Below are 262,743 nucleotides of genomic sequence, written 5' to 3'. Positions count from 1 at the left end.
GAGTGAACTCCGGGAGTTGGTGATGGACAGGGAGGCCTGGCATGTTGCAATTCATGGTGTCACAAAGAGTTGTACACGACTGAGTGACTGAACTGAACTGAATGAACTTCACAAAAATTAAAAATGTGTGTTCTTCTAAATACACAATTAAGAAAATAAAAACTCAATCATAGAAAGAATTTATTTTATATCATGCATCTAGAGATGGATTTTAAAAATTATTTTATTTATTAAACTATAATTGACTTACAATATATTGTGTTAGTTCCGGGTGTACAGCTTCAGATTCTTTTCTATTATATTGAATAAATTTTTGTAAGATATTGAATATAGTTCCATGTGCTATGCAGTAAATCCTTGTTGTGATCATCTTTTAATTATTAAACAGTAACTCCTTTTTATTTTATTGAAGGCAACACCAAAGAAGAATTTCAGAGACTTGAAATGTATTATTGCTTTAGTAGAGTTCCCTCCTTAATGGAATCCGTTGGAACCAATATATCTGGGTAAAGATTCAATTTTGATCCTACTCACTTTAAATATGACATTTTATTATTGGTAGTGGTCAAATTTCCAAATGCAATTAATTGAATGAATTAATTCATGCAACAGATATTTCTTGAGAATCAGGCACTCTTTCAGTTATTAGGGATATGATAGTGGAAAAATACTCCAAGATTCTTGCTTTCATGGAGCTTACATTCTGGTGAAGGGAGACAGAACAATAAACATAATAAATAAGTAAATGATGTAGTATGTTAGAAAGTTAAATCCTATAGAAAAAGAAGTAAGTCAGGGTTAAAGGCATTGGAACTGCAGAGTGGTAGGTATAGTACTTTTAAATAGAATGGTCATGGCAGATCCCAGAGATGGATTTGAACCCAGAATATATTTTACAAATTCTTACAACTCAGTAATTAGAAGACAAAACCTCAGTTGAAAAAAAAAAAAACTATCAAGAAATTGGATATAAATTGTCCCAAAATGAGATACCCATATGAAAAGGTGCTTAATATCACCAGTCCTCAGGGAAGTGCAAATTAAAATACAATAAATTGGGACTTCCCTGGTGGTCCAGTGGCTAAGACTCCACCCTCCCAATGCAGGGGGCCCAGGTTCGATCCCTGGGCAGGGAATTAAATCCTACATGCCCTGACAAAGAGTTCGCATGCCCCAACTAAAAAAGATCTCACATGCTGCAAAGAAGATCAAAGATCCCAAGTGCTGCAACTAAGACCTGGAGCAGCCAAATAAATTATTTTTTGCAAACTACAATAAATTACCACAAGAAGGACTAAAACTAACCTTACAAACCATAGCAAGTATCATGGGGATGTGGAGGAAACAGAACTCTCATTTGCTGGTGATGAGATGATTGAAATATGGGATGGACACTTGGGGAAAGTTTCTTACAGAGTTAAACATACACCTACCATATGACCTGCAATCCACTCCTAGGAATTTTCCTAGAGAAATGATAACACAGGCCCTGATAAAGACTTATACACGGTATTCATACCATCGTTGTTCATAATAGCCCCATAACTTCACTGGAGGTCCAGTGGTTAAGATTTTACGCTCCTGGGGCTTCCCTGGTGGTCTAGTGGTTAGGCATCCACCTGCCATTGCAGGGGACACTGGTTCGATCCCTGGTCCAAGAAGATCCCACATGCCCATGTGCCATAACTACTGACCCCATGTGCCACAACCACTGAGCCCGCATTCCACAACAGAGAAGCTGCCTCAATGAGAAGCCCACGCACCACAGTGAAGAGTAGCCCCTGCTCACCATAACTAGAGAAAGCCTGTGTACGGCCATGAAGACCCAGTGCAGCCAAAATTAAAAATAAATTAAAAGAAAAAAAAGATTTCATGCTCCCAATGCAGGGGATATGGGTTCAACTTCTGGTCTGGGAACTAAGAGCCCATGAGTCATGCAGCCATAAATAAATAAGCAAATAAAACAGGTTTTTTTTTTTTTTTAACAATCTAATGGCCCCAAACTGAAAACAACACAAATACCCATCAGCTGATGAATGCACAAAAAAAAGGGAAGCACATCAACATTTCGGAGCACTATTCAGCAATAAAAAGGCACAAATATTGAAACACGTAACATGGTGGACACATCAAAAACATGAAGCTAAGAGAACTGTGTCAAGCATGAACGATTACATACTGCATGATTCTCCTTATGCAAAATTCTTAGAAAGGTAACACTACGGGAGCAGAAGGTAGATTGGTGGCTGCCTAGGGATGGAGTCTAGAGGATAACCGCAACAGGGTCAAGAGATAACTTTGGGGGCTACATAAATGTTCCAGAGTTTGATTGTGGTGCTGTTGTATGATCCTACACATTTTTAAAATATGTATTTATTTATTTGGCTGCACCAGGTCTTAGTTCTGGCACACAGGATCTTCGATCTTCACTACAGCACTTGGGTTCTTTAGTTGAGGTATATGGGCTCTATTTGGCTGACCAGGGATTGAGCCCGGGGTCTCTTGCATTGGGAGCATGGCATCTTAGCCACTGGACCACCAGGAAAGTCCCTGACCTTCCACATTTGATAAAACTCATCACACTCTACACTTAAAATGGATGGATTTTTATTGTATATAAATTATCTCTCTATTAAAAATAAACCTTCACATTGATGGTAGCAAAAAGTGAAAATAAAGAATACTGATGAGTTCACTGAGCGGTTAAACATTGTCAGCAGGGTCTTATTCTGTAATGAAATTACTACTCAGTTGACCTTTGAACAACCTGGAGGTTAGGAGCACTGACCCTCCACTCAGTCAAAACTCTGAATATAATTTATAGTCAGCCTTTGGTACAGATGGTTCCTGCATAACTGTGGTTCTCTGTACACTTGGTTCCACATCCACAGATTGAATCAACCTTTCTCTGATCCCATTGTATTTATATCAGAGAGGCAGCAGTGAGCAGTGGCTTGAATCAAAAACTTTGTTCCCTTCCCAAGAATTGAACCTGGGTAGCCTGGATGAAAACCAGAAATCCTGACCACTAGACCAGCAAGGGTAGAGACTAGAAGCAAAAATTTCCCTGGCTCTTTCCTCTATTTCAAAGTAAGAATTTTTCAAGGAGGCAAAAACTGTAAAAACAGGTGCAAAGGTTTTTTTATTAGAGACAGTACCGCAAATGGGAAAGCTTGCAGACAAACAGGTTATTTCAGACAGAAACAAGGTAGAGATGCACAACTGGAGAGAAAGGATGTGGGCGCCCCTCTAATGAGGAGGGGTGCAGTAAAGAGATGGCTAAGTTATTTACATAACACAGTTCTGGGTCTTTGTTTTGTTGTTGTTCAGTCGCCAAGTCGTGTCTGACTCCACGACCCCATGGACTGCAGCATGCCAGGCCTCCCTATCCCCCACCATCTCCCAGAGTTTGCCCAAGTTCTTATCCATTGCTTCGGTGATGCCAGCCAACCATCTCATCCTCTGTGGCCCCCTTCTCCTCCTGCCCTCAATCTTTCCCAGCATCAGGGTCTTTTCCAATGAGTCGACTGTTTGCATCAGATGGCCAAAGTACTGAAGCTTCAGCTTCAGCATCAGTCCTTCCAATAAGTATTTAAGGTTGATTTCCTTTAAGTTTGACTGATTTGATCTCCTTGCAGTCCAAGGGACTCCCAAGAGTCTTCTTCAGCACCACAGTTTGAGAGCATCAATTTCTCAGCACTCTGCCTTATTTATGGTCCAACTCTCACATCCATACATGACTACTGGAAAAACTATGGCCTTGAGTATACAGACCTTTGTCAAGAAAGTCTTTGATTTTTAACACACTGTCTAGGTTTGTCATAGCTTTCCTGCCAAGAGTCAATTGTCTTCTGATTTCATGGGTCTTTGTTTACCTTTGGCCATTATCTGGTTTTGTTTCCTATAACTGACCTGTCCCAGGACCCTCCCCAACATGCATGTGAAACTTTTTTCCAAGATCAATTCCAGCCCAGCCTATGGGGGTTCTTGGCATCATCTATTATGGGTGCCCTTTTTGACCCCTTTGGAGCCTTTCTGCGCATGTGCAGTGTTTCCCTTGCCCCCAGGATCGGAAAATGTGACCTCTTGATATTTTATTCCAACAGGGTTTAGCCCCTGTCTGTGGCTGCCATGACTTTTAAAATGTCCACAGGCTGGCAAGTCCAGCTATTGTACCCTGCTCCAGTTGCTATTTCCATCTTGAAGTAAAAACAAGAGGCTAGTTTAAAAATATCTAGCCTAGAGCCTGCCTACGCACTTCCTCAGGAGATGCAAACAGGAGGCTAGTTGGAAATGCCAAGTATGGAACCCATCTGTCTCCACTCTCATTCTGCACATAGCATTTGCAATTGAAAAAGTCTGCACTCATGCATGAGTGGATGCATGAAGTTCAAACCCAAGCAGTTCAAAGGTCAACTGCACTTTTCTCCAAAAAAGTAACCACCGTTAGTCAACTTTCCCTCTCCTTGCCTTTGAAGATCACGCCCAAGAGGGTGACCCTTCAAATTCACATCTCTCTCACTTACCCTCGTTTCAGTCACACAAATGGCATACTAGTGGGTTCAGGTTCTTCAGGAAACCGACTAGCTTTGCACACACTCAGAACACTAAATGTGAGGTCATATATATATTTTTTAAATGAGTACAATCTTTGTCAGTCATACCTCAACAAATCTGGGAGTTTAGTCTTTAGGAATTGAAAAATCACTTTAGTTTCTATTACTCAAGTCTCAGCTTCAGCTTTCTGGCACTCTGCCTACAGAAATGACCTCAGCAATTTCTTCCCATTTTGCATACAGATGCCACTTCTCCCATGAAGAAGTGGGGTCTATACCCCATCTCCCTGGATCTGGGTTGACCTTTTTGATTGACTCTGACCAAAAAAATACAATGGCAGTGACATAGTGCCTATCCCAGTTCTCGGTCCTAGAAAACTGGCAGCTTCCACTTTTTGCCTTCTTGGGTTCCAGCCACCATGTTAAAGAAATTTGGGAGAATTGGGAAGGACAGTTTGTCAGTTTCTTACAAAGCTAGACATACTCATATCATATAATCTGGTAATCACATTCCTTGGAATTTGTCCAGAGGAATTGAAAACTCGCGTTCACATGGAAACCTGCACACAGGGACATACAGGGACTTTCCTGGCAGTCCAGTGGTTAGGACTCCTCACTTACACTGTCAGAGTATGGGTTTGATCCTTGGTAGGGGGGCTAAACTTCCGCAAGTTGCTCGGCACAGCCAGTAAGAAGTAGTGATGATGTAATTATAGCTGCCACTACTCTCTTACTACAGCTAGCCTTGTGCTAAATACTTTACAAATATTAACTCTTTTAGTCTATATAACAAGTCTATGAGATGGATGGCATTATTACCTTCAAGGAACTGAAGCACAGAGAGATTAAGTAATTTGCCCAAGGCCACAGAACTGGTAAGTGATCAAGTCAGAACTCAAATTTAGGCTCTGGGTTCAGAACTAAGGAAAGAAAAGTAAGATGAGTCATTAGTACAGGGTCAGACCCAATCTTTATTTGGAGTGAAAGCAGTCAAAAAGTACAAACTTCTTGTTATAAAAATAATCATGGGGATATAATAGAAAACACGGTGACAGTAGTTAAGAAAGAAGGTGAAAGTGTTAGTCCCTCAGTTGAGTTCTATTCTTTGCAACCCCATGGATTGTAGCCTGCCTGGCCCCTCTGTCCATCGGATTTCCCAGGCAAGAATACTGGAGTGGGTTGCCATTTCCTCCTCCAGGGGATCTTCCCGACCCAGGGATCAAATCCAGGTCTCCTACATTGCAGGCAGATTCTTTACCATCTGAGCCATCAAGGAAGAAAACTGTATCATATATTTGAAAGTTTCTAAGAGAGTAAGATCTTAAAAGTTCTGGTCACAAGTAAAAAAAAATGTAAAAATTTAAACATATTGTTCATGTATATTTTTTGCCCTAATTTTTTATTTTAAAAAATAATATACTAGAATATTATTTATATTGATCATTGGATTTGGGAGTGGTTTAATCACTATGTCATGTCCGACTCTTGCAACCCCATGGACTGTGACCTGCCAGGCTCCTCTGTCCATGGGATTCTCCAGACAAGAATACTGGAGTGGATTGCCATTTCCTTCTCCAGGGGATCTTCCCGACCAAAGAATCGAACCCGGGTCTCCTGCATTGCAGGCAGATTCTTTACTGTATCCCCTTAAATTTTATCCCTGAGTGCCTGCCTCATTGATTTCATTCTGTGAGGCTGGCTGGCTTTAGAATCTAAAGTTTTTAAATTTATTTCTTTAACTGGTTGACCAGACAGCGTGTGGGATCTTAGTTCCCTGACCGGGGATTGAACCCCTACTCCTACCCCTACATTGGAAGTTAATCCTGGATCACCAGGGAAGTCCCAGAATCTGAGCTTTTGGACTCTGGGTTGTACAATCTCAACTCTCCCTAGTGGTTCTGAAGCAGGAGGCAGATGGGCCCTGGACTGAGCAGCTGGAGTTCATCCCCTGTAGACAGAAACTCCGTAACAGCGGGAGCAAGAGAGGAGCTGAGCCCTGCTCAGATAAGAGATAAAAGACCACACATTCCTCAGTCTCAAAGTCGAGGAGATCTTCCCAACTATACATGTGCAGAAAGGCTCCTTGGAGGTCAAAAGAGAGTGGGCGCCACCTTACTGTAAGTGATGTCAACCTTCCCATAGGCCTCTTTGCTAGAATCCATCTTAGCTAAGAGACACGTATGCACACGGGAGGAACCTGAGATACACCCAACACAGGCTCAGAACCAGGCAAAGCAAGATGATCGGCCAAGAGTTTCCCTGGCTGTCCAGTGGCTAAGACACGAGTTTTCACTGCTATGGGCCCAGGTTCGATCCCTGGTCAGACAACTAAGATACCACAAGCCAAGCAGTGGGGACAAAAAAAGAAAAAAGGCAACAAAAAAGAGTGCCCTTGGAAACCCAGAAGAAATATCCCATAAAAGTGACTTGAGCTGCCACGAGGGCGTGACTCTCTCTCTGAGCCCACCCTTGTGTCTATGCACAGGTACCCTTTTTCCTCCTAATAAACACTTCACTCGTTTCACTACTTTCTGTCTCTATGTGGAAATTCATTTCTGCACAGCTGACGGGCCAGGACCTTGTCACCGGCCTCTGGTCCCCGGTGGGCTGGTGGCTAGGATTCAGTGCTCCCGCTGCCCCAGCCTGACTTCAGTCTCTGGCCCGGAACTGAAATCCATCTTCAAGCCACTGCAGGCCAAATGCCCTGGAGATGATGATGTGAAGTGTTTAGTTCCTCAGTAGTGTCTGACTCTTTTACAGCCCCATGGGCTGTAGCCCACCAGGCTCCTCTGTCCATGGGATTTTCTAGGCAAGAATACTGGAATAGGATTGCCTTTTCCTTCTCCAGGGGATCTTCCCGACCCAGGGATCAAATCCAGGTCTCCTGCATTGCAGACAGATTCTTTATCATCTGAGTCGCGAGGGAAGCCCCCATGAGATCTTATTTGGTGCCAAAACCCAGGGATTCTAAGTGAACCATAAACTTCACCCAGCTTTGGCTTGAGGCCTCTGGCCTTCACTCCTGCCCTCTTTCTCTTGCTCTCTGCTTCACTTTCTTTTCAAGCCCCACTCCTCAAGCCTTCAGGTCCTGACCCCCATATGGCATTTTCCATTGTGGCCAACTCCAGTTCCTCCAGGAGTTCCCCTTTACTCAAGACCTTGGCAGTCCATACACTGCAATGGACAGCCTACTGAGCTGGCCAGTTTTAAGCAGACCATGATGCTCCCCTTCAAGAACAGTTCTGGTGAACTTCCCTGGTGGTGCAGTGCATAAGAATCCGCCTGCCAGTGTGGGGGACATGGGTTCAATCCCTGACCCAGGAAAATCCCACATGCCAGGAAGCAACTAAGCCCATGCGCCATGGCTTTTGAGCCCCTGCTCTGGAATCTGGGAACCACAATGACTGAAGTCCATGTGTATAGAGTCTGTGCTCTAAAATAAGAGAAGCCACTGCAATAAGAAAACCCCAAACCACAATAAAGAGTAGCCCTCGCTCGCCGCAACTAGAGAAAACCCATGCACAGCAAGGAAGACCCTGTGCAGTTACAAATACAGAAAGGAATAAGTAAAAGACCACATTAAAAAAAAATACCCCTGGCAACACAAACATCCTCTATCGAGGACTAACCCCCCCTCACCTCCACGTGCAAAGTATCAGGGAAGTCTATCAGGGATCAATGGGAGAGTATAGGATGCTCAAAATACCATCAGACACAGAATTCAAAGGAAATTCAGAGGATACTCTGAGTCTCCTTCAGGTGCCTCCTAGGAATGTTTCTGGGATGCTGGACTTCATTTCTAGGAGCACCGTTAAGCCAGATGGACGGAGAAAGGGAAAACTTAGGTCCTGCTGTAACACTGTTCTTCAGTTGCCAAGTCATGTCCAACTCCCTGCAACTCCATGGACTGGACCACTCCAAGCTACTCTGACTCCCGGAGTCTGCTCAGATTCATGTCCATTAAGTCAGTGATGCTATCCAACCATCTCATCCTCTGTTGTCCCCTTCTCCTTTTGCCTTCAATCTTTCCTAGCATCAGGGTCTTTTCAGATGAGTTGACTCTTCACATCAGGTGGCCATAGGATTGGAGCTTCAGCTTCAATTCCTTTAGGAATGCCTGGTTTGATCTCCTTGCTGTCCAAGGGACTCTCAGGAGTCTTCTCCAGCACAATTCAAAAGCATCAATTCTTTGGCACTCAGCCTTCTTTATGGACCAACTGTCACATCCATACATGACCACTGGAAAGACCATAGCTCTGACTATACGGATCTTTGTCAGCAAAGTGATGTCTCTGCTTTTTAATACTCTGTCTAGGTTTCTCATAGCTTTCCTTCCAAGGAGCAAACATCTTTTAATTTTATGGCTTCAGTCACTATCTGCAGTGATTTTGGAACTCAAGAAAAGAAAATCTATCACTGCTTCCACTTTTTCCCCTTCTATTTCTCACAAAGAGATAGGACTAGATGCCATGACCTTAGTTTTTTTCAGTGTTGAATTTCAAGCCAGCTCTTTCACTCCCCTCTTTCACCTTCATCAAAAGGCTCATCCTCTTTGGTGTCTGCCATTGGAGTGGTATGATCTGCATAACTGAGGTTGTTGATATTTCTCCCGGCAATCTTGATCCTAGCTTGTGATTCATCCAGCCTGGCATTTCTCATGATGTACTCTGCATATAATAAGCAAGGTGACAATATACAGTCTTGTCTTACTCTTTTCCCAATTTTGAACCAGTCCATTGTTCCATGTCCGGTTCTAACTACTGCTTCTTGATCTGCATACAGGTTTCTCAGAAGACGGGTAAGGTGGTCTGTTATTCCTATCTCTTTAAGAATTTTCCATAGTTTATTGTGATCCACACAGTCAAAGGCTTTAGTGTAGTCAATAAAGCAGAAGTAGATGCTTTTCTGGAACTCTCATGTTTCCTCCATGATCCAGCGAATGTTGGCAATTTGATCTCTGGTTCCTCTGCCTCTTTGAAACCCAGCTTGTACATCTGGAAGTTCTTTGTAACACTGACTGGCCTTTATTTCAATCTGAAAATGTATCTCTTACAAGTGGATCTTTACTGCCACAGGATGGGGAAATGGATTGGGCTCCCCTTATGCCTAAGACTTTCTTCTATATTCAAAAGCCTGAGGAATTAGAAAAACTCTCCTGACCTTCTAAACAATCCCCTTCTAATTCCTCCCAACTCTTAGCAGATAGGCAAGCTGCTCCCTCTCTTGAAGGTTCCCTTATTCCTTCGGATTCTTCTGATCAAACTAAGACCCCCACCTCCCCAGAGGGACAATCCCTGCTGGGATAACATTTTATCAGCCAGTCTGCCCCTCTTATCAGGGACAATTTGGGCACTCTCCGGTCTAAATTTTAGCTACGAAACTATGACCTCAGGAAAACAAAGATGATTTTTGACAGCATGGCCACTGTATTCTTTAGACTCTGGAGAAAATTGGTTAACAAAAAAACTTTTTTTAAATTGAAAAATTGGTTTAAATCTGTGTTTTCCAACTACAAGAAAACTTTCCCCCCAAAGTCATAGGCCTTACAGTAATTTGGTAAATTATAACCGTGTAAGCAGAACTGAAACATTTATTTTTTCTATCTGCTCCCTCCAGAGACTGAAAACTCTTACCTTTCCAAGTAGCTTTGCCAGATAAATTAGGAAGGCTACTGCAAAAACAGGTACAGAAATCCCAGGGTATTTCCTGGACCTTGAAAAGGGAGGAATTGTCTACATCCATTACACAAAATCTCTAATAAGCCCTTGGCATGATTTTTCTAGCCCTGAGAGATCTTTTTCTTTCTTTCTTTATTTTTTATTGAGACTCCTTATAAAAGTTTCAGTGAAGCAAGAAAGCCTATATGATCAGTTATAGTTATATAAATCATCAGGCCAAGTTTATTGAGACCAGACTTATTTTGCAAATCAATTAGTCTTCATTTGGCTATATTTGGTAGAAATTAGGGTAATTAAAAAAAAAAAGAAATTAGGGTAATTTTAGAGAGAAAAAGATAATGTTTCAATGACTATTAAATGCCAGTTTTGCTAATATAGGTCTGCATTTACTAAGACTCACTTCCTGGATAGTTCGTTGCTGTTAATGTTATATTAACGTAAAGTTTAATTGAATTATTAAAAGACACTCTAAGTTTGTTTCTGAAGCTTATCTCAGTAATCAATTTTAGATGAAGATCAGATGCCCCACAAACTGCAGCCAGGGATTATTGATATATCGGAAAAGACATAATTTAAAGAACTACCTCCAACCTGGGTAGAAGGATCCTTATTAGGTACTCTTAACAAGCTCATGCACAGTAAAACTGAAAGGAACTGACTCCTGGATTAATTTCTACTCACAAAGCGGCCCCGCACCGGACTGGCCTATAGAGAGGTCTGCTAACCTCAAAATCACCTTAAAACAACATTCAAACAGAGGACAAACTACACTCACACCAGGATGATAAAAAGACATCAGAAGTAGGTAGTTTACTAAGATACTGGACCTGACTTATGTGATCATTTATGGTGTTTTTCTGGCTTCTTGGACCTTTGCCTATGAATCAAATGTTTTTCTATCCACAGGTACCATCCTACATTCATTTTAAAAATCAATCCAATTATTGTGTTTGTGGTCAATCACCTTTATCTAGTCCTTCTAGGTTACTTTGGTGGATTTTTCTACTCCAAGGCTCTAATAGGTTGGCCCTTAGAAAATTTATTTAAAAGAAAATTATAGTAATGTTCAGGTCATTATTGATATTACTAGGTGGGATTCCCCTCACCTGGCCAGTTAATAAGCCCTGCTCCAATCCATATTTACTGGTGTAAATATGGATTTTCCTCTATTAACTCAAGCTCAATCAGAGCAACAAGCAAAATTTCACTCAGGGGATAAAATCTCCCACAATTATGGAATATATTTATGTAGTCAACACCAGGCTCCTCTAAGCTGGGAGTAATTAAATCATCAGTTCAGTTTAGTTCAGTCGCTCAGTCGTGTCCGACTCTTTGCGACCCCATGGACTGCAGCACCAACTCCTAGAGCTTGCTCAAACTCATCTCCATTGAGTCAGTGATGCCATCAACCATCTCATCCTCTGTTGTCCCCTTCTGCTCCTGCCTTCAATCTTTCCCAGCATCAGAGTCTTTTCAAATGAGTTAGTTCTTCGAATCAGGTGGCTAAAGTATTGGAGTTTTAGCATCAGTCCTTCCAGTGAATATTCAGGACTGATTTCCTTTAAGAATGACTGGTTGGGTCTCCTTGCAGTCCAAGGGACTCTCAAGAGTCTTCTACAACACCACAGTTCAAAAGCATCAATTCTTCGGTGCTCAGCTTTCTTTATAGTCCAACTCTCACATCTATACATGAAAAACTGGAAAAACCATAGCTTTGACTAGATGGACCTTTGTCAGCAAAATAATGTCTCTGCTTTTTAATATGCTGTCTAGGGTTGGTCTTAGCTTTTCTTCCAAGGATCAAGCATCTTTTAATTTCATGGCAGCAGTCACCATCTACAGTGATTTTGGAGCCCCAGAAAATAAAGTCTGTCACTGTTTCCATTGTTTCCCCATATATTTGTCATGGAGTGATGGGACCAGATGCCATGATCTTCATTTTTTGAATGTTGAGTTTTAAGCCGGCTTTTTCACTCTCCTCTTTCACTTTCATCAAGAGGCTCTTTAGTTCCTCTTCACTTTCTGCCATAAGGGTGTTGTCATCTGCATATCTGAGATTATTGATATTTCTCCCAGCAATTTTGATTCTAGCTTGCACTTCATCCAGCCCAGCATTTTGCATGATGTACTCTGTATATAAGTTAAATAAGCAGGTGACAATACACAGCCTTGATGTACTCTTTCCCCAGTTTGGAACCAGTCTGTCGTTCCATGTTTGGTTCCAACTGTTGCTTCTTGATCTGCATATAGGTTTTGTCAGGAGAAGGGTAGAGTGGTCTGGTATTCCCATCTCTTGAAGAATTTTCCACAGTTTGTTGTGATCTACACAAAGACGCTTACTCCTTGGAAGGAACATTATGACCAACCTAGATAGCATATTACAAAGCAGAGACATTACTTTGTCAACAAAGGTCTGTCTCATCAAGGATATGGTTTTTCCAGTAGTCATGTATGGATGTGAGAGTTGGACTATAAAGAAAGCTGAACACCAAAGAATTGATGCCTTTGAACTGTGATGTTGGAGAAGACTCTTGAGAGTCCCTTGGACTGCAAGGAGATCCAACCAGTCCATCCTAAAGGAGATCAGTCCTGAGTGTTCATTGGAAGGACTGATGTTGAAGCTGAAACTCCAGTACTTTGGCCACCTGATGCGAAGAGCTGACTCATTTGAAAAGACTCTGATGCTGGGAAAGATTGAAGGCAGGAGGAGAAGGGGACGACAGAGGATGAGATGGCTGGATGGCATCACCAACTCCATGGACAGGAGTTAGTGATGGACAGGAGAGCCTGGGGTGCTGTGATCCATGGGGTCGAGAAGAGTTGGACACAACTGAGCGACTGAACTGAACTGAACGCAATCAAAGGCTTTGGCATAATCAATAAAGCAGAAGTAAATGTTTTTCTGGAATTCTCTTGCTTTTTCTATGATCCAACTGTGGCCAGAGGACTGGAAAATGTCAGTTTTCATTCCAACCTCAAATTAAATCATACTAAGGATAATCAGTATAGTAACACTAGGAAACTGGGCTGAGTGCCTTCTGGAGCGTACCAGTACATAATTCCCCCAAAAGATGAGAATTAATATAGCATAGACCAAGTCAGATGGTCTCACTAGGCAGCACCTAATGAAAGTCCTTGACTAAATTCTTACTTAGGACTTTACTAATACTGCTGCGGCTGCTGCTGCTAAGTCGCTTCAGTCGTGTCCGACTCTGTGCGACCCCATAGATGGCAGCCCACCAGGCTCCCCGGTCCCTGGGATTCTCCAGGCAAGAACACTGGAGTGGGTTGCCATTTCCTTCTCCAATGCATGAAAGTGAAAAGTGAAAGTGAAGTCGATCAGTCGTGTCTGACTCTTCGAGACCCCATGGACTGCAGCCTACCAGGCTCCTCCATCCATGGGATTTTCCAGGCAAGAGTACTGGAGTGGGGTGCCATTGCCTTCTCCAAATACTAGCTGTGGTATTTATAATTTGCTTATTTTTACAAAATTGTTTCTTGCATTACCAAGTGTGAAACTGAGTCTCTGAAAAAATGATCACATACAGTTCCTTGTAAGATCAATGATAGTAATAGTGTAACTCTCTATAGGGGAAGAAGCAATAAGAGGAAATGTTTTCCTGGACCATAAGAGGCTAATAAGGCAGATGGTCAAGAGAATTTTTTGCTACTTATAAGGCCAAGTCCAGTAATAGCACATTAAGTGGACTATCAGCAAAATTTTTGCCCGACCTGGGAATAAGAATTCCTAGCACCGTGAATAAAAATAACCAGGAAATGCTCCCCAAACTGTGGTCAAATTTATGACCATGAAAGGACCCTGCAGTCTGGAAACTGGCCCTTACTGTCTTCATCTACCTCTACAAAAATTAAATCGTGGCCACTGCAGCTGATGAACTTCAACACCCTCTGAAAGGAGTTCAGGGTGGAGATCAAGAATGAGGCACTCTGCAGTCTGGGAAAAACTGGCAGAGCAGGCCTTCAGATGTTAGATATCTTCAGGAGAAGATTTTATGAGCCCAAAGTCTTATATCTTCTCAATACCTAGAGAAACACTGGCATCATTTTTTAAATTAATTTTTATTGGAGTATAGTTGCTTTACAATGTTGTGTTAGTTTCTGCTGCTGCTAAGTCGCTTCAGTCGTGTCCAACTCTGTGCGACCCCGTAGACAGCAGCCCACCAGGCTCCCCCGTCCCTGGGATTCTCCAGGCAAGAACACTGGAGTGGGTTGCCATTTCCTTCTCCAATGCATGAAAGTGAAAAGTGAAAGTGAAGTCGCTCAGTCGTGTCCGACTCTTCGAGACACCATGGACTGCAGCCTATCAGGCTCCTCTGCCCATGGGATTTTCCAGGCAAGAGTACTGGAGTGGGGTGCCAGTACCTTGTCCAGTGTTAGTTTCTACTGTACAGCAAATGAATCAGCCATACATATGCATGTATACCCTCCCTTTGGGAGATCTTACCATCATGGCTCAGCTGGTAAAGAAACTGCCTGCAATGTGGGAGACCTAGGTTCAATCCCTGGGTTGGGAAGATCCCCTGGAGAAGGAAAATGCTACCCACTCCAGTATTGTGGCCTGGAAAATTCCATAGAATTTTCCATGTAGTCCCTGGGGAATGGAATTCCGTGTAGTCCCTGGGGTGGCCAAGAGTCGGACATGACGGAGCGACTTTCACTTTCCACTCATGTCACCACACCTCATTAAGTAGAGTTCTCTGTGTTATACAGTATGTTCTCACTAATTATCTATTTTATACATAGTATCTATAGCGTATATGTGTTAATTGCAATCTCCCAATTCTTCCCACCCCATCCTTGCCCACTTTGTATTAGAAACACTGACATCATTAACGATGACATCTACTTTGGCTATTAAGGAGAAATTTATAATAAAAAGTCAAAATGGAGTAGCTATGGTTCAGACATCTAAGGAAATAACTAGGTGACAACGTGGATGAGATTTCGGACAAGTCCTTGTATTGCTAAGAACTTAAGCTTTCTGAGGTGTGTCAGATGCCAGCAACCACTCTCAAAACGATGCCTTCTGGCAGTGGGTGACTGCAACCTTACTTTTTAAAGGTCTTCTCTTACAAGAGAACTAATACATTGTTAGACAATGAAATTGCTTTAGATCTTATGTTAATAAGAAGAGAAAACACACTGTATAGTGACCAATAACTCCTGTTAGGTATGTATTCCTACCACATCAAAAGCTAAAACCTACTTAGATCAAACTAGACAACTAGCCACCTGGCTACAAGTCTCCCCAAAGTGCCAGGTCTGGTTTGGATCTTAAAGAGACCTTCGCCCTTCATCCTCCCGAAAATGATTTCTTGTGGGTTCATGTCTTTCAGGGAGGAACTTGAGGCAGGAGATGGATGAGCCCCAGCTTGAGCAACTGGAGTTTGTTCCCTGTGGACAGGAATTCCTTAACAGCAGAAGCAAGAGACAGCCTTGGGCTCTGCCTAGATAAGAGATAAAAGACCACATATTCCTCATTCTGAAAGTCCAGAAGATCTTCCCAACTACACAAGAGACAGAAAGTCTCTTTGAAGGTCAAAGGGAGAGGGCACCACTTCATAGTAAGTGATACCAGCCTACCTATAGGCCTCTTTGCTGGAATTCATCTTGGCTAAGAGAAATATCAGTAACCTCAGATATGCAGATGACACCACCCTTATGGCAGAAAGTGAAGAGGAACTAAAAGCCTCTTGATGAAACTGAAAGAGGAGAGTGAAAAGGTTGGATTAAAGCTCAACATTCAGAAAACAAAGATCATGGCATCCGGTCCCATCACTTCATGGGAAATAGATGGGGAAACAGTGGAAACAGTGTCAGACTTTATTTTTTGGGGCTCCAAAATCACTGCAGATGGTGACTGCAGCCATGAAATTAAAAGACGCTTACTCCTTGGAAGGAAAGTTATGACCAACCTAGATAGCATATTCAAAAGCAGAGACATTACTTTGCCAACAAAGGTTCATCTAGTCAAGGCTATGGTTTTTCCTGTGGTCATGTATGGATGTGAGAGTTGGACTGTGAAGAAGGCTGAGTGCTGAAGAATTGATGCTTTTGAACTGTGGTATTGGAGAAGACTCTTGAGAGTCCCTTGGACTGCAAGGAGATCCAACCAGTCCATTCTGAAGGAGATCAGCCCTGGGATTTCTTTGGAAGGAATGATGCAAAAGCTGAAACTCCAGTACTTTGGCCACCTCATGCAAAGAGTTGACTCATTGGAAAAGCCTCTGATGCTGGGAGGGATTGGGGGGCAGGAGGAGAAGGGGACGACAGAGGATGAGATGGCTGGATGGCATCACTGACTCGATGGACGTGAGTCTGAGTGAACTCCGGGAGTTGGTGATGGACAGGGAGGCCTGGCGTGCTGCGATTCATGGGGTCGCAAAGAGTCGGACACGACTGAGCGACTGAAATGAACTGAATTGAACTGAACCGAAGAGATGCACGCACACAGGAGATGACCCTGAGATAAAACACACATGGACTCAGAAGAGGCAAAGCAAGATGACTGGCCGGGGACTTCCTTGGTGGTCCAGTGGTTAAGACACAGGTTTTCACTACCATGGACATGGGTTCAATCCCTGGTTGGGGAACTAAGAACCCACCTCCCCACCAAAAAAAAGCTGGCCAAAGGAAACTTGGAAGACATGCCCTATAAAAAGGAAACCCAGAAGAACTGCTTCATAAGAGTGACTCACACTACCAGGAGGTAATATACAGCTGACTGGCTGGGGCCTTGTCACTGGCCACTAGTCCCTGGCAATCTGGTGGTTAGGAGTCAACGCTCTCATTGCTCCAGCCTGACGTCTATCTCTGGCCAGGAACTGAAATCCTGCTTCAAGTCACTACAGGCTGAGGCCACTGGAGATCAGTTCGTAGGATGGAGACGTGGACAGGGAGAACCAGGTGCTAAGATTGAGGGGTCCTGAGGTCCCATTTCCCAGGTGAAATCTCAGAAGTGAGAAGATATGTAGTTAAAGGGGAGCTGTAAGCTGAGAGGCCTCGGTCTCCCTCCTTACTGTTTAGGACCCTGGCAAAGACAGCACCAAGCTGCATAGCCCTAGGGCAACCTGGAGACATTCACAGCAGAGGGGCAACAAAGTTGGACAAACAGGACCGCTGAGATGGCTCCTTCAAGCTGCGCTTGGTTCCCAGGGGCGAGCTGACTTCCTGCATCCAGATTCCCAGCCCCACCCCTGGGGCCTCTCCCCTCAATTCCCTCCCCTGCACTGTGCTGCTCAAAAGTCGTGAGGAAGGGGAAATTTAGCTGGCAAGGGGAAGGGAGCCCATCACATCCCCTCCCTGCAGCCTCTTCTAGCTTGCAGGTGGAGGAAGCTCTGGTTTCAATACTTCCTCAAACACCCCCAAACCACCCCAAGCAGAATTTCATAGTCCAGAGAGCAATCGATCGATGGAGCCCCTTAGGGCCCCCAGCCAGTAATCCAGAGTGGTGGGAAAACCCAGACAAGTGATGTAAATGTGCGAAGAAAACCCAGGCACAACACACCCTCAGCTCTTTGTTATGTGGATTAAGCTGATACATCTCTGAACCTGCATCCCTGAAAAATGGGAACCACTGCTGCTGCTGCTGCTGCTAAGTCGCTTCAGTCGTGTCCGACTCTGTGCGACCCCATAGACGGCAGCCCACCAGGCTCCCCGGTCCCTGGGATTCTCCAGGCAAGAACACTGGGGTGGGTTGCCATTTCCTTCTCCAATGCATGAAAGTGAAAAGTGAAAGTGAAGTCACTCAGTCGTGTCCGACTCTTCGAGACCCCATGGACTGCAGCCTACCAGGCTCCTCCGCCCATGGGATTTTCCAGGCAAGAGTATTGGAGTGGGGTGCCATTGCCTTCTCCACAGCATCATCCAATTCCCAGGGCTCGGGTAAAAATTCCAAAAGGTCACACCTGAATGTATGGAGCTCAAATCTGATGCTTTGTTGACAACCTAGAGGGGTGGAATGCGGTGGGAGGTGGAAGGGAGGTTCAAGAAGGAGGGGACATATGTATACCTATGGCTGATTCATGTTGATGTATGGCAGAGAACAACACAATATTGTAAAGTAATTATCCTCCAATTGAAATTAAATAAATTTTTAATTAATGCTTTAAATCGTAATTGGAGGATGATAGCTTTACAATATTGTGGTAGTTTTTGCCATACATCTGCATGAATCAGCCACGTGTACACGTGCACTTCCCCCCATCCTGAGCCCCCCTCCCTCCTCCCTTCCCACCCTATCCCTCGGGGTTGTCCCAGAGCACCGCTTTGGGTGCCCTGCTTCATGCATCAAACTTGCACTGGTCACCTATTTTACATATGGCAATATACATGTTTCAGTGCTTTTCTCTCATATCATCCCACCCTTGCCTCTCCCACATAGTCCAAAAGTCTGTTCTTCACATCTGTGTCTCTTTTGCTGTCTTGCATATAGGGTCATCGTTACTGTCTTTCTAAATTCCATATATATGTGTTAATACACTGTATTAGCATTTCTCTTTCTGACTTACTCCACTCTGTATAATAGGCTCCAGTCTCATCCACCTCATTAGAACTGACTCAAATGTGGTCTTTTTATAGCTGAGTAATATTCCATTGTATATATATACAACAGCTACCTTATCCATTGGTCTGCCAAAGGACATCTAAACTGCTTCCATGTCCTAGCTATTATAAGCAGTGCTGCAATGAACATTGGGGTCCATGTGTCTCTTTCAATTCTGGTTTCCTCAGTGTGTGTGCCCAAAGTGCAATTCTATTTCCAGTTTTTTAAGGAATCTCCACACTGTTCTCCATGGTGGCTGTACTAGTTTGTATTCCCACCAACAGTGTAGGAGGGTTCCCTTTTCTCCATACCCTCTCCAGCATTTATCGTTTGAAGACTTTTTCATAGTAGCTGTTCTTACCAGCGTGAGACTTTTTCATGACAGCCATTCTCACCAGCGTGAGATGTTATCTCATTGTGGTTTTGATTTGTATTTCTCTAATAATTAGTGATGCTGAGCATCTTTTCATGTGTCTATTAGCCATCTGTATGTCTTCTTTGGAGAAATGTCTGTTTAGTTTTTTGGTCCACTTTTTGATTGGGTTGTTAGTTTTTCTGGTATTGAGCTGCTTGTATATTTTGGAGATTCTTTGTCAGTTTTTTTGTTTGCTATTATTTTCTCCCATTCTGAAGACTGCCTTTTCACCTTGCTTATAGTTTCCTTCATTGTGCAAAAGCTTTTAAGTTTAATTAGGTCCCATTTGTTTATTTTTGTTTTTATTTCCATTACTCTGGGATGTGGGCCTTAGAGGATCTTGCTGTGATTTATGTCAGAGAGTGTTCTGCCTATGTTTTCTTCTAAGAATTTTAGAGTTTCTGGTCTTGCATTTAGATCTTTAATCCATTTTGAGTTTATAAAAATAAATAAATTTTTAAAAATTTAAAATAAAAAGGTCATACCTGCCCAGTTCTTAGTATGGGAATAAGCCCTGGACGGGCTTCCCTGGTGGCTCAGATGGTAAAGAATCTGCCTGCAATGCGGGAAACCTGGATTCAATCCCTGGATCGGGAAAATCCCCTGGAAGAGAGCATGGCAACCCACTCCAGTATTCTTGCCTGGAGAATCCCCATGGACAAAGGAGCCTGACAGGCTACAGACCATGGGGTCACAAAGAGTCAGACACAACTGAGCAACTAAGCACAGCACAAGAGCCGGATAATGAATGAATCTTTGGGTTGCTTTTTTTTTTAATTGGAAGATAATTATTTTACAATATTGTGTTAGTCTCTGCCACACATCAACATGAAGCAGCCATAGGTATACAGATGTCCCCTTCCTCTTGAACCAAGAAAGATGGTACTGATGAATCTATTTGCAAGGCAGCAGTGGAGACACAGACATAGAGAACAGACTTTTGGACGCAGTAGGGGAGGGAGAGGGTGGGATAAATTGAGAGAGTAGCAGGGAAACATATACATGACCATATGTGATGTATGTCATTAGTGAGAATTCGCTGTGTGACACAGGGAGCTGACCTAGTGCTCTGTGATAACCTGGGGGGGCGGATGGGGTGGCAGCACGGAGGGACTTTGTTACCATGACATCTGCCACACTGAATTCATGTGTGTACATCTGTGTTTGCGACCTGTGCAAGTGCGCTCACAGAATGAAATCCTTGAAGTGAAACTGATGGATATCAGGGGAGGTACATTCTGGGATCTTGACTGATTTGCCAAAAACCTGTCCTTTCGAAAGGCTGGATCCATTTCAAATCCCAGCATGCATTATAGATGCTCCTCACCTACAGGCTTGCAGCACCATGAGTCTTCAAATTCATCCAAACGTTCTGATCATTTACCAAATTATGATCAGTGCAAAAGAAAAGATGCATTCCACGTGCTTATAGTTTTTAGTTATTTGGAACAGAGAGAGTATCATGCTTCATGTTCTATTGTATTTCTTTTTATAACCTGATTATTCATAGGCGTTTCATTTTCTAGAAAGTATTAATCACTTCTTACTGACTTAACTTCTGATTTATATCTTTTTTGTGTGTTTTGGCTGTTCTGGATTTTTGCTGATGCATGCTGGCTTTTCTGTACTCTTCTGTAACGAAGAGTAGCATGAGGGCTACTCTTCCTTACACTGCATGGGCTTCTCATTGCGGTGGCTTCTCTTGGCTCTAGGCATGCCAGCTTCAGGAGTTGCGGCTCACGGGCTCTAGAGCACTGGCTCAGTAGTTGTGGCACATGGGCTTAGTTGTTTCCAGGCATGTGGGATCTTCCCGGCCTGGGGATGGAAGCCGTGTCTTCTGCATTGGCAGGTGGATTCTTTACCACTGAGCCACCACGGAAGTCCTAAGTGATTTATATCTTAAGGAGAACAGTTTTGTCTACCTTTGGCCTTACAAACCATTTTTAATTTCTCTATCTTGCTGTTTGCGTATGTGTATGTGTTTAACTTCAAAGGTATTTTTAATGGAGGCATTATTAATTTACATGTGAAACTTAAGAACATTTCTCTCTTATATCTTCTTAGTTTTATTTTTTTCTAATAGACTTCACTGCACCCAGGTGAATTTTTGTGAATGTATCACAGTTTCAGTACTTTCATAAAAGTGGGGTCCAGCCACTTGCAGCTCAAAAACCAATAAAGATTCAAGTTTGTTGGAAAGAAAAGTTTACTTTATTTTGGATGCTGGCAATGGTTCGGGGAGAGGCAGGGGAGAGGGTGGACTCCTGTCCAAAAGCCAACTCCCCGCTACCCTGCTGCTGCTGCTGCTGCTGCTGCTAAGTCACTTCAGTTGTATCCGACTCTGTGCGACCCCATAGATGGCAGCCCACCAGGCTCCCCCGTCCCTGGGATTCTGCAGGCAAGAACTGTGGAGTGGGTTACCATTTCCTTCTCCAATGCATGAAAGTGAAAAGTGAAAGTGAAGTCTCTCAGTCGTGTCCAACTCCTATCGACCCCATGGACTGCAACCCACCAGGCTCCTCCATCCATGGCAAGAGTACTGGAGTGGGGTGCCATCACCTTCTCCGCCCTACCCTACTAACCTGGCCAAAATCAGTGGGCAAGAGCTTTTATACATGGATGGAGGGGGCTACCTGCAGAAACAGCTTCAATAGTCATCTTGAAATTGGTCATTGGTGGTTTGACCAATATCTTCTTGATTGCTTTAAGTACAGTTAATCTTCAGTTCCAGAGTTAGTTTGTTCCCATTTCCTTGAGACCAGTTCCTGGAATTGTAGCAGCTTATGTCAGGACTCCAGTCTGCTCATCATGTACTTAAATTCTTCCACCTGGTGGGAGTTTCAATATCTACAAGACAGCTCACAGTTTATGGTTCAGATTATTATCTACAGCCCTCAAGGAGGACCTAAAGGCCCTTCACCATGCTTAATGACTAAACTATTATTATTTAGTCTTGTTGAACTGTTTTCCTTTGTTTCTACATTTTCTCACTTGTCTGGTTAAACTTACTCTTTGGCTAAAGTTTTTCTACAAATGCGGTCAGAGATTGTGGGGTGGAAGGACCATAGCGCCCTGCTCCATTCCACTCCCACGGCTTTTTCTTTTTTTTTTTTAACACTTAAATCTGTGATCTTCACCTTGGCCGTGAAAGAGAGAGGATGTGCATTTTATTGCCAGGAGAAGCTGACCTCGTCTCTCTGTGTTGATCAGCCACCTGAACTTTGTGAATTGTTGTCTAGGGGCCTTTTGCTACCTTTCTAATCAGCATTTCCTGGAGGGGAAATAGCAAAGTTAAAAGTTAGCCTTTACTGAGCATTTGCTGTAAGCCCATGGTGCTTACAGCATGCTAAGGGCCTTGCATATATCTCTCTTTAAAACGTTATCACAGCCCATTTTATTTTATTTTTTTAATTTTTATTTTCATACATTTTTAAAGATTACTTTCCATTGGCAACTGCAATATTTGCAATTGCAAAATATTTTTAAGTGTTTTTTTTTTTAAGATTTATTTATTTATCTGGCTATGGTCAGTCTTTGTTTCTATGCGATGGCTTTCTGTAGTTGAGCTGAGTGGGGTTACTCTATAGTTGAGATACGGGGGCTCAGGGTGGTGACTTCTTTTATTCTGTAGCACAGGCTCTGGGCACATGGGCTTCAGTATTTGCAGCAGTGGGCTCCGAAGTTGGGGCGCACAGGCTTAGTTGCTCCTCAGCATGAGCGATCCTCCCAGACCAGGGCCTGAACATGTCTCTGGCATTGTAAGGACAAGTGTTACCACTGGACCAGCAGTAAGCCCCTTAACGTGTGTCTTTTGTTTTTTAAGATTTATTTGTTTTTGGCTGTGCTGGGTCTTCGTTGCTGTGCGAGGCCTTTCTCTAGTTGCCGCAAGCAGGGACCACGCTCTAGTTGCAGCATATAAGCTTCTCATTGCAGTGGCTTCTCTTGTTGTGGAGCACGGGCTCTGCAGCTCAAGGGCTTCAGCATTTGCGGCTCCGGAGCTCAAAAGTGCAGGCTCAGTAGTTGAGGCGCGCGGGCTTAGTTGCTTTGCAGCCTGTGGCATCTTCCTGGATAAGGGATTGAACCTGTGTACCCTGCATTGACGGGCAGACTCTTTACCACTGAGCCACCAGGGAAGCCCCTGTTTATTTTTTAATAGTAGCATTTTTTTTTTTAATTTTGGCTGTGCTGGGTCTTTGGTGTGGCACTTGGCCTTTCTCCAGCTGTGTCATGCTGGGGGCTTCTCTTGTTGCTGAGCTTGGGCTCCAAAGTGTGTTCAGGCTCAGCAGCTGCAATGCACCAGTTTAGTTATCCCCCGGCATGTGGCATCTTAGTTCCCTGACCAGGGATCGAACCCACGTCCCCTGCATTGGAAGGCGGATTCTTAACCATTGGACCACCAGGGAAGTCCCTAGTTATTAAAAAAATATTGTCTCTATTCCCCGTGGTGTACATCTCTGAGCCCATTTTACACCTGACAGTTTGAACCTTCCCCTCCCCCATCCCTATATTGCCCACCTGCCCACACACACTGGTAACTACTAGTTTGTTCTATAGGTGAGTCTGTTTCTTGTACCTTATTGTCACTAGTTTGTCATATTTCACAGCCCATTTTGTAGATGGAAACATTGAACTTAAACTGATGAGGGTGTGAATTTCCCAAAGACTAATATGGGACAGTCCGGAGACTGGAATCCAGGTGTGCTGAGGAACTCCAGATTCTACATGCTTAACTGCACTCAGCAGAAATTATTTTTGACTATGAATGGCTTTCAGCTTGATGGAGGTGGGGCAAGGACTCCAGATGGGCTGCAAAATACCATCAAAGGTCTGCAGTGGGGACCATGACAGGATGTGGATGAGAAGGTCCTAGAGATGGAGTTAGCCAGTGACGCTAGACTTGAACTCAGCGAGGAGGTACAGAGGAGGGACTTCCCTGGGGGTTCAGTGGTTAAGACTTCATCTTCCAATGCAAAGGGTGCTTGTTGGATCCCTGGCTGGGGAGCTAAGATTCCATATGCCTCATGGCTGAAAAACCAAACAATATTGTATCAAATTCAGTAAAGACTTTAAAAATGGTCCACATCAGGACTTCCCTGGTGGTCCAGCGGTTAAGAATCTATCTGCCAAAGCAAGGGACACAGGTTTGATCCCTGGTCCAGGAAGATTCCACATCCCCCAGAGTAACAAAGCCAGTGCACCACAATTACTGAACCCACATACCACAACTACTGAAGCGCACGCACCCTACAGGCTATGCTCCGCAACAAGAGAAGCCACTGCAATGAGAAGCCCCGCACGTCACAGTGAGAAAGTAGCCCCGCAACAAGAGAAAGCCTGTGTGCAGCAATGAAGACCCAGCACAGCCAAAAAATTAAGAATAAAATTATTTTTTAACAGTTTTTTTATGGGAGCTTCCCTAGCTGCCCAGTGGTTAAGACTTCACGCTCCCAATGCAGGGGGGCCAGGTTCAATCCCTGGTCAGGGAACTAGATCCCACATGCCACACCTGCATGTCGCAGCAGTCTAATAGATAAATAAAAAACTCAGCAAGACTGGCTTTTAAAAAATAGGATTTTTTTTAAAAATCTAAAAATTTTTTTCTAAAAATAAATGGTCCACAGCAAAAAACGTCTTAAAAAAAAAAAAAAGAACAAAGCAAGGGTTTCATCTAGTATGAAAGAAGGCTGGGGACAGTTCCAAAGATCAAGCCCCCAGGCCAAGGAGAGCTTGAGGTCCCTTTGAAGGTGCTGCTAGCTAAACCCCTAAGTCTTGGAAAACCAGGGCTTTCAAAAAGGAAATTCCTTTTGCAGTTGGGGGGTCTCAGTGGGTATACAATCCCTGGACCCCAGGAATTCTGGACACTTTTGACTCCCATCTTTATTCCACCTGCCCCCCCCATACCACCAAACGCTGCTGGCTTCAGCTGAAATCTATTCTGTATCCACCTTCTACCCCCACTCCCCCTGTCCCTACAACCCCCATCCCCCCATCCCAGGCCAGGCTACTATAACTTCTCACTCTGGGATGAAATTTTCAAGTCTCAGTGTCTACAAGTAAAGCCTCTAAGACTGCAGTCATGTACACTTGGTGACAGATTGTGACAGATTTTGTGCTACTAGTGGGGGTGAGTGCCTTGATTCACTGATACTAACTAGTATTGTCACAATCCTATAAGCCTAGGTGTTCTTCCTTCATCTTGTAGCTACAGGATTGTTACTGGTTTCCTGAGGCTGCCATATCCAAGGACCAGCAACCAGTGGCTTGAAACAACAGAACTGTACTCTTTCACAGTTCTGGAGGTTGGAGATCTGAAAATCAAGGCATCTGATGCTTTCAAAGGCTTTAGGGGAGAATCTTTCCTGGCCTATTCATGCCTTCTGGGGTTTGCGGGCAATCCTTGGGTTTTTTGGTGTGTATTGCATCAGTCTAATGTCGGCCTCCAACTTCCGTCTGTGTCTCCGTGTGTCCTCCCCTTTTCTTTACAACGTATGGACTACAAGAGCCCCCTCATCCTTACCTCTGCAAAGACCCTCTTCCCAAACGAGGTCACGTGCTGAAGTTCTGGGAGGACATATTCAAGCCACTACAGTCATCAAGAACAGATGCCCTCTGGGGCTCCCCTGGTTGTCCAGTGGTTAAGAATCTGCCTTGCAATGCAGAGAACAGAGGTTCGATCCCCAGTTCAGGAACTAAGATCCCACATGCCACAGAGCAGGTAAACGGTGAGCCACAAGTACTGAAGCCTGTGTGCCCTAGACCCTGTGCCATGCAACAGGAGAAGCCCACACACCACAGCTAGAGAAACCCGTGCGTAGCAACAAAGACCCAGCACAGCCAAAACAAAATTAAAAAAAAAAAAAGAAAGAAAGACAGCAGGTGTCCTTCAAGGCCACAGAGCAACAGAACCGAAAGGCTCTGTGGCATGTTGACAAAACCTGGCCCCGCCTCTGCTTCTCCTCTCTTCCTATTGGGCAGGTTGGTCACGTGACCTCCATTAGGGTCCAGGGTGCACAGGCTTCAGTACTTGTGGCTCACCGTTTACCTGCTCTGTGGCATGTGGGATCTTAGTTCCTGAACTGGGGATTGAACCTCTGTTCTCTGCATTGCAAGGCAGATTCTTAACCACTGCACCACCAGGGGAGCCCCAGAGGGCATCTGTTCCTGATGACTGTAGTGGGACCCGTGGTCCCACCACGGGTGCCAGGGAGGCTGGGAAGATGGAGAGGAGCACAGAGATATTTGGGGACCCCTCTTTGATGGCACTAGTGATACAGAACCTGCCTGCCATGCAGGAGACGTAAGTGACTAAGGTTTGATCCCTGGTTTGGGAAGATCCTCTGGGGGAGGAAATGGCAACCCACTCCAGTGTTCTTGCCTGGAGAATCCCATGTACAGAGAAGCCTGGTGGGCTACAGTCCATGGGATAGCAAAGAGTCAGACACAACTGAAGCAACTTAGCACCTCCATCCCTGGGGCTTCCCAGGTGGCTCAGCAGTAAAGAATCTGCCTGCCAATGTAGGAGACAAGGATTCAATCCCCGGGTCAGAAAGATCCCCTGGAGTAGGAAATGGCAACCTACTCCAGTGTTCTTGCCTGGGAAATCCCATGGACAGAGGAACCTGGTGGGCTGTAGTCCATGGGGCCCCAAAGGGTCAGACTCGACTTAGCCCCTGAGCACCTTCCTCCCTGAGTGTTGTGGCTGTATCCCAGAACTCAGCAGAGTATCTGGTCCGTAGTGGTGTTCAGTGAAGGTTTGTTGAATAAACAAATGAGTGCCAGAAAGGTGGGGAGGGTGGTGTTAGTTGCTAAGTCGTGTCCGACTCTTTTACAACCCTGCGGACTATAGCTCCCCCAGCCTCCTCTGTCCATGGGATTCTCCAGGCAAGAATACTGGAGTGGGTAGCCATTCCCTTACTCAGGGGATCTTCCAGACCCAGGGGTCGAACTCAGATCTCCTGCATTACAAGCAGATTCTTTACCATCTGAGCCACCACAGAAGCCTGGGGAGGGTGGGGAGCCATATAAATAAAATCAAGGAGCACCCTGGTCCACTTACTCTGCAGACTGGGGACCAACAGCAGCTGGAGGGGACTTCCCTCCATGGTAGAACGAGCCTGGTCCCTCCCTTTGACGGACATCCCCAGGGAGGGGCATGGTTGGTCCCTGGCAGGTTCAGACAGGCTGAGAGGGCCCCGTGGCTGTGAGAAAGCTGAAGCTTCCTTCCCCCTTCCTGCCTGCCCTCTGCGCACCCTCCCTGCTGCCACACAGCTGATGAAGTGCTCGTGGAGGACCATGATGGCACCAGAGGAGGCTGCAAGCTGCCAGGTGCCCCGCTGGCCCTGGGCATCCATCCTGAGGGTGACTATCTCAGTGCTTCTTAGCACAGGCACATGCTACCTCGTCTGCAACCTGTGCTTCAGCCAGCAGCAGCAGCTGGATTCAACCAGGGTGAGTCTAAAAGGGTATAGGATAAGAGAGAGGGGGAGAGACAGGAGTATGCTACCTGGGAACCTCTGGGTGGGGACTGGACCCTGGGGTGGGGGGCGAGGGGCAACAAGTGGGGAAAAAAAGCAAAGGGGTGTTGAGCAAGAGAACAGACTAACAGACTTATGACCAAAAAAAGAAAAGAAAACAAAAATCAGAATGAGACGGATATAAATCTGCCAGGGGGACTTCCCTGGTGGTCCAGGGGTTAAGATTACGTGCTTCCAATCCCGGTTGTGTAGGTTCGACCCCTGGTTAGGGAGTTAAGGTCCCACAGGCCCCCCCAGAGTGGTAGCAACAGCAAGAAAATCCGCCAGGAAGAAACATGCGGTAGAAAGGAACAGAGAGAGAGAGACGAGAGCACGGGGTAACAAGCAGGGGCAAGTCTGCCTGCCAGGGGTCTCCAGCTCAGGATAGTCAGCTCTGCCCGGGAGGTAAACCCCGGGTGGAGATCCCAGGCTGGAGGGTGCATCTGAGAAAGATACATTTCACATGGGCCTGGAAAATGACTCGTCTTTGGGGTTCCCCCAGCAGGCTGACTCAGAGGCTGCTGGGGGCTTCACGGAGTTGGGGAAGGGCAGTTCTGGGACCTCCAAGGATGGGGGGAGCCCTGGACACCCACCACAGGTGCCGACTTTGGAGGTTACATTAGGTTTTGCAGGCAAGAAAGGCAGATGTGCGAGGCGACCTGGGTTACATCCTGTAAACTAAGTTCTTCTGAAGGTCTTCTCTTTGTGCTCAGGGCTGGTTCGAATCTACTTCCTCTTTATGAGCTCTTCACAAAGGCTCCAAGTCAGCCCCATGGAATGAGGGGTGGATAAGAAGGATGCACTGAGAAAAAAGTGCTCTTGACTCGAGGGATCACTCCAGACCCCTGACGCTTAGGTGCTTAGCTCTGTTTTCTTTTCTTCCAGTGGGACTTAGCAGAGCTCCAGCTGAATCATACAGGTAACCCGGGATATGCGTGTGTGTCGGAGAAAGAGAAAAGAAGGTGGGTGGGGGCGAGAGAGAGAAAGAGAAAATGAGAAGGGATGAGAAAAAGAAAGAAAGACCAGGCGATACAGCAGTCTGTTTCTGGGTGCCTGCTTCCTTTCTGAGCATTTTATTTTCTCCCATGGGAGAGCTCAAACCGACTCAACTAAGCCAATAGCCACGACTAACATGCCTTCGTTCATGTCACAAATGTTAATTCGGCAGCTACCATGAGGCAGGCTCCATTCTGGGTGCCCGTATTGCCAACATAACAGAAATCCCTGCCCTGTCGGGGCTTCCCTGCTACCAAAGGGATCAGAAAATAAATAAATGAACAAGTTAAATACGTAGCATGCCAAGTAGAGTGAAACACGCACCTGGTACTTTTTGGGGAATATTAAGTACGGGAGGAGGATCGGGCATGTCAGGGTTGGGCGTGCCCTTGAAAATGTGGTCACCAGGGAGGGTGTCCCAGCGAAGAGGGCTTTAGAGCAAGGACGTAAAGGAATGTGAGGGAGGGTGCCTTTTGGCAGTCCCCTCCCAGCCCCTCTCTAACCCTCTTCCTCTTTGGGTCTCTCCCACACTCATCCCCAGGGGTTTGGGTGTGTTCATTCCATTTTGTAACAAATGGAAACCCTACTCATCTTTCTCTGGGGGCTTTCTGATCGGGCTGCTATGACAGAAGAACAGAAAGGCTGACATAAACAAGATATCTCTCTCTCATGGTGCCAGGGGCTGTGAAATCCAAGGTCAAGGCACCAGCAGGTCTGGCTGTCTGGTGAATGCCCTCTTCCTGGTTCATAAACAACCGGTCATCTTTTTGCTGTATTTTTATATGGCGGAAAGGGGAGGAGAGGAAAGAGAACTCTCTGGGCTCTTGCTCTCTCTACCTCTTGCTCTCTCTCCCTATCTTTCTAAATTGAGACAGAGTTGACATATAACATTGCATCCATTTCAGGCATACAACATAGGTCTATATTTGTATATATTACAAACTGATCACCACAATGTCTTGCTAACACCCATCACCACACACAGTTACAATTCTTTTTTTCTTGTCATGAAACTTGTAAGACCTACGCTCTTCAGTTCTGTTCAGTTGCTCAGTCGTGTCCGACTCTTTGCAACCCCATGAACAGCAGCAAGCCAGGCCTCCCTGTCCATCACCAACTCCCGGAGTCCACCCAAACCCACGTCCATTGTGTTGGTGATGCCATCCAACCATCTCATCCTCTGTCGTCCCCTTCTCCTCCTGCCCCCAATCTTTCTCAGCATGAGCCGCTTCCAAATATACAACACAGTATACTTAACTCTAGTTAGTACGCTCTACATTACATCGCCAGTACTTAGTTTATAACTTTTTCATAAGTTTTTGCGTCCGACCACCTTCACCTATTTTACCCACCCACTCCCCGCCTCTGGCAGCCACTGATCTGTTCTTTGTATCTGTAGCCATGTGTTTGGGATTCGTTTTAGGTTGCACATAAAGGAAGTCAGACAGTATTTGTCTTTCTCTGTCTGACTTATTTCACTTTAGCATAATGACCTCTAGGTCTACGCATGTTGTCACAACTGGCAGAATTTCTTTCTTTTTGTGGCTGAATTAGATAGATAGATGGGCTTCCCTTGTGACTCAGCTGGTAAAGAATCCACCTGCAATTCTGGAGACCTGGGTTCAATCCCTGGGTTGGGAAGATCCCCTGGAGAAGGGAAAGGCTACCCATTTCAGTATTCTGGCCTGGAGAATTCCATGGGCTGTATAGTCCGTGGGATCGCAAAGAGTCGGACTAGGCAACTTTCACTTTCACTTTAGATAGATATAGATGTGTGTTTATAATATCACATGTATAATACATAGTAATATATATATCACATCTATATCCATTTTAGGTATATGTGTAATATACATTTATATATACACACACACAGACATAAAATACATACATGCTGTGCTGTGCTTAGTTGCTCAGTTGTGTCTGACTCTTTGTGACCCCATGGACTGTAGCCCCCAAGTCTCCTCTGCCCATGGAATTCTCCTGGCAAGAATACTGGAGTGGGTAGCCAGTTCCTTTCTCCAGCGGGTCTTCCCAACCCAGGGATTGAACCCAAGTCTCCCAAATTGATGGATTCTTTACCTTCTGAGCTACCAGGGAAGCCCAAGAATATTGGAGTGGGTAGCCTATCCCTTTTCCAGGGGATCTTCCCAACCCAGGAATTGAACCGGGATCTCCTGCATTGCAGGTGGATTCTTTACCAGCTGAGCTACCAGGGAAGCCCCATAATACATACATATGTATATGTATACACATAGGTATGGGGCTCCCCAGGTGGCTCAGTGGGTAAAGAACCTGCCTGCACTGCAGGAGAAGCAGAAGACTCAGGTTGAAGTCTCAATCCCTGGACTGAGAAGATCCCCTGGAAAGGGCATGGCTACCATCCCAGTGTTCTTGCCTGGAGAATCTCATGGACAGAGGAGCCTGGTGGGCTACAGTCCACGGTGTCGCAAAGAGTCAGACATGACTGAAGTGGCTGAGCACACACAGGCATACTGTGTATATGTACACACGTATGGATGGATATGGGCTTCCCTGGTGGCTCAGTCAGTAAAGAATCTACCTGAAATGAAGGAAACCACCACCTGTCAATGCAGGAGACACGGGTTCAATCCCTGGATCAGGATGATACCCTGGAGAAGGAAATGGTAACCCACTCCAGTATTCTTGCCTGGGAAATCCCATGGACAGAGGAGCCTGCCTGGCTACAGCCTGTGGGGTTGCAAAGAGTAGGACACGACTTAGCGACTAGGCCACCACCACCTTGTATAGATGTATGTGTGTGTGTATATGTGTGTATGTATATATTACATCTTCTTCATCCATTCATCCATCAGTGGATATGGGGTCTCTTTTACAAGGTCTCCACCTTCTTGCTCTAAACACTTCTGAACACCCCACCTTCTAATACCATCCCCTTGGAGGTTAGGCTTCAACATTCGAGTTTGGGGCATTCCCTCTATAGCACTCAGTTTCCCTATATCTCCATCCTTCCACCCCTCCCTCACAACCCTCCCAGGGTCGCGGCAGGACCCCAGGCTGCCCTGGCAGGGGAGCCCCGCCCTGGGACGCTCCTTCTTGCATGGGCCAAAGCTGGACGACAACGGGCAGCTGCAGATCCAACGTGATGGCATTTATAGGCTGCACATCCAGGTGACATTAGCCAACTGCTCCTCCTCCACGTGGACCGCCGAGCCCCAGAGAGCTACGCTGACGGTAGCCATCTGCTCCCCTGCCGCGCACAGCATCAGCCTGCTACGCCTCAGCTTCCACCGCGGAGGCTGCTGGGTCGCCTCCCAGCGCCTCACCTTCCTGGCTCGCGGGGACATTCTCTGCACCAACCTTACTCTGCCTCTGTTGCCTTCCAGAAACGCTGATGAGACTTTTTTTGGGATTCAGTGGGTGCACCCTTGACCCTGGCACTTCCTAGCCCAGGTTTTTAAATACACTTTTTTTTCTCTTTCTTTCTTTTCTTGCTCTCTTTCTCTTTCTCTTTCCTTTTCTTTCTTTTTCTTTATCTTTGTTTCTTTCTTTCCTTGCTTACTTTTCTTTCTCTTTTCTTTTGCTTTGTTTCTTTTTCTCTTTCTACCTTTCCTTTTCCTTCTCTTTCTTTTTTTTTTTAGCCCCCACTTTATAGCATGTGAGATCTTAGTTCCCCAGCCAAATATGGAATTCACACCCCTTGCATTTGAAGGGCAGAGTTTTAACCCCTAGACTGTCTTGAGAGTGCATTGTTAAAGCATAGGAATATAATTGATATTTCTATATTGATTTGGGGGCTTGGGAGCTTTTTTTTTTTTAATTAATATTAAAATATTTTTCTAAAAGCTCTTCCTTTCCAAGTATGATACTTTTTTTTTCCCCTCATACAACATGTGGGTCACTTCACACTTGTATCTTTAGGATAAATTTCTAGAAGTGGAATGGCTGGGTCCAAGACGGTGTGTTTATAATTTTGATATTTATTAACAAATTGGCCTCCATAGGTGTTGAGTCAATTTAGATTTTTAGTCTACTGTGTGTGAGCGTGGCTGCTCCATGGGATATGAAAGAAAGCTTTTTCTTTGTCTTATTTCTAGTAAAAGGGAAGCCTGACTGCCCTCCATACTTAAGTGTCACTTAAGTCATTTATATTTTCTTTTCTGTAAAAGCATGCATAGACACTCTTTTTTTAAAATTGAGGTGAAATTCACATAACATAAAATTAGCCCTCTTAAAGTGTACATTCACGTAACTATATTCAACATCTTGTAGTAAAACAAAATGGAGAAGAATATGACTCTCCAAACACCACAGGTTGTCATTTCTCTAGCCTGTGGTGAGTACATGAGAAGAACTTAACGAGGAAAAGAGTTAGCGGTGACTCATAAGTTAAGAAGAGAATGGAAGAGGGACTGAAAATAGAATCTCCTGATAGTGCAGAAATGAGCATAAACAGGAGGTAAATACTTTCAAAAGGTATTTTTATGTATTCTTAGGTACTTTTGTGATAAAAGAAGATAATAATAAGGCTAACATTATCCTGATACCAAAGCCAAAGACACTACAGGCAAAGAAAGTTATAGACCAATATACCTGACAAGTATAGATACCAAAATCCTCAGCAAAATATTAACAAACCAAATTCAACAGTACATTTGAAGGGTCATACACATGATCCAGTGGGATTTATTCTAGGGAAGCAAGGATGGTTCAACGTGTGCAAATAATCAATGTAATACACCGCATTAACAGAATGAAAGATTAAAAACCATCTCAGCACATGCAGGAAAATCATTTCCCAAAACTCAACATTCATTCATGATAAAACACTCAACAGATCAGTAGAGGGAACTTACCTCAAGATAATAAAGGCCATATATGATAAGTCCTCGGAGAAGGCAATGGAACCCCACTCCAGTACTCTTGCCTGGAAAATCCCATGGGCAGAGGATCCTGGTAGGCTGTAGTGCATGGTGTCTCGAAGAGTCGGACACGACTGAGCGACTTCACTTTCACTTTTCACTTTCATGCATTGGAGAAGGAAATGGCAACCCACTCCAGTGTTCTTGCCTGGAGAATCCCAGGGATGGAGGAGCCTGGTGGGCTGCCGTCTATGGGATCGCACAGAGTTGGACACGACTGAAGTGACTTAGCAGTATGATAAGTCCACAGCTTACATCTTATTCAATGATGAAAACCTGAAAGCTCTTCCTGTAAGATCAGGAACAAGACAAGGACACCCACACTCTCACCACTTTTATTCAACAAAGTACTGAAGGTCCTAGCCAGAGTAATTAGGCAGAAAAAGAAGTAAAAGACATCCAAATGAGGAAGGAAGAAGAAAAATTGCCTCTATTTGTAGATTATATAATTTTATATATAGAAAACCCTAAATACTCCACACAAAAAAATGTTAAAATTAGCAAACAAATTTAGTAAAGTTGCAGAGTACAAAATCAATATACAAAAGTCAGTTTTGTCTCTATGCATTAACAGTGAACTATCAGAGAAATTAAGGAAACAATCCCATTTATAATTGCACAGAAAATTTAATCAAGGAGATGAAAGGTAAATTTACTGAAAACTATAAGACAGTGATGAAATTGAAGAGGACACAAATAAATGGAAAGATATTCCATGATCATGGATTGGAAGAATTATTATGTTCAAAATGTCTATATTACTCAGAGCAAACTATAGGTTCAATGCAACCCCTATCAAAATTTCAAAGGCACTTTTCACAGGAAAAGCAGTCCTCAAATTGCATGGAGCCACAAAAGACCCCAAAGAGCCAAAGCAAACTTAAGAAAGAAGAACAAAGCTGCAAGCACCATAGCTCCTGATTTCAAACTATATCACAAAGTTATAGTAATCAAAACAGCATAATAGTACTGGCATAAAAATAGACACACAGATCAGTGGAACAGAAGAGAGAAACCAGAAATAAGTATATGCATAGTTGATAAATTAATTTATGAAAAATGAGCCAAGAATATACCATGGGTAAAGCCAGCCACTTCAATAAACAGTACTGGGAAAACCAGACAACCACATGGAGAAGAATGAAACTGAATCCTTACCTTACACCATACATAAAAATAAACTCAAAAAGGATTAAAGATATCAACATAGTGGTAAATTCCTTAATACTTGTCTTGGAAATGATTTTTTTTGGATTTGACACCAAAAGAAACAGCAACAAAAGCAAAAAAAAAACAAGTTGGACTATATCAAATTAAAGTACTTCTGCACAGCAAAGGAAACCATCAACCAAAGGAAAAGACAACCTAGGGAATGGGAGGAAATATTTGAAAGCCATATATCTGACAATGGATTGGTACACAAATGTATAATGAACTCATACAACTCAATAGCCAAAAAAAAAAAAAAATCCAACTTTTAAAAATGAGCAGATGGACCAAATAGACTTTTTTACAAAAAGAGACTCACAAATGGCCAACAAGTATATGAAAAGGTACTCAACATCACTAATCGTTAGGAAAACGCAAATCGAAACCATGATGATCACACCTATCAGATGGCTGTTATTAAAAAGACAACAAATGACAAGTGTTGGCAGTGAAGTAGATAAGTAGAACCCTAGTACACCGTTGGTGGGGAGGTAAATTGGTGCAATTGCTATGGAAAGCAGTATGGAGACTCCTCAAAAAGTTAAAAATAGAACTACCATATGACCCAGCAGTTCCTCTCCTGGGTATTTATCCAAAAATTTAAAAACACTAATGAGAAAAGATACATGCACCCCTGTGTTCATTGCAGCACTATTCATAATAGCCAAGATATAGAAACAACCTAAGTGCCCAACAATAGACAAATGGATAAAGAAGTTGAGATAGACAGACAGATGATGGAATATCGTTGTTTAGTTTAGCTAAGTCATGTCTTACTTTTTTGTGTGACCCATGGACTGTAGCCCTCCAGGCTCCTCTATCCATGCGATCTTCCAAGCAAGAATACTGAAGTAGGTTGCCGTTTCCTTCTCCAGGGGATCTTCCTGACCCTGGGATCAAACCCACGTCTCCTGCACTGGCAGTTGGGTTCCTTACCACTGTGCCACCAGGGAAGCCTACAATGGAATATTACTCGGCCATTAAAAAAGAATGAAATCTTGCCATTTGAGATAGCTTGGATAGACCTAGAGGGTATTATGGTAAGTGAAATAAGTCAGATAGAGAAAGGCAAAAACTGTGTGATTTCACTGTGATTTCACAGTGATTCCACTGTGTGGAATCTTAAAAAAATAAATAAATAAATGCATAAATAGAACAGAAACAGAGTTATAGGTACAGAGAACAAACAAATGGTTGCCAGAGGAGAGTGGAGTGGGAGAAGGAAAGAAATTTGATCAGAGAGATCAAGAGGTACAAACTTTCGGTTGCAAAATAAATGAGTCACGGGTATGAAATTCAGTGTGGAGAATATAGTCAGTAACTATGTAGTACCTTTGTATAGTGACCTATCATAACTAGTTTATAGTGGTGATCACTTTGAAATGTATAGAAATACCAACTCACTATGTCGTGTACCAGGAACTGACACAGTGTCACAGGTCAATTACACTTCAAAAACAAACAAACTCACAGAAAAAGAGATCAGATTTGTGACTGCTAGAGATTGGGGGTAGAGGAGAGCAAGAATTGGATGAAAGCAGTCAAAAGGTACAAACTTCCAGTTATGAGATAAGTAAACACTAAGGATATAATAGTATAACATAATAAATATAATTAACACTGCTGTACATTATATATGATAGTTGTTAGAAGAATGAATACTCAGTTCTCATACCAAAGAAAATTTTTTCTATTTTTGAAAATTTGTATCTCTACAAGATGATAGATGTTCTCTAAACTCAATAATCATTTCATGGTGTATGTAAGTCAAATTATTATGCTATGCTAAGTCACTTCAGTCGTCTCTGACTCTGCGACCCTCTGGACTGTATGCAATCTGCCAGGCTCCTCTGTCCATGGGATTCTCTAGGTAAGAATACTGGAGTGGGTAGCCTTTCCCTTCTCCAGGGGATCCTCCCAACCCAGGGACTGAACCCAGGTCTCCTGCATTGCAGGCAGATTCTTTACCAGCTGAGCCACAAGGGAAGCCCCAAAAGGCAAGAAATAACAATTATTAGTGATTTGATGTGGTGCAAAGGAAATCATTGTGCATAATCGGTGGAAATATGAATTGGTACAACCACTGTGGAAAACAGTATAGTTCAAAAAATTAAAAGTAGAACTACTACAAGATACAGCTATCCCACTTCTGGGTACAGACCCAAACAAATTGAAAGCAGGAACACAAAGAGATATTTTTAGAGCCATGTTCATAGCAGCACTATTTATTCACAATAGCCAAGAGGTGGAAGCAACCAGAATGTCCATCGATTGGTGAACAAATGAACAAAATGTGATATATACATACAATGGAATATTATTCAAGCTGAAAAAGGAAAGAAATTTGGCACATGCTACCTGGATGGACATTGAGGACACTATGCTTAGTGAAATAAGCTAATCACAAAGTACTGTGTCAAGCAGCTGTAAACCAAGTTCTAAAGCATGATGGGGAACTACCTAGGAAACTCTGAGTTTTTGAAGTAAATTCTTAATGTTTCATATTGTTAATATCTTGAAAATTTGTTAAATGTTGGAAACCTTATCACTATTTTCAGATCCTTTCAATAAACAGACTTGTTGTAAAAGTTGGAAAAACAAAATACTGTGTCATTCCACTCATAAGAGGTCTCTGGAGGAGTCAAATCCATAGGGACAGAAAGTAGATGGCGGGGGGGCCAGGGACTGGGACAGGGAATGGGGAGTCAGTGTTTCATGGAGACACAGTTTCTATTTGGGAAGATGAGATAGTTCTGGAGATGGATGGTGGAAATGGTTGTACAACAAAGTGAATGTACTTAACACCAGCGAACCCTGCACTTAAAATGGTGACATTTGTATCATGTGGGTTATATTGCAGTTACAAAAAAAATCTCAGTGGAGCCATCTCCTAACAACTAAAAATATGGCTACTTTGTATAGACAGCTTTACATGCACTGGTATATAAGTTGGCTAGGGCTATATAACAAAGAACAACAAACTAGACGACTTAAAAAACAGAAATGGATTGTCACACCATCCTGGAAGCCAGAAGTATAAGATCAAGGTTATCAGTAAGGCTGGTTCCTTTTGAGAGCAGTGAGAAAGACTGTTCTCAAGTCCTCTGCCAGTTTCTGGTAGTTTGCAGACAATCTTAGATGTCCTTGGGCTGGTAGATGCACCACTCTGATATCTGCTTTCATCTTTACATAGCAGTCTCCTGTGTATGTCGAAATTTCCCCTTTTTTGTAGAATAGTCATATTGAATTAGGGATCCTTTAGTCCAAAGTATGATCTCATCTTAACTACATCTGCAACAAACTATGTGCAAATAGCCTCACATTCTGAGGTCCTCGGGGTTAGAACATCAACATGTGAATTTGAGGGGGATATGATTAAACCCACAGCAGTCGACCACTCTAAAAACCTTGTCTTATCCAAATGTGACAGAAAACCTATGTAGGTTGAGGTATGTGAAATGGCAAGTAGAAAATTGTCAAATGCTGAGATGGGCTCCACGAGAAGGCAAACTGAACATTGCAGCCCAGCCAAGGACACAATTTTAGGTCCACCTCTATGGAATGACAAATTGGTCACATGCTGACAATACGGTTTAGCACACTTCACCGAGATTCAAAGAGTTTATACAATTTCTCTGAGACCATATAACTCAGGTGAAGCTGGAGTTGAAACCCAGATCTACCAAATATCAAAGTCATCCCTCACAAGACCAGTCTAGACATCCTGCAACTTCATGAGGTTCCCTGATGGCTCAGGCTGACTCTCTCTGCTTCCAGAATAAACCACTGGCCCTGTGGTATTTCAATAGATTTTTTTAGGCAGCTGCTTTCTCCCCCACCATCCCATTGTACTCTGAATTCTTTGAAAGACACAAAACAAAAAGAGAAAAAAAGAAGGCGCTATTTGAGCTGGGGGTAACCCAGAAGTTATCCCTGGAAACTGTGAATATGTTACCTTTTAAGGTAAAAGGGAATTTGCAGATACAGTTAAGCCCTGAAATGGGGAAGTGTGTGCCTGAAACCATGTACAAGCCCTTGTGTCCTTGCCTTTAGAAGTAAAATGCTGACTCAGGACCTTGTGATTGGCCCTCCATGGTTTTTCAGTGTTTTAACCTTCTTGAGGCTTTCAAAGGCTAAGTAAAGGATCTCTCTTAGTAAATGTCATGTTGTGCTTGAAAATATGCTGGTTATTTTCAAATATCTTTTGATATTGATTTCTAACATAATTCTACAGTGATAAGAGTACAGACTATGATTTCAATACCTTCAGACTATAAAAATTTTGCACCTTGTTTTATGTCCCTGGATATGTTCCAGTGTCTCCTGGTTTATAGTCTATGGGAACTTGAATAGAATTTGTATCCTGCTATTGTGTGAAAATTGTGTAAATCTTAACTGTGTTGTATTGGATCATAGTGCTTTTGGGGTCTACTATATCCTTCTACTTTTCTGTCTATTCATTCTATTAATTTTTGAGAGTTTGAAACTTGATATTTTCTGTCTATTCATTCTATTAATTTTTGAGATATTGAAACTTGATATTAAAAACTTTAATGTATTTACTTAAAAATAATTGCAATATATAGTGGAACTATATGTAACTTTGTTCAGTATTTTTCAAGTGTTATCATACTGTCATATGTATTATCACTATTTATGTGTTTATGTATCTATTATGTGTTTATGTGTCTATCATTTCTTGAAGTCGGAAAAATCAAACATAATAGATATATAAACACGTGTTTAGGATACTATTTATGTATCACATTTATGCATTAACACTGTAAATGTGTTATCATACTGTCATAATTTTAAAAAATTAAAACGAGTTAATGATTGGGAAATGTGAAGATAAAGAAACAAAGACTAGCTGTTGGAGTAGGGAACTGGTAACAACTTTGACTAAAATTCTGCCATGTGGCAGAATCACAGAACTCTCAGTTCCCTGAAAGATATATGTAAAGGCCTGACTCACTTTCCTAAATTCGTTTTACAGGAAGCAGACCCCCTGCAGAGGAAAGCTGCTGACCACAAGAACACAGACCCTAGATTGGTTAAAACCAGAAAATTGATGTTCAAATTTCACCTTGACACCAACCAGTCTGAGGATTGTCCACGAGCTGATCACACCATGCTTCCTGAACACCATAAAACTCCTCACTACCCCTCCAGGGTGGGTCACACGGTCTTGAGGGCATTAGCCCCCTGTGACCCCCTTTGCCTGGCAAAGCAATAATAAAGCAAAGTGGAAGTGAAAGCCTCTCAGTCCTGTCTGACTCTGCAACCCCATGGACTTTACAGTCCATGGAGTTCTCCAGGCCAGAATATTGGAGTGGGTAGCCTTTTCCTTCTCCAGGGGATCTTCCCATCCCAGGGATCGAACCCAGGTCTCCCACATTGCAGGCAGATTCTTTACCAGTGAGCCACCAGGGAAGCCAGGCAAAGCAATAAAAACTACTCTTTTCTGCTGCTGCTAAGTCACTTCAGTCGTGTCCGACTCTGTGCGACCCCATAGACAGCAGCCCACCAGGCTCCCCCGTCCCTGGGATTCTCCAGGCAAGAACACTGGAGTGGGTTGCCATTTCCTTCTCTAATGCATGAAAGTGAAAACTGAAAGTGAAGTTGCTCAGTCCTGTCTGACCCTCAGCGACCCCATGGACTGCAGCCTTCCAGGCTCCTCCGTCCATGGGATTTTCCAGGCAAGAGTACTGGAGTGGGGTGCCACTACCTTCTTTGCTACTCTTTTCTACTTCACCCAAAACTCTGTCTCCACATTTCTATTCAGCACAGGTGAACAGAGGCCAAGTTTCAGCAACATGCCCAGTGTCACCATAAGTTCTTATAAGAGAAAGGCAAGAGGGTCAGAGAAAGAGATGTGATGATAGAAGCAGAGGTCGTAGTCACAGAGAGATAGGAGATGCTGTGCTGCTGGCTTTGAAGATGGAGGAAGGGGGCCATGAGCCAACGAATGTGGTGGTTTCTTGAAGCTGGAAAAATCAGTGAAACATATTCTCACCCTGGAATCTCTGGAAGGCACACACGTTGATTTTAGCTCAACGAGACCCATTTCAGACTCTGACCTTCAGGACTATAAGAATACAGTAAGCCCCCTACATACAAACCAGTTCCATTCTGAGAGCATGTTTGTTGTTCATAAGCCAAAGTTAGCCTTGATACCCGACTAAACCAATCAGCTCTATAGTTCTGTACAGCAATAGGTTTATTATAATAATTTTCACACAAATAACACATAAAACACAAACCCCAAAAATAAAGAAAACATTTTTTAATCTTACTGTACAGTAAAATTAAGTGTTTTCATCTTAAAAAGGACAGTAGTACAGTACAACAATCGGTGCTTCTTAGAGGTACCAGCCGCTAAGAAGCTATAGTAACAGCTTCATCACCGCTGCTCTTACACTTCCTTCCGGACATCCTGGGCTTGAAATAAACATACTGAACCACTGTACTCTGTTCAGTGCTATACAGTCAGGTACACAAAGCACCACCACTTGGAGACGGTGCACACACGTGACGAGACGAACACGTGACACGCAAACGAATTTACATGATGTGACCTGCACATGCGCATTCCCATCTTTGACCTTTAACAACCTGAAGGTTCGATGTAGGGGACTTACTCTATAAACTGTGTTTTGTGTTTTGTTTTAAAGACTTTTTTTCTTTTTATGTAGACCATTTTCAAAGTCTTTATTGAATTTGTTACAGTATTACTTCTGTTTTCTGTTTTGTGTTTTCTCTTTGGCTCCAAGGCAGGTGGGACCTTAGTTCCCCAACAAGGGATTGAACCCTCTCCCCCTGCATTGGAAGGCAAAGTCTGAACCACCAGACCGCCAGGGAAGTTCCTTGTGTTGTGTTAAGGCACAGCACTGATGGTCATTTTTCACAGCAGGCACAAGGAACTCACCTGTTCCCTTCTCTTTGCCATGGTCAATGCCTCTCTCCCTCTCTCCCTCTTCATAGATCTCACTCCTTTCTCTCACACCTGAGTTCTGTCTTTATCAATACACAGGGAGCTTCACATTTCTCAACAAGCATGCCAAAATTACATACTAGAACCCATTGAGAGATATTAACAAAAGGACCATCATCTACTTCCAGAAATGAATTGTGCCACCCCACTTGAACGCAAAGGACTACTATCAGGATTATGAGCCCCACCATGGCAGAAATGAGAAATGCTCGTGGGTGTGTTATAAAGTAGAAAATGAGGACTTTCTGTCTGTCCACTGGTTAAAGCTTGGCACTTCCACTGTAAGAAGCATAGGTTCCATCTGTGGTAGGAAAACTAAGATCTCACATGCCCTGTGGCAAAAAAAAAAAAAAAAAAGCTGTAGTAATAATGAAGTAGAAAATGAGGCTAGAACTAGGTTATGCCAAGCTCCAATAAGAGGCTAAGAACTGAGAATTTATTGCCCAGGCAAGAAGGAGCCATTGAAGATGTTAGAGTGGGGGAGGGGGACCACCATTGGATTTACAGTTTTACAAGGAACATTCTACATAGTCCCCAGTCTCAGGACTAGATAAAAAATTCTCTCCTCTTGCATCTATTTAACTACTGGTACTTTTCTTCATGGGCTTCCTAGGTGGCTCAGTGGTAAAGAACCCACATGCCAATGCAGGAGATTTGGATTTGATCCCTGGGTTGGGAAGATCTCCTGGAGGAGGGCACAGCAACCCACTCCAGCATTCTTCCCTGGAGAATCCCAAGGACAGAGGAGACTGGTGGTCTACAGTCCATAGTGTCGTACAGAGTTGGACACGACGGAAGCAACTTAGCACGCACGCATACTTTCCTTCATAGGGCTGTTTACAGTTAAACAGCCATACACGGAAAAAGTTGCTAACTCTCCATCCAGACCAAGCTGGCCTTGTTTACTTCAGGCATTAGTGTCTATGGTATAGCATGGGAATGAGTGTAATAATGATAGAGAAGAAAGGAGAAATACTTGCAAAAGGAAAGACCAAAGGAAGGAAGGCTCAACATCATTAGTCATCAAGGAAATGCAAATAAAGACCATCATAAAATAGCATCACCTTCCCTCTAGGATGGCTATATTCAGAAAAAACAGACAATTAAAAATAGTGTCAATGGGACTTCCCTGGTGGTCCAGTGGTTAAGATTCTGCACTTTCATTGCCAGGGGCATGGGTTTGATACCTGACGGAGGAACTAAGATCCCGCGTGCCGCAGGGTGTAGCCAAAAAAAATCACTGTCAAGGATGGAGACAGATCAGAACAGTGGTGGTTAATTTTATATGTCAACTTGACTGGATCACAGATGTCCTGATGTCTGGTTAGGCAATACTGCTGGGTGTTTCTGGAGGAGATTAGCCTTTGAATCAGCAGACTGAGTAAGCAGCTCTGCCCTCCCCAGTGTGGGGAGGTGGGGCATTATCCAATGTGTTGGCCTGAATAGAACACAGGCAGAGAAAGGGAAAAGGAGAAGATGCCTCCTCTTCCTGCCTGCCTGCCTGAGTCCTGCCCTTCAGCTGGAACTGACACCAATATCTCCCCTAGTTCTCAGGCCTTTGGATTTGGACTGAAATTATACCCACATCTCTCCTAGAACTCCAGCTTGAAGATGTCAGGTCATGGGGCAAATTCCCACGAGCCAATTCTTTGCAATAAATCTCTACAAATATGCATCTCTTGCGTGCATGCTCTGTCACTACAGTCATGTCTGACTCTTTGCAACAGCATGGACTGTAGCCCACCAGGCTCCTCTGTCCATGGGATTCTCTAGGCAAGAATATTGGAGTGGGTTGCCACGCCCTCCTCCAGGGGATCTTCCCAATCCGGGGGTCGAACCCAAGTCTCCTGTGTCTCCTGCTTTGGCAGGCAGGTTCTTTATCCACTGAGCCACCCGGGAAACCCATGCATCTCTTACTGGTTCTGTTTCTCTGGAACATCCCCGACTAATACAAGAACTCTCATATATTGCTGGTGTGATTTTAAAACGGTTGTAGCAGGACTTCCCTGGTCCAGTGGCTAAGACTCCCAGTGCTGGGGGCCTGAGTTCAAACCCTGGTCAGGGAACTAGACCCCATATGCTGCAACTAAAGATACCATGTGTTGCAACTAAAGATACCATGTGTTGCAACTAAGACCCAGCACAGCCAGATACATAAATTTTTTTAATAAATATTAAAATAGATAAAATGGTGTACTGTCTGTGGGAAGCACAGTGCCTCAAAAGTTACACATAGAGTTACCACGTGACCCAGCAATTTCACTCCCAGGTATATACCCAAGAGATTTGTTGTCCACACAAACACTTGGACACAAATGTCCATCTCAATGTTATTAACAATAGCCCCAAACTGAGACGACCCAAATGTCTGTCAACAGATACTAAAATTTGATACACCAATAGGATGGAAGATCATTTGGCAGTGAAAGAGGTGAAGTACTGACCCACGTTACATCATTCATGCATCTTGAAAATATGATGCTAAGAGAAAGAAATCAGATACAAAATCAGATACATGATTTCAGTTTTGTTTTTTTATTTGGAGACATTGGGTTTTAGTTGGTCCAGCCAAGTTAACACATAAAAGTAACCAGTACACAGAATCTTTCATTGTAGTGCACATGCTTCTCCCTAGCTGTGGCATGTGGGCTCAGTAGTTACAATGGGCAGTTTTAGTTGCCCCACATCATGTGGGATCTTAGTTCCCCAACCAGGGATTAAACACAAGTTCCCTGCATTGGAAGGCAGATTCTTAACCACTGAACTACTAGGGAAGTTCTATGATTCCGTTTATGTGAAATGTTCCCAGTAGACAAATCCATAGAGACAGAAAGTGGATTCAGTTCAGCTCAGTTCAGTTCAGTCGCTCAGTCGTGTCCAGCTCTTTGCGACCCCATAGACCACGAGACGCCAGGCCTCCCTGTCCATCACCAACTCCCAGAGTCTACTCAAACTCATCTCCATTGAGTCGGTGATGCCATTCAACCATCTCATCCTCTGTCGTCCTCTTCTCCTCCTGCCCTCAATCTTTCCCAGCATCAGGGTCTTTTCAAATGAATCAGCTCTTCGCATCTGGTGGCCAAAGTATTGGAGTTTCAGTTTCAACACCAGTCCTTCCAATGAACACTCAGGACTGATCTCCTTTAGGATGGTCTCTTTGGATCTCCTTGCAGTCCAAGGGACTCTGAAGAGTCTTCTACAACACCACAGTTCAAAAGCATCAATTCTTCAGTGCTCAGCTTTCTTTATAGTCCAACTCTCACATCCACACATGACTACTGGAAAAACCATAGCCTTGACAAGATGAACCTTTGTTAGCAAAGTAATGTCTCTGTTTTTTAATAAGCTGGCTAGGTTGGTCATAACTTTTCTTCCAAGGAGTAAGCAAAAGTGGATTAGTAGTTATATTACCCAGAGTTCTCCAAACAGAATCAATGCTGCTGCTAAGTCGCTTCAGTCGTGTCCGACTCTGTGCGACCCCATAGACGGCAGCCCACCAGGCTCTGCCGTCCCTGGGATTCTCCAGGCAAGAACACTGGAGTGGGTTGCCATTTCCTTCTCTAATGCATGAAAGTGAAAAGTGAAAGTGAAGTTGCTCAGTCGTGTCTGACTCTTAGCGACCCCATGGACTGCAGCCTACCAGGTTCCTCCATCCATGGGATTTTCCAGGCAAGAGTATTGGAGTGGGGTGCCATTGCCTTCCCCGAAACAGAATCAGTAGGATGCATAAACATATATAGAAAGAGATTTAGTATCAGAACTTGGTTTACACCACCATGAAGCTGAACAAGTCCCAACATCTCCAGTTGGCAAGCTGGAAACCCAAGAAAGTTGATGATATCATTCAGTTCAAAGGTCCACAGATTCTAGCTAATCGGAGGATTTGAAGTTTCACTTTGAATATGAAGATAGAAGAATATGAATATATTCAGACTGAAACCAATATTTGTTTCAGTCTGAATATAGAGGCAAGAAATAAAAATAAAGGCAGTGGAAAAGGCCAATATCCCAACTCAAAGACTGTCAGACAGGAGGATTTTCCTCTTACTCAGTGGGGTTTTTTTTTTTTCCTATTTGGGGCTTCAACTGATTAGATCAGGCCCACATACATTAGGGAGGGCAATCTGCTTTACTCAGTTTACTGATTCAAATGTCAACAAGGTCCAAAGTCATGGACTACTAAAGCTGGAGGTCATCTGGTCTAGTTCTTTTATTTAGAAGAAGCTGAGACCAGGATTTTCCCTGGTGGGAAGACCTTTGCAGACACACCCACAATAGTGTTTGGCCAAATATCCAGGCACATTGTGATCCAGTCAAGTTAACACATGAAAGTAACCACCACAGTGGTTTCCTAGGGAGGGAGGACTGGAGACTAACTGATGATGGATACAACGTTCTTTGGGAGGAGAATGAATGTGTTCTAAAATTGATTAGGGTGTTAGATGCATAATTCTGTGAATGTACTAAAAAGACATTGCAATTATATAATTTAAATGGATAAATGTTCTGGTATGATATGTGAGTTATATCTCAAAAAAGCTGTCACAAAAATAAAAGAGGGGACAGGGACTTGCCTGGTGGTCCCTTGGTTAAGATTCAGTGCTTCATAATGCAGGGGGCACAGGTTTGATCCCTGGTTGGTGGAACTAAGATCCCACATGCTACATGGTGTAGCAAAAATAATAATAATAATACATTAAAAAAAATAGGAAACAGAACATTGTAAATCAACTATACTCCAATGACATTTTGTAAAAATAAAAAAGTAAAATTCACAGAGCATGTAAAAATAAAATTAAAAAGAAATAAAAAGAAACATAAAGGTGCTGGAAGATGGCAGTATGTTATAAACCTGATGTTTCCCAAGTGTGGTTTCTGAAAATTATCTGCCATATACAATTTTCAGTTTTTTCAGAAATCAAAACCCCAGTTTTTGTTTCTCCCTTTCTTTCCTCTTTTTCCTCATCTTCTGAGCTTTTCAACACAGCAAAGGAGATGAAAGGAGGCAGAGAAATTAGGGAGGGAGATAAACTGAAAAGTGGACCCTTAGACTATTTGTTAGCCTGTTCTGTCATTGTTTCATTTTATCATGTTCACTGCTGGAAAACATAAAAATAATTGTACTCTGATGAAAATCTCTATCTCTGGTCTCTATTGTTTTTTTTTAATTTTATATCAGAGTACAGTTGATTTACAGTGCTGTGTTGATTTCTAATGTACAGCAAAGTGATATAGTCATCCATATACATAATCTATTCTTCTTCAAATTCTTTTTTTTAATATTTATTTTTATTTATTTGGCTGTGCCTGTCTTAGTTGCTGCATGTAGGGTTTAGTTCCCTGACCAAGGATCAAACCTGTGCCTCCTGCATTGGGAGAGCAGAGTATAAGCCACTGCACCACCAGGGAAGATCTTGGTCTCAGCTTCTTCTAAATAAAAGGACTAGACCAGATCACCTCCAGCTTTAGTAGTCCATGACTTTGGACCCGAAGGGAGGAAGGGGAATCACTATGAAGTCCAGTGATTTACACTCAGATAAAACACAGCTAGCTGTAATACAGGACACTATCTAAAAAATTGTTTTTTGTCCATCAACTGCATCCCATGATGAGGTATTCCAAATGTATGTTTTAGTGAAAATAAAATCATCTAGGAATTAAAAAGAGAGCTTCTGGATTATGAGAAATGTCCATGGAGTTACTCTTAATTCAAGTATAATGGGAAAAAAAATAATAAAAGAAGGGAGGAAGGAAGGATAGAAAGAAGGAAAGGAAGAAGAAAGGAAGGAGGGAGGGAAGGAAGGAAGGAAGGAGGAAAAGGTGTTCCAGCAGAGAAGTATATAAGTAAAGAAAAATGAAGAGCTTGCTCACCACCTATTTCTACAAGGAGGAAGTCACAACCCACCACAGCTGCTGACCAACCATGTACTCTGATGGGAATTCAGAACAGAAAACAGGAGGAGGCACCCTGTGCTTTGGACAAGCAGATCCCTCCAATTCTTTTAGTTGCTAAGTTGAGTCCAGTTCTTTGAGACTCCATGGACTGTAGCCCACCAGGCTGCTCTGTCCACGGGACTTCCCAGGCAAGAATACTGGAGTGGGTTGCCATTTCCTTCTCTAATGGATCTTCTCAACCTAGGGATCAAACCCTCATCTCCTGTATTGGCAGGAAGCTTCTTTACCACTGAGCCACCAGGGAAGCCCACAAATTTATCCTAGGCATATAATAATGCAGCTCAAAACAACCTTAACAAAAAAATCAGCCAAAACTTCTACTATCCCCTCCCCCTTTACTCCTACGTCTTAACAACTAAATTTGGACAAAAAGAGGAAAGGAAAAAGATCATGATCTCATAGTCCCAGAATTTTCCGTTTCTCCCAAAGTTGAAAGCCAACAGTAACCATTAAAAAAGTAATAAAGTAAGAGGCTCTATATGAATTTAGACTGAATGTTTAATGTATGTAAAGATGTGAAGATGTAAAAAAAAAAATGTAAAAAATGAACTGAAAAGTTTAACAATGCTTAAAATGAAAACTGTTTATTACATAAAGGACAGTTTAAAAATGTTTAATATCACTTTATCTTCATTATTATGAAACCACCAAGTTAGTATCTTAGGACAAATTTTAATGATTCCGGATTCCTGTATCTTCCCATACACAGAAAAGCTTTAAATTCATTAACTTGAGACACTTGTTCTTTGCAACTAGCAGAAATCTTTTATCAAGATGTATGCTTGACTGTATGTACTCCCCAGCCACAAATCATGTATAAACAGGCACCTCTCCCACCTCTACAAAGCATTTATCCTCAAACTGAGTAGCTGTTTCCTGAGCTATAGTCCTCAGTAAGACTCAAGCAAAAGCTCCCAGGTGGTGTATCTTCCTTTAAGTCGACAAGCCCATGCAAGAGAAACAGAGCATTAAGAAGCAATGAGAGGATGTGGCTGGGGTTTCATTGCTCTAACTAACTCAGCCATTTTCAATTTTCAAATTCTGTTGACTGTAAAGTTGCTGCTCATATGTTCCAGTGCTTATAACTGATCCTTGGGACTCAGCCTCCTAGAAAGAAATAAAACTGGGTTGGTGGGCATATTTTGCCGTGTACCAGGATTGGTGAAAGGGAGAGTCCTTTGCAGTATGTCATATTGTGATGACTTATGCATCTTCCTCAAATAGTAGCTTGGAAATATACCAGAATTTAGTTGCCATCACATTTAAATATGAAAAAAAAAAGAAAGTCTTCCCTGCAGAGAATCATGAAAAGAATGGTTAACTCTTTTATCTTTGAACACCGAATGAGATAAAGTTCCAACTACTGTGCTCTCTGTTTGTAACTGAACCAATGTTCTATATAAATAAATAGAAGGTAACTATTTAATAATCAGAGTTTAAAATATGTCACAATCAACCACAGAGCAGAAACTAATACAACATTGTTAAGAAAATACACACGTGAATTTATTTACAAAACAGAAAGAGACTCAGATTGAGAGAACAAACACGGTTGCCAGGGGAGAAAGATGGGGGAAGGGATAGTTAGGGAGTTTGAGATGGACATGTAGACACTGCTATATTTAAAATGGATAACCAAGAACCTACTGTATAGAACAGGGAACTCTGCTCAATATTATGTGGCTGACTGGATGCGAGGGGAGTTTGGGGGAGAATGGATACATGGATATGTATGGCTGAGTCCCTTCACTGTTGACCTGAAACTATCACGATACTGTTAATTGGATATACCTCAATAGAAAATAAAAAGTTTAAACTTAAAAAAAAAAAAAAAAGAAGTACAGAGAAATACAGACCATCTGTAACAAACCTAAATTTCAATTTGAAAAAAAAATTTTTTTAATTTAAAATTTAATACCATTTTAAAAAATCAACCTCAGTCCTCTTACTACAATATTACATTCTACATACGTCATTCTGTGGTGTCAGATATCAATTTTTACTAAGGCATATTTAAGGCACAGTAGAAAACAAAACTAGTAAATTACTCGATTGTGTTTAATATTTATTTTATTCTGCATATGTGGCTGTTCTGGATCTTAGTCGCAGCATGTGGGATCTAGTTCCCTGACCAGGGACTGTACCCCCTGCATTGGGAGCACAGAGTCTTAGCCACTGAACCACCAGGGATGTCTCACTCAAGATTTTTTTACTGTGATTTGGAAACGATAAATCTTTATAGAATGAGACCTTTTTTTGGATTAGCTTTTTTTATTGTTTTGGCTGCATGGGGTCTCTGTTGCAGCATGTGAGATCTAGTTCCCTGACCAGGGATCAAACCAGTGTCCCCTGAATTGGAAGGTGGATTCTTAGCCCCTGGAACTCCAGGGAAGTCCCCTAGGTCTCTCTCTCTTTAAATTACCCTAAAATACAATCTGTGTTTTTGGTTTTTAATCGAACACTTTAAATCAAGTTTATGTTTTATCTGTCACCTTGAATTGAAATCTTGTGTAAACTAAAAGTTTTCAAATCTGCTTACCATATGCCATGGCATAAATGTCTTTGAGCTTTAATAATAAGGGGAGACATTCAGTAATTTTCACTGAGGCAAGAGGTACGTTCAAAATGTGACAATTTGGAGGGGAAAGTGAAAGTGTTAGTTGCTAAGTCATGTCTGACCCTTTGTAATCCCATGTACTGTAGGCCGCCAGGCTCCTCTGCCCAGGCAAGAATACTGGAGTGGGTAGCCATTCCCTTCTCCAGGGGAATCTTCCCAACCGAGGGATTGAACCCAAGTCTCCTGAATTGCAGGCAGATTCTTTATCCTCTGAGCCACCAGGGAAGTCCAAGTAGAGGAGCAGTTATTATACATTTATAGTTAACATTTCTTGAGGTTCAACCAAAATTCAGTTAAAATTTCAAAGCTAAGGAGAACTTCTTAACTAAAACTTGCTCATTATACATAGTATTAATTAGATATTGTTGTCAGCTATTAATTCCCCATGAAGATAAACAGGGGGCTTCCCTGGTGACGCAGTTGTAAAGAATCCACCTGCCAATGCAGGAGACACGTGAGATGTGGGTTTGATCCCTGGGTTGGGAAGATCCCCTGGAGAAGGGAATGGCTACCCATTCCAGTATTTTTGCCTAGAGAACCCCATGGACAGAGGAGTCTGGCGGGCTATAGCCCACGGGGTCGCAAAGAGATGAACACGACTCAGCTCTCACAAACCACAAGATATAACCACAGAATAAACTATTTTCTCTTTGGCCATACCCTGCGGCCTATGGGTTCTTAGTTCTCTAACCAGAAATCGAACCTGAGCCCCTTGCACTGGAAGTGCAGAATCTAAACTGGGCAACCAGGGAAATCCCTAAAACCTTTTTTGAGGGGAAAAACTAACAAAAAATGCAATGGGCAGAATATCTCTCTATAGACAGATTTAGAACTTAGGACCCTGAGGGAAATGGTGCCCAGCCTGAAATTCTCATGAAACTCCAAAACTTCTGAAAGTTGTCCTGTGATTGACGCCTCTGCCCACCTTTCTCCTAAAATAATATCATAACCCACCTGTCCCATTTCCCTTTTCTCTCTCAGATCTTGCCCTTTCAGCCTGTCCCTTAGCCTGGCTCAAACATTTGCATAAGTACTACTGTGTAAAAATTGTTACTTGCCTTATGATAATAACAGCAAAACTTAGATGGCATTATACTAGAGTTTGACATTTTATGTACATTACCCTCATTAACTCCTACAACAATCCAGTGGTTTATGTACTTGTATTGTCCCTGCCATTTTGCAGATAACAAACTGTGGGACAGAGAGGTTAAGTCACTTACCAAAAATCACACAGCTAACAAAAGGCAGAACTGGGATTCAAATTCAAGCTGTCTGGTTCCACTGCCCATATCCCACTCCTTATAGCAACTGCATTATTCCGGTACCATTATTTTCCCATTTTACAGACAAGGAAGCAGGTTTGGTGAGGTTTTAAGACTTGTCCACAGTAACCAGCTAATAATCGACAGTGTCGGGATTTGAATGCAAATTATCTGACTCCTGGGTTCACGATTTTAACATTCTCTGTATGTTCTTTTTGATGACGATAAAAGCCTGAAAGTATGTTAAGCTGAAGAAGAAAGCATATTATCTCTTTAAAATTCACTGTGCATGTGTTTGTGTGTTAGTCGCTCAGTCTTTGGCGACCCCGTGGACTGTAGCCCGCCAGGCTCCTTTGTCCATGGGGATTCTCCCGGCAAGAATACTGGAGTGGGTTGCCATTTATACTGACTCAAAAGACCATGTTGGCGTAGGTATATAAACTGCATTTCTGATCAACCTCTCCAGCCCTAGGAACAAAGTGAAATCGTTTGAAGAAAAATAGCTCAAATTTCCCCAATGAGATAACCACAGCCCCCAGTATGATGCAAGACCCCAGACAGTCACCACACACTTCATTTCTCTGAACATGTAGGGGATGTACCTATAAGCAAGGTCACTTCTTTGGTGAACCCATAATAAGTTTTTTAAATGTCTTTATTATGTGTAACTGAATGTTATCAATTACGTTTATGAGGAGTCACAAAGGAACAGTAAAGCTAAATTTGAATAAAACATCTCAATTCTAACTTTGAAATCTAATCAGAAAAATAAATATTTTAGTGCAATAAAAATCCATGAAATACACATCATCAGTGTTACACTGTCTTTGCTAGGAAAACATTCATCAAGTTTAAAAAAAAAAAAAAGATATTCAGCTGATACTGGAAAGCAAAGTTCTCTTAAAAACAACTGCACTTTATCATTGCAGCATGGTAGATTTCTTAAAAAGCTATAGATATATACTTTGGAGAGAAAATTATCTAAATTACTTCCTCAAGTTATTTTAACAGGTGGTAAATGCTAAATAAAAGTCTCAGGAGACTTTTAAAATGACTCAGGAGATAAGATTGTAAAGATCTCTTCCCAAAGCTTTTTTGACAACCCCGCCCTGGGATTTCTTTGGAAGGAAAGATGCTAAAGCTGAAACTCCAGTACTTTGGCCACCTCATGCGAAGAGTTGACTCATTGGAAAAGACTCTGATGCTGGGAGGGATTGGGGGCAGGAGGAGAAGGGGACGACAGAGGATGAGATGGCTGGATGGCATCACTGACTTGATGGACGTGAGTCTGAGTGAACTCCGGGAATTGGTGATGGACAGGGAGGCCTGGCGTGCTGCGATTCATGGGGTCACAAAGAGTCGGACACGACTGAGCGACTGAACTGAACTGAAGGGCCAAATAAAAATTTGTGAAATTCCCTAACATGATGTTAAGCTAAAAAAAATCCACAACATGAGAGTTATAAGTTAAGTTTTATTGGGGGGTAGAATGAGGACTGCAGCCCGGGAGACAGCACCTCGGATAGCTCTGAGAGACTGCTCCAAAGAGGCAGGCAGGAAGGTCAGTAAAGATGTGATTTTGGTGAAGGGGGAGCATGTGCAATCAAGCACATATTTTTCCAGAAACTCTCTGCTGATCTCCGTGAAGCTTTCTTTAAGTCACAAGAAATAGTCATCACTATGATGGATTTTAGTGCTTTTCTAGAGATGAAGAGATACAAGAATTGGGCTCATAAAACCAGCCCCTGAGACTATCTATCTTAAGACCTGTCCTATCAATTTTTCCCCCAAACAGTGACTCATTTCTGCTCTCCACCCTGAAATCCTTTCAGGAGGTTTTGAAGGTCAGCTTCTGCTGCAGTACACGGTTTAATCCTTGTAGAGGTAGATGGCAAGCACCCATGGTAAGTGTCAATTTGCAGTTGACATGATCCAATGGGAAAAGGCTTGGATTTGGCTCATTAACTTTCATGCTTATAGTTCCTTTGAAATAGTCACAGTCTAGACTTAATTCTATGTATTGTAGTGGGTTTTAAAATGCATGAAAATAAATGCCCACAGGCACAGTACTGGAGAAGCTTTAAATTAAAGCTCCCGGACATTGAGATTTTCCCCAACAAGGCATTGTAAGAGAGGTTGACAAGGTTGTTCCTTCTCAGAAAAACTGATCTGAGAATTCTTCCTCATAGTCTATCTGGGAGTCACATAAGACCCAGAGAAAGCAAAAGTCCATCCTGATGTATCTGAGGCAGACTCTCTTTCTTGTCTCTCATCTTATCACAAGATGATACTATTGCAGGAAGGGGAAACCTGTTCCAGGTCCTGAAAAGGGGCTCTTGTCTAATACTCAGAAATGAATTGTCTGAGGAGACACATGTGCTGACACAGCAAGAGACTTTGTTGGGAAGGGGTGCCTGGGCGGAGAACATCAGGATGAGGGAACCCAGGAGAAATGCTCTGCCCTGTGGTCTTGGGTTTATGCTAATTGGGTTAATTTCCAGGTTGTCTTTGGCCAATCATTCTGACTCAGGGAACTTCCTGGAGGCGCAGGCATTGCTCAGTGAAAATGGATGCAAAACTCATCCAGTGAGGATGATTCTGGGAGGTGGTAGGACATGCAGCGTCTCCTTTTGACCTTTCCTGAAAGGTGGTGACATGTTAGTTCTGTGTTCCTTACCATGACCTCCTGTTCTAAAATAACTCATAAATAAATGGTTACTATGGTGACTGGCCAGGGTGAGCGGTTTCAGTCAGTGTGTTTCCCATAAGAATATTACAGTTACAAGGCTCTTTTCTTCCTTGCAATTAAGTCTGTACTGTAAGAACTGTTATCGTTATGCAAATAGACCCAGAAAGGTTGGGCCCCCAAGACAAGTCCAGACTTGCCCGAGCTTTCTTTAGATCTAAAAGCCCTCAGAACTCTCAGGCTCACATACAGGCTGAAAACAGTAAGAAAACTTGCACATTCCCTCTTCACATGCAAACAGACCTTCAGAAGGTCCTGGGAGTTTCCCCAGCACTATAGGATTGGATGTTTGCCTGGTATACACATATATTAGAAAATTTGTCAGCAAGAAAAATTTGATGACTTTAATATTTCATGAAATTTTTAAAGTAATCTCAGCATAATGGTTAACAACAAGCAAGTTAAATAAATGGGAGATGAAACTTACAAAAGTTTTCAACAAGGATGATGTTTTATAAAATATGTCTACTTTAAAATAGTTTCCAAAATCTTTTCTGGTAAATTTGAAGTTCTACTCAGTTAAGTCAAATGATGGCTTAACTGAATATAAGATAATGTGGGGATTCCCTGGAGATCCAGTAGTTAGGACTTGGGCATTTTCATTGCTGGAGGCACAGGTTCCATCCCTGGTTGGGGAACTAAGATCCTGTAAGACTTGTGGAGCAGCCAAAAAATTAAATTACATTAAATTAAAATTAAAAAAAAAAACAGTAAGATAGAGTACTGAAACATTAATTGCTAAATCTTAGTTTACCTGCTTTGGGCTTCCTATTTGAACTAGATGTCACGCGAGTGTATGTTCCTCGGTTCTTTGTGTCGTCACAACAAAGATTTGGAGCAACGGACATTAAAGCCCTCGGCGCGTCACAGCTCTCGGGTCTTGGACAAACCATGCTACAGCTCTCTCTAGGCAAATCAGTATTACAGCTCTATTTTATTTAGAAGATAGCAGGAGAGTGAGAGAGAGAGAAAGAAAACAGCGCACACACGCGGGAGACAGAGTCCGTGAGAAAGCACTTTGGCTCCTCCTTTTATATGTTTTTTCCTCCACCTGGGCCTGCCCTATGCAAATTGGGCTTAGCCAGGTGTGCTGTTTGTTCTGCCTGAAGTCTTCACTCTGGTCCTTGGACCTTCCTTTGACCTTCCTTGTCTTTTAGCCACCGCCATTTTGGACTCCTTTTCCCTATTCTACCTACCTAACACAAAGATTTTAAAGGTCTTTCAGTAAACATGTCTTGTGCCACAATGAAAAATTGTACTCTAAAGAAGTGTATGCTTCTGGAAATATGAAATAGTATATTCACAAATTTGTTGATCTACAGAATGATTGGTATGTAACGGTTAACAATTGCTTTCTTCTTAGTTCACTTCTTTTAGTGAAGAAGTTTCTTGCTTCACTAAAAATTAAGGTTTCTAAGAATTAAAATTTTAAATTAATATACATAATTAAAACTACTAAAAATAATACCCCAAAGAGGGTACAGAATTTTTTTCTCCCCTACACCATATATGTCAGGCTAGGCACATGGATCATTACTCTGTCAAATAGAAAACAAACCCAGACTTAAGAGACTTTATTCAGAAGGATTCTTCAAGGGAGAAGGGGAAGATATTGAAATAGGGCAGGAGAACACTCTGATAAGCATTTCAAGATTTTTGTTCCAAAAATTTTCTTTTATAGTGTTAGGTGGTTAAAGTAGGAAACAGGAGTCCAAAATGGCGGTGGCTAAAAGACAAGGAAGGGAAAAGCCTGCAAAAATAGAACAAAGGAAGGTCAAAGGAAGGTCCGAGGACCGGAGTTTGGACTTCAGGTAGAACAAACAGCACGCCTGGCTAGTCCAATTTACATAGGGCAGCCCCAGGGGGAGGGAAAAAAACTTACTAAAAAAAAGGAGCCAAAGCGTTCTCTCTCTCCCGCGCCCTGGGGTGATCACTTTGCGTATTTGGGTTGACATGCCCTTACGCCTCGAGGATGGATTTTCCTGCTATCATCTAAATAAAATAGAGCTGTAGCACTGATTTGTCTTAGAGCTATAACACGGTCCGTTTGAGACCTGAGAGCTATAACACCATCTGTCCAAGACCCGAGAGCTGTGACACACCAAGGGCTCTAATGTCCATCACTCCAAATCTTTGTTGTGGTGAGACAGAACCGAGGAGCATACGCTCTCCTGACAAATGGAATACTAGAAAGAATTGAGCTTTCTAGAATTGGGGGAAAGGGATGAAAGGATGTTGTAATGAGACAGCAGCTCAGAAGTTTTCCTGTTCTCAAGAGATGCTGTCTGCTGGCTCAGGTGAGGCTGGGGCCAAAGTTCAGAGTGTAGGGTAAGAGAGTTAGAGAAGGCGAGGTTTGGAAAAAGAATGAGGCTGGCACTTTACAGGAACAGATCACCTTTAATGAGGCGAGAAGGGGCAGCAGTCAGATTAATGCTAACCCAAGAAAAGAATAAGTATATATTAGGCATATAAGTGGAAAGCTACTGTCTTAAGGGGACCTGTTTTTCTCCAAGGTTGTTTGGAGTAGTTACCTCTTAAACGGCTGGGGCAAGGAATTCTGGAGATCAGCCAGAGGCTGGACCAGCTGGGAGCTGGGCTTAATCAACCTTAATGTCCATTTTCTTCTTCTGGTGAGAGAGTTATGCGTTTTGCATAGAATGGTGGGGAGGACCTGGAGGGGAGTTTTAATTCCAGGCTATTTTGAGCCATGTACCTTTCCTTTACAGGGCCTAGGAGGAAGGAAAGAAATTTAATCAAAATTTGATTTAAGAGCAACTTTTTTCAACTGATCAATGGGTATGACAGAGAAGAACAAAATTTTACTCCATGTTGGATCTGTTTCTTTTACTTTAACCTTTGCTTCCCATTGCTTTTGTTCACTAATCACTAAAAGGAACATTTTGTTCACTATGTTCCTTTTAGTGAACATTTTGTTCACTGCCTCAGGAAACCCCACCACTCTGCCTGAATGTTAAACCAAAATGCCTTTGTTCAGGACCCTGTTAAACTATGGGTAACTACAGGAAGGAAGAAATTAACACATTCCCTCCCCAAGACTGGCCAGTCCTGGAGATAATTGCAAGTTTAATGATCTTTTGCTTTCTTTTCTGCAATCCTCCTCTGTGGTATTTTTTTTTTTTTTCAATCTTTTTAACTTTATTGAGGCTTTCAGTGGCTAAGTCAAAGATCTGTATTGGCAAATATCATATTTCCCTTGAAAATATGTGGGTTATTTTCAAATATTTTTATATTGATTTCTAACATAATTCCACAGTGATAAGAGATAACAGACTGTATGATTTCAATACTTTTAGACCATGAAAGTTTTGCACCTTGTTTTATGTCCCTGGGTATGTTCCAGTGTCTCCTGGTTTATAGTCTATGGGAACGTGAATAGAATTTGTATCTACTGTTCTGGGAAAATTGTGCGAATCTTAATTATGTTGAATTGGGTTTTTCAGGTCTACCATATCCTTCTACTTTTCTGTCGATTCATTTCTTTAATTTTTAGTGTTTGACATTGAAACTCCAAGTAAAAATCTTAATTTTTCTACTTAAAAAAATAATTCTAATACATAACTTTGTTCTGTATTTCCCAAGTCTCCTATAAATGTATTATCATAATTTAATAATTTAAAAAAAGAAAAAAGAAAAGTTAACAATCTTTTTACTTTACTTCCTCACCTCCCCCCAGCCTTCCATTCCACAGAAGATCCTGGCATCCAGACCCTGAGAAGATGGTTATTTTTAGATATTAGTCTGCAATCTTGTCCGTCTGCTGAATTTCTGAATAAAGTTGTATTCCTTGCTTCAATACCTCACCTCTTCATCTTCATTGGTCTGACGTGCGATGAGCAGAGTGAGTTTGGACTCGTTAACATGGGGCCATGCAATTCAGCTAATCACTTATGAGGCAAAGAATGGGAATTGAAGAGTCCTTGTCTGGCTTTGTTACAGATAATTTGGGGGAGGGGGATCTTTGGGTCATATCTTACTCATATGAAGAAGGATGGTGGTCCTTGCAGTAGGGACTTTTTCATAACACAAAGGGTAAGGGGATTTTCTAACTTTCAGATAAAATTCAATCCTGCCAGCTCATAGCAGTGAATAATTAAGGAACCTTTAAGAACCTTCAAATTGGACTTCCCTGCTGTTCCAGTGGTTAAGAATCCACCTGCCAATGCAGGGGACAAGAGTTCCATCCCTGGTCTGGGAAGATCCCACATGCCTCAAGGCAGCTAAGCCGGTGCACCGCAACTATTGAGCCAGCCCTCTAGAGTCCTTGAGCCACAGCTACTGAAGCCCACGAGCCTAGAGCCTGTGCTCTGCAACAAGAGGAGCCATCGCCATGAGAAGCCCAAGTGCCACAACTAGAGAGTAGCCGCCGCTTGCTGCAACTGGAGAAAGTCCACAGGCAGCAACAAAGATCCAGCGAAGCCAAAAATAAATAAATAGATGGAGAAACCTTTTTTAAAAAAAGAACATTCAAACTGTATGCCTCATTATGCCCTTTGATTTATTCATTCTACAAAATGTTTAATGAGAACCTGCTGTGTATTACTATGTATCTTCTAAGGCTACCATGTGAACCATATCCCATAATGTTCCCTGCAATATCACTATCAGTCAGATCCAGTCAGGAAGCAAATAGCACACTCACCGTGTTCAGAAAAGGGATCCTGTTAAACACTGTGGACAGTGTTAAGGGAATCCTCCAGAAATGGAATGAATCCCTAGAGCCAGAGGAAGAAGCAATTACTAGAACTCAATATTGCTCTAGCAAAGGGCTACAGGAGAGGACCTGTGGCCTTAAGTGAGGATATTTTCAAAGTGTGATTTTCAACAAGTGAAGACCATATACAATGAAAGATTTTGTTCCATTCATTCGTTCATAAAGGAACTGGTAAAATGATAAGGCAGGTTCAAGTTCAAGGAACATACTTTTTATAGTGAGTCAAAGAAATCCTAAAATGAATTTGCCAATAGGAACAAAAGTGATTAATGGTTGTACATGAGAATCTGTAGCAGTATTATTCATAATAGCCAAAAGTGGAAACAACCCAAATGTCCATTAATGGATGAAACAGGGAACAAATATGCTACAGCCATACCCAAGGAGATATTATTCAGGCATAAAAAGGAATGAAACACGACACCTTACAACGTGGATGAACCTTGAAAACGTGATGCTCAGTGAGAGAAGCCAGACACAAAAGACCGTACATTGTAGGTGATCATTTATATGAAATGTCCAGAATAGGCAAGTCTATATAAACAAAAAGTAGATTTATGGTTACCAGGGGCTGAGGGGGAAGAGAGAATGGGGAGAAGTCACAGGGTTTTCTATGGCGAGGTGATGGATAATTTGAAAAATTGATTGTGATGATGGTTGCACAACTCTGTGAACATACTGAAAGAAGCTGAGTTCCATACCTTAATGGGATGTGTATGTGAAATTTTATCTCCATCGAATTGTGTTTCTCCTCCCCACCAAAAAAGAAGCCAGTTAATAATGTCCTAGAGGGTCAAAAAAGGTCACCCTATAACTTTTGTCTTTTCTCCTGAAGAATCTGCAAGTTCACGCGGAATTTTCCCATGCCTGGCTTATAATGAAGTAGAAAGCAGTTCATTCAAACACAGGTGCATTTACTATTTATATGACATTATGAAAAACACCAAGCTAAAGGGATGAAAATCAGACAGTGGCTGACAGTAGCTGTCAGGGGCAGGGGAGGACTTCAGACAAAGACCTGGAGGAATTTTGTGGCGTGGTGGAAATATCCCGAGTCTTGACGGTACTTGGCTGCTTACAGCTCGAAAGTCAATACTTGAGAGACAGTGCTGATTGGAGAGGAAAGTTTGCTTCATTCAGACTAGCAACCTAGGAAGAAGGCAGACTCATGTCCAAGAACCAGCTTCAAAGTTTCTGCTGAAACATGAAAATTTTTTTTCTTTTTTTTACGGGAGAAAGGGGAAGTTAATCGAAATTAATCACGGGGGGAGGGAGTGAGTGTCTTCTATATCTTCCACTGGGTGCAAGCTTTCTTCTGATTGGTTAGTGGTGACGTAACAGAGCGGTGTTCCAGGAATTTTGTGTTGAACCTGACGTTTACCATCTTCCCCGGGGTTTCTGCAGAAGAGCTCAACGATATTGTTATGCATATCCTTTCAGGAGGAACCAGGACGCTGCACTATTGTTTCTCTCTTTCTTTTAATCTTTAAAAAATATTTATTTATTTGGCTGTGCTGACCCTTAGTGTGACACTAAGGATCTTCAATCTTCATTGCAGCATGCAGGACATTTTTTTCTTCTAATTTTTTAAAAATTTATTTTTAACTGAAAAATAAATGTTTCACAGTATTGTGTTGGTTTCTGCCATACAACAGTGTGAAGCAGCTGTAAGTATACATATGTCCCCTCCCTCCTGAACCTCCCTGCCACCCTCCACCCCATCTCACCCCTCAAGGTGAAAAAGACAACCCTCAGCATGGGAGACAATAATAGCAAATGAAATAACTGACAAAGGATTAATCTCCAAGATATACAAGTGGCTCAATATCAGAAAACAAACAACACAATGAAAAAGTGAGCAAAAGACCTAAACAGACATTTCTCCAAAGAAGACATACAGACGGCCAACAAACACATGAAAAGATGCTCAACATTGCTCATTATTAGAGAAATGGAAATCAAAACTAAATGAGATATTACCTCACACTGGTCAGAATGGCCAGCATCAAAAAATCTACAAACAATAAACGCTCGAGAGGGTGTGGAGAAAAGGGAACCCTTTTGCACTGTTGGTGGGAATGTAACTGAATACAGCTACTATGGAGAACAGTGTGGAGCATGCCAGATCTTCAGGAGCAGCATGCAGACTCTTAGTTGCCGCATGTGGGATCTAGTTCCCCTAGTAGGGATTGAACCCTGGGCCCCTGCATTGGGAGCTCCAAGTCTTAGCCCCTGGATCACCGGGAAAGTCCCTGCACGATTGTTGCTTGATTGCTCTTCCTTCATTTCTGTATTCCCTCCCCCACTTCCTTTAATCTAGGAAAAAGAACCAATATGTTAAGCAAAGCAGAACAAAGAGCTTGGAAAATACCTGAGAGCCTAAGGGTCCAGGAATTTAGCTACTGAAGACTAGACTTTAAAGTATAACTGGGGTCTAGGACCAAGGGTCTGCCTACGCTGACGGTGGTAGTAGTTATACAACTATGTATTGGGTGTATTACAATTACCGAGGGGGAGGAAAGAATGCATAGGTGAAGCTCAGGATTTTTAGGGAACTGAAACTATTCTACATGATACTGTAATGGTGGGTATGTGTCATTATACATCATTCGTGCAACACTGGAGTTCAACTTGGGGGATGTCATCAGTGGAGGAGGCTGTGCCTGTGTGGGAACCAGGAATTTATGGAAACCCCCTATTTTCTGCTCAGTTTTGCTGTGAACCTAGAACTGCTCTAAAAAAATAAAGTCTTTTTTTTTTTTTTTTAAGGTAGGAATATAAATTGGTATGGCTACTATGAAGAACAGTATGGAGGTTTCTTTAAAAAAAAAAAAAACACTAAAAATAGTTAATCATATGACCCAGCAATCCCACTCCTGGGCATATATCTGGAGAAGAACCCAATTCAAAAAGATATGTGCACCCCAATGTTCATTGCAGCACTATTTGTAATAGCCAGGACATGGAAACAGCCTAAATGTCTGTCAATGGATGAATGGATAAAGATGTGGTACATAAATAAAATGGAATATTGAAAAGTGAAAGTGATGGTCGCTCAGCTACTAGGGAAGCCCTACTCTATATAAATCAAAGCTCAATCCATGCCTTTTTAAAATATTTACTTGACTGTGCTGGGTCTTAGTTGCAGCATGTGAAGTCTAGTTCCCTGACCGGGTATCCAATCGGGGACCCTTGCACTAGACCACCATGAGTAGCCACTAGACCACCATGACATTTTTTTTCTAATAGTCAAATAAATAAATATTAAGTATTTTTAAAAGGCATGGATTGAACTTTAATTTATATAGAGTAGGGCTTCCCTAGTAGCTCAGACAGTAAAGCATCTGCCTGCAATGCAGGAGACCCAGGTTTGATCCCTGGGTCAGGAAGATCTCCTGGAGAAGGAAATGGCAACCCACTCCAGTATTCTTGGCTGGAGAATTCTATGGACAGAGGAGCCTGGCAGACTATATACAGTCCATGGGGTCGCAAAGAGTCAGACACGACTGAGAGACTAACACGTGTACATCTGTCTCTTTCAGGTCTGGTATGTATGTGGGATCTGGTTCCCTGACCAGGGATTGAACCCTGGCCCCTTGTATTGGGAGCTCAGAGTCTTAACCACTGGGCCACTAGGGAAGTCTCCCCATGACTCTTTTTAAAGATGCGTTTTTCTTGATGAGAAAATAAATTTTGAATAAGCCCGTGGAGACTTATCCCTGAGACCTCCCTAGAGAATCTGTCATTCAGCTGCAAGAAATGCAGTTTCCCCAAGAGCCTCCAGCTGTCCACACCTTCAGGATCTGTCCCAGATCTCATTCTTCCTCTGCTGCCCAGACTTGATGACACAGCTAAGGGCACTAGGTCTTCTGACTAATGCGGGATTCCTTAGTGACTCATCTTCACTTCCAAGTTCCACACCGCCCTGGCTGGAGCCTGGTCAGATCTGGGTTGAGTCTGAGGTTCTTTCTGCCCCATCCAGCTTCCTTCTCACTTAGGCGTATGAGTCGTTCTCTCTCGGTAATGATCCTGACTCCTAGCATCTGCTTCCTAGAGAACTACACTGACACATGTGTGAAGCAGTGACACTGAGAGGACAGACAGCCGTCCATCTCCTTTTCCTCAGATTTTAGATCAATTTTTCTTACCCCATGGTGGCCTGGCAGAGAGAGAACTAGATGCTCAGCCCACAGTAATCTCATTGTTGGCCAGGTGTCACTCTCAGCTTGAAGATATTCTCAGGTTTTGTCCACATGATCCCCTTCATCTTCAAAGCCAACCAGGACAGATTGGATCCTTCTCAAGTGCTGAGTCTCTCTGGCTTTTGACTTTCTCCATTTCTAACTTCTAGATCTAGGCTTACAGTGCTTGCACGGGGACTTCCCTAGTAATTCAGTGGCTAAGACTCCACACTCCCAATGCAGGGGAACTGGGTTCAATCCCTGATCAGGGAACTGGATCCCACATGCCACAACTAAGAGTTCATATGCTGCAGGTAAAAATCCCAAGTGCCTTGTTGAAGACCCGGCACAGCCAAATAAACAGTAAATAAATATAAATAAATATTCTTATTTTTATGGTTGCTGAGGGGAGCGGGGGAAGATGGGGGAAAAGGATAGTTAGGTAGTTGGGGATAGGCATGTACACATTGCTATACTTAAAATGGTTATCCAACAAGGACCTATTGTATAGTACATGGAACTCTGCTCAATGTTATGTGGAAGCCTGGATGGGAGCAGGGTTTGGGGGAGAATGGATATGGGTATATGTATGGCTGAGTCTCTTCACTGTTCATCTGAAACTATCATAAGATTGTTTGTTAATCAGCTATCGTTGTTCAGTTGCCCAGTCGTGCCCGACTCTCTGCGACTCCAGGGACTGCAGCACGCCAGGCCTCCCTATCCTTCACCATCTCTAGGAGTTTGCCCAAGTTTGTATTCATCAGCTATACCACAATACGAAATAAAAGTTTTTAAAAAGAGAGACAGCTTGGGTGATTAGTTCAGGCCCTCTTGGATGACCTCTCTTTTGATTAACTCAAGTCAATGAAACAAAATCTGCAAAGTCCCTTTTACCCCATAATATACTGAACTGATAATCATGGGAGTACTATCTCAACATATCACCTGGAATTATACAAAAGCCGGGGTCATTTGGGGTGGTCTTTAATTTCAGCCTATCACATTCAGTAAAGTATTGAAATACATGTTCCCGGGTTCTCTCACCCAGAAATGCCAAATCAGTAGGTCAGGTCTCGGGTGGCCCCCAAGTCTCTGTATTATTTAAAGCTCTTCCCGGTTGGTACAGCGGCTAAGATTCGTGCGCCCGATGCAGGGGGCCCGGTTTCTATTCCTGGTCAGGAAACAAAATCCCATATGCTGCAACCAAGTGTTTGCATACCTCAACTAAAGATTCTACGTGCTACAAGAAAGATCAAAGATCCCACGTGCTGCAACTAAGACCCAGCACAGCCAAATAAATAAATAAATATTTTTAAAGTAAAATAAAACAAAGCTCTCCAGATTATTTTTGTAGGTAGCCAGGCATAGAAACTCCCTCGTGTTTATAACTCCTAAACCTGGAATAATTGTCACATGTGTTCAATTTTTAGCTGAAGATCTGAATCAGGGGATGGAGCAAAAGGTAATATGAGAAAATAAGGTAATAAGAAAAAAAAAACAGAATATATTATGAGAGGGAGTTACTAAAAAAAAAAAAAACAAAAAAACACTCAAAAGGAAAAAGAGAGAGTTGCAAGAATATACTCAAAAAAGAAAAACAGTAGTTTCAAGGAATTTTTAGACTTTTAAAGTTTCTAAGTCACCCCCCAGAAAGTTCAGGCTACCTGGGAAAAGAGGAAATGTGAATGCAAAACAGGAAGGATAGGAAATGAAAACAGTCCTTGAGATGGGTGATGGAAGGGGCTTCCCAGGTGACTCTGTGATAAAGAATCCACCTGCCAACGAAGGAGATGTGGGTTCAATCCCTCAGTTGGGAAGATCCCTCCCACTCCAGTATCCTTGCCTGGGAAATCCCATGGACAGAAAAGCCTGGTGGCTATACAGTCCATGGGATTTCAAAGAGTGGGACACAACTCCCGACTAAACAGCAATAACGATGGTCATACAGCAAGATGAATTAACTTAACTTGAAAATGGTTAAGACAGTAAATTTTATGTGTATTTTACTGGAATAGAACTTTTTTTCTTAAATGAGAAGAGACGTCACAAATTATCACGTGGTTGCCTAAAACTGGTACCATATGGGGGCCACATTTTTTTTTTTTTAACTTATGGGTAAATGTATGTCTGTGCTTTCAAGTTTCTGTTTCTATTTTGGTCTTGCCTTAACCCTATAACAGCTCATTCCACTTCTAGGTATTTCCCTGAAAGAAATGCACACATGTTCACACACATTTGCTCAACAATTTTTGTAGCGGCTTTATTCACAAAACGCAAACATGGGAAACAACCCAAATGTCCATCAGCTGGCGGATGGATAAACAAGCAGTGCTCCATTCATATAATGAAATGCTATTTGACAATAACAAGAAAGAATGAACTATAACTACACAGAACCTGGATAAACCTCAGAAACATAATTTTCAGTGGCATACTCCAGACAAAAAAAGAATGCATATTATATAGCTCCACATATCAGAAATTCAATGATATGAATCAGATATTCTGATATGAATCATAAATTCATATCAGACAAAAAAAGAATGCATATTATATACCCCCACTTATCAGACAATTTTGGGACTTCCCTGGTGATCCAGTGGTTAGGACTCTATGCTTCCACTGCAGGTAGCCCATGTCTGATCACTGGTTGAGGAACTAAGATTTCCATCCCCCAAAAAAGAATAGACAAATGTTATGCATTGTAATAGCTTCCCAGGTGACTCAGTGGTAAAGGATCCTCCTGCAATGCAGGAACGCCAGAGACCCAGGGGTTCGATCCCTGGGTTAGGAAGATCCCCTAGAGGAGGATATGGCAACCATTCCAGTACTCTTGCCTGGGAAATCCCATGGAGAGAGGAGCCTGGCAGGCTATATAGACCATGGAATGGCAAAAGAGCTGGACATGACTTACTGACTAAACAACAACAACAATGAATTGTAATAGATGTTAGAATGTTGATTACAACTGGCGATATTGACTTGGGAGAGGCACATAATGGAATTTCTGGGCTGATGAAAATAATCAAAATGGTGAAAGTGACTCAGAATAGTGACCCAGAACTATACACCTGCCCCTTCTCCAACAGAAACCAATTGCTCTTATATAGGTTTCAGGAGGCAGCCACAAAGAGAAAACCAACAACTAGTTAGAACCAGCTAGGCCCCAGATGTCAGGATGCTACAGGACAGAAAGCCCAGAGGTAAAACCATGTACCTAGGTTCACCTAATCTATGACAAAGGAGGCAAGATTATACAATGAGGAAAAGACAGTCTCTTCAATAAATGGTGCTAGAAAAACTGGACAACTACATGTAAAAGAATGAAACTAGGACACTATTGGAGGAGGAAATGGAAACCCACTCCAATGCTCTTGCCTGGAGAATCCCAGGGACGGGGGAGCCTGGTGGGCTGCCGTCTGTGGGGTCGCACAGAGTCGGACACGACTGAAGCGACTTAGCAGCAGCAGGACACTATTTAGCATCATGTTGCTGTTGTTCAGTCACTCAGTCGTGTCTGACTCTTTTTGACCCCAGGGACTGCAGCATGCCAGGTTGCCCTGTCCTTCACTATCTCCTGGAGTTTGCTCAAACTCATGTCCATTGAGTCAGTGATGCCATGCAACCATCTCATCCTCTGTCACTCCCTTCTCCTCCTGTACTCAATCTTTCCCAGTATCAGAGTCTTTTCCAGTGAGTCGGCTCTTCGTACCAGGTGGCCACTTCAGCATCAATCCTTCCCATGAATATTCAGGGTTGATTTCCTTTAAGATTGACTGGTTTGAACTCCTTGCTGTCTGTGAGACTCTCAAGAGTCTTCTCCAGCACCACAGTTCAAAAGCATCAATTCCTTGGAGCTCAACCTTCTTTATGGTCCAACTCTCACATCCATACGAGACTACTGGAAAAAACCATAGCCTTGACTATATGGACTGTTGTCAACAAAATGATGTCTCTGCTTTTTAATATGCTGTCTAGCTTTGTTATCGGAGAAGGTAATGGCACCCCACTCCAGTACTCTTGCCTGGAAAATCCCATGGACGGAGGAGCCTGGTAGGCTGCAGTCCACAGGGTCGCTAAGAGTCGGACGTGACTGAGCGACTTCACTTTCACTTTTCACTTTCATGCATTGGAGAAGGAAATGGCAACCCACTCCACTGTTCTTGCCTGGAAAATCTCAGGGACGGCTGAGCCTGGTGGGATCGCACAGAGTCGGACACAACTGAAGTGGCTTAGCAGCAGCAGCAGCAGCTTTGTTATAGCTTTTCTTCCAAGGAGCAAGAGTCTTAATTTCATGGCTGCAGTCACTGTCCACAGTAGTTTTGGAGTCTAAGAAAATAAAGCTTATCACTGTTTCCATTTTTTCCCCATCTCTTTGCCATGAAGTGATGGGAATGGATGCCATGATCTTAGGTTTTTGAATGTTGAGTTTTAAGCCAGCTTTTTCACTCTCCTCTTACTTACACTTTCATCAAGAGGCTCTTTAGTTCCTTTTCATACCATACACAAAAATAAACAAAAATGGATTAGAGACCTAAATGTAAGACTAGACAGTATAAAGCTCTTAAGGAAAACATAGGCAGAACACTCTCTGACAAAAATCACAACAAGATCTTTTATGACCCACCTCCTGCAGTAATGAAAATAAAAACAAACAAAAAAATGAGACCTAATTAAACTTAAAAGCTTTTGCACAGCAGAGGAAACCATAACAAAAATGAAAAGACAACACTCAGAATGGGAGAAAATATTTGCAAATGATGCAACAGACGAAGGATTAATCTCCAAAATATACAAGCAGCTCATGTAGCTTAATATCAAAAAATAAACAACCCAATCTGAAAATGGGCAGAAGAAATAAATAGATATTTCTCCAAAGAAGACACACAGATAGAAATACATGAAACACTAATTGTTGGAGAAATGCAAAACTACAATGAGGTATCACCTCACATGGTTCAGAATGGCCATCACCAAAAAATCTACAAACAATAAATGATGGAGAGGAAAGGAACCCTCTTGTTCTGTTGGTGGGAGTGTAAATTGATACAGCCAGCATGGAGAACAGTATGGAGGTTCCTTAAAAAACCAGAAATAGAGCTAACATCTCACCTAGCAATTCAACTACTGAGCTTATACCCTGCGAAAACCATAATTCAAAAAGACACATGTACCCCTTATGTTCATTGCAGCACTATCTACCATAACCAGGATATGGAAACAACTTAAGTGTCCATCAACAGATGAATGGATAAAGAAGATGTGGTACACGTATACAATGGAATGCTGCTGCTGCTGCTAAATCACTTCAGTCGTGTCCGACTCTGTGTGACCCCATAGACGGCGGCCCACCAGGCTCCCCCGTTCCTGGGATTCTCCAGGCAAGAACACTGGAGTAGGTTGCCATTTCCTTCTCCAATGCATGAAAGTGAAAATGAAAGTGAAGTCGCTCAGTCGTGTCCAACTCTTAGTGACCCCACGGACTGCGGCCCACCAGGCTCCTCCGTCTGAGATTTTCCAGGCAAGAGTACTGGAGTGCGGTGCCATTGCCTTCGCAATGAAATACTACTCAGGTATAACAAGAAATGAAAAATGGGTCATTTGTAGCAATGTGGATGGACTACAGCCTGTCATACAGAGTGAAATAAGTTAGAAAGAGAAAAATCAATGTCATATATTAACGCATGTAGGCAATGGCAATGGTAGTCAGTCGGACATGACTGACCCGACTTAGCAGCAGCAGCATGGAATCTAGAAAAATGGTATTGATGAATCTAAGTTTCAGGTCAGAAATAGAGACACAGACAAAGAGAACAGACCTATGGACACCAGAGGGGAAAGAGGGGTGGGATGAATTGGGAAATTAGGTTTGCTATAAATTATAATATTGTAATTTATATGAATTATAATAGATAGCTAGTGGTAACTTGCCGTATAGCACAGGGAGCACAGCTTGGGTCTCTGTGATGACCTAGATGAGTGGGATGGAGAGTGGGGTGGAGGGATGTCCAAGAGGGAGGGGATATAAGTATATGTATAGCTGATTCACTTCGTTGTGCAGCAGAAACCAACACAACATTGTAAAGCAATTATACTCCAATAAAAATATTTTTTTTAAATATTTGACTTCCAGTAGAACTTGAGCCTCACTATACACTCATTGTAATACATCAGCATGCAAATGACACACTCACTAGAATTATGACAGTTGACAATTGCATGACAATCTGAAAAGCCCATATGAGGACCAGGAAGGAATTCAGGCTAAGACCTGGCACTGGTCCTGGCAACCAGTTCAATTACAAAAGGAATGTGGGGGCTTCCCTGGTGGCTCAGTGGTAAAGAATCCACCTGCCAACACAGGAGACGCAGGTTCAATCCCTGATCCATGAAGATCCCGCATACTGTGGAGCAATTAAGCCCGTTCACCACAACTATTTTGCCTGTGCTATAGAACCCGGGAGCTACAACTCAGCCCGCATGCCCTAGAGCCACACTCCACAACAAAAGAAGCTACTTTAATGAGAAACCTGTGCACCATAAAAGAGAGTATCTCCCTCTCACCACCACTAGAGAACAACTGTGAGCAGCAACAAAGACCCAGAACAGCCAAAAATAAATACATAAATAAATGTTGTTAAAAATTATTTGCTAGGCAATTTGTAGATCTCCTTCGGATCAATTGCTGAAAAATTATTGTATCCCTTTAGTGGTGTCTGTGTGTTAGTCTCAGTTGTGTCCGTCTCTATGCGACCCCATGGACTGTAGCCCGCCAGGCTCCTCTGTCCATGGGATTTCCCAGGCATGAATACTGGAGTGGGCTGCCATGCCCTTCTCCAGGTTAGTGGTGCTTAGTTGTCTTCAATGTTCATGTTCCTTGAAATCTTGCATTGCTGTCTTCACATTTGAAGAAGTCACTTCCTCCAGTCTTTACTTCCTGGCTTTGGGAGGGAAAGGGCTTCCTAGGTGGTGCTAGTGGTAAAGAACCCGCCTGCCAATGCAGGAGATGTAAAGATGCAGCTTCGATCCGTGGGTCGGGAAGATCCCCTGGAGAAGGAAATGGCAACCCACTCCAGTATTCTTGCCTGAGAATCCCATGGACGGAGGAGCATGGCAGGATACAATCCACTGGGTCCAAAAGAGTCGGACATGACTGAAGCACCTTAACACACACTATTGAGAGAGAAAAACCTTCACCAGCCAGCCCAGTCAGGGTTCTGGAGCTGTCTCAGACCTTTTCCATGAATGCACTCACTTCACACTCATTGTTCCCTCTTGTGGGGGATTCTTAAGATTGGATTGTTTGTTGTTCAATCGCTAAGTCTGATTCTTTGCCACCCCATGAACTGCAGCACTGCAGGCTCCTCTGTCCACCACTATTTTCCAGAGTTTGCTCATGTCCATTGAGTTGGTGATGCTATTTAATCATCTAGTCTTCTGTTGTCCCCTGCTCCTCCTGCCCTCAATCTTTCTCAGTATCAAGGTCTTTTCCAACAAGTCAGCTCTTGACATTAGGTGGCCAAAGTATTGGAGTTTTTCACCTTCAGGGTCAGTCCTTCCAATGAATATTCAGGGTTGGTTTCCTTTAGGATTGACAGGTTTGATTTCCTTGCAGTCCAAGGGACTCTCAAGTGTCCTCTCCAGCACAGTTCAAAAGCATCAGTTCTTCGCTGTTAAGCCTTCTTTATGGTCCAACTCTCACATCCGTACATGCCTACTGGAAAAACCATACTTTTGAATAGATGGACCTTTATTGGCAAAGTGATGTCTCTATTTTTAATATGCTTTGTAATATGACCCATAGGTTGGTCGTAGCTTTCCTTCCAAGGACTGGATAACTTCTCTTAATCCTGCAAAGCTAGGCTAAGAACTGAAATCCTCTCATCTGCTTTCCCTCGGGTGTATGTGTACTAAGAGGCTAAGAGGTGTCCAACTGTTTGCGACCCCATGGACTGTGGTCCACCAGGTTTCTCTGTCCATAGGATCCCCAGGTAAGAATACTGGAGTGAGTTGCCATGCCCTCCTCCAGGGGATCTTTCTAACCCAGAGATTGAACCCGCATCTCTTACATCTCCTACATTGGCAGGCAAGTTCTTTACCACTAGCTCCCCCTGGGAAGCCCTAGAGTGGTTCCCTGAAATGCCCGAGTTTGTGTGCTTTCTCCTTATTCCCCATATTTATTGAAAACCTACTCAATATTGAGCCCTGTCGTTGAGGCCCGGGATTCATCAGTGAACTTCAATGAACAGAAATTCTTGCCTTCGTGGAGCTTAGCATCTAGCAGGTCAAGAGTCAGTCTTGGCATTTTGATTCCACTTGTTTGGCTTAGAATAAACAGAATGCTATATTTCTAATTTAAAAGAAACTGATATTCAACAAAGGTTATTGTATAGCCCAGGGAGCTATAGTCAATATCTTGTAATTTTCTATAATGGAAAATAATTTCAAAAGTAATGTATGTGTGTATGTATAAATGAATTACAAAAAAGAATTCCACTTTTTGAAATTTAGTAATGTTTATTTTTTTGCCAGTTTTTCTAAATGCCCTATGGACATCTAATAAAAATGTATGAGATACAAAATTTTAAATGTATTTGTGTAGGGTATAAAGATTAATAAAAATCTATTATATTTAAATTATTAATGACATCATTCAAGATGCTCCTATTCTTACTTTTTATGCCCTTGATAAAATATTCTCAGAAAAATGTTAATATGTCTTACTATGATTATATATTTCTTCTTTTCCCTTATATTTCTTTTGATTTTTGCTTTATGTATCTTTGTTCCTTTGTTGTTAGGCACCTCATGGCTTATGATGTCTGTCTTCTGTGTGAATAGTACCTTTTATCTGAAAAACATTCATCTTTGTTTCATTTAAAATTAAATACATAAGTAAATTTAATAAGAGTTGGTCTTGGGACTTCCCTGGTGATCCATCAGTTAAAACTCCACACTCCCAATACAGGGGACCTGGTTCAACCCCTGGTTAGGGAACTAGATCCTGCCTGCCACAGCTAAGACCCCAAGTACCACAAATAAGACCTAGGGCAGCCAAATAAATTTTAAAACATAATAATAAAATGTACTTTTTTAAAAAGTGGGTCCTTCTGGTCTGTACTTCATCCTACATACTTCAATCTCCCCCTTCCCTGGAACTACAAGTCTTCCTAGGTACTTAAAATGCTTCATATTATTAAAGCCTCCCCCACAAACCCTCAAGGTAATGGCAGATGGTATGTTTCAAAGATGACTGCCATAGCAACTCCCATCCCAGTGGGCCTTTCTGCAAGTGGGACTTGCCCCTCCAAAGTCAATTTTTCTACCTCTTTGGACCTGGGTGTACCCTCAGGAAGATTAGCCCAATTGTAGGTGACAAAGTGACTCTCAGGTATAGTGTTGAACCATCCTGGAAGCCTCTGCTTCCTGCCTTTTGGCATCCATCTGTGAGCTTGCCATGCCATGAGAAGCCCAGCAACACAGAGAAGACAAGGGCAGGTACGTCATTTGATAGTGCTGACTGAGCTGAACTTTCCCACCATCCATCTCAGGTGAAGCACCTATGAGTGAACAAGCTTCCAGATGGTTCCAACTTCTAGTCATTCACGTTACCTCCACCTCGAACCCTTTGAGTTTTCCCAGCTGGACACTAGGCACTGTAGAGAAGAAAATAAGTTGTTCCCAGTGTACCCTGCCCTGATTCCTGACCCACTGAATTCATGAGCATAAGAAAATGGTTGCTGTTTTGTGCCAAATCCTTAAAGCTACACATGAGGCCCTCATAATATCACCAGCATCCTCTTTCCCCACTACTGTTCACCACATTGGTCTTTCTGGACCTCAAATATACCTGACTTGTTTCTAGGATGCATGCACTTGCTGTCCCCTCTACCTGGAATGTTTTTCCTCAGATATTCCCATGTCTTGAATTCCCACCACTTGAACCCCAGCTCATCTGTTACCTTCTAGAGGCCCTGGTGATCCAGTGGCTGACTCTGTGCTCTGGATGGAGGGGGCCTGGGATTGATCCCTAGTCAGGGAACTAGATCCCACATGCTGAAACTAAAAATTCATATGTTGCCCCTAAAAGATCTGATAGGCTGCAACTAATCCTGCATGCTGCAACTGAAGATCACACATCCCACAGTTAAAGAAACTGTATGCCACAATGAGGGCTGCCCAGGTGGCGCTAGTGGTAAAGAATTGCCTGCCAATGCAGAGATGCAAGAGATGTGGATTCAATCCTTGGGTAGGAAAGATCCCCTAGAGTAGGACGTGGCACCCCACTGCAGTATTCTTTCTGGAAAATTCCATGGGCAGAAGGGCCTGGGGGGCTACAGTCCATGGAGCTACAAAGAGTTGGACATGACTGAGCGACTGAGCGCTAAACTAACTAATGCCTGCAATGAAGATCGAAGATCCCACTTGCTGCAACTGAGACCCCGTGCAGCCAATTAAATAAATAATATTTTTTAAAAATACCCCTGGCCATCATTTGAAAGTAAACCTCCTTCATTCTCTGAAACATCCCCTATATATTTTTTTCATAACATTTGTGATAGCTAATTTTATGTCAACTTGGCTAGGCCACAGTATGAAGATACTTGGTCAAATATCAATCTAAATGTTTCTGGGAAGGTGTTTTTTATATGCAATAATATTTAAATAATTAGACTTTGAATAAAGCAGATTACTCTCCATAATGTAGGTGGGCCTTGTTCAATCAGTTGAAAGCCTTAAGAGAACCAGACTGAGGTCCCCCAAAGGAAGAAGTAATTCTGCCTCCAGACTTCCCTTGGATTTGAGACTACCTCAGTTCTTCCCTGGCTCTCCACCCTGCTGGCTTGCCCAGTAAATTTCAGACTTGCAAAATTCCATAGTAGTATAAGTCATTTCCTTAAAATAAATCTCTATACTCATACATATCTTGCTGGCTCTCTGGAGAACTCATTAATATGCATTCATACAATATAAAATTATTGTATTGGGGGTTATCTAGAACACAGATCAGCAACCTTTTCTGTAAAGGTCCAGCTCCCTGGTAGTTCAGATGGTAAAGAATCTGCCTGCGATGCAAGAGACCTGGATTCAATCCCTGGGTCAGGAAGATCCCCAGGAGAAGGGAATGGCAATTCACTCCAGTACTCTTGCCTAAAGAATTTTCGTGAACAGAGAGCCTGGAGGTTTACAGTCCATGGGGTCACAAGGAATCAGACACGATTGACTAACACTTCCTTACTAAGTATTTTAGGCTTCACAGGCCATACAATTTCTGTCACAGCTACTCAACTCTACTTTGAAGCATGAAATCAACTAAAAACAATACATAAAAAATGATCGTGGCCATGTTCCAATAAAAATTTCACTTTCCTGGTGGTCCAATGGCTAAGACTCCAGGCTCCGAATGCAGGGGTCCCAGGTTCGATTTCTGGTCAGGTAACTAGATCCCACATGTCCCAACTAAGACCTGGTGCAGCCAAATAAATTAATTAATTAAAAAAACTTCACTGGGGTTCTGATTTTTTTACTTTGCTTTTCTATTTGGAGTGTCACTGTAACTACTGTATTGTAAGTGATGGAAAATAGTAGCATATGTTATTTTGGGGTGTGTTTTTGCATCAGTGTTTTATCTCTATTAATCTTAGTTTTCATTCCAATCCCAAAGAAAGGCAATGCCAAAGAATGCTCAAACTACCTCACAATTGCACTCATCTCACATGCTAGTAAAGTAATGGTCAAAATTCTCCAAGCCAGGCTTCAGCAATACGTGAACCATGAAGTGCCTGATGTTCAAGCTGGTTTTAGAAAAGGCAGAGGAACCAGAGATCAAATTGCCAACGTCCGCTGCTGCTGCTGCTGCTGCTGCTGCTAAGTCGCTTCAGTCGTGTCGACTCTGTGAGACCCCAGAGACGGCAGCCCACCAGGCTCCCCTGTCCCTGGGATTCTCCAGGCAAGAAACTGGCGTGGGTTGCCATTTCCTTCTCCAATGAATGAAAGTGAAAAGTGAAAGTGAAGTTGCTCAGTTGTGTGCGACTCCTAGCGACCCCATGGACTGCAGCCCACCAGGCCCCTCTGTCCATGGGATTTTCCAGGCAAGAGTACTGGAGTGGGGTGCCATTGCCTTCTCCGCAACAATATAGTCTTGACGTACTCCTTTTCCTATTTGGAACCAGTCTGTTGTTCCATGTCCAGTTCTAACTGTTGCTTCCTGACCTGCATACAGGTTTCTCAAGAGGCAGGTCAGGTGGCCTGGTATTCCCCTCTCTTTCAGAATTTTCCACAGTTTATTGTGATCCACACAGTCAAAGGCTTTGGCATAGTCAATAAAGCAGAAATAGATGTTTTTCTGGAACTCTCTTGCTTTTTCCATGATCCAGCGGATGTTGGCAATTTGATCTAGTATAGCTCTAACGGTAAGTTAATCGTGGATAAACTTTTCTTTATTCCATTAATACAAGAGTGGTTTATTTAATAATCATCAATGAAATAAATGTACCTGATATTCATTTTAATAATTACAGTGATAAATTATAACATAAAAACCAGCAGCACAATTTTTAGTTATGCTGAACATGAAGGACTTAATTTTCCACACGTTTCAGTGTTTTTAGTAGTCAATTCTATGCATTTTATATAAATAGAAATATATATATATATTACACACAAAAACAGCTTCTCAGGTGGTTCAGTGGGTAAAGAATCTGCCTGCAATGCAGGAGACGCAGGAGATATGAGTTTGTCTCTGGGTCGGGTAGATCCCCTGGAGGAGGTCATGGCAACCCATTCCAGTATTCTCACCTGGAGAATCCTCATGGACAGAGGAGGTTGCAAAGAGTCGGCTATGACTGAGTGACTAACACTTTCACTTTCACACATAAAAAGAGTTGCCTGAGATTAACTTAAAAGATTATTTACAGATGGAAAAGTGATTGAGTCACTATTTAAATAAACTTACTGCCCTACACTTACTGCCCTTCCTTTATTCGAAGGAAAGTTATGACCAACCTAGATAGCATATTCAAAAGCAGAGACATTACTTTGCCAACAAAGGTCCGTCTAGTCAGGGCTATGGTTTTTCCAATGGTCATGTGTGGATGTGAGAGTTGGACTGTGAAGAAGGCTCAGCGCCGAAGAATTGATGCTTTTGAACTGTGGTGTTGGAGAAGACTCTTGAGAGTCCCTTGGACTGCAAGGAGATCCAACCAGTCCATTCTGAAGGAGATCAGCTCTAGGATTTCTTTGGAAGGAATGACGCTAAAGCTGAAACTCCAGTACTTTGGCCACCTCATGCAAAGAGTTGACTCATTGGAAAAGACTCTGATGCTGGGAGGGATTGGGGCAGGAGGAGAAGGGGACAACAGAGGATAAGATGGCTGGATAGCATCACTGACTCGATGGACGTGAGTCTGGGTGAACTCCGGGAGTTGGTGATGGACAGGGAGGCCTGGCGTGCTGCGATTCATGGGGTCGCAAAGAGTCGGACACGACTGAGCGACTGAACTGAACTGAACTGAACTGCCGTACACAGCTTTCTAATTTTATTTATCTGGTCCAGCAGTTTACTGGAATCTGCTCACTTGTTGCAGAAGAATCAGGGCTGGCAGTGGATGTTTCAGAAATCCCAAGTGCAAAAGATTGACTGATGTTTGTACCAGGTACAAAACTGGCACAGTTTTCTTTTTGTTCAGGGCTGTGTCTACTACCCTGGAACATCATATTTTCTGTATTTCAGTTCCAAGACTGAGATGTCTTGTTAAATTGACAGTGAATGATAGAATTCACTGTTTTCATAATATAGCAGTCCTTTTTTATAAAGGCGTACCTGAGTTAAGTACACTGCTCTTAACTGATTCTAATCGTGGGTTTTTAAAGAGGAAAAACAAAATCCAAGAATCTGCAGAAGTCTAAATTTAGCCTATTGTCAAAAGAATCTGGATTTATACCCTCTTTATAACCATTTTCACCAGTTTCCCTTCATTTTAATTTTTTTGAAAATAAACCACTGCATGAATTCCTAGCTGAAAATTTGCATGTATGAGATACAAAATTTTAAATATATTTGTGTAGGATATAAGATTAATGTAAATTAATATAAATAGAAATCTATTATATTTAAATTATTAATGACACCATTCAAGATGCTCCTATTCTTTTTTTTTCTGTACTTGATAAAATATTCTGAGAAATGTTAACATGTCTCACTATGACTATACACTTTTTTCTTTTCCTTTATATTTATTCTGATTTTTGCTTTATGTATCTTCGTTTCTTTGTTGTTAGGCATCTAATCGTTTATGGTGTCTATCTTCTTTGTGAATTATATCTTTTATCACTAAAAATATTCATGTTTCTTTTTTTTTTCATTAAAAAATTTTTTTTAATGAAAGAAAAATTGCATACTACTTTAATTTACAAATTGTTTCTCAATCAAATATCCTGACATTTTGTTTCTTTTCCTTCAGGATGTCTAACTATATTACTGCAGTAGCAAAACTTCTTCATTTAAAAAATCTCTACTACTAATTTTAAAGTTGATTTGTGTTAAGTAAAAATTAAATCATACACTGCAAGGTGTAGGAAGACTTGTTTTAAAGCATCCAATGATATAGATTTGATTACTAAGCTTGATCTGTTCACTGTTCAGCAATTTTAGACTTGTGGCTTTCTTTCTTTGGTTTGTTGGGTTTTGCTTTTGCTTCTGTGCTGTACTAGTTTGCCATGTCACAACTGCACTGTGCAGTGTTACAGTAAGGACCGAGAAAATCTTTATGGATGCAATATGGTTTGTGATATACTTCTCTCAAGTTCTCAGTGATTTAAATGTAATCAGACCTTCTGCATTTTGCAACAAAAAGCAGGTTTTCCAGGTGACTATTTTGGTGAGTGTCAAAATAATAATTTATGGTGGATTCCTGTCGATTCACTTTGAATTTATATACATATATATTGCAAAAAAGGAAACTTCACTTACAAAAATAGTTAATGATTGACCTAGAACATAAGCTACCTGAGAGAGAACCCATGTCTGTTTTCTTTCCCCAGGAATCCTTAGCACCTAGAAAAATTGCTAGTACATTAAAAACTTTCAGTAAATATTTGTTGAACAAACAAATGAGAGAATGAAAAAGTATTCTTTAATTTCACTTTGGTAGGTCAATCCCTTTGCACTTTAGTATCTTTGAACTTCAAAGACAACGGCATTTAATCTTTAAACTTTCATCTCTCTGGAAGCTTGACTCAAATTTGAGGGCATATCCTTATAGATTTTAATATTGGAGTATTTAAATGTCATTTAATCTGAAAAAATATTTCTAGGGAAATGACTTTAGCTTGTCTGGAGTCTTACTTGTTCTATTAGTTCTATTTCTTCAGGTGTCGATTCTTTTCTGATTTGCAGAGTTTAAAATGTTTCTTTCACAGTGTTGATCTTGGTCATATGCCTGGTGATTCTTAGTTGTCTGCTCATCTTTTGTTTGACAATTTCAGGGACTTCCCTGGCGGTCCAGTAGTAAAGAATCCAACTGCCAATACAGGGAACATGGGTTTGATCCCTGGTCTGGGAAGATTCCACGTGCTGCAACCACTGAATCTCAATGCATCTAGAGCCCATGCTCTACAACAGGAAAAGACACCACAATGAGAAGCCAGTACTCCACAACAGAATAGCCCCTACGCACGACCACTAGACAAAGCCCGAGTGCAGCAACAAAGACCAAGCACAGCCAAAAGTAAAATAAAGAAATGAATAAAATGCTGGGAAAGACTGAAGGCAAAAGGAGAAGGGAATGGCAGAGGATGAGATAGCACCACCAACTCAATGGCCATAAATTTGAGCAAACTCTGGGAGACAGTGGAAGAAAGAGGAGCCTGGCATGCTGCAGTCCATGGGGTCGCAAAAAGCCAGACATGACTTATGGACTCAACAACAACAAAATGTTTTTTTTAATTAAGTAATTTTTTTCCACTGCCTGTTCTATTTGTTATAACTTGACTTAGAAAAGGAGTCAAGTTGTAACATATTGGATATATTTTATTCACTGATTTAGCCAAGGGATAAATTATATCAGTTGGATCTGTTTAGAACATGTTGTTACTGTTGTTTAGTTCGACTCTTTGCAACCCTGTGGACTGTAGCCCTCCTGGGTCCTCTGTCTATGGGGTTCTACAGGTAAGAATATTGGAGTGGGTTGTCATTTCCTTCTCTAGGGTATCTTCCCAATCCAGGGATTAAACACACATCTCCTGCATTGGCTGGCGGATTCTCTACCACTGAACCACCTGGGAAGCACACTTAGAACATGGGCCAAAGAATGAGTACAGCTAATGTAGCTTTACCCATGTTTCTTTCTGTGTGATCACCTTGATAAATGCCCCCAAACTTCCTCCCATTTCTTAAGTCCACACACTACCTTTGGGAAATTCCTAGAACTGCCCCAACCTCTGAGGATGTGGTTTCCACCAGTTCTGTTTCTTAATAATCCTGATCTCGTCTGACTCATCTTAAATGAATACATCCAACTTACATTCACAACATGGCAGGGGGAAGCGAGGAGAGAAAGCAAACGACAAAGCAAAAGGGGCCAAATGTGAACAGTGAGTGAATCAGGGTAAAGGTAATCTTGGTCCTTTCGTTATTTTCTTTAAATCTGAAATTATTTCCAAATACTAAATTTTTTCAAGACAGTATCTCTCGAGACAATCTCAAATTCTTCACTTGTTAACTAATTTCAAGCCACTCTGATGAAACTTGATTCGATCACACCCCTAAATATAGCCACCCATGAATCTGATGATTCAAAAGCTGGTAAACATTTTCAGTTCTCAGTCAGCAGTATCAAACAGCACTGACCACTACTTCCTTCTAGAAAGAGATTCCTTGGAATCCTCACTTTCCTCTCTCCTCTTTGGCTGCTCCTTTTCAGGTTTCTGTGCAACCTGGCTTCCAACTGAACCAGATTATCTATTGGATAATAGGGTTCCTCAGCCCTTGACTGTAAATATTTGTTTGTTTACTTATTTATTTGGCTGCACTGTGCCTTAGTTATGTCATAAGGGATCTTTTCTTGCGACGAGCGGGCTCAGTAGTTGTGGTACGTGGACTCGGTTGTCTTGCGGCCATGTGGGATCTTAGTTCCCCAGTTGAGTTGAGTTCAGTTTAGTCACTCAGTCTTGCCGACTCTTTGCGACCCCATGGACTGCAGCAAACCAGGCTTCCCTGTCTGTCACCAACTCCCGAAGCTTATTCAAACTCATGTCCATCAAGTAGGTGATGCCATCCAACCATCTCATCCTCTGTTGTCCCCTTCTCTTCCTGTCTTCAATCTTTCCCAGCATCAGGTCTTTTCCAATGAGTCAGTTCCTCGCATCAGGTGGCCAAAGTATTGGAGTTTCAGCTTCAGCATCAGTCCTTCCAATGAATATTCAGGACTGATTTCCTTTAGGATTGACTGGTTGGATCTCCTTGCAGTCCACCCGGGGATCAAACCCACATCTCCAGCATTGCAAGGTAGATTCTTAACTACTGGACCACCAGGGAAGTCTCAGCCTTCAATCTTAGATCTTCTTCCCTGCCACATCTTTACTTTTCTTTCTGAAAGAGCCCGTGCTCTTCCACAAGAGAAGCCACTGCAATGAGAAGCCCGTGCACCACAACAAAGCATAGCCCTCACTCCTCACAACTAGAGAAAGCCCGTGCGTAGCAACAAAGGTCCCGTGCAGTCAAAAATCAATAAAAATTTTTAATTAAAAAAGAAAGAAATGGGGGACACAGAAGGGCTTCTGTGCCCAGGAGCCCCACAGAGTCCTGCTTGGTTGCAGAATCTAACCAGCTAATCCGAGCTGTTGCTGCTGTTGTTCAGTTGCTAAGTCATGTCCAACTCTTTGCCATCCCGTGGACTGCAGCACGACAGGCTACCCTTTCCTTCACTGTCTCCTGGAGTTTGCTCAAATTCATGGCCACTGAGTGGGTGAGGCCATCCAACCATTTCGTGCTCTCTTTCCTCCTCCTCCTCCTGCCCTCAATCTTATCCAATATCAGGGTCTTTTCCAGGATCTGACCTCTGTCTTCATAATCCTTTGCCCACAGGATAAAGCTTTGGGCTGTTGTCATCCACAAGCTTGGATGATCTGACCCCCTCAACCCCATCTCACACCATTCTAGCCGATCTCCTACTTTTGACCTTTTATACGTGCTGTTCTTCCTACCAGGAATTCACTTCACCTGAGACACTTTATCTCTCCATGACCCAACTGATGTGATAATCACAACAGCTTCTACATATTGAGTCAAATACCAGGCACCATGCCATTAAACCCATTAACTGACTTAATACTCCTAGGAGCCCATGAGATACAAAACTTTTTCCATGAAGACACTGAGCCCAGAGAGGTGAAGGAACTTGCCCAAGGATGCACAGCTTAGCTAGCACTGCTTGAACTCAGCTCTGTGTGACACTAAAATGCATGTTCTGTGTGAACCCAGCAATCCCACTTCTGGCTACAGATCCAAAAAGATTAAAATCAGAATCCCAAAGAAATAATTTGTACTTTCAGTCTCACTGTAGCATTATTCACAATAGCCAAAAAAAGGAAGCAACCTAAGTGTTCATGGTCAGACGGATAAAGAAAATGAGGCCCATTCATACAATGGCAGATAATTCAGCCTTAAAAAGAAAGGAAATTCCGCTGTATGTCACAACATGTTTGAACCCAAAGGACCTTATGCTCAGTGAAATAAGCCAGACCAAGAGGGGACACGTGCTGCATGATTCCACTTCTATGAGAAACCTAACAGTCAATTTATAGAAACAGAAAGTAGAATGATGTTTGCCAGAGACTAGCAAGAGGGGGAAATGGGGTGTTGTTGTTCAATGGGTATTAAGTTTCAGTTACTCAAATTGAATTTGTTTTGGAGATCTGCTGTACAATATTACACCTATAGTTAATAATACTCTGTTGTGCACTTAAACTTTTGTTGAGGGTAGATCTTATGCTGTAATCTTAACACAATTTCTTTCTTTTTTTTTTTAAGAAAGAATGCTCGGAGCTTCCCTGGTGGTTCCAGTGGTTAAGAATCCTCCTTCTACTGCAGGAGCCATGAGTTCAACCCCTGGTTGGGGAAATAAGATCCCACAGGCTGAGTGGCACAGCCAAAAAAATTTTTAAATAATAAAAATAAAACATGCTTTGCAGACCCATCCCTGCTCCTGCCTCACTGTACTTCTCCCAAAACATATACACTCAACACGCAAAGCTGATGCAAGGCATTGGGCTTCTCCACTCTGCCTTCTCCATCACTGGAGACATGCCCTGGTGGGACATGTCTCCTCCCTCCTGCTTTGGTGGGAGGGGCTATGGGTTTCTACTTAGGGATCTCAGACTCATCCTCAACATAACAATATAACACTGGAATCCCAAAGCCACTAGGAAGGATAGAGCCTTGGTGGACTGCATCCTTGGAGACGCTGTCTTCAAGGTCATTTGGCAGAACAGAACACACCCCAGAAGGAAATTCCTGGGAGCACACTCAAGTTTCTCATGCCCCACCCACAAGAGAACACACTAGACATTGAATAGTGTCCCCCCAGAATTCACGTGCTTCCTGTGAGCAGCCTAAGCTGAAAGGCAAGGAAAAGACCCTGATGCTGGGAGAAGGCAAAAGGAGAAGAGGGCAACAGAGGATGAGATGGCTGTGATAGCTTATGGTGAACGATGTTAGATTCGTGATCTCCAAAGAAAAAGATTTAGCTTTGGGATCAGGGACCAGGCTTGATCACTCAAGAGCTTTTGTGTAGAAGAGTTTTATTAAAGTATAAAAAGGACAGAGAAAGCTTCTGACATTGACATCAGAAGGGGGATGGAGAGTGCCCCCTTGCTAGTCTTATCAATATATACTTTTACCAGACAAACTCCCACAACATACATCTTAAATTAAAAAGATTAGAATTAACAATAGAAAGGTCTTACCAGAACCACTCCCATGTAAAATAACAAGATTAGCCAAAAGGTTCTTGTTAAAAAGGAGAAATATGTCCTTGAGCAAGATACATTGTCGTTATATAATCCTTAGTATGGAGCTTAAGATGAGTTGTTTCTTGTGTAATCATCAGCTTTGGGCTTAAAGAAAATAACATCTTATGTGACAGACTAAGGAATGTAGGAAAAAAAAATTTGTCCTTTTCTCTTCCTCAAGAGCCCCAGACCCCTTTCTCCTCCTCGGGGATCCCGGACTTCTTATCAACCTACCTGAGAATTAACTCTCTCTGTTGGATGCCATCACCGACGCAATGCCTTCCCTGATATCAAGCTCAGTTGGTAAAAAATCCACCTTCAATGCAGGAGACATGGGTTCAGTCCCTGGATGGGGAAGATCCCCTGGAGAAGGGAATAGCTACCCACTCCAGTATTCTTGTCTAGAAGATTCCAAGGACTGAGGAACCTGGTGGGCTATAGTCCATGAGGTCATAAAAGAGTAGGACAAGACTGACGGACTGAGCATGCACAAACTGGAAACCTCGGTGGCTCCTCTGTGACACCAGGGTTTTATGCTCTCATCCACACATCCCCACCCATCTTGCTCTGCCCGTGGGCCCTTCCATGCCTCTCTCTCCCATACAGCTTCCAATTCATGACTAATAAGATCAGCAAGGGGCCAGGCACACTGCATTCCTTCCAAGATCTGATTGGCCCACCTTGAGTCATGTATCCACACTGACCAATCAACTGTGCCAGAGAAGTGGCACCACATGGCACCAGGGGTGATCACTAAAATTGGAAACAGCGGGTGTAGCCAGGAGAAGGAAATGGCAACCCACTCCAGTACTCTTGCCTGGAAAATTCCATGGACAGAGGAGCCTGATAGGCTACAGTCCAAGGGGCCCCAAAGAGTCAGACGCGACTAGAGACTTCACTCACTCACTTCAGTGTAGCCAGAGATTGACCAATCAGATTTGAAGTTGGCCCCTGGACTATACACCCTTCCCCCACCAATCCCAGGGGCGAACTCAGTGTTAACACTTTGGATCCTGGGTTATCAGGGCCATCCTAGGGTCCAGAGGAAGCTTCCAACAAAAGGGGGTGGGGAGTAATAGATATTTGCCAATTAGCATAGAGCTAGTTTCCAGAAAGCTAGGCTTCCCTGGTGGCTCAGAAAGTAAAGCGTCTGCCTGCAGTCCGGGAGACCTGGGTTCGATCCCTGGGTTGGGAAGATCCCCTGGAGAAGGAAATGACAACCCACTCCAGTACTCTTGCCTGGAAAATTCCATGGACTGAGGAGCCTGGTAGGCTACAGTCCATGGGGTTGAGAAGAGTCGGACACGACTGAGCGGCTTCACTTTCACTATAGAGCTAGTTTAATAATTTAAGGATGTGTGTGTGTGTGTTTGTCACTCAGTCCTGTCCAACTCTTTGTGACTCCATGGACTGCAGCCCACCAGGCTCCTCTGTGCATGAAATTTTCCAGGCAAGGATACTGGAGTGGGTTGCCATTTCCTTCTCCAGGGGATATTCCCAACCCAGGGATCGAACCCAGGTCTCCTGCACTGCAGGCAGATTCTTTACTGACTGAGCTACAAATATTTGAGACTTCCCTGATAGCTCAGATGGCAAAGCGTCTGCCTACAATGCGGGAGACCCAGGTTCAATCCCTGGGTTGGGAATATCCTCTGGAGAAGGAAATGGCCTCCCACTCCAGTACTCTTGCCTGGAAAATCCCATGGATGGAGGAGCGTGGTAGGCTACAGTCCATGGGGTCGCAAAGAGTCAGACACGATTGAGCGACTTCACTTCACTTTGATGGCTCAGAAGGTAAAGAATCTGCCTACAATGTGAGAGACCTGGGTTCAGTTCCTGGGTTGGGAAGATCTGGAGAAGGGAATGGAAAACCAGTCTAGAATTCTTGCCTGGAGAATTCTATGGACAGAGGCTACAGTCCATGAGGTCACAGAGAGTCAAGCATGACTGAGCAACTAATATTTTCACTTTCATGCCTGTATTCATGGTTGTCAGTTCAATGTCAGTTCTGCTCACTCAGAAGGGATGTGGGGAATGGAAGGAACTCTTTGAGAAGGTGTAGAGCTGGGTCAGGCAATGAAATTCATCTTCACTGCCCATCACACACCCTCCTGGCTGTCTAGCACAGGCAAAGCTCTTCCCCTTCCTCCTTACCTCCACCCCTCCTTTTAAGTCCCCATCAAGGTCATCTGCTCTATGGAAACCTCCCTGTCCACCCCAGCCCCAGGAGCCAAGGTCCATCTGGTTTAAATGGGCCAAGGGGCAGATTTTCATGATGGGAAAACTAGGGGGGGGGTGGGAGAACTGGTCAGGACAGTGGTGTGCTGGCAAATGTTTAACAACCAGCTCTCATGAAGTAGAAAGTTGAGGAACTTCCCTAGTGGTCCAGTGGCTAAAACTCCATGCTCCCAATGCAGCGGGCCCAGGTTCAATCCCTCATCAAGGAACTAGATTCCACATGCCACAAAGATCTCGCATGCTCAAAGAAAGATCAAAAGATCTTCAAGTGCTGCAACTAAGTCCCAATGCAGCAAAATGAATAAACAAAATTAAAATTTTTAAAAAGGAGAGAATTGAATCTGTATTTATTATAAATTTTATTGGCATAAATGTTTAGCAGGCAACCTCCAGCAATAAAATAAGATACTCCCCACTGCAAATTCCATACAGCCAAAACTGAGTGTCACAGACTGCCTTTCTCGTTTTTTGGTTTTTTTTTTTCCACTTTTGTAACCCAAAGCCAATCTATGCTTGCAGGTGAGAAACAAGCAAATGGAGGTTGATATTTTCCTCTAGACACGGAGATGGAACGAAACAATCAAGATGTGTGTTCACACTTCACTTGCTTTTTGATGATGCTTGGAACTTCTTTGCTAAATCAGATAATGGTTTAACAGCCCTCGATTTTTTTGTGTGCTAGTGACAATATTAACAGTTACAGGCAAAACCCACATAAATGTCATCTACATGGCGAACATGTTTTCCCAGCACTTTTGAGTGTAGGCAATCAACAAACAATACATCAAATCAGACTTGTAAGCTTTGCTGCTTCCCCTAGTGTAAATACCATCACCATGGTCCATTTTAAGTTACTAGTGTGGTGACACTGAACACAGAGCTGGCAAGCAATGTCCTGAGAAACGGAATTACACAATATTTCCAATGCCAGATACAGTAGAGGTGAACTATCTCAAGGGCATAGAAATAATATCACGAAAATAACAAAAATCCCATGCCTAAGGCACAGGGCAGTTTGAAGCCTCAAGATAACTCACAATGTCTAGTAAATGTACAGTACATAGCAGTCATAATATATAAAAATATTTTATTATCCAGCATCAGGTACCACCTCACACCCTCCCGTATGTCCCTGTTACACACGGTCACACACAGTCATATTGTAAAGCCAGCATATTAGACCATCAGCTTGGCAAAAGCTGGAGGTTTTGTCTTATCTTGTTCCTGGCTGGATCCCCAACACCTAAAACAGTGCCTGATAAATTTTGCATGAGTGAATAAAGCTCACGCAGCATACATACTTGGACCCTCTCCCACAAGTTAGCCCCGTGAATCCCATGGAGTGGGAAGGAGAGGGATTGGAAATGAGTCTCTATTTCACACATATTAACATAAATAAGGATGGGGAGAGGGTCTATTTTATTTGCTCCTATTTCTCTAGCCCTGTACAGTGCCTGGCATGGAGCAGAAGCTCAATAAATATCAGTTGAATGGATTAATATAATGTACAGTGTCTGAGCTCAGCTCAGAATAAATACCGAGGGACCCAGAGGATCCTAGAGGAAGGGGGTCAGCAGCACTGACCCCTGGCCAGCCCAGTGAGGTAGAGGAGCTGGGTCCCATCACCTGGGGCCCCAACGAAAGAAGGGAAGATGCAGTCTTGTTCCAGGAGGTGACACCTAGGCCTGGGGTCACGTGAGCTTTGACAAGGGAAGTCCACTGGGAACTTGGGTGGCCACGCGGAAGAGGCCCCAGACCGTGGCTTCGGCTGAGAGCTGCCAGGAGAGAGGCTCCCGGATCCTGGGGCGCAAGTGGACGCTCAAGCGCTGCCCCGCATCCAGGTGCAGCAAGCTGCTCCGGAAACCAGCTGCTGAGTTCCCCAAGGGTGGGGGTGGCAAGTCCAAGGTCAGGGTTAGGGCGGCCCCGGCTTGGTAAGGCTGCAGGTCCAGGGCCACGGAGATGGAGTCGGAGCCGTTGCGGTTGCCCGCCATCACGCGCTTCAGGGTCAAGTGCAAGAAAACATAGTAGACCCCGGCCTCGGGGACCACCAGCTCTTGGGTGCGCTTGTCGTAGTGCACGCCTGGCGCCAGAGTCACACCTGTCAACCCCTGCTCGCTACGCCACTGCACCGGCCCTTCGGTCAGCTGTGCTGTGGGAGGAGAAGGTGGGGTACACTGAGCAGGTGTGCATAGCTGGTGGGCGGGGAGCATAGCCCTGGGAAACGGGGGGAGCGGCTCTAAGGGAGAGGCAAAAGTGGGGAGGAGTGTGTGAGAAAGATAAGGGAGCTCAGGGAAGGAAAAGCGTCTCGGAGGGAAGTAGGGCTTGAGGAGGGGAAAGAGGGGCTAAGAAGGGAGGGAAATTCGGGGGGAGGGGGAAGAGACTCAGGTGGAGATTGAGGAAGCGGAGGGGAGAGAGGGGGTGTTGGTGGAGGGAGAGAGACTTCCAGAAACCAGGGAGGAGGAGGACATGTAATGCCAGAAAGGATGATGGAGGGGAAAGGGAGCTCCTAGGGATGGGAGGAAGGGGTTTGGAGAGAGAGGGGGCAGGCAGAGACGAGATAGAATGGAGGGACTCGGAGAAGGAGGCAGGACGAGAGGGAGAGGGCGGGGAAGGGAAGCTTGTCAGGAAGGAGCGAAGATCCTAGAGGAAAGCTAACGGGAGAGAGAAAGGGGTGGAGGGTGAAGAAGGAGGGAATTTCAAAGAGAGAGAGGATGGGGTGAAGGTCTTCTTAAAAGAGATGCGAGGAGGTTGCAGGAGAGTCCGGAAGGGGGAGGGAAAGGGCTTGGGGGAAGAGTCCCCAAAAGAGGGAGAGGAAAGGGGGACGGTCTACTGAGGGAGGGTGAGGAGGAGAGTCTGGGAGAGGGAGGGGCAGAGGGAACAGGGAAAGAGTCTCCCTAAAAGAGAGGAGGAGGAGGAGGAGGAGGGTCCCTGAAAGCGGGGAAGGGAAGTGAGTGGGAAATAGGGCTTCCAGAAGTGAGGGAGGGGAAACGGCTGCGGAGGAGGGGTCCGGATCTCCCTGAGTCCAGTAAAGGGAGCCGACCCGGCTGAGATTTGCGCGGATCCAGGCCCAGCCTTAAGGGGGCGGGGGTCTGAGGTGGACACAGATGGAGGTCAGAGAAGGAGACCCGGAGAGGGACAGCCGAGGTTCTAAGAGGGTAGGGGAAGCTTTTCAGAGAAGGGAGGGAAAGAGGATCAGGTTGGGTCAGAGGGGGGAGGGGGCTTCCCTCTCCCGGAGCTCTCCCACTTAGTGCACCCTCCCCCCCAGCTCCCCCGGGTCTTTAGGGAGTCACTCACCACCATCGGCCACCACCAGCTGCGCGAACACGCCCTGCTGAGAGAAAGGACAAACGCAAAGTGATTAAAGGTCCTCCTACTCGCAACTCGCAGCCCCCTGGAAAGTGGGGTCCCCGGGATCTGCGCAGGCCTTGAGCCTACAGTCTTTATGGTCCCTTCCCTTCGCGTTCCAAAAGAACCACTCCGCGCGCGCACACACACACACACACACACACACACGCTGCCCCAGCCCTGGCTGTCTGCAAGGAGAGGACCCCGAGGACTTAGGAGGGAAATGAGACAGTCCCTCCAGGGGTCTTGACACTGCAGAGTCTTGAGAGGGAAAGGAGGGTACCCTAAGGGTCCGGGAAAAAACCGAGGTTCTCCCCGAGTTACGAAAGAAAAGGGGAACCCCACGACGATTGCAGTGTCCCTCGGGGTGCGCGTTGGTGAAACGGTCCCCATCTGAAGCCCGGGGTGCAGATGGGGTCTCACGGGGGGTTAGGATTAGAATGGCGCCCCCTTGGAGACCTGGATAAAGAATTGGTGCCCTCAGAAATCCAAGAAGGACGGGGGGTGGGTCTCTCCACCCTCGGGCTGGGACGCAGAAAAGACCTTGCGGGAGGCGGGGACGCGGATGGAGAAGGGGTCCCGGGGCTGGGTACGGGTCTCTCTCGGAGTCCAGATCGGGCAGTATCTCACCTGCGGAGAGTTGGGGAGGCGGGCGTGGGGGTCGGAAGTCTGCTCCAGGCCCACGGGGAGAATCGAGCTGGGCGCTGGACTGGAAACCGGCGAGGCAGGGGTCCCGGGGACGCCCCAGACCCGCACCACGCAGGTGGCGCAGGCAGCGGCAAGCAGCAGCAGCGCGGCGCTCAGAGCCCAGGGCAGCGGGTTGCAGACGCGACCCGGGGGCGCGGGCGACCGCTGGGCCTCGGGGTCCGGGGTGGCGAGGTTGCTGGAGTGCATGGCCGGCTGCGGGCGGCTGCGAGCCGGGTCCAGCGCACGGCCCTTTATAGCTAAGTCCCGCTTTCCGGGGAGTGGCCCGTGGGGATCCCAGCGACCCGCTGGGTAGGTTGGTTCCCGCCCGCCCCGCCCCGTTCGGCCCCGCCCCGCCCCCTCCACCTTCGGTCCAAACTTTCCCCAACTTTCTCTTCCCTGAATCTCCGTCTCCTTTTCTCTCTAGCTCTCCACGCTCTGCTCCATCAAATCCTCTTGACCCCCAGTTCTCTCTCTTGCATCTCCCTGGTTATCTCTTAGCCTCTCTGCTTCTCTCTCTTGTCTCTTTTCCGGATTTCTTATCCCTCCCTAGCGCTCCTCCCCCAAGCATTGGGGCTCCTCCAGGGCTCCCCTAAACTCAGCACTTCTTCGGAGGAATCAAAGAACAGCCAGGCCTCAGCCCGCTTGTCCTCTGGAGCATAAGTCCTCCCAATGGAACCCCGAGTGCCCTGCTCAGTCCTCTCTCTACTTCCCTCTCTTTTCCCGGGACCCCGGACCTTCCCTGGCCTGCCCCCACCCACCCACCTAGACGCTTCCCGTCTGGGGCTCCCTGGACCCCACAAGCAAAAGGCTGGAGAGTCCAGGTGGAGAAATTCCCCTTGTAGGAAAGGGACAACCTTGAGTGAGGCGGAGGAAACTCAAATTTCCCGTTCGCGCTCTGGTGGTGTCCGCGGGGGCGGGAGGAGGAGCGGAGATGCAACCAGAACTCTGCCTCAAAAGAGGAAGCAATCGTGGATTGACAGATGGCCAGCCCTAGAAAAGCCCTGGGCTCCCAGAGAAGCCCGGCTCTCCCCAGACCAGCAGGGTGGACCTCGCCATCCTTCTTCAGGTCTCACTTCCCCTATAGCGCAAGGGAGAATGGACTCGGGAATTGATCTCACCCGTCCACCAGCGGCCCAGGAAATGGGGGGAGGGGTGTTTTGGTTCAACTGAACAAAGATCGGATACCGACCCTGTATTCAACCTTGTATTAAGCCTCTCTGAGGAATTAAAAGGAGAAAACAGTAATGATACTGGCTCTTGTTGACACCTAGGTGTAAAAAGCTTCCGTTTTAATACTAGCGGTTTATAAAAAATTTCTGTGCCCAAACCAGCATCACCTGGGGGACCTGCTAGCTCTGCAAATTCTAGCACCTCAGCCAGACCTATTGACATTCTGGGAACTGAAGCCCTGCAGTCAGTGTCTGAAGGAGCCTTCAAGAACATTCTGACACTTGCCCAAGTTGAAGAACCCACTGCGTTGTACCAAGATTGTTCCTTCGCACCTTCTGTCCCCTATGCCTGGAATGTTCTTTCCCCCAGATCTGCGGTCAGCTGTCCTTCTGAGTAAAGCAGAAGGATTAAGGTCCGGCGCCTACTTTTACTGTCTCCCAAAATCTCACTGCAGCCATAGTTAAGGGACTGTTTTAAAACCTAAACCAAAACTTGTCAGCCATGGGGTGGAATGCCAAATACACATTCCCTAGCAAAATACCACCATCAACCACCGTGTCTCACGCCTCAGTTATTGGTGACCTCCTGCCAACTCCAAAAGAGATGTGGTGGGTGGCAGCTAAAGTAGAAGCATTGGTTGAAAGTAAATTCCCAAAAGAGATACCAGCTCTGCTCCCCAGTTGGGTGGAAACACAGCCATTTTTTTGTTGCTTTTTTTTTTTTCCCCTCTAGACCACGGAAATCTCAACATTTCTGGTGGGAGGAATGCAGTTGATAATAGAAGAATCATGCTAGGATCATGTGTGAATCAAATGTGTGAACTTGAATGCAAGAGTTGAAACTGTCCCACCTTGACCCTCGCCCCCTCGACCCAGCAGCCAGGACCTGAAAGATGGGGATGGTGGGATCTTTTCTCCGAGGAATCTGACCAGCCAGGAAGATAGATACAAAGATTCTGAGGACAAAGAGGCTTCACCAGATACCATCGCTCTGCCAAGAAGCTCACAGGCCACTGGCCATTCTGTTTATTATTAAACCCCACCCCAAGGCAGCTCACAGACAAGGTTTGCCCGAGCTGACGAAAAAGAGGAATTCAGAGAACTCCCAGGCACCATCTCGGACAACCCAAACGAAAGTGTCTCTCTCTCGGGCCCCAGTTACATCACCCCTTGAAATTTCCTTACTAGCAGTTTCCACCACGTGAGATATTCTTGTTCGTTTGTTTACTTGCTCGTGGTTGTTTCCCCCCAAGAAACTGTTAAGTCCCAAAGAGGAATATCTTCACCTGCCTGGTTTCCATGCTACCTCCAGTACCTAGAAAATTATAGGCCTTGATAGTATTTATTGAATAAAGGAATGAATGAAGTATAATAGTTACCAGCATGGATTCTAGAGGTGGAAAAACCTCAGTCCACTGACATTTTGTGTGTTTTCATTTTGAGGCAGCTGGGAAAAGTCAAAAGAAGACTCCTGACAGGTGCAAATCACGTGTGAAATTCAAATTTCAGTGTCCACAAATAAAATTGTATCAGCACACAGCCACGCTCATTCGTTTCCATACAGTCTGTGGTGACTTTTGCAATGTTCCAGCCAAATGGGGTAGTTACAACAGAGATTGTTTGGCCCATGAAGCCCCGAATGTTTACTCTCTCTGGTCTCTCAGTGGAAAATTTGCTGCCCCCGCTCTAACATTCTTGCATTTCAGCCCTCCGGTTTCTTGCTGTGTGGTCTGGGGCAAGCTGTTTCAGCTCTCTGAGCCTCACTTTCCACATCCGCTAAATGGGAATAAGAGTAAATCTCAAAGGGTAGCTGAGAACTTGCTGTGAGCAGTGGCAGGCCCATGGCAAAGGCTCATTCCAGGTGAGCTGGATCACTGAGTTTTCTACAATTCCAATGGCTGGAGTAAAAAAAAAACTGAAACTCCAAAAGTCAAAGTCACAGTCAAGGACTTCCAGTGACTTCTGAATTAAGGGACTTAGCAGAATTCTATACACCCCCTCCAGGGTCGGGGAACAAGGCCTGGCAGCCTGGGGAAGGCGCAGGCCGCAGCCAGGGAACGCCATGACGCATTGTTGTGGTCGGCACATCTGATATAAACAGCCCCGCCCACCATGGAGCTCTCAGCATCAGTTGCCTAGCACCACATGGTTCAGTAGTCACACCTCTGTGCTCAACTGTCTCCCCAGGAGAGAGTGGGCCCTGGTTTCCCTCCCCTCTAGGGGAAGGACCTGAATTCTCTCACCATTGCCATTCCAGGGCTCAAGGGAGGGACTGGGCAGGAAGTAGTTGGAGGGGGGAGAACCCCTCTCCCCTCTCAGAGGCCCAGCAAACAGGCACCTCCTCCAGGAAGTATGCCTTGATTTTTCCTAGCCAAACTCACCTCCTTATGAGTTTCTGCCTGCCCGCCACCCTGAATGAAGTCCATTGGCCTGGATCCTTCGTGTCCCCACAGGCAAAGCCTGAAAGAGATCTTTAGTGATTACTGGGTAAGTGCACAGTGAGAGAGCATGGGACCCAGTAGGGGGCTGTAAACCAAGAAAAGAAGAAAAATGAGAAGAAAATAATTGAGTGAGATTGGTTTTGAGCTGAGGGAGTGTCCACACGTGTTGAAGGAGGAAATTGAAACTGAGAGAAGAATCACGTTCTCCAGATTAAGTCTCTGGAAAAGCTGGGTCCGAGTCTCCTTGGCCCTGGGGAAGCCGGGGAAACACAGATCCGGCATGTGAATGCACTTGCCATATTGTGTAAACATGACAAGGCATGATGGTGCCATTAGACTTTGTGGAGTTGGGGTGCCCTTACCCAGCTACTGTTGAACTGTGTTGTGTTTCCAACGTAATGAGTGTTCAGGATAAGGAAAGTGGGAGTGAGGGGATGTACCTAAAAGTGTGTTTCTAGTTGAGGAACAACAATGGCACATGATCCCATCTCTGAGCCTTGCTTTTCACACCAGCTCCAGGAGTTGGTGATGGACAGGGAGCCTGGTGTGCTGCAGTCCATGGTGTCGCAAAGAGTCGGACACGACTGAGCGATTGAACTGAACTGAACTGAAATGGGAATAAGAGAAGGTCTCAACGCATAGCTAGCTTTAAATCCCAGTTCTGTCTCAAAGCAAATGCCTTCACCTCTCTGCCTCAAGGTTCCCATCAGGGAAGTATAGCTAATACAGGGACCACCTCCTGGGATTACTGTCCCGAATCAGAAGCCAGAATGGCACCTGGCATTCAGCAAGTGCTCTCCGGCACGATTGAGGCTGATGGTCTGGTGCCTCTGTAACTTGTAGGTGGGGATTTGATCCTGTAGATGAAGCAGCAGAGTCCAGAAACGAGTGCAGATGTCTGGGCCAAAAGAGAGGCAGGAAGAATTCAGAATGGAAATAGTCAAAAGTGTCATCGAAATGGTCAGATTATCACTCATAGAATCAGTTCAGTAATAAGCCATGGGGGAGGTTGAGTCATCTATTTGGGGCTCGATAGAGATCTCTAAGGGCTAAGAAAACAAAGAATGCGGATTTGGTTTCAGAGCAAAGACACATTTGCATAGCACATATCTAGAAGGTTTATAAGAAGCTCAGTGGGGGGCTTCCCTGTTAAGACTCCGCACTCCTAATGCAGGGGGCCTGGATTCGATCCCTGGTCAGGAAACTAGATCCCACATGCTGCAACTAATACCCAGGGTGGCCCAATAAATAAGTAAATTAAAAAAAAAAAAAAAAAAGGAAGGAAGCTAGAGGTATTCAGGAGAATTATCTGAAAAAGAGATCATGAACCTTCCACTGTATAAGCTTCTGCCCACTTACATTTTCCACATTTGCTTTGTCTTGGTTTGTGTGTGTGTGTTACATACAGAATCGTGGTCAAGTATGAGTACATAGAGAAAGAAACCAGTGGCCACACACAGGCCACACACACACAAATTTTAAGAGAAAAAATAAAAAAGAAAGACCCGAGCTATTTGGAGGAAGGGAAAATTTTCACACCAGTGACATCAAAGGTAGGAAATGGTGTTTCCCTGCTAATGGCAGTGGACGAACACAGGGATGGGGAAGACCCAAGCATACCAGGGCAGGCCCGGGGTACCCCTCAGAGGGCCCGGTCCCTGAGAAGCCAGCTCACTCTGCTGGGAAGCAAGCCAGCCTGGTCTCAGGAAGGAGGCCCCAGCACGGCTAACACCTGGAAGGGACTCTCCAACTGGCCCAGAAAGGCAGCCACCAGACAGACACTTGTGTACAAAAGACATCCCGATTCAGGCAGTACACAATTACAAACAAAGGCAGAGACACAAACACACCACACATACACACACTGAGACACGTAATCACAGATACACAAGAGTAGCCCCCAAAGCTAGCCACAGACGCACAGAGACACACAACGGATACATATTCAGAGCATAAACACCCCAGAATATAAGAACACACAATATCACAATCACATGCATACCAAAACAGTGGTGGGGATACACCATACAGGCATACACACAGTCACACACTAAGACATGCCCAGACACACAATACTAGACACACAGCTGCCCAAGCTAGCCACAAGAGCACAAAAGGACAGATTCATGCCCAGAGTCACGCATACCCACTAACATACAGCCTGAAAGAGTCTTGAAGGCTCTGAGATATGCATTCAAAGACACACAGTATCAGATGCCCAAAGACCACCAAAGGCACTTAAGTCACACACTGACTGACACAGGCTGACCTGGAAAGACTGGAAAAGACACAAATACAAGGGAGAACAACCAAGGAAACCCAGGTCCCGCCCCCAGGGAAGATCCAGGGTCTTTGAGCCACCAAAGATCCACCCCCCAGGCTCTCCTTCTGGGGGCGTATCACTCACTCCCTCCCTTAAGGAAACTCTGGGTCCCTTTCCTTGGCAGTGTGGGCCGCGGGCGACCCCTGGTGGACCCGGCGCCTCGGTCCAGGGCTTCACGGAATGGGCGGGTGGGAGGAGGGTGTCTAGGCTGAAAGGATGAAAAGATGCTTCGGCGTCTACTGAAACACTCGGAGAAAGGAGCGTGGCAACAGGGAAAGGGAGACACCGGAGCCCGGCTGGAACGGGACCAGACAGGGTCTTGGACGCGGGAACAGGGCGTAAGAAGCAGGAGTGGGACTGAAGACCCTCACCCATCCCCACTCGGTGCAACCCCGGGTCCCCGCGAGGACGGTGCTCCAGGGACAGTAAAGACAGGGTAAGCCCGGAGGCGAATTCCCATTGGTCCGCGGCGGACCAATGAGGAGCGGCGAGGACTCCCGGCGTGGCGAAGAGGGACAGGGCAGCCGTTGATAGAGATGGAAGGGTCCTGCCTGCCCAAACAGGCTCTCAGCCGGAGAATGACCACCAGGGAATCGCCCAACGTCTGCAATCGCCAGCACGGAGACGTTTCTCCCAGGAGGACTCTCGTCAACTCCGATATGCCTTTTACCCGCGGGACCCTGAGAAAGGTGGGCTTGCCCCTCGCAGAGCTGCCCCAGTCTCCCAAGCCCTGCCCAATCCCAAACCCCACCACTACCCCGTCATACTCCGTAAGCCCTTTCCACTTCCCTTTCTCCCAGGCCCCGCCCACTCTCCCGCCCTCGGTATCCCAAGCCCTGCCCACTCATAAGCCCCTCCCACTTCCCTGTCATTCTCCCTAGGCCCCGCCCACTTCCTAGCCACTATTGTCCCAAGCCCTGCCCAGCCTCCAGTCTGCCCACTTTCCCGTAAGCTCCGCCCACATTTCAGACCAACTTCTGAGGCCTTGCCCACTCTCCTGGCCCATTCACTTTTCTACTTTTCTCGGGCTAGGACTGCCTCTCCCCAGGCTCCGCCCTTTTATTGTCTCCCTAGCCTGACTTTCCTGGAGACTCCAGTCTCTTGAGTATTTTGTCCTGGGCAATGGCACCCACTCCAGTACTCTTACCTGGAAAATCCCATGGATGGAGGAGCCTGGTAGGCTGCAGTCCATGGGGTCGCTAAGAGTCAGACATGATTGAGCGACTTCACTTTCACTTTTCACTTTCATGCATTAGAGAAGGAAATGGCAACCCACTCCAGTGTTCTTGCCTGGAGAATCCCAAGGATGGGGGAGCCTGGTGGGCTTCTGTCTATAGGGTCGCACAGAGTCGGACACGACTGAAGCGACTTAGCAGCAGCAGCAACACTTTTCCAGAACTCTCTGCCCCATTCCCAGTCCTAGTCTAACTTTCCTGGAGTCCTCTGGTCTCTGAGCATTTTGTCTGAGCACTTAAACCCCACCCACTTTGTTCCTCTCCACCTTCTTCCAGACCCCACTCAAAATTTCAAGACCTTACCCCAAAATCAGTCAAGTCCCTGAATGGGATGGGGCTCCCAACTAATGGAGTCAGGGAGGCCTCAGTTTCCTCCGACCCTTAGGCCATCCTCAGGAAGGTGCCACCTCCTTGGCCATTCTGGGGGTTGCCCCGCCTCCTTGGCCATCTAATTACTGGCCTGCAATGGGACCCCTCCCTGCCCACCTTGATCTTCACCATTCAAACCAGCCTCTCCCCCACTATGACCAGATCGCCTCTTGAGCTCTAATTCCAGTCCGGGTGGGCATGCCAACCCCTTCGTTCCCCACAGGCAATCAACTTACCACATACCATCTTGGCCTTGCCTGAGTTGGTGGTCCGATACCAGTGCCTGTGGCCTGGAGACCCGCGCAGGACACCCCTGTTCCATCCGCTGCCACACTCCTGGACTGCCAAGCTGTTGGTGGCTTTGGACTTAATCTGTCTGATGCTGGGTGAGCCCCCTCCCTACCGTCCTTGAGCCCCTGCCCTACGTGGACACCCAAGAAGCCTTGGAGGGAGTTTGTCTTCCTGTGTGTCTTTATCTGAGGTTTGCTAGGCCTGGGGCTGGCTGCCTGCCCTAATGTGTGTACTTGGGACATGCGTGTCATCAGCATATTTCTGGGATGTCTGGGTCAATGAGACTCTGCGTGAAGGGAGCAGAAGGGGACTCTCCACAAGAATGGATTTTGTGTGCTTACCTGTCATCCTGGATCTGGATGCTGGGGTCAGCGTCCAGCTGCTCATCTTTTTGTTTCAGTCTTGCATATGACTTTATGTGCTGTAAGTCTCCTTGAGTTGTGTATCTGGGTCTGTCTATGTGTCTGTGGTAGGAGGTATGTTTTACTATATATATCTCTGTGTACGTTTTGACTAGGGGTATGTTGTGTGCAAGCCCCTGGGTCTATCTGTATGTCTGGGGCTGGTCTGTGTTGCACTCATATCCATGTGAATGTATAATTCTGTGTGTGTGTGCACATGTGAGCGTGTATGCGTGTGTCCCTTTGGGTCCCCGAGTTGCATATTGTATTGTGTTGCCTGCTGTATTGGCTTGGTGGGCGGGGGGCGGTTCATTGTGGGTGACTTTTTTGCATGCACTTCATCTATGGGAGCCCGTGACTATGCATCTGGGGTGGTGGTCCATCCAATGGTATTTGTGTAGCCAGCTTTGTGTCTGGGTCTATATGGGCCTATGTGTATTGTGGGTATACTGTTATATGTCTATGTATGTACATCGGAATCTGGGTGTCTGGGTCAGACTGTGTGGTTGTCTAATTGTGTGTGTCAGATTCTGGGTGTGTGGGTACCCATGTGGCCTGAGCTTGCTTGGGGTCCAGATGTGTGGCTGGCATAGACCAATACCCTCAACTCCCCAGTGGGTAGAACTAGTGACCAAAGCTCCTTTGCTGGGATGCGGAGGCCAGGCTGGGACACTAGCTTGGCCCTTCCAGCCCAGCGAGGGAGCTGGGGATGGTGAGAGATTGGGTTCCAGCTGCCACTAGGCTTCAGCGGATGAGAGTCAAGACGGGGAGGGAGGCCTGGTATAGGCTTGTAGAATGAGCAGGCCTACACCGGCTGGAGACAGGCCCCCTGGTCTGCCTGCCTTCAGGATAGTAGTGTCAGGTGAGGGGCCCCAGAGGCTGCTCACACACAACTTTGCTACCATTTTCTCCCAGCTCGATCAGCCACAGAACCATCCACATAGGCATGAAACACACATAGATACCACACACACCAAGACAACCCACACATCCGTGGATACAATGTATAATGTCTTTTTTTTTCTCTCTCTCTCACAGACATGTACTCATGAGCACCACAAACACCTATTCACACCACATACACATGACATAGACATAGCTATCCATCAGCACACATACACATTCGTACACAAACACATGCGGAGCCACAGTCATACACGTGTACCTGCACACAAGAGGACACACACACATATGGAAAGAGTGAGCCCTTCCATCATTATCCTTACCCCTTACCCACCTCATTCCCAAGACCCCAGCTGTGAATGGGTCCCTGGGGCTCTGGCCTCCTGGCCAGACTGTCCTCCCCACCCATGTCCCCATGTCCAGGCTGTGGAGATGCTGGGAGGACAGACTGGCCAGAAGGCCTAAGGAGAGTCAACCTCAGGTGACCCGTCTATGAGTGGGGTCATCTCCACCCCCTGCAGTCAGCCTCCCCATTGTGCTGAGTGAGACCGGTTTGCTGGAACCCCACATCCAGGGCTTCTTTTGCAATGACACCACCATCCAATACCCCCGGATGGCCCATTACATCATCGAAGACTCGGCACTCATAAAGATGGGCTTCTTCATCTCCATCTTCACGGTAAGAGGCTGGCCACTTCACCTCAGGCTGTGGTGACACGCTATGAGCGAGTTCACCCCTTTTTCTGGCAAAATGGGAACCCCCCAGGATTATAGATCTAAAGCAGAAGTAAATACCACCTCTTTTTCCTACTGAAATGGGACATTTCACTGCTCAATGGCATAAAACCCCTTTCCTTGAGGACAAAGTAAGCCCCCACTTTTGACTTAGTATAGGGGAAAGAACCCCCTCTCTGCCTTAGGCATGGAACAGGAAGTTCAGCCCCACCTCCCCCCAGTAGACTGGGAAGCCCCAACCCTTTATGCAGAAGGCAGGAAGCAGCCCTGCCCCCTGGGAAGGTGGGAAACCTCCTCCTCTCAAACATGGAACATCCTGCTTCTTCCTCCTTGGTGACAGGGGATGTTCCACAATTTTCCAGCATTTGGGTGGAAGCCTATCCTCATTTCCTGGTATAACAGGAAGTCCTGCCCTTTTTAGATATGGGACAGAAAATCCTGCCTATGTCTGACATAAACTAGGGAGATGTCCCACCTCTTCTCCTGGTGTAACAGGAAGTCCCACTCCTTTTAGCTATAGGACAGGAAATCCTACCTATGTCTGACATAAGCTAGAGCCATGCCCTGCCTCTTTTCCTGATATATCGAAATCCTACCCCTTTCAGATATGGGACCCCCCCCCCTTTCCCTGGTGGTAATGGGAAGCCATATTCCTTGGCTTAGGAGTCTTCCCATTTCAGACACAGGGGTGGGAGAAATCACCCATTTGTGTGTGTGTGTGTGATGGAATGAGAAGACCCACACTTTCGGCTGGTTTAGTGGGAAACAACAGCCTCCCTTCCATATGCGATAAAGCGTGGAGGATTTCCTTCCCTCCTTGCACCCCCTGCCCTCAGCAGTGACCCCCTCACCCATCCACTTTGGCCCCACAGATCAGCCTGGGAGAGCTGATTCGGGTCAGGGGCCTGCAGCTAAGCTCGCCAGCCTTCATGAGCAGCGCTTACATGGCCATGATCTACAAGCAGCTGCGCGCCTTCATCTTTGGCGGCCTGGCCAGCTTCTCCCTGACCAGTATCGCCAAGATGACCACAGGTCAACTGCGGCCCCACTTCCTGGCCACATGCCTGCCGGATCCAACCTCCTTCAACTGTGAGAATGGCTACATCACCAACTACAGCTGCACAGGGCATCCTGAAGATGTCCTCGATGCCAGGCGAGTGGGTGGGCAGAGAGGGGAACCCAGGAGGTGTCCCCACCCCACCCCACCCCACTCCACCCCCAGCTGATATCCATGCTCCCCCTGCCCATCCCCCAGGATGTCCTTCTATTCTGAGAACGCCTCCTTGGGGATGTACTGCATGGTGTATCTGGTGGTGAGTGTTGGTGGGAGGTGAGCTGCACACACAGCAAGGCCAGAAAATGCTCCATTGTTCCCCCCACCCCCACCATCCCATGGTCGGTGCCCACAGTGCCAGGCACAGCTCCCACAGAGCTTGTGTGTTCCCCCAGAGTCAGGAGGGCAAGAGTGGGGTGGGCCCATCTCCTCTTAAGATTCATTCAGCGTCCTGGTCCCAGAATAGCAACTTGCAGAACCCTCTGTCCCCCCGGCCCCTGCCCCTGCAGCTGGAGAGGGCTCATGCCAGGCTGGGTCTGTGCCCAGGACTGGGCTCCACCAAGGACAGCAGGAAGGGAAATCACCCAAGACCCAGCTGAGGTGAAGATCTAAGATTTAGGTAATAAAATGGCAGGAAGGGAAGTGGGGGGGGGGCAGGGGGAGTTGCCTCTGGGAAGGAGCCAACAACCCAGGGGCATAGGCTTGGATGGCAGAAGCAGATTAGAGCCAGCCCAAAGCACCCAAGCTTGGTGGTGGGCAGACACAACGACACAGAAGCTCCAGCCACCGGGGCACATGACGGTCACACAGCTGCCTTTACACCACCAATGTTTTCTCCCTGAAAGACAGTGGGTTCAGCGGCCACCTCCCCCAAACCATCCCTGCCCCTTTGTATTTTAAGACAAAGTAATTACAGCTTCCTGTAGTGATAAAAGCGCAGGGTTTTGGAGGTGGAATGTACCCGCTCTGTTTCCAGCCTCAACTTTGTGTGACACTACGTGAGACCTTGAACCTCGGTTTCCTCATCTGTATGGAAACAGCACTTGCCTCCTAGGGTTGTGGTTTCATGAGTTAACACATAGATGAACTGATACCCTCAAAGGACTCAGAACAGGATCTGGCCTAAAGGTCACTATTAATCATTAATAACAAGCAAAACAGACTGCCTTCGTTCCCGGGATGGGGCGGTGGTTGGGGGACTGGGTACACGCCAACATGCCAACGTGCACAGACAGACCACACACAACTCAGAGGCCGGCCGTGGTCTGATTTTTGGATGGAGCGGACAACTTTGTGAACAGAATATTCTGGATCTCGGGGAATTCCCCCACCTCTTAAGCGTCCCTCAAGTGCCCACAGTTGATCTCTCCCTGAAACACACAAGCACCACTGTCCTGTTCTTGCTCATCTCAAGGAAGTAAATTTCACCTGATGGGATTTTTTTTTTTCTTTCTGTTTTCCATTTCAAAATCAAGAACCCAAACTCGGCTCCTTGAAGGTTTGCCAATGAGGCCAACCTGCTCCGATTGGAGACCTGATGCAGGAAGTGGCAGTGCCCACTCACAGCATGAGCCTACCCGGAGGGTCTCACCTGACTCTTAGGAAATCATTCACCAACTAACAACTCTCCCAACGCTAGCATGTAGCTAAGAGCACATAGCTCTGTTACAGTGATGGACACAGCCCCTACCCTCTTGAGAAGCTGAAATACATTTCCATACAAAACTGGCAGGTTCAGGTAGAAAACACGGGTGGGCACAAAAATGCAGCCCTGGGGTGTAGTCCCTCTGATTACCCTCTCCCAGGGTTTCAAGGCACTGCCACCCGCCTTCCAGCTCTACATACAGGCCGGTTCCTGGGGACAGAAAATCTGGCTCTTACGGCCCACCATCCAGCTCCTTTTCTTGTCCCTGGCTCTGCTGACTGGCTACATCCGGGTCTTGGACCACTGGCACCACCCCTACGATGCTTTCTTCGGCTTCTTGCAGGGAGCTTTGACGGCTTTCTGGGTGGTAAGTGATGCCGTGGGACACCTGGGTACAGGGAGGGTCTGCTTGTCTGGGAGCCCTTGGGTATGCCCGGCACTCCTCACCTCCCAGGACGGGAGTGCAGGAGAGGCCAGACTGGAGTGGGAGAATGACCATGGAGTGAAGGTGATGTCAGCCCACCACAACCTCTCTTGGCTTCATCCCTGCAGGTTTTCTACATCGCAGGCAATGCCAAGTCCCAGAGCCACCTATGCTCTGTGTGCCACATTCCTCCCCACTTCCCCTCTCTGTATTCCTCCCCTGAGGACCCTCAGGGAACCCAAGGCATGCCCTGATGCAGAGATAGACAGAGGGCACACTCTGCTTTCCAGGGCCTGTGCTCCCCAGTGGGGCTGTCCCTCCCCCAGGTGGGCTAGTCCAGGAAGCCCCACCTGTTTGGAGCTCAGTCCTGACCCCAGATCAGCCCTGCCCTGGAGGGGTGACACAGGAAGTCCCATTTTCCTGGGGCTGAAGCCCAAATTAGCCCCTCCCAGCAGGGCCACTTCCACTTTATGTTTTTATGTTTTCTTGCTATATTAAAGAGTGAAATGCCAACACCAGGTTTATGAATTCTTGAGAGACATTAACATGGATTGATAGACTTTGTATATCAATCCGGGAACCACATCCCAGGGATCAATTATAACAACGTCTGATAATCTCGAAAGTCTCAGTCAGGTTTCTTGACTTTGGTTATTGCTGTTGGTTTTCAGGGCCAGATAATTCTTTGCTGCAGGGGCCATTTCAGTGCACTGGAGGCCAGTGAGCAGCCTCCATAGACTCCACCCACTGGGTGCCAATCACAACCCCAGGTTGTAATGGAAGGGGGTAACCTCCAGCTGAGAATTTCTGGGTTAGGGGATTCTGTGGAGCCATCCCAAGAGACTGTGCTCCATAATTATCTGACCTACTGAAGGATGCTACACACATTTAAATAACAGAGGAAGTAATTCACTGATCCTGGGGTGGGGGCAGGGGTCACCCTTATTTGTATGATCTGATCCATCCGGAATTTATTTTGATGTCTTCTTGTTATCGTGTTAGTCGTTCAGTCACGACCGATTCTTTGCGACCCCATGTACTGTAGCCTGCCAGGCTCCTCTGCTCCTTTGAAAATTCCTTGCCTGGAATTTTCCAGGCAAGAATACTGGAGTGGCTTGTCCTTTCCTTCTCCAGGGGATCTTCCCTAACCAGAGATCAAACCCAGGTCTCCTGCAGTGCTCTGGTGTCTAGTGTGAACCTAAAGATCCAACTCAATTTTGTTTTTTCTCAAATAATTAACACAGGATTTCTTAGCCTTGAACAGCAGTCCCCAACCTTTTTGGCATCAGGGACTGGTTTCGTAGAAGACAATTTTCCCATGGACCAGGGCGGGTCGGGGGAAGGTTTGGGGACCATTCAAGCACGTTACATTTCTTGTCCACTTTATTTCTATTACATCAGCTCCACCTCAGATCATCAGGCATTAGACCCTGGGGGTTGGGAATTGATCCCTGGCCTTGAGCCCTATTGATATTTGGACCAGATAATTCTTATAGTGGAGGGAGACTGTCCTGCCTGTGCACCTTAGAATGCTCAGCAACACCCACTTACCAGGTGCCAGTAGCACACACACACACACAACATTTAGGCATAACTAGGACATTGCCAAGTGTCCCTGCCCTGTGGAGAACCACAAAATCGGAAGCCACTGGTGAGAACTGTGAGGCCCCAGCCCTTCCAAGGGCCTGGCCAAACCCACCCCTACCCTGAAGTAGCCAGAAGCCACAGAGGACGTGGAGGCTTCCTGGGATGTCAGAGCGGGAGGCTGCCAGCAGAAGCCGACCCCAAGAGGGGCAGCACAGGAAGTCTAGCCCAGTGTCACAATAATAATTGTAATACCAATAGCTACAACTTATTGATCACTCTGCCGGGGGGTGGGCTTTCAGACCCTCCCAACTGCCTAGTGGGCAGGCATTCCTGACGGCTCCATCTTGGAGGAAATTCAGCAGGGGGAGGCCAAGTGGCCTGTGCAAGGTCATGTACTAATTACCAATGCAAAGGCAGGGCGATGACTTGTAATAACTTGTAACAATGGAACAGGAGGGTGCCGAGCTGGGGGGAGCAAGGCAGCCCCCCACCTCGGAGGGGCCCTCTATTCCCCTGCAATCTGTAATCCAGCTATACGTCTTAATCACTGATGTTCGACCCCAGGCGACGCTGAGGATGACCCCACCTGCGACAGACTCAGAGCCCAAAAGAGGTGTCCAGGGGGAGTGCACAGTCCCCCCACCCCCCGCCCAACACACACACACACATACCTCCGTCGGCTTCCAGAAGCATCCGCAGTCGAATATGGAAGGCATATCGTGGTTTTACTTACTACGCAGCTTCAAGAGAAGTCCAGCAGGAACCGACCGCCTCCCACCTCCCCAAACAGCCGGCTCCTCTGGAGCGGCCAGTTCGGCCCCCACCACGAGCCCTCGTGGTTAAGGCGAGCGTTTCTGGAGAATGACAACGAAACGGGATGGGAAGGGAGGCTTGGGCCGGAGAAACTGAGGCAGGGTCTTTCGCGGCGGGGGCGGGAGCGGGGAGAGGCTGAATCTCCCGGCTGCATGTTTACCGGGCTCTCTCCCTCCCTCTCGGTCACCCCACCCACCTCCCCACCCAATCCCGGCAAATCCCAGATTGCCAGGCCGGGCTGGCGGCGGGAGGGGTGGGACGGAGGGAGAGGGTACTGAGGGCGCCCGAGAGGCCTCGCCCCCACTGCCCGGATTTGGGGGTCCAGAGCATCCCCACTCCCGGGAGGTCTCTAGGAGGCAGGGGAGGGATATCCTTCCCTCCCTGCACCCTCCGTCCCGGGGCGGGACCAGGGGGCGGAGCGGGCCAGTGACCGGGCCGTGACGCGAGCCCCGCCTGCTCATATAGAGGCGCCCCGGGGGCGCAGAGACTGTGCTTTGCCGCCGCCTTCGCCGCCGCAGTTCGCAGCATCAGCACCAGCGCCAGCGCCGCCGAGTCCAGCATCAGCGCCACAGCCATGCGGGAGATTGTGCACCTGCAGGCCGGCCAGTGCGGCAACCAGATCGGAGCCAAGGTGCGCGGGGGGACCGGGCCCTGGAAGGACGCCGAGCGCAGTCCACTGAGCCCCGCAGCACTCCTCCACTGTGGGGGGCCAGGTCCCCCAGGAAGCCAGCACCCCAGGGTCGGTGGGGGAGGGGCGCGAAGGGCAGGGCCAAGCTGGGAAACAAAGAACTGATGGGGGTGGGGCCCGGCCTTCTGTCCGCTCGCCACAGCTGGCTTCACAGCTGGCCCGCTGGCCCCTCCACAGGCACAAAGAGACCCCGCCCCTGCCCACGGCAGCAGCCAGGGAAAGCTGCCCCCACCGGCCGTCTTGGCTGGGGTGTTGAATCTGCTTCACCCCGCCCCCACCTCTCCCTACTTGCTGCCTCATCCTCGCCTGCCCACCCTGCGACCCGGTCCCCCACTCACCTTGCTGGGGACAGGTGGCAGCCAGGGAGGTGATTGGGGATCCTGAGCTCAGGAGACGGAGGTGGGGGAAGGCCTGGCCATTGACTCCCCCTTCTTGGTCCTTTCCACCTCCCCCTTTCTAGTTTTGGGAGGTAATCAGTGATGAGCATGGCATTGATCCCACGGGCACATACCACGGGGACAGTGACCTCCAGCTGGAGAGAATCAACGTATACTACAATGAGGCCACTGGTAAGGGGGCAGAGGCACCTGGCCAGAGTGGGGGTGGAGAGGGCCTGGGAGGGGACTGGGTGCTGGTTCCTGGAGTTGACCAAGCTGCTGTCCATCTGCTTCTCTGCAGGAGGAAATTACGTGCCCAGAGCTGTCCTGGTGGACCTTGAGCCAGGCACCATGGACTCTGTCCGCTCTGGCCCCTTCGGCCAGATCTTTCGTCCTGACAATTTTGTGTTTGGTGAGTCACCATGAGGCACAGGCAGGGAAGCGTCCCCCTCCCCCCAATTCTTTCACTTCCACATGCTTGGTGAAAATTTTCCACCTAGCATCTGGACTGAGGAACTCAGAGGCCAGTGGGGAAAGTGGATACACAGGCCACTGTGGGAATCCAGGGGAGGCCTCTGACACAACAGGCGAAGTGCAGGGTAGAGAAGGCTTCCCAGAGGAGGTGGCATTTTAATTTAACCGATGGACCTGAGCCAGACTGCAGCGTTCAGATCCCAGCTCTGCCACTTCATGCAGTCGACAAATACTTATTAAGCACCTACTGCATACCCCAGGCCCCACTGTACCCACCCTGGGAATATAGCCAAGAACAAAACAAACAAAGCTCTGTCCACCCCTGCAGCTGACATCTTACTGAAGGGAGCTGGGAAGATAAATAAATGGGAAGAGAAGGAAAAAAAAGCCAAACTCAATCACTGATTGAATCCACTGGGTGATTTTGGACAGGCCCTACAATCTTCCTGTGCCTCAGTCTCTTGATCCTTAAAACAGGGTTAATACAGAGACTTACTTTTCAAGACTGTGAGGCTTAAAGCCACTGATATGTATAAGGAACTCAGAACAATGCATAGCACAGAGGAAAAAATACATAAGCATTTGATGTTTTGTTGTAGGTTTTATTATCTGTATCACTCTTAATGATGTCTTCAGCCTAAAAGATAAGTGGGACTTGGGCTGACCAAAGGGCAATGAAAAGAGGAAAGGTGTGCAAGACAGAGGGAACAGCATAGGCAAAAACAATGGACACATTTGCAGCCCTCAAGTTCAAGGGCATGCACACACTGAACAACCTTCTAGGAAAGCTTTCCTCATACTTCTCAGTCAAGCTTCCCAGGGACTTCCCAGGTGGCGCTAGGGGTAAAGAACCCACCTGCCAATGCAGGAGACACGAGAGACCTGGGTTCAATCCCTGGGTCGAGAAGATCCCCTGGAAGAGGGCATGGCAACCCACTCCAGTATTCTTGCCTGGAGAATCCCATGGACAGAGGAGCCTGGCAGGCTACAGTCCATAGGGTTGCAAAGAGCCAGACATGACTGAGGCAATTTAGCACATGTACTGGGTCAAGCTAAATGCACATGCCCACATGACTTCAGAGCCCAGGCTCTCCCTCCCCCCAGCACCTCTCCTCCTTAGTACACAGTAGTTTAATCTGGAGTCTAGGGATTGACAGGACAAGCTGTGTGACCTTGGACAAGTGACTTCCCCTCTCTGATTTGAGAAAGATTCAGGAAGATAAAGATGATTCTGTGTGGGTAGGGCTCACAATAAGTCCTCAGGAAATGGCTATGGAGAGACTGCATGAGATTGGCCAAAGGATGTGAGGGATTCTTGGATGATCAAGGGTGGCTCCAGTCGGGCCAAAAGATTCTGTGGCCTCTGAGAGATAAGGTAGGGGGAGGTGGTGGTAAAAGTGTGGACGCAGGAGCCAGACCACCTCTTCAAATCCTTTTTTTTTGGAGGAGGTGACATTGGACAGAGACCTGAAGAGAGTTTCAGTCATGGGAATACCTGAGAAGGAGAGCATTCCAGGCAGCGGCAACAACATCAGCACGTGCAATGGCCCTGGGGCAGGAACAGTGAGGAGGCCTCTGTGACTGGAGCAGGGAGGAGGGGAGGACAGGGAGGGGATGGCGCAGGTTGTGTAGGACCTTGTGCGTTGCTGGGGAGACTGGTTTTTATCCCAGGGAGATGGGAGCCCTGGAGGGGCAGCGGGCGGAGGAGGCGTGGCACCTGACGTGGGTTTTCACAGGCGCCCTCTAGTGGCATCAAGGAGAACAGATTGTGGACAGGTTGTAAACTGCTGCTGGGGGAAAGTCAAAGTGAAGTCGCTCAGTCGTGTCCGACTCTTAGCGACCCCATGGACTACAGCCCACCAGGCCCTCCGTCCGTGGGATTTTCCAGGCAAGAGTACTGGAGTGGGGTGCCATTGCCTTCTCCGTTAACAGTGGCTAGGCATATTATATTTACTTGGAGCTGGTGTACTTGGTGACAGCCTTAGTGCTCTCGGACACGGCATGCTTGGCCAGCTCCCCAGGTAGCAGCAAGTGCACGGCGGTCTGGATCTCCCTGGATGTGATAGTCAAGCGCTTGTTGTAATGCGCCAGGCGCGATGCCTCGCCAGCCATACACTCGAAAATGTCGTTGACGAAGGAGTTCATGATTCCCATGGCCTTGGACGAGATGCCGGTGTCCGGATGGACTTGCTTCAGCACCTTGTACATGTACACGGAGTAGCTCTCCTTGTGGCTGTGCTTGCGCTTCTTGCCATCCTTCTTCTGGGCCTTGGTCACAGCTTTTTTAGAGCCCTTTTGAGGGGCAGGAGCAGATTTAGCCCGTTCAGGCATGTCTATAATGACAACACCCAACAACACAGAAAGATCTTGAACCAGTGCAGAAGCCACTGTTCTGATCCAGATGGGTGATAAGGGGACTGGACCAGGTTGGAAGCAGAGAAGGGGGCAAGAAGAAATATTACCGGTTCACAAAAATAACAGCTGACAGTCTAATCCTAATCCTTGTCCTCTGGAGCTTGCATTCCCCTGCAAGATTACAGACAATAAGCATAATTAATAATTAAAAAAAAAAGAACAAGTTTATCAGTGCTATGGAGAAAATCAAGTATGGAAGAGGAATTAGAAATGGGGAGGATTTGCAGTTGTATAGATTGGTCAGGCAGAGCCTCCAAGTCCTAAAGGAGGGAAAGAGGGAGGAGCCATGTATGTATCTGAGGGAACAGCACTCCAGGCAGAGTGTACAGCCCATGCCAAAGCCCTTGGCAGGACCAGGCTCAGTGTGTTGGAGGAACAGCCAGGAAGCCTGTGTCTAGAGCGGAATGAGCGAGGGGGAGAGAGGGAGGAGGGGAGGGTATTGGGAGGGTCAGTGGACCACAGAGGTCATACAGGACCTTGTGGGACTCAGGGAGGACTGGAGCTTTTACTGAAAAAGAGAGGAAGTGGGGGTGGTTTTGAGCTAAGGTGGAACATGATTTAAGTTTCATCAGAATCCTTCTAGCCAGGATTTCCCTGGTGGTCCAATGGCTAAGACTCCATGCTCCCAATGCAGAGGGCCCAAGTTCAATCCCTGGTCAGGAAACTGAGATCCCACATGCTGAAACAGACTGTGCAGCCAAATAAATAAAAATAATTCTTTCCAGAAAAAATATCCTTCTAGCTGCTGGGTGAAGGGAAGCAAGGATGGAACTCAAAAGAACAATTCATAATGGATAGTAATAATAATAATTTTCTTATTACGATTTAACTACTAGATGACTTGGGGTGGGGTGGAGCGTGGGATTTCCCCATATCAGCCTGGGTGTCCCCTCCCTTTGCTTCTTCAGGCCAGTCTGGAGCCGGCAACAACTGGGCCAAAGGCCACTACACAGAGGGCGCTGAACTGGTGGACGCCGTCCTGGATGTGGTTCGGAAAGAGGCTGAGAGCTGTGACTGCCTGCAGGGCTTCCAGCTGACCCACTCGCTGGGCGGGGGTACAGGGTCTGGAATGGGGACTCTCCTCATCAGCAAGATCCGCGAGGAGTTCCCCGACCGCATCATGAACACCTTCAGTGTGGTGCCCTCACCCAAGGTGTCAGACACGGTCGTGGAGCCCTACAACGCCACCCTGTCCGTGCACCAGCTGGTGGAGAACACAGATGAAACCTACTGCATCGACAATGAAGCGCTGTATGACATCTGCTTCCGCACCCTGAAACTGACCACCCCCACCTACGGGGACCTCAACCACCTGGTGTCGGCCACCATGAGCGGGGTCACCACTTGCCTGCGCTTCCCGGGCCAGCTCAATGCCGACCTGCGCAAGCTGGCCGTGAACATGGTGCCCTTCCCACGCCTGCACTTCTTCATGCCCGGCTTCGCCCCACTGACCAGCCGGGGCAGCCAGCAGTACAGGGCACTGACCGTCCCTGAGCTGACCCAGCAGATGTTCGATGCCAAGAACATGATGGCCGCGTGTGACCCACGCCACGGCCGCTACCTGACCGTGGCCGCCGTCTTCCGGGGCCGCATGTCCATGAAGGAGGTGGATGAGCAGATGCTGAGCGTGCAGAGCAAGAACAGCAGCTACTTCGTGGAGTGGATCCCTAACAACGTGAAGACGGCCGTGTGCGACATCCCACCCCGCGGCCTGAAGATGGCCGCCACCTTCATCGGCAACAGCACGGCCATCCAGGAGCTGTTCAAGCGCATCTCAGAGCAGTTCACAGCCATGTTCCGGCGCAAGGCCTTCCTGCACTGGTACACGGGCGAGGGCATGGACGAGATGGAGTTCACAGAGGCCGAGAGCAACATGAACGACCTGGTGTCCGAGTACCAGCAGTACCAGGACGCCACGGCCGAGGAGGGCGAGTTTGAGGAGGAGGCCGAGGAGGAGGTGGCCTAGGGCGCCTCCATCACTTCACTTCCGCACCCTACTAGGAGGCTAACCTTTGACCACCAAGAATCCCTGCTTCACCTCCCAGCCTGACTCACCTCTGACCCTACAACCTTGCACCTCTTCCCTGGGCCAACCGTTGACCTTTGAGCCCCACTTTATCCCCGCCCTTGAGCTCCCCACGTTGAACACACCCCCCCTCATGAGCCCTGCTTTTCACTTCCGACCCCACAAGTGCCACCTTTAATTCCGTGATCCCTCCTTCACCCCTGACCTCTCCACCTTTGATCTCCCCTTAAGCCCCTCCACCCCCCTTTACACCCACAGACCTATAAACCCTGACTTATTTGCCCCCTCCCTCTGAGCCTCTCCTCTTCTCCCAATGTGTCTCACCTTTTACCCCACAAGCCCCACCCAGCCTCTAATCCCTCCTTCTCTCTGGATCCCCTGAGCCCACTTCTCTAAATTCACTCCCCTCAGCTCCTGCAAACCTTGGCTTTTCAAGGGTGCTGCTGGGGAGAAAGAAGCCCTGGAGCATGTGGACAAGAGAGGCTGTTCCCTGACCTTCCCCACTGCCTCACTCTCAATAAATTAATTGTTGTCCTGCCATGTTTCTGCCAAGTGTGTTTTTCGTCACCCCTCCTCTCCCTGTGGGATGGAGTTGGGAGCTGAAGGGACTTTTAATCTGGGGATGGACAGTGATTTCAGAGTCAGACCGGGTTATGCTACCAACTCACCCTCCAGTGTTGAGCAAGATGCTTGCCCACTCTGAGCCTTGATTGCCTCACCTGTAAAATGGGCTCATGTTTTCCCCCCATGCCACACCTCAAGGATTTTTGTAAGGACTCAGGGCACAGTACCTGGTACTGGGTGGGTGCTGAGTGATGGAGGTGCCACCACTCTCTGTGGGGCATCTTGCAAGTATGGAACATTGCAGGGGGAACCTCTAGGAAAGGGTGCCGGGGAAATGGCAGCCATGGGTAGTGCCTCAGGGGCAGTCCTGCCAGGGAGATGGTCACTAACACTGTGAAACACTTTGAGGGGCCTGATACATGTCTTATAACCCTCACACCAACCCTGTAAGATCTGAGCTTTTAGAAAATTCCCTGGTTCTGGATGGAGTTTCTACCAATGAACCTAGTCAGGCTTCCCTGGTAGCTCAGCTGGTAAAAAAAATCTGCTTGCTATGCAGGAGACCCCGGTTCAATTCCTGGGTCAGGAAGATCCCCTGGAGGAGGGCATGGCAACCCACTCCAGTATTCTTGCCTGGAAACTCCCCATGGACAAAAGAGCCTGGTGGGCTACAGTCCACGGGGTCGCAAAGAGTCAGACATGACTGAGTGACTAAGCACAGATAGCACAATGAACCTGGTTCCCCTGGTTGGGGAACTAAGATCCCACAAGCTGCATGGCATGGCCAAAAAAAAGATCTGAGCTTTTAGACAGTGTTATCAGTTAGCCTTTGCTGCATACAAACTAACCCCCCAAAAATTTAGGGGCTTAAAACAACAGCAATTTTTTATTTTGCTCCCAAATCTGCAATTTGGGCAGGGCTTGGAAAGGTAGCTTATTGGTGTTCCCTGTGGCATCAGCTACAGAATCTTCTTTGAGGCTGAGGGGTCTCCTTTCAAGGTGACTGACCCACTCACATAGCCACCAAATAGATTCCTGGGGGCTCAGCAGGGGCGGGTAGAAGGAGGGTGTTGGGACTTCTCCATGATCTGCCTGGGCTGGGTTCCTCCAACAGCAAACATCCCATTGCATTTTTCTAACAGCTTTAGAGGTCACTTGCTGTCCTGGGGACTCCTAATTAAAGTGTTCACAAAGGCCTGTCCAGGTTCCAGAGGATAGGTTGTAGAAGAGCATGTGGAACAGAAGCTACAACTATGACCATCTTTAGAAATTCCAATTTGCAGCACAAAGTTTCTTGCCCATGATCCCTTGGTTATGAAGTGGTGACCTGGGATTCAAACTAATAGTTTAGGTCAAGAACTCTGATTGCACTTTATCAGCCAGTGTTCAGTGTGGGAGACTCTAGGCATATTAAGCAGAAAGGGATTGGATACTCAGCAGGAGGGCCCTGCTGAGCCCCCAGGCATCCACTTGGCAGCTGTGGGAGTCATTTAGAGTGAGGATTTAGGGGCTTACAGCATCTCTGGAGGGGCTGAGAGAGAGGGTTGTAAGCCAATGCTGCTTAAATTTGATGTACAGCAGAGTCACGAGGGGACTTCCCAGGTGGCGCTAGTGGTAAAGAACCTGCAGGAGACATAAAAGAAGTGGGTTTGATGCCAGGGTCCGGAAGATCCTCTGGAGGAGGGCAATGGCAACTCACTCCAGTATTCTTGCCTGGAGAATTCCATGGACAGAGGAGCCTGATGGACTACAGTCCACAAGATCGCATAGTCGGACATGACAATGAGTGACTCAGCACAGCACAGCACAGAGTCAGCAGGAAAGGTTTGCATGAACACAGCTTCCTGAGTTCCACCTTATAATCTCTGATTCAGTAAGGGGCAGGGGGAAGGGGAGAAACTGCATTTTTAACAAGCTCCCAAGTGATGCTGATATTGCTGCCTATGAGGCCCTCTTTGGTGTAGCCCTAGAATAGGTTGGAACACCACCCTGGGAGCTGCTTCCTCTGCAGACTGGAGAATCAGAGGGCTGCCACCGGAAATAACTGAGTTAAAAAACGCCACCCCAACACTCACAAAGCCACAGAGATAGGTCCACTAGGACACTGAACAAAATTAATTAAAATGAACTTAAAACTATTTTTAAATAATTAAACACACACACACACTGTTCTGTCTCACTTCTACATTCCAGATCTCTCAGGAGCATTACTCAAGGGTAGAACCTAATCAGCATCCAGAACCAGAGCTGCAAAGAACTCTGGGCAATGTAGTTTTCCCCCCAGCTTCTGGTACACCCGAAGGCAAACTAGGAGGGAGAGAGACAGAGAGAAAGCGAGGGATGCTGAAAGCCAACCAACTTTTCCCACCCAGCTCTTCCACTGGACCACCAGCTCCGGATGGGGCCCCAGCCCCCTCCCTGCGTCCCACTACAGCCAGGAGGAAGACAGCCTGGGAAATCCAGCCTGCAGCCACCCCCATCTCAGCAGGCTCAGCACATCACTGGATGGTGGACCAGAAAGCTGATGAACTAGGCAGCAAGCTTGACTGTCTTTATTATCCTAGATATAACATGGCCACAGAAAAACTCCCTATTATTGTTGTCTAGGCACCAAGTCATGTCCAACTCTTTGCATCCTTGTGGACTGTAGCTCACCAGGCTCCTCTGTCCATGGCATTTCCCAGGCAAGAATACTGGAGTGGGTTGTCATGCCCTCCTCCAGGGGATCTTCCCGAGCCATGGATCAAACCCACATCTCCCAAGTCTCCCTCATTGCAGGTGGATTCGTTACCACTGAGCCACCAGGGAAGCTCTTGTAAAGCAATTATCTTCCAATTAAAAATAAATTTTTTTAAAGTAAAAGATTAAAAAAAGAAGTCAGCCTTGATTCATTGTTTTCTAGACCCAAAACATTCTTCAGATCTTTCGCTGAATCCAGTTGTCTCTGTCTCCAAAATGTGTCCTGAATTTGACCCCTCCTCTCCTCCCCAACCCACTCCAGTATTCTTGCCTGGAGAATCCCATGGATGGAGGAGCCTGACAGGCTCCATGCGGTCACAAAAAGTCAGACATGACTGAGCGAGTTCACTCCTCCCATCTACACTCCGGTCTAAGCCGTCATTGTTGTTCACCCAGTCAATCCCCTTCATCACTTCCCTGGGCTCTCCGCTGCCTGCCACCCCACCCCCACCCCCACCTCCGCCCCCTCCCCCTCCCCCTCCCCCAGTGTGCAAAGACCTCCTCCCACAGGACTCATAGGAGCCTTTGTATGCAAATAATAACCCTCCCACCCACGACTCCCCTCTTACTCAGACTGAAACCTAGACTTCTCACCTTGGTCTCTACTCTGATGATGACAACTTGATCACCTTCCCCCTCCCTCCTAAAGATGAAACTACAGTGGCCTCTATGTGCTCAGCTCAGCGCAGCTTCAGCGCCTTTTCACATGCAGTTCCTGCTCCTTCTTCCCCAAGGTGTGCACATGGCTGGCTCCTCCTTCTCCGCCGGTTTCAGGTCAAAGGACACCTGCTTAGAGCAGCCTCGCCCTGGCGACTCTAAATTATACCTAGTCACTCTCCCTCCATTTTCTCCTTTCAGGTGTTTCCCTGATAGCACCTATCACTAACGCAAATTATCTTGTCTATTTCTAGTTTCTTTTGTCTGTCCCCTTCCCACCCCACTGAAAGGTAAGCTTCAAGGAACCTTGTCTACATTGCTCACCACATGTATAGACCAGCTTATGCAACACAGACATTCAGTAATTATTAGCTGAACGAAGGAGCAAGCGAATCAATGAGACCACAACAACACTATGAGGTGTATTCTTTTCTTCCTTTAAAAAAAAATTAAAGATGTATGGGGCTTCGCTGGTGGCTTAGTGGTAAAGAATCTGCTTGCCAATGCAGGAGACATGGGTTCGATCCCTGGTCCAAGACGATCCCACATGCCACAGAGCACCTAAGCCCATAAGCCATAACTACTGAGCCTGTGCTCTAGAGCCCGGGAGCCACAACTATGGCAACTAGACAGTGGCTCCTGCTCACCACAACTCGAGAAACAGCAACGAAGACCCGGCATAGCGAAAAATAAATAATAAAGATGTATGATAAATAAAGTGTATTCCTTTATTTATTGGCTGCACCACGTGGCTTGTGGGATCTTAGTCCCTGACCAGGGTTTGAACCCCGGCCCTCCACAGTGAAAGCACAGAGCTCTAACCACTGGAATGCCAGAGAATTCCCATGTTTTCTCACTTTCAAAGAAAGGAGACAGGGATGTCCCTGGTGGTCCAGTCACTGGGACTCTGATTTTACGGCAGGGGTGAGGTTCAGTCCCTGGACCTGAACTTTGCCTCCTGGGCAGAAATTCAATCCCTGAGCGGGGAACTAAAATCCCACCAACCACGTGGTGACCAAAAAAAAATTTTTTTTTTAATTTTTAAAATATTTATTTGGCTGTGTTGAATCCTAGCTGTGGCACATGGGATTTTCACTGCGGTGCATAGACTCTCTAGATGTGGCTCTCAGGCTCAGTAGTTGTGGTGTGGGGATTTAGTTGCTCTGAGGCAGGTGGGATCTTAGTTCCCTGACCAAGGATGGAACCTTCATCCCCTGCATTGCAAGATGGATTCTTAACCACTGGACCACCAGGGAAGTCCCTAATTTTTTTTTTTATTATTTTAAAGATAAAGCAAGAAAACAAAGACACAGGGAAGGTGGAAGGTGGCTTCTAAGATGACCCTCGATGATGCCTGTCTCCCTGTTCACGCCCTTGTGTTCTCCCCTCCCACTGAGCACAGGCTGGACCCGGAGATTTCTTCTGCTCAACAGGATATGACAAAGGCGATGGGATGCTCCTTCTGAGACTGGTTTACGAAAGCCTGTGACTTCTGCCTTGATGAGTTCTCTATTGCCTTTTCAACTTGCTTGTTGTGGGGAAGCAAGAAGCAGGTTGGGAAGGTCCCCATGGCAAAAAAAACAAAACAAAACCTGAGGGTAACCTCTGGTCAGCAGCCAAGCAAGGAACTGGGGTGCTCTGTCCACAATAAACTGACTCCTGCCAACAGCCACCATGAGTTTGGAGGCAGATCCTTTTTCGGTTGAGGCATCAGAAGGGACCACAGCCCAACTGATACCTTATTACAGCAGAGAGACCCCGCAGTACAGGACCCAACTCAGCTGTGTCCAGAGCCCTGGCCCCCATAGAAATTTTCAGATAATAAATGTGTGCTTTTTTAATATTTATTATTTATTTGGCTGTGTCAGGTCAGGATCTTTGTAGCACATTCCCTGCGGCACATGGGGTCTTCAGCAGTGGCATGGGACTGCTTAGTTGCGGTATGTAGGATCCAGTTCCCCGACCAGGGATTGAACCCAGGCCCCCTGCACTGTGAGTGCAGAGTCTTAGCCACTGGACCACCAGGGAAGTCCCTAAATGTGTGTTCTTTTAAGCCACAAACTATAGGGTGATAGATTACATAGCCAGACAAAACTAATACAGAGAGGTCAAATGACTGGCCTAAGGTCACAGAGATGTTAGATGTTAGAGAACCCAAGTATCTCTAACTCCAAAATTATTCTCTTAACCAATTCCCTGACCCATCTCCCCTAATCATGGACAGAACACACCAAAAGCTTGATTCAGGCGTGACTTTGTACTAAATATATCACGTGAAATCTCTCACTGAACCTTCGTGGGATCTCTGAAACAAGCACCATGTTTGCTTATGATACAAATGCAGAAACAGGGGAATTCTCTGGTGGTTCAGAAGTTAAAACTCCATGCTTCCACTGCACAGGGCACGGATTCAGTCCCTGGTCGGGGAACTAAGATCATGCATGCTGCACAGCACAGCCAAAAAAAGATGCAGAAACAAGGACAGATGGGGTCCCACTTTCGCAAAGGAGCATGCGCTCCTCTCTCATTCCCACTCCCAATGGATCTGCCCATGGGACTGAATTCCAGAAATGAAGAAGGATTTGAAATATCTCTGCAAAGGCTATGCCTTAGTTCATTCCAGCTGTTAACAGAACACCATGGACTGGGTGGCTTATCAATAACAAACATTTCTTTCTCATGGTTCTGGAAACTGGAAGTCCAAGATCAAGGTGCCAGAAGTTATGATGAGAGCCTGCTTCCTGGTTCGCTGATGGCAGTCTTCTTGCCATGTCCTGACATGGTGGCAGGGGTAATGGATCTCTCTGGCATCTCCTTTATGAGTTTGTTGGTGGTGGTGATGTTCAGCTGCTAAGTCGTTTCTGATTCTTTGTGACCCCGTGAACTACAGTGCACCAGGTTTCTCTGTCCTTCACTATCTCCCAGAGTTTGGGCAAATTCATGTCCATCAAGTCAGTGATGCTATCTAACCAACTCATCTTCTGTTGCCCCCTTCTCTTCCTGCCCTCAACCTTTCCCTGCATCAGGGTCTTTTCCGGCGAGTCGGCTTTTCACATCTGGTGGCCAAAATATTGGAGCTTTCAGCTTCAGTCTTTCTAATGAATATTCAGGGTTAAGAGGAGACTAATCCAATTCATGGGATTCACCCTCATGATGTAATTATTTTTCCAAAGAAAGACCCACTCCCCACCTCCTAATACCACCACCCTAGGGGTTAAGATTTAGCATTGAGAGTTCCCTGGTTGTCCAGTGGTCAGGACTCCAAGCTTTCACTGCCATGGCCCTGGGTTCAGTGCCCGGTCAGGGAACTAGGATCCATCAAGCCTGGTTCCTCACACCAAAAAAAAAAAAAAAAGAGAGAGAGATTCACAATATAAATTCAAGGAGCCCCATAAATATGCAATCTATAGCAAGGCCCCAAAGGGTGAAGCAGAGAGGGATGGCCCGAGTATTTTGTACCCCTGATCCCCAGCCCTGGCTGGGACCCAGCTCCCCTTGGAGAGAAAGAGGGGACCGAGCTGTGATCAGCCTCATCCATATACATCTTGGCTGGAAGCCTTGGAGGGCTGTGTCTGTATGTATATATCTCTGTGTGTGTTCATACGCTTATGCACTAACTTATCCCCCACCACCCAGAGTGGAAATACCCTTGCACCCACAGTCATGTGGACAGGCACAGAAGGAAAATCCCCAGTCATCCACATTCTCACGCAGCCTGATGGAGTAGACACAAATTCTACAGGCACACGGACACCGTGTTCAACCCCAGATACCCCAAGCCACACCAGGTCACATGTGGACTCGTGGAAATGCACGCCTCCATCCACACAGACATTCTCAACATCTTGCAGGGAGCCGAGGAGTCTTGAAAACTCTGCAGCATTTTGACTCTGTGGAATTTTTTTTAAAATATTTATATTCATTTCATTTGGCTGCACTGCATTTCATTGTGGCATGCAAACTCTTAGTTGCGGTATGTGGGATCTAGTTCCTTGACCAGGGATTGAACCCAAGCCTTCTGCATTTGGGAGGGTGGATTCTTAGCCACTGGACCACCAGGGAAGTCCCTGTCTGTGGGATTTTGCATGTATGTGCATGACCATAAATGTCTCCTGCCTTGGTGCTTTCAAGTGTGTCTACTGATTTTTGTTTTTCAACATGACAACTGTCCCAGGTGTCTGTCTGTTTTTCAGTCTGCAACACTGCTTGGGTGTGTCTCTGACACTGTGTGTCTCTGACACACAACACTGCTGTGTGTCTCTCTGTGTGTGTGACTATGTCCGGCTATGAATCTGACTTGAGGTTGAGCCCTGACCGTGTCTGTCCCTTTGTTACTGCTCTGCATCTGTGCCCTGTGCATTTCGGTCTCTTGTCTGGCTCTGTTTCTCTGATATTCCATTTGTCTCGACAACTGTGGTCTCTGTGTGTGTGTCTGTTGTCTCTGTCTGGAACTGTTCGCTGGGTGCAACCTGTGTGTTATCCCCCTGCGCCTGTCGTCTGGATGGACAAGGACTTCTTTATGTATGTGTTGTCCCTCTGTGCTTGTCACTTTGTGTCTGTGACTATGTGCTGCCTTTACAACTGGGTATCTCTGTGTCTGCCTGCGGTCTGTGACTGTTCTGGCCTGTTTGTGTTGGTCACTTCCTGGCCATTGTGTGTTGCCTGTTGGTGCCTGTGTTCTGTCTGCTGTCCATCCACCTTCCTTGTGCCCCCCACCCCCGTGTCCACTCTCCATCCTGGCTCCCTCTGGCGGTCCCATGAGGAATGGCCAGTGCAGATGGACCAAAGGGAAAAGAGTTAAGAGAAGAGGAAGCACTTTAGGCAAACTGTGAGTCCTGGGCTGCTACAGAGAAGGGAAGGCTTGGATGTAATGGTGGGGTCCACACGTGGCCCATCCTGGCAGGCCTGGCAGGGGATCTGGCCTCTGAGCCTACAGACCTCTTGCCCACCCATCCTGCGGAAGGCTAGAAGGCAAGACGCCTGGGTCTCTCACAGTGGGTGGGGGCAGGAGCCTTCCTCTGGGGACGTCACCCGTTAAACTTCCTCTCTCAGCCACACAGGAAGCTGAGGCGGCTCAGGGCCCAGCCCCAAGAAAGCACAGGCCCCCAGGACCCCTGGGGAAAGGGTCCTGCTGGGCCAGCCCTCCAGGGACCATGGGATCCACAGCCGAGTAAGAGCTGCCCCCTCTCCCATCCTCTGGACCAAGATTCCCAGACCAGGCCTGGGCTGGGGCTGAGGGGAGCAAGGCTGGGGCAAGCCGGGGAGGGACCGTGAGTCACAGGGGCAGGTGGCTGGAATCAGAGTAGGACTCAGCTGGCCTACAGTATGGACTCTGCTCTCAGGCACACTCAGGCCAATCTGGGACTTTCCCCTGTCTCTCTCTCCCTCTCCCTCTGTATGATTAAGTTTGTTGCTCTGAGCGTGTGCCTTTTGCTACATCTCAGTGATGGGGAGTCTGGCTTCCGGGGCCAGCAGTGGGGGAAGGGGGACTCTGTGTGTCCATGTGTGTGTGTGACTAATTGTGTGGGATTTATGTCAGTGTGAGGATGAAGCTCAGCGTGAGGAGGTCCCCATGTTTGGGACAGTGTGTCTGCACTCCCTCCCATCCTCTTTCTCTGTCCCCGAAGCCTCTGCACGGTGGGTGTGGGGAGAGGGCCAGGGGAGGAAGGCAGAGACTGCAGGCTTCCCAGGAGGATCAGGGCACACTGCCCTCTTTCCTTGGATAGGAAACCTGGGATCAGTCCCCAGGGCCCCATGAAGTCTTGGGGCAGGGCCTCGCACATATGCCCAGTGACCCGACCGGCTATGCAAGAAGAGGGGGGTATACTGGCTCGGCCACACACACACACAGTCTTACCTGGAGAGTCAGATCTTTTCAGGCAGACACAGTATAGAATCGCGCACACACACACATACACACACACACACAGTCACGCACATGTGCAGGCACACACACAAGCAAGTCCCTGGACCCACTAAACCCTTTTCTGTCCCACAGAGGGGGTCCCCCTGCCCTGTTTGATTGGTTCTTCGAAGCAGCCTACCCTGCCTCCCTGCAGGAAGGTGAGTCAGGGGCCATTGCTGGGGGAAGGGAGACGGAGGGTGGGCCTGGGACCCTGAACTTAGTGGCTCATTTTCCGTGCAGATCCCCCCATCCTGCGGCAGTTCCCCCCAGACTTCCAGGACCAGGTATGCAGGCTGGCTCCTTTCTTCTCCCGGGGCCAGGGCCTGTTCCCCTGGGGGAGGGGCCCCAATGTCTGGGACCACAGACCACCGCCGGGAGCTCTGCCGTGGGGCCCAAGCTGAGTGGCCAAGCAGTGTGTGCTTCTCTCCATCCCCAGGAGTCTATGCAGATGGTGCCTAAATTCTGCTTCCCTTTTGATGTGGAAAGGTATGGAAGGAAGCAGACACCCGAGGACCCAGGGATCCAGACCTCTCATGGACCCTCAGTACTCAAACACCCAGAGACTCAGATAGCAGAGCTCATATGCCCAGGGGTCTGAGATTCAGGGGCCTAGGGACTCAGACACCCAGGGAATTTGACAAATAGTGACCTATACACAAAGGGACTCATTTACCCAGGGACTCAGGGTTCCAAAGGCCCAGGGATTCAGGGGCCCAGGGATCCAGGGGCCCAGGGATCCAAGGGTCCAGGAACCCAGGGCCTCAGGGACCCAGGGCCTTGGGCTGAGAGATCCAGGGACACGGGGACCCAGGGGCTCAGGGATCCAGGGACTCAGGGAACCACGGACTCAGGGATTCAGAGACCCAGGAGCTCAGGGACCCAGGGCCTTAGGGATCCAAGGACTGAGGGGATCCAGGGACTGAGGGACCCAGGGGCTCAGGGACCCAGAGGCTTGGAGATTCAGGGGCTTTGGGATCCAGGGACTCAGAGAACCAGGAACTTGAGGGATCCAGGGACTCAGAGAACCAGGGACAGAGGAACCCAGGGACTCAGAGAATCAAGGACCCTGTCAACTAGGGACCTATATGCCCAGGGCTCCAGACTGATGGACACAGTATGAGGAGCGTTGCCAGGGGCATGGAGGGGAGGGGGGTTCACAGGGGTGGGATGCCCAGGTCTCTGAGAGCCTTTCCTGCTCCCAGGGAGACCCCCAGCACCGCTGTACAGCATTTCACCTTCGTGCTCACAGATCTGACCGGCACCCGCAGGTTTGGTTTCTGCCGCCTGCGGGCTGGTGCTCTCAGCTGTCTCTGTATCCTCAGGTGTGGGAGCTGGGGGTCTGGGGGTGGGGGTTGGGGACTCTGCCCAGGGGCACTCCATGGAAATTGTGTCCACTCTCCATAGCCACCTGCCTTGGTTTGAGGTGTTCTACAAGCTGCTGAACACAGTGGGGGACCTCCTGGCTCAAGACCAAGTGAGACCAACCCTCCGTCATTTCTGCAGGAGTCCCAGCCCCCTGCCCCACCACCACCCAAGCCCTTAGCCTCCCAAGCCTGACCTGGGCCCCTTGACTCCTCTCAGACCATCCAGCCTGAGTCAAGACCCTCAGAGTCCCCAACCCACGTCCTGGCTCAGATATCCCACCCCCACTCAGGTCTCAGAGGTGGACGAACTTCTTCTAAATCTGCTGCAGCAGCCCCTTCCTGGGACCCAGGCCTCAGTAGGTCTGGAGTTGGTGAGTACCCTCGGAGGCCGCGGACCTCCGGTGGCAGGATAGGCTGCACCCAGGCCCTGAGGAGTACACCGTACATCTCTCCCCCAGGGCAGTGGAGTGAGGATTGCCAGTGCAGAAGGCCTGCAGTCCCCTGTCCCTGGGAAGAACATGTCGGTGAGCAGAGATGGGGAACCCTGGAAGGTTGGGATCCCCGTGAGGACAATCCACTGACTGATCGGTCCTCTCCCTCTCCCCATTCCCCCAATCCCCCGCCAGCTTTCCTGCTTCGTGGCTCCCGACTCCAGCCGCCTGCCATCCATTCCTGAGAACGTGAGTGGAGACCCCGGGAGGGAGCTCTGGGGGAGGGTAGAGGTCCAGAAACCAGGAGGGGGCTGTGAGATCCTGTGGTCCCTCGTGTCCAGCGTCTCTCTCTGTTCTTCAGAGGAACCTAACGGAGCTGGTGGTGGCGGTGACCGACGAGAACATCGTGGGACTGTTCGCCGCCCTCCTAGCAGAGCGAAGGGTCCTGCTCACGTCTAGCAAACTGAGCACAGTGAGGCGGGGGTCGCCGGGCCAGGGAGGGACAGAGGCTTCGCTTGGCCTCTCGGGGCGGGACAACCGGGGCGGATTCCTAGCTCTAACCCCACTAGGCGAGACCCGAGGACAAAGTCCTGGCTCTGCGCCTTTGAAGGTCATGGTTGCGTTGAACCCTGGTTCCACCTTCTTGGGGGAAATCCGAGGGGGATGCTGTATAGTCTGGCTTTGGTGCGCTGAGTCCAGGCTCCACCCACTACGGGCCGGAACAAGACTGGTTCCGCCCCCCAAAGGGTGAGCGCAGGGAGGCCTAAATTCTAGCTCCGCCCCTAGAGAGGAAGGACAGGGGAAATGGAGGCTGCATGCTGGCCCCACCGCTAGGGGCGGGACCAGGGAGGGACTGAATTCTAGCTCCACCTCTTTAGGGGTGGGGTCAGTGAGGCTAACCGTTGCTCCACCCCTAGAGGCGAGACCAGGTCCAGCTCAATCCTAGTTCTAATTCTTTCAGGATGGGGTTGGTGGGCTGGGTCGCTGTCCTACCCCTAAAGAGAGTGATCCGGAGAGCTGAATATTAGCTTCGCCCCCTAGAGAGAAAGAGACTAGCACGTGCCGAGTCCTGGCACCACCAGCCCCCAACACTGTAATTTGCAGAATTATTGGCCTTCACGTGAAAGTATTTCAGTTTTCACTTCTTATCCAGTATTCGCTGAGGAAAGGGGTGGAGGGAGACAGGAGACAGAGGACGTGAGAAATGAAGTCGGGGGAGCCACCGTCCCAGCGAGGAATCCTTGAAGCTGGGAGTCCAGGCTCTGACTCCAAGGTCCCCTCCACCCGTCCCCAGCTGACCTCCTGTGTCCACGCGTCCTGCGCTCTCCTGTATCCCATGCACTGGGAGCACGTGCTGATCCCCACGCTGCCGCCGCATTTACTGGACTACTGCTGGTGAGGGTCGGGGCCTGGGGAGGGAGCAGGGCTTGGGGAAGAAGCCTGGGGTCCTGGGGACCCGGGGACGGCGCCTGCGTGACCGGGCCCCCTCGGTCGTCCACAGCGCGCCTATGCCCTACCTCATCGGAGTGCACGCCAGTCTCGCTGAGGTAAGCGGGAGCGGGCCTGGAAGGCACGGGCGGGCGGAGTGTGTACCCTTCCCCGCCCGAGATCCTCGGGCCCTGAGCGGCCACCCCCTCCGACTCCCCAATGCAGAGAGTGCGGGAGAAAGCCCTGGAGGACGTCGTGATTTTGAACGTCGACTCCAATACCTTGGAGACACCCTTCGACGATGTGCAGGCGCTGCCCCCAGACGTGGTCAGTGTCACCCGCTCCCCAGCCTCCTGCCACATCCGGTAGGCGAGGCTCAGCACCTGCCCGCTCAGCGCTGCCCCCTTGTCCCCCAGGTGTCTCTACTGAGGCTGCGGCTAAGGAAGGTCGCTCTGGCCCCTGGGGAAGGGGTGTCCCGTCTCTTCCTCAAAGCCCAGGCCCTGCTCTTCGGAGGGTACCGCGATGCTCTCGTCTGCAGCCCGGTGAGTAGCAGGAATGAGAAGGGAGCAGCCCCGTGCCTGCAGGATAATAATACCCAGTTTTTATGGAGTGCTTACTTTGAGCTTCCATTTGCGTGCTAAGTCGCTTCAGTCGTGTCCGACTATCTGCCACTCCATGGACTATAGCCCTCCAGGCTTCTCTGTCCATGGGATTCTCCAGGCAAGAGTACTGGAGTGGGTTGCCATTTCCTTCTCTAGCGCTTCTGTTTGCTCATCTGTAAAATGGGACCACAACAGTCCCCACCCAAAAAGGTCATGTGTGTCTGAAATGCTCGGACAGTGCTTGGCACATCGCAATAGATAAACGCGAGGTTTACAGTTGCTGTCATTATCTCAATGCTCATAACAATACAATGAGAGGGATACTATTATGGTCCCAGTTTACATGTGAAAAAAACAAGGCTTGGAGAAAACCCACAGCAGGTGGGTGTTGAAGCCAGGGCTTTGATCTGCTGACTTTCAACCCTGACACCCTCCTCACCCCTACCCACAGTTTCTCACAACTGTTCTATAAAAAGGTTGTCAGAGAGTTCCATCATTTGAGAATCTGATGTTCCAGTCAGCTCTGCCCCTGAACTCAGCCGGACACTGTCCATTTCTCCTCCTCCTCTGTCTCCACTCCATTCTGGCCCCTCTTGTTTGTTTGTTGCCTGAATCAGCGCTCTCATGGAGTCACTGTAAGTCCCCTCTCCGGGTTCTCACCCCCGCGCTCCATAGTCTGACCTCCTCGCAACCGCCAGAGGTCACTTAGGAGCATGAGTCAGGTCCCATCTGCCACCCGCCTCCGGGTAAAAGCCCAGGTCCTCCCTGCTGCCCATGAAGTCCTGATGGAGTTCAAGCACACAGAGGCACTCCATCAATGTTAGCTACACAGATGGACAGTAGAATAAGGAAGGCAGAATAAGGGATCCAGGAGAGCCGCGAGGAGCTTAGAATTCGAGTCCTTCTTCCAGGGCCAGCCTGTCACCTTCAGTGAAGAAGCCTTCTTGGCCCAGAAACCCGGGGCGCCGCTGCAGGCCTTCCACCGGCGGGCTGTGCACCTGCAGCTGTTCAAACAGGTGGGCCAGAGCCTTGGGGGCGGGGCTGAGGCCGGAGGGGCGGGGTTAGGGGCGCTGGTGCGCGCATCCCAGAGGGCGGAGCCGGGGCTGGAGGGATGGACGACTGGGTTCACCCGGCGGGGAGAGAGTTGGCCCTGCCGGATCCCCCACTCCAGGGTCTCCGGGGTGGGAGAGACATGAATTCTTGGGTCTCTAAAAATGGAAGCCCCCTGATCTGAGTTCCTAGGGATAAGCTTTACTTCTGGGTCCCTGAGGAGATTGGGCTGGAACCAAATTATTGAGTCCTAACGCGGGGGCCTCCTGGATCGAGGATGGAGGTTCATGTCAGACTCCCTTTGCGGGGAGGGGAGGCAGGCCGGCCTTTTGGACCCCAGGGATGAGGGGAGGGGGAGGTGGAACCGGACTTTTGGGTTCTGGGAAGAAAGTTGGATGAACTTTAGTGTCCTTCAGGGCGAACTGGCTTCTAGGGTCCCTGGAGGTGGAGTCGACCTCTTCCCAGGGTCACTGAGAGGAGGCAGGCATGTGTGGAGTGGCAATCTTACTTCTCCGACCCTGTGAGCGACAGAGTCTGGTCCCTGAAGACAGATCCTGACTTGGGGTGGGGAGGGGTGGACCTCTGACTTGCTGAGATGGGCTCCAGACTCCTGGGGCCTCATGTTGGGGAAGGGTGGGGCCAAGGATGTCTTGTCTTGATAGGAGTAGATCCCTAGAACTTGCATTCTAATGTTTGGGGCACCCTGATTTCCTGTTTCTCCCACACCCCCAGTTCATCGAAGGCCGACTGGAGAAGCTGAACACGGGTGAAGGCTTCTCAGACCTCTTCGAACAGGAGATCACTTGTAGTGGGGCTTCCTCAGGTAAGCTCTGCACCTGGCCTCAGAGCCTCCACCCCACCAGCACCCCCACCTAAGCCCAACCACCCTGAAGATGCTATGCTCTCTGCTCTCTTCTCTGCAGGGACACTCCGCTCCTACCAGCTTTGGGCAGACAACCTGAAGGTAGTAATACCACTTTTAGTGTTTATCACAGGATTAAATTAAACCCATAGCCATCCTCACTATGCCCATTTATAGAAAGAGGTGAAAAAAATCAAGACTCAGGGAGAGGGACTTTCCCGGCAGTCCAGCAGTTAGGACTCCGCACTTCCAATGCAGAGGGCAGGGGAGTTTGATCCCTGGTCAGAGAACTAAAATCCGACATACCACACACACACACAAAATACACACAACAAACAAAAAACCTCTATGCCTATGGTGATAGTTATGCAACTACTGTAAACCTACCAAAAATCATTGAGTTGCGCAAGTAAGGCAAGTGACTTGTATGGTATGTAAATTATAACTCAGTTTTTTAATTTAATAAAAAAGAAGATTCAGAGAGGAAAAAGGGTTTTTCCAGCAACACACAGCCCAGGTGGGCAGGTGGGGTCTAGGATATGCCTATGCCTCTCTGCCTTGGCTTTCTCTCCACAGAAAGGTGGTGGTGCCCTTCTGCACTCCGTCAAGGCCAAGACCCAACCAGCTGTCAGGAACATGTACCGCTCGGTGAGGCTGGGGTGGACAGACCAGTTACCAGGGTGACCAAGCCAGAGGATGTTTTAACCTTCCGTTTAGAGGACAATTTATCAGAACTGAACCAGCAGTTAAACCAGTTGCAATGTTTCCTACTTTTATTTTCCATTGACTGTGTTCTTTCACGGTTGTCAGATCGTCTTTCCTATTTAAAAATGATCACCAGGACTCTTTGGCAAACATCTTGGGGTATTCCTTCTTAGACACTAACATTTCTGCTTCCACGCTTAGTGTTTTGTTTTTCTCCCAAATCCAAAAGTTTCCTGGGACCGGCTCCCGCAGCTTGGAACCGTCTGTTGAATTTTTATTCTTTGCTCGGCTTTTGAACACGGACTTTTTACGGCGTTCCGGCTTTGCTGCTGCCTGTTTCATTTGGGGGTTATCTCCTCAGGGAATATTCCTTTTGTATTAGTCAAAGAGGCATGTTTGTATTGACGCCTTAGCTGGTACAGGGGGATTCTGAATGTATTTTGAGTCACCCATGAGCAGATGGGGAGATGAATCTGGCCTCAGGGGTGGAGGGCCTGGTTCTCAAATGCCGGTGTCAAATCACTCTTTCGGTTCCTCCATAGGCAAAGAGCGGCTTGAAGGGTATGCAGAGTCTTCTCATGTACAAGGTAAAGTCAGTGGCCAATGCCAGGGGACAGTGGGGGGAAGCAGTTCCTGGCTTACCCACCCTCTTCCTAGGAAGGGGACTCTGGCCTGCAGAGGGGGGGCTCCTTGAGGGCCCCTTCCCTCACCAGCCGCTCAGATCGCCTGCAGCAGCGCCTGCCTATCACCCAGCACTTTGGACAGGTAAGCCCCGTCCCACCTAGTGCCAATGCACACACCTGGAATTATCACCACATCCTTCTCTCCTTCCCTGCCTCCAACCAGACATCTCAACTACCCCAAAATGGGGTGCCCACACCATCCCCCATTCACAGAGCCCCCCAATTCTGTAGCTCCTGAGGCCCTGCCCCCAGCCCCCAAATGTGTCCTTTGCAGAATCGGCCCCTTCGCCCTAGGAGTCGCCCCAGCAGGAGACTTAGGCTGGAAGAGAAACCTTCTGAGTCCCTGGAAGAGAGGTAAGACTCCAAGGCAGGGGGTTGGCGGGGGGGTGGGTAGTGTTGGAAGTGGGGGCCAAGACTTATGGGAAAGTGGGTCCCCAGACTCCAGACACTTCAGGGCAGCTGGTCTGGGGCAGGAACCTGAGGCTGTCCATCCTCACCCAGGACACCCTCCCTGAGCCCAGAGGATGCTCAGGACCCGTGGGCAGAGGAAGCGCTGGATGGCAGCTTCCTGGGGTCTGGAGAAGAACTGGATTTGCTAAGTGAGATATTGGATAGCCTGAGCACGAGAGCCACGCGGACTGGTAGCCTGCGGCCCAGCCAGAGTTTAGACTGCTGCCACAGAGAGGACTTGGACAGCTGCCTCAGCCTGGTGAGAGCCCCACTCCCCGGCCCCCCAGTCCTTCCCCATTTGTCCATCCAACCTGCCAGCACCTGCTTCATCCAAAGGCCAGCAACCTGCCCATCTCCCACCCCTACCCAGCCTGACATACCGGGAAGATCGAGTTGGCAAGCGGATGATGACAAACCGCCAGAGCCCCAGCACCTGTCCTTGCTGCCTCTGCACACCCCTCAGCCTTTGGGTGCCACAAGCTCCAGGAAGCACCCCACTTGCCAACTGCCCTCAGAGACTGGCCCAGAAATTGAGTCTCCATCCCAGTCTTTGACAGCTTCTGCAGACCCCAGCAGCAAAGGGGACCCTGGATCCTCTCCCACAGAGCCCCAGCCTCCCCACTTCTCCCCTCCCCATGAAGCAACTGAAGATCCCACAGCCCAGGAGGACCCCTGCTCCCAGCTCTTGGCAGCACCCAGCCAGCCCAGCCCTCCAGAAAGCCCCCGACCTGAGCCCAACTTGGGTGTTACCTGGACATCCCAAGCCCTTGATTCTGTCTCGGATCCGGGTTCCTCAGAGAACCCCGGAGCCTCACCTTCAGAGGGCCTGCTCGCAGTTCACCTCCAGCCCCTCGAGGAGCCAGAAGCCCCCAGGTCCCCAGCTGCACCTGCAAGCAACTGGCAGGAGCCCCAGGCCAGGAGCGGGCCCAGAGTCGCTGAGCTTAAAAAGTGTTTTGAAGGTTAAGGACCAAGGATCTGGGAGAGACTCTGGCCCCTTGTTAATAAAGCCTCAAGAGCCCAAAGCTGGATTTTCCTGACGAGTTTATCTGGGAGCCCTCTTTTGCTCAGAAACCCACACCACTCACCACCTCCCCTCCAGAGGCAACCTCAGGCTGGCTCTTAGGTGAAGCTAAAAGCCCCTCCCTTCCAGGAAGCCCTCCCAGCCCCTAGGGCCCTCCAACAGCCTATGTGCCCTGTAGGAGTCTCCTTCATCTAGGCTAATTCCTACTCCTACCAGCCCACAGGAAGGTCTTATAATATCTCACCACCACTATATAGATATATGTGTAAAATGAGCAGCCTCAGTGTCCCCTGCCATCAAAGGCACAGTCTTAGAAGCACCTTCTTCCCGTCTATTGTTAAGCACTGGGTGGGTTTGATTGCCCAGAGAGGGCTCTGCCTTCCCCCAAGGTCACACAACCAGGAAGGGTGATGGGTAGAGGAAGGGGACCTAGATGGGCAGGCAGCCCCGCACCGTCTCCTTGGAGTCCTGGGGAGCCCGGGCCTCAGCTGCGTGGGAGAACTGAAAGGAAAGGAGAGGGGGGGAGTGTCGGGCCTGTGCGGCAGCGGGACAGATAACCGATGGTGCAGCAAGCGAGGAGGTGGGTCCCCAGCCCTGGCACCCCAACTGCAGGCAGAGTCAAGCAGAGGCGGCATGCTTCGCAGAGCCCGCCCGGCAGGTGCCCCGCGGCCCCCCAAGTCCTCCGGAACCATCAGAGGCCGGTGTCTCGGTGGCTGTGAGAGAGCGAGTGCCGGGCAGTCCTGAGCAGTGTTGGTGGCTGCGGCCAGCCCCAGCCTTCAGATGAGCCGCTCCTCAGGCGGCAGCTTGAGATTGGGGGGCGGTGGAGCTCGGGCACCCACCTGCTCCTCACTGCTGGGCCGGTAGGTGCCCTCCGTTTGCCTCTTCTCCCGTAGCTTCCGCACCAGCAGGGCCAGACCCACAGCCAGGAGCACGGCAGCCAGGAGAGAGAAAACCACGATGATGGCGGTGGTGGCCTCCTGTGACTGTGGGGGAGGGGGGATGGGTGTGAGTTACCCCTGAATCTGGACATCCTGTCCACCCCCTGACCCGGAGAAGCCTCTAGGGATGGTAATCCCCTCCCCCAACATCTGCCACCTTGGGTGACTGGGTTCCTTCCCCCAGGGTTCCTGATCCCCATCTATCATACCTGGGCTCCTGGGCTCTTCCACCTGCTGTGTCTGGGGTCCTCCTTCCAAGTGCCTGCCACACCTAAGCTTCTAGCTCCCCCTTCCCCCTGCCTGAGAGGCACAGGGGGCTCCTGACCTTGCCAGGCAGGGTATTCTTGCTCACTCCCTTCCAGGCATTCTTGGTCTCCCCATTTGCCAAGTTGGCCTTCTGATCTCTCCCATAGGGTTCTCCAATGCCTCCCCCTACCAAACCCAACCAGTCATCCCTGAAAGTCTAGGCCCTCCCATCTGCTACCTGAGGGACTCCTCAATAAAATCCCTTCCGCCCTCCTCCCCTATACACCACCCTCCCCACTCAACTCACCAGGCCTCCATTGGAACCAGGGCTGGGGCCAGAGGGCGTAGTGGTGGTGTTCACACTTGTGGACCAGGTCGTAGAAACTGCTGGGGAATCTGTAGAGAAGACAATGCTAAGTTGCTCAGTCATGTTCAACTCTTTGCAACCCCATGGACTGTATAGCCTGCCAGGCTCCTCTGTCCACCGGATTTTTCAGGCAAGAATACTAGAGTGGGTTGCCATTTCCTCCTCCATGGGACCTTCCCGAACCCAGGGATCGAACCTACAGCTCCTTCATGGCAGGTGGATTCTTTACCTGCTGAGCCATCTGGGAAGCTCCAGAGAAGATAAATGAACCCCCATCTATTCCTTTCCATCTGGAAACATCTTCATCATCCTTGGGCATTTCCCCTCACTAGAACTCTGCCCTTCTGAGTCTTTCATTCTGTGGGTACCCTCCATGAAGGGGATGGCCTCACTGATTTTGCTTCTCTGGGGACCCCCACCCCTGGTAGCCCAGCAGCGAGTAATCAACCAACAGCAGTTTGCAGTTTGCACTGAGTTGGGGGCTATTATAATGGATAGTGTCTGGAAACCCAGCCCTTCCCCACCTCGACAACCCACCTCCCCGGCCCTCCCTCAGCCCTTAAGGAGCTGGGCGGATCCCGTATTTCCCCGGAGTGTCTGACTCACACACCTCCCCCCAGGCACCCGAAACTAGAATAGAGGGCAAAAAGGCAGGGTCCAGACCTCAGGCCAGTCTGCTCAACCTGGGCCTGAAGCCCCAGGCAGGCTTCCTCCTGATTCGCATTTCCCAGAGTCCTCAACCTTACTGAGACTCCGGCCCGCAGGCCTCCTCTCCCAGCAGCTCACAATTCCACCCAACTCAGGAATTCTCCTAGACCAACTCCAACCTTCCAATTCGGAAGGACACAGAAATTCTAACCCTCCAGCTCTGACTCTATCGACTCCGGCTCCCAAGGCATCACATGCCCGCACCTGGGTTCTTGACCTCTCCGTGTTCCAGGGACATAGCTCTTCAGAGCCCAGACCCCCAGCGTCCCGGACCGGTACCTACCTTGCCCCCCGACCCGGCCCCAGCGGGCCAGCAGCAGTGGCAGGCCGAGCGCCAGAAGCGGCTCCAGGCTCGGGCTCGCCATGGGCCGGGTGACAGGCTGGTGGCACAGGGAAGGGGCTTGTCGCGGGGGCCGCTCCTACCGCATCTCCGGCTGGGGGTACCTTCGACCCCGCACCTGGGAGCTGAAGGAGAAAGGCCAGGGCGTGGGGGAGGGGGCCGGATCCAGGCACAGGCCCCTGGGAGGGGCGACCCGTGCTGGCCACCCGCAAGTCCCGCCCCGCCCCGCCGCCAGAGGTCAGAGATTAAAGCTTAACTCGGGGCGGCGCGTTCCTGGGCTAGGGAAAGGGGAAGAGGAGGGAAGAGGGGAGGGGGCGGCAGGCCCAGCCGCACGACCTGCCTCCTTACCTGGTCCGGGCACCTTCGACCTCGCTCTGGGTCTGGATGCCGGTCCTTCGCTCGAACCCTCGGTACGTCGGTCAGTGGCTGGGTCGCACAGTTCCAGCTCCGCCCGCTCACGTGACCCGGAAAGTTTAGTCACTCACCTGGGAGGGGAGCGCACTTCCGGCTTCTGCACCTGAGCCTAGATGAGAGGGCGGGGCCTAGAGGGGGCGGGGCCGCGCCGCGGACGCACCTGTAACGGGAACCCAATCCTACAATCCGAAGGCATAAAAAGAAGTGTAAGCGCGCAGGTGTAAAAGGGGCCTCTCACCTGCACTGCAGGTACACCTGTAGAATTGTCCAGGTGTGGAAACACAGGGCATGGAAACATCGGTGTGTGAAGCACTCCTGTCTTGGGCAGACCGGGATGGGGAGCCTCTAAGGAAAAAACACCTATGTGGCACACACCTGCATGAGAGCTTAGGTGTAAAGAAGACATCTGCACGGATCTGTAAGAACGCCGAGGGACACATCTGCCTTGAAACACATCTATTTGGAGTATAGCTGAATGGAAGCCTGCCTGTGGGGAAAACAGCTGTAGAGAACACACCTGCATGTTAAATACCTGGCTGAGGCACTGTGGCGCGGGGCACATCTGTTTTGGGAATGCATCTGCATGGCTCACCTATGAAATGAACAAGATTTGCAGGAGGAATTGCCCTGTGGAAAGACATTAGAAACACCTGTACAAGACACACCTGCATTGAAGTGCGCCTGTAGGGGACCCCGTTATATGAAAAAGCCTCATATGGATGGATATTTAAATGGAATACACCTGTGGTGGTGGAGGCTGTGTAACGCATTCCTGGGTGGAGGAATACCTGTTGAGACACATACCTATGAGGTGGAGGAAACAACCTTGCAGGAGGGACAGCTGCGTAGAACTGAGCTCATGTGAGAGGGAGATCTGAGCACGCCTGCGTGGGGCACTCTAACAGAAGCACATCTGAGGGGGGCTCGTGTGTACTGAGGTCCATCTGTCAAGGATGCACCTGTGAGAAACCGTTTGTTTGGGACATCTCTGTGGGAAAATATCTGTATCCCCCTATGTTGCAGGGCACCTGCAAGGGCCATCTGTGAATGAAAACGTCTGTGAAGAGACCCTCTATAAGAGGCTTTGTCTGGAACACACCTGTTAGAGCACACCTATCTGGGCATATTGCCAGGGAGCCATATTGCCCTCTCGGCTGTATCTTTGGATCAAGGACGATGGTGATAAGACGACCTCATCCTGCGGACTCTACAGTGAAGAGTTATGGTTAAGGGAAAATTAATCCCTTCCAGGTCATAGATCAACGATGGGTAAGAATCCCAGGTCTAGTTAAATCTCTGCTTTACCCCTTCCTGGGCATATGGACTGGGGTGAGCGGCTTAACCTCCTATTTCCTCATCCGTGAAGTGCGAAAGCCAGTCCCACCTACGTTTTAGGGTTTTAGAGAAGACGACGCGAGAAGTGAGTAAAAGACCAGGCTTATACAACGCAATGAATCAACGTTAGCTATTATTATTATTCGCTGTCAAAAGGCCTGGGCGCCCCTCCCCCTAATGGTGAATCGAGAAACTGCGCCCGAAACTAGTGGGAGGGACCTTCGGCAGGTGCACAGAGAGCGACAGACTGGGGCCCCGCCTCCAATTACGCGTCCTTATCCCCAACCGCGCCTGGGACTCCTCCCCAGGCAGGTCCAGAGAGAGCAATTTTCTCGGTGTCCGGATCAGGTCCGGGCCACTTTAAGACTTCCTGGAGAGCCAGGAGCCGCGGGGCCGAAGGCTGCCCTGGGTCAGTGGGGAGGCCCCGCCTAGGTGGGTGGGAGAGGCGGGACGGGCGGGCGCAGCTTTTGCGGCTCTGGCCAATAGGAAACCGACTTTGAAGCCGCCCGGCGCGTTGATCTTCCGTTTCCCAGGCTGAGTGGAACCGAGAAAGGAGGCGCACGGGCGGGATGACAGCACGGCTAGATATTGTGCTTCAGTGGCCGCGTAGGGAATGTGATTGGAGCGGGCGGGCTGTTGCAGGCCTAGATGGCGCGGAGTTGGTCCTTGAGAACGTCTAGGAAAAAAGAGAACTTTAGTTCCTGATGAAAATTAGTAGAGGCAGGAGGTCAAGTGGAAAGGGATTACGTAACCCAGTCCTCGAGATCTCCTTACCTCGCCTCCTTGGGCAGAGGGTAAAGTGAGGCACGTAGAAAAGGAGCTACGAAACCAGACGTGAGATATTGCTCTCTCCAGCCACTCCATTTCCAGAATGAATGTGGTGTTCCCTGCTGTTGCTGCTGCTGCTGCTAAGTCGCTTCAGTCGTGTCCGACTCTGTGCGACCCCATAGACGGCAGCCCACCAGGCTTCCCCGTCCCTGGGATTCTCCAGGCAAGAACACTGGAGTGGTTTGCCATTTCCTTCTCCAATTCATGAAAGTAAAAAGTGAAAGTCGTGTCCGACTCTTAGCGACCCCATGGACTGCAGCCTACCAGGCTCCTCCGTCCATGGATTTTCCAGGCAAGAGTACTGGAGTGGGGTGCCATTGCCTTCTCCGGTGGTGCTCCCTCGGTTGTGCTAATACCCGGGCATCCCTGACCCTCCCCCCTCCAGCTCCGCCCTCAGCCCCCTCCCCCCAAAGCGGGTCGGGGGAGGAGAAGCAAGTTCTGGGGCGGGCGGCGACGGCTAGCAGTCACCGCCTCCTACAAGTGCCGGAGCACGGCAGGCAGCGCGGAGGCTGCAGTGGCAGTGGCCGCGGAGCTGGCCCTGCGGGGCCCCGGGGGGGGAGGGGGAGCCGTCAAGCCCCCGTTGAGGCCGCCGCTGCCGGGCCTCCCCTCCCCCCCGGGCTGGCGCCATGCGGGGGGGCCCGGGCGAGGCCGAGCGGCGTCAGCGCTGGGGTCGCCTCTTCGAAGAGCTGGACAGTAACAAGGATGGTCGCGTGGACATCCGCGAGTTGCGCCAGGGACTGGCCCGGCTGGGCGGGGGCGATCCGGACCGCGGCGCCCAACAGGTACCCCCGCTGGGATACTCCTCCTGGTGCGCTGCGCTGGGCCCAGCTGGCGCCGGGTAATCTGAGCCCCTGAATGGAGCGCCGGGAGTCGCCCGTGACAGCCTGTGCTGGACTCCAGGACCCGTGCCTACCTTGAGCGTCCCTGTCTCTTTGCCCGTGCCCGCTCGTGTCCGGGCCTGACGGGATCTCTCAAGACAGGACAACCGAGGCCCCAGGCCTGCAGTTCAGGCTGCCAAACCCGTCCCCCTCCTCCTTCTGGGTGGAGGATGTCTGCCCGGGAATGGGGCCACGTGCGCTTTTCTGCCCACTGCCCAGGACACACCCTCCTCTGAACTCTTTGCACAACCCAGAGACATGGCCTGCACCCACCTACAGGAAACATGCCCTCCCTTCCCTCCTACCCGGCTCTGGGCACCCACTACTCTCCCAGGCAGCTGCCCCAGACTGTATGTTTACATTCCCTTCCCTGTCCTTTCTAGGACTTGGCTCAATGCCCCAAGTTGTCCCAGCCAAGGACCCAATCCTATCTGAGGCTGCCCTCAGCTGGGGATGCTCCTATCCAAGCAGGAACTTGACCCCAATCCCTCTACACCTGAAGACCCAGATGCCACTGGACTGTGTCCATAGCACCCTGAAACCTCCAATCACCCTCCCACTTTACAGATGGGTAAACAGAGGCCCAGCGGATGCTCAGTGTGGTTGTGACCTTGCTACCACGTTGCCCAGCGCCGTCTCCAGTGAGAGCTCTTGAAACTGCCATGCGGACAAGTTCTTATAAGAGACAGCTGGAAGGACAGGCTTGCAGAAACAAAGAGCCCAGGTCCACCTGTCTACTTCCCAGCTCTGTAACCTTGGACAAGTTACTTGACCTTGACGAGCCTCATTTTGCTCGCCAAGAAAGTTGGACAACTGCTGTCCACTGTACAGACCTACCATGGCCTTGGGCATCTTGTTGAGGGGAGAGCTGATGGCAGAGTGATGGGCCCAGGCTCCTGGGACATAAGCTTGTCATGCCCCACATTGTGGGAGTAGCTTAGAGGAGCTCTCTCTGACCTTTCTCCCCTGCCAGGGCATCTCCCCTGAGGGTGACACTGACCCAGATGGTGGCCTTGACCTGGAGGAGTTTATCCTCTACCTGCAGGAGCGGGAGCAGCGCCTTCTACTTCTGTTCCACAGTCTGGACCGGAATCAGGATGGTAAGGCCCAGGGATGGGGCTGTGGGGGCCCTGGAGACCCCAATGGGGTTAGAACTGGCAGTGCCAGGAGGAAGGGGGGAGGGCCGCTTCTCCCTGATGACTCACAGGCTATTTCGGGAGCTTTCCTCACCCTCAGCTAGGTGCTTCTGGGCCCAGCAGGCCTATCCCACCTCCTTTTCCTAATGGGGTGGGACCCTATTATTTATTAGTGTTATTTGTGATGCAAAGATTCCCCTCCCCACATTGCTCCTGGATTCCCTGTGAGACAGAGCCACCCCCATCGCATTTTCTGGATGTCCAGTGTGGCCTCAACTCCCTGTGGCATGGGGACCCCAATAATTACTCCTGGACTTAATCCTTCATTCAGCAAATGCAAGTCCCTCCCAATATGAACCAATTCCACCTCTCTGATCCCAGTGGGTCAAGGGCCCCTCCCTGCAACCTTGCCACACACCTCACCTTGGGTTTCTGCATGCCCTAGTCTTGTTAGACATCCCCAGTCCAAGCTATTATGGTCCTCTGACTCAGGGTCCCCCCCTCGGCCCCCCTCCCCAGGTCAGATTGACGTCTCTGAGATCCAGCAGAGTTTCCGAGCCCTAGGTATTTCCATCTCGCTGGAACAGGCAGAGAAAATCCTGCACAGGTGAGTGGTTGGGTCCACAATCCCAGGTAACTCAGATCCCAGAGACCCCCTCAGCCACCTCAAGCCTCTGAACCCTGGACCCAATACCAGGGAGGGAGTGGATCTGAGATCTTGGGCTAGTTGCTTTCCTGCTCGGAGCCTCAGTGTGCCCCTCTGTAAAACGGGGGGCCTCGCAGTGCCAAGGAGCTCAGTCTCCTCCCCAAACCAACCAGAATCTCTCACCTCCCTCAACTCACCTCCCAGCCCCAGGCACTGATTCTGTCCCACCTGTTGCCCCTCCCCCCACCAGCATGGACCGTGATGGCACCATGACCATTGACTGGCAGGAGTGGCGTGACCACTTCCTGTTGCATTCGCTGGAGAACGTGGAAGATGTGCTGTATTTCTGGAAGCATTCCACGGTGAGGTGGGGGTGACGATCCCAGCCTGGTGGTTGGGACCTCTCTTTCCCAGGGCATAGGGGCTGGGGCTGGATCAGCACTCTAGTGGGAGGAACCACTGGGAGCAGCCTGAGGGTGAGGTTCTGCTCTCTGCTTCCTTCATCTGGGACTCTGGGGACTGATGGGAGCCCTTCAGACTTACTGCTGGGCTTTGGGGAGGTAGGCAAGAGAGGGCTCACCAGATGGGGCATCTGGTCTCCCACCCTCTACCCACGCAGCTCTCCTTCTGCTGGTTTCTAGTTCTGCCCAATAAAGAATTCTGCTGCTGAAAAGACAAGTTAGGAAGCCACTGTTTTTGGAGGGTCTGATGAGATCCATTAGAAATTGAGGGAAGAAGTGCTCTGGATTGTCATTTCTGGGGTCGGAATCCCTGAGTGATGCTTCTGATAGGATCTGATGGCATCTGGAGGGGATCCATCCTTGGGATCTGCTAAGAATCTCTTGAGAGATCCAGAGATTCCCACCCTGGGAGACCTATGAGGGGTTTGGTTAAGAAGTCCACAAGTGGAGATGCTAGAGGACAGATGATCTTTGTGGGGGACACCCCTGGGGATCAGGGGGAGACCCCAGGAGAGAGCCACTGGGCTCCTGATATGGGAAGCCCCTGGTAGGATCTTGTGTGGCCCTGCAGGAATCTTCTGGAATCCTTATGTAAGAGACCCTTGGGTAGAATCCTGCAGAGGGATTTCATTGGCTCTGGAGGGATCTTTATGGAGCAGAGGCTTGAATAGGAGGCTTTGATGGGATTTGGTGGAGGTCCCCAGGAAGGACGTTACCTTTCATGGAGACTGTGGGGCTAGGTCGGGTAGGGATCCGAGAGAGATCTCTTGGATTGGTGGCCTCTCTGGGTATCCTGGAATTCATGGGGGAGACACCCCAGTTTAGAGCAGAGTCACCTCTCCCCAGCCCCAGTGGGTCATGACACCCCCAGCCTCTGCATCCCCAGGTCCTGGATATTGGTGAGTGCCTGACTGTCCCGGATGAGTTCTCGGAGCAGGAGAAGCTGACTGGCATGTGGTGGAAGCAGCTGGTGGCGGGCGCGGTGGCGGGGGCTGTGTCCCGAACAGGCACAGCCCCTCTGGACCGCCTCAAGGTCTTCATGCAGGTGAGAGGCCCTGGAGAGACCCACCCCCTCCTTTCCCAGGCCTGGACCCCTGGAAGGGACCCCAAAGCCACCTTGTCTCCCCCCACCCAGGTCCATGCCTCTAAGACCAACCGGCTGAACATCCTGGGGGGCCTCCGGAGCATGATCCAAGAGGGGGGCGTGCACTCCCTGTGGCGTGGCAACGGGATTAATGTGCTCAAGATTGCACCTGAGTCGGCAATCAAGTTCATGGCCTATGAGCAGGTGGGGGCAGGTGTGGGGAGGCATGGATTGTAGACATGGGGTCTGCAGGATTGGCCTGGGAGTGGGGGAATGTCTGCGGGCCCCTGGGAGTGGGCATCGGTTCCCCTACGGGATGCCCCCAGCAGGACAGCAGAGGGGAACTTCAAGCCCACGGAAGGCTAAGCCCTGAGGTCCCGCCACCTCTGTGTCTCCTTCTCAGATCAAGCGGGCCATCCGGGGGCAACAGGAGACACTGCATGTGCAGGAGCGCTTTGTGGCTGGCTCCCTGGCTGGTGCCACAGCCCAAACCATCATCTACCCCATGGAGGTGAGGAGGAGCCCTGGCAGAGACCTCGTTGCACTGTGGGAGGTCTGCAATCACCATTTCACTCCAAGGTGTGAAGTGGGATGATCCACTTCACACTGATCCACTAAGCATTGGGTGATCACTTTGTCTCTTCCTGATTCAGACTCAGTACAGCAATGCTGTTTCTTGTGTAGCTGGTCTGCATATCACAGTTTGATATGTGATTTCTGGAGACAGTAGTGGTTTGTTGGTTTGTTGTTGTTCAGTCGCTCAGCTCAGTCATATCTGACACTGCAACCCCATGGACTGAAGCACACCAGGCTGCCCTGTCCTTCACTATCTCCAGTTTGCTCAAACTCATGTACATTGAGTCAATGATGCCATCCAACCATGTCATCCTCTGGATGAGAAGGGCCCCCTTCTCCTCCTGCGCTCAGTCATTCCAGCATCAGGGTCTTTTCCAGTGAGTTGATTCTTCACATCAGGTGGCCAAAGTACTGGAGCTTCAGCATCAGTCCTTCCAATGAATAATCAGGGTTGATTTCCTTCAGGATTGGCTGGTTTGATCAATGTTGGTTTAACCGTTTAGATAACAGTTGTAGGGGGCAGCCATTGATGGCTATGCCTCCTCTAAGGATCCTGGTTTCCAGGATGCTTGTCCCCAAGGGAATCATTTCCAAGTGAAACCGTTTTTGGAGAAATCATTTCAAGTTTCAGGTTGTACCAGGCATCAGTTAGGATTGTGAGTGATAGAAAACCTAAATCACATAAATGAAGTCCAGAGGTGAGCAGTTCAGGGATGGTATAGTGGCTTCAGAGTGTTGGAGAACAAGACTCTATCTTGTTCTACCACCGCAGCATGTAGCATCCTCCTTATGGACCAAAATGGCTGCTTGTGCTCCAGTTACAGCAACCACATTCCAGCCAAGAAGGAAAAACAAAGGAAGGAACACCTCCGTGACCTTAAGGATGCTTTCTGACAGCCTGGCATCCTTCTTCACCTTCATCAGCTAGGACTCAGTCACATGGCCACACACCTAGGGAAGCTGAGAAATGTAGTCTATATTTCTAGAAGCTGTGTACTTGCTGAAAATAACAGATTCTATTGCTAAGAGAGAAGATAACAAGATATTGGGAGACAGTTAGCAGTGGGTGCCACATGCAACCCTGATAGATGTAACAGTTTGTGGGTATAGAGTTTGGAGGCAGAAGATAGATTCTAGAGGAAGTGATTCTTTTAATTCAGTTATTCTCAGGGTGTCTCCACCCAGCTGTCTTCATTCCTGGATGTTGTGATTCCAAAGGCAGCTTTTCCAGGGATAACCGGGTTCTCCCTAGGTGCTGAAGACACGGCTGACCCTTCGCCGGACGGGCCAGTACAAGGGACTGCTGGACTGCGCGTGGCAGATCCTGGAGAGAGAAGGGCCCCGTGCCTTCTACCGTGGCTACCTGCCCAACGTTCTGGGCATCATCCCCTACGCGGGCATCGATCTGGCCGTCTACGAGGTCTGTGGCACTCCCTTCTCTGGGGTCTGCTCTCCCTGGGGGTCTGAATCAGTTGACCTCCATAGCTACAGGTGGAGAAGCAAAGCACCATGGGCCATGGGATCCTGGGGAACCTTTCCAGGCATTGCACCCCCATCGCCTGCCACTCTTCCACTTCCTACGATAAGAACCTTCCATCTGTAGTTTGGTCTTCCCAGGTCTCAGGACATGTGAAAGTTGGGGACCACTCCAGCTCAGAGAATCAAGGGAGCAGGCAAAGATGAACTAACACGCCTCTACCTCCAAGCCAATGTTTTCTTTAAGGCCTGCCCCTTTCGGTGTCCATCGCCACTATAAAATCCACACCCATGGTCAGCATCTTGGGACCTTTATCAGGAGAGGAAGGAGCCAGGAGTTTTTGCTGTTTCTCTTCCAGAGGCCTCATCCATTGCTTCTCCCTTCTCCTGGCAGGATCACCAGGTTCTCCCAATTACCACAGAAGTCCCCAGGCATCCCTGCCCCAGTGTTTGTATCCAGCCCAGTTCCCTAGGTGGGCAGCCTGTCCAGTTGCCAACTCAAAAGGGCCCTGGGCTTGGTTGAATGCTTTGCTGTTGCCATCTTGAATTTTTTTTTCTTTTTATTTACTTATTTGTTTTTGGCTGCACTGGGTCTCCATCACTGCACTCAGGCCTTCTCTAGTTGAGGCATGCGAGGGCTACTCTCTAGTTGCGGTGCACAGGTTTCTCACTGCCGTGGCTTCTCTTGTTGCAGAGCACAGGCTCCAGGGGGCGTGGGCTTCGGGGGTTATGGCACTTGAGCTCTAGATCTCAGGCTCAGTAGTTGTGGCTCACGGGCTTAGTTGCCCTGTGACAGGTGGGATCTTCCCGGACCAGGATCAAACTCATGTCCTTTGCACTGGCAGGTGGGCTCTTAACCTCTGGACCCCCAGGAAAGTCCCATCTTAAAATTTTCAGTAATCTTTGAACAGGGGTCCTCCCTTATTTTTATTTCACACTGGGTCCCACAAATGACATAACTGGTCTGATCTGAGATCCCCCATACATGCCAACCCTACCTGCTGGACCAGCACCCAGCATCTACATAAATAGCCAAATGAGATAAAGCTTCACTCATTCGCTCATTCATGTGTTGGTTTAGCCACTGTCTCCTAAGCATCCATAAGTGCCTGGCACTGTGCTGGCTGCTGCATCCGAGGTGGTTGTTCAGTTGCCAAATCGCGTCCAACTCTCTGTGACCCCTGCAGCACACCAGGCTTCCCTGTCCTTCACTATCTCCCTGAGCTTGCTCAAACTCACGTCCATTGAGTCAGTGATGCCATCCAACCATCTCATCCTCTGTCGCCCCCTTCTCCTCTTGCCCTCCATCTTTCCCAGCATCAGGGTCTTTTCCAGTGAATCAGCTCTTTGCATCAGGTGACCAAAGTATTGGAGCTTCAGCACCAGTCCTTCCGATGCATGCATTCAAAGAGTACAACATAATTCTTGTCCTCCTGGGACGCCCCTCCAGTGAACAAAGAAGGCAGTAAACCAGCAAATAAATAGTTTCAGATCCTGAAAAGTTCTCAGAAGACAACAAAGAGAATGTGTAATCAAAAGTAGCTGTGGGCAGGAGGGGGGCATTGCTGGGAATGCCTCTGAGAGGTGGTGATGGAGTGATGGGCTGAATATATATCAAAAGAGTGTGAACAAAGCAGAGGGCACAGCAATGCCAAGGGCCAGACACAGGAATGAATTTGGTCTCTTGGAGGAGTGAAAGTCTCTCTTTTTTCTATTACAGCTTATTACAATATATAGAATGTAGTTCCCTGTGCTATACAGTAGAAACTTGTTGTTTATTTTATATACTGTAGTTTGTGTCTATGGGACTTCCCTGTAGCTCAGATGGTAAAGAATCTGCCTGCATTGCAGGAGACCTACGTTTGATGCCTGGATCAGGAAGATCCCTTGGAGAAGGAAATGGCAACCCGCTCCAGTATTCTTGCCTGGAGAATTCCACAGACAGAGGAGCCTGGTGGGCTACAGTCCATGGGGTTGCAAAAAGTCAGACACAACTGAGCTACTGACACACACAAACAGTTTGTATCTGCTAATTCCAAGCTCCAAAATTATCCCTCCCGCCTCACTTTTCCCTTTTGGTAACCATGAGTGTTTTTTCTGTGTCTGGAGCCTTGTTTCTGTTTCACAGATAAGTTCATTTGTATAGTATTTTAGATTCCACATACAAGTGATATCATATGGTATTTGTCTTTCCCTGACTTACTTCACTTAGTATGATCATCTCTAGGTCCATCCATGATGCTGGAAATGGCATTATGGCATCCTTTTTTATGGCTGACTAGTAGTCCATTGCATGTAAGTACCACATCTTATATGGTACTTATTTAAGTAAGCACTTATATGGTCAATGGACATTTAAGTTGTTGCCCTGTCTCAACTATTGTGAATAGTGGTGCATATATCTTAGTTGTGTCCAGATATATGCCCAGGAGTGGGATTGCTGGATCAAAGGGCATCTCTATTTTTTAAGGAACCTCCATACTGTTTTCCACAGTAGCTGTACCAATTTATATTCCCTCCAAAAGTGTAGGAGGGTTCCCTTTTCTCCACACCCTCTCCAGCATTTATTATTTGTAGACTCTTTAATGATGGCCAGTCTGACCAGTGTGAGGTGATACCTCCCTGTGGTTTTGATTTACATTTCTCCAATAATTAGCAACATTGAGCATCTTTTCACGTTCCCATGGGCCTTCTAAATGTCTTCTTTGGAGAAATGTCTTTTTAGGTCTGCCCATTTTTTGATTAGATTGGTTGGTTGTTTTGCTGTTGAAGAGTGGCAGTCCTGAGTGGCCGGATGGAGCTGGCATCAGCAAGGACTCAAAGATCACGAGTTTGGGTTTCTCCCAAAGGTGATAGGAAGCCATTAAGACTCCTGAGCAGAAATAAGACACAGCCTTATTTCATTCATTCTTCACCCCAAAAGTGATTTCAGAGGTCTAAGTAGTTTGAGAAGCCCTGTGCCCTCTTGACATTTCAAGATCTTAATTAGTCTCTTAAAGACTCTGAGAAGTCCTGTAGAAACATGATTTACTTTTTTTTTTTCACTTTAAAACATGTTTTATTTCCTTTTTTATACTTTAACTTTATTCACAGTTATTAATATATCTTTGAAATTCTAAGCCTCTGATTTTAACATCTAAAATTTTTAATTATTTTATCTCATTTTCCTTAGTTAGATTTACTCTTTTTTAAGTGCAGTGTTGGCCATTGGCCATTCTTATCCAGGTATCAAAACCTCTTTTTAACAGAACTGCTCTTAAAAACTCATTAAACACCTAGTTGGCTAATGCAGCTCTAGCCCCAAAGTCAGTATAGTAAACACTTCTCATTTGCCCCTTCCACACCCAGACCAGACATCACCAATCCATTACCACACTTGAGTCTCTCTCAACACAGTTCTGGGAAGCCATTAGCAATGGATTAAGACTGACTCAGGAAATGCAATTTATGAGCCTTTCCAGTCCCAAGGTCAGAAAAAAGATCCTGGACTTACAGAGGCCTCACAGAAGGCTTCAGAAAGGATTGGCCAAGAGCATAGCTCTGGACTTGGGGGTGACTCTGAATGCTGATTGTCACCTTTATCTTGTGGCTTTGGGCAAGTAACTTCCCTTGAGCCTCAGTTTCTCATCAGTGAAATGGGGATAGTAATTGTTATTTAGTCATCAGTCATGTCTGACTCTTTGCAACTCTACGGACTGTAGCCTGCCAGGTTCTCTGTCCATGGAATTTCCCAGGCAAGAATACTGCAGTGGATTGCCATTTCTTTTTCCGGGGACCTTCCCGACCCAGGGATCAAACCCACATTTCCTGATTGGCAGGGGGATTCTTTACTGAGCCACCAGAGAAACCCATAAAATAGGTCTAATTGGGCTAAAATCAAGGTGTCAGCAAGGCTTCTTTCCTTTAGGAGGCTCTAGGAGAGAATCCGTTTTCTTAGATTTTCCAGTTTCTGATGGTCCACGTTCATTGGCTCATGGCCCCTTCTCCATATTGAAGGTCAGCAACATGGCCTCTTCCCCCACCTCGTGTCTCTCTCTCATGTCTGTTTCTGTCATCACTTCTCCTTCTCTGACTTTTAGAAGGAGACTTGTGATGACATCAGGCCCACTTGAAAGCTCTAGCATAATCTCCCACCTCCAGATCTTTAACTTAATCCTATTTGCAAAGTCCCTCTTGCCAAGGAAGGTATCCTATTCACAGATTCCAGGGATTAGGGGAGGAACAATAGGGGGCCATTATTCCACATACCAGAAAGGGTCTGTGTGAGTGTGCACAGTTGCATCTGACTCTTTGCGACCCCATGGACTGTAGGCCACCAGGCTCCTCTGTCCATGGGATTTTCCAGGCAAGAGTACTGGAATGGGTAGCCATTCCCTTCTCCCCGGAATCTTCCCCACCCAGGGATCAAACTCAGGTCTCCCATATTGCAGGCAGATCCTTTACCATCTGAGTCATCAGGGAAGCCCAGAAAGAGTCTAGGTAAGGTTTTTTGTTTGTTTTTTGTCCCCATGGTGCAGCAGGAATGTGGGATCTTAGTTCCCCCACTAGGGATGGAATCCAGGCCCCCTACATTAGAAGTGCTCAGTCTTAACCACCAGACCACCAGGGAAGTCCCCTTTAGGTGAAGTCTAAGCAAGAGCCTGCTTGGCTAAGACCAGCTGTCACAGGATACAGAAGCCAGCCAGCAGGGTTCTGGTTTCACCTAGCTCCAACCCACCCTCCTTCCTTCTCCACTCCTCCCAGACCCTGAAGAACCGGTGGCTCCAGCAGTATAGCCACGATTCAGCTGACCCGGGCATCCTCGTCCTCCTGGCCTGTGGCACCATCTCCAGCACGTGCGGCCAGATAGCCAGCTACCCACTGGCCCTGGTCCGGACCCGCATGCAGGCCCAAGGTGAGGCCTGGGTGGGACAAGGAGACATGAAAGGTCTCACAACTCGGGCCCATCTCCCCATCCCCCAGCTCCTCCTCCTGAGAAGGCAGAGTCCCAGGCTGGGATCCTCCTGGAATTTGGATTGGCCTTGACTCAAGCCCTGACTTTTCTCTGGGCCTCAGTTTACCCTTTTGTGACGCTGGAACGGGAGCCCTTTATCCTAAGCAGGAGAACAGACACGGTCAGTACTGGGTGAGCATCCCAGCGATCTCAGTTGGGAGGCAAGCTTTCTGGGCTGGTTCTTTGAGTTCTAATTTGCAAGGCTGGGTTACAGCCAGGCCAGGGAGCAACAGCGCCAGGCTACAGGCTACAGTTGTTCTATTCTGTTTCTCTGGATTGTTTTTTTGAGGTTATTTTTCTTTTTTCTCCCCCCTACTATCCCTCAATCTTTTTTTTTTTTTTTTTTTTTTGAGAATTTCTACGGGGATTTTAGCATTTGTGTGTTGGGATTTTTGCCAGGGGTTATCCGCCCATAACACATATGTAGTCTCCCAACCCTCAAAGGGCTTCCAGGCTGGAGAGGAAGGTGCTGAATAAATCATCCCAAAATTAAGTATGGATTTAGGGTTGAATGAAGGGGAGGGGAAAAAGCCAGACTCGGACTTGGGGCACCAAGGAGGGTTCCCCTGAAGAGCTGGTTTGGGATGGAGAATGGAAGGATGAGTCAGAGTTTAGCTGAGAGAAGAAGGAAGGGATGGAGCTCCAGGAGGAGGACACTTCTGTGTCCTCTCCCACCTCCCCTTCCACACATATCTGCTCTGCTTCTCATCATCCCCAAATGGGGCCCTCCAGATTGGGGTGAAACGTTGAGCAGCCAAGTCCAAGGCCAGTAGAAGCCCCAACTTGGAGTCGTAGGTTCCACTGTTAGTCCCTCTTACTGCAATGACTACCTGGCCCAGCCCTGGTGGGGGTGGTGGGGAAAGAGGGGGAAGTGAGAGGGGGACCTCTGGCCTTACCTGACCTCCCCACCCCTCCCCAGCCTCCATTGAGGGAGCCCCCCAGCTCTCCATGCTGGGTCTCCTCCGTCACATCCTATCCCAGGAGGGCGTGCGGGGCCTTTACCGGGGCATTGCCCCCAACTTCATGAAGGTTATCCCTGCTGTGAGCATCTCCTATGTGGTCTACGAGAACATGAAGCAGGCCCTGGGGGTCACGTCCAGGTGAGGGACCCAGAACCCACCCTCCACCCCCAGATCCCTCACCTCAATCATGATGTCCCCCCACACCTGGGCCACTGGAGACCGACAAGACAGCCAGTGGATCCCAGGTCCTCCCCCCACCCTACCATTCAAACCACAGGATCCCCGTACTTCATCCACTGGGTCCTGCGTCCCCACACTCCAGCCACTGGATCCCACGTTTCCCTGTCCTCTCACCCCCGTCCTGAGTGCTGGACCTTCATGTCTTAACCACTGGATCCCCCACAAGCCAGCTAATGGATCCTGACACCCCAACCACAGCAGCACCGACCCAGTATCTAACCGCAACCCCCAACCAGCTGCCTCAGGCACCGGATCCAGTGTCCTCAGGCATTGCTGGATCCTAGATCCCCAGCCCTAAACTGGTGGATCCTAGATCCTCTGCTTCGAGTCCTGGATCTCCAAGCTCAACCACTGGACTCTGGATCTCAAGAAACCTCAGCCACGGTATCCTGACAATGCGAGGCCTAGATCCTGGGACCCCATCCACTGGATCCTGAATCCTCTCCCTCCAACCACTGGATTCCTGAATCCCTTTACCTCAACACAGGGTCCCAGATCCCGCTGCTTCAACTCCCCGATCCCCACATTTCAAGCATCATTCCCTCGACACCCCCAACCATGGACACCAGATTCCCAAGCCCTGATCTGCCAGATCCTCACTCCTCAAACCACAATCTCGAGAACCCAATGGCAGAGGAGCGGTTCCAGGTGACTACGACTGTAGGACCCCAGACCGCAGGCACTGGACATTGAAACTCCACCCATAAGAGGCAGACCCTGCCACCTCTAGGCACTGGATGCCAACCCCTTAACCCCTGACCTCTGACCTGAACCCTCCCAGGCACTGGACCTTGAAAGCTCAGAGCCCCCAGCTAGCTCCCACTAGGCCAGTCAGCACCCTGGATCCCACACGCCCCTGTTCCAGACACACACCAGAGCCCTTCCCCCATGGCACAAACCCCACAGTCTATGGAGCCTGCAGGAAGCCCAGGTTCCAGGCTCCCGGCTTGACAACCTACAGGATGTGCCCACAGTCCTGACACAGCTGATGCTGGCAAGGGGAGGAGATATCCCTCCCAGGCCCTCCACAGATGCTGGACCCCCAGCCCCCTAGCATGGACATGCCCCTAGGCCTGGGGCAGGGGCAGGGTTGGGCGAAAGGTGCGCTCAAATGCTCCTCCAGCACTCTGCTGGTCTCACACCCTCTTCCCACCTATAGGCTGATTACAACCCCCAGAGCCTGGCTCCCTCTCTCTTAGGGCCGGCAAGCAGGCAATCTGAAGCTGGGAACACATGAAGGGGACCCCATATGCACACACACCCCAGCACGGCCGGCCCCTCCCCGGGCTTCAGAGTTGGAAACCAGGAGCAACAAACCAAGGATGCAAAACAAAGCCCCAACCCCCTAAGCCCCCAAATTCACTCCAGGTCTATTTTTGTACCAGAGAGGAGTTGACAACCCATCCCCCCTACTTACCCCAGCCCCCCACCCTGTACATTCTGCACTTTATATTTGGATGCTGAGCTTAGTATCATTGGGGAACCCCCTCTCTCCATTCCTTCCAAGTCCTTGGGGAACCCCATTCAAGGACTGTGAAAGAGGAACTGGGATGTTTGGGGGATGGGAGGACCCGCTCCCCCAACGCTTCCACCTCCTCCACCTACACTGCGCCCCACCTCCCTGCCTGTGCCCTGCCTGTGTGTGTGATTTCAAAGGAAAAGAACAAAGGAATACATTTTCTAAGCTCTTTCATTGTGGTTTTTACTGAAAGGGGGTGGGTGCATGTGGGAGCACCTCTAACTACTCACAGGGAAGACACATGGGTTGTCATCCATCATTCACGGAGACCAGGAAATGACTCCATGAGCCTCAGTTTCCACATCTGTAAAGTGGGTGCAGGGGCAAGTCCACATTCAAGAGCCCTCCTAATTTGTCCTGTATGTTTTTCTAATTACACAAGTGTGTCCTTTTCCTTGGGCTGCTGTAAAAAGTTATCAAAAACAAGGGGCTTAAAACAACGAGAAAATTAAATATTTTTCTATTGTGGTACAATACATGTTACATAAAATTTACCCTTTTAACCAATTTTAAGTGTACAGTTTTATGACATTAAGTACATTATATTGTCACGCAACCATCCCCACCATCCGTCTCGAGGACTTTCTCATCTTCCCAAACTGAAACTCTGTCCCCATTAAACACTCACTCCCCATCCCCTCCCCCAGCCCCTGGGCCCACCATCTACTTCCTGTCTCCAGATTTGACTCCTCTGGGACCTCCTAGAACTGGAATCATGCAATTATTTGCCCTTTTCTGTCTGGTTTATTTCACTGGGCATCATGTCCTCAAGGTTCATCCGTGTTGTAGCAGGTGTTAGAATCTCCTTCCTTCTTAAGGCTGAGTAATATTCTATTTTAGGGCTTCCCTAGTGGCTCAGTGGTAAAGAATCCACCTGCCAATGTAGGAGACGCAGGTTCTATCCCTGGGTCGGGAAGATCCCCTGAAGAAGGAGATGGCAACCCACTCTAGTATTGTTGCCTGGGAAATCCCACGGACAGAGGAGCCTGGCCGGCTACAGTCCATGGGGTCGCAAAAGTGTAGGGCACCACTTAGCGATTAAACAATGACAACAGCAAGCGTAGTCGAGGAGATGGTAATGTTTGAATAAAGAGTTTTAAATGGTGAGGAAGGGAGCCATGGGGATGCCTAGGGAAACAGCATCCCAGGCAGAGGGCACAGCAGGTGCAAAGGTCCCTGGGCAGCATCATGCCTGGTGTGTTGGAGGAACAGCGAGGAGACCTGTTTGCAGCAGAGTGAGCAAGTGGGAGAGAGGGAGAAGGGGAGGGCTGGGAGGGGATGGGGCAAGTAGAGCAGGACTTTGTGGGCTGTGGGGAGGACTTGGGCGGGTAGGTGGAAGCCCTGGAAGGCTATGCGCAGAGGAAGGGTGGGCCCTGACTCAGGTACTCATGCGCGCCCTCTGGTGGCTGCTGCAGGGAGGACAGACTTTAAACCGTTAGGTCTGGAGCTGGGGGAACAGGGGTGCAGGCCACTGCCCTAGTCCAGGTAAGTGACAATGGGCTGGACCAAGGTGGTAGCCATGTACATGATAAGAAGCAGTCGGATTCTCGATATACTTTGGAGATTAAGCCCACAGGATGTAGTGACAGACGGCGCAAGAGAGAAAAGGAGGAATCAAGGATGATATCGGGGGTTTTGATCAATTTGGACAATGGAGATGCTCCCAACAGAGACTCTCACTGGATCCTATTGACAACGCTGTGTGGTAGAGTCAATCATGAATTCCAATCTCCAGATGGGGAAACTGCAGCTCAGAGAAGTAAAGCAGGTACCCCAAGGTCACACAGCAAGAAGAGTCTGAGATGGAATCCAAACTCGGGGCCATCTGACTCCAAACCTCTGCCAGTGTCACTTCAGGGACTGACGGTGTGCCTCTCTCTTGGAACTCTAAAGACTTCCCCTTCTCCCCCACTTCCATCTCCTGTTGACGTGAGGATGAAAGGCAGTGTGTCAGTTTCCTGTGGCTGCTGTAACAAAAGACCACGAACTTAGTGGCTTAAAACAATACATTGTTGTGGAGGTCAGAAGCCTGACATGGAGCTCACTGGGCTAAAATTAAGCTGTCAGCAAGGCTGGCCTCTTCTGGAAGCTCCAGGGGAGAATCTGCTGACTGGCCTTTTCCAGCTTCTAAAAAGACCACCTGCATTCCATGGCTCGTGGCCTTCTTCCTCCATCCTCAAAGTCAGCAACAGCCTGTGGAGTCTTTCTCACCTCCAATCCCTCTAACGCTGACCCTTCTGCCTCCCTTTTCCCTGTTGAAGAACTTGCGAGATTACATTGAGCCCCTGCGGTGAATCCAGAGTCATCTTTCCATCTCCTCATCAACTGATTAATAATCTGAATTCTATCTGCAAACTTAATCCACTCCCTCTCCCTTATATTGCCACGTGACATAACATGTTCGTGGGTTTACAGCGATTGGGATCTGGACCTCTGGTAGGGGTGGGGAGGAGACACTCACTCTGTCTACCATATGCAGTGAGGTCACAAGGACCACTGTGACCTCATCATCCCCTGGGGCCCAAATTTACAAAGCACCCCTCCCACACAGTTGCTGGATGGGCCAACCTCTGGCCAGAGATTTGAACCCGAGTGTCCTGACCCTCCAGCTATGATGGGAGCCCAACCAGAGCAAACTCAGAAGCCCAGCTCGCGGGTCCAGACCCTGTTTAAGAGGGTCAAGGCCTTCTTCACCAAAACTGGTCCCCCACCCCCACCCCCAGCCCCCTCCCGGAATCTGGGCTGTACCCACGTGTACGGGTACGTGTTTGGGCACCTGGGGGAAAGAGAACCGGAGCATTCCCCATCGCAGCAGGTGAGTTTGGCAAACCACAGGCCCTGAAGAACCTGCAGCTGGAACTGCAGAGGGAGAAGGTCACCCTGCCCGCCCACTCTGTATGCCCCGCTCCCCTCCAGGCCAGCCTGGGTGGACTGCCACCTGGAAGCTGTGGGGACCAGGGCAAGCCTTGGACTGGAGCCGAGGGGGAGGGGAGGTTCTAGAGATGTGTCAGGAAAAAGACCTCCAGCCTGGATGAGTGTGGGTGGGAGCTGGGTCTGTCCTGCAGGTGCTGGACACAGGGGAGCAGCTGATGGTCCCCGTGGATGTCCTGGAAGTGGATAATGAGGGAGCCTTGTGGAAGTTCCTCCTCTCGGGAGCCATGGCTGGGGCAGTGTCTCGCACAGGCACGGCCCCTCTGGACCGTGCCAAGGTGTACATGCAGGTGTGTGGGGACCATGGCGCTGGGGCCATTGGGGTGGGGATGGATGGAAGTGGAGCTGATGGAGTTCAGGGAGGGGGTGAGTATGTAAATCAGAAAGAGGGACAAGGGTGGGGTTGGGAGCAGAGTTGGAGTTAGAAGGGGGCAGGACTTCCCCTAGTCTGACAGTGGTTAGGACTCCGTGCTCCCACTGCAGGAGGCACAGGTTTGATCCCTGGTCAGGGCTTCCCAGCTGGCGCTAGTGGTAAAGTACCCACCTGCCAATGCAGGAGACATAAGAGAAGCGGTTCAGTCCCTGGGTTGGGAAGATCCCCAGGAGAAGGAAGTGGCAACCTGCTTCAGTATTCTTGCCTGGAGAATCCCATGGACAGCTGGCGGGCTATAAGCCACAGGGTTGTAAAGAGTCAGACACGACTGAAGCGACTTAGCAGGGAATGAAGGTCCCACATACCAAAAAAAAAAAAAAAGATGGGGCTGAGTGGAGATGAGGTGAAGGGCTCCTCAGAGGGCTGACAGGGGCTCCATATTTCCAGGTCTACTCCTCCAAGAAGAATTTCATGAATCTGCTGGGAGGTCTCCGGAGCCTGATCCAGGAAGGGGGCATCCGTTCACTCTGGAGGGGCAACGGTATCAATGTGCTCAAAATTGCCCCGGAGTACGCCATCAAGTTCTCTGTCTTCGAACAGGTGGGGGTGAGGGGATATCTACTTTCCCCAGCCCCACCCTCAAGCCGTCACCTCTCTGGTACCCACGGCCCCCTAAAGCCCAGATTTTTATCCAAAACATACGTAAAAAAAAAATTTTACGTATTTTTGGCTGTGCTGGGTCTTCATTGCTGTGCATGGGCTTTCTCTAGTAGCGGTGAGTGGAGGCTCCTCTTTGCCTTCTCTAGTTGTGGTGTGCAGACTGCTCATTTTGGTGGCTTCTCTTATCGCAGAGTAAGGGCTCTGGGGCTCTTGTTGCAGAGTAAGCCCCATCTAGGGCATGGGGCCTCAGTAGTTGCGGCTCCCAGGCTCCTCGGGGCTCGTGAGCACAGGCTCAGTAGTTGTGGTGCCTGGGCTTAGTTGCCCCGAGGCATGTGGGATCTTCCCGCATCAGGGATCAACCGCCATCTCCTGCACTGGCAGGCAAATTCTTTACCACTGAGCCACCAGAGAAGCCCCCAAGACATATTTTAATACTCCAGGTCCCACACCTCTTCCCCTGGGTGAGTTTCAGGAAGGAAAGGAGGCTAATTCTCACATTCCTCTTTCCCATCCCAGTGTAAAAACTACTTCTGTGGAGTGCACGAGTCCCCACCCTTTCAGGAACGTCTCCTTGCTGGCTCTCTGGCTGTGGCCACTTCCCAGACGCTCATCAACCCCATGGAGGTAAGAGTATCTGCCCCATAGAAGATGAAACAAGATGATTGGGTGGCAGCTGCTATGGCTTCCTCCTTCCCTGCCCCCTCCTCCTCTTTATGTAAGACATATCAAAGTTGTATTCCAGATGGCTTACCCAGTCATCTCAACACTACTTACTGAATGGGTCCTCTCCTCTCCATCACCAATGACCCAAGATGCCACCACTGTAATTTACTAAATTCCTATATGCACGCATGCTCAGTTGCTTCAGTCGTGTCCGACTCCTTTCGACCCCGAGGACTGTAGCCTGCCAGGATCCTCTGTCCGTGGGGATTCTCCAGGCAGGAATACTTCGCAGGGGTAGATCCCCCTCCAAGGGATCTTCCCGACCCAGGGATTGAACCTGCAGCTTCTGCACTGCAGGCGGATTCTCTGCTGCTGAGCCACTGGGGAAGCCCCAAATTCCTATATGTGTTGGTATGTTTGTTTTGGTGGGGTTCGTTTGTTTTGTTGCCATATCACTGGACACAAGGGATCTTTAGTTTCCTCACCAGAGATGGAACCTGTGCCCCCTGCAGTGGAAGCTGGACCACTGGACCGCCAGGGACGTCCCTGGGTTTACTTCTGACCTTTCTCTTCTTGGGTTCAATCCCTAAGTCAGGAAGTTCCCCTGGAGAAGGGAATGAAAACCCACTCCAGTATTCTTGCCTGGAGAATCCCCCTGGACAGAGAAACCTGGTGGGCTACAGCCCATTAGGTCGCAAAGAGTTGGACATGACTGAGCAACTAACACTTTCACTTTTTCTCTTCTTGTCACTTGGGTTCTCTTCATGCACTTCTAATTTTTTTTTTTAATTTTAAATGATCTTCTAATTTTTTTTTAATGAGTAGACTTTATTTTGTAGCACAGTTTAAAGTTTACAGGAAAATTAGGTAAAAAGGGCAAGAGCATTCCCATATATATCTTGGCTTACATACGAAGTTTCCACTATCATTAACAACTTGAATTTGGGTGGTACCTTGGTTACAACTGATGAACCAATATTGATACATTATTATTAACTAAAGCCCATGGTTGACATCAGGGTTCACTCTTGGCGTTGTGACTTGCTATGGGTTTTGACAAACGTATGACACGCAGCCACCATAATAGCGTCACACAGAAAAATTCCACTGCCCTAATAAGTCATTGTACTACACGTATTCACCTCTCCCTCTTTCCTCCAGTCCCTAACAACCACTGATCACGTTACTGTCTATGTAGTTTTGCCCCTTTTTTTTCTTTTGGCGGCACCCCGTTGGCATATGTTCAACAAGGTATTAAACCCTTGCCCCCTGCATTGGCTTAGGGTCTTAACCACTGGACGCCCAGGGAAGTCCCAGCCCAGTCTTTCATTTTTGAGGCTTGATATTATGTCTTATTATTCCCCATTCCTTCTCTTACTGGTTTTTCAGGCTATTCTCCATTGATTTCTTTTTCCTTTTAAAACGTTAGAAGTAATCTGCCTTGTTCAGAAAACAAAATCACACACTGGTATTTGTTTTTTACTCACTGACTCTAAACTCAAATGAGTTTAGATATTATTGCCATCTGGTGGCTCAGATAGTAAAGAATCTGCCTGCAGTACAGGAGATCCAAATTTGATCCCTGGGTTGGGAAGATCCCCTGGAGGAAGCAATGGCAACCCACTTCAGTATTCTTGCCTGGAGAATTTCATGGACAGAAGAGCCTGGCGGACTACAGTCCATGGGGTTGCAAAGAGTCAGACATGACTGAGTGACTAACATTTTCATTTTCACTTTCTATACAATATTGGGTCTACATATCCAAGAATACATCCATTTATTTGGTCAAGTCTCCTTTTTCATCCCCTAAACGGTCTTTTAAAGCTTTCTTCATATAATTCTTGCCCTTGTCTGGTTGAGTTTCTTCATATTTTTACTTCTGAAATATAGCTGATTTATAGTGTTGTGTTAATTTCTCCTGTATGGCAAGGTGATTCAGTCATACATATACTATCTTTAATAAATACATTAATGAAAAAATATACCTTTTCCATTAAGATTTATTAAAGGATATTGAATATAGTTCCTTGTGCTATACAGTAGAAGTAGAACCTTCTTTACCTTTCTATATATTAGTTTGCACCTGTGAAGTATTTTTATTTTGATGGTTACATAACAAATCACCACACTCAGGAGCTTTTAAAATGATACAGATTTATTATCTCATTGTTTCCGTGGGTCATGTCTGGGCACTGACTAGTCGGGTCCTCAGTTCAGGATTTGATCAGGTGGAAATCAAGGTGTCAGTCGGTGGGGCTACCAATGGACCCATCTGAGGCGTGGGTGTCCTCTGCCAAACTCCCTGGTTGTTACCAGCATTCAGCTTCTTACGGCTGTAGACTGAGTCCTCAACTCCTGGAGGCCACCCACTGTTCCCTGCCCTGCGGTCCTCTCCGTAACAGTTTGTTTGAGACCAACCCTAGGGAACTCCCTGGCGGTGTAATGGTTAGGATTCCACACTTTTTTCACTGCCATGGACCTGAGTTCAGTCTCTGGTTGGGGAACTAAGATCCTGTGAGCCGAGAAGTATGGCCAAGATATAAAAAACCAATCCAGGAGTGTTTCTGATCCTTCTATCTCTTCTTCAGACTCTTTTAAAGGGCTCACCTGATTGAGTCAGACCCACTCAGGATGATTTCTCTTGATTAACTTAAGTCAACTGGTGACACAGGAAGCTCACCTCTGTGATGACCGAGATGGATGGGATGGGGGGCAGGTGGGAGGGAGATCCAAGAGGGAGGGAATATATGTACATATAAAGCTGATTCACTTCACTGTACAGCAGAAACTAAGGCAACATTGTAAAGCAATTACATGCCAATTAAAAAAATCTAAAAAATAAATAAAGTTAACTGGTTAGGGGCTTTATTATATCTGCAGAATCTCTCTGCCTTTGTCCTTTGTGTACCCTGATCCAAGAGAGTCACAGTCCATCATGCTCACAGGTGTAGACCATTTTCAAGGGCAAAGGAGGCCATTAAACAGAGCAAGTGTATAATGGGGACAGGAATCATGGGGACCACCTGAGAATTTTGCCTACCACAAACGGTGTGCTGTCTTTTGCACAGCTGTTGAGTTGCCAACATTTTGATGTTGGGCATTTCATAAAAACTTCAGTTTCTGGCTTCTTTGGGAAAACTGGCAGATCTGCCTACCTGGGGTCCAGGTAGGGCGAGTTTGGCTGGGTTAGGGCTGCTGCAGTCCCCACCCAGCTCACATCACTTCTCTCATCCTTTTTTTTTTTTTTTTAGTTTTATTTTCTTGGCTGTATCTTACATCACGCAGGATCTTAGTTCCCCGTGTGTGCATGTTAAGTCGCTTCAGTTGTATCTGACTCTATTCGACCCCATGGATTGTAGTCTACCCGGCTCTTATGTCCATGGGATTCTCCAGGCAAGAATACTGAAGCAGGTTGCCATTTCCTTCTCCAGGAGATCTTCCTGACCCAGGGATTGAACCTGCATCTCTTATGTCTCCTGTGTTGGCAGCCAGGTTCTTTACCACTAGCGCCACCTGGGAAGCCCCCTTAGTTCCCCAACCAGGAGTCAAACCTGTGCCCCCTGCAGTGGAAGCATGGACTCTTAACCACTGAACTGCCGAGGAAGTCCCTCCCTCACCCTTTGGGTTGAGAGCACTTACAGGCCAAAGCAGCTGGGTTTGAAACCCAGCTATGTGCATTCTTGAGCAGCTGCCTCCTGTGCTGGAGGGTCATTGAGGCGATTAGCTCAAATAAGCTGCCTTACTCCTCATCCTCCCCAGGTGCTGAAGACGCGGCTGACCCTGCGGCGGACCGGCCAGTACAAGGGGCTGCTGGACTGCGCCAGGCAGATCCTGGAGCAGGAGGGCACCCGCGCCCTTTACCGTGGGTACCTCCCCAACATGCTTGGCATCATCCCGTATGCCTGCACCGACCTGGCCGTCTATGAGGTGGGGGTCTCACAGAGGGGTTGGCAGGGGCGGTGTGAACCCAGGCCCGTGGAGAGCTTCCTCCTGGCCTTCTTCTCTCCTAGATGCTCAACTGTCTCTGGCTGAAATCAGGCAGGGACATGAAGGACCCTAGTGGCTTGGTCAGTCTGTCGTCTGTGACACTGTCCACCACCTGTGGACAGATGGCCAGTTACCCGCTGACTTTGGTGCGCACCAGGATGCAAGCCCAAGGTCAGCTTGGCCCTTTTAGCAACCTCGCATACCACGACCCCTTGCCTCTACTCTCTGAACTTTCTCATGACCCCCCGAAACACACACAAACTGACTCCCAGACTCTCCATATCTGATCTTGCCCATTTCTGCTGACTCCTGAACCCACCCAAATTTACACTCACCCCCAAACCTGATCCCAGTCCCTTCAATTAACCCTACATATCACTAAAATGAACACCCAGCTCCCAAAGGACTCCCACAAACCTCCTTGAATGTGACTCAGGCCTCCATATTGATCTCAAGACATATAGTCCCCAATGACCCCCCAACTTGTCCAAATCAGACTCAGGCCTCACCTGGTGCCAAAAGGCAAATGGTTCCTAAATTTTCGAAAACTGACACCTAGACATTCCCAAACTCATAACCACCTCCCCAACATCCTGGGAACTCCCCAAATGTGCCTCCCACAAATGGGCTCTCAAACCCCTAAACAAATCCTCAAATACCCAAATAGGTTTTTAGCTCACCACCTTAATCTTGAAAATGTCCCCAAACTCCCCCTTAGCACACTGCAAAGCTCTAGCAGATCTTTGTTGTTGTTCAGTCGGTAAGTTGTATCCGACTCTTTGTGACCCCATGGACTGCAGCCTGCCAGGATTCCCTGTCCTTCACTATCTCCTGGAGTTTGCTCAAACTCATGTCTGTTGAGTTGGTGATGCCATCCAACCATCTCAGCCTCTGTTGCCTCCTCCTCCTCCCGCCCTCAATCTTTCCCAGCATCAGCGTTTTTTCCAACGAGTTAGTCAAAGTACTGGAGCTTCAGCTTTAGCATGAGTCCTTCCAATGAATATTGAAGTTGCAATGTTTTCTAAGATGTTCCCTAAAACAAATCCTGAAAATTTCTCACTCTCCATAAACTGACCAACTTCCTCTAAAAGGCTTCCAAGCTTCTTTTCAGGTAACACCCCAGACCCTCTGCTCCTCACTTCAGTCCCCATCTCCCAACATTCCAGCTCCCCACTCTCCACCCACGCCCCTTGATGCCAAGTCATCTCTGGCCCAGGCCCTGAGCTTGCCTCTGTCCCCACAGACACTGTGGAGGGTTCAAACCCCACCATGTGTGGAGTCTTCCGGAGGATCCTGGCCCAGCAGGGCTGGCCAGGGCTGTACCGAGGCATGACCCCCACATTACTGAAGGTGCTGCCTGCAGGCGGCATCAGCTACGTGGTGTATGAAGCCATGAAGAAGACCCTGGGAGTATAAGTAGTGAACTAGGTGACATACCCTGGGCAGAAATGGAGGGGAAGATCCAGTGTCTCCTGGCCCCAAAGGGCCTTCCAGCCTCGGGACCAAGGGCAGACTTGTCAAGAGAAGCAGACTGGTTGCCTGGGTCAGAAGATTCCTGGTGCCTCCTCCCCAGTGGAGTCTGGACTCCAGTTTGGTTTGCTGCGACTTGTCCTGATTCCAGAGCAAAAGGGTGAACATGGAGACAACGAGGAATAAACAGATGGTTTCTGCTGGCCATGTCTGGAATATCTGGGTTCAGGAGGGCAGCTGGGGATCTGGATACTTGGGTCCTGTGAGGGGCGGGGGGGGGGGGGGGGGCGGGGAGCGGCGGGGAGGGCGGGCGGGAGTACCTTGGGCCTCTTAGTCTTGAACAGGAATTGGAAGCCTGGAAGATGCCTGGGTCCAGAAGATAAACTGAGGGCCTAGATCAGAGCTTAGAGCTCGGATCCAGGGACCTTATGTGAAGCCGGTGTAGGGTTTCGAATTAAGAGTCTAGGATCCCTCGGTCCTGGGAGGAAATCTAGACCCTTGAGTTGGTAGGAGAGCTGGTTCCATTTCTGGAAGAGAAGTAAGGACTCTAGATCCCTGGATGGAAAGAGGAGAGGGTATGAGAGGATCCCTGAGTTTCCTCTTGCTTTGGGGCCAACCCACCCCCGGAAGCACCCGTCTCCAAGGCCTCAAGCAGGCCACGTGCCTGGCTTACCCGGCCGGCCTCCGGGGACTCTAACCCAGACGTCAGGCTTGAATTCCTGCAGCCGGTGGCCAATGCCCACGTCGGCTGCCATTCAATCCGGTTCCGGCTAATCGCCTCCCGGCTTCTGGTGGCTGGCTCCGCCCCAATGCAGCGGCGCTTCCACTAGCTCCCACCAAAACGGGGCACCTCCATTTCCTTCATTGTCATTTGCCTAGGGTGAGGTCAGTCACCTTACACCCTCCCCCGCCACTCAGCCATTGGCTTAGACGACGGGACTAGAAAAGGATTCTGGTTAACGCTAAAGTAACTCAGTCCAAACGCAAGCGTATCACACTGACCTCGCCAGATTGGCTTAAATTAATTGCCAATCTCTGTAAAGACCGCCTTCCATGTGTACCCATTGGCTTGCGTACACGACGATCTCACTGGACGCCCACCCAGCCCGTTCAGAGAAGTCTTTCGCCAGACTCCTCCTTCCTGTCCGCTTGACTCTTAGGAGCCGTCAATCCGGTTCAGAAGCCGCCCCGCGATTCTGGAACTCCTGCTTCATTGGGCCTTCGGCCTCCTCCGATCGCCTCAATTTGCCCGCCCAAAGCCGTCAGCCCGCAGCCCATTGCTTCCCAGAGCTGTCGATCTCGCGGTACCTCCCGCCCACTGCCTCTCGCGGCACTCCGATTGGCCGCTCGCCTCCAGAGCCTGTGATTGGTGTCCCGGGAGGGGCGACCACCTCCCATTGGCGCGGCGGCGCCGTCCGTCAAGCCGGCGACCGGAGGGGGCGTCCCTCTCCGCCCCCCAACCCCCGCCCCCGGCATCGTCTTCCCAGCCGCTGGCTTCCCAGAGTGCTCCGCGGCCGTGTGGAGCGAGGCCTTGTTCCCGCGTTGAGCCGCCGCTGCCGCCGCCTCCTCCTCAGCTTCAGCCTCCGCGTCAGGCCCGGCCCCGCCGCGCCATGTCGGACTACAGCACGGGAGGACCCCCGCCCGGGCCGCCGCCACCCGCCGGCGGGGGCGGGGGGTCCGGAGGAGCCGGGGGCGCCGGGGGAGGCCCGCCACCGGGCCCGCCGGGCGCGGGGGACCGGGGCGGCGGCGGTCCCGGCGGCGGCGGCCCGGGCGGAGGGTCGGCCGGTGGCCCCTCGCAGCCACCCGGCGGGGGCGGCCCGGGAATCCGCAAGGACGCCTTCGCAGACGCCGTGCAGCGGGCCCGCCAGGTGAGGAGGCCGCGGGCCCGAGGGGCGCGCGGGCGGGCGGGGGAGGGGGCGGGGTCACGTGCGCGCGCGCGGGGTCGCAAAGGGGGGGCCGGGGCCGGGGCCGCCACGGGGTCACGTGGGGCGGTAGGCGGGGGCCTGGGCCTCCCCAGGAGCCTGGAGTGGGGCAGTCCCCCCGGGGGTGACCCCCTACAAGGGGGAAGGGTCGTCTGGGAGGGGTGACCCAAAAGCGGCCCCAGAGTGTGCAGGGTCCCCTGCAGCGCGGGGACTCACTTTGGGGTTTCCACCCTTTAGGACACTCTCTACTCGTAGAAGCAGGGGTTCCGCCTTCCTGGGAAGGTCTTTCTCTGCTCCCACTAACTTGGTCCCTTTTCTGCCTGGTCCCCAGGAAGGAGGGACTTTAGGGGATTAGAAAAGTTCTTCCTCTTGAACCTGCAAAGTAGAAAGGGGACCCTGTGGCTGCCAGGCAGTGGCCAAGCGTTTCGTTGAAATGGGGAGGGTAGGCCTAGGGACTGACTGTGATGCTTCAGGTCATTTGCAAGCACCCTGTTTCTCTTTTGGGGAAAGAAGGGAAGGGTCCCACCGCTGTGTTCTGGGGCGTGATGACTACATGGAGGTTTCACATTCTGATGTGTGACCTCCCCGGCACTCCACGGCCTGAGGGGAAGAGGCCCACAGAAAGCGAGGACTTTGCCGCCCTTTCAAAAGGAAACTGACCGGGCTCAGGCCATTGAGTGCTTTCTCAGTCAGAATTGCCCCCAAATCCTCCAGCACAGGGAGGTCCCATTAGGGGAACGCCCTGTTGCCCTCCCAATGTGGTCTGTGGCTTTCACCCTTGGCATGCGATAGAGTTCTTTGGTGCAGTTGATATGATTGACCCTCACTCCCCGACCCTTACTGGCTTAATTGAGAGGCAGCTAAAACAAGGGGAGGTGGTGCTTTCTGTTTGCTTGGGATAAGACCCCAACTGGGCATCCCAAGAGTTTAGGCTTCAAGTTTTGTTTTGTTTTGTTTTGTTTTTTTATGTAAGTTTTAGAGAGGTTAAAATATAGATTCTCAGCTCATGGTTTGTGTCTCTTTGGAAAACTTGTAGTAATCCTATCAGCATACTCTGGTTTTAAATTTATTGGGTTGGGGTTTATTCAACGTTGTTTTTGTGTCCGAAATGTAACACGTGTTCGGAAAAGGGCCTTTTGTTTTGGTCTAGATGAGGGTTTCAGAGGCAGACTTCCCTAAGATCTGTTCAACAAATGGAAAGATTTTGAGGGTGTGCTCTTGAGCATCCCAGAGGCCCAGGTGCTTGGGCAAGGAAGTGTCTGGAAGTTCTCCCTGGTGGAGGGCACCTGAACTTTTCCTCCTTTCATCCCTAGAAAAGTCAGTGCGGGTTATCCTCTGGCCATGAACAGTTTAGGCACAAATTTGATAGAGAAAGGGAGCTTCTTTGAAATTCCTGAATAACTTTGGAATTCCTAGAAATGTTTTAACCAACAGTGAAAGTCACCCAGTCATGTCCGACTCTTTGCAACCCCATGGACTGTAGAGTCCGTGGAATTCTCCAGGCCAGGATACTGGAGTGGGTAGCCGTTCCCTTCTCCAGGGGATCTTCCCAACCCCGAGATCGAACCCAGGTCTCCCACATTGCAGATGGATTCTTTACCAGCTGAGCCATCAGTGAAGCCTTAACCAACAGGCTCGTCCCTAAATCCAGGGAATGCCACTCCCAGGCCAGACAGCAAGACCTGTTGGGTATTCATGAACCAAAGAGGTGAAAGGTTGACCTGAGCACCACAGAGGCTGGCTTTGGGTGGTAATTCTTCTCTGCTCGCAACTTCACTTCTAGATCGCAGCCAAGATTGGAGGCGACGCAGCTACCACAGTGAATAACAGCACTCCTGATTTTGGTTTTGGGGGCCAAAAGAGGCAGTTAGAAGATGGAGGTAACTACCTGCCTTGCTGGAAGGGCTGGGGGTAGAGAGTGAAGTGCTTTTGTTGGAATGTGGTTCAGAGTGGGGGGAGCCCACTGCCATTTGGTGTTTTAAAACCTCAGCAATCCCAGCTTTGTTCGTTCTTTTTGTCTGGGCTGCCGTCCTGAAGTATCAGGTGGCTGAGGAGAGCAGATTGACTGTGACCAGGTCCAGGTCGTAAGTTTTCAAGATTGTTCCTCCTCCTCTGTTAAGCTAGGGTTCTCTTAAGGCCGCATGTCAGTGCAGTGTGGCTGACCCAGAGGCACACAGCCTAAACTATCAACTCACTGATCAGCCCAACTTCCCCAAGGCAGATTTGGGCCTAAGCTGGAAGGACTAGGGTCACCATCATTTTCCCCCTGTTATAAAGAGCTCTTTATCCCTGAGTGCTGGTGGTGAGATTAGGTCTCTTATTCTCTTGTCTTGCATCTGATGTTGAGAGTTGGGGGCAGGAGGCTTGTTTGCCAGGACATGTGGCACCAGCATCAGATTTGAGGCAGCTGTGGGTGGGTAGGCATTGCATCTGACATCCTCTTTCTTTTCACAGACCAACCAGAGAGCAAGAAGCTGGCTTCCCAGGGAGACTGTAAGTCCATTGGGTGACACTGGCAGAGGCTGCTTCAGGATCTTAAGAGGTTTTAGCAGGAAGTACTCTCCAGACAGGAGCTGGAAGTACTGAGCAGACAGCACCTCTCCTTTATGGAGGCTCTTGGTGTCCCTCCAGGGCCCATGAGACCCCAGAGCCTGGATTGTGAAGCAGCCACCTCCAAGCATGGCTGTTGTTAGGTGGCCCTGTTGTGCTCACTCAGGGAGGCTCAGAGGCACTGGGATATAGCTTGTGGCCCCTTGCATGGCAGGTGTGCCCAGGGCATGGTGTTTGGGGTCCCAGAGAGGAGCTGGGCCAATCTGTCCTTTGGGTTTTCTCTTTGCAGCCATGAGTTCTCAACTCGGACCCATTCATCCTCCCCCCAGGTAAGTGGTGGGTTGGAGAGCAGGTCGTTTCCTCGTTGTCTCTGGCCTTTCTTGCTGACTGGAGGGAGCACTCTGTCTGGGAGCCTGGTTGTACAGGACTTTGTCTTACTTTCTGTCAACCAGGGAGAAGACAGAAAGGCAGAAGGAGCTTCGTTTGTCCATACTTATTGTCTGTGGGACCATATGGAGCATAGGGCTGTGGCTGTTAGCTGTAATCGGGAAGGGGTTCTTTGCGCCCCTTTGCTTCCTTTGTTGGATGGGGATACTTAGAAGCCCTGCCATCCTTCCTCCTGGAAAAGGCTGGGGACTGGCCCTGACTTCTCACCTGCTTCTGCGGATTCTTGTTCCCTGAGAGCTGGGGTGGGGGTGTGTTCCTTTCCTACCTTTTTACTCTAGAGCATTCTTTCTGAAGGACCACGTTCTTTTTTTTTTTTTTCACTATTAGCTAAAATTTTGTGAAATGCAGTAAAAGCAACTCACTAGAAGAATGAAGTGAAAAAGATACAAAACCAATTTTTAAGTTAGAATCTATAGGTATAGGATGACGCTTTCAGATTGCTGTGAAAGTGTCCCAGGTTCTCACTCTTGCCCTGAGTCGGTGGGCAGCACTGGTCCAGCAGGCTAAGCCTCTTGTGGCCCAGAGTGGGAAACGGGGGCCCCGAGAGGTTGGGTGGTCTGCTGTGGGGTGAGGGAACCCCCATGCCCTTGTCAGACTCTGCTTAGGCCTGTGGGAGCTTGGTCCCCATGTTGCAGGAGGCAGGACTTCTGTTTTGAGGGTCTTTTTTCCAGGAGGCCCTCTGGCTCTTCCATCCCCTCTGCTGCTTCCTGACTTGAGGCTGACTCTCATTGTTTCTCTTTGTAGGACTTCAATGACAGAAGAGTACCGAGTTCCAGACGGCATGGTGGGACTAAGTGAGTGTGAACCACTGTGGTCCTGTGGTGCCCATTAACCCCTGCCCCGTGCCCCCAGGGCAGTCTCTCAGGAGAGCGCCTGCCAACCCTGGGACCTGTGGTCTGAAGGAGCCAGATTATTTTTTCCCCTCATTACATATGGTGGAAATACATATTTATGTATGTAGTTTCTTTTGTGGTTGGAAATCCCAAAGATGAGTCTGTTCATATTTTTTTTGCCTGCTGATGCCTCCTCCCCCCCGCTGCCCCTCTGACCCAGGCCCAGGCTCTGGGGCAGGTGCAGGAAAGGGTGAGTGGAATGGGGAGTGATTGCCTGGACAGCCCCCCAACCCAGCTCAGAGATCTGGTGAGGGGCACCAGAAGGGGCTGTGCAGAAACATAGAGGCCACAGGAGCACTGAAGGAGCCTGATGTGTTTTGCAATTTTTGTTTGTTTTTCGTTTTTGTTATTTTTTTCTTTTATTTTGAAGGAGCTGTTTTGTGCTTACTCTCTCATTCATTCTCTGGGCAGGGGGGCTCAGCGCCAGCCTCCTCCCATCCATCTCTGCTCTTCTTCTTTTTCTCCACCCAGTCATCGGCAGAGGAGGTGAACAGATTAACAAAATCCAGCAGGACTCAGGCTGCAAAGTCCAAATCTCTCCAGGTAGGAGCGCTAGAGCTGGATGGGGATGGGTGCCTCTGCTGGGGCTCTTGGCGCGTTCTCTCATGACCCCTGGCCGCCGTGATGGGATGGAGGTGAAGCGGGCTGGCGTTACTGCGCTTGTTCTGTGTGCCGCCTTTGCACAGTGCGTCAAGGTGTAGCTGCAACTCTTGTCTCCCTCTGCTCTCCATGAGCGCAGAGGGCTAGAATCCAGTATAGGGAGCCGCACCCCAGATCCCACTCTGACTGTGTTGCCACCTGAGCTACAACACCTTGTTGGGAAGTGTAAGGCAGGGGAGCTCCTTAGGAAGGACAGGCTTGAGGTCAGGCCTGGGCTTAAGTCCAGTCCTGCCTGCGCCTTGGCAGGTACCTGATTTGCAGGGGTTTCTGAGTGCTCGCCCTGCCTGACACGCAGTACATTGACTGGAAGGTGTTCACATGGGTGGTGATGGAAGGGGCCCAGTTGGGATCTTCTGGAATCTGCCTCTCCTTCCATATTATCTTTTCACTAAAAGTTTTGCTTCTTTTGCTAGACTTCAGGCTTCTTAATCTTGGCTGTGCATAAAGCACCCTCTCAAGTGTTTGGGGAGGTAAATTGATTTGTCAGGGTGCTGTACAGTGGCAGAAGTAGCTGTCGATTGTTCCTAGAAATCTCATCTCCATGGAAGGTCCTCCTGGTTGTCTGCCCAAGGCATTGACTCAAAAAAGCGCTGATCCTCTCTCCACTCCTCTCTCCAGACAGCGGTGGCCTACCTGAACGCAGTGTGTCCTTGACAGGAGCCCCGGAATCTGTGCAGTAAGTCTCTGGCTGGGCCTGTCATGACAAAGTGGGTGGGCGAAGCCCTCTGGATCCCTTTGAAGTTTAGAGTGACTCCCACACCATGTTCCTCATGCCGTGCCTGCACTGGGGGGCTGCCTGACACAGTGAATCTCCTGAGATCTGGGGAACCTGGCCCAGAATAGCCCCAGCTCTGGGGATGGGCCCTCTGTCAGACCCAGAAAGGGGGTTGGAACCCCCTTTCCTGGGAGCAGGGCTGAGCCTCCAGGCAAGCATTCAGAGAGTACCTGTTTTTTCCCTTTCCAGGAAAGCGAAGATGATGCTGGACGACATTGTCTCCCGGGGCCGTGGGGGGCCCCCGGGCCAGTTCCACGACAACGCCAACGGGGGCCAGAACGGCACAGTGCAGGAGATCATGATCCCCGCGGGCAAGGCTGGCCTGGTCATTGGCAAGGGCGGGGAGACCATCAAGCAGCTGCAGGTGAGGGTGCAGGCTCCTCCTGTCCCGGGACAGCCTCCTTCCCGCGGCTGTGCCTGTGCACGCCACTGCCCCCCGCCACCGAGCCAGAGCCCTTCGTCCTTTTGGACCAGGAGTGACCCGTCCCCCCATGCCCCAGGAAGTTCTTGGAGGGGTCAGCTCTAACGCCACCTTGGTTGTACAGGAACGGGCTGGAGTGAAGATGATTTTAATCCAGGATGGCTCCCAGAACACGAATGTGGACAAACCGCTGCGGATCATCGGAGACCCTTACAAAGTGCAGGTGGGTGCCCCAGGGCCGAGGGGGTGGTTCTGGGGAGTATAGAGAGGGCAGCGGGTAGGCTGGAGATTTGGATGTAAGTGGAGAGATTTTTTAGAGCACTGGCTCTGAGGTCAGCCCTGGACTCATTCTCTGTTGAGTTCCCTCCCAGCCGTCTGTACATGAGCAGGTGGCCTCAACTGGCCTCAGTCCAGAAAGCTGGGGTGCTCACCATGTCCACCTCTTAGGGCAGCGGGTAAAGATCCGGGCAGCCTTGCGTTGGTCCTTAGCTCTGGCCTGTGACCGTGGGGCATGCAGTGGGGCAGCAGTGTTCATGCGAGCACCACACTTTGTATGTTCGCAGCAAGCCTGCGAAATGGTGATGGACATCCTGCGGGAGCGTGACCAGGGTGGCTTTGGAGACCGGAACGAGTATGGGTCCCGGATCGGCGGGGGCATCGACGTGAGTGCAGGCCTCTTGGGTGGATGGAGTGGCAGGGGTGGTGGCTGGCTTGTGGGCAGCAGGGGGACTGCAGACAGTGACAAAACCCAGCTGATCCTCCTTCGTCCTGTCCGCCCTCAGGTGCCAGTGCCCAGGCATTCTGTGGGTGTGGTCATCGGCCGGAGTGGGGAGATGATCAAGAAGATCCAGAATGACGCTGGTGTTCGGATACAGTTTAAACAAGGTCAGGGGCTAGCTGGGATCTGCTGAGACGCACTGTTGGGGTCCAAGGTGGGCAGCTTGGCAATGGAGTTAGCATCTGCAGTGCCTCATTACTCCTAGACCTGCAGAACATGCCTGGTCCCTGCTCTGGAGCAGCCCTGTAAGAAAGTGAATGACAGGCAGGCTTCCCTGGTTGAAGAGAGGTGTGTGTTCCTCTCTTGTCAAGCTGTCCTCTCATGGGCTCTCCTGACAGGCCACCTGGGCCCCTGGGTGAGGTTAGCTCTTGAGGCCCCAGCCATGGGCTTCTGTCCAGTCCCAGTGGTTTTGGGGGGAGGACAGACTCCCCCGTGCTTTTTGAGAGATTTGTTGTCAGTTCTTGGTTCTGCCAAGTGCATCTGCTAGTTCTGGGGACACCAAGTGCAGGAGGGATCCTCATCTGCTCCTGAACACGTGAAAGGCGGCCAGTGGCACTTTGACATGTTCCAAACATGGCTCGGGCTGGCGACCGCCATGAAGCAGCAATGTTGGGGGTTCGGAGTTGTGCGTCTCTTGTAACTGTTTTTTGCTCTCCTGTGCTGCCTCAGACGATGGGACGGGTCCTGAGAAGATAGCACACATCATGGGACCCCCAGACCGGTGTGAGCACGCCGCGCGGATTATCAACGATCTCCTCCAGAGCCTCAGGGTGGGTGATGTCAGGTGTGCTGAGTGGGTGGGCTCGAGTGGGAGGGCAGGCTGGCTGCCTGCATTAACTGTCCCATCTCTTCCCTGCCCTGCAGAGCGGTCCCCCAGGTCCTCCAGGGGGTCCTGGCATGCCCCCAGGAGGCCGAGGTCGAGGCCGGGGCCAAGGCAACTGGGGCCCTCCAGGTGGGGAGATGACCTTCTCCATCCCCACCCACAAGTGTGGGCTGGTCATTGGCCGAGGTAAGTGGCTTCTCCAGAGGCCCCACCCGTCCCCCCACTTTCCTCCTGCCCTCTGCTCACTGCCCATGGCTTCTGCAGGCGGCGAGAACGTGAAAGCCATAAACCAGCAGACAGGCGCTTTTGTAGAGATATCTCGGCAGCTGCCACCCAATGGAGACCCCAACTTCAAGCTGTTCATCATCCGGGGCTCGCCCCAGCAGATCGACCATGCCAAGCAGCTCATTGAAGAGAAGATCGAGGTGGGCTCAGCTCAAGAGGGGTTCTGGGTATCTGGGCCCAGTTCTTCCTCCTGTTCCACTGATCTCGTCCACTTTTCATTCCTCCAGGGTCCCCTCTGCCCAGTCGGACCAGGCCCGGGGGGACCAGGCCCTGCCGGCCCCATGGGGCCCTTCAACCCCGGGCCCTTCAATCAGGGCCCACCTGGGGCTCCCCCTCAGTGAGTATTCCTGCGGACTCCTGGGATGTGGGGGTCACAGTTTTGGCAAGGAGGCCCAGCCCGCAGGCCCTGTGTCCATGGTCCTCACCTCCGAGAAGGCCATTCCACCTTGCAGAGGTGCCAAACACAACTCTGGCCAACCCTTGTTTTAGAGACACCATTTTTAAAAGATGCTGTGGGTGTTGCCCTTGGTCTCCACTCCACATGTAGATCCTGTAATCCTGTGGTGTAGTGGGGGGTTGGCACATCCTTGAGTCCACATGGCTTGTGTCCCTTGCGTCAGTTGTCTGACGCCTTTCCCTGGGCCAGAAATCAGCAGTTCCACGTAAGCGGTGCTCTGGGCCCCCTTCCAGGCTACGGCCGTCCTCTGCAAGGACCTTGGGGTAACCTGGCTCATGTGTCCCTCGTTTTCGCCCTCAGTGCTGGAGGCCCCCCTCCTCACCAGTACCCACCCCAGGGCTGGGGCAACACCTACCCTCAGTGGCAGCCGCCTGCTCCTCATGACCCGAGTGAGTATAAGGATCTGAGCAGGGCAGAGGGGAGGGGCCGATTTCTTGGTCAGTGCTTAGCCTGCACACCCTCTGCCTACAGATAAAGCCGCAGCCGCCGCAGCCGACCCCAACGCCGCCTGGGCCGCCTACTACTCACACTACTACCAGCAGCCCCCAGGCCCTGTGCCCGGCCCGGCACCAGCCCCCGCGGCCCCACCCACCCAGGGTGAGCCCCCTCAGCCTCCACCTGCTGGTCAGTCGGACTACACTAAGGCCTGGGAAGAGTATTACAAAAAGATCGGTGAGTGCGTGAGCCACCGCAGGAGCTCCAGTCAGCCAGGGAGGGGTGGGCGAGTAGGTGGCCACATCCCCGCCTGTCCTCTGACCTCGGGGCCTGCCCCCACAGGCCAGCAGCCCCAGCAGCCTGGAGCGCCCCCGCAGCAGGACTACACGAAGGCCTGGGAAGAGTACTACAAGAAGCAGGGTGAGCCGGCGGGCCACAGGGGTGGGACCAGGTGTGCTGGCCTCCTGGTCCGCTCACCCACCCTCTGCTCCCCCACAGCTCAAGTGGCCACCGGAGGGGGTCCAGGAGCACCCCCGGGTTCCCAGCCAGACTACAGTGCTGCCTGGGCTGAATATTACAGACAGCAAGCCGCTTACTACGGACAGACTCCAGGTCCAGGCGGCCCCCAGCCTCCGCCCACACAGCAGGGACAGCAGCAGGCAAGTGGGAATTGCCACCCTCCTCCTCCTCCTTTCTCCTTCCAACCCCCGGCCACCGTCCATCCTGCCTTAGTGGGTAGCGCCGGAAACCCCTTCCCCTGCGGGGTGTGTCCTTGATGCCTGCAGCGGGGGCCGTGTGGCCAGAGGTCTCCGGGAGCCCCCACGAGCTGGGGGAAGTGTGCGCTGGGTCCAGAGGTTAAAGAAGAGGCCTCTCCGCCGGCCTGCTTGTTCCTGTGTAACGCTGTCGTGATGCTGGGGGAGAGCGCGCAGCAGATAAAAGGAGGAACTGTTGAACTGGTGGGTAGTCCTGGGGGTGGGGGGCAGGCCATCCGCTCAGCCGGAGGTCGCCGTCCCGGCTGCTGACTCGCTCACTCACAATCTGGCCACTTGGGAAGAAAACGGATATTTTTGCCCCTCTCTGCATTACTCTCATGGTTTTTGTTCTTTTGATTCTTTTATTTTTAAACCCACGATCTCTCCCCGCGTGTCCAAGTGACTGTGTGTGCTGCCAGCTGCCCCGTGGGGCCCGGCCACAGCTCTGGGGGCCGGGGGCGGCGCCAAGGGGCCCAGCCGCTGGGCCCGCACGCTGGGCCCGCCCGCCACGCCCAGGCTCGGCCTCTGCTCTCGCGCCTGCGCCCGCCTCGTGTCCCGGTCTTGTCTGTGAAGTGGGCATGACGATCGCTGCCACCTTCCAACCTACCTCACAGGGGTGTTGTGGGGACACCGTGATCTCTGGTTGTCATGTCGTGATGCGCCGGGAGCTGCCCGCCCGCCTGCCTTCCTGAAGACGCAGGGCACCCCTCTCCCGCCCGCCCGCCCCCCCCCCCGCCCCCCAGCCCTGAGCGCTTCTCTCTTGCTCTCTCGCTCTCTCTGTGCGGCCCCTCCTTCTCCTTCCTGTGTCACTCTTCTCCATCTCAGAGCCAGTCTGACTGCAGCCAGTCCCAGAGCACTGACTAGACAGCTACAAACACATCCTTCCAGCCTGCGCTTGCCACAGGCTCGGGAGAGGGGCTTCCTGGCCCCCTCCTCGCCACTTTCCCCCCAGTCTCCCGCCCCGTCCCCCTCCCCGCCCCGTAGTGACCAATTCCTATCTCTTCCCTCTCCGCAGGCTCAATGAATCGAATGAATGTGAACTTCTTCATCTGTGAAAATCTTTTATTATTTTTTTTCCATTTTGTTCTGTTTGGGGGCTTTTTTTCGTTTGTTTTTTTCCGTTTGTTTGTCGAGAGAGCGATGGCTGCCAAGGGGGGTGCTGGGGGAGCCCTCCCTGTGAGTGGCTTGGGGGTCGTGGCACAGGCAGTGCCAGGCTCTCGCTCTCTTGCTCATTCTGTGTGTCTCATGCGCTTTTTTTCTTTCAAAATTGGGATCCCTCATCTTGAGCCAGCCAGAGAAGATAGCGAGAACTAAATCTCTGCAAAAAAAAAAAGTTAAAAACTAAAAAGCAAAACAAAACTTATAAAATTATATATATATATATAAAAAAATCTCTATCGTCCCCCACCCCGCCCCAGCCTTCCTGAAACTGCCTCTTTCAGGAGAAAGCAATTCACTCCCTGCGACCACCCTTGGCCCTCTTCATGTTTTTAAAATAAACTTTTAAAAAAGGAAACAAAGTCACTCTTGCTATTTCTTTTTAGTTAGAGCTGGAACATTCCTTGGACCAGGTATTGATGTTTAGGAAAGCCCATCCTCACCCCGTGCCAGGCAGCCCCTCCCTCAGCCTGTCTGCTCCTCCTCTCGCTCCTCTTCACCCAGCTCCGCTCCCCTCCCCTCCCCCCGCTGCGCTGCCCCCTGCCCCCTGCCCCCAGGACTGGTCTGTTGTGTTTCATCTGTTCAAGAGGACATGGAAACTGAAAACAATTGAGAACAAAACAAAAAATTGTATGGCAGTTTTTACTTTTTATCGCTCGTTTTTAACTTCACAAATAAATGGTAACAAAACCTCCCCAAGTCTGCCGGGTGCCGTCTCTCTCTCTCTCTGTCTCTCTCTCTCTCCACCTCCCCCCCCGACCCCCCCGCCCCATAGAGTTTTGAAGCAGATGTTTGTTCTTTATAGATGTTGTAAAAGCCTGATAATGGTGATTGGAAATTATAAGCTTTGTGTTGTATTGGGTTTTTTCCTTTATTTTTTTTTTATTTTAAAAAAAGAACAATTCTAAGAGACGATAGTTTTCTGCAGGCGCATTGTGCTTTCCTAACTCTCACCTCCTCTCCCCCCCCCCCATTTTTTGGTTAAATAAAGTGCTTTTTGTCTAAAACTGCGTGCCGGCCGCAGTTGTGTTTCTACAGGAAACAAGTTGAGGAATAAGGCTTGGCCAATGAGAGATGGGTGGGGGCCCCAAAAACTTTGCCCGAAGTCTGGTCTTGCAGGAAGGAGAAGCAGGCAGAGCCCCAGCAGTGCAGTCCCCCACGCCTTCATCCCCAGCATCTGTCCCACTGGGAATTTGGGGAGCAGGGCACTCAGGAGGGTCCCTGGGGACAGGTGTTCCCATGGATACAGCCTGCCGCTGGTGGAGCAAACCCACACCGAGCTTTATGTGATCTGGTCCTCGCTGTGGCCTGTTTGGCTGGTGAGCCCTGAGGTGGAAACCTGGCCTGTCCAAGGGAAGGACATCTGTCCCAGGGGTTGGCAGCCTCAGGATGAGGACGGGAGATGGGAGAGCAGTCATGGAGGACTCCTTGAGCTGTCAGGCCCAGGGCCAGTCATCCAGACGCATACTTTGCTGGGAGAGTTCTGGGAGGTGTGGTTGAATTCCAGCAGGGAAATCGGGTGTCATGGTGCGGGGCTGTCTGCAGCCCTTGTGACCTCCCACTCGAGGCTCCTTAGGGACCTACCCCTGTGGGAGTGGCTCCCAGTCAGCCATTTGTGGGCCCAGGAAAGGGAGAAGGCTGTCACCTTGCAGTTACAGCCTCAGTTTAGATTGGAACCCAGGGCTCCCCTCACCAGCATCTAACCTCAGGCAGTGTGCCCGCTCTGACCTCTGGGGTGAGGGGGATGTCGGGGCCCCTGGCCCTCTCCCGACTCTCTGCAGGCTTTCAATGACAGAGCAGCGCTTGGCAAAAATGTTTTCTGTAACTTCAGCCAAGATGAAAACAAGAGGTAGCAGAGGGGGTCAGTCCAGAGTAGAGCGAGGTCATGGCCTCCACACCTCTCCCCCACACACACACCACCAGGGGAGAACAGGTTCCCCTTCCAGTTGCTAGGGCAGGATGATAGGTGCAGCCCCAGGGCCACACGGATGAGGGGAGGGCGAGCTGGGTTAGAAAGGCCATGCATTACCGCTGGGTGCTCGCTCGGCGCACAGACTGCACGGGGGCGCTGTCCCCTGGAACAACCCACAGGATGGGGTTGTGCCAGGCTGGGTCACCGCCTTCCCACCCCACCCATGGTGCTCCAGGCTCCTTCCTCTCGCTCTCGATTTTACCTTTGGTTGTGGGAGGGGACCAGGAATGACACCAAAGTTCTCTTAGCTCCACAGCAGTGTATAGGAGCTGCACGGGTCAGTTTAAGAATTAAGAGATCCCTACTTCGGGGGACATCCCTGATGATCCAGTGGTTAAGAATCCACCTTCCAATGCAGGGGACACAGTTTCGATTCCTGGTCTGGAAACTAAGATCTTACAAACCATAATGCAACTAAGCCCGCACGCCACAATTACCGGGTCGGCTCTCAGCCTGAGCTCTGCAACAAGAGAAGTCCATGTGCCACAATGAAGACCCAGCACAGCCAAAAATTCAAACCCAAACAAAGATATTCCTGCTTTCTACACCTTGAGGACCCATGGCTGCATTGGAGCCGAGCTGTGGTTGACCGGTTGCCATGATCCTAAATTTTGTAACATCCCATGGAGAAGAAAATAGCAACCCACTCCAGTATTCTTGCCTAGAGAACCCCATGGACCGAGGAGCCTGGTGGGCTACAGTCTATGGGGTTGCAAAGAGTTGGACACGAATGAGCAACTAAACTACCTCCACCATGTTCTAAAACATACCTAGTGTGGCTTTGGAGCCAGTCGTTCTGTTCAGACCTTCAGCAGTATCTATGGTAATCCACACAGCTGCAACCATTCTGCCTAATGGAAGAGATGGAACCCCCCTCACACACACACACCGCCCCAGTGTATGTGCTTGGGGAGACCCAGGCAGGCCCGGAAAGGTCTGGGACCCAGGTAACAGTGTAACCCCTGCTTTGTTTCAGCTGGACTTGGTCCCCTTGCGGGGGCTGGGATTGGGGTGGGGAGACGGTACTTAGGTTTGGGAGCAGGCTCTTCCGCTGGTAGAAGGTCAGGACAGGTTCATATAGGGTGTAGTACGTCTCCAGGTGCTGGCGGAGGGCCGCCTCACAGTCATCTGTCCTGCGTTCCGCCTGGCCCTGGCTTGGGGCTCTCTGCATCATCGTCACCATTGAACAGGCAAATGTGATGATGATGTTGGGGGCCCAGCCCACCTGGGCATCTGTGAAAGGGGACTGGGTGAGGGAGAGGCTGAGGTGGCCTCCTGTGCCCACCCCTGCCCCGAGATCAGGGATCTAGGGTGGTGCTGCCCCAGTAAAAAACCAGGCTCCCTGGGTCTGTTTTACTCTTGTCGTTCCAAGTTTTTCTTCTCTGTGTGTGTGTTTTGGACAGGTAGGACGTTGGCAGAGCCCATAAGCCAAACAAGACCAGTGGGAAAGGGTGAAGAGTCTCCTTGCTGCCCCCAAGCACCCAGTTTCACCTTCCCTGGACGCAGTCAAGTTAATCTGTTTCTTGTGTCTCCTTCTGGAACCCTTTGGGCATATACCAAGCAAATTTGGTCCTGATGTCATTTTCCCTGCTTTTTCATATACATGGTAAAGAACTGATTTGCCCTTGATTTTATTCACTTAGTAAGCTGGAGACGGTTGTGTATTTGACACACAAGGAATGTACTGATTATTTAATCACTAGATAGTATTCTGTTCTATTGTTGCTTCATTTAGTCACTCAACTGTGTCCAACTCTTTGGCGACACCATGGACTGTAGCCCCGTCTGTTCATGGGATTCTCCAGGCAAGAATACTGGAATGAGTTGCCATTTCCTCCTCCAGGGGATCTTCCCCACCCAGGGATGGAACCTGAGTCTCCTGCATTTGCAGGCAGATTCTTTAACTCCAAGATGCCAGGGAAGCCCATTCTGTTGTATGGATGTGTGTCACAATTTACTTAACTGGTTCCTCGTTGATGGGTATTTGGATTGAAATATTCTTTTTAAAGGACTTCCCTGGTGGCTCAGATAGTTAACAGTGCACCTGCAATGCAGAAGAACTGGGTTCCATCCCTGGGTCATGAAGATCTCTTGGAGAAGGAAATGGCAACCCACTCCAGTATTCTTGCCTAGAGAACCCTATGGACAGAGAGAGGAGCCTGCTGGGCTATAGTCTATGGGGTCGCAAAGAGTCGACATGACTGAGCAACCAAGCACACACACACACATTCCCTTTAAGACGGATTTAAGCAGCTTTCCATTGCTTTCCTCTCACGCAAGCACTTGACTGGGGAAAATACAAGAGTTTCCAGCTCACCGCTGTCCCCTCCTAACTCCAGGGAGACCTCCCAGGATCTCCAAGGCCACCCAGCTTCATTCATTGTAACAGAAATGCCCATTTCGAATCACTAAGAGGGACTTCCCTGATGGTATAGTGGATAAGAACCTGCTTGCCAATGCAGGGGACACGGGTTCAATCTCTGGTCCAATCCCTGAACCCCACCTCCTAGTTCTTCCAGAATTTCCTTTCGAAATAGAACCTGTCAGCACATTAAAAAACAAAATAACAACAAAAAAACCCCCACAGCCCAGTGGGATTGATTCATTCTAGGAAAGCAAGGATGGTTCAGTATAATTTATTGTGTTACTATCTTAAGAAAAAGTCATATGAGAATCCTTTTAAACAGAGCAATTTAATTGACAAAATTCACACATTCCTGATTTAATTAAAAAAAAAAAAAAACCACAAGGAATTGATAAACATTCTAAGCCAGCATCTTATTTAATGGAAACTTTCTTTCCGAGTAAAGTTGGGAGTAAGATAAAACCGCCCACCCTTGGGACTTCCCTGGTGGTCTGGTGGCTAAGACTCCACCCTCCCAATGCAGGAGGGCCCAGGTTCAATCCCTGGGCAGGGAACGATATCCCACAGGTCACAACTAAGAGTTTGTATGCTGCAACCAGGCACAGTCAAATAAATGTGTAAAGTCACAGTAAGGAATACCCTGGCAGTTGACTGGTTAGGGCTCAGTGCTTTCACTGCCAGGGCCCCAGCTGCATCACTGGTCAGAGAACTAAGATCCCACAGGTCGGGCATCACGGCCAAAAAAAACAAAGGCATAGTAAAACAAAAAATAATTGACAAACGGGGTGGGGGGGAGGAATTTTGCAACCTATATTACAAACAGCTAATATATAAAGAGTTCCCAAAATTCAAGAAGAAGAAAAGACCAACAGTCAGTCCTCTAGGATGGGAAAACGTAAGCAAAAGATACAGAGTGTACTGAAGAAGAAATGAAACTGGCCCAGAACTTTAGAAAAGATGCCCAGCTTCATTCATCGTAAGAGAAATGCCCATTTAAAACCACTAAGAGGGACTTCCCTGATGGTACAGTGGATGAGAACCTGCCTGCCAATGCAGAGGACATGGGTTCAATCCCTGGTCCAAGAAGATCCCGCATGTCTCAGAGCAGCTAAGCCCATGTGCCACAACTATTGAGCCACAGCTATTGTGCATTCCAGAGCCCCTGAGCACAGTCTTAGCCACTGGACCAGTGGGGAAGTCTGAGGAAGACTTCTTGACACTGATACAAAATCTCAGAGTATACTGTAAAGTTAAATGAAAAATGAAGCCTGGTGTATATGGAATGCTAGTTTTTATGAGGAGGGACACACACACACACACACACACACACCCCTCTATTATATTTGCAAAAAGAAACATCAGAAAGGACAGTCTAAAACTTCATGAAAATGGTTGTCTACAGGGAGGGGAGGGCACAGTTGGGGGCAGGGGTGGATCTACTTTCTTAATGTGACTTTGAAATTGTTAGGTATGCTGCATATGCAAAATTTTAATTTTAAAAAGCAATCCCTAAATGTTGAAAGCCAAGCTGAAGTGAATGAACCCTGTGTCAGTGTCATGCTGCAAATGCAGGGAGAAAATAATTATCGCTAGGGACCCAGTGTTTTTGTGGTCCGTCCACAGGGAGAGCTATTATAAGGAAAACCAGAAAGTGTTAGTTGCTCAGTTGTGTCCGACTATTTGTGACTCTAGGGACTGCAGGCTGCCAGGCTCCTCTGTCCATGGGGTTTCCCAGTCAAGAATACTGGAGTGGGTTTTCATTTCCTTCTCTAGGGAATCTTCCTGACCCAGGGATTGAACCCCAGTCTCTTGCATTGGCAGGCAGATTCTTTACCATCTGAGCCACCAAGGAAGCCCAAGAAAAACCATAGCTGCAAAGAAGTCTTAAACTTTCTATGGTAGTTTAATTCTCAGTAGTTAACATTGGCATGCTACTTGTTTGGAAACTATTTTGCATCTAATTTAATAATGCAAATGAGAATATCTGGTTTTAGGAAGCAGACTTTTTAGGGAAAAGAGAAATGTAAAACACTGTGATGTTAAGTGTGAGCTGGAAACAACAGTATGAACTTGTGAGATATATATATATATATATATATATTTTTTTTTTTTTCCTCTCAAAAGTATGTGTTTCCTGGCCCTGTCTGCTGGAGAGGCCTGGAAACGATGAGCACCTGTAGCAATGAGTGCCCCTGGCCCCCAGATGGAACACTACTGCCCAGGGGCCTCCAGGAGAAATGGCTGATTCCAGGGCTGGGCCAGAAATGTGAAAGGTGGGAGGTGGGAAGTCTTGCACAGAAAGAAAGCGAGAAGGTGAATGTGACCTGGAGCTGTGTCCTGGAGGACACTGTGCAGCATGAGGGAACTCCTAATGGCCCCGGATGAGACACACTGAATCACAAAAAAGAAGACAATTATGGCCATCATCAAAGAGTCCACAGACAATAAATGCTGGAGAGGGTGTAGAGAAAAGGGAACCCTCCTACACTGTTGGTGGGAATGTAAATGAGTGCAGGCCACTATGGAGAACAGTGGGTAGGTCCTCAAAAACCTAAAAACAGCTACTGTAAGACCCAGCAATCCCATTCCTGGGCACGTATCTGGAGAAAAGTATGATTCAAAGATACATACACCCCCGTGTTCACAGCAGCCCTATTCACAATAACCGAGACACGGAAGCAACCTAAATATCCATTTATAAATGAATGGACAGAAGATATGGTCCATATACACAATGGAATATTACTCAGTCATAAAAAATAAAAGAAATAGTGACTTCCCTAGTGGTCCAGTGGCTAAGACTCTGCACACCCAATGCAGGGGACCCGGGTTTGATCCCTGGCTAGGGAACTAAAATCACACATACCAGGCAGTGCGGCCAAAAAATAAAAATTGGAAAAAGAATGAAATAATGCCACTTGCAGTGACAAAGAAGGACCTAGAGATAATCATACTAAGCGAAGTAAGTCAAAGACAAATATCAGATGGTATCAGTCATACGTGAAATCTAATTTTTAAAATGGCACAAATGAACATATTTATAAAACAGAAACAGACTTACAGATACTGAAAACAAACTTACGGTTTCCAAAGGGGACATGTGGAGAGGAGGGGAAGGATAAATCAGGAGCTTGGGATGAACGTATACACAGTATTGTATACAAGACAGATAAGCAACAAGGACCTACAGTACAGCAAGGGGAACTCTACTCTACTTATTCTGTAATAATCTATGTCAGAAAAGAATCTGAAAAAGAATGAGTGCATATACAAACGAATGATGCTTCTGTATCCCTGAAACTAACACAATGTTGTAAATCAATTAGACTCCAATAAATTAAAAAAAAAGAAGACTCACTTTAAATACTTTAAATTCACTTATTTTACCGAGATGGTCCAGAGAAGGCCCTGGCACCCCACTCCAATACTCTTGCCTGGAGAATCCCATGGACGGAGGAGCCTGGTGGGCTGCAGTCCACAGGGTCGCTAAGAGTCGGACACGACTGAGCACCTTCACTTTCACTTTTCACTTTCACGCATTGGAGAAGGAAATGGCAACCCACTCCAGTGTTCTTGCCTGGAGAATCCCAGGGACGGGGGAGCTTGGTGGGCTGCCGTCTATGGGGTCGCACAGAGTCGGACACGACTGAAGTGACGCAGCAGCAGCAGCAACTGAGATGGTAAGGATGCAAGAGAACAAAACACAGAATGACAAAATAATGAACCTCACTGTCCCCACTGGAGGCAGCTAGGACACCCCCAACCCCTCAGTCTGAAAATGGGCTCTTGGAAGGGAGAAGATGAGCTTGTGTCCCACCCGTCTGGCAGGAACCAATATATTTCAAATAGCCCTCGCTGAGGAAGGACGTTCCTTCTTTAAGGGAAGAATGTCAGCCAATTGATGTGGGGGAAACAAATGACTGAAAGTTACACATTTCGCATTGATTCGGAATATGAAGTTACTGATTCCAATCAGCAATGAGTGAATCTGTAAGAGAAGGGACCGGCGGGGGTGTGTTACAGCAGCCCCTGATTACCCTCTATCTTAAATTTGTGAGGGCTGTCACACCAAGTACCACAGTTGGGTGACTCCAGCCACAGAAATTCCATTTCTTAGAGACTTCCCTGGTGGTCCAGTGGTTGAGAATCTGTCTGTCAAGGCAAGGGACGAGGGTTCGATCCCTGGGATTGAATTCAGATCCCAGGGAATTCAGCTCCACATGCTGCAAAACAATTGATCCTGTTCTCTAGAGCCCGGGAACTCTGAAGCCTGCATGCTTCAGTGGCTAGAGCCAGTGTTCTGCAGCAAGAGAAGGCGCCACAATGAGAAGCTTGCACACCACAACTAGAGAAAAACACTCTCGCAGTAACCAAGATCCAGAGCAGCCAAAAATAAATTTTTTTAAAAAAAGAAATTCCACTTCTTCACAGTCCTGGAGACTAGAAATCTGAGGCTGAGGTTCTGGCAGGATGGAGTTCTTCGGAAGCCTCTCTCCTTGGCTTGTTTTCTCCCTGTGTCCTCGGCAGCCATTCTGTCCATGTGTAAATCTCCTCTTCGTAAAAGGACACCAGTTATATTGAGTTAGGACCGAGACAAAGCAACCGATCACAGTGGGCTAAACCTTACGTCAATCCCAGTTAAGACAAGACGTGAAAAGAAAAAAACTTTGAGGTGTTCACAGGCATTTCCATAATGATTGGTTATTTCACGACATGGAGGATATTAAGGTGTGATAATGGAAGCATGATACAATTTTACAAAAGCCTTCACTTTTTAGGAAATATGTACTAAAATATTCACATGGATTAAAAAGAAAAGAACAGGGCCTTGCCGGTGGTCCAGTGACTAAAACTCCACTCTCAGTGCAGGAGGCATGGGTTGGGGAACTAGATCTCACATGCTTCAACTAAGAGTTCTCTAGCCACAACAAAATAATCCCGCCTCCTGCAAGGAAGATCAAAGATCCCACGTGCTGCCACTAAGACCCAGCGCAGCAAAACAAAATTTATTTTCCCCCCAAGAATTAAGGACGTCCCCCAGCTTCCCTAGTGGCTCAGACAGTAAAGAATCTGCTTGCCAATGCAGGGGGCATGAGTTCCATCCCTGAGCAGGGAGATCTCAAATGTGGAGGAGCAACGAATCCTGGGAGCTGCAACTGCTGAAGCCCTAGAACCTGAGCTCTGAAACAATAAAAGCCTGAGTACCGCAACAAAGAGCAAAGCCTGCTTGCCGCAATGAAGACCTAGCACTGCCGTAAATAAATAAATACATTTCAAAAAATGTTCATTGACTGACGAGTCCAAGTGTCACTGCATGGGCTATTATTTAAGGCTTTGAATTCTATCCACTTCCCTTTTAGTTTGGGAAATGGAAAGTGGATGTCACTTGCCATGGAGGCGACTGTGAAAACAAATACATACCAGGCTGACAGCCTAGTTCTGATATTGGGCTCGCAGTGCATGAGATGTGGCCTTTCCTCAGAGCCAGATGAAGGGTCCGGCAGGACCTCTCCACCATCTCGGCAACTTCCGTGAGGCTATACTTAGGAAAAAGTTTGAAAACACGTCATTATTGTAAAACCTACTTCTGGAATTTCCCTGGTGGTCCAGTGGTTAAGACTCCGTGCTTCCAATGCAGAGGGCATGGGTTTGATCCCTGCTGGGGGAACTAAGATTCCCACATGCCTCAAGGCCAAAAAATGAATAATAAAACATTCTTTTGTGAACTTCCCCAAATCATTGGTCTCACAGTATAGGTGATCCTTAGGGAGAAGCATGAGCCCCCATAAGTGGACCTTCTGTCCCTGGGCATCTTGGGGAGACTGTTCATGGATCTCCTGCACAACTCGACCTGATGCAGATAGTCAGGGCTACTGGTGTCTGGTCTGGTCTGGCCCACTGGCCCTCAAACCTAGTGCTTCCTGTGTGCTCATTCAACAGACGCTGCTTGAGGACTTCTCTCGTGGTCCAGTGGTTAAGACTCTGCATTCCCACCTCCAGGGGGCACAAGTTCAATCCCTTGTGGGGAAACTAAGATCCCACATGCTACAGGATGTGGCCAAAAAAGTAAAAAACAACAAAAGCAACAACCAGCGCAACAAACAGATGCTTCTTGCCACGAGCCAGGCCAAGTTCTAGACAAACGGCTAAGGACCCCTCGGTTCCCCAGAGCTTGTATTCTCAGGATGGGGGCAGATGTGACTGCAGTCAACTCAGAAACAGACGTGACAGTTTCCCTGCATCAGCCTCACTCGCAGTGAGGAGATGCTGGTGGTATTTCTGTGCACAGACAAGGAAACAGGCTGGGAGTGTTGACCCAGAGTGGACACGTGGAGATAGCAGCTGAGTGTGACCTCAGCCCAGGTCTCAAGGGCTCCAAGGCCAGCACGTGAACTAGGCCAGCCCACCGCCACCCACAGAGTAGGGGCCAACCTCAGAGAATGTTCCCTGCTTGGGCCTCAGTTTTCCTGTCTGTAAAATAGGAATTCTGGTCTTCTGGGAACGCTGAGGCAGTGTCTAGCTCTGGCTTCCTGTGAATTTCAGCACCTTTGTCCCCCCAACAGCACAGAGAAAGCAGGAAGGATAAAGGGAAGAATTCCTGGGCATCATGTTCTTGTGGAGCTTCAGCCTCAAGCCAGACTCACTGCTCCAACTCACACCAGCCAGAGTGGCCTGAAACAGGTTCAAAAGCCCGGCAGGATCAGGGCTGGAGGTTTAAGCTGGGTGGCTCCAGGGACGCCCTTTAACGCAGACCCTAGATGGACCCTAAGGCAGGGGTCAGATGGCTCACAGAGATCAAAATTCTCTGTAAAGAAAACCCACTGTTGGGACTTCCCTGGTGGTCCAGTGGCTAAGCCTCAGCACTCCCTATGCAGGGGACCCAGGTTCCATCCCTGGTCAGGGAACTAGATCCCACATGCCACAACTCAGAGTTCTACATGCCACAACTAAAGATCCTGAATACCACCACTAAGGCCTGGTGCAGCCAAAATAAATAAATATTAAAAAAAAAAAAAAAAAAACGAAAGAAAATCCACTCTTGGAAATTCCCTGGTGGCCCACTGGTTAGGACTCCGAGCTTTCACTGCTGAGGGTATGGGTTCAGTCTCTGGTCAGGGAACTAAGATCCTGTTTATTTTCATTTTCTCACTTCTTAGAGCCACACGGGTACCAGAGAAAAGCACGTGTGCTGTGCTTCTTAGCGTGAAGCCACCACACAAGCAGGATCTTAAATGGGCCTCTGTAAAGAAGAGGGAGCGGGTGGGTGTAGGGGGGCCGGTGGGGAACAGGGGGAGCATATCCCATCCATGTGTTAAAACCGGAGCCCTGGTCCTGCCTTGGCTGCCTGAATGGTGTGACCCGGGCTAGCTCCCTGATCCCTCTGTGAAAAAGCAGGGTGCCTGGAACGTTCCAGAAGATCAGAGTTCATCTGTGCAGTGTGGAGAACAGTGCTGGGCTGGTGAAAAGCTCCAGAGGACTTCAGGCTGCAGTTGCCATGGGGACCAGCAGGCTCCCGTGTTGCCAAGTCAGGCGTTTTTTTCAGGAGGAGCCGGGAGTTTTCATGTGGCATCTCCGGATTTTTGAAGGTTGGCCACGAATTTAAAAAAAAAGTGTGAAACTCTGAATAGTCCAAACTGAACATGTCAGTGGATCACGTGGAACCCGAGGCCCTGGGGGTTTTGCAGCCTCTGTCCTGATCTTTGCGACCACCTGTGGAGACCATCCAGCTGGCATGGGTGACTGGGCGTCTACCCTAGGCCAGGTGCTGGCTAGAGTCATTCATTAGCTCGGCCTTTGCCCTTCGAGCTCCCAGACCTGGAGAGGGAGCCACTATTTGCCTTTTACCTTCATAACAATGATCCGGACAAAACTGCTTCAGTAGAGATGCATACAGAGGGCAGGATGAGGGAGCAGGGGGGGCAGGGGGCAGCCCCCTGCGACCTTTGTCTGATTCCTTCCCCACGCCTGGCACCTGAATGCGTTTCTACCACATTCAGCAAGCCCAGCAAGTCCCAGGAAAGCCTGGAGGCCCCTAGCCTGCCACAGTTTCTCTTTTTCTGCCTGGTGTGCTGCAGTCCCTGGGTCGCAAAGACTGGGACATGACTTAGAGAGTGATCAACAACCTCTCCGGGATGTCATTCTGTTCTCTGTTCTTCACTGCACTTATCGCTACCAGAAATTCTGTTGTATTTTGCATGGAACATATTGCTGGTCCCTGTCCCATGTGTCTGGTGAAGTCCAGGGGACTTAGCTTGTCCTCAAGAATTATTTTGGGCACAGGAGGTTGAATAAGTGGACAAGTGGAGAGGTACAGTCCATCTTTACGACCCAGAGGTGATGCTAAGCCCGCCTGCCACTCAGTGGGCAAATAGTTTGTCTCCCAGTTGCCAGGGACTGTGTGGAAAGTGCAAGTGTTAGTCACTCAGTCGTGTCTGATTCTTTGCCATCCCATGGACTGTAGCCTGTTAGGCTCCTCTGTCCATGGAATTCTCCAGGCAAACATACTGGAGTGGGTAGCCATTCCCTTCTCCAGGGGAATCTTCCTGCCCCACGGATTGAACCCAGGTCTGCTGCAAGCAGATTCTTTACTGTCTGAGCCACCAGGGAAAGGATTGACTGTGTGGGAAGATGTTAAAATAACTTTGTCCTCACCCTTAAAGAGCTCACCTGGGGGTCTAGACACTTCCAACCATCTTCCGACCATCCCCTAATTAACATAAAACTCCATTTCCCTGTCATCAGCTCCTCTCGCCTGGCATCTCCATCCAAGGTGGGGACGAGGCCTAGTTTCATGCCCTCTCGGGGTCACTCACAAAGCGCTCAATTCCTTGGCCTGCCTCAGCTCCTGGGGGAAGCTGTCAATGAGGAAGCCCTGGCTCTCTGGGCAGGACAGCATGCAGATGCTGATCACATCAAGGATGACTCCCTGGGGAGGGAAGGGGCGGCTGCATTCAGTGCCTGGGGGTCCCCTCACCTACGAGGTCACCTAGGCAAGTTCTGGTGAATTTGGGGGAATGTTTTCTGGGTGCCCTGGATCCTGAGTTGGCTCTGATGAGCTGGGGTTTCTGGGGGCACTTCTGAGAATGTGGCTCAGCTACTGTCTGCTGGGGTCGGGGGCATCTGCCCAACGCCAGGCTTGTTGGGCTCCTTTGCTCATCACTATCATGAGAAACTGGGACAACCTCCATCTTATTGTGAGGAACTGGGGGCAGAAGGGGCCAAAGGTCACAAAGTGAATAAATACTAGCTAAGTTTACTGAGGGCTTCCCAGGTGGCTCAGCAGTAAAGAATCCCCCTACCAATGCAGGAAATGTGGGTTTGATCCCTGGGTTACGAGGATCCCCTGGAGGAGGAAATGGCAACCCACTCTGGTGGGTTGCCTAGTAAATCCCAAGGGCAGAGGAGCCAAAGGGATAAAGTCCATGGGGTCTTAAAGAGTCTGACACAACTTAGTGACTAGAACAACAATAAATAAAGTTTACTAAGTGCATCTTAAGGGCCAGGCACTCTGCCAAGCCCTTTATAGGAAAGAAGTCATTCACCCCGCACCCCAGCCTTCTGCTGAGGGTCCAGCTGCTCTCCCATTTTACAATTGAGGACACCGAGGCTCGGTTGACAAAGCAGCAGCCAGTGGCCCCTGCCCTCGAGAGGCCCCTCAGCTCCTACAGGGTCCTCCTGGGAAGCTCCTCCCAATGGGCCCCCTCATCCCTCTGCTGCCATGCCCGGGAGCTCTCACTGGGGCACCAGGGTCCCCTGCAGGGGCACCAGGATCCCCCTGCAGCATGAGGTCATGGATCTTCCGGCCCCACTGGGTGCCCCATTGGGCCTCCTGCTGCAGCAGCCCCACGTGGCAGAAGCCATACTTGGTTGCCATGTATTTGCACTGTGTCCCTTTGCCGCAGCCTGAACCGCCCATCACAAAGACGATCAGGGGGAGTTGAGGATGTCTGCGGTGCCCGAGGAAGAGGGACGGGGGAGAGGGGTTGGTGCCTGTAGGGGTCAGTTGGTGCTGAGGTGATTGTGTCCACAGCTATAGTGGGTGATGCTGGACACATGTCTGCTGGCAGACCTATTTCTGCCCTAGGGTGGTATCTGGGGGTGTGTGTCCACACCCAGTGATATATCCAGGCACGGCACCCATTAATACTGCTACAGGTCATGTGGATGAGGTGTGAACCCAAGCAGGTCAGGCCCTTTGTGTGCAGCCTCTCCTTGAAGCATCACCCCTTCTTACAGTTGAGGAAACTGAGGCTCTGAGACGGACAGGGACTTGCCCAACCCTCCAGTCTCATCCCATACCACCCTCCCCTTTCTTTACTGTGTTTCAGCCCAATGGCCTCCTTTCAGACCCTTGTACTGGTCACCTCCCTGTTGCTCCTCCCCCGCCCCCACCTCCGCGGGAATTCCATACCGCAGTCCCTTCAGGTTGCAGCTCACCCTTCAGGTCTTCTCTAATCGCTGTCTAAAGAGCCTCCCACCCCATTGTTCCCAGTCTCAAAACCCTAATTCCCCACCACCACACAAAAAGAATCCTATTTCCTCCAGCAACGGCCACTATCAGTAATGAGTTTGCCCGTTTACTTGTTCTTGTTTGTCTCCCCTGCCAGACTACGTACTACAAGAGGACAGAATCTGTTTGTCTTCCTTGTCCCTGTATTTCTAGTACTTGGCATAGTTTCTGACATAATCGTAGCAAGTGAGGAATAGGTAAATGTCCATAACTATCAGACACATCTATGGAGACCTGTAGTTTATAGTGCTGGCTTCCTACATTCCCCACGGATTTCCCAGAACCCAGCGCAGTAGGTGCTAAAAGTGAATGTCAGTCAGTCAGTCAGTCAGTCGTGTCCGACTCTTTGTGACCCATGGAATTCTCTAGGCCAGAATACTGGAGTGGGTAGCCTTTCCCTTCTCCAGGGGATCTTCCAACTCAAGGATCGAACCCAGGTCTCCCGCATTGCAGGTGGATTTCTTACCAGCTGAGCCACAAGGGAAGCCCAGCAGGTGCTAAAGTGGATCACTGAAGACCTGACCCTGAGCATGCGCAGTTGTGTTACTATAAGGTAGGGAGCCGGGAGGAAGGGGCGTGTGCACACCTGGACTTGGGGGGGGGGAGGGGAGGGGTTGTTACCTGCATTCTCCCGCCCTCCACAACCTCCTTCCCTTCCCCCGAGTCAGCCAGCCACCCCCGCGATGTATCCCTTCTTCTGGGGCTTCAGGGGCCTGCCTATTTGGGGCAGCTTGGACTTGCACATACCCAACCGGCCTACGGCCCGTGGGGTGATCGCGCTCCATCCCCTACACAGGCCCTGACCCCTCCTGGTTCGGTTCAACGTCACAAGGGCCCCTGGCCCGATTATTTGGCGAGATGATAGGGCTACCCCAGGGGGCTGTGGGGAGAAATGAACCCCAAAGAGGCTCAGGTAGAGCCGCAGCAGTCTGCTGCCAAGGAGGCCTTGGTTGCTGTGGTAACGCGGCCTCCTCCGATTCACTTCCGTAGTAAAGTAGCGCATGCGCAAATAGCCCGACAGGCCGCGAATGTGGCGGGTTTCCTCCCTTCCTTCCCAAGATACGCCGCGGTCCTGAGATGTAATATCACTGGGGGTGTCTCCACATCATCTGATTGGGTTATCCGCGTGATGAGGTTATCGGCTTGATGGGGTTTTTCGTGCTATATATACTGCGGGCCGCCAGAGCGCTAGATACAGAAGGCGCTACCTGTAGTTCGGAGTAGGTTACTTCCACTAGGCCTGCCGGAGGATTTCGATTCCGGTTTAGGCGGCTGCGCAGGCGCAGACTTGGCACAGGCGGTCTCAAGCTGATCGCCGACCCAGAGCCGCCTCCCGATAGCTTTTCCCAGGATCGGTTGTATCCCGGGCTTAGGGTCCGCGATCGAGGCCAGAGACCCGACACCTTGAGGGCGGCCTCCGCGGGACCGAGGGACGCGCACCCCGAGGGAGGCGTAAAGAAAGAGGTTCTGCCCGGACCCGGGTCAATCGCCCATCGCCCATGGCGGCCCTTGTAAGTGTGCGGCAAGGCGCTTCGGCTGCGGTCCCGGTGGTGGCCTCTTGTAGCCTCTCACTCACTGTCCTGCTTTCTCTCCCCTCAGGGCCCCAGCAGCCAGAATGTCACTGAGTATGTCGTCCGAGTTCCCAAGTAAGTCCCTGATCCTACCAGCCCCCTCTCCCTTCAGAAAAGGATTAAAATCTCTAGCCTCCAGGAGTGTCTGATTCTTCTTCCAGGGCTGGGGTTGAGCCGAGGCCTCTGGGGCATCACTGTTTTTTTTTAATAGAGTGAATGAATGAGTACATTAATACACAGTAACACGCAACCTCCTTGCCTAGGACTCCCTCAGCCAGGAATGGCAACAGTGACTCTACTGGATGGATTCTTTTTGATCCTGCAAAATTCCGTTACAGTATTTTCCTCCTTCAGGAGGCATTCCCTGCCCGTCCACCCCACTGCCCAGGGCTGAGTTCCCAATTATCCCATCTTGGGTTCCCAGAAATATTTGTCCCTAACTGATCTCTGGTTTTTTTCATGGGTCCCCAGCATTGCCCAGCACAAAGGACTGAGCCTGGGAGGGTTTACTGAATTAATGAATGATTGACTGAGCACGGCCTCTTCTTTTTGTCCATTCCAGAAATACCACCAAAAAATACAATATCATGGCTTTCAATGCAGCCGATAAAGTCAACCTCACTACTTGGAATCAGGTAAGTCCGAGTTCTGAGGGTGTGAGAAAACATGACCCTGGATTTGATGTAATAGTTGCTTGGTTGTGATAGTAACTGAGGCTTAGTATCCTCTGCTCTCCCCATGTGCAGATAAATGATAACTAAGGCCCAGGCTGAGCCTCTGGGCACCCCTGAGAACAAGATATGTATGGCCTTGCAGGAGGCTTTCTCCTGAAATTTGTGCCCACTGATGGGCATTTGGGGTCAAGATCTATCTGGGCAAGAGAGGAGCGGGCTGCCTCCTAGAGGTGACTCCCCTGTTGTTGGAGACTCCAGAGCGGTCTTTAGAAGCTGTTTTAGTTGTTGCAGGCTGCTCTAGCAGAATTCCAGAGACTGGGTGGTTTATAAACAACAGACATTTATTTCCCACAGTTCTGGAGGCTGGAACTCCAAGATCAGGGCGCCAGCAGATTTGGTGTCTAGTGAGGGCAGCCTTCCTGGTTCATAGCTGGTGCGTTTGCACTGTGTTCTCACCTGGCAGAAGAGGGACACAGCACTCTGCAATCCTTTATTAAAGAGGGCACTTACCCACTCCTAATAGGCTGCAGCCTCACAACCTAATCATCATCTATCAGAGGCCCCGCCCCCAAATACCATCACACTGGAAATTAGGTTAGATGCATTTTGGGGGAATTCCCTGTAGATACAGTGGTTAGGACTCCAGCTAGGACTCTAGCCCATTCACTTCGGGGACCCAGGTTCCATCCCTGGTGGGAGAACTAAGATTCCAGAAGTCCCGGATCACAGCCAAAAAGAATGCATTTTGGAGGCACGCAAACATTCATCCATAGCAGAAGCTATTAAAACAGTCTGTAAAGAGATTTGTCCACTGTGGGGTCGAGGGCAAGTGAAGGGAGAACAGGGCGGAGGTGAAGGCTCTGGACCAGGTGAGCCTGTGATGGGGTTTGCAGCAAAGGGTTTACTAGAAGTGATTGGACTCTGGGGTGTCTTTTTTTTTTTTTAATTTTTTCATTTGAAAATAACTTCAAACTTTCAGAAAGCTGCCAGAACAGACATTGCAGCGGGCTTTAGACAGATCCCTTCGCCCACATTCACAGAGCCTCTTTTCGCCAAGTGGGAAGTTGGCTCTGAGGGTCCACCGCTCAGCCTGCGGGGAGGAAGGGGTGTTGTTGGGTGGGGAGCAGGCTCCCTGATGAGAAGTGTCGCCTTCCGTCTCCCAGGCCCGGCTGGAACGAGACCTGAGCAATAAGAAGATTTACCAAGAAGAGGAGATGCCGGAGTCCGGCGCCGGCAGCGAGTTCAACCGCAAGCTCCGGGAGGAGGCGCGGAGGAAGAAGTACGGCATTGTCCTCAAGGAGTTCCGTCCGGAGGACCAGCCCTGGCTGCTGCGGGTCAACGGCAAATCAGGCCGCAAGTAAGTGCCCCTCCCGCCACTCCCCGGTGCCCTTGGCTGAACTTCTAGGTCCTACGGCTGGGGGTGACAGCCCATCCTCCCGTGAAGGGGTTTTCTTGGGGAAGATGAGCCAAGGGGATGCTCGAGTATGTGCTAGGGATGCAGGAATCCCGGCCTGCGGTCCTCCTGCACCCAGCCAAGGACTGCCCAGAGCTGAGGGTTGGGAACCGTGGGGAGGACAGAGATTAAGGGAAATGAAGGGCACTCCGGTTGAACAGCGAGCAGGAAGGCGTGAAACACCGAGCCCCAGGGACTGTCACAGCGCATGAGAGTGGCAGAGTGGGTGGACTGAGAGGGCTGGGAGTGCCAGGCCACAGCTGGACCATGGGTAGGCTGGGGCCCAGGGCAGCCTGAAGGCTGTAGGTGGGGAAGGGGCACTCTGTAAGACTGCCTCCACATGGGGGGGCAGAAAAGGGGAAGGATGGAGGCCCGGAGAGGGCTGGGCTGGCAGTGGTTCAAGGAGGATTCCGGAGGGGAATCCAGAGGGGTCTGACAGTAGAGCCCTGTGCTCTTTATGGCCCATCTAACAGGTCCTTCCAGAAAGGACCATGACGTGTATAGTGCACAGGAGCCCTAAGCCTGCTCTGCGAGGGCAGGGAGCCCCCCCTTTCCAGTTGTGGGAATCCAGGCTCAGGCAGTCAGTGGGCCAGCCTTCCAGCCTCAGATTTTGCTGGGAGAACCCAGGTGGCCCTGGAGAGAGGGATGCAGGGGGTGTGGTCTGGGGGTGGCGCTGGTCCTTCTTCCCTGCACAGACCGTGACCTTGAACTCCCTGCAGGTTCAAGGGCATAAAGAAGGGCGGCGTGACAGAAAATACCTCCTACTACATCTTCACCCAGTGCCCTGATGGGGCTTTCGAGGCCTTCCCTGTCCACAACTGGTATAACTTCACACCGCTGGCCAAGCACCGCACGCTCACGGCCGAAGAGGCTGAGGAGGAGTGGGAGAGGTGAGTGATGGGGCCACGCCTGGAAAAGGGCTGCACCCCTCCCCCGCCCGACGTTGTGCCCGGCTGGGAGCTGGGGACTTGGCGGTGAGCAAGCCAGATCTCTCCGCTGTTCAGGAGCACCCAGTCCAGGGGGCAGATGGACTGGAAGATAGCAGGGAGGTGGACTGGAGAAGTGGGGAGGTGGATCCAGTGCTAGGGCGTCAGCATCACATGAGACCTTCTCCTGAGGGACTCTGGGCAGACAAGGAACCAAAGGAGGGCCAGCTCTCCTTGTGTGATCTCAGGGTCTTTCTGCCACGTGCTTGTGTCCTCACGTGTGAGGTTAGGTCATCCCGCTCATCACCTAAGTGGTGTCAGTGGCTCTCCCCTGGGGCACACCTGGTAGAAGTGCAGGGGGGCACCAGTGGATGAGGCCCACTCCCAGAGGGTCCCCGGAGCCAGGCCCGCTGCCAGCCCCTGCTGTAACACTGCCCCCCGCCCCACAGGAGAAACAAGGTCCTGAACCACTTCAGCATTATGCAGCAGCGGCGACTGAAAGACCAGGACCAGGACGAGGAGGATGAGGAGAAGGAGAAGCGCAGCCGCAAGAAGGCCAGCGAGCTCCGCATCCACGACCTGGAGGACGACCTGGAGATGTCGTCTGATGACAGCGAGGCCAGCGGCGAGGAGGGTGAGGCGGGTGGAGCCAGCCCTGGGCTGCTGGGGCGGCAGTTGTAATTAATTCAGGTCTTGTGTGATGATTCAGAAAAGTGAATGCCCCTGAAAGGATTGCTTGGTTACTTGCAGACCCCTGGATCCTCCCAAGAACTTGGCTGCTGGGGGAAGCACCAGGGTTGGTTAGGAGGCCCCAGGAAGGTCTCTCTCGGCCATGGCCTCGACTGGGATTTCCATGGGAATGGCCTTAGGACTGGTCAGTTTGAGTCGTGCCAGCAGGTGGCTTGCTGGCCCAGGTGATTTAGGGCAGGAATGGTGGCCCTGAGTGTGAGTTAGAGAAAGGGGTTGGCTGGGGGTGTGGAATTGGGATTCCTTGCTTGGCAGTGGGTGATTGGTACAACCCTGGGCCAGCTCTCTGCCTCCTGGAGGAATTGGGGCTGGTCCTGGCATCACCACAGCCCCTGAGAAATCCAGGCATCATTAGATACACACAACATGATGCATGCCCATCTGATCCCCTCACCTTGTCTCTCCTTCCCCAGGTGGCAGAGCCCCCAAAGCCAAGAAGAAGGCACCGCCCAGCAAGGGAGGCCGGAAGAAGAAGAAGAAGAAGGGCTCAGATGATGAGGCCTTTGAGGACAGTGATGACGGGGACTTTGAGGGCCAGGAGGTGGACTACATGTCCGATGGCTCCAGGTGAGGCAGGCGGGAGGCGGGTGTGAGACCCTGGGCCGGCCTGCGGACGTGCTTACTCACCCTCTGCCCGCTCTCTGTCTTACAGCAGCTCCCAGGATGAGCTGGAAGGCAAGCCCAAGGCCACCCAGCAGGAGGAGGGCCCCAAGGGCGTGGATGAGCAGAGTGAGAGCAGCGAAGAGAGTGAGGAGGAAAAGCCGCCTGAGGAGGACAAGGAGGAGGAGGAGGAGAAGAAGGCGCCCACGCCGCAGGAGAAGAAGCGGAGGAAAGGTGGGTTGGCCCCTCTGAGGTCCTGATCTGGGACAGGGCTGAGGGCTGGCTCAGGGGTCTCCGGTCCTGACGTCCCCTCCTCTGGCCCCTTGCAGACAGCAGCGAGGAGTCCGACAGCTCGGAGGAGAGTGACATCGACAGTGAAGCCTCCTCGGCACTCTTCATGGCGGTAAGGCCCAGCCGAGGCAGGGCCAGCCAGGGAGGACGGGGGGGCCCTCTCCCGATATGTGTGCTCAGCTGCGATTTCCACAGAAAAAGAAGACACCCCCCAAAAGGGAGCGGAAGCCATCAGGGGGCAGTTCCCGGGGTAACAGCCGGCCAGGCACGCCTAGCACTGAAGCAGGCAGTACTTCTTCCACCCTCCGCGCAGCCGCCAGCAAGCTGGAGCAGGGTGAGTAGTACCCACCAATCCCACCCCACCCACCCTCTTGACCCCATCCTGGTCTTCCTGTTCCGCATCCTCTGAGCCCCTTGCACATATGATCCCAGCACTGCCCCCCACCCCCCTACCCCATGGTCCAGCCTCCCAGACCTGGTCTCAGTTCCACCTCCACCTCCCACAGGGAAGCGCACCAGCGAAACGCCGGCAGCCAAGCGGCTGCGACTGGACACCGGGCCCCAGAGCTTGTCCGGGAAATCCACTCCTCAGCCCCAGTCTGGGAAGTCAACCCCCAGCAGTGGGTAAGTTGGCGAGGATGGCAGGGGCCGGTGGGGGGTGGCGGTCAGGGGGCTCAGGGACAGAGGACGCCCGCTGACACCCAGCTCCCCACCTCCAGCGACGTTCAAGTGACTGAAGATGCTGTGCGCCGCTACTTGACACGGAAGCCCATGACCACCAAGGACCTGCTGAAGAAGTTCCAGACCAAGAAGACGGGGCTGAGCAGCGAGCAGACAGTGAATGTGCTGGCTCAGATTCTGAAGCGCCTGAACCCTGAGCGCAAGATGATCAACGACAAGATGCATTTCTCCCTCAAGGAGTGATGCTCCCCCAATAAACAGGCTCTGTTTTCCACAACCCTCAGGGTCTTCATTCCCACACTTGCTGCCTCTCATCCTGCCGCCTGTAGACGCCTCTTAGAACTTAATCCTCTCCTTACCCCCTCAGCCTCCTCCGTGGAGCTGCTGGCTGATTTCTTTCAGCTCTGTCTTCCACTTGGCTGGTTCTCTCTTCAGCTGTGGCTTATTCACCACCTGAACGCATTAAAAGTAGGGCTTCCCAGGTGGCTCAGCGGTGAAGAATCTGCCTGCTTGTGCAGGGGACGCAGGTTCAATCCCTGGGTCAGGAAGTTCCCCTGGAGGCAATGGCACCCCACTCCAGTATTCTTGTCTGGGAAATCCCATGAACAGAGGAGCCTGATGGGGCTACAGTCCATGGGGTCGCAAAGAGTCGGACATGATTGAGCACATGTGCACAAACCCATAAGTACTTAGTGTCACTGTCTTTCAGTTCTGCAAAGTATCTTTCTTTTTCAGATCAGTAGGTCTGTTTTGAGTATATGGCCCCTTCTGTTTTTGATGCCTTCTTTTCCATTGTTAGTTTAAACATCCTTACAGTCTCCGTGTCACTCACCTAGTACCTGAAGCAGATGGGTATCCTGTTGTTTTCTGACGCCTCTTTATGATCGTGTTTGTGACCTGGGACAGGGGACTTGTTCCTACTTCCAGGCTCTGTCTGTGGGGCTCCTGGCTGGCCTGCTTTGCAGGCAAGTTCTTTTTTTTTTTTTTTTTTAATAATATTTGTTTTTATTTATTTGACTGTGTTGGGTCTTAGCTGAAGCATGTGGGATCTAGTTCCCTGACCAGGAATTGAACCCCGGGCCCCCTGCATTGGAAGCATGGAGCCTTAGCCACTGGACCACCAAGGAAGTTCCAGGCAAGTTCTTCCAGATGGTTTTTTGCATGTGCCCACCAGGTGCCCCAGAAGTGGTTTCTAGGTGGCGCTAGTGGTACAGAACCTGCCTGCCAATGCAGGAAACATGAGACCCGAGTTTGATCTCTGGGTTAGAAAGGTCCCCTGGACGAGGACACGGCAACCCACTCCAGTATTCTTGCCTAGAGAATCTCATGGAGAGAGAGCTTGGCGGGCTACAGTCCATAGGGTCACAAAGAGTCGGAAATGACTGAAGCAATTTAGCACGCACACACGCCCCAGATGTGTCATTCTAAGATTCTCAGCTCTTGATTCTGTCCCAAATGGCCACAAAATCTCAAAGCCCTGTTACTGGTCTTGGCATCTGGACACTACTTTTCAACTTTGCAGTGGGGTTTCTGGGGCTTCCCTTAGAGTCTCATAAGTTGGTAAGGCGTTTATTTTATCAAGTATGGCTAGGCATTCTGTAAGCAAGAGGGTTCTTTACGTTCGTGGAGAGTCACGTTGCTGAAATGGAACTTGGCAGCAGGAACAACGTTGAAACCCTGTTTGAGTGATCCGGCTGGTGGCAGGATGCTGGAGACGGCAGGTGGAAAACCTCCCCACCCAGCTCTACAGGCCCTTGGCTGCCGAGTCGGAATGCCTGAGATGTCCGGCTAATTCCCAGGAATGTCCCACTTCGTTCCAACCTCCCTCCCATCCTTCTGCCAGGACTTCTGTGAAGGAAGTGCCTGCCCCTTACCCTGACAATTTCACCCCTGCTCTGCCTGCCACGTGGACCGAGGCCTGAGGCCTCCCCCACCACACTGGTCTATGTGCCCCAGTGGTTCAGATCAGGAGCCTTGGATTCAGCAGGACTTGGGGTTCAAACCCCACCTTTTTCTCTTAATTCTGGGTGACTTTGTATAAGTGACATTCCTCCCACCCACACCCCCCATCTGAAGGTAGTCTCAACAAGCAGTCGAGAAGAAAAAAGCACACCAAAATCACTGAAGCAGTCCCCCATGGGTGGTGCTGCGGTCCTTTCCTACTTCTTGATACAAAGGGCAATGAAAAGCCCCAAGCTCACATCTTGGCTCACCTGAAATGGATGTGTTCCTGAAGCACGAGTCCTGGATCAAAGGGATGGGATTGGTGGTTTCTGTAGCCAGTGTTCAACTGCCACTGGTTTATACTACCAACAGGCGTGCCCATTACACACACACCCCCAGCCACAGGTAAGCAGACTCTGATGTTTGCTAATCTTAGGAGCAGTCTTACCTGAGTTTTAATCTGGTCTTGCCTGCCTTGAGTTCAAGCACCGTGTCAAACCTACACAAGTTGCTTGTATTTCAGGACTTCCCTGGTGGTACAGTGGTTAAGGCTCTGTACTCCCAATGCAGAGACACAAATTGGATCCCTTGTTCAGGATCTTGCATAACATAGGACATGGCCTAAAATTTTTTTAAAACTGAAAATAAAAAAGATGCTCTTATTTTGCTTTGCCTCAAGCATTTTGTGCGTGCTTAGTCGCTCAGTAGTGTCCATCTCTTTGCAACCCCATGGACTGTATAGTTCACCAGCCTCCTCTGTCCATGGGATTCTCCAGGCAAGAATACTGGAGTAGGTTGTCAATTCCTTCTCCAGGTGATCCTCCTAACCCAAGGATCGAGACCTGAGTCTCCTCCATTGCAGGTGAATTTTTTGCTGAGCCACCAGGGAAGCTTCTAAGAGGCTCTTAACTGCTTGGTACTAGGCACCCTGCCACACACTAAATATGTCTTCTGTCTGTCCTCAGGACCTCATGTGGGAGGGACTCTGTTAGCCCCCTTTCATGGCTGAGGATGGAGGCTCGCTTCCCCAGGGTGATGGAGAAGGGCTGGGAGATTACTGGAACCAGGGCAGAGCTTAACCTCCCCTCCTGCTCTGATGCCCTACAACCCCAGGTTGGGCTGGGGTTCCAGGGGACTCAGGTTGGCCTTCCAGAGACAGGAGTCCCTGCAGGGTAAGTTTCCTGCACCTGGTGTCCCAGCTCTTGGCAGTCCCCAGGCCTCTCCCTTTTCCTGTTTTGATACTGCCTGGGCCAGACCCGGAGGCAGGGCATGATGTCTTAATCCTCCAGGCAGGAGCCATGATGGATTCCCCGTCAGTTCACCCACCTCTTCCCTGCATGCACATCCGCTCTACCTGGTGCACAATGTGGGGGCTACTGGGCCCCAGTATCCTGCCCGAGAGGGGAGGACCCCCACTGGGAGACCCATGGGGCCCCCCAACCCTCCCTCCAGACAGCAGGTGGGGTGGGGACCCCGAGTTGCCCTCCCTGAGCTCGGCCCTGGCTGCCGACACAGCACTCATAAATCAGGGGGTGGAGGGGGTGTTGGAAATGGGTCTGTGGAATGTCTGGATGGGGAGTGTGTGAGGGGGTGTGCGCCCTTAACTCTTGGAAGGATGGGGTGTGGGGCAGAGGAGCGGGGCTGCCTGGGCCTGAGGTGTGCAATGTTGGAGCCTTCGCAACGAGCAGCAGCCGGAAGTGATGAGGTTAATTCCCCAGCTCGGGCAGAGGGGGGATAAATTGAGGGTGCCGGGCATCCACATCCTCAGGACCTGCCTGTCACCATGGCCACAGGAAGAGTCTTGCTAGGCTCTCTGCTTCTCCTGATCCTCCGCTTGGACTTTGGTGGGAGCCAGGGGGCCTGGGAGGCTCTGGTGGCGGAGAGAGAGCTCTCATCCGAGCCAGCGGTGGACAGAGAGACCCAGAGGCCACAGCTGGGTAAGGACTCCCGGAACCCTGCATGCTCCCCAACTCGTTTATGCCCAGACTCTGCCTGCAGTCAGCTGCCCCTTGTCCCCACAGGGGCCCGCCTGCGCCGAGCCCTGACCAGCCCGTGCCAGCTGTGGAGCCTGTCCTTGCCCGTGGCCGAGCTGGGCCTGGGCTACACGTCGGAGGAGACGGTCATCTTCCGCTACTGTGCCGGCAGTTGTCCCCGCGGTGCCCGCACCCAACACGGCCTGACGCTGGCCCGACTGCAGGGCCAGGGCCGAGCCCATGGAGGACCCTGCTGCCGGCCCACCCGCTATGCCGACGTGACCTTTCTCGATGACCACCACCGCTGGCAGCGGCTGCCCCAGCTCTCGGCGGCGGCCTGTGGCTGCAGTGGCTAAAGATGGCCAGCCCAGGGCCCTGCAACAGCTGGAGGAGCTCAGCTGACTTATTTACTGGAGGCCCAGAGGCCGAGACGAAGAGAGGGGAAGGTGGGCTGGGGCCACCAGCAAGGGGCTCAATAAAGGAAACTGCTCCTCTAGCCTGTGACTGTGTGTTCAGCTGGGAATGCTCCTGGTCTGGGGAGGGGGAGGAGGGGGGAGACAGGTGTGGTCCTGGGCTTCCCAAGCAGATCCTGGCCTTCCTGCAAACAGCTGGCAACAGGAGGCCAGCTTGTCCATTCTCCAACATTATTCACAACTTTATTGACAAACATGGTGTCCTGAACAGCTTGGGGTAATGGTCCAGGAGCTCAGCAGGCTGGGGGCAGCTGCCCAGGCTCCCCTGGCCCCATCCCCTCAGGGAGGGAGCGGCAAATCACCGAGATGCGACGGCCCCGGGGAATCCGACGCTCCCCAAAAAAGGACTCTTCATCCCGAAGGATCTCGTGGGAGAAGTCATAACGAGCCGAGCCCCTGCAGGAGAAAACAGAGGATGTGGCTGGTGAGGGTGGCCCTGGTTCCAGGCAGACCAGCCCTAGGGGTAGAGTCTGCTGTCAGGGCTGAATGACAGAAGGTGTTCCAAATGTTCAGTGGGTGTCTTGTGAGTTACTGGTGCAGTGTGGGCTCCTTGGCTGCCCATACCTAAGGATGTAGAGGGAGCCCGGCTCCAGCAAGAGTTCCAGCCACTCCCCCGGCTCCTGGGTGTGCACTAGTCGCATGACGCTAGGAGACAACAGGGACAGGCCGGCAATGGTGGATCCACAGAACTGGAAGAGGGGACATGGCAGAGGGTGGGTTTTGGCCTGACCAGCTCGCCCCCAGCTGGGAGCTCCAAGCCACTGCTCTCTGCCCACCTTGATGCTGTCCACGTGTGGCTTGATGTAGCCCTGAGGTTCTAGGTCCAGCACGTGCACTGAGGAGAGGAGGGTCTGGCCAGGTCCAAAGGCGGCTGCCTGCACACGCCGCAGGATGGCCCGGCTTGCCTCTGACCAGCGCGACTTCTCTGTCTCTCGGAAGCCGTGGATGGCCTGCCCAGAGCGCTCAGGTCAAGCCTGGAAGCTTCCAGGGGTGGGGAACATGGAAACTGAGGCATAGCCCAGGGCTGGGGAGGGATTAGTGGGGAGGGTGGTGGAAGTGCAAAGCAAAGGCCTGGTTTTTCCAGCATGACACTTGACCCCACCCTCAACTCTCGACTTTGATCCTATCTACCCCATGATGTTTTCTCAAATCCCAACCCCTGCCACAACTGGGTCTGGCCTTAGTCCTTTCTACCCACCATCAGGGTCCAGTTCAGTCCCACATTCCGTCCCTAACGTTGGCCCAGTTCCAATATTCACAACTTGATTCACCGGGCCCCCTGTCTCCACCCCTCAACTCGTGACCCTCCCTCATCTCGCTCCACACCCGTTTCCACCCCTAACTTTGGTCCTGTCCCCCAAATACGCTTCCGTTCTGCCTCGTCCAAAGTGCTCTTCCAGCCCCCAAGAACCCAAGCATCAGGACCGCGCCCCCATACCCAGGCCCCGCCCCAGATACAGCCCCGCCCACCCCAGCGCTCCACTCCCGCCCGGCCTCTAACGTCCCAAGCCACGGCCCTGTGGCTCCGCCCCCAGCGCTACCAGCCTCACCGCATCCCAGTGGTCGTATTCGTATCTGCGGCGGCGCAACTCGGGTTCCAGCTCGCGGCTCAGTGTCTCCTCCTCGGCCGTGCTCAGAAAGCCGGGCCGCACCACGGCCGCGTCTTGTAGGCGGCTCAGCACGGCTGCGCCCGAGCCCCGCACCCAGCCCTGCTGGGAGAGCGTCCGCAGTACCACCTGCCCACCTCCGGCCATAGCCCCGGAGCCGGGTCTTGGAAGAGGCTAGGTGTCAGTGCCACGCCCCCTCCCCAAGGTCATTGGCTGTGACTGCACCGAGTCCCTCCAGCAATTGGTCTTCCTCAGAGTCCCGCCTCTCGCTCAAAGGTTACTGGTTGTTACTTGGCTCGTCCTCTCAAGCTATTGGCTCTTCCCAGAACCTGCCTCCTCTCCGGCGCTATTGGGCCCTTTAGACCACAGAGACTCAGACTACTAGTTGTGCCTCAGGTCCGTCTTCCAGAGGGCGGGGCGGGGCGGTGGTGTCAAAGGCTAGGTCGGCCCGGGGGTTAGAGGTCAAGGGTCAGAGAGGGAATGGGCCAAGGCTATGAAGTTAAGGTTAGAGTCCAGTCAGTTCATGTAGGAGTTAGGGGAGTGACATTAAGGCTGTGATTATGGGGTGGGACCAGGTTTGTGGACTTAGGGGTTTCAGTCAAAGGTCAAGGCGAGGCGCCTCCCATCCCGAACCCCCCCCTCCCCCCCGCCCAATCCTCATACAAACAGGCTGGCTTCCAGTTTAAAACAGTATATAAACTGTTTTGGGCTTCCTTCATAGCTCAGTTGGTAAATCATCTGCGTGCAATGCAGGAGGCCCGGGTCAGATTCCCGGGTCGGGATGATCCCCTGGAGAAGGAAATGGCAACCCCCTCCAGCATTCTTGTCTGGAGAATCCCATGGACAGAGGAGCCTGACAGGCTACAGTCCATGGGATCCCAAGAGTCGGACACGACTTGGTGACTAAACCACCACAACCACCACAAACTGTTTACACATTTTGTTTAAAAACAGTACATAAACAAAAATTCCTCTTCCTTTAATGGCAGAATTGGAATGTCACCATTTTTCAGTCCTTATTGGGCTGAAAATTCTAGACAAGGACTATCATCTGCTCCTAATGTCATGGAAACAGGGACAACTGGTTTTAAAATATCTCCCGCTAGAAGGCACCCTCACTCCAAGGTCATTGGCCGAAAAGCGGAACCTGAATCGGATCAGACTTGTCTAGATTTAGACACCGGGTACCGGAAGTACCAAGGACAGAATCGCATCCTCAAAATTCAGAGGGAAAGTTCGTAAGACACACGACCCTGTTTCTCCAACAAGTTAAGTTCAAGAGAAGAGAAGAAAAAGAGGGAGAGAGACATTAAGAGATTAAAGGGGAAAACCGCAATAACAAGACACTTACAGATTTATCAACCAGTGGCAATGCCTGCACCTTATTTGGATCCTGATTGGAAAAATTAAAAAAAAAAAAAGTGATCACCAGGGAAATTTGGACGCGGTTGAATATTTGGACGCGGTTGAATATTCGACTACGGTAAGCGTTATTTTTTTCTGGTTGAAAATGATGTTGTGGTTCTTTTTTAAACATTCCTTGTCCTTTATTAACCTTTTTTGTAAGTTCTTTAAATCCTGTAGCACTTTACAGTTTTTAAAAGTTTCACATGCATGATTTCATAGACTCTCCTGATAATCTTTTTTTAAAAAAATCCCCTAGTTATATTGCCCCTCCTCCTTCCCTCTCCCCACTGGTAACCACTGGTTTGTTCTGTGTCTGTGAGTCTGTTTTTTTTGTTTGTTTTATTGACTAGCTTATTTTTTAGATTCTACGTAATAGTGATATGATACAGAATGTCTGTCTGACTTAACGCACTTAGCATAATACCCTCCAAGTCCATATACATGTTGCTGCAAATGGCATTATTTCATTCTTTTTTATGGCTGAGTAATATTCCATTGTGTATATGTACTGTATCTTCTTCATCCATTCATCTGTTGATGGACACTTAGATTGCTTCTATATCTTGGCAGTTGTAGATAATGCCATGAGTATTGGCATGCATGTTATCTTTTCTAAATAGTTTTTTTTTTTTTTTTTTTTAAGGCTATATACCAAAAGGAATAGAATTGCTGGGTCATGTGGTTATTCTTAGTATTTTTGAGAAATAAAATTACTTATCGTTTTAGAAATACATACTGAAATATTACAGATGAAATGAAAAGCTGGGATTTGCTTCAAAGTACTACAAAGGCATGGTAGAGGCTCTGTAGAGGCAGGCGAGGGACGAGTCATATAATCAGCCATGAATTGGTGTGGTGGGTACACGAGACCTCATTATTCTAGTTTCTCTACTTTTTTTCCTAAACAAAATTACTACAGGTGTTTTTTGTTTTGGCAGCACCGGGCCTTCATTGCTGTGTGGGCTTTTCTCTAGTTGTGGAGAGCAGGGGCCACTCTCTAGCTTTGGTGCCCAGGCTTCTCACTGGGATGGTGTCTCTTGTGGAGCACGGGTTCTAGGGCATGTGGGCTTCAGTAGTTGTAACGCACAGGCTTACTTACTCTGAAGCATGTGGAATCTTCCCGGACCAGGGATTAAACCTGTGTCCCCTGCATTGGCAGGCCATTATTAACCAATGGACCACGAGGGTCTTCTCCACTTTTGTATATATTTTAAATTGCGCAGAATGAAAAAGTTCAACCAAATGTAATTGATGAATGAAGCCAAATTAAAAAGTCTGTATTAAAAAAAAACAACAACAAAAATTGTTCTTTGCTCTGACAGCAAAATTCCTTGAAAAACTTGTCTAGCTCCCAGTATTTTCCAGCCCCTTCTCTCTGGGTCCACTCCAACCTGGCTTTTGGCCCCCCTAGCACTAAAAGTGGTCTTACTGAAGGCCACTAGTGATTTCTGCAGGGCCAAGTGCCATAACCAGTTCTCAGCCTGACTGCTAACTCATGGACACACTGAAGTCTCCTACATTTTTATTCCAACCCTGGGTGGGGGGTGGGGGCGGAAGGGGAGAGGCACGCTAGACTTCAGACATCCAAAATCAACTCTTGATCCCGACCCCTGCTCCTCTCCCCAGCTCTCCTGGAAACATCTTATCTTTCTGGCTGCTTTGGGCCAACACCTAGGAGTTTGGGGAGATTTCGTTCTCTCTCAAATCTCACATCCTACCTGTAAGCCCTGCCTTTAAAACCTGGCTGGAAACCAGCCTCTCTCACCATGTGGCTGGGGCCAGGTCACCCTTCCTCTGGGTGGTTCCAAGTCTCCTCACTCCAGATTCCTGTGCTTGCCGCCCTCCACCCACCACTCTGTGGCTCCTGTTTCTTTTTTGGCTGTCCTGGGTCTTTGTTGTGGTGCAGGCTCAGGAGTTTCAGCACTCGGGCTTAGTTGCACTATGTGGGATCTTAGTTCCCTGACCAGGGATTGAACCCAGACCCCCTGCACTGGGAGTGCAGAGTCTTAGCTACTGGACCACCAGGGAAGTCCCCTGTTCCTTTTCTTGAAACCTTCCATGGGGCACCTCCCTCCTATCTCAGACCTGCTGCTGTTTAATCACTAAGTCGTGTCTGACTTTTTGCGACCCCATGGACTGTAGGCTGCCAGGCTCCTCTGTCCATGGGATTGTCCAGGCAAGGATACTGGTGTGTGTTGCCATTTCCTCCTCCAGGGGATCTTCCCAACCCAGGGACTGAATCTTGGCAGGTGGATTATTTACCACTGAGCCATCTGCGAAGCCCTACCAGACCTTTTACGATCTATACTCCTCTTCCTGCTCTTATCTCTACTCTTCCCCTCACTCACTCCCTCCCTCCAGCCACCCCAGCTCCCTCATGGTTCCCCTCATGTGCCAGGTATAGTCCTGCCACAAGACCTTTGCACTTGCCATGCCTTCTGCCAGGACTGCTGTGTCCCAAGATAGCAATCTGGCTCCCCTGACCGTCACCTCCTTCAGGTCTTTGCTCTAATGTTACCTTCTCAGCAAGGCCTCTGTGGGTCATTTCATCTAATTCTTGTCACACACACCCGACACTGCATATCTCTTGCCCTGATTTAAAAAAAAAAAAAAAACCGTCTACTTTCCCAAGAATGTAAGTTTCTTCAGGACGGAGACTTCTGTGTCTTCTTCACAATAAGTTGTGGCCTCTGGAGTGTCATGTAGGCTCTTAGCTCTGCTCAAGATGAAGGTCAGGGTGAAGGCACACGTGAGCCAGGGTAGATGCCAGAGGGAAGGTGCCGGAGCCGGGAGCAAAGGCTACAAAGATTTAATTTAAAATCACAGTGTCTCAGTTGGGCTGCCCACCCAGAGGGGCACCCCCAAATCCACAGTTCCTCAAGGGGCCCCTCCAGGCTCAGTGTGGAGGGGCTCACAGGCCAGGCGCCTCCACTCTCCCTGGGAGGGCAAGAGGGAGGCCAGTTCTCAGGCGCTGGCTGGGGCGGGTTCTACTGCTGTTGGCTCCCCCGGCTCCTTCTGTACCAGCTCCGGCTCGTCCTCCCCATCCTGTGGGGGGTGGACCAGAACCTTGTCCAAGATGCCGAACTCCTGGGCCTCCATGGGGCTCATGTAGCGGTCCCTCTCCATGGCTGACTCTGCAGGGGGCGTACAGGCAAGATGTGGGTGGTGAAGAATGGACACCCAAGGGCCACATTCCAGTCCTCAATCAGCCCAAGTCCACCCTGTGTGACCCTGGCCTCCCCATCCCTGTGCCTTGAGTTTCCCCACCAGTAAAATACCTGTTTCTTTTTTTTTTTTGATAGCTTGTTGATATGTAAATACACATCTAGGAAAGGGCACAGATCGTGGGAGTGGGCAGTGTGGTGATTTTCAGACTGAACCCACCCATGCGGCCAGCACTCAGATCAGACCCTCCAAACCCTGCTGGGGACACATCCAGTTGCTAAGTGTCCATCCCCACTCCCACCCCCACCCCCTAACAGTGGCCTAATGGCATAGAGGTTATGCCAGTTTTTTGCTCTTTAAATACACAATCACAGGGACTTCCCTGGCGGTCTAGTGATTAAGACTCCACACTCTCAATGCAGGGGTCCTGGGTTCCATCCCTCGTCAGGGAACTAGGTCTTACGTGCTGTAGCTAAGACCTGGTGCAGCCAAATTAAAAAAACAAAAAGGACTCCATACTTTCACTGCCAGGGACATGGGTTGGACCCCTGGTTGGAGATTTTGCATGCTGAGCAATATGGTAAAAAAAAAAAGTTAAAGTTAATTAATTAAAAAAGTAAATAAACATATAACCAGAGCGTTTACTCCTTTTCCCACTCAGCACTGTTTTGGAGATTTATCTAGGCTGTGGCCCAGTCCTTGTGGCTGTGTAGCGTCCCACCTCATGAATATACCACCACTGGCCACTCATTCTGTTGTCAGGCACTTGGGTCTTTCCCCATTTGAGACTGTAGGAACAGGACTACATTCCTGTCTGCATCTTCGGACAGAAGCGCTTGATTCCCTTGGTTACATGCCGAGCAGAGGAAGCAGGTGTCTCTCTGGGTGTTCACCCTCAGAGCCCTAACAGCTTCCCGAAGTGGTTGTAGTTATCACCGTTGCCTGCAGTGGATAACCGTTCCAGTGGCTCCAGGCTCCCCTCAGCATTCAGTGGTGTCAGTATTTTCTATTTGAGCTGCTCCAGTGGATTGAAATGGAGTAGGAAATGGCAACCCACTCCAGTATTGTTGCCTGGACAATCCCATGGACAGAGGAGCCTGGAGGCCTATAGTCCGTGGAGTCTCAAAGAATTGGATCCAATTGAGCACACCCAGCACAGTGGACTGAAATGATATCTCATCAGGGCCTTGATCTGCCTTTCCTGAATAACTGATGATGTCATTATTATCATTTTTTCTTTTTTATTGGCCACACCACATGCAGCATGTGGGATCTTGGTTCCCCAACCAGGGATGGAACCTGTGCCCCTTGCAGTGGAAACGCGGAGTCCTAAGCACTGGACCTCCAGGGAAGTCCCACTGGTGACACATCATTATTAAACATCATCACTAAAGGTGATGAGAACCTTGGCTTCTGTTTCTTGGCCATTTGGAATCTTCTTTGTGGGAGACCCTGTTCAAAGCCTTTGGACCTCTTTCAGTCAAGTTTTTATGTCTTTTAATTTTTAAATTATTATCATTATCTTTTCTTGGCCATACTGTGTGGCATGTGGGATCTTAATTCTCTGACCAGAGATCAGACCTGCATCCCCTGCAGTGGAAGTGTGGAGTCTTAACCACTAGACCACCAGGGAAGTCCCTGGGTCTCTAAAAAAAGTGCTCAGAACAGGGGTTCTCAACTGGGGGTGGGGTGGGGTGGGGATTCTGATCCCCAGGGGACACGGGGTGATGGCTGGAGACTGTTCTGGCCATCACCCCTGGAGGTGCTGCTGGCAGCTGGTGGGCAGCGCCTGGGGATGTGCTACACATCCTGCAGGGCCCTGGAGGGCCCCCACCACAGGACGATCCAGCCTGGTGTCAGCCGCACCAGGTCCAGAGGCCTGACCCGTACGCCTGTGTTGGTTCCAATAAGACAGCAGCCGAGGGCCTTGTAGGGGGCGCTCACCGATCACCTGCAGGCTCTGTTTGGTGTGCTTGGCGTAGATGCTGTAGAGCTGCTTCTTGAGCTTCATGATCTCCTCTGCCTGGATGGCGATGTCTGTGGCTTGGCCCTAGGGGGCCATCCCAAGAGGGGGGAGGTTGGGATCAGGGTCTGCCACTCGAAGGGACAGGGACTCAGGAGACTGCCCTGGGCTCTGGCTGCCAGCATTCAGGCAGGTGGGACAGGCCTCTATAGCCTGTTTCATCGTCACCATCTCCAGGAAGGCTCTCTGTATTAACTCTATGTTCTTATTTCTGGCAGCTGGTGCCTCCCTGACTAGAAGGGAGGGAGCTAATTTCCTAGAGACATCAGAAAGCTGCCCAGAACACACTTTTCACATGCAAAGCCGCCAGTCCAAGCCCACACCCCTGCCACCTCCTCTGCAGAGCTCTCACACCCTGGGTCACCATCCTCCTGCCCCATCACCCCAGGGTACCAGACAACTAGGGACAATCCCTATGCCCTAGAGCCCACTAACACTATTCACGCTGGCCCATCCTAACCTCACACGTTCTTTCCAGCAGAAACCTTGAAGAAGGCTCCTGCCCACATTCTCCTCTTGACCAACCCTGGTGCCCATCTGTGTGGTCCCCAAGGCCTGGCACACTCCCTCCTCTTGGGATCTGTGAGTCACAAACTTTTTAATGGTAACCCTCTCCTGATCAGTTGGCCTCACCATATCTGCATACCAACAAAACCTACATTTAAAACCCACCCTGTCATGTGACTCCTGCCTCTCTGGCTGGTTCACCTGTCTAGACCCCCATCCCCACCCCCAAAGCAGCTCTCAAGGCACACTCACCCGGGCACCCCCAGAGGGCTGGTGGATCATGATGCGGGAGTTGGGGAGTGAGTGGCGCATGCCTGGGGTGCCAGCAGCCAGAAGCAGGGAGCCCATGCTGGCTGCCTGGCCCACACACCACGTGCAGATGGGGTTCAGGATGTATTGCATCGTGTCGTAGATGGCCAGGCCCGAGGTCACCACGCCACCTGCAGATGGGGCCGAGAGTGAGGGGCTGTGCCAGCTACCCCCCAACCATCCTTTCCCCTAAGGCCCTGAAGAGGGCTGGGGTCTCAAACAGAAATACTCCCAGGGGTAGGAAGGAGACACAGAGCAGGTGGGGGCAACAAAAGCTCCTCGCTTTTGGAGGGCTGGCTCCAAAGCGAGCTGACAGTTGCCACACTTGGATGTGGACCCAGTGGAGGATGAGATTGGCCACATTCTCAAGAATTGGGAGAATGTAATAACTACGAGCGAAGACTCTGGAGCCAGTCTGCCTGGGTATGACCCCTGGCTGGTCAGGTCATCACATGTGATGCAAGAGGCAAGTTATCCAGTCTCGGAGACATGGTACCTCCTTGTAGGTTGGAGATAACTAAACACTACCCATCACGTGAGGCTGCATGAAGAAAATGAGTTAAATGCTTACAAAGTGCTTATAAAAGTGCCCAGCACAGTAAACGATCAATTAAGATCAGCTATTCAGGGAATTCCCCATGTGTGCAGTGGTTAGGGCTTTCACTGCCATGGGCCTGAGTTTGATCCCTGCTCAGGGAACTAAGATCCCACAGGAGGAACAACTCGACCAAAATAAAATAAATTGGCTGTTGGCTATTCTACCTTTTTTGGGGGATAGGGTGGAATCTACCAGTTTAAAAAATTTTGACAACGGAGAGGCAGGTTCAGGTGCCTCTTTAAAAAAGCAAGGGAAGAGGCAGCTTTTGGAGGTTTCCAGACCCTCTGGAGATTCCAAAGGAAGCTCTGCCCCCTTTCTTGCTTCAGAGACAGAACCTCCCTAATTAGGGGTCTCAGTCCCTGGAGTCACCTGGTGTGTCCCCAGGAGTGCCCATGGGACCCGGGAAGGCTCTGCTCACCAGGGCTGTTGATATACATGTGGATGGGCTTCTTGTTGCTTTCCGACTGCAGGAACAGCAGCTGCGCGATGACCAGGCTGGCGACACTGTCATCGATCTGCAAGTGAGGAGAGCAGGGGTGTCCCCAGATGGGGGTGAAAGCTAAGGGCAGCAGTTATGGGGTGGCTGGGGTTGAGTCAGGGCACCAGAAAGGTGGTCAGGGCCCAAGTAAGACAGATGGGGAAGCGTTCAGGATCAGGAGTGGATGTGGTGGGGGTGATCCGGAACCAGGGGGTTGGGGACACAGGAAGGGGGGACTCAGGCAGCAGGAAGGAAAAGGGTGAGGAGGTTGGGGAGACCGATAGGAGCCCAGGAATGGGAAGGAGGATCATTGGTGAGGAGGGAGTCAGAAATTAGGGAGGGAGACGCAGAGGATTTAAAGGAGTAGAAGGGGGACTACAGGTCAGGAGGGCGCATCAGGGGGCTTATGTGCCCAAGAAGCAGGGAGTGTCAGACTGGGACAAGAGCGTCAGCCTAGGGAGGAAAGTCATGGGGGAGAAGTCAGAGGATCAAGGAGGTTTGCGGAGATCTGGGCAGACGAAGGGGAGGATCGCGGCGCGAGGCACTCACAGGGCCCATGACGCACACAATACGCTCCCGAAGCAGCCGCGAGTAGATGTCATAGGCGCGCTCACCGCGACCCTGGGGAAGAAAGACGCGGGTGAGGGTCAGACGCCCTCCGTGCCCCAAGCCGTTGCACCCCCGGGCCGTGTCCCCGCCCGGCCACTGTACCGTCTGCTCCACCACGATGGGAATGAGCGGGAGAGCCCGGGCCGCCGTCGCGTGCAGGTTCCGCTGCGGGGCCAGGCGATTCTCGGGCGTCCGCTGCGGGGGAAAGCGGGCGGCGAGGCGAGGCCCCAGTGCTGGGCACAAGCCGGCCGCCACCCGGCCCCCCCTAAGCAATATTTTGGGCCACATCGCGCGGCACGTCCCTCTCGGCTTCCGTACGATGCCGGAACTACAACTCTCAGCGTGCTTTGCGCCCGCGGCGCTGCCTCACGAGACCGCCCACTTCCGTGAAGCATGGGGCACGTTTCGGGGCTGGGCGTTGGAGGGGCGGAGCAAGAGAAGTGGTGGCAGAGTGGAACTGGAGAGCTTCCAAGATACATGTTAGGGTCTTCTTCCTGAAGAATTTTCTGTTCTTCGTTGCTAATTAAAAAAAATCAGCTCCGTGCGCCCACTGGGCCTGGGCTTCAACGATCATCTAGCCTGGTGGGGCCGACTCCCGAGACCTTCCCATCCGTCTATGGTTATGTATGGGGTAGTGGGAAGGCCCCAAGATATGCAAGCCCAAGGGTGGAAGTTGCGGACTTCCACCCGGGAGGTCGGTCTGGAAAGGCTTCCTAGGAGGAGCAGGTGTTGGAGCTGGGCTTTGAAGGATATATAGGAGTTTGTTATGTAGGGAAAGGCATTCCTGGCAAAGGGAGGACGATGGACAAAGGTGTGTGTGGGGAGGTGGGGGGTGAAGGAAGGCTCCTGGTAACGTTTGGAACCTCTTTTCGATCTAGACGATCTAGAGGTTCTCTTTCATCTTTCAGTTCAAATGTCACCTGGGAGTTGTTCCGTATTTTGTGTCCAGAGCCTAGAACCGTTGCCTGGCACACAGTAGGTGCTCATTAAGTACACTTTGAACCCAGAGATGAAGTGGCAAAGGAGGTAGCTTAAGAGCTTAGGGCTTTGAATTCAACTATACTTCAATAAAAAATAAAAACAAAAATTCTTCATTTAATGTAACTTTTAGGGGTAAATTAACATATTTCAAAACTTAAAAAAAAAAAAAAAAGATCTGAGGGCTTTGAAGGCAGCTTACCCGTATGCCAAGCCTGGTTTAACCACTGACATGCTGTGTGATCTTCGGGTGCATTGCTTAACTCCTCTGAGCCTGAAGTTTCTTGTTTGGAAGATAGTGATGATCAAACCGGTTTTACAGGGAAGGATTTAGGGATTCCTGCTGCTGAGTGGCATTCTCTGTGTTTAAATCTTGGCCCCACTGTCACGGTCCATGCGCGGGTTGGAAAAGACTTTTTGGACATGAAGCAGAATGAGAGGAGAATAAAGTTTATCAGAGTGGGAGACACTGTTAGTGGGCCAGCTCAAGGGAGAACCAACGTTGAATAGGGGTCCTTAGTCCACTTTTATACCCAGGGTACAAGGAGTGGGATAGGAGTCTTGCGGGTCATTTGCTGATTGGATGACGCACGTATACTGGGTGGGGAAAGAGTAAGGCAAATACCTTCTCCCTGTGTGGGGTAGGAGGGGAGACCGGAGGACCTGAAATCTGTTAATAGTTACAACATGGGGAGGGGAGAGAAAGATGATGAGGGTCTGGTTTTCCCATTCCTGCATTCCAAGACCCTCCTTGGTTTCATCAGCTCTGTAGTCCTTGGGTCACCACACCCGTTACTCAACTAGTTTGTGTGTCCCTGAGCCTTAATTTCCTCTCTATAGAATGGACATGATAGTAATAAACTACATCCTGGGATCATTGTCAGGTCCTCAGAATTGGACCTGGAATGTAACAAGTACTCGATTTGTATTAGCTATTGATGTGTATTTGGTGGGAGAGATTTCTCTCTCTCTCTCTCTCTCTCTATATATATATACACATATTTACTATTTATATATTATATACATTATTCTATATATATTTAATTTTATTTTTAATTGGAGGATAGTTGCTTTACAATATGGTTTCTGCCATATATCAACATGAATCAGCCATAGGTATACATATGTCCCCTCCCTCTTGAACCTTCCTCCCACCTCCCACCCCATCCCACTCCTCTAGTTTGTCACCGAGCACCGGATTTGAGCTCCTTGTGTCATACAGCACATTTCCACTGGCTGTCTAATTTTACATATGGTAATTGATGTGTATGAGTTATTGTGTTAGATCTGCAACCACGGGCATCCAAGATGCCCTCCCAAATGGGGGTCCATTTGGCATGGCTTTTGATGCATAGGTAGGAATTCACAGGCAGACCATTCCTAATTGTTGGACTCTAAACTCAAAGCTAGGTGTCCTAGATAAGCATAGTTTTGTGCCTGGTCTGATGAGGAAATAGAGAAGGACACAGACACTTTTCACCTTATGGAATCAGGGGCAGGAAAGAGGAAAGAACGTGGAAGCGGAAGAGTATAGAGGAGACCTTGGAGGCACCTGGTAAAGAATCCACCTGGAATGCGGGAAACCTGGGTTTGGTCCCTGGGTTGGGAAGATCCCCTGGAGAAGGGAATGGCTACCCATTCCAGCATTCTGGTCTGGAGAATTCCATGGGCTGTACAGTTGCAAAGAGTCGGACACGACTGAGCGACTTTGACTCACTCACTGCAGGCACCCTGTTGCTAGGAGTGGTGTTCCCACTGCAGGGACTGAAGAAGTGGGGGAGCAGTATTGGCCCCTCCAGTTTCTGCTATGAGTCAGGTGGGTGACCCTGCCCAGCCCGCTTCCCTGAGGCCGGAGCTCCCACCCTGCCTCTGGGGAGAAGGGCTGTCCCATCAGTGCCCGCCATGCCTGCAGTGCCCCACTCGAACACTGCCCCACACTTCTGCCCTCACTGCCTGTGTTACACCTGCTCTATCTAAGCACAGTTCAACTATTTTTCACCTCCTGCATCCTTGTCACTACCCTGAAAAACACCCTGGTCAGTGTTGTAGCTTCTCCCCTGCTCTGGACTCCTAGCTGTTATTTCATTCAGCAGCCTGAGTGATCCTTGTAAAGGCTTTTTTCTTGGTGGGAGAGGGCAGCCACTGGGCCTCATGGCTTGTGGGGTCTTAGTTCCCTGACCAGGGATTGAATCTGGGCAAATCCTAACCACTAGACTATCAGGATACTCCCTAGAAACAAAACCATATCCCTCCTTTACCTAAAATCCTCTCCTTGGCTTCCCATCACCCCAGCTGACCTCTACCTTCCTCTCCTCCACCCTTTCTTCTCCACTTGGGTTCAGGGTCCACGCTGACCCACTTTCTGCTCCCCAGACATGCCAAGTGCCTTCTAGCCACTTGGCCTCTGCTTGTGTCCTCTGCCTGAATCCTGCTCAACACAAAAATCTCTGTTCAAACACCATCTCCTTAGGACTTACCTGGTAATCAAGTAGCTAAGACTCTGCTCCCAAAGAAGAGGGCCTGGGTTTAATCCCTGGTCAGGGACCTAGATCACACATCCTGCAACTAAGAGTTTTCACACAGCAACTAAAGATCCCGTATGCCACAACCAAGACCTGGAACAGCCAAATAAATAAATATTAAAAAAAAAAAAACCAAAAAATCATTACCTCCTTAGAGAAGCCTTGTGAAATGATACTTATTTGTTTTTTGAGCAACCCCTTCTGATATATTCTACTGTCTTCTATTCCACTTCATTTAAACTGGGGTTTTCTAACCTCAGGACTGTTAACATTCTGGGTTAGATGATTCTTTGTTGGGGAGCGGGTGCCGTCCTGGGCACTGTAGGGTGTGGAGCAGCATCCCTGGCCCCCACCCACTAGATACTAGGAATCCCCTCTCCATCATAACAACACAAACTGTCTCCAAAGTTGCCAGGTGCTGAAGTGCCCCCTGCTAAGAATAGACCTGCTTCTGGTTGAAAGTCACCAATCTAAATTAAAGTGGACAGTGACCTGAAATGAAAAAAAAAAAAAAGCAACTTTTGAACAGTACCTGGCACATTATAGGCACTCAGATATTTACCAGTCTCTTGTTTTTCCAGACTTTGCTCTGAATATTCCCAATGAATGAATGAATCAGGGGAGGAAGAATCAGTTTGAACACTTGGCTGCAAATCAGTCCATCCTACCGGTTTTTGGGCTTCCCAGGTGGCGCTAGTGGTAAAGAATCCTCCTGCCAGTGCAGGAGATGTAGGAGACACGGGTTCAATCCCTAGATTGGGAAGATCCCCTGGAAGAGGAAACGGCAATTCACTCCAATATTCTGGCCTGGGAAATCTCATGGACAGAGGAGCCTGGTGGGCTACAGTCTTTGGGGTCACAAAGAGTTGGACACAACTGAGCATCTGAGCACCAGTTTTCAGTCCAGGATCCAAGAGAAACTCTGATCACTGTTTCCTTCTCTTAGATGAATGCAAAACAGGCCCGTTGAATTGATAGAGATTGAAAATTAAAAAAAAAAAGGAAAGAAAGAAACAGAAACCTTGAGGGCTGAATAGGCTGTGGGTAAATGGATCCCCCCAGGTAAAGGCTCAATGAGGGTATTACTGCTGGAATTGAAGTTGGCACCAAATTTCAAATTCTTACACTCTACTTGTAGTGACTCATTTTTAGGAAATGGTCCAAAGCGAGATTTAGCCACAGGGTTATTTATGACAGAACAGATCTTCCTTGACTAATGATAAGGTTACATCTGATAAACTCATCATACATGAACATATCATAAGTTGAACATGCATTATGGGAAATTCTCTGGTGGTCCAGTGGTTAGGATTCGAAATTTTTACTGCTGGGGCCCAGGTTCTATCCCTGGTTGGGAAATGAAAATCCCATGAGCCACGAGGCAAGGCCAAAGAGGCCAAGAAGAAGAATAATAAAACACAAATGCTCAACTAATTGAAGAATTCACATCCAAGATGGCTCACTCATAGATAGCAAGTTGGATGCCAGACAAGTTGGATAGTTGACTACTGTTGGGAGGCTTCAGTTCTTTCCCAAATAGACCTTTTGATTAATTGAGTGTCCTCACAACATGGCGGCCAGCTTCCCCCTAGAATAAGTGATCCAAGAGAGCACGGTGGAAGCTCTAATGTGTAATATAGCTCAGCTTTGAAACTCACACGTGGTTACTTCTAGTGGTCACACAGGCTAACCACGATTCAGTGTTGGACCAGGGACTATGCTGGGGGTGACTACCAGGAGGTGGGTATCATTGGAGGTCATCTTGGAGAGTGGTCGCCACACCCTTGCATCCTGGGGCTGCATTTCTCAGCATCCCTTGCATCCCAGAAGTCATGTGATGTGTTCATTCACCAAGGGACCCTGCAAGGAGATGCTGTGTGACCCTTACAAATCCAGGAGTTAGGGAAATAGGCATGACTTCGCCCCGCTCTTTCGACTTCCATCAGCTCTCGAAGCTGTGTGCAGTGGCCTGATGAACAAGGTGGGACCCTAGGAGGAGCCTGGGAGGGGAACCACCTGCCAGTCAGGGGCACACTTTAAAAAAGTTATTTATTAGGCTGCACACAGGATCTCTCTCTCTCTCTCTTTTTTTTTTTTTTTTGCAGCACATGGGATCTTTAGTTGTGGCATGTGAACTTTTAGTTGCGATATGCAGGAGCTAGTTCCCCAAGCAGGGATTGAATCCGGGCTTCCTGCTTTGGGAGTTTGGAGTCTTAGCCACGGGACCAATGGAGAAGTCCCAGGAACATACATTTTGGATTTTTTTCCTTTCTTCTTACATTTTGGATTTTAGATGGCTAAGCAACAAATTTCCTGAATAAATCAACAAAAAATTGTAAAGGAATTATCCTCCAATTAAAAATACATTTAAAAAATCATACCCCCCAAAAAAAGAAATTAAAAAATGAACAAACAAGCTTCCATCATATCTGAGTCATTAAACATTCTGGGTTGTTTGTTGCAGCATCTAGAATTACCTGATTAATTCAGGAGTGGATTGAATTTGGTGAGGGAGGGGAAGGGAAGCTTCAAACCTGCCTGGCTAGAGTCACTGGGGGCATGGAGGTGATTTTTACTGAGATGGGGATGTCGGTTTGGGGTAAGATTAGGGCAGAGTCTCTCAACTTTGACACTTCTGACGTTTGGGGTTGAAATACTCAGCCTTTTGGCTAAGATCAAGTGTACTATGGGGACTTCCCAGGTGGCGCAGTGGTAAAGTATCTGCCTGCCGATGCGGGAGATGTAAGAGACAGAGGTTTGATCCCCGGGTCAGGAGGATGGGCTACAGTCCATAGGGTCACAAAGAGTGGGACATGACTGAGTGACTGAGCACACAGCACAGGGGTCCCCAACCTCCGGGGCACAGACTGGTACCTCCTGTCAGATCAGTGGAAGCATTAGATTAGAAATAAAGTGCACAATAAATGTAATGCCCTTGAGTCATTCTGAAATCAGCGCTCCCCGCTCTCCCTCTATCCCCACCCCCAACCCAATCCACGGGAAAATTGTCTTCCATGAAACCGGTCCCTGGTTTCCAAAAATGTTGGGAACCGCCAGCCTGAAGTTCTTTGTTGTGGGGGTTCATCCTGCACACCTAGCCTCCATTCACTAGGTGTCAGTAGCGTCCTCCCAGTTACGTCCACCGAGAAGGTCTCTAGACATTGTGCAATGGCCGCTGCTCAGAACCACTGGGTTGGGATCTGGGGAGCTAGGACAGCCTGTGGATACCAGAGTGGAGACTTCCAGGCAGCGGATGGTTCTGTAATTCTGGCACTCAGGCAGCATGGGAGAGGGTGAGCTCTCCCCTCCCCACCCTGTCCCAGGAACAATGGGTTGAAGTGAGAGGAGGGACCCAGGACCAGGATGGGGTCAGTCACAGGCCCAAGGAAGAGAATGGTCCAGGAGAAGAACAAACGTGGCAGGTGGGCAGGCTGTTGAGATCAGCCATCAGTTTCAGAAGCATCAGATGCTTTGGGGAGCCATTGAGCTGGGGTAGGGGGATTGTAGGGGTGGGGTGGGGTGGAGGGGAATGTTAGTCATTCAGTGATGTCTGACTTTTTGCGATCTCATGAACTGTAGCCCACCAGGCTCCTCTGCCCATGGAATTCTCCAGGCAAGGATATTGGAGTGGGTTGTCATTCCTTCTCCAGGGGATCTTCCCATTCCAGGGATTGATTCCAGGTCTCCTGCAATTGAGTGGGGGAGGGGCATTTAAATGGGTTGTCAGCAATGACAAAGATATTGTGCATTCACTTTTTTTTATCCCCCTATTTGGCCTTGCTGCATAGCAGGTGGGATCCTAGTTCTCCAACCAGGAATTGAACCTGGGCCCCCTGCAGTGGGAGCTGAGTCTTAACCACTGAACCACCAGGGAAGTCTCTGTGTATTCACTTTTATTGACATGGAAAGAGTGCCATGGTGTAATTTTTTAAAAATATTTCATTTATTTATTTTTGGCTGTGCTGGGTCTTTGGTGCTGCATATGGGCTTTCTCTAGTCGCATTGAGTGGGGGCTACTTTCTAGTTGGGCCAGGCAGGCTTCTCATTGAGGTGGCTTCTCTTGTTGCAGAACACAGGTTCTAGAGTCCAGGCTTCAGTAGTTGTGGTGCACGGGCTTGGTTGCTCTGCAGCATGTGGGATCTTCCTAGACCAGGGATTGAACTGGTGTGTTTCCAGCACTGGCAGGCAGACTCTTAACCACTGGACCACCAGGGAAGCCCCCCATGGTGTAATTTTAAAAGCTTTTGGAGTATATGAAAATTCCAGTAGTCAGGACTTTAAGCTTCTACTGCAGAGGGCATGGGTTTGATCCCTGGTTGGGAAACTAAGACCCCATATGCCTGTGCTGTTTTCTATTTCTGTGAGTCTATTTCTGTTTTGTAAATAAGTTCATTTTTATCGTTTTGTAAATAAGTTCATTTTTATCGTTTTTTTTTTTTTAGATTCCACATGTAAGTGATGTTTTATGGTACTTGTCTTTATCTGTTTGGCTTACTTCACTTAGTATGCTGCTGCTAAGTTGCTTCAGTCGTGTCCAACTCTGTGTGACCCCATAGACGGCAGCCCACCAGGCTCCCCTGTCCCTGGGATTCTCCAGGCAAGAACACTGGAGTGGGTTGCCATTTCCCTCTCCAATGCATGAAAGTGAAAAGTGAAAGTGAAGTTGCTCAGTCGTGTCCGACTCTTAGCGACCCCATGGACTGCAGCCCACAGGCTCCTCCATCCATGGAATTTTCCAGGCAAGAGTACTGGAGTGGGGTGCCATTGCCTTCTCCATCATTTAGTATAATAATCTCTAATTCCATCCATGGGAATTAGATGTAATCCATCCATGTTGCTACACATGGGATTATTTCATTTTTTTTTACGGCTAAGTACTATTCCATTATATATATATATATATACCGCATCTTCTTTATCCATTCGTTATGGGCACTTAAGTTGCTTCCATGTTTTGGCTATTGTAAATAGTGCTGCTGTGAACATTGAGGCACATGTATCTTTTCAAATTAAGTTTTTCTAGATAGCTTCAATTTTTAAACTGGAAAGTATTCAGTTATTATTATTATTTTGGCCTGTGACATGTGGGGTCTTAGTTCCCCAAACAGGGATTGAACTCGTGCACTCTGCATTGGAAGTGTGGAGTCTAAACATTGGACCACCAGGGAAGTCTCCAGTCATTGTTCAGTGGTAATTATTAACAGTTAAGGGGTGGTAGGGTAGGGGAGAGAGTCCTGGGTTCAGTCTCTACCCTACTACTTATTTCCTGAGACCTTGGATGAGGATCTGAAAGTTTCGTAAGTGCATTCTCCTCACCTGACAAATGGGGAGAATCTTCTTCTGGAGGCAAGTAATTAGGTATTGATACTTCATAAAAGTCTCTCTGTTACTTCACTGCCTATACACACACACACACACATACATGCATGCACACACATACACATGCATGCACACACACACACACAAACCCTCAAGAAATGCAATCCATCTGGTAGACCAAGCCTATAAATTTCAATATTCATGAAACTGCTGCTGCTAAGTCACTTCAGTCATGTCCGACTCTGTGCGACCCCATAGACGGCAGCCCACCAGGCTTCCCCGTCCCTGGGATTCTCCAGGCAAGAACGCTAGAGTGGGTTGCCATTTCCTTCTCCAATGCAGGAAAGTGAAAAGTGAAAGTGAAGTTGCTCAGTCGTGTCCAACTCGTAGCGACCCCATGGACTGCAGCCTACCAGGCTCCTCCGTCCATGGGATTTTCCAGGCAGGAGTGCTGGAGTAGGGTGCCATTGCCTTCATGAAAAGAGCACAACAAAAAGTGGTGGGAAACCATGAGGTTTTCTAAACTTTAGTCATGCAAATGTGTGCCAGCTATAGAATCATGAATAATTTTACTGTAAATCCCCTCATTTAAGACATTCAAATATACATTTAGTTTAAAATAGAAACTTTAAATGACTGCCATACATGGAAAAATGGAATGACATACCAGAAATAGATGGAAACTGAATTTAAAAAAATACAGTGAAAGCAAAACACTGTTTTTAAGTGGAGAGAGAGGAGACTGTCTTCTCCATATGTTCCTGGTAAGCTGTCCTGGAAATTCACAGCGTGAATGCCTCAGACTACCAGTGGAACCATCAGCTAAGCCCACTATACCCTGACCCATTAAAAAATATTATTTGGCTGTGTATTTATTTGGCTGTGCGGGGTCTTAGTTGTGCTGTGCAGGATCTGTTAGCTGTGGCATGTGAACTCTTAGTTGTGGTGTGTGGGATCTAGTTCCCTGACCAGGGATCAAACTCAGACCCCCTGCATTGGGAGTGTGGGAGTGGCCATTGGACCACCAGGGAAGTCCCACCTGACCCATTTCTGCTATGAACCCAGGACTCCATCACCCAAAGACCACAACAATGTACACCACTATTTTCTTTTATCTTCTTTCTTCCTTGTTCAGCTTGGTTTAATATCAACTCTATTGACATGTAATGTCCAGTTCATAAAATGTATCCATTTTAAGGCTTTGGGCTTAGTCATCTCTGACTTTTTGAGACCCCATGAACTGTAGCCCACCAGGCTCCTCTGTCCATGGGATTTTTTTCCAGGCAAGAACACTGGAGCACATTGCCACTTCCTCCTCCAGGGGATTTTCACCACCCAGGGCTCAAACCAGCGTCTCCTGAGTCTCCTGCATCTCAGGCGGATTCTTTACCACTGAGCTATCAGGGAGGCCCCAGGTGGCTTAGTGGTAAAGAATCCGCCTGCCAATGCAGGAGATGCAAGAGACATGGGTTAGATCCCTGGGTTGGAAAGATCCCCTGGAATAGGAAATGGCAACATGGTCCAGTATCTTGCCTGGGAAAAAATCCCATGGATGGAGGAGCCTGGCCAGCTATAGTCCGTGGAGTTGCAGAGAATCAGACACTACTGAGCACACTTTAAGCATATAGTTTGATGAGTTTTGACAAACCCACAGTGTCTTCACTTCCCCAGTCAACACGGAGAACCTTTCCATCACCCAAGAAAGATTGCCCTGGGTCCCTTTGCAGTAACCCCATCCTATCCTCATCTACAAATGACCATTTATCCAATTTTCTGTCACTCAGGATTAGATTTCCCTTTATTAGAATGTCATGTAGATGGAACCATATAATAAGCAGTCTTTTGTGACTGGCTTCTTTCATTAATGTAGTGTTTTTGAGAGTGACTGGTGTCGTGTGTATATTCATTGATTCATTCGTTCCTTTCAAGGCTGAATAATATTCCGTTGTGTGGATGTACCAGAGTTGATCTGTTAATCCCTACCTCCTAACGTATCCCTCTCCCAGCCGCCCGCCCCACCCCTGCTTTCCCATAGTTTTTTTCTATGTCGGTAAGTCTGTTTTTGTTTTGTAAATAAGTTAACTACGTATCTTTTTTTTTTTCAGATTCCACATATAAATGATATGGTAGGCTGTTTGTCTTTGATCATCTCTAGTTTCATCCATATTGATGCAGCAGGTGGCAATATTTTCACTCCTTCCCTTTTTAGTGTCTCTTGAACCCGCTCTAACCAGACTTTCCCCCCACAACTCCACTGAGACACAAATGGGTAAGGTCACCAGTGACTTTCAAATGGCCAGATCTGATGGCCAGTTTCTTTTGATGGGTCTTGGTTATGGTCCCTGGGATCTTCATTGACATTTGGAATCTTTTGGTGTGGTGTATGAACTCTCTAGTTCTGGTACGATGACTCAGTTGCCCTGAGGCTTGTGGGATTGAACCCTGGGCTTCAGCAGTGGAAGAGCGGAGTCCTAACCACTGGACTACCAAGGAATGCCCCTAATTTGTCAACTTAAAATACTTTTCATGTTGAAACATTTCTATTGCAACAGAAAAGTTGCAAGACAAATCCCATGAACTGCCATCTATCGTTTACCCAAATTTACCAATCACTAATATTTTGTCATATTGCCTGCCAGTGTCTGACTCTGTGTGACCTCATGGACTGCAGCCTGTCAGGCTCCTTTGTCCATGGGAATTCTCCAGGCAAGAGTACTAAGTGGGTTGTTGTGCCTTCTTCCCTTCCTGACCCAGGGATTGAACCCACATCTCTTATGTCTCCTGCATTGGCATGTGGGTTCTTTACCACTAGTTTCACCTAGGAAGCCCAGGATACTCTCTTAGGTAACCGTGATTCATTTATCGAATTCCGAAAATTTCTATCTATTTAATATTATTGTCTAATAAACAGTCCATATTCAAAGACCTGGGAAATCTGGGAAAGATTGAGGTCAGGAGGAGAAGAGGGTGACAGAGGATGAAATGGTTGGATGGCATCACTGACTCAATGGACATGAGTTTGAGCAAACGCCAGGAGACAGTGAATGACAGTCCATGGGGTTGCAAAGATTTGGACATGACAGAGTGAGCAACAACAATTTTAAAGTTCATCAATTGCCCAATCATGTCTTTCAGAGCCTTGCATATTTTCAGATTTAAAATTTTTGCCCTTCTGTGCCTGTAACCATGATTTACTTAAGCATCATCTTTAAATTAAACTCACTTTTCAAAAACATGATCCCATACATTTATTTCAGGAGGCAATTGTACATTGCACCCCTAAATAGAAAGCCAGAAAAGTAAGCAAGTAGACAGCAACTCTAGGACTTCCCTGGTGGTCCTGTAGTTAAGAATCTACCTGCTGATACTATATCTTTCTACTTCTCTGTATATTCAGTCTATTCATTTTTGAGTGTTTGATATTGGAACTCCAACCAGAAGTCTTAATTTATCTACTTAAAAAAATTATAAGATATAGTGGAACTGTATGTGACCTTGTTCTGTATTTTCTAAGTCTCCTTAAATGTGTTATTGTACTTTCATAATTAAAAAAAAAATCCACCTGCCACTGCAGGGGTTCGATGCCTGCTGGTCTGGGAAGATTCCACAAGCCATGGGACAGCTACGTCTGTGTGCCACAAGTACTGAGCCCAACAAGAGAAGCCACCACAATGGGAAGCCTGTGCCCCACACCTGGAGTGTAGCGCCCTCTTGCCGCAACTAGAGAAAGCCCATGCGGCGGCGAAGACCCAGCACAGCCAAAAATAAAGAAAGAAAGAAAACAACTCTAAAACCTTATACTGGTGTATATGCACGTATACACAGACACACAGACACACACACACACCCACACACACACACACACCCCCTCCAGAAAGGGAAGTTAAAGGTCAAAATGCTAATAATGCTGAGAGTATATCTGGGTGGAAGATTCCCCGTATTTTCTTCTATTTTTAAATTTTTAATAAGAAGTGGCTTTTCTTTTAAAAATCTGTACTGTTAAAATCTGTCTTAGCAATTTAAAATGCACCGATTTCCACTAGTTATTAGAGAAATGCAAGTCAAAACTACAATATCACCTCACACCAACCGGAATGGCTATCATAAAGTTCACAAACAGTAAATGCCAGCGAGGCTATAGAGAAAAGGGCAACCTCCTGCACTGTTGGTGGGAATGTAAATAGGTGCAGCCACTGTGGAGAACAGTATGGTGCTCCTCAAAAAACTAAAAATAGAGCTGCCACATTCCCACTCCTGGTCATATACCTGGAGAAAACCATACTTTGAAAGATACACGCACTGCAATGTTCATCGCAGCACTGTTTACAGTAGCCAGGGCATGGAAGCAACCTAAATGCCCATCTATAGATGAATACATAAAGAAGATGTGGCACATACAGTGGAATATTACTCCGCCATGAAAAAGAATGAAATAATGCCATTTGTAGCAACATGGACGGACTTAGAGATTGTCATACTGAGTGAAGTAAGTCAGACAGAGAAGGAGAAATATCACATGACATCCCTTGTATGTGGAATCTAAAAAGAAATGATACAAATGAACTTACTTTCAAAACATAAACAGACTGATAGAGAACGAACTTATGGTTGCAGGGGTGGTGGGGGAAGGACGGTGCGAAGGGATAGTTAGGGAGTTTGGGATGGACGTGTACACACTGCTAATATTTAAAATGGATAACCAACGAGGACTTGCTGTATAGCACAGGGAACTCTGCTCAATGTTATATGGCAGCCTGGATGGGAGAGGAGTCTGGGGGGAGAATGGATACATGTATACATATGGCTGAGTCCCTTTGCTGTTTATCTAAAACTGTCACAACATTGTTAATCAGCTGTGAACGGGAACGTGAACGTGAAGTCACTCAGTCGTGTCCAGCTCTTGGCGACCCCATGGACTGTAGCCTACCAGGCTCCTCTGTCCATGGGATTTTCCAGGCAATAGTACTGGAGTGGATTGCCATTTCCTTCTCCAAGGGATCTTCCCAACCCAGGGATCGAACCCAGGTCTCCCACATCGTAGACAGACGCTTTACCGTCTGAGCCACCAGCAAAGTCCCACAATACAAAATAAAAAGTTTTTTAAAAACACACAATAAAAATACATGGGTACAGCTATTGTTTAAAATATGAAACAAAGTAACTTCCTTGTTCAGAAAATGGACACCTGAAACTTAGTTTTAATTAAATAAAGTCAGTGGTGGAAATCAGAAAAATAAAATAAACTGCACTGATTTCAATTTTCCTCATTGTGAGCTCTTGGTCAAGCCTTGTATGTGCCATATTTTTAAAAAGAAACTAATTGTTAAAAAGGACATCAAAACAACAGCAAAAAAAGCTTACACTAAGATAGACATGTTAATTATCTGAGTGACGGTGTTGGTTTCACAAATGTGTATACATACGTCAAGACAATACCCAGTTATGTATTTTAAATGCGTGCAGTTTATCATATTCAATTATACTTCAATCCAGCTGTTTTTCAAAAACTGAAGTATAGTTGATTTAAAATGTTTTGTTAATTTTAGATGTATAGCACAACGACTCAGATATATATGTATATAAAGAATCTGAAAAAATTCAAAACACTACAAAATATTGAGTAGAGTTCCTTGTGCTATAGAGCAGGACCTTGTTTATTTTCTATGTAGTAATGTGTATCTGTTAATCCTGGCCTCCTAGTTTATCCTTCCTCCCAACCTTCCCCTGGAGATGGATGGTGGGGATGGTTGTCCAACAATATAAATGTACTTAATGCCACTGAACTCTGCACCTGAAAATGGTCAAGATGGCAAGTTTTATGTTCTGTGTATTTTCCCATGGTTAAAAGTAGAACTACGGACTTCCCTGCTGGTCCAGTGGCTGAGACTCTGAGCTCCCAATGCAGGGGGCCTGGGTTCAATCCCTGATCAGGGAGCTGTATCCCACATGCCACAGGTAAAACCCAGCACAGCCAAATAAATAAATAATTTAAAAAGTAAAAATAAAATAATTATAGTGAAGAAGGCTTCAAAATATCACAGGCTGTTTATGGCATTTTAAGTGAAGAAATTAGAAACAAACATACAATAGCACCAACATCTTTGTTGAAAATAAATAATATGAATGATTGTTTCAGGTAAAAATGCCCTAACAGTTAACTCTGGACTGTAAGCTTATCGGCCAGTTTCATTTTCTCTTGGCCACTTGTGTTTTTCTGTAACATACATCAGACCTTTGCCTGGGTGAGCAGAGATGGGGAAGGGTCACGGCTCATCGTCAGCCTTCTTGATGGACACCCCACTGGCATCTACCTCCCACCCTTACAAGCCCCACAGCAGCTGACCTGAGGTGGGATGCCAATGTCGTCACGGACAGAGTCCTATCCACAGCTTCATGAGGTCCCTATGATGGTGAATGAGGGATGAATGAGGTCCCCATTCCGACCCCCCCTATGATCTCAAGTCCACCCTCATCCCCAAACCTGTCTCAACATTGTCATCAAACTCACCCCAACACTGTTCCTGTCCTCACCTGTATGTCCATTCCCAGTGCCTTCCGTCTCCAGCACTGCCTTTAGCCTCATCCCAATCCCAACTGGGCCTCCAGCCTCACTCCATAGTTATCCCCAGGCCAGTTCCCCACCCTCTATCCATTCTCACCCCCAATTCCATCCTCACATCCATCTCAACCCCAGTTTAGTTCAGCCCCGGGTCCCCAATCCTGAGATCCCTCTGTGGTGAGTAGATGACTTGTTGTCATTTAGTTGCTCAACCCTGTCTGGCTCTTTTGTGACCCCATGGCCTGTCACCCACCTGTAGGACTGTAGGGTCCTCTGTCTGTGGGATTTCCCAGGTAAGAGTACAGGAGTGGGTTGCCATTTCTTTCTCCGGGGCTTCTTTTCAACCCAGAGATGGAACCTGAGTCTCCTGCAGTGCAGGTGGATTCTTTACCCCTGAGCCACCTGGGAAGTCCAAGTAGATGATTAATTCCCTCCAAGTGTCCACATCCTTGTTACTTAAACTTGGCAATATGTTACTTTCCATGGCAAAGTGTTAGTGTTAGTCACTCAGTCCTGTCTGACTCTTTTGTAACCCCATGGATTGTAGCCCGCCAGCCTCCTCTGTCCATGGGATTATCCAGGCAAGAGTACTAGAGTGTGTTGCCATGCCCTCCTCCAAGGAATATTCCCATCCCTGGGATTGAACCTGGGTCTCCTGCATTGCAGGCAGATTCTTCACCTTCTGAGCCACCAAGGAAGCCCTTCCATGGCAAAGGTGTCATTGAATTAAAGATCCTTAATTCAAGGATTGAATTGAGAGAAGATTGTGTTACATAGTGGATCCAGTCTTCACAAGAGTCTTTATAAGAAATTCCAAATCTGAGAAAAGGGGGTAAGATGGAGTAAAATGATGACCTCCAAAGAGGGGATGATGTGCTTTGAAGATGGAAGAAGGGGCCATGAACCAGGGATGCAGGTGGTCCCTGCTGCTGCTAAGCTGCTAAGTCACTTCAGTCGTGTCCGACTCTGTGCGACCCCATAGATGGCAGCCCACCAGGCTCCCCCATCCCTGGGATTCTCCAGGCAAGAACACTGGAGTGGGTTGCCATTTCCTTCTCCAATGCATGAAAGTGAAAAGTGAAAGTGAAGTTGCTCAGTCATGTCTGACCCTCAGTGACCCCATAGACTGCAGCCTTCCAGGCTCCTCTGTCCATGGGATTTTCCAGGCAAGAGTACTGGAGTGGGATGCCATTGCCTTCTCCGGCAGGACGCCCCTAGAAACTAGGAAAATCTAGAGTTTGGACTCTCCCGTGGAGCCTCTGGAAGGAGACAGCTCTGCCCACAGTTGGATTTTCGCCCCATAAGACTCCTTTTGAATTCCTCCTCTCTAGCACCGTAGGATAGTAAAGGTGTATTGTCTCAAGCTGCTGTTTGTGCTAATTCATTGCATGCCCACGGAGACCTGTCACCTCTCCACCCAGGCTCTGGCACTTCACACACCTGCCATCTGGCAGAAGGCGAGCACCACCCTGCAGCACCCACACAGCTGTCTCACCATCCTGTTGCCCCAGTCTGTGTGTGCAGGCAATTTTCCCAACCCCACGCTGGGCTGGGCGTAGGCACCTCTCATCACCTTCCTTCTGGCTGTTAAACCTTGACCAAGATTCAGGAGAACCAGATCCTGACAACTATTCCTGGCCCAGATTTGACTAGGGAGGGACGTGGGAGGCTATCTGCTTCCAACTGGGCTTGGAGAGGCTGGGGTGATGGCGACGGTGGTGGGCTATGGCTACAGTTTGGTTGTTGCTGATCTGGTAGAGAGCCAAGCCAAGCTTTGAATCCAGGCTCTGGAAACTTTTGTCACCTCTAAATGTGACATCTTTTCCATCCCTTCAGAGGATCTTAAAGGTGGTGGTGTTCCTGGCAGAGTGTGAACATGGAAGTCTTTGACATCTTGTCGATGATGGTGATGATGGAAATGGTGATGGTAGTGGTGCTAATGGTGATGTGTGGAAAATTCCTAAAGAGACGGGACTATCAGACCACCTTATCTATCTCCTGAGAAACCTGTATGCAGGACAAGAAGCAACAGTTAGAACCTTGCATGAAGCAACTGACTGGTTCAAAATTGGGAAAGGAGGACAGCAAGGCTGCATATTGTCACCCTGTTTAACTTTTATGCAGAGTACATCATGTGGAATGCTGGGCTAGATCACTCACAAGCTGGAAGAAATATCAACAACCTCCGATATGTAGATGATGCCACTCTAATGACAGAAAGTGAAGAGGAACTAAAGAGCCTCTTTTTTTTTTTTTTCCTTTTAAAATTTATTTGGCCATGCTGGGTCTTTGCTTATGTGAAGTGTGAGTGTGAAAGTCGTTCAGTTGTGTCTGACTCTTTGCGACCCCATAGACTATAGCCTGACAAGCTTCTCTGTCCCTGGAATTGTCCAGACAAGAATACTGGAGTGGGTAGACGGTCCCTTCTCCAGAGGATCTTCTCAACCCAGGGATCGAATCCAGGTCTCCCACATTGCAGTGGGATTCTTTACCATCTGAGCTACCAGGGAAGCCCTTGGTTGCAGCACTTGGGATATAGTTCCCTGACCAGAGATTGAACCCGGGCCCCCTACGTTAAGAGAATGGAGTCTTAACCACTGGACCACCAGGGACGTCCCTAAAGAGCCTCTTGATGAAGGTGAAAGAGGGGATTGAAAAAGCTGGCTTAAAATTCAGCATTTAAAACTAAGATTATGGTATCCGGTCCCATTACTTCATGGCAAATAGATAGGGAAAAAGTGGAAACAGTGACAGATTTTATTTTCTTGGGCTCCAAAATCACTGTGGATGGTGACTGCAGCCATGAAATTAAAAGATGCTTGCTCCTTGGATGAAAAACTATGACAAACCTAGACAGCATATTAAAAAGCAGAGATGTCACTTTGCTGACAAAGGGCCATATGGTCAAAACTGTGTTTTTTCCAGTAGTCATGTATGGATGTGAGAGTTGGACCATAAAGAAGGCTGAGTGCCAAAGAATTGATGCTTTTGAACTGTGGTGCTGGAGAGGCCTCTTGAAAGTCCTTTGGAAAGCAAGGGGATCAAACCAGGAAATCCTAAAGGAAATCAACCCTGAATATTCACTGGAAGGACTGATGTTGAAGCTGAAGCTCCAATCCTTTGGCCACCTGGTGCAAAGAGCTGACTCATTGGAAAAGACCCTGATGCTGGGAAAGATTGAAGGCAGGAGGAGAAGGGGACGACAGAGGATGAGATGGTTGGATGGTGTCACTGACTCAATGGACATGAATTTGAGCAAACTCTGGGAGATAGTGAAGGACAGGGAAGTCTGGCATGCTTCAGTCCATGGGGTTGCAGGGAGTCGGACACGACTGAGTGATTGAACAGCAAAAACAGGTGATGATGGTGATGGTGATTGTGGTGATGGTGGTATAATAGCCTCTTTTAGTTCAGTGCCAGCTCTGGGCTGAACCATAAGCATACATACACAACTCAATAGTTCCCAAGTTTCTGACTTTACAGACAACCCTCAAGATTTTCCTATATCCACCCCCTCCCTAAACTCTTATTTACTTAAGGTATTTTGTCAAATAACACCCCTTTAAAAACCTAGATCAATTACTTTAAAATTGGGATTAAAAGACACTTACTCCTTGGAAGAAAAGTTATGACCAACCTAGACAGTATATTCAAAAGCAGAGACATTACTTTGCCAGCAAAGGTCTGTCTAGTCAAGGCTATGGTTTTTCCAGTGGTCATGTATGGATGTGAGAGTTGGACTGTGAAGAAGGCTGAGCGCCGAAGAATTGATGCTTCTGAACTGTGGTGTTGGAGAAGACTCTTGAGAGTCCCTTGGACTGCAAGGAGATCCAACCAGTCCATTCTGAAAGAGATCAGTCCTGGGTGTTCTTTGGAAGGAATGATGCTAAAGCTGAAACTCCAATACTTTGGCCACCTCATGCGAAGGGTTGACTCATTGGAAAAGACTCTGATGCTGGGAGGGATTGGGGCAGGAGGAGAAGGGGATGACAGAGGATGAGATGGCTGGATGACATCACTGACTCAATGGACGTGAGTTTGAGTGAACTCCGGGAGTTGGTGATGGACAGGGAGGCCTGGCGTGCTGCGATTCATGGGGTCGAAAAGAGTCGGACACAACTGAGCGACTGAACTGAACTGAACTGAATACATAACATGGAATGTATCATCTTAATTTTTTTTTAGCCACACCTTGCAGCATGCAGGATCTTAGTTCCCCAACCTGGGATGGAAACTGTGCTCTCTGTATTGGGAGTGCAGACTCTTAACCCCTGGACCATGAGGAAAGTCCCTGTCTTAACCGTTTTTGAGCCTAGGCTCAGTGGCATCAGGTAGCTTCACATGTTGGGCAACCATCCCCACCATTCATCTCCAGGACTTTATCTTCCCAAACTGAAACTCTGTGCTCATTAAATACCCACTCCCCGCCCCACCCCCAGCCCCTGGCCCCCACTTCCTGTCTCTATGGTTTGAGGTCCTCTAGGGACCTCCTGTGAGTAGGATCAGGCAGTATTTGTCCTTTTGTGACAGGCTTCTCTCGCTGAGCATCATATCCTCAGAGTTCATCCATATTGTAGCAGGTGTCAGAATCTTCTTCTTTTTTAACATTGAATAATATCCCTTTGCTTGGGTGGACCACATTTTGTTGAGCTATTCATCCACCACTGAAAACCCCAAACCAGTTACTTAAAAAACTCTTTATATTGGAATAATTGTACACTCACAAGAAGTTGCAAAAAGTGTACAGACAGATCTGTATCCTTCTATCATATTTCTCCAATTTCTCTTACCTGGGTTACATATTATATAATGTTACAATTTCAAAACCAAGTAACTTATGTCAGTGTGATTTGTAGACCTTATTCAGATGTCAACAGTTTGTCATTATTCATGTCTGTGTGTCTATCATATCTGTCTATGCAGGTTTTTTTCACCTGTATAGATTTTTGTAACTACCGCAAGAATGATAAGGCTTCAGTAAGTTTATTTTTAAAAAGAAACTTTGTAAGAACTCTGCCATGAATGGAAAGTGGCTATGAGCAGCTAGAAGACAAACTTACTTTAAAATAAAGTAAATAATGTCTAGATGGTCTAGCTGGATACTGTTGCCTGCTGAAGGCAGGCAAACAGTACTTTGTGTTTATCAAACAAAGGGATTAAATGTTGAGGCATAAACATATATTAGCATCAACTGAGCCCCTCTTTTTAACTATTGAGAATTGAAAAGAGTAAATAGATTTCTCGCCACACAGCTAAGTGAATGCAGGTCCACCTCACCAAAAAATGTTCTCCTTAAGGAAATGCTGTATCAGCTTATTAAATCTTCACAGAATCCCTAAGAGGGAAGTACTATTATTTCTCATCTCACAGGTGAGAAAACTGAGGCTCAAAGAAGTGAATTCACTTGCCCATGGTCACACAGCTTAGGAATGGGAGGAACTCAGAATTCAAACTCAAGTCTGTCTGACTCTCAAACCAGAGGTTTCCACAGCCCTGGAAAGTCAGGACTGGGAACCCCAGGCCTGGAACTCCACAGTCCCCTCCCATTCATTGGAAACTCAGACCCTCCAGGTATCTGCGGTCTTGTCTGCCCAAGAGAAATGGTTTCAATCCAGCCCAGTCTCCCATAGCCCAGACAGGAAGACTGGGACCCTCAAAGGAGGTCATATCACCAAAGGCCCCCGAGGGAGCTGAGTAGAGTCCGTGGGGGCAGATGTGCAGCTCTTGGCCTGGATTTGGGAGGCTGCGATATGTAGCTTAAAGGCAGCATCTGGGTAGAAGCTTGGAGTCAGGAGCCTGCTTATGTGCACATCTTGGTGTCCTCACCTTGCATGCTCTATGCAAAGGACTGCCCTCTGCCTCACTTTGCCCATCTGTAAAGTGAGGATGGTGATCTAACATCACCAGTATTTAAAATTACTGTTCCAAGGAACAGTCTCCCTAACTCCCACTCCTAGGGAGCAGGGAAGGGAGGCCCCCTTTCCCACTCCCCCTTGCCCTCCCTGGATGGTGCCAGCCCCTCTGCTTATGCCCAGGGCAGCTGCCACCACCTCACAGGCAGGCTGTCCCTGGTGCAACCAGGGAGCCGTCCAGCAGGTTTTTCCTCCTCTTGACCTGCCTGCCGCAGGGCACTCTGCCATCCTCTCCCTGCCTTGGCTGGGCCTGTCCCTCTGTAGGCTCAGATGCTGCTCTCTGCCAGACACAGCCAGCGGGCGGCAGGTGAGGTGTCGAGATGCCCAGCGTCTTCGCTTACCAGAGCTCCGAGGTGGACTGGTGTGAGCCCAACTTCCAGTACTCACAGCTGGTGGCCGAATTCTACAACACGGTGAGGGGCCGGGTGGGAGGGCTGGCAGGACAGAGTCTCAGCTAACAGGGGTTCAAGCCCCAGCTCTTCCACCTCCTTGCTGGGAAATCCTGCTCCAGTGGCCCGCCTCTCTGGGCCTCGGTTTGCTCATCTGTTAGGCAAGGCTTGCCTTGCTGGGTTTCATTCACTAGACTGTCTCTGTTTGGCATGAGCTTCGCAATAGTGACCTGAAAAAGAGTCCTCTCTGCCTTCCTGGAATGGAGGATACAGAGGCTACTCCAGGCATTCATAAGCCAGGGTGATGCTGCTGTAAAGGGAGGTGCAAAGGCAGCTTCAGAGAAGCCAAGAGGTGGCTTCTGAGCCAGTGGTGGAGGGGTGGATCAGGGAGGACTTCCTGGAGTAGGTGGTTATGTCTACTTTATTCTCAGCTATACTCTCAGCCCAGGGTGATTAAATCATCTCGGTTTACTGGGACAGTCTTGGTTTCAGCACCATAAGTCTTGTGTCAGGAGACCCTTCAGTTTCAGGTATAGCAGGATGACTGGTCATCCTTTCCCCAGCCCTTGCTATGGGGGCACAGGAAAAGAGCTCAAAAATCCTGTGTCAATGGATGTGTCAATGGCAGTGGCATTTAACTGAAGCTTGAAAGATGTGTGTGAGCAAAGACACGTGCAGCTATGCTGTCCTGTGCGGGCTGCTGGGGACATTTCCTGGAGTCCCCAGGATGGTGGGTAATGAGGAAACATCCTTTACTCTGTGCCCTGCACACAATACATGCTCAATAAATGATGAACATGCAATCTTGCACATAATGGCCTTTATTGAGCACTCACTGTGTGCCAGGCATCGTCCTAAATATTTTGCCTGAAAAACCCCATTTAATCTTCCCTGGGAATTAGGCACCACATATAAACATCCCCCAGAGGAGGGCATGGCAACCCACTCCAGTATTTTTGCCTGAAAAATCCCATGGACAGAAGATCCTGATGGGCTATAGTCCATGGGGTTGCAAAGAGTTGGACACGACTGAAGCAAATTAGCATGCATGCATAGTATATGGAGTTAGTTAATCCCATTTTCCAGGTGATGAAACAGGCATTCAGGGAGACTGAAGGATATGCCCAGGGTCACGCTGGTACTCAAATGTGGGATTTGAACTTGACACATCCAAGAGAGGCTTTGTTCTTGGAGAAGGGGAAGCTCAGTGCCACAATACCCAAGTTGCTCTGACTCTGTTACCTTTGACCTCAGCACTTTCCAAGCTGGAGCCCGAGAGTTTGAGAACCAAGGCATCCTTGCAGTTGCCCCAGCGTTTGAGATACTGGCCCTTCCTGGCCCTCAATGGCCTTTCCTTATAAAATGGGAGGGGGCTGAATATGCCAATGCCTAGAGGCAGAGAAGAGGGTTGGGGGTTCTGGAACCCTCCTCTCTGCATTCCACAGTGGTCCAGAAAGTTCCATCTCCAGCCCCACCCCACAGACGGCATGGAGAGAGGGCTGGCTCAGGTGTGGGCTGCATCCGGATCTGTGTGCTCTTGTGTAAAATTCTGCTCCATGCTATCCTTCTTCAACCTGTCTTTTTTTTTTTGCTGTGCCCTTGGGCTTGCAGGATCTTAGATCCTGGACCAGAGGTTGAACCGTACCTATTTGCAGTGGAAGCACAGTCCTAACCACTGGGCCCTCAGCCCGTCTCTAAATATGGAAAATTGAATAGCTTGTAGGTAACTTGCCAAGGCTGTAGGTCTAAAAACCGATTCTGGTCATGACACATATTCCGACAGATTTCTACATCATCAGCATCCAATACCTGCCTTTCCAGATACTTATCAGACAGAAACAGAAGTGTCACCAGACAGTATTCACCTCGGACATCTTTTTTGTTTTTTTCTTTTTTGGCTGTGCAGCTTGTGGGATCCTAGCTCCCTGATCCAGGGATCGAAAGCGGGCCCTGGCAGTGAAAGTGCCAAGTCCTAACCACTGGACCACTAGGGAATTCCCTAGGATGTCTTTTATTCTACTCAAAAGGCTTTGGCAAATAGATCAGGGCATGGGGAAATCGAATCTGAGTTGTTATAGAAGAGACTTTCTCCTCCAACACACTTCCGAGTTCCCTAACCCCATCACTTTAGCTAATAAGGCATATACTTCGGGGATCCACAAACTCCTTTTATATATACATAATTTTATGTATTATTTTTGGCTGTGGAGGCTTTTTAGTTGCGATGAGCAAGGACTACTTTCTAGTTGCGGTGCTCGAGCTTCTCATTGCAGTGGCTTCTCTCGTCGTGGAGCACGGACTCTAGGGCACACAGGCTTGAGTAGTTGTGGCTCATGGGCTCAGTAGTTGCTCCAGAGCACAGGCTCAGTAGTTGTGGTGCACAGGCTTAGTTGTTCTGCAGCATGTGGGGTCTTCCCAGATCAGGGATCCAATCCATGTCTCCTGTATTGGCAGGCGGATTCTTTACCCCTGAGCCATCAGGGGAGCCCCCACAAACTCTTTTTGTGAAGACCAGATAGACAATGTTGTTTAGCTAAGTCATGTCCAACTCTTTGGCGACCCCATGGACTGCAGCCCACCAGGCTCCTCTGTGCATGAAATTTTCCAGGCAAGGATACTGGAGTGGGTTGCCATGCCCTCCTCCTGGGGATCTTCCCGACCCAGGGATCAAACCCAGGAATCAAATCCGTGTCTTCTGCATTGGCAGGCAGATTCTTTACCATCTGAGCTACCTGGAAAGCCCAAATAGACAGTAGTTTTGGATTTTGGGGAGCCACATGATCTCTTTCAAAACTACTCAATTCTGCCCTTGTAGCTAGAAATCAGCCAAGATGATATGTAAACAGAAGAGCATGGCTGAATGCCAATAAAACTTTATTCGTGGACACCAAAATGTGAATTTCAAGTAATTGTCACGTGTCACAAGATATTGTCCTTGTTTTAATTTTTGAAACCTTTTTTTTTTCCTGGGATGTTCCCCAACCAAGAATGGAACCCTTGCCACCTGCAATGGAATCTGAGTCCTAACCACTGGACCACCAGAGAATTCCCTTTTTGTGACCTTTTAAAATTGTAAACATCATTCTTAGCACATGGGCCATACAAAAGACAGTGGGCTGGATTTGACTCAGGGAGCTGTAGTCTGCTTCCTGTTCATATAAGAAGTTTTTCTTTTGTAAAGCCCAAATTGAAGACAATTTATTTTTTTCTTTTTGGCCTCTCAAATCAGGAGTTAAAAATGAGTTTGTTTTTTTTAATGAATGTGGGCACACTCACATTCTGTGGCCTCCTTCGAGCAAGTTGACAACTTGTGTCAAGATATCAATTTACAGGGACTTCTCTGGTGGTTCAGTAACTAAGACTTTGTGCCCCCAATGCAGGGGGCCCAGGTTCGATTCCTGGTCCAGGAACTAGATCCCACATGCCACAACTAAAAGTTCAAATGCTGCAACTAAGACCTGGTGCAGCCAAATAAATCAATATTTAAAAAAGACATCAATTTACAAATAAACTTTACCCCTGACCCTGCCATTGTACCTCTAGGAACTTTCACCAAAGAGACAATGCCTATGGCTGGCAAAGTCTGTGTATAATGTCACCTCTGAGACATTTGCAATGGCAATAAATAAGTGAATAAAAAAGAAGCCATAGAAAATTCCCGGCAGTTTGGTGGTTAGGACTCTGCGCATTCACTGAAGAGTGAAGTGAAAGTGTTAGTTGCTCAGTGGTGTCAGACTCTTTGCGACCCCATGGACTGTAGCCTGCCAGACTCCTCTGTTCACGGGATTTCCCAAGCAAGAATACTGGAGTGGGTAGCCATTCCCTTCTCCAGAGGACCTTCCTGACCCAGGGATGGAACCGGGGTCTCCTGCATTGCAGGCAGATTCTTTACCATCTGAGTCACCAGGGAGGAGGACTTGGATTTAATGCCTGGTTGGAGAACTAAGATCCTGTAAACCGCACAGCCAAAAAAGAAAAAGAAACCATAACATTTTCACCAATCTGTGTAGTGCTGAATACATGTCAAAATACTAGGCAGCTATTTAAAAGCATGCTTTTGATCTAGGTATGTAAATGAAAGACGATGTAGAAGAAAAAAATTTTTTTTAGTATTTATTTATTTCTGGTTGCATCAGATCTTAGTTGTGCCCATAGGCTCATAGCTCAGTAATCGCAGCACTTGATCTTAGTTGCCCTTAGTATGTGAGATCTTAGTTCCCCAACCAGGGATTGAACCTACGTCCCCTGCGTTGGAAGGTGGATTCTTAACCACTGGACCACCAGGAAAAGCCCATGAAAGAAAATTTTAAATCCATTCACATGGATTTCATCACAATCCATTTAGGAGTCATAACTTGTAATTGGAAAACAGTGCTCTCTGAAGAATCTTTTGCTTTCTTGTTGATCTGCTGGAAAGGAGCCGTGAGCCTGGAGTTGGTAGAGGCAGGGCCCAGCTCAACACAGTCAGGGTATAGAAGAAGGATGTGCTGGAGGACTCGGCTCAGGTTTCTGGAGGCTTCATGGAGGAGGGCACCTAGGAGCTGGGTTTTGAAGGAAGAATAGGAGCTCACCAAGGCTGGTAGGAGTCTAGGAAAGGGAGCAGAAGAGAAGAAAATGATGTGCTAAGTCTTAGAAGTAAAAGAGGGACAACCAGTTTGGGAAGGTGTGTCTCTGTGCCCAAAACATGGGGCCAGGTAAAGATGAAGGTTTTTTAAAAAATTAATTAACAAATTTTATTTTTGGCTGTGCTGGGTCTTCGTTGCTGCTCGGGGTCTTTCTCTGGTTGCAGTGAGCGGAGGCTACTCTCGTTGCTGTGTGCGTGTGAAGGCTTCTCATTGTGGTCGCTCTTCTTGCTGGGCACGGGCTCTAGGGCACTCAGGCTTCAGCAGTTGTGGCCCATGGGGCTTAGTTGCTCTGTGGCATGTGGAATCTTTGCGGACCAGGGATCTAACCCATGTCCCCTGCATTGGCAGGTGGATTCTTACCCACTGAGCCACCGGGGGAATGCATAGATGAAGCTTTCAATACTGAGTTGGAGTGTTTGAAATTTTTCCTGTATTCATCGATTGGCTCATTATGCATTCAGCAAAAATGCTGTAAACCAACTTGTGCTGGGTGATTCCAGGTCCCAGAGAGGCTTAGGGCCCCCAGGCTGTGGAGGGGGTGGTTCAGAATTAAGAGTGGACTCCTCCCAACCCCATGGTTAGCTCATGACTAAGGGAGAAAGAGGGCTCCCGAAGTAATGGTGGGGAACCATGGGGTGGGGTGTGACACCTCCGTTTGGTGGGTGGGGGAGGGAACCTCGATGCTTAAGGAATAAGTTAATGTTCTCTAAAGTGGATGGGTCAAAGGAAACAGCATATGCCAAGGTGTTGAGGTGAGAGACAAGAACTGGTAGCTGGAAGCCAGCACCTAGGCTGCCTGCCTGAGGGGGTGGGACGGAAGGTGAGGAAAGGGGCTGGTGAGGTTTCCAGAGGCCAAGACAAGGCTGTCAGGCAGAGGAGTCCATGCGCCATTGTACGGGCACTGGGGAGCCATGGCAGACCTGGGAGCATGGGGGACTCCACACTGTGGGGGTGGCTGGGACACCTGATTGCGTTTCACAGTCTGGCCAGGAGTCTGGAAGTGTGGTGCAGCTGGAACACAGCGTGGTGGGAGGGATTGGAATAGGATGAGCATGGTTCGTGGTGTGTGGGCCACCCCAGTCGGTGCCTGTTTGCTTTGGCTTGGTGGCCTCCTTCTGGGCTGCTGTTAAGTTGGGAGAGTTTCAAGTGGTGTAGGGAGGTGTTTCAAGGCTCCCCAACCCTGACTTTAACTCCCAGAGGCAGCTGTGCTGCTGAAATTTTTTCCCTGGGATCCTGCCAAAGTTTCAGAAGCTCTGCATCCCATCCTCCCTAGAAAACTCCCTCTCAGATGATCAGATCCAGAGCAGTGGGATGGCGTGCCTGCTGTGGGGAGCTGCATGGGCAGGTGGGAATGAGTAGGGCGAGTCTGGTGGGGGGTGGGTATTGAACTGACAGGGTGATAAGAGCCAGGAGGTTGTCAGCTGCAGTGCCCACACCTCCATCAGCTTCCTCACCTCCTCTTCAGACAACCTTGGCATGGCTGGCCTCTCCAGTGTGCTAATAACTCCCATCTCTCTCTTCCCTGGATGCCTGTGACCCAGGCACAAGGCCTGCCCCTCTCTGAGCACCTGGCTGTGACTGACAGGTCCCATGAGCTCAAAACCACACCTCCTTCTTCTGCCTTTCTTCTCAACATTCACAGCAACAGCAATTTCTTTCCTTTTTTTTTTTTGCTTCATTGCACATCTTGCAGGATCATATTAATAGTTTCAGGGACCAGGGATTGAACCTGTGCCCGGCAGTGAACGCGCTGAGTCCTAACCACTGGACTGCCAGGGAATTCCCACAGCAACAGCAATTAATTCCAGAGCACCTCTGGTATGCCAGGCCCAGCAGAAACTAAGGAGGGCATGGTTCCTGCCCTCAGGGAGAGCAGATGCCATGAATAGGATAATTGCACACCTGAAACTGACGAGAACGCCCCTGCTACATCCCGGGCCCAGACTCAGTAGGTCCCTCTGGATCTCTCTTCTCCTTCGCAGAAACAGGCATCGGTGACCCCCCCACCCCCCACCGCTGGCCTCCTAGAGCTGACGCCGGGGTAGATTGAAATGACCCCTTTATTTCCCTCTTCATTCATCGGAAACTGATGGAACCAGGCACTGCTCCAGCTCCAGGGACACAGTGGTGATCAAAGCACACAGAAATGCCTGCTGTCATGGGGCTGGAATGGGTCCTCCCCAGTGGCTCAGCAGGTAAAGGACCTGCCTGCAATTCAGGAGACAGAGGAGATATGGGTTCAGTCTCTGGGTGGGGAAGATCTCCTGGAGGAGGAAATGGCAACCCATTCCAGTATTCTTGCCTGGAGAATCCCTTGGACAGAGGAGCCTGGTGGGCTCCAGTCCAGGGGGTCACAGAGAGTTGGACACGACTGAGTGTGCACTCACGGGCAGTGGGGTTGGTGTCCTGGGAGATGGAAGCACTAAACGAGACTGAAGGGCATAGGATGCCAGGTTGTGGTATGTGCTAGGGAAGAAAAACTCATTCATTCATTCCTCCTATTCAGCAGATATTGACCAAGTGCATGCATGGTGCTCAGTCATGTCTGACTCTTTGGGACCCCGTGGACTGTAGCCCGCCAGGTTCCTCTGTCTGTGGACTTTTCCAGGCAAGAAGACTGGAGTGAGTTGCCATTTCCTACTTCAGAGGACTGAGTTCCTATGCAACAAGGGGGTTTCTGTGGGGCGCTGGGGCTTCCCAGGTGGCTCGGTGGGTAAGGAATCTGCCTGAAGTGCAGGAGATGCAACCTACTCCAGGGTTTTTGCCTGGTCAATCCAAGGGATATATATATAGATAGATAGATACACACACACAAAGAATATATTCACTTTCACTTTTCACTTTCATGCATTGGAGAAGGAAATGGCAACCCACTCCAGTGTTCTTGCCTGGAGAATCTCAGGGACGGGGGAGCCTGGTGGGCTGCCGTCTGTGGGGTCACACAGAATTGGACACGACTGAAGTGACTTAGCATAGCATAGCATAGCATATATGCCTCACTACTTGTGGGATCTTAGCTACCCCGCTAGGGATCAAACCCAGGGCCCCAGCAGTGAGAATGCAGAGTCCTAACCACTGGATCACCAAGGAAATCCTTTTCCATGTTCTTTCCCATTATGGTTTATTATAGGGTATTGAGTATGGATCCCTGTGCTGAAAATAGGACCTCGTTGTTTATTTTATGTTCAGTACTCTTGCCTGGAGAATCCCATGGACGGAGGAGCCTGGTAGGCTGCAGTCCATGGGGTGGCTAAGAGTCGGACACGACTGAGCGACTTCACTTTCACTTTTCACTTTCATGCATTGGAGAAGGAAATGGCAACCGGCTCCAGTGTTCTTGCCTGGAGAATCCCAGGGATGGTGGCGCCTGATGGGCTGCTGTCTCTGGGGTTGCACAGAGTCGGACACGACCGAAGCAACTTAGCAGCAGCAGCAGCAGCAGCAGTATGTATCTATTAATCTTACACTATAATTTATCCCTCCTGCCCCCCCAGCCATGTTTCTTGATTTAATTGATTCAACAAATTCTTCTGGAGTACCTACTGGGTGCCCAACTTTAAAGGCATTGGTGACACAGCTGAGGATAAAACAGGTGTTTTCTGTCTTCATGGAAGTCACAGTAGGTGAAGTCGTGCCTTGGAAAGAAGCATGTTTTTTAAAAATTTTTATTTATTTAGGCTGCTCTGGTCTTCATTGCTGCGCATGAGCTTTCTTTGGTGGTGATGAGCGGCGGGGGTGGGGGGCGTACTCTTCATCGTGGTGCACAGGTTTCTCGTTGCAGCGACTCCTCTTGTTACGGAGCACAGATTCTATAGCGTGGACTTCAGTAGTTGCGGCTCTGGGCTCAGTACTTGTGACTCGGACTTAGTTGCCCAGCGGCGTGTGGAATCCTCCCAGACCAGGGATCGAACCTGTGACCCCTGCATTGGGAGTGTAAGACTCTTAGCCACTGAACCACCAGGGAAGTCCCGGGGCTGTGGTTTTATCCCAGGATGGTGGGTAAATGAGAAAGGCTGAGATGAGGTGAGGCGTTAATTCAAGTCAATCTCCTTCCTTCCTCCCTCTCCTCCTTCCCTTCCCCCATCTCGCTCCCTTTCCTCCTTCCAGCCCTAAGGAATTCAGCCACATCCACTTACCAGATGCCGTGCCAGATTTTGATGATCCAAACAGCAAAGCATTCTAGAATAATAGCTGCCCCATGGCGCACTGCGCAAGCGCCAGGCACATGTACGCACTATTGACACATATTCTTTTTTTAAAAAAGCCTTTATTTATTTGGCTGCATCAGGTCCTAGTTGCAGCATGCAGGATCTGTTAGTTGGGGCATGTGAACTCTTATTTGCCACATGTGGGATCTAGTTCCCTGACCAGGGATCATACCTGGGCCCCCTGCATTGGGAGTGCAGTCTTAGCCACAGGACCACCAGGGAATTCCCCTGGCACATATTCTTTGCGTGTATTATTCTCCACAAAAATTTGCTGGGCACCTACTGCACTCCAGGCACTGTTCTAGACACTGGGGGCTGGCAGCAGTGAACAAAACTGCCCAAACCCCCTGGTCTTGCAGCACTCAGTTCTCCAGTCCTCACCGTGGCGCTCAGAGATAGGGCCTGTGGGTTTTTTCTTAACACTTTTTTATTTTTGGCCGCACAGGGTCTTCGTTGCTGCTCCGGCTTTGTCTAGTTGTGACAAGTGGGGCCACTCTCTCGTTGCAGTGTGCCGGCATCTCATTGCAATGGCTGCTCTTACGGCAGAGCAACTGGCTCTAGGCGGTGTGGGTTCAGTAGCTGTGGCCCACGAGTCGAGTTGCTTCTTAGCATGTGGGATCTTCCTGGACCAGGGATTGAACCCCTGTACTGATAGGCAGATTCTTAACCACTGGACTACCAGGGAAACCCCAAGGCCTACATTTTATAGAGGAGGAAAATGAGGCACAGAATAACCCCCAAACTCTGACTGGATACCTGGTAAAAGGGAGGGACTTTGAGGGTTTTTTATTTCTTTTTTTGGCCATGCCATGTGGAATGCAGAATCTTAGTTCCCTGCCCAGGAATCAAACCCATGCCCCTTACAGTGGAAGTGTGGCATTTTAACTACTGGACCACTAGAGAAGTCCCAGGGACTTTGTTTCAGACACTGGCAATATTCTTGAAGGGAGGGTTCCCTGATGGCCCAGATGGTAAAACAAAAAAAATCCGCCTGCTAATGCAAGAGGCTGGAGAAGACTCTTGAGAGTCCCTTGGACTGCAGAATCAAACCAGTCAATCCTAAAGGAAATCAACCCTGAATATTCATTGGAAGGATTGATGCTGAAGCTCCAATACTTTGGGCACCTGATGTGAAGAGCCAACTCATTGGAAAAGACCCTGATGCTGGGAAAGAGTGAAGGCAAGAGGAAAAGGGGGCTGACAGAGGATGAGATGGTTGGATGGCATTACCAACTCAATCGACATGAGTTAGAGCAAATTCTGGGAGATAGTGAAGGACAGGGGAGCCTGGCCTGCTGCAGTCCATGGGGTCGAAGAAAGTCAGACACAACTTAGTGACTGAACAACAACAACAACAGTGTCCTTGAGCACACAGACAGTACTGAAGGGGTGGATGATTGTTGACTGAATGAATGAGTGAGTGAATGACTGAACTGAGGTGAAGTCACCTTCCGGGGCCTCGTCGCAAGCAGTCCAGCTCATGCGCGTGAGAGCTCAGGACTGGCGGTAATCTCGGGCGGGTGCCTCGCCCAACTCTTGGAGTCTGGGTGGGGCCAGTGATTGGGAAACTTGGGCTCTGATTCTATCAGAGACTCCGAAGCCACTTGGAGCTTATTAGTTACAGGCACTGCCTGTCACTGAGTCCTCATTCTACACACTCAAGGGCCCCTACCTTCATTATGTAGGCAGCTGAGCTTGGAGTATCTGTACCAATAATAAGCCTGCTATTATTATCTCCTTCAACAATAACAAGAGCAGCAGCAGCCTTTACTATTTCTTGAGCTGAAACCATGTCCCCAGCAAGGTAGCTTTTCAATGCCTGGCCTCATGCACCCATTATCCCTTGCCAACAGCCTTCGTGGTAGCATCGTTGTTGTTCTTGTCCAGTCACTCATTGTGTCCAAATCTTTGTGACCCCATGTACTGCAGCACACCAGGCTCCTCTGTCCTTCACCATCTCCTGGAGCTTGCTCAAACACATGTCCATTGAGTCAGTGATGCCATCCAACCATCTCATCCTCTGTTGTCCCCTTCTCATCCTGCCTTCAGTCTTTCCCAGCATTAGGGTTTTTTCCAATGAGTCAGCTCTTTGCATCAGGTGGCTAAAGTATTGGAGCTTCCGCTTTCATAGAAGTCCTTCCAATAAATATTCAGGGTTGATTTCCTTTAGGATTGACTCGTTTGATCTCCTTGCAGTCCAAGAGACTCTCAAGAGTTTTCTCCAACACCACAGTTCAAAAGCATCCGTTCTTCAGCACTCAGCCTTCTTTATGGTCCAACCCTCACATCTGTACATGGAAAGACTACTGGAAAAACCATAGCTTTGACTATTTGGACCTTTGTCAGCAAAGTAAGTCTCTGCTTTTAATACACTGTCTAGGTTTACAGTACAATAGGAGAGGATCATCAAAACCTAGACAGCATTAATGGTGCATGAATTTTACTTTTGCATGAAAGGGGGACTCAGAGAAATTAGATGACATATCCAGGAAACAGGGGAGCCCCCCTTTAGTCATCACCACACATCTAGTCCTCTTGTTTTTCTTTAAATTTTTAAAACATTTTTTATTTGCTTGGCTGCACTGGGTCTTAGTTGCGTTTTGTGAGATCTTTAGCTGTGGCATGTGGGATCGAGTTCCCTGATCAAGGGTGGAACCCGGGCCCCCAGCATTGGGAGTGTAGACTCTTAGCCACTGGACCACGAGGAACTCCCATCCTATCTTTCAAAGCACCAGGTAAAAGCAAACTTCAGAGGTGTGCAACCTTGGAGACATCACTCTACGTCTCTGAGACCTGGGTTCCACATTGCCAAACAGGAGCTAGAAAGCCTGGCCTTGATGGGTGTGTGAGGATTAAGAACAACCTGTAAAGTCACGTGCTCAAAAGATTAGAAAGTAACTAGAAAGTAATTAGGAAGTTATAGCACCTTCTATTCAGAACTTTCTAGATGCAGGACCCTCTGCCAAGTATTTTTTAAAATTCACTACTTTTTTTGACTGAGCTGGGTCTTTGTTGCGGTGCCCAGGCCTTCTCTAGATGTGGCATGTGCGGGCATCTCTTGTTGGGAGCATGGGCTCTAGGTATGTGGGCTCAGTTAAGTTGGTGCCGCTCAGGCTTAGTTGCCCCTCAGCATGTGGGATCTTCAAGGACCAGGGATTGAACCCATGTCCTCTGCACTGGCAGGTGGATTCTTAATCACTGGGCCACCAGGGACATCCTTGCCAAGTGTTTTCCTATGTGTGACAGGTAAATCCATTTGAACTGTTTTGAGAGCCAGTCAATAGGAGATCACTCTCCTCTTTCACCTTCATTAAGAAACTGTTTAGGGATTCCCTGGTGGCTCAGTGGTGAAGAATTCCCTTGCCAGTGCAGGAGACACAGGTTCAATCCCTGATCTGGGAAGATCCCACACGCCTGGGAGCAGTTGAGACAGTGAGCCACAACTGTTGAGCCTGTGCTCTAGACCCTGGAAGCCTACACACCACAACTACTGAAGCCCGAGCTTGGAGCCCTTGCTTTGCAACAAGACAAGCCACTGCAGTGAGAAGCCCAGGCACCAAAACTAGAGAAAGAGCCCAGAAGCAGCAGCAAAGATCCAGCACAGCCATAAATAAATACATAATTTTTTTTATAAAAAAGAAGCTGTTTAGTTCCTCTTCAGTTTTTGGTATCAGAATGGTATTATGTGCATATCTGAGGTTGTTGCTACTTCTCCCGTCAGTCTTGATTCCAGCTTGTGATTCGTCCAGCCCCGCATTTTGCATGGTGAAATCTGCATAGAGGTTAAATAAGCAGGGTGACAATATACAGTCTTGTCATACTCCTTTCCCAATTTTGAACCAGTCAGTTGTTCCATGTAAGGTTGTGACTGTTGCTTCTTGACCCACATACAGGTTTCTCAGGAGACAGGTAAAGTGGTCTGGTATTCCCACCTCTTTAAGAATTTTTGCATTTGTTGTGATCCACACAAAGGCTTTTGCATAGTCAGTGAAGCAGAAGTAGATTTTTTTTGGTATTCCCTTGCTTTCTCTGTGATCCAACAGGTGTTGGCAATTTGATCTCTGATTCCTCTGCCTCTTCTAAACCTAACGTGTACATGTGGAAGTTCTAGGTTCATGTATTGCTGAAACCTAGCTCAAAGGATTTTGGGCATAACCTTGCTAGCATGTGAAATGAGTGCAATTGTACAGTTGTTTAAACATTCTTTGGCATTGCCCTTCTTTGGGATTGGAATGAAAATTGACCTTTTCCAGTCCTGTGGCCACTGCTGAGTTTTCCAAATTTGCTGACATACTGAGTGCAGCACTTTAACACCAGCATATTTTAGGATTTAAAATAGCTCACCTGGAGTTCCATCACCGCTACTAGCTTCGTTCATAGTAATGCTTCCTAAGGCCCACTTGCTTCACACTGTAGGGTGTTTGACTCCACGCCATCGTGGTTATCTGGGTCATTCAGTAAGACTTTTTTGTACTGTATTCTGGCTCCTGAGGTTATAATGGAGAAGGTGGAAGCCACAATCCCTATTCTCAAGACTAGATGTAGCAGGAGACCCAGATAGTTCTAGAACAGCAAGACCAGGGTCAGAAATATGGGACTGCATGAGACACAAAGGAAGACCACCCTGACCCTGCCCTGTAAGCTTAGGAAGGCTTTAGGAAGAAAGCAATCCCCAGGCTAAATGCAGAGTAGTTGGGCTGGCAAAGAGGGCTACATGGGAATGAGAGCCTTACAGGCAGTGGGAAGAGTCTGTGCAAACTCAAGGAGGTAAGAAGTAAAGTAAGACTCCTTTGGAGGAGCTGAGTTATTCTTTCCACCCAGACTGTACAGTTGAAGGTGGGGAAAGGTAGTTACAGAGGGAATGTGTAAGCCAAGTTAAAGAATCTGGATTTGATGTATGGGAATCACAGATGTGTTCTAAGCGGAGGCTTAAGAATTTGGGAGGCTGGATGGCTCAGTATCTTCAGGCATGCTTGGTTTCCCTAAGGGCTTGCATGTGGCTGAAGATGGAGGGGACGTCAGATTTGTGTGGGGTTTTTGCCCATTCAGTATCCATGGCTCCATTTCCCCTTCATCAGCCACCTGGTTATGGTCTTGGTGGGATGGTCACTCGAAGTAGTCTCCTCCAAGGATCAGATGTGGCCCAGGCTACACTCTCCAGACTTTTTTTTTTTTTTAATTCGGCTATGTCAGGTCTTAGTGGTAGCACGTGGGATCTCCTGTTGCAGCTCATGGACTCTGCGGCTATGACACATGGGCTCAGTGGTTGTGGCCCGTGGGCTTAGTTGCTGTGTGGCACATGGGATCTTAGTTTCCCAATCAGGAACTGAACCTGCTTCCCCTGCATTGCAAGGTGGATTCTTAACCACTGGACCACCAGGGACATCCCCACTCTCTGGAATTTGAAGTTTGGGCCTGCACAGAAGGACTGAATACAGTTGTTTTCATTCGTACCCAATATTGCCCCCTGGAGAGATTGTCTATTAAAGGGCCAAAGCTATTCCTGGTTCTGGTTTTCTTGTTCTCTGCAATTCCTTTCATTACCGAGCTCCTTGTAATAAATGAATGAAAGAACAAATACATGAATAAATAATTTGGTCAATTAAATAAGTAACCACACACATGCACACACACACAGTTTATATTTATAGTTTAAGTTCATTAGAATCACTTTCTGTTGCTTGCTACGAAAGAACCCTAGCTAATATACCACTGCTGCTGGATTCATGGGGCTCAGCCTGTAGAGAGCTACCTTACCACTCCTGGGCATATATCTGGAAAAGATAAAAACACTAATTAAAGATGCATGCGCCTCTGTGTTCATAGCAGCATTGTTACAATGGCCAAGACATGGAGACAACCTAAATGTCCTTTGATGACTGCATAAAGAAGATGTGGAACATATATACAATGGAGTACTACTCAGCCATAAAAACAAATGAAATAGGACTTCCTGGTGGTCCAGTGGTTAAGAGTCTGCCTGCCAATGCAGCGGATGTGGGTTCGACCCCAGATCAGGGAACTAAGATCCCTCATGCCATGGCACAGCTAAGCCCATGTGCTGCAGCTACTAAAGTCCCCACACACCTAGAGCCTGTGCTCAGCAACAAGAGAAGCCACTGCAACGAGCAGCTTGTGCACTGTATTGAAGAGCAGCCCCTATTCACCGCAACTAGCCCCCATTGCACACAGCATTGGAGACCCAGCACAGCCATAAATAAATAAAATTTTAAAAAAGAATGAAACTTTGCCATTTTCAGCAACATGGATGGACCTAGAGATTATCATACTAAGTGAAGTAAGTCAGACAGAGACAAATATCATGATGTCACTTACATGTGGAATCTAAAAAATAATACAAATGAATTTATTTACAAAACACTCACAAAGAAAACAAATTTATGGTTACCAAAGAGGATGGATACACCAGGAGCTTGGGGTTAACAGATACAAACTACTCCTATATAAAATAGATCAATAAAGACCTACTGTATAGCACAGGAAATCACATTCAGAATTTTGTAATTACCTATAATAGAAAAGAATCTGAAAAAGAACAAATATATGTATAATTGAATCACTTTGCTGTACACCTGAATTTAACACAACATTGTAAATCAGCTATACTTCAATTAAAAAAAAAAACTAACTTAAGCAAAAACAAAAACAAAGAAACAAACAAGAGGGGGAAAGAGAGAATATTGGAAAGATAGTGAGATGTGTTAAAAAATGGAAAGATGAGTTGTTTTAGGAAGGCTGGGACCCACAGTAGGTCTGCAGGATTCAGCAGATGTGCAAATACTGTCCTCAAGCATTCGCTTTTTTTTTTTTCCTCAGCCTTGTCTTCTCATGGGTGGCAAAATAGTTGTCACATCTCAAGTATCATAACAATATCCCAGAGCCTCTGTAGAGAGTTGTCAATGATGCAACTCCATCTTGGTGACTCCCAGGCTTTGTGCCTGCTCCAAGTTTCAGATTCCTAAAGGAGAAAGTCTGGTATCCTGCTTTGGCAGGGGTATCTGTTCCAGTGGGTAGGGTTTCGTGATATAGACAGGGCAAGTTGGGGGTGGGGCGATCTCTGTGTTCTAGGGGAGCTTCTGTGAACTGGGTGGCCCTCCTGGAGATGTGTTTGACCTTGTCCGTTGATAAACATCAGAGACTTTGACATGGAAAACAAGGACGTAGGTGGGACCATGCGCTGGGAAACCAGTTTGCCAAGGCTGGGTTCTTAAATGGTGACCTTTGGGCTGATCCATCATTGTCCCAGGAGAGCTTTGGGTTCTCCTGGAACAGGAGGGCTCCTGTCTTGGGAACCTGTACAGGTGACCAGGACCTAGGCTATAGATGTTGACCTTGTATCAGGTGAATGATTTTCCCCATACCCACCACTGTGCTCTGTTTTTTTTTTTTTTTTTTTTTTTTAATTTGGCTGCTTCAGGTCTTAGTTTCAGCATGAGGAATCTTTAGCTGTGGCAAATGGAATCTAGTTCCCTGACCAAGGATAGAACTCGGACCCCCTACATTGGGAACTCAGAGTCTTAGCCACTGGACCACTAGAGAAGTCCCTGCTCCCTGTATTTCTTTTCTTTTTTAGTACTTATTTATTTGGCTGAGTTGAGTTTTAGTCACAGTCTTAGTTCTGGCATGCAGGATCTTTTGTTGAAGCACATGGACTCTCTAGTTGTGGTGTGCAGGCTCAGTAGATGTGGGGGCTTAACTGCATATGGGATTTGAGTTCCTTGACTAGGAATTGAACCTATGTCCCCTGCATTGCAAGTGAAAAGTATTAATTGCTCAGTCCTGTCTGATTCTTTCACAACTCCATGGACTGTAGCCTGACAGGTTCCTCTGTCCATGGAATTCTCCAGGCCAGAATACTGGAGTGGGTAGCCATTCCCTTCTCCAGGGGATCTTCCCAACCCAGGGATTGAACCCAGGTCTCCTGTATTGCAGACAGATTTACCAAGGAAACCCCCTGCATTGCAAGGTGGATTCTTAAGCACTGGACTGCCAGGCAAGTCCCTTCAGGCTATTTTTTAGAAGTGAGTCACTAGGCCAAGGCCAGTTCATGACCACTATGTTTGCATTTCAGTCCATAGGAAGTAGAGAGCAAGCCTCAAGAACTTGCAAGCAGGCAAGCTTCTCAAGAACTGACCTGGAAGTTATATTGATAGATTCATCTACAGCCCTGTCCTGTGGGCTAGAGCAGGTCACAAGGCCACAGTGAGCTGCAAGGAAGGCTGGGGAATGTAGTCTTGAGTTGAGTAGTTGAATGCCCAGCTCAAACTTGGGGGACACTGTTGCCGAAAGGAAAATGTAAGTAGATAGTCTTCACCATGTGCATTGAATGAATTAAGGAGCCCACAGAGTAATGGATGGAGTAATGGATCTACCAATGAGTGGTTGACTGGTCCGCTGGAAGATGGATAGACCCTGGGTCGGTTCACTGCCTGAGAGACGGCTGCTGACCAGATGGATAATGACTGAGGGTGACCGAGCTCAGCCTCCTCTGTCTGACAGCCCCTCACTATGCTTTCCCCTCCTTCTCCAGTTCAGCAATGTCACCTTCTTCATCTTTGGGCCCCTCATGACATTTCTGATGCGCCCATACATCCAGCAACGCTCCCGCTACCTTTACGTGCTGTTCGTTCTCTTCACAGTCACAGGTAGGTGGGGACATTGGGACAGGGTGGGGGGCAAGAGGGACAACACCCTTGATCACCTGCCTTTGTCTCTCCCTCCAGGACTGTTCTCCATGTACTTTCACATGACGCTCAGCTTCCTGGGCCAGATGCTGGATGAGATCGCTATCCTGTGGCTGCTGGCCAGCGGCTACAGCATATGGTTGCCCCGCTGCTATTTCCCCGCCTTCCTAGGGCAGAACAGGTTGGGCAGGGGCGGGCCCTCTGTCAATCCTACTGGAGCCCACCTATCCTTCAGACCCTTTGGAATCCCTCCCCTCAACACACCAGGACTTTTTCCTGACCCTGCCTGACCTATCCGGACTTTCAGGCACCCTCCTTCTGAGCATACTTGGGACCCTGGAAGTCCTCCCCTGGTTGTTGTTCAGTCACTCAGTCATTTCTGACTCTTTGTGACCCCATGGACTGCAGCCCCCCAGGCTTCCCTGACTTTCACCATCTCCTGGGGTTTGCTCAGACTCACGTCCTTTGAATTGGTGATGCCATCCAACCATCTCGTCCTCTGTTGTCCCCTTACCCACCTGCTTATTCTTCCTTTTATCCCACCTGGAGAGTTGAGACCTTCTCCAGAGCCTTTCTGAGCCTACTTTGGGGTCCCAGGCGAGTGCGTGCTCAGTTGTGTCTGACTCTTTGCGACCCTATGGACTGTAGTCCACCAGGTTCCTCTGTCCATGGGGTTCTCCAGGCAAGAACACTGGAGTGGGTTGCCATTTTCTTCTCCAAAGCATCCCAGGACCCCATGCCTAAGCTTACCTGGGGCCCAAGACCTCTTCCCTGAGTCTGTCACCTGGTCTCTCTGGCGTCTTTCGTTGGATCCTCTTGGGTCCCCTTTTTGTTGACTTGAGACCCATCTGAATCTCTCTCCTGACCCTATCTGACCCACTTGAGCCTTCCAGGCTGTTGCTGCTCTTTAGTCACTCAGTCGTGTCCAATTCTTTGTGACCTCATGGACTGTAGCCCACCAGGCTCCTCTGCCCATGGGATTCTCTGGGCAAGAATACTGGAGTGGGTTGCCATTTCCTTCTCCAGGGGATATTCCTGAACCAGGGATGGAACCCGGGTCTCCTGCATTGGCAGGTGGGTTCTTTACCACTGAGCCACTGGGGAAGCTCAAGCCTTCAGGACTTCTCTCCTAATAGTTTCTGGGACCCCTGGTGCTCCTTCCTTAATCCCACCTGGCTCACCTGAGACTCTTGCCTGAATTTACCTGGGCCTTGGGACCCTCATCTGACCTTTTTGACTGAGCCCACCTGGGAGTCTTAAGACCGTCTTCTGAGCTCAGTGGGACTTCTCAGAACCCCTTCCCTTTTCTCATCCATCTCAGCCATGAGATTTCCGTGTGACTACCCAAACCCCACAGGAATACCCCTCAACCACCCTCCCCCTGTCTGCCCCTGCCACAGCTGAGCCCTTCTCTTCCTCCAGGTCTCGGTACAGCTCACTGATCATCATCATCAGCCTGGTCAGTACCTTCCTGTCCTTCCTGAGGCCCACGATCAACGCATATGCCCTAAACGCCATTGGCTTGCACATTATCTACATCGTGGTCCAGGAGTATAAGAAGTGGGTGTGACTGCAGGTGCCCAGAGAGGTGGCACCCCTTTCTCTTCCAAGAACCGCACCCCCCCCCCAAAGAAAAACCTCACCATGTTCCCTTCCCCAGAATCATTCACCAGCTAGGGGCAGGACCAGGATTTGAAACCTAAGGCAGAGTTTGTCCTTCTTCTCTGAAAACTGCCAAATACACATACAAGTGGAGAGCATTGTATCATAAATCTCCATGTGCCCACTAACCAGCCCCAACAGCATGTTACCAACCTGTGTTCCTTTTTTCTTCTTCTTGGCCACATGGCATGTAGGATCTTAGTTCCCCAGCTAAGAATGGAACCTGCACCCCTTGCATTGGAAGCTCAGAGTCCTAACCACTGGGCAACCAGGGAAGTCCCCAACCTGCATTCTCTAACCCCCTAGATTTCATATAATGTCACCCATTAATTGTTCAGGGTTTCACTCTCCTGATAAAAAAATTATCATTTTTAACCCATGCTAGGTCTTGGCAGGCTAGAGAAGGAACTCCCAAATGGGGCCATTTAAAGAGAGTTATATAAAAGGGTTGCTTACAAAGGAGAGGGCAGACTGTGGGAACATCACTAGAGATCATTTAGAATCCCTCCGTTAGTACCAGTGGGACTCCATGCTCATCAGGAGACCTGGGATGGGGAGTGATGGAAAGGAATGATTGCAAGAATCTGGAAGGAGAGAGGTAGCGGAGAGAGTCTTCTTGGCCAGAGCTGTGACCTCCAGTTGTTGGTTACAGTCCTACCTGAGCCAATCCCAGAGGGAGGTTGTGTGGGCTTCCAATTGGGTAAGTCAATGATTTCCAGTTGGGTTGGCCAACAGTTTCCAGTTGGGATGGCCAATGGTTTTCATTTGGGTTGGCCAATGGCTTCCAGTTGGGTAGGTCAATGGTTTCCAGTTGGGTTGACCAATGGGGAGCCCCAGCAAGGAATCAAATGGTGGAGGAAGGGTATTATTGGAATATTTATTTCCAGGTCCACATAACTCAGCTCCCCCACCCCATACCCAGCCAGCCCTTGAGGCTCAGGGCTGGGTGGAAAAAGGTAGCACAGGATCTAGAGAGGTGAATGGAAGATGCTTCCTTAGAATAGCATCTAAAAATAATACCCAGTTTGCACTGACCTTTCCTCAGTTTCCCAAAGACGTCTTCTTGTGCTTGGTCTTGTTTAAATCAGAAGACAAACGCAGTCCCTCAGGTCTTCCTTCTTTTATAGCAGTCCTTTCCTCCCTCCCTCTTTCTTCATGCCTCTGGTTTGATAACAGAAGCTCAAAGATTTGTCCTGTAGTACATCCTGAATTTTGGATTTGGCCAACTGCTTCCTGTGGTGTCTTCCAACCTGATTCCTTTTTTTCCCTCTGTAAATTAATAGATCTAGTTTTAGCTTTAACTTTTTTTTCACTTCATGTGTGGCACTGGGTGTCATTTGTTCCAGCCCATTAAGACCTCATGATGAGTGGTCGTCCTACATTTAGTGCCATTTTGTTTGATCTGTGGATTCAGATGGTGTCATCCAGATCCCTCATTATAAAGTTTTCTACAGCCCTTTCCCCTAATGATTTCAGCAGCCATTTCATGCTGTCTCCACCCGTGGTCTCCTTAGAGGGTGCAAAAGTGTGATTTTCAGATTCTATTATTCCTTCTGCATTAATTATCTGGAGTCCATTCATCCAGACAGAAGAATGTTTGCTCATCAATCTTGAAATACAGTTTGGACAGGAAAGACAGGATAGGGCGTTAATTCTTTCCCTTTTAAAAATTAATTTCCAGAGCAACAAGTTGGTGCCTTAGCCATCTCTGGTAAGGACCCATGAGAGTTTTTTTTAAAGCATTATGAACTCATGGACATTTATCTCTGAAGTGTTTCAATCCATTGCAGTCACTATGCTATATTTTTAACTTTTTATTTTGAAATAATTACAGGCTCAGAGCAAGCTGCAAAAATAGTACACAGAGTCCTGTGTACCCTTCACCCAGATTCTCCCCACCTCCCCCAGAGGCAGCATCTTGTGTAATTACGTGTGTGTGTGCATGCTAAATCACTCAGTCATGTCCGACTCTCTGCGACCCCACGGGCTATAGCCCACCAGATTCCTCTGTCCATGGAATTCTCCCAGGCAAGAATACTGAAGTGGGTTGCCGTTTCCTTCTCCAGGCAATCTTCCCAACTCAGGGACTGAACCTGTGTCTCCTGCATTGGCAGGCAGATTCTTTACCATCTGTACTCAAATTTTACCAATTCTTAGGTGTGGTTTTGTTTTGTTTTGGTGTTTAGACTGTCCTCTTTTAGGATAGCAGGCAGGGCTTGCGCTTTTACCCATGAAGGAGTTATTGCCTCATTAATCTCTCATAAGCTCTTTCCCAAGAGACATTGGGTTAGTTCTGTGGTTGGGGAAACACATATTCTAATCCTGAGTTGTCCCATGACATGGGACACCCTCCCACACACTTACACACGTATTCTCAGAGCCACGTGGACATAAATTCCCATGCACCAGCTCACAGGTGCACATACACTTATACCCCAAAGCACAAACACAGAAGGGCTTGTTGGTTGCAGCTTCTGTATTCTGATAAACCTGATTCAGACCCCACATACTGGCTGTGTAACCTTGGGGTGGGGTCTGGGCATACTTAATCTCACGTGCCTCAGTTTTCTCATCCACAAAATGGGAACAATAGCATTGCTGTGAGGACCCAGTATCTTGTAAGCAGTCCCCACATGTTAGCATGGGTCTGGCCCCTCCCCCACCTTGCCCCTTGATCCTTCCCTCCTCTGAGCCTCCTCTCCTGAAATGGAGGAATTTCCCATCAGTCCCCTGGGGATCTGCTAGCTGAGTCAGGCTTTGATCTCCCTTCTTCCCTCCCTAGGACCAAAAATAAGGAGCTCCAGCATCTGATTGAGGTCTCCACGGTTATATGGGCTCTCGCCTTTACTAGCTGGATCAGTGACCGCCTGCTTTGCAGTTTCTGGCAATGGATTAATTTCTCCTACCTGCACAGCATCTGGTAAGCATTTACCCTATGGTCTTGGGCTCTAGGGGCTTCCCTGGTGGCTCAGACAGTAAAGAATCCACCTGCAATGTGGAAGACCTGGGTTCACTCCCTGGGTCAGGAAGATTCCCTAGAGAAGGGCTTGGCAACCTGCTCCAGTATTCTTGCCTGGAGAATTCCATGGACAGAGGAGCCTGGCAGGCTACAATCCATGGCGTTACAGAATCAGACATGACTGAGCAACTAATGCTTTCACTTGGGTCCTAGAAGCAGAAAATCTCAGATTCCAGAGCTTGGAGCAGGACCTGGGGGAAGCGGGGGCAGGCACAGATACTGGGATGTGTGTGTATGTCTTGGGGGTGTGTGGTCAGGAGATCCCTTTTGATGGCCAGGATCCAGGAAAGGTCAGGAGAGGTGGGGCTGGGGCCATCAAGCTGACTGCTGGGGCATCTTTTCCCCCTCTCCACCTTGTCACCCAGGCATGTACTCATCAGCTTCACCTTCCCCTACGGCATGGTCATCCTGGCTCTGGTGGATTCCGAATACGAGATGCCGAACAAAACCCTCAAAGTCCGCTACTGGCCTCGGGACACTTGGCCCATGGGGCTGCCCTACGTGGAGATGGGTGATGACCACAAGAGCTGCTGAGGTCCAGCAGGGCTTCTTGATCACCTGACACCTATGCACCCACCCAGGACAGCGGCCTGAATTGGGAGACCAAGAGACACAGTTCTGCCCTCCGGCTCCCTCTCCCCTTCATCCTGGTCCTCCGTGCCCCCATTCCGAGGCAGGGGATGGACTTAATGACCTCTCTGTGCTGCAGTGTGATAACCCTGGAGCTCCCCTCCATGACCCGCCCCCATCCTCTTTCACTTCCTCTTCCAGGTTTACTGTTTCACACGACCTGGTGGGGCTGGATCACTGAGCCACTGTGCTTCTGTGGCAGCCACTGGGAATGACCTCAGGCTGGGGCTTGGTCCCTGGGCATTGTATAAACAGTGGTGGTCACTGTGAGACTTTTCAGACCTGTCTTTGGCTGTGCAAGGTCACTGATACTTGGGAGGCATCCTAGAGAATGGACATGTTTTCTGGTCACCTTACACTCAAGCATGTGTGCTAGTGGTAAAGAATCTGTCTGCCAATGCAGGAGACGTAAAAGATGCAGGTTCTATCCCCTGCGTCAGGAAGATCCCCTTGAGAAGGAATGGCAACCCACTCCAGTATTCTTGCCTAGGAAATCCCATGGACAAGAGGAGCCTGGAGGGTTACAGTCCATGGGGTCTCAAAGAGTTTGAACAGGACTGAAGTGACTTCATGTGCATGCAGAGACCTCAGGGATCCTCACATGCTCACATGTGCTCCCACGGACTTACGGGGCTGGTAGCGCTGGAGCCTCACGGAGGCCTGGACTGGGTGACGTGGGTGCTGTTGGGGCACGTGCATCAGGACAAGAGCTGTGGTGGCTGCTTTCCGTGTGCTGTGCTTAGTCACTCAGTTGTGTCCAACTCTTCCTGACGCCATGGACTGTAGCCCACCAGGCCCCTCTGTCCATGGCAATCTCCAGGCAAGAATACTGGAGTGGGTTGCCATGCCCTCCTCCAGGGGATCTTCCCAACCCAGGGGTCAAACCCAGGTCTCTCTCATTGCAGGTGGATACTTTACCATCTGAGCAACCAGGGAAGCCCATGAATACTGGACTAGGTAGCCTATCCCTTCTCCAGGGGATCTTCCCAACCCAGGAATCGAACTGGGGTCTCCTGCATTGCAGGCAGATTCTTTAGCTGTTGGTACCAGGGAAGCCCGTGGTGGCTGGTACAGGCTCTTGAAATGAGAGGACAGAGGGAGGAGGGTGGTTTCCATGGTGGTTAAGAACTCAGGCCTTGGAGTCAGGCAGATGTAAATTTGAATTTTGCTCCACCATTGGGCTTCCCTGGTGGCTCAGAGGTTAAAGCATCTGCCCGGACTGCGGGAGACCCGGGTTCGATCCCTGGGTCAGGAAGATCCCCTGGAGAAGGAAATGGCAACCCACTCCAGTACTCTTGCCTGGAGAATCCCATGGAGGGAGGAGCCTGGTAGGCTACAGTCCATGGGGTCACAAAGAGTCAGACATGACTGAGCGACTTCACTTTCCTTGGACTTTCCTATTTGTATTTTCTGAGGGAAGTGGTTTTTTTCCCCCTCTACCTCTGAAGTTCAAGGACCTTGGCTGTAAAGCATTCCTTCCTTCCTTAGATTTCTGTGTAGATAAAACAAGATAACATATGTAAAGTTCTTAGAATGGGGTCTGGCAAACATCCACCCATCTACTCATCCTTTATCTGTCCATTCATCCATCCATCCATGTATTTATTATTCATCCTTCCATCGTCCATTATTCTTACATCTATTCCTGTATCCAACTGTTAACCATCCTTCATTCATCCATCTACTTATCCACTTCATGCAACCATATAGCCATCTTTTCACCATCCATTAATCATTATTCTTACATCCATCCATGTATTGAACTGTTAACCATCCTTCATCCATCCATCCATATTCAGCCATCTTTTCACTTATCCGTCCAATTCATTCAATCACCCTTCCATTCATCTATTTCCCCACCTGTTCATTCCTTCCTTCCTTCAGTCATTCATTCATCTCTTCAACAACTGTATACTGAATTCCTACTATATGTTTGACACCAGTCCTCATATAAGACAACAAAGACATGCAAAGAACCTGCCCTCATGAGGAGGCACACATTAGATGAATATAAAAGAGGCAACTGCAGTCACGGATGGGTGAAAAAGATAAAGCACAGTGATGTTCTCAAAGATCATGCCCTTTCATATGGGTGATCAGTTGGGAAGTGCACTTTCCAGCTGAGCCCTCAGTGAGGAGGGAACCAGCCATACCTAGAGCTGGGCAAGACCATTCTGGGCAGGAGGGAATCACATGTGTCATAGAAAAGCATCCATTTCCTACTCCCCTTGTCTCTATCTATAAATGCGTGGCCATGATTTGTCCTCAGATTCTGTCTCCTGCTGACCACTCCATACAGCCTCCTCTTGGGGCACGGAGGCAGTGAATAGGTAGGAAGGAGGACCAGTGAATCATCCAGTTTGTAATTCTAACTCACCATGGGGCCTTGGCAAGCCCCCATCTCCATTACGGAGGACTCGTGGTGGCAAAGGACAAAATGTTCAGCTCTAGCTGGCTGGAATGACAAAATGATAATCAGCACATATACTTTTGAAGTTAGAGATCAGACTGCAGGTACGGCTGGATCTAGGCTTTACTGTTGGCTCAGACAGTAAAGAATCTGCCTGCAATGAGGGAGACCCAGATTCGATCCTGGGGTCAGGAAGATTCCCCTGGAGAAGGGAATGGCAACCCACTCCAGTAATCTTGCCTGGAGAATCCCAAGGACAGAGGAGCCTGGCAGGTGACAGTCCATGGGGACGCAAAGAGTGGGACATGACTGAGTGACTAACACTTTCACTTTCAGGCTTCAAATGATGTCACCATGGCTGAGCTTCTCTATCCTGGAGCACCCCATGGGTAGGAAGTGGCTGCAAGCAATGCCAGGTTTATAGCCTTCCAAGATGAGAAGTATACACTGAAGCTCCAAGAACACATGAAAAGATACTCAACATCATTAGTCTAGTAGGAAAATGCAAATCAAAACCATGAATATCATTTTACATCCACTAAATTGGCCATAATTTTTTTCTTAAGCCAGGAGGTAAGTGCTGATGAGAACGTGGAGAAATTGGAACCCTTGTGGGTTGCTTGTAGGAATGTAAAATGGTACCACACAGTGGAAAAGAGTTTACCAGCTCCTTAAAAAGTTAAACAGAGTCACTATGTGATCCAGCAATTCCACTCCTAGGCATATAGACCAAAGAACTGAAAACAGGTATCCAAAGAAATACTTGTACAGAAATGTTCATTGCAGCACCATTTTTTTCTTTTTAAAAAATTAATTTTATTCAAGTATAGTTGATTTACAATGTTTTGTTGATTTCTGCTGTATAGCAAATAATTCAGTTATATATATTATTCTCTTTTAAAATTTTAACTGAAAGATAATTACTTTACCATGTTGTATTGGTTTCTTCCATACAGCAACTTGAATCAGCCATAAGTATACATACATCCCCTCCCTCTTGAACCCTCCCACCCCCAACCCTATCTCACCCCTCCAGGTTGTTAGAGTGTGTGATACAGCAACTTCCCAGCAGTGACCTATTTTACACACGGCAATGTGTATGTTTCCACGCTGCTCTCTGTTTGTCCAGCTCTCGCCTCCCCCCCGCCCCGTGCCCACAAGTCTGTTCTCTATGCCTGTGTCTCTATTCTGCCCTGCAAATGGGTTCATCAGTACCATCTTGCTAGGCTCCATATATGTGCATTAATATACAGTATGTATCTCTCCTTTTGACTTACTTCACTCTATAACAGGCTCTAGGTTCATTCACCTCACTAGAACTGACTAAAATTCATTCCTTTTTACGGCTGAGTAATGTTCTGTTGTATATATGCGCCACAACTTTATCAATTCATCTGTTGACGAACATCTAGGTCGCTTCCATGTTCTAGCTATTGTAAATAGCATTACAGCACTATTGATAAGAGCCAAAAGGTGGAAATTACCAAAATGTTAATCAATGAATAAACAAAAGTAGTGTATCCATACAATGGGCTATCATTCTGCCTTAAAAAGGAATGGAGCACTGACACAGGATACGATGTGGATGAAGCTTGACAACATTACACTCAGTGAAAAGCCAGACACCAATGGGCATATATTCTATGATTTCATGTATGTGAAATGTCTAGAACAGGCAAATCCATAAGGGAAAAAATCAATCAGATTAGTGATTGCTAGGAGCTGAGAGGGGGCATCCCAGGTGACACTCGTGGTGAAGAACCTGCCTGCCAATGCAGGAGACGTGAGACTCGGATTCAGTCCTTGGGTGGGGACGATCCCCTAGAGGAAGGCATGGCAACCCACTCCAGTATTCTTGCCTGGAGAATGCCATGGACAGAAGAGCCTGACAGGCTACAGTCTATGGATTCACAAAGAGTCGGACACAACTAAAGTGACTTAGCACACATGCACACGGGGGCTGAGAGGAGGAAATGGGGAGTGAGTGCTCATAGGTATAGGGTTTCCTTTTGGGGTCAAGACTATGTCTTGGAAAACTAGATAGAGATGATGGTTATACAACATTGGTAAGGCTCTAGTTGCTTTTGAATTGTACACTTAAGTATAGTTGATGATTAATTTTAGGTTAGGTAAATTTCACCTCAGTTAAAATTTACTAAAGTCTTGGCTGGTGTTAGGTCATGTCCCCGCTCCCCCACCCCCCAGTTAATTCCAGTAGCCAGAAGGATGCAGCTGTTTGATTAGCCAGACTTGGGCACGTGCTTCCTCTGCAGAGGGAGGGAAGCCTCGATCTGACTATGACTCTGATCTGGGGGGAAGAGGGGATGAGTACGAGTTGAAATCCAGTATTAAGCCCTTGCCTGTCATGAGTTGGCATCCTCCAGAGGGGCTGCCATTTAAAAACACACACACATTCATATTGGCCCCCAGGGGGAGCCCTCGGATCGAGGACTGTTGCCAGGGAGAAATAAAAAGGAGAGGGGCTTCCCTGGTAGTCAAATGGTTGAGTTCGCCTGCCAATGTAGGGGACATGGGTTCGATCCCTGATCTAGGAAGACTCCACATATCATGGAGAAACTAAGTCTGTGCACCACAACTACCAAACCTGTGCTCTTGAACCTGGGAGCTGCAACTACTGAGCCCCTGGGCTGCAACTATCAAAGCCCAGGCACCTACAGCCTGAGCTCTGCAAGAAGAGAAGCCACCACAATGAGAAGCCCACAGGTTGCAATGAAGAGTAGCCCCCACTTACTGCAACTAGAGAAAGCTCAGCAATGAAGACACAGTGTAGCCAATAAATAAATAATAAATAATTTTAAAGAAGAATGATGCTAAGAGAGAAAAAATTGCACACGTCCAGTGTAGCACCCTTTTCTGGGGAAACACCTTGTTGCACATAATTTTGGTCTGCTCCAGAACCATTCATGGCACTTCTCTATAGCTCAGCTGGTAAAGAATCTGCCTGCAATGCAGGAGGCCTGGGTTTGATCCCGGGTCAGGAAGATCCCTTGGAGAAGGAAGTGGCAACCCACTCCAGTATTCTTGCCTGGAGAATCCCGTGGACAGAGGAGCCTGGCAGGCTAGAGTTCATGGGGTCACAAAGAGTTAGACATGACTAAGTGACTAACGCACACACACAAAACCATTCATGGCTCCCCATTGCCTATAGAATAAGAGCCAAGTGCCTCAGTGTGACATTTAAGGTCTGCTCTGATTTGAAGGCAATGGCACCCCACTCCAGTACTCTTGCCTGGAAAATCCCATGGACCGAGGAGTCTGGTAGGCCGCAGTCCATGGGGTCGCTAAGAGTCGGACACGACTGAGTGACTTCACTTTCACTTTTCACTTTCATGCATTGGAGAAGGAAATGGCAACCCACTCCAGTGTTCTTGCCTGGAGAATCCCAGGGACGGGGGAGCCTGGTGGGCTGCCGTCTATGGGGTCGCACAGAGTCGGACATGACTGAAGTGACTTAGCTTTTTTAGCTTTAGCTCTGATTTGAAATGAATCTAGGGTAGGTCTCCGGCATCCCCATTGGACTCTGCTCCAGCTTGGTCTTGTTCAGTATTGCTGTGAGTGGCTGTGCGTACATTTGTGGCTGGCAGGAAACTGGGAGGTACAGGAAGCATTCTGTAGTAGTTGGTCTCTGGGCAGGAGGCCAGAAAGAGGCTTCCAAAAAAAGTCTGGGAGGGCTGAACCGCCTGAAAGGTCAAAGAAAGGTAGTGTAATTAATACCAAGCACTCCCTTTGGGTGCAAGTAAACTGGAACACTAGAGGGCGATAGAGACCTAGTACAGCAGTTCAGTTACAGATGGAGCCCAAACTCACCACTTTCAAAAGGTTACATTTTACTCCTGGGACTCCTGCTTCCATCTCACTCTTTGTAACAAGTCTGAATGACATATATCAGTCATGCATGCTGCCAAATGCTCAAATTGCTATCTGCTTTTTGTTTCTTTAGAGCTACTCCCTTGGCTCACACTGTTGTATTTGCACAGGAAACATTGTGTCACTTCCAAAAGTCATTTGTCACAGATACAAAATAACCATAAAACTAGATACAGTAACAACAAAAAGTTATTAACTGCAGCTCAGTGATTCTTAACCCAGTCTGCACATAGAATCTCCAGCTGATTTTTAAAAAAATTTTTAATTGAAATACAGGTGATTTATAATGTTGTGTTCGAAGAAGGCAATGGCACCCCACTCCAGTACTCTTGCCTGGAAAAACCATGGACGGAGGAACCTGGTGGGCTGCAGTCCATGGGGTCGATAAGAGTCTGACACGACTGAGCGACTTCACTTTCACTTTTCACTTTCATGCATTGGAGAAGGCAATGGCAACCCACTCCAGTGTTCTTGCCTGGAGAATCCCAGGGACAGGGGAGCCTGGTGGGCTGCCATCTATGGGGTCGCACAGAGTTGGACATGACTGAAGTGACACAGCAGCAGCAGCATAATGTTGTGTTAATTTCTGCTATATAAAAATGATTCAGTTAAACATACACACACACACACACATATATATACATACACATTCTTTTAAAATTTGTTTTCCATTATGGCTTATCACAATATATTGAATCTCTACTATACAATAGGAGCTTGTTGTTTACCCAGCTGATTTTAAAGACATGTTGGAAGAGGGCAGAGATGCAAGTAAAAAATTGGTGGTTACCAGAAGGAAGGTGAGGAGGGCCAAAATAGGTGAAGGGAATTAAGAGGTACAAGCTACTAGATGTAAAAAAAATTACAAGGATGTAATATATAGCACAGAGAATATAGCCAATATTTTATCATAGTCTTATATGGAGTATAATCTATAAAAATATTGAATCACTATGTTATACATCTGAAACTAATATTGTAAGTCAACTATCTGACTGCTGTGCTAAGTCACTTCAGTCATGTCTTTTTCCAACCCTTTGGAAAAAGTTTATAGCCATAACCTTTACGCTCATCTATGAAGGAGTCCTTTTTTAAGTACTTATTTTTATTTATTTGGCTACACGAGGTCTTACTTGCAGCACATGGGATTTTCGATCTTCGTTGTAGCATGTGGGATCTTTAGTTGTGGCATGCAAACTCTTTTGTTACAGCATGTAGGATCTAGTTTCCTGACCAGGGATTGAACCTGGGCCCCCTGCATTGGGAGCGTGGAGCCTTAGCCACTGGACCACCAGGGAAGTCTCATGAAGGAGCCTTGGAATGTGGGTGGGCTTAGAGTATGGTGGAAGTGCCTCCATGTGACTTCTGAGGCTAGTTCATCCAAGGCAATGCAGCTGTCTGTTATTTGGCAGGGGGGGATACCCACTCTTGGAACCCAGCCACCACCATGCTGTGAGGAATCCCAAGCCACCATGTGCAGGAGCCCACATGGAGAAGAACCAACAGCTGGCACCAACTTCCTGGAGTGATAAGTGAGTTGTGTTGGAGAGGTTCTTCATTCAGCCTCAGTGAGTTCACGTCATGCTGCTACTGCTGCTAAGTCGCTTCAGTCGTGTCCGACTCTGTGAGACCTCATAGACGGCAGCCCACCAGGCTCCCCTGTCCCTGGGATTCTCCAGGCAAGAACACTGGAGTGGGTTGCCATTTCTGTCTCCAATGCATGAAAATGAGAAGTGAAAGTGAAGTCGCTCAGTAGTGTCAGACTCTTAATGACCCCATGGACTGCAGCCCACCAGGCTCCTCTGTCCATAGGATTTTCCAGGCAAGAGTACTGGAGTGGGGTGCCGTTGCCTTCTCCGTGAGGGGCAGAGATATGCCAAGCCTTGCGCAAATTGCAGATGCTTGTAACATCTGGATAACGTGTGTCAATCATGCATGCATGCGTAGTTGCTCAGTCGTATCTGAATCTCTGTGACCCTATGGACTGTAGCCTGCCAGGCTCCTCTGTCCATGGGATTTTTCAGGCAAGAATACTGAAATGGGTTGCCATTTTCCTCCCTCAGGGGATCTTCCTGACCAAAGGATCGAACCTGAGTCTCCTGTGTCTCTTGCATTGCAAGTGGATTCTTGACTCACTGAGCCAATGGGTTATCAATCATGCATTCTGCTCAAATTACTATTTGCTTTAAGTTTTTCTTTAAATCTACTCCCTTCACTCACACTGATGTAAATAGGAAACAATGTGTCACTTCCAGAAGTCCTTTGTCAAACAGATAAAAAACAATCACAAAAATTAGATACAATAACAACAAAAGTGTTATTAACTGCAACTCAGTAATTCTTAACCCAGTCTGCACAAGAGGATCCTCAGCTGAATTTCCAAAAAGGGGATGGGTGACCTGGCCCTTTCTTACTTCAAATGAATGAGACCCAAATCTCTGAAGGTGACTGGGTCCCAACAATAAATGTTTAGTGTTGTTCCAAGTCACTCAGTGTAGGGTGGTTTTTTATACGGCAGATGACAACCAGAGTAACTTTGTGCACAATGCCAACTTCTAACTTTGTTGTTGCTAATTTGCTAAGTTGTGTCTGACTTTTTGTGTCCACTTGAACTGTAGCACACCAGGCTCCTATGTCCTCCACTATCTCCTGGAGTTTGCTCAAATTCATGTCCATTGAGTTGGTGATGCTGTCTAACCATCTCATCCTCTGCTGTCCTCTTCTCCTTTTGCCTTCAATCTTTCTCAGTATCAGAGTCTTTTCCAATGCTTCAGCTCTTCGAACCAGGTGGCCAAAGTATTGGAGGTTCAGCTTCAGCAACTTAACAATATCTGAACATTCTACCTTCCTCTGAAAGAAATAAGGGTTCACCTTCAATGCCATTCAAGTCAGCCTCAGTCCTACTCTCTCCCTACCAGGAAGTCTTCTTTGATTTCCTTACTCAGGAAACGTGTAGAGATGCTCTCGTGGGGGAGGCTGCTGATAGCGCCCGCCTACTAAGCAGGCACTAAGACACAGGTGGCAGATATGTAGTTCTGGACTCTCTGTGGGTCCCTGGCTCTGGAATATACTGAACATGGGACATTGGACATTGGACAATGCAATAACCTCATCTGAGCTTCAGTTTCCTCACCTGTAAAATGGGGGCAACGACACCTACCTCTTCATATTGTGATGATTAAATGAGTTTAAAATTCATCCTCTGGAGCTTGTAGATAGCAGGTGTTGGCCAGGATATGGCCATACTAATGAGAAAACGGAGCAGCACTCTGCTTACCTCCTCGAGGAAGGAAAACAGTTGTTCAGTTTTAGGCAATGGATGCTTTTTTTTTGACTGCACTTGACTGTGCTGTGCAACTTGTGGGATCTAATTCCTGTACCAGGGATTGAACCCAGGCCCTTGGCAGTGAGAGCATGAAATTCTAACCACTGGACCACCAGGGATTCAACATACTTAACATTTTAAAATTACTTTACTATTCTAACTTTGAATGAATGAATGAATTTTTATCTGCTCTGGGTCATTGATGCTTCGAGTGGGCTTTCTCTAGTTGTGGTGAGTGGGGGCCACTCTCTAATTGCAGTGCGTGGGGTTCTTGTTGCACTGGTTTCTCCTGTTGCTGAGCACGGGCTTTAGGGCACAGGCTTAAGTACTTGTGGCACAAGGGCTTAGTTGCTCCTCAGCATATGGGATCTTAGTTCTCCCAACCAATGATCAAACTTGTGTCCCCTACATTGGCAGGTGACTGTTAACCACTAGACCACTAGGAAGGTCCCAACATGTCTACTTTTCATTATAGAAGCTTCCCATATACAGAAAAGTATAGAGCTCAGTTTGATGAAATCCCGTATGCCTGTCACTTAGATCGAACAGTTCTTACATTTGCCATATTTTCATCGTCTAGTTTTTAAATTAACGTGTTTTAAAGGCAATTAGCCTGGTGGCATTTTAGCCCTGTGCAGCTTTAAAAAGTAAAGAATTTTTCCACACAACTGTAATTCCATGATC

General features: G+C 48.6%; 15 protein-coding genes and 1 long non-coding RNA gene across 34 annotated transcripts; 10 read left to right on the top strand and 6 right to left on the bottom strand.

Annotated features, from left to right (window-relative positions):
• Positions 1-31,616: 31,616 nt before the first annotated feature.
• On the top strand, positions 31,617-32,224 carry CD70 (CD70 molecule; the record flags this gene model as incomplete). The annotated part of the gene is made up of 1 exon (XM_027548564.1): positions 31,617-32,224. A coding segment is annotated over one exon (522 nt), but the record flags the coding sequence as incomplete, so codon positions are not given.
• Positions 32,225-85,915: 53,691 nt separating this feature from the next.
• Positions 85,916-105,304, bottom strand: TNFSF9 (TNF superfamily member 9). 7 transcript variants are annotated; one of them, XM_027547460.1, is made up of 5 exons: positions 104,856-105,304; positions 93,995-94,115; positions 93,158-93,236; positions 88,870-88,906; positions 85,916-87,724 (listed from the first exon to the last, which is right to left on the bottom strand). In XM_027547460.1, the coding sequence occupies exons 1-5, from the start codon at positions 104,875-104,877 to the stop codon at positions 87,267-87,269; spliced, it is 717 nt and encodes a 238-aa protein (XP_027403261.1). In that variant the 5' UTR covers positions 104,878-105,304; the 3' UTR covers positions 85,916-87,266. The 7 variants fall into 7 exon arrangements, with proteins under 7 accessions (XP_027403261.1, XP_027403262.1, XP_027403258.1 ...); XM_027547461.1 differs by lacking the exon at positions 93,995-94,115 and having other exon boundaries at positions 93,158-93,247; XM_027547457.1 differs by lacking the exon at positions 93,995-94,115 and having other exon boundaries at positions 89,551-93,236; positions 104,856-104,876.
• On the top strand, positions 98,441-103,110 carry LOC113895805 (phospholipid phosphatase 3-like). Its single transcript, XM_027547462.1, has 2 exons — positions 98,441-99,418; positions 100,347-103,110. The coding sequence occupies exons 1-2, from the start codon at positions 99,353-99,355 to the stop codon at positions 100,698-100,700; spliced, it is 420 nt and encodes a 139-aa protein (XP_027403263.1). The 5' UTR covers positions 98,441-99,352; the 3' UTR covers positions 100,701-103,110.
• LOC113895803 lies at positions 100,731-103,110 on the top strand. The gene is made up of 2 exons (XM_027547453.1): positions 100,731-100,787; positions 102,364-103,110. The coding sequence occupies exons 1-2, from the start codon at positions 100,731-100,733 to the stop codon at positions 103,093-103,095; spliced, it is 789 nt and encodes a 262-aa protein (XP_027403254.1). The 3' UTR covers positions 103,096-103,110.
• Positions 102,501-111,517, top strand: TUBB4A (tubulin beta 4A class IVa). The gene is made up of 5 exons (XM_027547452.1): positions 102,501-102,540; positions 105,463-105,628; positions 106,146-106,254; positions 106,364-106,474; positions 109,860-111,517. The coding sequence occupies exons 2-5, from the start codon at positions 105,572-105,574 to the stop codon at positions 110,915-110,917; spliced, it is 1,335 nt and encodes a 444-aa protein (XP_027403253.1). The 5' UTR covers positions 102,501-102,540; positions 105,463-105,571; the 3' UTR covers positions 110,918-111,517.
• Positions 111,518-119,986: 8,469 nt separating this feature from the next.
• On the top strand, positions 119,987-129,454 carry DENND1C (DENN domain containing 1C). Its single transcript, XM_027547438.1, has 23 exons — positions 119,987-120,107; positions 120,936-121,000; positions 121,083-121,126; positions 121,279-121,328; positions 122,045-122,164; positions 122,247-122,316; positions 122,497-122,577; positions 122,665-122,730; positions 122,833-122,886; positions 122,999-123,109; positions 123,932-124,032; positions 124,139-124,184; positions 124,291-124,392; positions 124,482-124,607; positions 125,579-125,683; positions 126,450-126,540; positions 126,641-126,681; positions 127,156-127,227; positions 127,827-127,871; positions 127,942-128,049; positions 128,242-128,321; positions 128,469-128,676; positions 128,788-129,454. The coding sequence occupies exons 1-23, from the start codon at positions 120,091-120,093 to the stop codon at positions 129,379-129,381; spliced, it is 2,397 nt and encodes a 798-aa protein (XP_027403239.1). The 5' UTR covers positions 119,987-120,090; the 3' UTR covers positions 129,382-129,454.
• Positions 129,442-132,488, bottom strand: CRB3 (crumbs cell polarity complex component 3). Its single transcript, XM_027547450.1, has 5 exons — positions 132,386-132,488; positions 131,981-132,162; positions 130,930-131,018; positions 130,278-130,421; positions 129,442-129,939 (listed from the first exon to the last, which is right to left on the bottom strand). The coding sequence occupies exons 2-5, from the start codon at positions 132,060-132,062 to the stop codon at positions 129,868-129,870; spliced, it is 387 nt and encodes a 128-aa protein (XP_027403251.1). The 5' UTR covers positions 132,063-132,162; positions 132,386-132,488; the 3' UTR covers positions 129,442-129,867.
• A 78-nt stretch (positions 132,489-132,566) lies between these two features.
• Positions 132,567-158,874, top strand: SLC25A23 (solute carrier family 25 member 23). 8 transcript variants are annotated; one of them, XM_027547443.1, is made up of 13 exons: positions 134,878-135,396; positions 136,466-136,592; positions 137,148-137,235; positions 137,525-137,636; positions 138,622-138,780; positions 138,871-139,023; positions 139,223-139,330; positions 140,648-140,815; positions 152,337-152,489; positions 153,066-153,173; positions 156,972-157,139; positions 157,223-157,370; positions 158,443-158,874. In XM_027547443.1, the coding sequence occupies exons 1-13, from the start codon at positions 135,241-135,243 to the stop codon at positions 158,613-158,615; spliced, it is 1,821 nt and encodes a 606-aa protein (XP_027403244.1). In that variant the 5' UTR covers positions 134,878-135,240; the 3' UTR covers positions 158,616-158,874. The 8 variants fall into 8 exon arrangements, 7 of the variants coding, with proteins under 7 accessions (XP_027403249.1, XP_027403244.1, XP_027403245.1 ...); XM_027547444.1 differs by lacking the exon at positions 157,223-157,370 and having other exon boundaries at positions 134,880-135,396; positions 158,443-158,620; XR_003511934.1 differs by lacking the exons at positions 152,337-152,489; positions 153,066-153,173; positions 156,972-157,139; positions 157,223-157,370; positions 158,443-158,874 and adding exons at positions 145,615-145,765; positions 145,927-145,985; positions 146,784-146,964; positions 148,266-148,353 and having other exon boundaries at positions 135,078-135,396.
• Positions 133,903-160,060, bottom strand: LOC113895801. Of its 4 annotated transcripts, none has more exons than XR_003511936.1 (4): positions 159,343-160,060; positions 158,990-159,224; positions 158,637-158,810; positions 133,903-134,462 (listed from the first exon to the last, which is right to left on the bottom strand). It is a non-coding gene; the product is annotated as an uncharacterized LOC113895801 (long non-coding RNA). The 4 variants fall into 4 exon arrangements; XR_003511938.1 differs by lacking the exon at positions 133,903-134,462 and adding an exon at positions 148,341-148,988; XR_003511937.1 differs by lacking the exon at positions 133,903-134,462 and adding an exon at positions 149,569-150,552.
• Positions 160,061-160,178: 118 nt separating this feature from the next.
• KHSRP (KH-type splicing regulatory protein) lies at positions 160,179-172,032 on the top strand. 3 transcript variants are annotated; one of them, XM_027547442.1, is made up of 19 exons: positions 160,179-160,537; positions 162,375-162,471; positions 163,046-163,084; positions 163,431-163,470; positions 164,333-164,382; positions 164,953-165,024; positions 165,760-165,817; positions 166,106-166,280; positions 166,462-166,560; positions 166,901-166,999; positions 167,120-167,222; positions 167,785-167,885; positions 167,980-168,124; positions 168,203-168,560; positions 168,981-169,069; positions 169,152-169,352; positions 169,458-169,535; positions 169,614-169,774; positions 170,883-172,032. In XM_027547442.1, exons 1-19 carry the CDS (start codon positions 160,280-160,282, stop codon positions 170,889-170,891), a joined length of 2,232 nt encoding a protein of 743 aa, XP_027403243.1. In that variant the 5' UTR covers positions 160,179-160,279; the 3' UTR covers positions 170,892-172,032. The 3 variants fall into 3 exon arrangements, with proteins under 3 accessions (XP_027403243.1, XP_027403240.1, XP_027403241.1); XM_027547440.1 differs by having other exon boundaries at positions 160,280-160,537; positions 168,203-168,363; positions 168,451-168,560; positions 169,614-172,032; XM_027547439.1 differs by having other exon boundaries at positions 169,614-172,032.
• Positions 172,033-173,050: 1,018 nt separating this feature from the next.
• Positions 173,051-185,278, bottom strand: LOC113896337 (adenylate kinase isoenzyme 1). The gene is made up of 4 exons (XM_027548563.1): positions 185,128-185,278; positions 182,185-182,192; positions 174,024-174,222; positions 173,051-173,100 (listed from the first exon to the last, which is right to left on the bottom strand). Exons 1-4 carry the CDS (start codon positions 185,276-185,278, stop codon positions 173,051-173,053), a joined length of 408 nt encoding a protein of 135 aa, XP_027404364.1.
• A 1,618-nt stretch (positions 185,279-186,896) lies between these two features.
• GTF2F1 (general transcription factor IIF subunit 1) lies at positions 186,897-193,092 on the top strand. The gene is made up of 12 exons (XM_027547437.1): positions 186,897-187,383; positions 187,472-187,518; positions 188,006-188,078; positions 189,281-189,474; positions 190,290-190,460; positions 190,946-191,130; positions 191,657-191,810; positions 191,896-192,077; positions 192,173-192,246; positions 192,330-192,468; positions 192,641-192,758; positions 192,854-193,092. The coding sequence occupies exons 1-12, from the start codon at positions 187,372-187,374 to the stop codon at positions 193,056-193,058; spliced, it is 1,554 nt and encodes a 517-aa protein (XP_027403238.1). The 5' UTR covers positions 186,897-187,371; the 3' UTR covers positions 193,059-193,092.
• A 2,509-nt stretch (positions 193,093-195,601) lies between these two features.
• Positions 195,602-197,228, top strand: PSPN (persephin). Its single transcript, XM_027547436.1, has one exon. It carries the CDS (start codon positions 196,543-196,545, stop codon positions 197,086-197,088), a length of 546 nt encoding a protein of 181 aa, XP_027403237.1. The 5' UTR covers positions 195,602-196,542; the 3' UTR covers positions 197,089-197,228.
• Positions 197,229-197,362: 134 nt separating this feature from the next.
• Positions 197,363-199,000, bottom strand: ALKBH7 (alkB homolog 7). Its single transcript, XM_027547435.1, has 4 exons — positions 198,756-199,000; positions 197,982-198,155; positions 197,770-197,894; positions 197,363-197,601 (listed from the first exon to the last, which is right to left on the bottom strand). Exons 1-4 carry the CDS (start codon positions 198,957-198,959, stop codon positions 197,439-197,441), a joined length of 666 nt encoding a protein of 221 aa, XP_027403236.1. The 5' UTR covers positions 198,960-199,000; the 3' UTR covers positions 197,363-197,438.
• A 4,012-nt stretch (positions 199,001-203,012) lies between these two features.
• On the bottom strand, positions 203,013-208,265 carry CLPP (caseinolytic mitochondrial matrix peptidase proteolytic subunit). The gene is made up of 6 exons (XM_027547434.1): positions 208,011-208,265; positions 207,849-207,920; positions 207,240-207,336; positions 206,167-206,354; positions 205,329-205,434; positions 203,013-203,353 (listed from the first exon to the last, which is right to left on the bottom strand). Exons 1-6 carry the CDS (start codon positions 208,194-208,196, stop codon positions 203,184-203,186), a joined length of 819 nt encoding a protein of 272 aa, XP_027403235.1. The 5' UTR covers positions 208,197-208,265; the 3' UTR covers positions 203,013-203,183.
• Positions 208,266-213,994: 5,729 nt separating this feature from the next.
• ACER1 (alkaline ceramidase 1) lies at positions 213,995-252,879 on the top strand. Its single transcript, XM_027548562.1, has 7 exons — positions 213,995-214,000; positions 214,621-214,830; positions 246,972-247,086; positions 247,165-247,306; positions 248,548-248,685; positions 251,570-251,707; positions 252,172-252,879. The coding sequence occupies exons 1-7, from the start codon at positions 213,995-213,997 to the stop codon at positions 252,338-252,340; spliced, it is 918 nt and encodes a 305-aa protein (XP_027404363.1). The 3' UTR covers positions 252,341-252,879.
• The last annotated feature ends 9,864 nt before the right edge of the window (positions 252,880-262,743 follow it).

Source organism: Bos indicus x Bos taurus, chromosome 7 (assembly GCF_003369695.1).
Source record: "Bos indicus x Bos taurus breed Angus x Brahman F1 hybrid chromosome 7, Bos_hybrid_MaternalHap_v2.0, whole genome shotgun sequence".
Lineage (NCBI taxonomy): Eukaryota > Metazoa > Chordata > Mammalia > Artiodactyla > Bovidae > Bos > Bos indicus x Bos taurus.
The sequence above is the reverse complement of the archived record's forward strand: the minus strand, read 5'-3'. Positions and strand labels throughout refer to the sequence as shown.

What these genes read in the sequence shown, in the direction of transcription:
- GTF2F1 (XM_027547437.1), top strand. An exon ending in GGAGAAGAAGCGGAGGAAAG is followed by an intron (nt 192,078 to 192,172) that starts GTGGGTTGGCCC and finishes GGCCCCTTGCAG; the next exon opens with ACAGCAGCGAGGAGTCCGAC. An exon ending in CGCCAGCAAGCTGGAGCAGG is followed by an intron (nt 192,469 to 192,640) that starts GTGAGTAGTACC and finishes CACCTCCCACAG; the next exon opens with GGAAGCGCACCAGCGAAACG.
- DENND1C (XM_027547438.1), top strand. An exon ending in ACCTCCTGGCTCAAGACCAA is followed by an intron (nt 122,317 to 122,496) that starts GTGAGACCAACC and finishes ACCCCCACTCAG; the next exon opens with GTCTCAGAGGTGGACGAACT. An exon ending in TGGACAGCTGCCTCAGCCTG is followed by an intron (nt 128,677 to 128,787) that starts GTGAGAGCCCCA and finishes ACCCCTACCCAG; the next exon opens with CCTGACATACCGGGAAGATC.
- LOC113896337 (XM_027548563.1), bottom strand. Translation starts at nt 185,278, where the DNA reads ATGGGCGGTTCAGGCTGCGGCAAAGGGACACAGTGCAAATACATGGCA. An exon ending in GAGCCTGCTCCCAAACCTAA is followed by an intron (nt 173,101 to 174,023) that starts GTACCGTCTCCC and finishes GGGTTGTTCCAG; the next exon opens with GGGACAGCGCCCCCGTGCAG.
- CLPP (XM_027547434.1), bottom strand. Translation starts at nt 208,196, where the DNA reads ATGTGGCCCAAAATATTGCTTAGGGGGGGCCGGGTGGCGGCCGGCTTG. An exon ending in CATGTATATCAACAGCCCTG is followed by an intron (nt 206,355 to 207,239) that starts GTGAGCAGAGCC and finishes CCCCATCTGCAG; the next exon opens with GTGGCGTGGTGACCTCGGGC. An exon ending in ACAGAGCCTGCAGGTGATCG is followed by an intron (nt 203,354 to 205,328) that starts GTGAGCGCCCCC and finishes CGCCCCCTGCAG; the next exon opens with AGTCAGCCATGGAGAGGGAC.
- TNFSF9 (XM_027547454.1), bottom strand. Translation starts at nt 94,194, where the DNA reads ATGAGTGATAATCTGACCATTTCGATGACACTTTTGACTATTTCCATT. An exon ending in GAGCACTTGCTGAATGCCAG is followed by an intron (nt 93,237 to 93,994) that starts GTGCCATTCTGG and finishes GATCTCTTTCAG; the next exon opens with GCTTTGCCTGTGGGGACACG. An exon ending in AGGCAGAAACTCATAAGGAG is followed by an intron (nt 88,907 to 93,157) that starts GTGAGTTTGGCT and finishes CCTTTCTCTCAG; the next exon opens with CAGGGCGTGTTCGCGCAGCT.
- KHSRP (XM_027547439.1), top strand. Translation starts at nt 160,280, where the DNA reads ATGTCGGACTACAGCACGGGAGGACCCCCGCCCGGGCCGCCGCCACCC. An exon ending in GAGACCCTTACAAAGTGCAG is followed by an intron (nt 166,561 to 166,900) that starts GTGGGTGCCCCA and finishes GTATGTTCGCAG; the next exon opens with CAAGCCTGCGAAATGGTGAT. An exon ending in CCACCTGGGGCTCCCCCTCA is followed by an intron (nt 168,561 to 168,980) that starts GTGAGTATTCCT and finishes TTTCGCCCTCAG; the next exon opens with TGCTGGAGGCCCCCCTCCTC.
- ALKBH7 (XM_027547435.1), bottom strand. Translation starts at nt 198,959, where the DNA reads ATGGCCGGAGGTGGGCAGGTGGTACTGCGGACGCTCTCCCAGCAGGGC. An exon ending in AATACGACCACTGGGATGCG is followed by an intron (nt 198,156 to 198,755) that starts GTGAGGCTGGTA and finishes CGCTCTGGGCAG; the next exon opens with GCCATCCACGGCTTCCGAGA. An exon ending in CACACGTGGACAGCATCAAG is followed by an intron (nt 197,895 to 197,981) that starts GTGGGCAGAGAG and finishes CCCCTCTTCCAG; the next exon opens with TTCTGTGGATCCACCATTGC.
- SLC25A23 (XM_027547443.1), top strand. Translation starts at nt 135,241, where the DNA reads ATGCGGGGGGGCCCGGGCGAGGCCGAGCGGCGTCAGCGCTGGGGTCGC. An exon ending in TCTGGACCGGAATCAGGATG is followed by an intron (nt 136,593 to 137,147) that starts GTAAGGCCCAGG and finishes CCCCCTCCCCAG; the next exon opens with GTCAGATTGACGTCTCTGAG. An exon ending in TCGATCTGGCCGTCTACGAG is followed by an intron (nt 140,816 to 152,336) that starts GTCTGTGGCACT and finishes CCATATTTCCAG; the next exon opens with GTCTACTCCTCCAAGAAGAA.
- LOC113895803 (XM_027547453.1), top strand. Translation starts at nt 100,731, where the DNA reads ATGTCCTTCTATTCTGAGAACGCCTCCTTGGGGATGTACTGCATGGTG. An exon ending in ACTGCATGGTGTATCTGGTG is followed by an intron (nt 100,788 to 102,363) that starts GTGAGTGTTGGT and finishes CCCGCCTTCCAG; the next exon opens with CTCTACATACAGGCCGGTTC.
- LOC113895805 (XM_027547462.1), top strand. Translation starts at nt 99,353, where the DNA reads ATGGCCCATTACATCATCGAAGACTCGGCACTCATAAAGATGGGCTTC. An exon ending in TCTTCATCTCCATCTTCACG is followed by an intron (nt 99,419 to 100,346) that starts GTAAGAGGCTGG and finishes TTGGCCCCACAG; the next exon opens with ATCAGCCTGGGAGAGCTGAT.
- ACER1 (XM_027548562.1), top strand. An exon ending in GAGAAGAACAAACGTGGCAG is followed by an intron (nt 214,831 to 246,971) that starts GTGGGCAGGCTG and finishes CTCCTTCTCCAG; the next exon opens with TTCAGCAATGTCACCTTCTT. An exon ending in GTGGTCCAGGAGTATAAGAA is followed by an intron (nt 248,686 to 251,569) that starts GTGGGTGTGACT and finishes TTCCCTCCCTAG; the next exon opens with GACCAAAAATAAGGAGCTCC.
- CRB3 (XM_027547450.1), bottom strand. Translation starts at nt 132,062, where the DNA reads ATGGCGAGCCCGAGCCTGGAGCCGCTTCTGGCGCTCGGCCTGCCACTG. An exon ending in CTGGTTCCAATGGAGGCCTG is followed by an intron (nt 130,422 to 130,929) that starts GTGAGTTGAGTG and finishes CCTCCCCCACAG; the next exon opens with TCACAGGAGGCCACCACCGC. An exon ending in GGCCCAGCAGTGAGGAGCAG is followed by an intron (nt 129,940 to 130,277) that starts GTGGGTGCCCGA and finishes CTTTCCTTTCAG; the next exon opens with TTCTCCCACGCAGCTGAGGC.
- TUBB4A (XM_027547452.1), top strand. Translation starts at nt 105,572, where the DNA reads ATGCGGGAGATTGTGCACCTGCAGGCCGGCCAGTGCGGCAACCAGATC. An exon ending in ATACTACAATGAGGCCACTG is followed by an intron (nt 106,255 to 106,363) that starts GTAAGGGGGCAG and finishes GCTTCTCTGCAG; the next exon opens with GAGGAAATTACGTGCCCAGA. An exon ending in TCCTGACAATTTTGTGTTTG is followed by an intron (nt 106,475 to 109,859) that starts GTGAGTCACCAT and finishes TTGCTTCTTCAG; the next exon opens with GCCAGTCTGGAGCCGGCAAC.
- PSPN (XM_027547436.1), top strand. Translation starts at nt 196,543, where the DNA reads ATGGCCACAGGAAGAGTCTTGCTAGGCTCTCTGCTTCTCCTGATCCTC.